This window comes from Desmodus rotundus, chromosome 2 (assembly GCF_022682495.2).
Source record: "Desmodus rotundus isolate HL8 chromosome 2, HLdesRot8A.1, whole genome shotgun sequence".
Taxonomy (NCBI): Eukaryota; Metazoa; Chordata; class Mammalia; order Chiroptera; family Phyllostomidae; genus Desmodus; species Desmodus rotundus.
This window is the reverse complement of record NC_071388.1, coordinates 156,529,509-156,803,030: the sequence shown is the minus strand read 5'-3', so window position 1 is coordinate 156,803,030 and position 273,522 is coordinate 156,529,509. Positions and strand designations below refer to the sequence as shown.

Sequence of the window (273,522 nt, the reverse complement as noted above, 5' to 3'; positions counted from 1 at the left end):
TAAATTACCAGCCATCATTACCTAAAAGATAAATCACAAGTAAGGATACAAAATAATAAGAAGGAGACAAATAATACCAATAAATAATACAATAACTAACAAGTGAATGAGAATACAAGCATAAACTCTGTGTTTCGTGTACTCATGCCTGCAAACCTACTTTTGCCCACCCCTGTATGGTGGGGCACTTGGCTTTACAGTTTCTGACGCAGAAGAAAATGCCAATGAAAGAGAAGCACAGTCGCTTGTTGAAGTATAAACATACTTTTAGGGACTATGTTTTCCCCATCTACCTGATCTCCTTAAATCATTCTGCCTCAGACAAACTCCACCCCTGAGACTCGATTAGTCCCCAGACAGGAAGGAGAAAGTGTGTATGCTCTTGAAGTCTAACTAGAGCGAAGGTATCAAATGGTCTTGGTACATTTCTCTGGATGCTTTTTTAGGGATTGGAACAGAGTTACCCCCATCTAACCTCGAAAATAGTTAAGTAATTGTTGCATAGTTGCCTCATATGAAATGTATTCACATTATTATTATAAGCGTTGGTTTTTCAATCTAGGAGTTGAAGACACTCTGTAAGAGCCCTGTGCCTACCTTCTGCCATTGATCTGAATTTTGCTAAATTAATTTCTAAATTCACATAATTGGGATCATAGGTGAAGCTCCAACTTTGAAGATAGCTTTGTTCACTAGAGCATGAGAAGTGCAGGACATTTCCTTTAAATCAGGACTTGAAGTCTACGGTAAGGGGACAGATAGCAAATGTGTGGCGTCACTCTCATTGGACAAGATCTGCAAGGCTCATTTTTAGGACATCCTCGTTAATTTATGCTTTCTAAATATTTTTTTCAAGTGCCTAGAACAACATGATTGTAGTGCTTTTTCCATTTCTCTTAACTTGGAGAATTAGGGTGAACTTGTTAAAATTTTACATGGATTATTGCCCTTGCTGACACTTGATACCAATGTTCTTAAGTTTAAAAACAGGTGGTGGTAGAGAGACCCATCCCATTCCAACCCCTGTGTGTCCACAGAGATTGAAAAGATTTTTGCACCTTGACTGGTGTGGCTCAGTTGGTTGGGTGTTGTCAGGCAAAGCTCAAGGTTGCCAGTTCAGTTCCGGGTCAGGGCACAGGCCTGGGCTGCCGGCCAGTCTCCCATTGGGACGCATGTGAGAGGTAACCGATTGAAGTTTCTCTCACACACTGATGTTTCTCTCCCTCTTGTTCTTCCTTCCTTAGCTTCTCTCTAAAAATAAACAAAATCTTAAAAAAATGATTTTTGCTTTTTTGATACAGATGTTTTTAATTCAAACGACTATTTTATATTTAAGAGACAAACTTAAATGTCTGCTGTTTTTTTCTTAATGGTGAATCACAATTATCCATCCAAATGAAGTAAGGTATTTTCCAATGTAGTGAAAAATTTTTCAATTCCGTAAGTCATCATTCGAGGAAGATAATAAGGTGCTGTATGTACTGTAACTAAGTCAGGCTTAGATGTGAAGTATGCTGGAAGCTCAGGAGCCTTAGCTGTCGTGAAACAGGAGAAAGCTGGGATGGAGTTGAGAGAGAAATGGAAGTGTACAGATGGGAAAGCCATGCAACATGATGCCCTGGGCCTGACCTGTGTAGTAATACGGCCTTGTTAGTGAATCAAGGTACGTCCATGTGTAGGAGAATGCCTCCATGGGCTCCTATATATCCTCCACTTAGCACGTAAGTCTAGAAGCAGGGTATTACAGTGTATGCCAGTTCAGTGGTCCTGGCAGGACCCCTGCAAGGGTATAAGAAACAGGATCCAGAATCTAGGGGTAGATTAGGCAGCAACTGGGCAGAGAATCAGGATGTGAAATGTTTTAGAAAGAGCATGTGATTTGGAGTCAGACTGAAACGGTTATCAGGGCATTTCCTCTTTATAGCTACGTGACTTTAGTAAGTTACTTAACCATCTCTGAGTCTCAGTTTCCATAACTGTAAAGTTAAATAATAATCAGCCCTTCATAGGTTGTTGTAAGGATTGGAAATACTGTATGCAAAATACCCAGCACAGTAGTAAGCCCACACTAGGGCATCTATTCTTTAATTGGTTAAGGCATCAGTCCTAGTAAAGGCTGAGAGCTCCAAACAGGTGAATCAAGGCACATGCTCTGTCTTTTTACTTTTTGATGCTCGGTCTTAAGGACTCAGAATCCTTGGTCAGGGAGAGGTCAGGTAGGAGAGGCTGTGACCTGGCTGTGTGGAATTGCAAGGCTCATTCCTAGCAAACAGAATACACCTCCTGTGCAGCATGCAGGCCCCGGGGGCTGCTGATAAGAACCTGTTCAGAATGGGCCTCGGATGGAGGTGAGGCCCTGTGGGGGTCAGAGGACAAAAAGGGCAACCAGCGAAGTCAGAAAATACTAGTGCTTCTTGTATTGCTGATAAAACTTCCCTGTGAGCTAGTAGAGTGGCTTTGGTTTCTGATTTACAGAGACCAGATCTTTTGGTCCAGGAGGATACTAAATTCTCTGGTAAGTGTGTGTGTGTTTGTGTGTGTTGCAATTTTACTGTTGTGGGAAGGGAAGGCATTAGCAAGGATGATTGTTATTTGTAGAATCCTTTCACTAACCTATATTATAGTATACGATGCTTGCAAGAAGTGTGACTCTTACCATTTTTGCCTCGTATGCTGTAAGTAACAACACACTCTGGTGAATGTCCAGGTTTTCATTTTCCCACCGCCCCTTCCTGAGACCTAGCCTGGACCCCTCACTCTGGAACTCAGATTGCCACTGTGTTTCCATGGTAAGAGGGATCCCCAGCATCTTATAGTCTTCTTGTGTGGTGAGTGAAGGGACACAAGGCAGTCTGTCCCACACAGGGACAGAGTCACCCAGATCAACACCCAGAACACTTAGGGCTGGGAGACCCATGGGACACTTGAACAGCCTGGTCTCTGCCACTGTCCTGTGCCTAGCTGCATCCACGCCTTCAACTCCAACTGACATGATGTGCTGGGAGTCCCACGCAGTGACATAGCAGCTGATGTAGGATGCCTCTAACACCGTGAAGCTGCCTGGGCCTTCTGTCATCCAGGCGCTGCTGCTGAGTCTTTCTGCAGCTTGTGGGGCAGCACATCGTCATCCCATGCTACCAGTGAGGGAGGGGGCCCCGGCCTCTGACCAGGAGCATGTACAGTGACCCGAAGGCTATGGGGCCCCCTGTGGAATTCGCCAGCATCTCCTGATGCCTCTGGCTCAGGCAGGCCACTCACAGCCAGAGACAGGGGAAAACGGAGCAGGAGGGAACTCAGTCACCTGGTGCCACAAGGAGCTGGCTAGCTGCGAGTCCTGCACGTCATTTTCCGAGCCCCATTGTATAGATTTAAAAATTAAATGTATTGAAAAAACTTTTAGTGCTGGTAGTGGGACATATTTTTCTCTGTGACTTGTGGTATTTTTTTTTTTTTTTTAAGCCATACAGTAAGGACAATGTATGGGTAAGGGATACACTTTTAAGTGTATCTTTATGCAGATTACATCTAGAGTAAAATTTACGAGAAATGTTACTGCAGATTTTAATTCTCAGCCCCAGGGAAACCTTGTCTGACAGTATCCTTTTTGAGGCTGTCAAACAGCTCAGTAAAGAGAAGAAGATGTTCTGGACTTGCCAGCAGCCAGCTGTGTGGCTTTCAGCAAGTCTCCCGGACTTAAAAATCGGGGAGACTGTCCTTGTAGACTTACTGTCCTAAGTGACCCTTGACAGCTTCTTTCAACTCTGAGTAATAATGATGCTATGCTCCAGACTCCGTGTTTTATGGACAGTATCCTTTGTAGGTATAATCACCCTCCCATGATAAAGGAGGAACCTGAGGCTCAAGGAGATAGAGGGGCCAAGGCCACACCAGCCAGGAGTGGATGTGCAGTTTTCAGTGCAGGGTTGGGGTCCTCAAAGTCCTTGTGTGTTCCTCTGTGCCTAATCGTCAATACGCTAATTTGCATATATCATCTATAAAGATTTGTGGGGGATGCACTAAACTTTATTTCCCTGAAAGGAAAACAGTCTGGAGAATCTTGAATTTCAATCTAATTTTAATTTTTGATAAAAAATAATTATAGAAGGAAATAGGCCATAAAATATTGTGTAATAACCCAGGTGTAAATTATCTTATTAGGATTATTTGAGCATTTGGACTATTTATTTATTCTTTTGGATTATCTGGGGCCACTGATCCTGTGCATAGAAGCAGGTACTGGAAAGGTGATTCAAAGACAGATGTCTGCTCTGTGTGGGTTTGACTTTTGTAACCTTGCTTTTCTGGTATTCTAGAAGTAATAATAGCTACTGTTTCATGTTTATTTGCCAGGTACTTTGATAAGCATTTTAAATTGCATCTCATTTGATCCTCACAATGGCTCAGGATTAATAGCACCATTTTATATACAAGGGAATTGAAATTTTTTAAAAATATATTTTATTGATTATGCTATTACGGTTGTCCCATTTTTTCTCCCCTCTGTTCCCCTCCACCTTGCACCCCCCTCCCAACCACATTCCCCCACCTTATTCATGTCCAGGGGTCGTACATATAACTTCTTTGGCTTCTCCATTTCCTTACTGTTCTTAACCTCCCCCTTTCTATTTTGTACCTATCATTTATGCTGCTTATTCCCTGTACCTTTTCCCCCATTCTCTCTCCTCCCCCTCCCCACTGATAACCCTCCATGTGCTCTCCAATTCTGTGATTCTGTTCCTGTTCTAGTTGTTTGCTTAGTTCATTTTGTTTTTGTTTTAGGTTCACTTGTTGATACTTGTGAGTTTGTTGTCATTTTACTGTTCACATTTTTTATATTATTCTTTTTATTAGGTGATTCCCTTTAACATTTCATATAATAAGGTCTTGGTGATGATGAACTCCTTTAACTTGAACTTATCTTGGAAGCACTTTATCTGCCCTTCCCTTCCAAATGAAAGCTTTGCTGAATAGAGTAATCTTGGATGTAGATCCTTGCCTTTCATGACTTTGAATACTTCTTTCCAGCCCCTTCTTGCCTGCAAGGTTTCTTTTGAGAAATCAGCTGATAGCCTTATGGGAACTCCTTTGTAGGTAACTGTCTCCTTTTTTCTTGCTGCTTTTAAGATTCTCTCCTTATCTTTCATCTTGGGTAATGCACTTATAATGTGCCTTGGTGTGTGCTTCCTTGGGTCCAACTTCTTTGGGATATTGTGAACTTCCTGGAATTCCCAGAAGTCTATTTCCTTTGCCAGATCAGGGAAGTTTTCTTTCATTATTTTTTCAAATAAGTTTCCAATTTTTTGTTGTTCCTCTTCTCCTTCTGGTACCCCTATGATTTGGATATTGGAACATTTAAAGTTGCCCTGGGGGTTCCTAAGCCTCTCCTCATTTTTTTTGGAATTCTTGTTTCTTCATTCGGTTCTGGTTGAATGTTTATTTCTTCCTTCGGCTCCAAATCATTAATTTGAGTCCTGGTTTCCCTCCCTTCACTGTTGGTTCCCTGTACATTTTCCTTTACTTCACTTTTCATAGCCTTCACTTCCTCTATTTTGCGATCATACTCAATCATTTCTGTGAGTATCCTGATGACCAGTGTTTTGAACTCTGCATCTGATAGGTTGGCTACCTCTTCGTCACTTAGTTGTATTTTTTCTGGAGCTTTAATCTGTTCTTTCATTTGGGTCATATTTCTTTGTCTCAAGTGCACCTGTTACATTGTAAGTGGTGGAGCCTTAGGTGTTCGCCATGGCGGGACAACCCATGTCACTGTGTTGTGGTGCTGTAACTGGGGGAGGGGTCTGAGAGAGAACAATGCTGCTTGCTCAGCTCTTGGTGGGCTTTCAGTCACTTTCCCCACTACCCACAATCAAATTGGGCCCTTCTGGTTCCTGGGTGTGTAGCTTGTGTACATTCTAGGACCCTGTGGGTCTCTCCAACAAACTCTCCTGTGAGGCTGGGAGTTTCTTGTGCCACTGCAACCCCAACAGATTTTTACAGCCAGAAGTTTTGAGGCTTTATTTCCCCATGCTGGAACCATGGGTTGTGCAGTTTGTCTCACTCCCCAGTTGTTCCTCCAGGTTCATCTGCACACAAATGTGGGATGTCCTGCTCTGCCAGCTGCCACCTCACCTGCTTGGTCCTTCAACTGCTGCCTTGCCCTGCATCATCTCCTCCCCTCCTACTGGTCTGAATGAATGTTTCTTCTTTAATTCTTTGGTTGTTGGACTTCCATACAGTTTGATTTTCTGGCAGTTCTGGTTGTTTTTTGTTTTAAAATGTGTTGTTGTCCTTTTGGGTGTGCAAGGAGGCAAAGTGTACTTACCTACGCCTCAATGTTGGCCAGAAGTCTGGGAATTGAAATTTCTTATAATGCTGAGACTTGCCCAAGATAACCCAGCTGAAATTTGCACTTTAACTTTTCTGACTCTTAAGTTCACTAATTTCTTTTTTGGTGATGATGTTAAACATGTAAAATATATTTGCTGAAATAATTAACTTCATAAAAATCAAAGTCTTTTACTTTGTTTTCTTTAGAACCATTAAGATGAATGCCACAATGCACATTCATCTAAACCAGATCACAAAGCTCCGAAAGTGCTCATCTAAAAGTGCATATTTTATGCCTTCATTCTTTCTCCTTAAATACAGGTAAAATTAAACTCTGTTAGGTTTCCCTAATTAGCATATTTTATGAACCCCAAGACTTTAAAATTATTCAGTTTTAAATTATTATAAGTAACTTACCAGAAATTGGTAATTTGCTATTTGATGTTTGAAAGGAATGATATAAATTATACTAATTAGTTTTGCTACATAATTCCAATTTGTCCTGTTAGTTTCTACTGGAAATTAACTACATAATTTTGTCAACTGAAGGATAATTGCTCTTTGATATTAAGTAAAAAATGCAGACAAATAAGATACAGAAATAAATCTATTGTGTGTTATAAAATACTTACTAATTTAATCTAGCCTTATAAAGTACAATTCATTTTCAGTGAAAAAGTCATAAATTTAAATAATATTTTTAATCAAAAACAGATGAAGGAAGATTGTAGAAGATGACTAATCACACAGAAAAGGAATTTCAGTGAAGAAAAAAAGGATTAAATTTGGCCACTGGGTGTCAATGTTGATCCATATTCACAAGCTGCAGAATGAAAATCTTAATTGACTTCAGCTTTTCTTTGTAATTCTCTCTCCAGAGAGTTAAGGGAGCAACTTTGTTTAATCACTGACACAATAACACATTTTCTCTTTTAAAATCTTTGTAATTTGTCTCTCACCACTATGAAGATTTTAATTTGCAGAAAATCTAAGGGAAAAAAGACTCAAAACAGCAGCAAAAGAGGGTAAAGGGGGATAGATGATGAAGGAAGGAGACTTGGCTTGGGGTGGTGAACACACAATACAATATACAGATGATGTATTATAGAATTGTACCCTCAAAACATATATAATTTTATTAACCAATGTCACACTCAATAAATTCAATTGAAAGAAGAGCAGCAAGGAAAAGCAGATTTACCAAAAATAAAGTGACATTCAGGCTTTTCAAATCTTGTGATGAGCTTGACTAGCTGTGTGTGACAGCAAGGGGTGACCTTATTTCTGTATGGTACTCTGACCATGTAAAATTTCAAAGTCCCGTAGGTCAAATATTGGTCTGGAAAGTATAGCTCTCTTAGTGAAATGGTGCATTTATTTTACAGTTACCTTTCAAACCAGAAAAAGGTAAAACTATAAAAGGTGCAAATGTGGGGGCACATCTCAGCTCCAGGATCCCCTTATCTTTACCTTTTTATTTTTTTAAGATTTTATTTTTAGAGAAGGGAAGGGAGGGAGAAAGAGAGGAAGTGAAACATCAGTGTGTGGTTGCTTCTTACCCTGCCCGCCCCCCCCCCCCCCCCCCCCCCCCGCCCCACCACCACCACTGAGGACCTGGCCTGCAACCTAGGCATGTGCCCTGACTGGGAATCAAACCAGTGACCCTTTGGTTCACAGTCTGGCACTCAATCAATCCACTGAGCCATATCAACCAGGGTCTTTACCTCTTTTTAACTGCATCCTCTAGAATCTAAATACACTGTGCAACCACAAGCATGTATGCATACATATCTCCTCCGTGTTTTATATACAAATGGTACAACATACATGCCATTCTGAAACTGTCATTTTTTAAATGTTTAATATTGTATCTTGGAAGCTACTTCATATCAGGCAATATAGATCTGCCTCCTTCTGAATTGAGACCATCTTTTTTTTTTTTTTTTTTTTAAAGATAATAGTGTCTGATGTTCTCATCATTTAGGATTTTAGAAGTGGTACCAAAGGCAAGAGTTTGGTCAGACATGCCAATCCAGATTAGAGGAAATAGAACATAGAAAGGTTGGACATCTTCCCCTCTGATGGTCTGCTAGTCTTTGATGCTACTTTTCCTCCTCCTTCCTTCCAAACCCCTCCAACAATCTCAAACATGCCTCTGACTTCTGTTTACCTTACACTTCCTGATAAGTCTCCTTGGAAGCTGGCGGTCTACGTAAGCCAAGCTGCAGCTATGTTAGGGCCCCTAAGACACACCATAGCCTTGTAAGGGCCCAGCGGAAAATGTACCATAACATCAGATAAAGCTGGATATTTGCAAATAACATTATAAAAACCCCTCTCGTTTGAATTAAAACAATGCTGCTTGACTTCATTCACGTCTTAGCTACTGAACTGGATTGAGCGTATTTTTATTTTTTCTAATTTAGCAGTTTAAGACTTAAATTTGTTATCCCATAAACAGGGCTGCCCCAAGTAAGTTGATAGTTATTGCAGGTTGCTGTGGCCTCAAATTTACCTTCCCATTACGTTGGGCTGACATTGAGACCCTGCTGGACAAAATGCCAATAATCTTTCTAAAGCCAGTGTAATCAGCACGTGTTGAGATACAGCTTCAACAGGGAGCCAATGATTCCGAACTCCCTGGAGTCGCTGTGCTCTGCTCTTGGGTTTTGACATCCCCTCCTGTCCCAAGCACTGGGTGAGGCTGTTCCTAGGTTTTGAATTAACTTGTTTTTGAGCACTTTCAGAATTTGCTTCAGAATCTTGGTATCATTAGAGATATCCTGGGAGTTAAGTGCTGGGGGATACCTGTTAGCAAACGGTGTTCTCTTCCTCTGCACAGTACTTAGAAGCCTTGGTTAGTAACTGGCCCCTTGAAAAGCCTCTGGGCTTAATAATTCTACAAATGGTATAAAACAAGCCTCTCTGGAGTGACTCTGCAGTATTACCTTCTAGGAGCTATGAGACACTCTTAGCACTGGTGTCCCGAGGGGAATGTTAGAGGGGTCATGCCCTGTTAGGGTGTTCAGAGGCTGCCCTTGATTTGCAGCCGAAGTCCCTATTGGCCTCAGAAGCTTCAATAGCACCTTGGCTTGGAATGACTTTAACTCAGGGACCCCTGGCAGGTTGATCTGGAGGCCTTCCGGAGCAGTATTTTAATGTGCCTTTAGAATCTTGCTGCTGTTTAACTTATCAGGGCCTTCAAAGCACTAATGCAGCTTTTGAAAGGGTCCAGCCCAAAGGAGGAGGAGGGCTGGAGGTGTTAGCACCACAAAAAAGAGCAGCTGTTTCCCTCCCTCTCAGGCCTCCACCGCCAATGATCCAGAAGAATGACTTCCCTTCCTGGGATTGTTTTGGGGACTTTGGCCTCTAATTTCTACTTTTGCCTTTGGCCAGTAAATGCTGCCAAACCCAGAGTCTGACCGGCCTCTCCTCTCGGAAAGGCAATTATGGGATTTAGTGCGCTGGTTTTTTTGCATGTATGTGCCCTTGGGTCAGGTAACTTACAGCTCCTTCATCTGTGAAATAAAAATGATAGTAATAGTACTGCCTGGGGAAATAAAGAAGACGATGTCTGTAGAGGGATTGGTACAGTGTCATCCAATTGTAAGAACTCAGTATTAGTGGCCACGCATGTTGGGAGAGAAGGTTGCTTTCATGGTTACCTGAATAGGGTGATTTTAGTTGTTCCTCATCTAAAAAAGGACCTGCTCTCCTGACTCTCTGATACTTGAAATTCTGTAACTAGAAATTCACTCCTTCAAATCAAAATGTCTAGATAAATGTAAACACTTCTGTGAGAGAGAACATTCAGGCCAGGCATGTTTTACATATTAATGAGAATGATCTTAGTAGCAGATTTTGGTAAGATAGATAAGGGCACTGAGCGCTTTGTGGAGAAAAAGTTCTCGCTGGGGAAAGGGCCAGCAAGGATTATTAAGGCTTGGGACACCAGGCAGACTTCCTCTACTTCGGAGTTCTGCATAAAGTTCCTCTCTATCTTTGAACTGTGTGTCCCTTTGGGAAGAACTGTCACCTAAGGACCCATACGTATTTAGTCCTGTGGTTCTCTCCATTATTACATACTCCTTAATTAATTAACTAAGTTTTTTAGGTTTTATTTATTTTTAGAGGGGAAGAGAGTGAGAGAAACACTGATATGCGAGAGATACATTGATTGGTTGCCTCTCACACGTCTCCAACTGGGGACCTGGCTCACCACCCGGCTCACACCCAGGCAGGTGCCCTGACTGGGAACCAAACAGGTGACCTTCTGGGTCTCAGGCTGGCACTCGATCCACTGAGCCCCACCAGCCAGGGCTAAATTTTTTTTAAGAGGGAGCAATCTTCTATTTTTTAGACACATTCACAAAGAGGTTTTCAGTACATAAACTTTCCAGCGGGGAAGAGCAAACATAGAAATCAGCCTCCAGCCAGCAGCAGCTGCTCTGCTCAGGGCCTAGATCCTCCTTGCCCAAGTGGTGGGGTGGAGGCGTGAAATTCCCTTCCCCTATTAGCCTGTCCTGCTGCCTCAGGATGGCACTTAGGAGACTCACCGTTTTCTGCCGAGCGGACATTCCGCAAAAGCATTGTGTTCTGTGTTGCACTCTTTCTCTACGCGGACGCCACCACTCCCACGTGCACACTCTTTTTCAAAACCGCCGCACCGGCACGGGATCTTGCGAGGCTGCTCAGCACTTTGGATTGACATCCAGTGGTCAGGGCAACGCCCAGCCTTTTTCGCATATTAAGGTGCCCTTGTCTGCTCGCAGGTCACTGGTACTGGATAATCTCTGATTAATTTCTTTGCTTCAGTTAGACCACGGCTGGAAACAGGGTGAGAGCAGGGACCCCAGATACGCTCTTACTACTGCATGTATAATGTCACAATGTCTTTGAGGAAAGGTAAACAGGCACAATATTTTTATAAATCTCTCTCTCTAGTTACATATCATTATACATATATTTATATAACCAATCTATTCAGTTTTAATATAAATGAATATGTATTTGTGTGCGTGTGTATATGTATACACATTTGAAAGTGATCCTTAATATTTTCATTCTGATGAATATATTTGTTCAGAAGAGAACTGGTACTATTGCTAATTAAAAGTACTTATTTTACAAAGAGGAATTTTAGGGCCAAAATGGAGAAGTTACTCCATCTAGATCATAACTAATTACAGTAGAGTGGAACTAAATCTGGGCTTTTAAATCCCTAAATGGTATTTACTATTGTTAATGCAGGAAACATCCAAACCTGTAGGGAATCTTTATGAGCTTATTTGAACCAAACTGAGAGCATATGCCACAGAGACAGATCTCAGATGCTCTGGAAAATAACAGTTTTGCAGCTTCTTTTCATGCACTTGAAATTAAGGAGGGAATGTAAGGAAGATTACTTGGAGGTAAGTGAAGCAAGGCCGGCATCAGCTTACAGTTAACAAGATTATGTGTTCTCTTGAGGGTCAATGCCTCCTTCTAGGAGTATTGCTTCTGATATTTTGAAGTTGCATTAACCTAGATGCAAAAGAACAATGGACAGGTTTGGCTTAAAACCTTTCACTGAAGAAGTTACGGTCCTGGGCATGGCTACCCACCATGACCTTCCCAGTCAGTAATTCATGATCAGATTGTATACCGTGAGGTTAGGTTCCATAAAACCCCTTTTCCTGTCCACACTATGTAGAACTCAGAGTAGCCAAGTAGTGAAACAATGAATGCTTGGGATAGCTATGCTGTCTCAGTACATAGCTGCAGATTTTATCTGAGGCTAGTTACTCAAAAAGACATCATTCGATTGCATTAAAATACACACGGTATTTCCTAAAATGATCTATGTGGTCAGAAGTCAGAACAGTGGTTACTCTTTGGTGGGGAAGAGAGTGTCATGTCCTGAAAAGGTGATGAAGGGAGCTTTCTGAGATGTTGGTAATGTTCTGTTTCTTGACATAGTGCTGGCTACATGGATTAATTTGGAAACAAAAAATGATCTAACTGTATACTTAATGATTTATATATATATTTTACTGTTTGATTTGAAGTACTTACTTAAAAGGATATAGACTGGCTAAGTGCCATCTATGTGTAAGTCAGTGAGTGCTGTGTTATCCACATTAAAGTAAGAATAAAAAGATGGAGTGGTAGGGTACAGGTTCACATTTTAGATTGTCATAATTAATCCTCATATTTAATTCTCCAACTCTGTCCTGTCATTCTCCCCTGAAAGTCCAGTTTCTCCAAAATAAGCATTTATTTAAAAACATTTCAGGCCCTGACTGGTGTGGCTTAGTTGGTTGGGCATCACTCTGCAAAGTGAAGGGTCACGGGTTCGATTCCCAGTCAAGGCACATGCCTGGGTTGTGGATACGAGAGGCAATCTATTGATGTTTCTCTCTCACATAGATGCTTCTCTCACTCCCTCCCCCTTTGTCTAAAATAAATAAATAAATAAATAAATAAATAAATAAGAAAGATCTTTAAAAAAAAAGAGAAATACTTCAGGTAAAAATCTACCCCTACAGACAGACCTCTTTTGCCCAAATTGTGTAGAAAAACATGGAGTTTAGTAAGTAGGTTTCTGCTTGTTTTCAGGAGCCTAGGGTTAGAAATTTTTTGGTCACTGTATAACTTTCTACTGTGCTGTTATCAGATTTTTCCAACCCAGGTCTTAAGGGGGATGATAATCCCTCCTCCGGACCTTGCGAGGACATGTCTGTGGGTGGAGGAGGGGCTGAGGTGCCGGACGCACAGCTACGAGTGGAGCAGAGCTATTTCTGGTGTTCAGTATGTTTCCACACTTTTGCTCCTCACGGTCTGAAAAGCATGTACAAGGAGGTCCAAGCATAGCTTCCTTGAAATGAATGTTAGCACAGAAGGGAGTGGGAATTAATAGCTTTTTATCAAGAAAAAAGAGGAGGAGGCGGCTGAATGCTATTGATGTAGAACTGACTACGGCCTGCCACCTCTTTCTCCTTCTTTGATCTTTCGCCATGATTTCCACCTTTAAAAGTTTTAATTAAGGCTTTGCCATGAAAGATATGGCATCTTTATAGGCTCACCAGAGTCAGTGCAGTTCTTGCACTTTTGTAGATTTTTAAACTCTAAATCAATTACAGAAAACCTGGGCCATTTTGTATTTTAAATAACTACCATCTTTCTAGAAATATAGTGATAGTTGTCTCAAGGTTCTGTATACCTATTCATGAACTACTTTTTTAAAAAAATAATATGACAACTCACCATATGAAGCTGCTCTTTTTCTTTGTTAAAAAATTCTTTTAAATTCCTTCAATTTCACTTTCCCTTGTTTGGTTCCTACAAAAAAGACATTAAGACAAATACTATACAATCTCACCAATAAGTGGAACCTAATCAACAAACCAAACAAATGAGCAAAAAAGAACTGGAGGCATGGAAATCAAGAACAAACTGACAGTGACTAGAGTGGAGGGAGATGGGGATAACAGGGGAAAGAAGGTGACGTGTACAAAGGACCCATAGACAAGGACAATGGGGAGGGGATTGTCTTTGGGTGTGGGGGTTGGATGGGGCAGGGGAGAGCAATGGTGGGGGGGAAAGTGGGGACAACTATAACTGAACAACAATAAGAAAAAACAAGGAATATGTTAAGTAAAAACTATATACGTCAATTTTAACAATGAAAAATGCTCTCCTGGCATTGTTTGGAATGTTCAGAAATGGCAAGACCCTTGCTGGCATTTTAATTTGGCTCACTGTCTTTGGCTCCCTATTTCTTTATTCAGTTTTATTGGGTATAATAAGCAAATAAAATTGTAAGATATTTAAACTGTACAACATGATGATTTGATATATGTATATATTGTGAAAGGCTTCCTCCCATTAAGTGACACATTCATCACTTCACATATTTACCTTTTTTGGTGTGAACATTTAGGTTCTATCTCTTAGTAAATTCAGTTTACGATATGGTGTTATCAACTATAGTTGCCACGTTACACGTTAGATCATTGGGTTCTCAGAACTTACTCGTTTAGAACTGAAAGTTGGTACCTTTTTATCAACCTCCCCCTACTTCCCCCACCCCACCCAGCCCTGGTCCACCACTTCTGAGAGTGTGACATGTTTTGAAAGAAAACAAAAACAAAGGGACAAATGAGAATACTATAGTTATTAATGTGAATGGCTGGTGTAAATGAAAAGGAGATACAGGTATTGGCTCGGTACTTATTATGAGGTCCAGAGATTAAATATTTTTTCCATTGAGTGATATTGGGAAACTCCTTTTAAAAATGTGCGCTTAGAAGCACTTTCATTGAAAAGATTCCGTGCTACTACTCCCGTCTGCATCCACATTCCAGCCCTATCTCTAGTTCAGAGATCTGAGACTCAAAGTTAGAGAGAGATTTTAGAAAATAGGAATTTTTTTCCTTTTGCTGTAACTCAGCCTGAGGGCTTTTCATGTAAGTTGCCATTCCTGAGGGAAAACCGGTCAAACCTCCAAACCCGATAATGTCTGCAGGGGCCTGCTGCAGATAAGAGAACTCCTGCCAGGAAGGACTGAGTTGATTTGAATTTAGCTTCAAACTACTCCAGTGAATTTGTTGTCAAAGGAGATATGCATAAGTTTCCTATTATATTTATGTTCAGTAATTAGTGTACAGCATCTTCATATGTTTACCATTGTTGTCAAGGAATAAGATCTGATTGAAGATCACCAGAAGTTATTTCCGGGGCATATGTATCAGTGAGACCATGATTAATTAATGAGCTGTTTTTTCTATCACAGACTCATCTCAGGGTATTGTCTAGAAAGGCATTTATTGGCACATAAAGCAATGAATGTATACTGGAAACCAAAAGATAAGAATATGGAATGAGCCCCGGACAGGTAGCTCAGTTGGTGAGAGCATCGTTCAGATACGCCGAGGTTGCGGGTTCAATCCCGCTGGTCAGGGCACGTTCAAGAATCAACCAATGAATGCATCAACAAGTGGAACGACAAACTGATGTTTCTCTCCCTCTCTCTCTCGTCAGTAATAATAATAATAATAAAAATACTGAACGAGTCTCTCTTCTTTCCCAAAACTGTGGCTCGCATAATTTAGCCTGCTCAATGTTGCCCCATGTAGTATTCTTTTAAAAACAAGTATGCAGATGTATTGCCAACATTTGAAAATTAGGTATTTCTCACAAAAATCCAAATTTCTGGCCTCTGGTACAAAATTAGAGGCTGGTAGTACCAATACTAAATTCTCCCAGGACAATAATTGGCTGAAGCAGAGAAGTAGCTAAGTTACATACCATACAACAATGTGGGTTTTAAAAAATGACCCATATCAACTCATTTGTAATACCAGCCTGGGCCCTGTAGGCCTCTGAGTTTGAGGCTCCTGTTTGAAGCAGGAATTGGTTTGGGTTAGATAAGATTTTGCAGGAAGCAAAAGAATTTTGGTGCCGTTGTGCAGAAGGCTGGAATGACCCTTGAGCTTCACAGTCAAAAGTCTACACTTTGGTTTAAATGACCCTGGAACTTCATAGTAAGAAATCTAGACTTTGATTCAGATAAGTGCTCCAATCTCTGCTCTGCCATTTTTCTAGTCTTGGAATTTGGGACAAATTGCTTAAATTTTCTTAAAGTGCTGCCTCTTGTGTAAGTGGAGATAATAATATCTCCCTCATAAGGTTGTTTTGAGAAATATTAGAGTGTAATTATTCCAGAACATTTACTAAAATTCTGAGAAGGTGGTACATTTGCATATTTTCAATAATCATCTAAATGTTATCTACATTATCTGATTAAATTGTTAGTCTCCACATCAGGATTTAAAACCATTTCCCCTTCAGTATAATTCTTCCAAGGGAGCCAAAGTGGTGGCTTTTCAGGCTGAATAAAGCTTCCTGTATTGTTTGGCTAGATTTCTGCATTCACAATAGCCACACTTAAACGTCACTGTAATTTCAGAGGTCATTCCTAGAGTGGATAATAAGAAAAATGTAAAACAAAACAAAACCCCAAGGAAGGATTAAGAATCCTTTGTGTGTGGGGGCAGAAAAGGGTTAAGGCAATTTCCCTAAGGAAAAATAGACTTGTCTTAGAAATCCCTCTCATATGTACATATTTTACAAATAAAATTTATAACAAGGGCAACAGAAATCTTAGAATAATTGATTGAAGAGTCAACCTCCTACAACCCTTTAGTTATCTTGCCTGCACAGGTCTATAAAGTTATTAGTATTGTCCAAGCAATCACATCCCCAAGGTCAGGGCTCTCCCCCTGGCTGCACAGGTAGAATTGCCTGGGGGGTGGGGGGCATTTAAACACTGGCAATGCCCAGGCCGTACTTCTGGAACTCCAATTTAATTGGTCCAGGGTGAAGCCTGGACATCAGTGTGAGCTTCTGCCGTATGACAGCACCAGTCTTAGTGTAGGGAGGGAAGACAACTCTCAAATGGGCAGAACCTGGCAGTAGGTCTGTCTTTGATACCATCTCCTATTCCTGACATTTGTTGCACTACTTCTGCTGGCTGTAATGAACCGAGTTTCAACTTATTTAAGTACAAAGAAGAGAGAAATGCCATTGAGGCAAATGGTCAGTCAACATTCCAGCAAGAGAAGGAAGGTTTATACTAAACACGTCTAAATATGTCTGTAACAGTGTAAGAAACATTTCAAGAGCAATTCATACTTTACACAATAGATCTCACTTGGTCATACTAAAAACCTCTGAGATGGATGTTATTATTATTCCTACTTTATGGGTGAGTAAAAGAATTTGTAACAGACATGAATTTTTCCATAGCAACTTGTCACATTGTTATATTTGAAATGAAATTGTATCTCTGTCTGAATTCCTGTTTGCTAAGATCAGTCAACAATTCAATATAAATAACTCACCTGCCACTGGCTTGCACAGGAGCCCCGGCTTTAGGGACAGGATGGGGTGAGCTGGGTCTTTGAATTCTGGTGGTCACCATTGTCAATCCAGTCCTGCCTCTACTTGATACTTGTCACACCCTGGTCCTTCACTATTTGGCTCCAGGTAGACAATGGAGAAAACCTTCACTAAGGTCATGGAAAGCCCCATTGCTGTTCCTAAGGCTCTTGAACTTCACAGACTTCCTTGTGCCAGCCCCTCCTTCAACATTCTGTGCAATTCGGGGAAGCTGGTGGAGGTTTTTCTTCCTCATGGAACCCCGCCCTCACCTCTCCCAGTCTTGCAAGGATCCAACAGCCCTTGGGAGTCCAGGTGAACCCTCCTTTCCTTGGAGGCACAAGAGCCTTAATATCACTCCAAACACTGTTCCCTCTCTTGGAACAAAGGAACGTAAAACTCAGGACACAAAAACCTGAATGTATTTTTTGAATGGGAAAAGGGAAAATAGCATTCTTTTTATTTTTGGTGATGAATTCATAGCAGCCCAAAAGACACAAATTAATGATTTATAATGCACTCTGGTGTAGTACTAGAAAACTTTCAAAGCAAGTGAAACTGCTTTCTGGGATCTTCTCTTTTCATCAGAATTAATTCACTGACCCAATTTATGAAGGGTCTGGGCACTTCATAAGTCCAAAAGTAAAATGACATCTTCACTGAAGAAGTTTGAAATGGGACACTCCATCAGGTCTTTTTAAAGTAAAGACAGAACTTCAATTTTTAATGAAGCTTCTTTGAAACAGCTGGCTCTTCATGGCTAATTCTTTAACATCTCCCCCTCTCTATCCCTGCCCTTTTAGATTTGTTTTTATGAGACTTCTTGAGAACTAAAAGTTACTGGCCTTTGTCATTGGTTCTTATGCCAATAGTCACACACCTATTTCTTGAACCAGAGGAGTTCAGGAGTTATGTTTGATGAGCAAAGGTTTACGGATCTTTGGGGAACCCTTGGAAGATCTAAGGGCATCTTTTGCTTCACTCTCGGTGATGGAGACCTCAGCTGTAGATATACCATAAATACAATCCAGGTGGTCTGTAGCTCAGCTACCCAGTAATGCAGTGATTTTCAACCCTTTCCATCTCATGGCACACACAAACTAATTACTAAAATTCTGCAGCACACCAAAAAATGTATTTTTTGCCAATCTGACAAAAAAAGATATAAGTTTGATTCATTCACACCAGACGACTATTATTATGTTGGCTGTTCTCATTTTTTTTAATTTGACAATCTAAAGGAAAAGAGGTCAGCACCCCTGACCAAATAGTCAGGTATTGCATGTTTTAAAAATTCCTGTGTGGGGTGGAGGGATGGGGAGAAAAGGCACACAACTGTAATTGAGTAACAATAAAAAATTAAAATTAAAAAAAATTCCTGTGGCACAGCGGTTGAAAAATCAGTGCAGTAATAGACAGATACTTCTACTCATAGAGCTCTAGCCTGTGCATCCTTCTTGAAAATGAAAAGAGCAGGCTTTTGCTGAGGCCGAAGTCATTGCACTTTATGAAGGACTGCAGTAGGGTGTGGTGAATGGTGGTAAGAAAAGAAGGAACACAGAAATGGAAAATTTCCCTATATGATGGAAAATGTGGGGTCACTAATAGGATGGCTTCCGGGAAGGACCGGACACTCCTTGACAGGAGGAGAAGAGCGGGTGCCTTGGTGTTCTAGAGGACTTACATATGGGAACCGTCAAACAATCATAACTGATACTTACTGAACATGAATCTTCCCCAAAACTATGTGGGATAAACCCTATTATCAGTCCCATTTTGCAGATAAATAGACTGAGTTACTGGGAGGTTATAAGCCAAGGCCCTATTGCCAAAGTTACACAGCTAGGAGAGTAAGAGTTGGGATTTGAACTCAGGCAATGTAGCTCTTAATTGTGATGGTTGCTTGTGTAGGCTCATTGGCTTTATTATTGGGAGCTCTGGCGGGGGTTGGGGAACATGCTACGAATATTGTCTTTCTATAACACCAGCAAGGCTCCCAGCGCGGTGCTGCCTGCCCAGCCAGGCTAGCCCATGAAACGCCTTACACTGTGAATATGTACGAAGGCAGCGGCAAGAGCTAAACATTTCCTTTTTTAATCTCCCCCATGGTTTATCAAGTAAAACAGTTACCTTAAGCATCTCAGGGTCCAAAGGTTGGAACTTTGCTTTTTCCTAAGAGATAATAATCTGGGAAGGTTTTTAACTAAGAAAACACCTTTGCAAAGGGGTAAAAAATTGACTACTTAGTGACCATCCATCCAGGGGGCTCAGGACCTTTGGATTATTGACACAGTTCATCTATCTTGGCAGTCGTATAGGATTTCTAGAGACTGGCACATTTTTGTTAACTGTTTTTAAAGCCACCAGACATGCAGATGTAGACTTGACAGTATTGAATTAGGATAGCCCTGTTCTGATATACAGTTATAAGGTGCTGGAGCATTTTTGGGTAGAGTGACACTTCCAAAAACAAAGTCCTACAAGTTCATGTTCATTGTATTCAAATCACCAGTAGTGTGGCTACTGACCAATGCAATCAAGGGTCGCTTATTTCTCAGACTATCCAATTTCTTAACACACTTCGCTCTAATAGTTTTTGCATTGCACTGAATTCCAGGTGAGAGTGTTAAGAATTAAAGCACTGCTATATTTAACATTTGATGTTTGTGGTTATTAATGATGTGTAGCATGCACTAAAGAAGGGACAACCACTGGGGTATTCACATTCTATGCTCCCAATAATTCCTTTTTATCATAAACGTAGGGTGCCTCATTCCTGAAGCCCTTTCCAGCTTATACTTTTCCTTCTTTTTCCTCTGCGCAAACTCTCCCCTTCCTTAACAGTCTTCTTTCCTGAACTGTCACTAATTGAAACCCTTGCTACCCTGCAGGGACCAGTTTGAGACCTGCTTCTTTGATGATGCCTTCTTCAGGTACCCTGCTCTCCTTTGCAGTCCCCCAGCACTTGGCACTGGTGAGCGTCACTCACATGTACTTGGTCCAGCCTGCCTGAATTTACGGTCATATCCATATGCATTTCCCTTCACCTTCTAGACTTTGGCAAACTTTTCCTGTAAGTGGCCAGACAGTAATTATTTTAGGTGATGTGGGCGGTGTGGTCTCTGTTGTAACTACCTAGCTTTGCTGTTGGAGCATGAAAGCAAGCCATAGCCAGCACTTCAGTGAATTGGTAGCCATGTTTTGCTCAAACTCGATCTTTTGGGGCACTGAAATTTGAATTTCACCTAATGTTCACATGTCATGAAATACTATTCTTCTTTTGATTTTTTCCAATGATATAAAATTATAAAAACTATCCTCAGCTTGTAGGTTGTACAATAGTAGTCAGTGGGTGCACTTGGCCAGCAGTTTGCCCAACTCTGTTCCAGAGTGTTAGTCCCTGGAAGGCAAAAACCACGTCAGTCAACTTTGTGTCCACCTCACACAACACCTGCTAGAAACCATTTCAAAGGTCAAGTCAATGTTAATTTTGGAATTAATGTGGCATAAAAAGAAGACATAGCTGCATGATAGAAAAAAATCAGAAAACTGAAGTGGTTTGTGACCATTTTATTTATTCTCTTACTCTTTCAGCAACAAGGAATTTGGAGAAAAAAGGCTGGATTTGGTTGTACAATCCGACCTAAGCAGAGTCAGCCCATTGAGATACTGCCGCTCTGAGAGGGCCTCACGGTTAATGCGGCGACACCTTTGCCCACAGGTTTACACACAAAAAACTCCTGAGTTCATTTGGAGTATAAATGTTTTAAATTACACACTCACTTTTGAAAATTGGGTGAGTAGGGGTTTTATCAGTGTTCAGAAAAAGAGCAAGAAATTCTGAAGCCCCTAAGGGGGACAAAAACATGAGGAGATCTGAAGGAATGTTTCCGTCTCTGTTGATAGCCAAATAGCTTTTCTGAGACAAGAAAGTAGGGTAAAGCTGGCTCACTATTGTTGACTCCATTTCTTTTTCTCTTGTTGTTTGAATTTTTGTTATTTATTTATTGACTGCAGTTGACCTTTGGTATTATATTGGTTCCAGGTGTACAACATAGTGCTTGGACATCTGTACAATTTACAAAGTGACCCCCCATAAGTCTAGTACTCACCTGGTATCGTCTACAGTTATTACAACATATTGACTGGAGAACAGGCACAATTAAACACAACAATTTTTTAGATATAATATGAATTGTTTAAAGGCATTGGAGAGCAACAAGACATCTAGCAGCAGGGAGACCAAGATCCAACAGAAAGTGAAAACATTGAGGTAAGCACCAAATTCTCTGCTACTTTTCTCTTCAAGACATTTCCAATTTACTGAACTGAGATTCTAATGTGAAGTGGATGCTAAGATGTGAAAAGATTAATCATAGCCTTTGGTGCTGGTGAGTTTGGAACACCAAGGAGGAGGAATGGACCTGGAAAACACTCCAGGGGGTAAGGGGAGATACAAGGGGGAATAAATGGTAATGGAAGAATACAATAAAAAATGAAAGAAAGAAAACACTCCATGTTTTCCATTGAGATACCTGAAGGGCTTCACCTTGCAGTCGAAATATACCAGACGAGCCTGGAACACCTTGTCGTGCCAGTAAGTAAGGAAGTGCTCCCAACAAAAACAAAACCCCAAGCCCTGCAATGATGGGTGTCTGCCAAAGGGACCTAAGAACCGACTGAAAGAGCTCTCAGTGACCAAAGCTAGAACTGCTTGAGCAATAAACTGAGTTGTATAACCTGAACTATAAAATAAATATCTAAAATTCCACATCGATATGAATAAATTATTGAATAAGTAAATAATCAGGGGTGCAAAAGTGTTTCTTCACTTCACCCTTAGGAGGTGGAGAATAAAACTTCCTACTTCTTAAGTGTGGGCTGTGCAAAATGACTTCCTTATAAAGAGTACTAAATGAAAAGGGGGAGAGGAATGATTGCTGTGGGGAACCCTGACAAACACTACTTCAGCCAGGTGATCAGGATTAACATCAGCCCTGACTGGTGTGGCTCAGTTGGGTGTCCAACCAGTCCAGTGAAGCAAAAGGTCTCCGGTTCAATTCCCGGTCAGGGCACAGGCCTGGGTTGCAGGTTGGGTCCCTGGTTAGGGCAAGTTTGGAAGGCAACCATTGATGTTTCTCCCTTCTTCTCCTTCCTCTTTCTCAAAAAAAAAAAAAAAAAAAAAAAAAAGATTAACATCACCGTGATAGGTCATGTTGATAGTACGCACTCTTGATGTAATGTCAGGAGAATGGCCCTTTACCTTTCTGGTCTTGCCCTCAAGGCCCATAACCCCAGTCTAATCATGCAAAAAACATCAGACAAACCAGCTGAGGGGCGTTATACAAAATACCTGACCAGGACTTTTCAAAACAGTCAAAGTCACCAAAACACAAAAACGGTGTTTGAGAAACTGTGACAACCAAGAGAAGCCTAAGGGGACATAATAGCTACATGTAATGTGGTATTCTGGATGGGATCTGGGAAGAGAAAAAGGACATTAGGTAACACTCAGGAAATCTGAATAAAGTATGGACTTCAGTTCATAATAATGTATCCATAATGACTGACTGTTACAAATGTACCATACTAATGTCAGTTGTTAATAATATGCTAAAATGTGTGTGGGATATGTGGGGGCTCTTTGTACTATCTTTACAAATTTTATGTAACTCTATCCTGTAATTAAAAAGTTAATTTAAGAAAGACTTCGAACAGTACAAAGTTTATTGGAGGAGATATGAGTGTAGTCAAAGAATTCATAACACGTGGTAAGTGTCCTAAAGAAGGTTAGTATTCGGTGGGATGGGATTACAGAAAAGAAAGAGGCCTCTGGGAAAGGTGGAGGAGATTTTACCCCAAAGGAGGAAACAGTTGATCTGAAGCTTGAGTTAAAAATAGCAGTTGTTCAACCGGAAAGAAGAGGGGAAAGAAGTACTCTTCTTGTTCACTTCGCGTTTACTTAAAGCCACTGAAGTGTGAGAAACGATACGTGTCTCCCCCATTTTGAAGTGCATCTTGGCCTGCCCCATCTTAAAGTCTCTTCCTCCAGACTGGACTCTGATCTATGGAGTTTTAGTCCTTTGCCCACCAGACTATCCAGATATTGGGAAAATGAAATTAGTAGAAGTGATTTTTAATTGGATTTTATTATTCTGTTCTTGATCTAAAGGTCTGAAATCCTGTGTAAAGATTTTTTTTTTTTTTTTTTTTTTGTCATAGAACATTTGATTGCACTGTATCAGGGTTTCTTGACCTCAAACTAGTGAAATTTGCTGGCAGATAATTCTTTGTGGTGGCAGCGGTGGGGTGGTCTTGTTCATTGTAAGGTGTTCAGCAGCATCCCTGGTCTCTACCTCCTAGATGATAGTAGTACCCCCTCACCCCTTTGCAAGCCAAAATGGTCTCCAAATATTGCCAAATGACCTCATGGAACAGAAATACTGCTCCTTTAGAAAGTCAGATTACAAAGTTAATTGTAGGTCCTGAAGGCAAATACTGTAAGGGAATGTTTAAAAGACTAAAATACCCTGAGGATGTTTTCCATAGTATACAAGATCTCAAGATCTCAGAATAGGGTGAGTTGCATCTTGTCAGGTCTGATTTGGGTGAAATGCCCGAAACCAAATACAGAGTGCATGCTTGCTTTAGGCTCACCTGACTCCCAGGGATTCCTATGCTCATGTCTTTAAGTCCTAAAAACTTCAGGCAAGTTCTAATTTTATAGAGCATGTTTTCAATCAGTTAGGCCTGTTAGATTCCATCTTGTTTTGTTTTTTTTTTTTAAGATTTTATTTATTTACTTTTAGAGAGAGAGGAAGGGAGAAAGAGAGGGAGAGAAACATCAGTGTGTAGTTGACTCTCAACCATTCCTCCCACACTGGGGACTTGGCTTCCAACCCAGGCATGTGCCCTGACTGGGAATTGAACCCATGACCCTTTGGTTCGCAGGCCAGCACTCAATCAATCCACTGAGCCACACCAGCCAGGGCTTTGTCTTGTTTTTTTAAATCTTGACCAAGACTTTTTCATATGACTATATTTGCACATCGGGAGGATTCCCTTGCCATATTATACCTGATGTCTCCATTTTTGGTTTGGAAAACTCCACGGATTAGCCTTTTAGGTCTTGGCCCTGGCTATGCACCAGGGACAAGCAGCTCACTTATGGCTTAGGACATCCCTGGGCATGAGGCTGGCAAATCAAAAGTTGTAAAAAAAAAAAAAAAAAAAAATAGAAGGTGGGAGAGGTGGGTCATAAATACAATGTTCTTCTCCTGTGAACGGCAGTTATTACATCAGAAACATACTGGGGCTGTCTTGGTTGGTGAGGTACCTTGATGTCTTTCAGCATTTTTTTAATGGTTTCAATCTGGCTCCATTTTGCAAAGGGCAGAGACCCACACAAGCTTGCTCAAGCAAAAGGAGGATTCTTGGTAGATACACTAGGTCAGAAACTAGACCCAGAGCATGGGCAGGAGTTGAGGCAGTTCCAGGGATCTCTGCCTGTCTCTCTCCTACTCTTTCCCTCAAAGCTGGGAAAGTAGTATGTTTGAGGAACTAAGTGGAGGATAGTGAGCTAGACTGTCACATGAGATTCAAAGATGGCCAGGGGCCAGATCATGCAAACATTCATAGACCATGCTAAACTTTTTAATTTCATTCCAACAATAATGGGAAAACTATTAGGGTGTTACAAACCAAGTGATTGATATGGTCAGCATGACTCCCCCAAGTTATTCTTGCTGCAGGGGGAGGTGCTTTGTGGAGTCCCCGGGAAGACTAGTGTGAGAAGAGTTGGGCTGAGGGAGATAAGGAAACCGATGAGGCCTATGAGTACGTGCAGAAGGGCCTCCTGGCTGGCCAGATCTCGGAGGAGCCCCTCCAGCTACAGAAAACACTGCAGAACTGCTGCCTAATTCCTAGCAACATCGAGTAAGAATGCTGATGCAGATCAGGTCAAAGATAGCCTGGAGCCATTGAGATACCACTTCACATTTTGCTAACTGATGGCACCAAATGCCTGAATCAGAAAATAGGGTTTTCAGGAACTACTATAAAGGACACATGGACAAAAAAAAAACCAAGGGGGAGGGCGGAAGCAGGGGAGGGAGGTGGGTTTGGCTGGGGTGGGGTAGAGGGGTGGGGAGAAAGTGCAGACAACTGTAATTGAACAACAATAAAATAATTTAAAAATTAAAAAAAAAGGGTCTTCAGTGAGACCAAGTTCCCAGGCACAAAATGCGATGTGGGGAACACACAACCTACTGGCCTATGTGAAACACCTGAAAGGCCAGAATGAGGAAGCCGCGGAGAGCTTGAAAGAAGCTGAAGACTTAATCCAAGGAGAACATGCCAACCAACCAGACTCGAGAAAGCTGGTTACCTGGGGCAACTACGCCTGGCTGTGTTACCACCTGTGCAGACTGGCAGGAGCCCAGATTTACCTGGACAAAGTGGAGAGCGTGTGCAGGTAGTTTGCCAGTTCCTCCTGCTGTAGAAAGTAGTGTCTTGAGGTGGACTAGGAGGAAGAGTGGGCCTTGCTGAAATGTAGAAGAAAGAATTATGGACAGGTCAGGGCTCTGGAAGTGGACCCTGAAAACCCTGAATTCAGCATTGGATAGGCATTCACCACCTATGGTCTGGGCACCTTTCACAAGGCATCATAGATCAGTGTGACATTTCCTCTAACTCCAGAATATATATATATATATATATATAGGCTGTCCTCATCCTGAAGCTTCAGGATGTGGGACCAGAAGCTGAAGGAGAAAAGCACATTAAAGAAGCACTGGACAACAAGTCCTTGCAGACCTCGTCTTTCAATACACAGCCAAGTTTATCAAAGAAAATGCTCTCTGGATAAAGCTCTTCAGTTTGTAAAAATGGCCTTGCGGCAGCACCCTTCTCCACCCAGAGATAAGACTTTGCTCTAGAACACAAGCTTTTCAGATACAGAAAGCTACAATCTGTCAGTCTAGAGGACAGGATGGAAGAAAGGCAGACAGAATGACAAGATTAGCCATATCTCACTTTGAATTTGCTCTGGAACAGAAGCCCACTTCTGGCATTGCTTATGTACTGCTGGCAGATAATGGACATAGGAGCAAGCAACTGCAGAAAAGCTGGAGATGCTTATAAAAAGTGTCATGCATAAAATTGTTTGAGGAAGAAAAACGGCAAGACATATATTTCTATGATGGCTGACTTCAGGAATTTCAAAGGAAATCTGAAGTCAATTGCAATTATCCATTATTTAAAAGCAGTGAAAATAGAAGAAGCATCATTTTTAAGGATAAAAGTATCTTTTTTGGGGGGGAAATAGGCTTTAAAAAACTTCGGAGAAATGAATTAGACATAGAAAGCTTGAGAACCTTCGGTTCATGTACAAATTGAAAGAAGAAATGAACACAGCGCTGGGGCATTATGAGCAGACCCTGAGGCCGGCTGCTCACCCCGAGAACTCTGTGGGGACACGGTCCCCAGGCACTGGCACAGGGGTCACTGTCACATTTCACTTGATTTTTAGGTTAGCATGCACTATCATCTTTTCTGCTTGTTGCTTTCGGGAACATATTATGTAATGCACTGTAATGATGTCATTTTTAAAGAAAGATTTAATTTATTTATTTTTGGAGAGAGAGGAAGGAGGGGAGAAGGAGAGGGAGAGAAACATCAATGTGTAAGACATACACTGATCGGCTGCTTCTTGTGCTTCCCAAACTGGGGACCTGGCCTGCAACCCAGGCATATACCCTGACTGGGAATTGAACCGGCGACCCTTTGGTTCACACCAGCTGGGGTTAATGATATAATTTTTGAACAATTACTTGAACCTGGTAAAATATTAGCTGTGTTCAGAAAACAGTGGAACAAAATATATATGCCCTCATGGGCAAGAGAGAAGGAGAGAGAGAGGAAACCATTTCTCTGTGAATGCTATATAATAGAAATAATAGGTTTTTTCCCAGTAGATTTGTAGCAAATAGAACATTGCACTTACATTAAAAGAAGGAGGGCTTCCTAAGTCAGTATGGGGAGTTAGGGAAGGATTCCTGGAAGAAGAGATAATTCCGATGAGACTGGAAAGTTGAATAGGAGTTTCCCAGATGAAGGGAAGTTTTCGGAGGGGAGAATGTTCTGTATAGTAGGAATCATAAGAGCAAACACAAGAGAGGAACTGTCCTTATGGGATTTATGATTTAATGCAAAGTTCCACAAACTTAAGTACGTTTATTTTAATATAATTTCAAGCTCACAGAAAAGTTACAAGAAACTCCCACATACTCTGCCTATTTGCTTTCTCTCTCCCTAACACACACACAGACACACACACTTCCCCCCCTGAATTATTTGAGAATAAGTTGCAAAACTCATGTTCCTGAACCTCTAAATACTTGAGGGTATATTTCCTAGGAACAGGAACATTCTATTTTATAACCAATATCAGACAATTTAACATTATGATACTGTTATCCACTCTACAGTCTATATTGAAATGCCATTGATTTTCCCCAAAATGTCTTTAGAGCTCTTATTTCCCCAAGTCCAACCCAAGGCCATGGGTTACACTTAGTTGTCTTGTGTCTAAAAAGTTTCTTGGCCTTCTTGTCTTTCATGATCTTGCCATTTTTGAAGAATACAGGGTAGCTATTTATAGAATGACCCTCAGTTTCTGATTGTCTAATGCTTTCTCATGATAAGGTGCAGGTTCTGCATTTTTGTCGGTAATACCGTGTGGTGTCTGTTGTGTTTACCACATTTCTGAAATCTTGATGCTTTAACATCTGCCCTGCATGCATATGCTGGACACACCTTGTTCCGGGCAACCTGATAATCTGCCTGAGTCCCCTTGTCTTGACCTTCTGCCTTCCTCATTGTCTAACCTTGGGAGTTCTCTCCAGGGAGTTATTTTCAAATACAAACTAGCCAATCCTAAACCTGCCTACCCTTCCTTTCAAAACCACAGTAGGGGGGCTTGTCCACGGACCCCCCCTTCCCCTTTCTGAGTGAAGACTTCATTGGTTCACTGTGTGGCTCTCGAAGGTGTGACCTATGTTCCCACCTTGGGATCAGTGAGTGTAATAAACTATATTTTCTTTTTTTGTGTGATTTTTTAAATTTTTATAATTTTAATTTTTTATTGTTATTCAATTACAGTTGTGTGCCTTTTCTCACCATCCCTCTACCCCACCCCAGATAAACCATCTTTTCAATGGCAGCTGTCTCCTGATCTGTCGCCCTTACCATACCTAAATAACAAGTAAACCTATTAAAACACCTGCCAGTGTCTATTTATTATTTTATTTTTCAGAACAATAAACACTTTTATTACATGAGCTAAGATAGGAGGGAGGAGGATTCTTTGCCTCTCTGGCCTTGGTTGTTTCCAGCTAGAACTCCGGCTCCTTGCCCTCCAGCACAGGCCACCTGCATGGCCACAGTGACCTGATCTTGAAGAATGCATGCAAGAAGCTTGCCCTTATTGATCTTTTTCTGTTTAAAATCTCCTTCTCCTCAGGAGTCAGCTTGGCCCCCTTCTTGTGGCCCAGGGACAAGTACATGGTGGGATTTATACCAACCTCCATACAGTGTGCTGTTGCTCAGTACCATGCAGTTCCTTACGAGGGCCTTGGTGAGGACCAGTCCGTTGTTGGATGTGTTGCAGATAACATCAGTAACCCTTGTTTTACACGTACAACACTTGGAGCCCCGGAGAAGTTGCTCACATCCAGCTCAAGGCTCCATACTTCTTGTTGCCTCCCCGCACGCGGCCTGTGTGTGTGTGTGTGTGGCGGGGGGCCAATCTTAGTGTTGGCAGCATGGTGTCCTTGCTTATATTTTGCTTCTTATGGTATGACTTTCTCTTGCCACATCTTGGGACGCTTGTGCCAGTTGTCCTGAGAGATGCCCATGACTTGGTGTTGGCTGCAAAGAGCAGTTTTCTTTCTTTTTTTAAATTAATAAGTAATTTGTGGGATGATACTTCAAACTTTTTTTTGACTGAGATGGATAATAAGAAATATACTTTCCATGGTGACACACACATAGGTACATAGATCTGAAACAAGAGTCTGGTGAAATAATACACATCCTTTTTCTATGAAAGTTATTCTAGTTCCTATTCTATTTCCTTTGAAAATAATTCTGTCTGAACTACTACTTTGAATTCACAACCCTCTAATGGGTAGTGACCTTTGTTTGAAAGCACTAGTTGATGGAAATATCACTTTGGATCATTTACGTGCAGAATGGAAACTAGAAGGATAGATGGGAGTGGGGCGAGACGGACAGTAAGCAGCCCATTATTACAAGGCTTGCCAGAACTCGGATGAGAGCAGTTGGAGGCTGCTGGTAGTGAGGCTGAGAGAAGTGGTCAGGTTTGAGGGAGAGTGGATCAGGAATTCGAGTTAACAGAATTTCATGATTGATTGCATGTGGGGATGGGGAAAAGAAGGAGGAGTCAAGAATGACAAGGTCTTGGGCACCCGGTGTGCATGATGATGCCCCTTACTGAAATAAGCAACACTGCAGGTTTATGGCTCAGACTCCATCCTGCCGAGTTTGTGCTTTTAGGCACATTGGGTTGGAGCCATTCAATGGGCCGTTGACTCTATGGCACTCAGGAGGTAAATCTGGGTAGAATTAATAGCAGATTGAAGTTGGATATTACTCAAGGAGATTTTACAACTTCATCACCCTTGCAGAACTGCAGAACGCAGACATTGGTTCAGGATAAGAAAAAATGCTCTGAAAATATTTCCAGTGATTTTGGTGTTGAGATGCATAAAAAATAATACAGATAAGTAAATGTATCAAGGGAGTCAATTAACGTGAACTTACCACAATACGTTTCACTTTCAGAACTTTCTGCCTTTTTCGGTAAACTACTCTGTATAGTCTTATATAGACATATGTAGAGCGAAATGAGGAAAATAAAGAAATTACACTTTTGCAGTACATAGAAACAATGCTTGCTTAAATCACACAAATGCGTTATCCCGGGCTTTCTCAGATGCTGGTCCTTAGATTTAGTCCTGCAGATGCAGCGATGCGCATTCCCAGGTACAGAGACTGGCGGTGAACACGCACATGGTTCGGGCTGCAAAGGATACCTGTTTTCAAGCGATACGAGTTTGAGGGAAAAAAAAATCCTTTTCTAGTAGAAAAGTGTGAGTTTACCCACAGTGTTGGAAATGATGGACCGTGCTGTTAGTCTTCTCTTATCCCCAACCTTTATTTGCTCCCCTCCCTCCCATTCTCCTCCATTCTTCCCCCCTGCCCGGCGTTATTCTGGGATTAACGGAGGGGTCGGCCCGGTACACCAGCGCAGCTGGCTGCTACAGTCAGCCTGAGCCCTGCTGTGCAACCATGTCAGGAATTCCAGTAAGTTGGCAACACAGGAACACAAAGACAACAATGAGGAAAACCTTTCAGTGCAGAAAGGAATGTTTGGAGGCCCGGCTGCTCCAGTGAAAGGACACGCGCGCGCGCACACACACACACACACACTCGCGCCCGCGCTCACGCTCTCGCACCCACCCGCGCGTGCGGGCGGCGACCCTGAGCCCCGCTGCCGCGGTCGGCGCGCGCGGGCCCCCTGCCGCCCCGCGGCCCCAGGCGCGCCTGCCTAGCGCCCGTCGCCGCTCTTTGTAACTCGCGGGTGCGGGGATGCTCATTGACTCGGCAGCCGCCCCGGCGAGCGTCCGATTGGCCTGACCCCGGCGCGGTCTCGTACCATCGCCCGGCCGCCCGGAACCGGCATAAATCACCCGCGGAGGCTAACGCCCAGCTTCTCACCCCCTCGCAGTCTCCCTCCTCCCACCCGACTCGTGCCCCTCCCTTGCAGGCCCCCAGAACCCCCGCGGTCCCCAACCCTTCGTCCTCCGCGGTGCCGCACCACGCGGACCTACGCCAGGATGCGAGTAACGTTCTATAGACTTTGAACAGAGGACTTTGGCTTTCCTAACTCAGAAATCTCGAAAAGAAAGCCACGACAGCCCTCCCTCCCGTCGTCACACCCTACTCTTTTTAAGTCTTAGTTTTTCTCTTCCTGAGTCCATTTTCCCCTCTTTTTGTGTCTTTCAAGAGGAATACATATCATCCCCCTCGACCCCTCCCCCAGCTCCGCAAAGTTTTGCCAACCACTAAAGCTCCCGACAGGTACGCGATACGAGCTGTTGGGGGTCACCAGGGCCCCAGATGACCCATGCTCTGGAGAGAAAGGGTGTCACTAACTGGCAGAATCTTGCCCCTGGGGAGGGCGAGATGGAGGGACCCTACCCCGGGATTTCGTGGAAACAGGTTGCGGCCACGGCCACAGCCCCTCTGGACGAGAGAAAGGGCTCCTGACTCTTTGGGCCAGGAGCCAGTGACTGGGACCCAGATGCGGAGTTGGCCCATGGACCGGGGCTGGAGATTGTGGGGGCGATTCTGGGCCCCGGAAACATCCCCTCCTCACACAGGGCTCCCAGAACCAGGAACTACGTAGGTTGCACCAACCCTCCTTTTCTTCTGTCGGCTCTGGTGTCACCTACCGGCTGAGGCCGATGCTCTGAGGGTGAATGTAAGGTCCATTTGTAGCACTCTTGAGGGTCGCCCCCCCCCCCCGCCCCCGCCCCGACCCAGGAGCCAGTCTAATGCTTCGCCAAGGAAGGGAGCCGCGGGGTTCATCCTTTTGTGTCTCCTTTATATACCAGGGGCACCGGCACAATCGAGAAGGCGTTAATTCCTTTCAATTTTGCTTCACAATGAACAGACTTGTAAGAAGTGCTTTCTAGCTGTGACACCTGTAGATGTGGTACTTACGAAAAGCTAAGCAAGCATCCAACCTCTTCCCTGACGCTGATCCAACCCCCTCCATAAGTAGTAAAAAACACGGAGCATTCCATCTCAGCGCCTCAGCTCTCGGGGGGAAACCAGGGTGTCCGAGAGGACCTAGGGGTTGCAGACTAGAGAATGGCCGCAAATCTTTCCAGCAGGCTTTTGACCCCTTCCCTTCTGTTCCTTTTCTAAGATTGTGTCGGTGCCACATTCCTCGGTAGGTAGCTTAGCCGACTTCTGTGCGAAGCACATCTTTCGGAGAGGCGCGAGTCCCCCGTGTAAGTGTGCCCGTGTGAGTCTTCGCATGTGTCTGTGCGCGTATGAATGGGAGTGTGTAGCTGTGAAGTGTGCGGGCCTGTGTGTGTGACCGAGGAGCATGCGCGCGCGCTGGTGAGCGTGTGAGGCTGTCTTTTTGACAGTGAGGAGTGTGTGCGACTGTGTGAGTGTGAGACTGTGTGAGTACGTGTGTGATTGTGTGAGCGTGTGTTCGAGTCCCCCTTCTTCCAGCGCTGCAAAGTGCAGGGGGCGGGCCGGGCGGTAGGGGGCCTGCCCTGCTGGATTCCCGCATGCTAGTTCCGGGGCGGTGGGGTCTAAAGGGCTTTATGCTCTGTCTGGAGGGTGGGGACTGGCGCGGGTAGAAAAACGGGACGCCTTGGGCGGGCCAGCTTTCTGCCCTAGGAGCCCGCCGAGGTGCGGGTCCAACGGAGCGCTAGCGAACGGAGGCGCTGCGGCGGCTGCTGCTGCTTCTGCTGCTGCTGCTGGTGCTGCGGTGCGAGACGCGCGCCCACCTCCCGGGGAAGGAACGGCGAGGCGGAGGCCCGGGGCCGTCGGCGGGATGGAGCGCGGGGCGGCGACAGTGGCGTGCACGCTGCTGCTGGCTTTCGCCGCCCGCCTAGTGCCGGCCAGTGGCCAAGGTAAGCACCAGCCGGGTGGAGCTCCGCGCCTAGAGCCGGACTTCCCAGGCAGTGGCAGGCGGGAGGAGGGGAGCGAGGCCCGGCAGGAGCGAGGACCGGGCGGCGGCGCCGCAGCGGCTCCCCCTGGGGCGCTCAGGTTGCCCAGTGCGGGGCGAGTGGGAGCGCCGCTCCTTTGCCTGCCTTGGAACTGAGCAATACAAACTTGAGAAAGCAGCCCTGCCGGTTTTGGTGACAGTGCACCCCACGGGGACCCCGTCTTTGTTCCTACGGGAATTTGCCCTGACCCTTCTGGAAAGGACTTTGAGGTTGGACCCTAGAGAATGGAGGTCTTCCCCCCGCGAGTGCGCAGCCTGCTCTCGCCATGGATTTCTTCCATTCGGGGCGGAGCGGTCCTCGGCGCCGCTGCGTGAGGCTTTCCACCTGCAGCGCCGGGCCAGGGAGATCCGTTCGCGCGCCCAGGCTGCGGGCTAGAGCACCCCCCGCCCTGGTTTCACCAGCGAAACTTGGTCCCGCGGTGACCCCCAAGAGACCGCATCTTGATATAGGTTATTTGCAAGCCAAGATAAGGCCGGGAGGTGGGATTGGCTGAGAGTTCGGCTGATAATGCTGGAGCATTTTCTTGAAGGGTTTTCCTTTCCAAATGGGTGGTGGGGGCTTTTGTGTTGATGAATGGGGCGCCTCTCCGCGGCCAGAGTTTTGAGGGCTCGAATGCAGAAAGTTTCTGGGTTGAGCGTCTTAAACTTCTCTCAAGTTATCGGACAGTCTGTGTTTTTTTTTACAGAAACAGGCGGAGAAAGAGAGGGAGGAAGAAGTGGAGAGAATAAAAACAGTAAGAGGGGAAGAGGCGAGAGAAGACAAGAAGTGGAAAGGATAATGGAGAGAAGGAGGGGAGAGAGAGCTTGAAGACGGGTGGGGGGGCGGGGTGAGGGGGAGAGAGAGAGAGAGAGAGAGAGAGAGAGAGAGAGAACGAACTCCAGGGATGAATGAGAACGAGGAGGCAGGGGAACCCCGCGAGCTCTCTACTTGGCTTTGCGTTGCTAGGTAGCGCCGGGCAGAAGCTGCGTGTGACCGACCACCAGACAGACAGCGGACGCTGCTGCCTCCACGGGGACTAATCTGTATGTGGGGATAGGAGAATCCATTCCCTCCCCTTTCTCCCTCCTGTTCCTTCTCGTCGGACAACTTAATTGCCCTACAATGAAAATGAAACCCCTATTGTTGTAGGATTAGCCAAAGCAATAAATTGATTTTCCTAGATCACATATTGGGGTTGACAAGTGGGGAATGCAGAAGCCCCCATTTATGGTGGAGAGAGGGGAGGGCTTGTGGATGGGCCGTGACATGTATTCAAATGGTTAATCTGCTTTCTTTCCTCAATTCTTAGCGTAAGCTCCTTAGAGGGAATCAACTAAGTAATTATACAGCAACTCCTAGCAGTACCCATTTCAGACTTCTTGGGAAGAAGTTTGGAAACGCCAACCAATCCCACTGCTCTTGTAAAAATCTTTGGAAAGGGAGGAGAGGCAGGGGGACACCGTTAATCTTTCTTTGAACACCTTTTCTCAGTGCCAGTAACACAGAGAAAGGATTTATTATTATTGCAGAGGGTTTGCGCCCCCTACCTTAGGGTTCTATCCCATGGCTTAAATATAGCCATAGGATTAACAGTGTGTTCCTGTCAGTGCCTGGCAAAAGGAAGTCTCCTCTGTATTCATCCAGGATGCATTTGAATTGCCCTCATCTAACCCAAGCACATGTTCTCATTCCTGAATTGGTGGTTTAGTCACCAAACACCTGTACGTACTCTTCTTGGTAGTTTAGATCCATCCATCTCCCATTCTCCAAGTATATATAGATAATATGTATAGAAATAGTAACTTCTCTATGTGGCAGGGCTTGTTCTAAGTACTTTACACTTATTGACTCATTTAATCTTCATGATACCCCTTCGAAGTAAGTACTCTTACTCTCCCTGTTTTGGAGAGGGGAAATGAAGGCAGTTAGGTAACTTGCCGGAGGTCACGCTGCTAGAAAAGGGCAGGGCTGTGAGGCGAATCCAAGAGATTCTGACTCCAGAGGCTATAATTTAACTGCTATAGTATGGCTATAGTATAGTCTTTGGATTTCTCTGTTTCTTTTCTTTTATACTGAAAATGTTATGTGTCTAAGTTACTATCTATGTGTGAGGTTACTAAAGAAGCTGAGGGGCATTTTGTAAGTCTTTGCCACATTTGGTAAAATGTACCCGCTGCTCTATAACTGTGGACATTCCCCCCCCCCCCACCGCAGTCCTTTCAAGGTTAACATGACTTGAACCTAAGTATACTCACTCCTAGTCTTACTGCTTTACATACTTATTCTCTGAATGTCCTTGGTGTGGAAGGTTAAGGAGGTTTTTGAATTCTTATTATATTGATTCTGATTTATGAAGTAAAGTATGATTACATGTAAATACCCTTATTTTAGCATCACATTTTAGATAGGATCTTACTGCAAACTTTGCATCATTAGAAATTGGAAAGGAACTCCAAGTGTTTTATGCTTAGTCTTTTAAAAATTAGAGTATCTCTATAGCTGGAAATTATTTGCATTTTCCTCACTTTTGTATAATGCTTTTTAAGAAAAAAAATTGGGAAAGCCTGGACTCTAGGGTTAAGCTGCCCAGAAATGGCTTTGCCATTTTCTAGCTGTGTGACTTTGGGGAAGTCACTTCATTTTGCATGGCTCACATTGCTTATCTGCAAAATTGATATGATAAGATAATTTATTCCTTGACATCTTATCAACATAAAGAGATAAAAGTGCTTAGCATGGTGTAAGGTGTAAAGTATATAGACATTCATCAAAAACTAGTAATTATACTTATTATATTGAACAACACTTAAAGTAACATATGCTTTTGTTTACTATTCAGATTTCCAGTTTCCAAATGCACATAGGAGAGTCTTTAACTATTTTTCACTAACATTTTTTTTTTTTTTTGAGGAATTCACAGATCCAAGGATGGATTTTAAAGGGTGGGAGAAAGAGAGGAGGGAGAACGAGAAACATCAATTATTTTCTTCCCTAGACAGCCCTGACCAGGGACCAAACCTGCAACCCAGGCAGGCATGTGCCCTGATGGGGGAAATCCGAACTGGTGACCTCGCGGTTGGTGGGAGGACGCTCAACCAACTGAGCCATGCAGGCTGGGGCCAAGGATGTGATCTGAAATTTTTAGTTTTATCACATCTCTGATACTTGCTGCTACTTTTATTTCACAACAGTTGGCTTCTCTTTTGCTGCTTGAAATTCTTATTTTCCTGTCTTTATTGGGCATCTGCTTAAACTCCCTTTAGTCTTGTGCCTGTCCTGTTTTCATAGACACTTACACTATTATAGTTGGAGCCAACCTTAGATTCTAACTGGTTTTCTTACATTATTTTAGAAGCAGGTGAACCCTGGAGGGAAGGGAGAGGACTGGAAGGAGTAAAAAGAAGGGTAGGTTAAATGCTTGCCTAAGGGCTCATGACTTCCTGTAGAGCTAAAACCTGAACCCTCTGCTCCTCATTTTGCTTTTCCACTTAATAATGTTTATATACCTGTCCTTTGAATATCCCCAACCTGGGTGGTTGAGAAATTCTCTAGATTCCTTTTCTGTTGGTCCTGACTTATCAGATGAGACAAAATATGCTGAAAAGAAAACCATGGTAAGTCTTCTTCAAAAATTTGCTGAGTCACCTGTCCTAGGGCTAGGAGGAAAACTACGATAGATTGATGCAACCATTCACCACGCGCTTTCAGCTTGGTGCAGAACTTGTGCCGTGACAACGCTCCGACTCCCAAGTACCATAGCCCAGGTCCACTTTGCAAAATCTTGGGCCATCAGAGCCAGTGTATGAAGATCTCTTGGGTTTTGTAGTTCAGGCTGCTACATGACTAGGTTTTTAGGCTTATTCAGGATAATCATTAGGTCATGGTTAATAGTTGTCCATGTTCCCGAGGCAAGCATTCTAAGAGCACTCAGGTTTTAAAAAATGTTTTATTAAAAATTTTTATCATCGCCCTGATCAGCGTGGCTCAGTGGGTTGGGCATCGTCCTGCCAGTTTGATCCCTGATTGGGGCACATGCCTGGGTTGTGCCGGCCCTGATCCCCAGTGGGGGTATGAGAGGGGCAACCAATGTTGCTCTCGATGTTTCTCTCCTTAATCTCCCTCCCCTCTGAACCTCTCTCCAAAAATAAGGAAATAAAATCGTAAAATATTTTATCTTCATTTAAAATTATGTTATCAAGAACCTAGACATATTTCCTGTGTGAATAGAAGCACATTGTAATGTTGGCTTTGGAGTTTCTGTTAAGTCCTAGTAGCTAGAACAAGGTACGTAGAAAGTAGAGGGCGCTTTCAGAAGTTTGTTGAATTGGAAGAAAAGGATTTTCATGGATGACTGCTTGATATAGAACAACTAAAAAGGTACTAATTGTGAAGCTCTATTCCAATGGGGAAAATGAGTTTGATAGAGCCTTTGTTGGTATAACTCAAATGGTTATCATACCTTATTAACCAAGTCATTTTGACGAGTCTTTAAAAATTGTCAACACTGTGGCATTCTACAACATTTATTAAGTGTCTCCAGTGTGTTGGGAGTAGGTAGTATCCACACTACAGAAAGGTTAAGCGGGATGAGAAATGAAAAGAGGAGTCTAGATTTCACAATTATATCGGATTGAAACTTTGTGTTTTAAGAGTCTCAGATAGTCATTCACTAGTTTCTAGTAATCCTGGTTTGGATTTCACCAACATTAAAAAGATTCGACATGTGGAATTGTACACCTGGACCCTATATAATTTTATTAACCAATGTCATCCCAATAAATTCAATAAAAAAAAGGTTTGACACATTTCAAACCTGCACTTTTGGGCTGCTTCTTTATAATGATCAAATTGGTAGTTGTTTTGAAATGAGACATTTTTTCTATGCTTCATATGTTTTGGGGGGCCTGTGCAAATGTTTCCTAAGCAATTTCTTAGCAATCTCAGCATTGCATGATGAAGTGGGAGGAGTGAGATTTTGGGGTTAGGTCTGGGTTTGAACCCTGACTTTGCCACTTACTAGTTTGGAAATTCAGTTGCATATATGTATATATGGAATTTTAATTTAAATTTTTTACAAGTAGTTTTTTCAGTGATTCACTCGTGTATGTTTACACGCTGGTTTAATGGCTAAAACAACTTTATGTGTATAGTCTGGACTCTTATGTTTGTAAGTGACAGAAACCTAAGTTAAGTACCTGAAACCTAAATGGAAGTTTATTGAAACACATAATTGAAAAGATGGAGCTATTAGGTGGAACCTGATGGGTTTGCTGTGATTCGAGGTTATAAATAGTCAAATATTGGCAATTTCATTTGGCCCAATCTGTTATAAAATGGGGGCCCAGCCTATGTTATGCTGATCTGGTATCTCTCTATCTCCTGGCTCTGAGAGCACTCTGTTTTCAGACATGTTCCCTCTGGTGTCATAAGTTGACTGTCCACGGCTCTGGAAGCCACAGCCTTTCATGGCATGTTCATTGGGAAAGAACAAGAGTTTTGTCTTAATTATCCCCAGCAAAAGTCATAGTTGCATCTTAGGGGTTCTCCTTAGGTCATTGGAAGAGCAATCACTCTATCCAGAGGCATGGTGTATGCCCACGGCTTAGGTCTGGGTCATGCGCTTGGTCCCTGAAGTCATGGACTAAGGATGGACACCAGAGAGTGGTAAATAGATGTTGGTCTGCAAAAACAAGTGTCTAGAACACCTTATCAGATAAAACAAACTGATATTATTTCATTTCATGTGTGAAGGCAGACCTGACTGGTGTGGCTCAGTGGCTGAGCATCATCCACAAACCCAAAGGTTGTCCGGTGGATTCCCTGTCAGGGCATAGGCCTGGGCTGTGGGCCAGGCCCCCAGGTGGGGGTATCAGAGAGCTAACTGGTCAACCTGCCGGTGTTTCTCTGGTGCATTGATATTTCTCTCCCTCTCTTTTTCCCTTCCTTCCTCTCTGTCTAAAAATAAATAAAATCTTTATTTTGAAAAAAGAAAAGCTATAAAAATTTCTCAAGATTAGGCAGTCCTGGGATAACTCAGTAAACTGAAGGGGGAAAATACTGGAAACATTAAGGCAAAAGACATGCTGTTCATATGATCAGGTTACATCTCTAAGCTGAGAAGGAGAACGGGAGAAAGAAGGAATTCTAGAGGTTTATTTGTAGCATAAAGGATTCTTATTCGAAGTAGACCTTTGTGATAGCCAAGAAAATTCTAGAAAATGAGCTGAGAAAAGCCTTTGCTCCTTTTCCAACTTACTCCATTCCCTTGTTTATATTCCCAATACTTTGTCCCTTTTCCACGCACTAGATCTCTGCTATGAAACGGGATAGAGAGAAAGAAGAGAGAAGGGTTTGGAGACATGGAGGCAGAATACATCTTGGTGAAAATCCAAGAGTCCCTAGCATTTACCCTAGAGACTTTTTCCCAAGTATGGTAGAATAGGTATCTTTCGCACATACATGGTTTAAGTCAGAAATGCCAAATAGATATACTCTATGTCAATTGTCATTTCGTGTTAATTTATTAAAGTCTATTTCTGGTAGCATGTGCTGAGAAACTAGAAACATTATCATTTCAAAAGTGATGATGTATATTATATTAGAGTACTTTTGACTTAGGACAGTGCTAAAGCATAAAGCAAGGAACTCTGAGACTCTGCGAGGAAATGACAGGTTAGACAATGTGAAGTTTCATGTTGAAATTCCTAAGCTTTTGGTCATTAACCCTCAGGTCATGCCTGACCCCCAGGATTATTGGAAACAGTGAGAAATGAAAGGAGGAAATGCAATTACCATTCTGTTCATTGAAAAGTTAAGCCACTGTTACCATGGATACGATGGCTTGTTTATTGTCCAGATTTTGAGATCCAAGTTTGTAAGCAATACCAGCAGTTCCTTTAAGTTTACGTGCTGTCAGCCAGTAACTCATGAAGATTCTTAGTAACTTTGAAAATAAGCTTTTACTCGCTGATCTACTCATTCACATTAAGTATCAGCAGGTCTACTTTTGAGGGTCCAATGGGTTTTGAGGAAACCTGAAAAAGGAGAGTAAGACAGTAGTTACAATTCTGAATTGTGTTATGCTAACTTTCTTGGATTCTTTTATAAAAACATCCTGTCTTATAGTATCAGAGATTTGCTTGTCACTTTGGGCCCAATTCTTTTGTTTTTAATCTCATTAACAAGAAGAAGCTTGTCCAAGTAAAGGCTAACAAAATATTTATTTCATAGGGAAATCCTCAGATAAAGTTAACTTTAGGAATAAAAGTCTCTTATCTAAAATATGCCAATCTTACCTATATTTTAATCTTACTAAAAAAGAGAAAATCCTACATGTACTTCCACACTGATTTAATTTTGATGTGGGAAAGGGTGGGGAGGATACTTTTTGTTGAAAGAAACATGAAATAGAAAACGCACTGCAAACTGGCTTAAACAATGAAGGGTATTTATTGGCTCATGTAAGTAAAAGCTTCTGAGGCAGGAAGGGTTCAGGTGAGGTGCAGTCAGGGCTCCAGTTCTCTTTTCTTTGTGTTTTTCTTGACTTGACTGCCTTCTAGGTCTCAGTTTTGTTTTCAGTCTGGCTTTCCATATTGTCATGTCATAGCTGCCAGGAAAAATGGGCTTACTTTTTTTAATTTTTTTAAAGCTACGGGCAATTCAACTTTGAAAAGACTTCAGTTATGTTCTCAAAAACATTCTGGCTTCACAACTTATAGAATATTATATTTGCTAAGGACCCTAGATAGAAGTCAGCTAGCTCCCCAAACCTGGCATATGTCATCAAAATTACCTGGGTAGCTGTAAATAGTATATAGATTCTTAGGCCAAAACCTACACTTATAAAATCAGGAGTATGGGACTTTAAAAAAATGTATTTATTTATTTATTTATTTATTTATTTATTTATTTATAGAGAGAGGGGAAGGGAGGGAGAAAGAGAGAGAGAGATGTGTGTTTGCCTCTCACATGCCCTGCACTGGGGACCTGGCCCACAACCCAGGCTTGCACCCTGACTAGGAATCAAACCAGTGACCCTTTGGTTCACAGGCCAGCACTCAATCCACTGAGCCACACCAACCAGGGCAGGAGTATGGGATTTTCAAAAAAAAGTTTCCAGGAATTCTGGGGGTCACAGAATTTGGGAACAATTGATTTAGGTAAACTATCATTTTTTTATTTTTATTTTATTTTTTAAAAGATTTTATTTATTTACTTTTAGAGAGAGGGGAAGGGAGGGAGAAAGAGAGAGAAAAGGGAGAAAGGGAGAGAAACATGTATGTGTGAGAGAAACATTGATCGATTGCCTCTCGCACACCCCCACTGGGGCCCTGGCCTGCAACTCAGGCATGTGCCCTGACAGGGAATCGAACTGGTGACCTCTCTGTTCACAGGCCGGTACTCAATCCACTGAACCACAACAGCCAGGGCCATCTTTATTTTGGTAAGATGAAACTCAGAGATGAACTTGCCATGGAAAATTCCTTCCAGTGGCAGTCAAGTATACTTCGTTAAATCTACTCTTTCTTTTGGATGGGGAAATACAAGGTAGTTGCAACCACAAGGAAAACTACTCTTTTCCATCTGAGGGTGATATGAAGTACTGCCTACACTCCTGACCATCTCCTTTCCTGGCCAAGATGACAGCTGCTCTCTTTAGCCACTGTTTGTGTCCTAATTGTGTTTTTTGCTTTTTCCCTGGACACTTTTCAAACCCTTCCTCCCATGGAAGAACCTTAGATTCTTTGAGCTGAACAACTGTTGTTCTCCTAATCCTTTTTCATCCAAGTCGGGGATTCATCTCAGAGTATCCCCAATAGAGCTCACCTGCATCCAAAGCAGCCTGTGTGTTCCATGGCTGGAGTGTGTGCACTGGAAAACCTCGTAGCTCATTTCCTTTATAGCCTAAACCCAACTCTTCATTGACTCCCCTGAGGCGTATAGTCTGTTGATCCTACCACCTCTTCCCCAGCTTATATTTTAAGACCCATCGTTAACATCACTTCCTTGCATATGCCCTTAGCAGTCTGGCCCTTGACCTTGCTCTGTTGTCCTCTGCAAAAGCCCAGTGCTGGTTGAATCTAATTCTCCACATGTGTGTTGCTGTAGCTCAACATGGGATGGCAGGAGAAAAACACTGACTCATTTCACCTTACATTTCTGAAACTAATCTTAACTTTAAGACCTGTTGTCCGGCAAGGCCACTCTCCTACTTCCTTACATCGTCTCTTTCTTCACACCTTCAGTACCACCTGCTTAGATGACATTGGTCCTTATAAATGTGAAAATAGAAGCAATCAGAAGAGAACTCTACCAACACTCATAACTCAGACATCACCACCTGCACTTCAGCCTACACTAATTGTCTCCCGTCTTACAAAATCATCTCTTTACCCCACATTCCCTCTGGTTATTACCCTATTTTCTCTGTTCTTCTTTGTAGCAAAATTCCTTGGCATCTTTATCTATATCCACTGTGACTTCTTTCTATCAGTTTTTCTGAAATCATACCATTCACGTCCCCAACCCCTTGACAGATATTTCTTTTGCCAAGATCACTGATGACCTCCATGTTGTTAAACCCAATGAGATCTATTTTCAGCTTTCGACTTATTTAAGTGTTCAGCAGCATAGGACATGATGCATCCCACCGTCTTCCATGAAACACTTATTTTGGCTTCCTGGAAACCACGTTCTCCTGGTTGCCCTCCTTCCTTACTGGTTTCTCCTTGGCAACTAATGCTTGTTCCTATTCATCTCCTAGACTGCTTTCCGTCTCTGTCTATACTACTTCTTTGGTGGCCTCATCCACTCATGGCTTTAAATACCATCTATATACTGACGCCTTCCAAATTTATACATATAATCCATACCACTACCCTGAACTGCAGGCCCAATATGCAGCCGCTTATTTGACATATCCTCCTGGCTGTCCAATAGTCATTGATCACCCTGCAATGAACCAGCTGAGTAACTAACTAACTAACTTTTCCTCCCTCCCTCCCTCCCTCCCTCCCTCCCTCCCTTCCTTCCTTCCTTCCTTCCTTCCTTCTTTCCTTCCTTCCTTCCCTCTTTCCTTCCTTCCTTCCCTCTTTCCTTCCTTCCTTCACTCTTTCCTTCCTTCTTTCCCTCTTTCCCTCCTTCCTTCCTTCCTTCCTTCCTTCCTTCCTTCCCTCTTTCCTTCCTTCCCTCTTTCCTTCCTTCCCTTTCCTTCCTTCCTTCCCTCTTTCCTTCCTTCCTTCTTTCCTTCCTTCCTTCCTTCCCTCGTTCCTTCCAGATTTTATTTATTTATTTTTACAGAGAGGAGAAAGGAGGGAGAAAGAGAAGGAGAGAAATATTGTGTGAGAGTGAAACACCAGTCGGTCGTCTGTCATACACAGCCCACCCATGGACTGAACTTGCAAAACAGGCATGTGCCCTGACAGAATCAAACTAGCGACTTCTTGCTTGATGGAATGATGCCCAGCCAACTGAGCCACACCAGTCAGGGCCCTTCTATTGACTTTCAATACCCTTTTAGAACATCAGTCATATCATGTCACTCCTCTGCTCAAAAACTCAATTGGTTTCTGTCACATACAAGTTGGGTTGTCCAGCAGTAGACATTGAGGTGGATTTTGGAGTGCAAGATGTTAATTAAGATTACTGTTCATGAAGGACAGGGAGAAAGCAGAGATGGGCAGAAGAAGTTGACCTGTGGCAAAGCCTCAGTTGACCTAGTGAGGATCTCTGGAGCAAGAGTTGGCTTTGAGAGTATTCTGTGTCAGGCCTTCCTTAGGCGCTAGATGTGGCCTGTCCTGGGAAGGGGATGAGCTTGAGCCTTTCTATACTGAGGTGTACCTCAAAGGGGCTGAGTGCAAGTAGATAGTCCCTGAAGAAGACCCTGGGTGGGTCTACTATAGCTTCCCATCTCATAAAGGCTCTGAGTCCAGGTCCTTACAATGGTCCCCAGGACCCTAAACAACTAGCCTCTATATCACCTGCCTTATCTCTTCCCTTCCTCCACTCACAATGCTCTAGCCGCAGTGATATCCTTGCCTTTCCCCCAACGCAGTAAACACCTTCAATGCCTTTGTGTTAGCTTTCTCTCTTTCTGCCTCAGATTGTGCCTTTCTTGCTCCTTGCCTTCTGTGGGTCATCTTCTCAGTGTGGCCTTCTCTGAGTCATTACCGATTTACATTCTCCATTGCCTTTTGTTTATTTATTAACTTTTGTCTTTCCATCCCTAATATGTAAATTTCAATATGGAAGCAATTTTTATCCTTTTTTTTTTTTTCATTGCTTTATCCCCAGTGTCCAGAATAGGGCTAAATAATTTCAGGAGTGGACAAAAGTAAGTGCACTGTGCCATTGTGACATTATTTTGTGTTAGAAAAGCTATAGTAATAATCATAACCTGCATGTCTTTGTCCATGTAAATAACTGTAAACCTACTTTTGCTCACCTGGCACATGTAAGTAGAATGAGTAGACAGATGCCATCAGTGATGCTAAAGCGAAGAAGGGGCACTCTCGGCTTATCACCCTGTCCTTCGTATTGCCAGCCCTTCATTCCCCAGGCTCCTGGAGGCCCCATCAAGATCTGATGGAGAAAAAGGAACATTGCAGGCTCTATCAAAACAAGTGGCTTAGCAACGCTGCTTCTCTTCATTTGACTGTCCCCTTCCCTCGGCCTCACTGCCACCCAACTGCTGCTGACTCTTAATGCGTCTGAGAGTGGCTGATTCTGCAGCAGTCTTTTTCACTTCCGTCCCAGGCACCTGGTTACCCTCTGAGAATCCCCTGTACATACAGAATGGGTCATTTTGCTATTTTTGGCACAGATTGGATGTCGTAGCTTTTACAAAAAGATAAGCCAAAGTTTTTAGAAGTTATGTTAGTGGACTGTCATTCTGTGTTTAAACAGAACACAAAAGAAAGCTGTCTGAGACCATGGCTCAGTGAAAACAGCCTTGTTCAGACAAAAAGCCCTCTTTGAGGAGGGGAGTGGTTTCCCCATTCAGGGAGGTGCCACGGACTGTGGTGGAAAGAACATTACATGTCAAGTCAGGACATTCATGGATCTTGTTCCTGATGAATGAAGGAAAAATGGGCCTAACCAAAGAGGTCCTGAAACGGCTGAAAAATGCCCATGGCTGCTTGTCCCCTGGGCACAATCCTTCTCATTTTAGATCCTGTTCTTTCAGGGACTCCATATGTAACCACGAGCAGAGAGCCTGGAGGCAGATGAATACCTCGGTTACATGCATGTGTAGGTTGAGAAGTTGAGGGAATGAGCTAGGATAATTATGGCAATATTTGTTCACGTGCTTTCTATGTACCTGACACTCTCCTAAGTGTTTTACAGGTATTAGTTTACCTGCTTCTTTATTAACAGTCCAAATATAATGGATAAAGGACCAAGGCAAAGACAGGTGAGGTAATTTGCCCAAAGCCATACAGTTACTCGGTGGCAAATCGACATTTGAACCCCGAACCCTTATTCCATGTTATCACTGGGGGTAATAGGCAGGAGCAAGTGGAAGATAGTGCCTCTGCGTGCAAACAAAGCCTCATTTAGTGAGGCTCATATTGCCATAAGGTGACCTCATTTTAGAGATTGGTACCTTTGCCACCCAACTCTTGGGCATTTTTGTGCTACTTTTAGCAGCTATTCCTTCACTCATTCAATCCCTATGGATTGAGACCTTCTCATGCTCCAGACGTGATGCAGCTAGGTGCAGCAAAGGGTAGAGAGGTTCCTGTGACATACGGAACAGCTTACCGTTTAGAAGAGACATTTCTATTTTAACCGGGTTTTGCCTCTACACTCTTCAGGTGCTGACCTGTTCCTGTCTGCTGGCTTTCTCTTATATTACCGTTCCTTATTTGGGAATGTCTGCTTCTCTATGATTACATCTTTTAGTTCAAAAGATCCCTTACCCAGTCAGAGTTCTACTCTAACTTCCCATTAAGGATGGCAGTGATTTTTAAAAGTGGTTGTTTAGTATTAATGGAAAAAATTCCATTTTTCCATTAAGTTCTCTCATTCAAAGTCCTAGGAGTAAGTAATCACCAACCAAGTGAGAACTGAATCTCTTCATGTCTGAGGAGGCTGCTCCTGTAGAGATGGGGAAGGCTTTTGCCTATGGGCTGGATGTGCTGAAAGGTCTCTTGGGCTCAAAGCATCTCTCACCCTTGCCAAAGATGTCTGCTCTGCCACCATTAGAGCCAGTACTTCAGAGTAAGACATTGTTCCCCCGACACTCTGATTGAAGTGCAGAGGTGTTTACTCCAGTAGAAGTTTGCCAGAGCGAGGTTCAGAAAAAATGAGACCCCCTGATTTTTTTTAATCCTTAACCAAGGACATTTTTTTCATTGCTTTTATTTTTGTTTATTTTTTTATTGAATCTTTATTGTATTTTCCCCCATTACCATTTAGTTTTCTTCATTGGTTTTAGAGAGAGAAGAAGGGAGGGAGGGAGGGAGGAAGGAGGGGAGGGAGGAAGGGAGAGAGGGAGGGAGGGAGATAGAGAGAGAAACAATGATTGGTTCCCTTTTGTACATGCCCCAAATGGGTATGGAACCTGGGCCTAGGTATGTCCCCTGACCTGGAATTGAACCCACAGCCTTTTAGTGTACAGGAATGGTGTCCAGCCAACTGAGCCATGCTGGCCAGGGCCAAAACTGGTATGTCTTCATGAGAGATGAAAGAAATGAAGAAGGTACCAGAAGGTGAGAGGTAACCTTGAAATGGAGTCAGCTTCATCTTTTAATTGTTTGGCCTAAGTCACCTTTTCTGGAGAGGGGTAGGGGGGGTAAGGGTATTATTGCTTGTGTTTTTTCTTAGGATGGCCTTTTGGAGAGTTTTTATTGTGAATCTGTCATACAGACGTCAAAGATAGAACTTCTTACCTTCTAGTATGGCTCTCCTGTCTCTAGTTAGCTCAGTTGAAATAGGATTGTTCGAACAAAAGGAGAGGTTGCAAGACTCAATCATTCCTTAGGGATTCATTAGTTCCAGGTAAGATTGAGAGGAGGCTTTTAGATTTAATGTACATGGAAGTTATCATTTTTCCAGACCGTACTGATGACTATTAGCAGAAATCCTATTTTTTCCCTGGGTTAGTATCAACAAAAAAAGAATTTGCAAAGGAGCAAAGTAAAACACGCATGTCCTAAGTCAATTGCTAAATAGTTAATTTTTATGTACCAAAACTCTGATTTTTTTCCAGTTCACTTCTGACATAAAGATTTATTTCTTCCTTAATATTTGGTGCAGTGAGGTGTTGAAAGAATTTGCTAAATAATCATTGGAAGCTGAGAGTCTAGTGAAAGACAAAACGCACAGTTTAAAAATTGAACCTTCTAACTGGAAGACAGCAAAAGTTAGTTGCTTCTTGCCGTAAATAATTAAACCCGGCATTGCAGACAGGCGAAAACATGGGACTTGAGCTAAGAAGGTCTTGAGCTAAGAAGGATGCGTATTGCATTTAACACTTTCACTTCCCTGTGAGGGCAATCAAAGAAGTCTTTAATAGTTGCTGATTGTGAATATGGGCAACAAAATCCCACTGTAATCCAGATTTATTTCTCAAGCATTTTGCTTTGATTGAAGGAGTGAGAAAAGGCAAGGGGAGAGGAAAGGCATTTTATTAAGGCCCTTGCACTCTTTCCCTTTAGGAGTTCTAAGCGTGATTTGTCACAGTGACCTGGGACTTTGGTTCCCTCCAGAGACTTTGTGCACGATGGGTGTGTTAGTAGATCAAAGGCAATTGGCTCTATTTTCTTGCAGAGAAGCATTTGGATCTATTGGGTTGGCCAAAAAGTCTGTTTAGTTTTTTCCCATAAAATAAAAGACATTTTTCATTTTCACCAATAACTTTAGTGATTTGGATATTTTGAGTATGTTGGCTATCTCCACCTATTGGCTTCTAGTGGGCAGAGACCAGGGGTGCTGCTAAACATCTTCCAGTGAGTAAGAGAGCCCCACAGCAAAGGATTATTTGGCCAAAATGTCAATAGTACCAAGAAACTTTGCAAACCACTTTTGACACATTTTGATAAGTCAGAACATTCTCCATATACCCCACAAATCTTTTTTTTACATTTCAGTTGTGTTTTTACCTTTCTTGGAATAATAAAGCATAATATGCTGAAAATGTTGCATTGTTTTCTTCCATCTTCAATATTAAAATGGCTGCACAAAAATTCACCAATTTAGATAAATTTTTTTAAAAAATGCATGCTAATGTGACAGCTGTCACAATACAATCTAACAATTGTTTTGAATGAAGTTAAAGATGACTAAGCACTACTAGAGCCATTGTGTAGAAAAAACCCAAATGAACCTTTTCACCAGCCCAACACTAATTGAGAACTGGATCAACACGAGACATACAAGATGTATTCTTTCCAATTTTCTGTAACAGGGCTGGTTTTCTTAGGATAATCTTCCCCCTTTTGAGGTGGGGGCAAGTGGTTGGCCTTAATTTTTCTATCTGTGAAAAAGGGAATAAGATTTATAGTTCTCATAGGGGTGGGCTTTGAGTTTTGGCATGAAGTGTTTTATTTTTATTTTAAAAATTAATAATATAGACTAAAATTGACTCTGTATGTGTAGTTGTAGAAATTTTTAATACCTGTATATATTTCTGTAACTGCCATCAGTTCAACAACCTCCTCCACATTCCTTTATGCTGTTCATTTGTAGTCATACCTTACCAATAGTTGGTTTTAAGTTCTTTTTCTTAAAAGTCACTTAATCATATGAGAGTCTCAATGATCTTTGTTCATTTTAATTTAATTTAATTATTTATTTATTTATTTTTAGAGAGAGGGGAAGGGAGGGAGAAAGAGAGGGAGAGAAACATTGATATGCGAGAGAAACCTTGATTGCTTGCCTCTTGCCTCTTGCACACCCCAACTGGGGACCTGGCCCACAATCCAGGCATGTGCCCTGACTGGGAATTGAACCAATGACCCTTGGCTTTGTGGAACGATGCTCAACCCACTAAGCCATGCTAGGCAGGCTGTTCATTTTCATTCAAGAAGTATTCCTAGCTTATTTTTGAAGAAATTCAAAATGACATGGATGGTAAGCGTGCAAGGCTTAATTTATTTTTTTATTATAATGGAAGTAAAAACTCTGGAAGCTCTTTCAGTTTGGCCTTATAAGAAAAAAGTTTCTCCAAACTCGGCTCATTGCTGGAGTGGAATCTGCAAAGAAAACACACTCGAGAAATCTCCCTTGAAGAGGAGGACAGAGGTTTATTTTTTATTTGATGATTTACCCCCTTGACACCTGGGAAATGATTAGTTGATGTTTTCAAAGAAGATTAAGTCAGTGTGTTTAATTAACTGTGGTAATCAGGTGACTCAAATCAATTAACTCCTTGCTAACAATTTCCATCAATTTTGTAAATAAATGACTAAACCAGTAAATTCTACTCTTAGATTAAAGGCTATTTCCTGACTTACTTTATTGATGACAACTTAGAGACTTGCTCCTTCTCATCTCATTCCCTCCCTGCCACCTTCACTCTTACAAACGAGAACTCCTAAGCTAGCTGTAGGCTGAGGGGAACACACCAAGTTAACTTGTGATACACGGTTTTCAGGAGGCGTCCCGCTAAAGGACAGCTTGCTCTTTCATCGCAGCCCAATTGGAAAGAATGATCTAAGTAAACGGCACAGTAAGTGTGTGCACGGTGACATTAAGGCAGATTGGGGGGGAGCAAGTAATGATGAAACTCACTGTAGGATAAGCTTTTATGTTTTTTCTAAGTTCACACTGATTGAAGGTGTAATAAAAAATGAAACAATTTGGCTTTTAGCTGGAAGTAGACTTGAGTGGATACTTTTGAGTGCTCTAGAGGGGATTTGTACGAATTTGGGGTATATTGACTGCATTAGTCTGGAAAGCCTGACTGCAGTTTTAAAATACCATGAAAATACACAACTGAAATATTGTTTCTTTTTAGAATCCCTATAATTGCAAATTCTCTGCTTACGTGATTGTATTATGTCCTGGTCTCCAAAGAAGCATGTGAGCAGGGGCACTATAACGTGGTCTCCCATGCCTCACATCTGCCATCGAATTTTCTGAAGGACAGAGGCTACTCAGGAGATTGGCATTATAGGAAGGATGATATAGGGAATATTTGGCATCTTCAATAACTTTTGAAGAGTTAGTACATTAAAAATTTGCAAAGAGGCTGTGCTAAAATTATTCACATTATATAAAGAGAAACTTCCTAGTTTTCTTGTAGGTATAGAAGGTAGCTTAAATTGTGGGAATGAGCCGAAGCCAGTGATGTAAATTCAAATCTCTGGCTGCCAAGCCTAACTGGGGGCTCTTCCTACTATTACAGAAACCCTGGCCATGCCCCCACTGCTCCTTCTTCATCTGCCCAAGGAACCTCAGTCTCAAGCATCTACCTACCCTGGACGAAGTTAACCTGTGGGTGAATGCTTTTTGGTGCTGGGGCACTCCCTGGTATTGGAGCTTTAAGATTGAGCCTGACGCTTTTCAGTGTACCCTTGGGCCGCTCGACCCCTCTGAGCTTCAGTTTCCTGGATTATACAATGGACATCAGTGATTTACAGGCTTCTGGGAATATTTAAAGGACATTGTGAACATACACTACACGTTTGGCCCCACAGGGAACCGGGTGTTAAATCATTAATAGTCGACCAGCTCTTGGTTAGGTCAGGGCAGCAGGGCAGCCACTGTGCTGTGGTCTTTTGAAATACAGGAACCACTTGCGAAATTCTCTGTCCTTAGAATTTGCTGGGGGAAAAGAACGTAACTTTTTAAAAATTTTTATTTTTTATGGAGATGAAATTATTAGACAATGGAGCATTAGAAGACAGGCCTTAACATCTGCCTTTATACTGCCTGCCCCTCTCAGGTCTGAAAACGCAGATCCAAAATGTCATGTTACAGAAAATTTCAAACTCCTTAATGGACTTCGTGCATCCATTCCATGTGCTCTGCACATGCTCCCTGTAAACTTGGTCCTGTGCAGGGTGACCGAGGATGTCTCTGTAAGTCCGGGGGCAAGAATGATGGGAGCATGGGTTTAAGGAGGACTCAGGTGTGTCCTCTGGTCGGGGGGAAGGATCGCTGGAAGGAAGAGTACATTTAAATGAGTACTTGGCTTTGTGAGAAGTTTTAGGCAGACCATGTAAGAATCACAGTCCATGATGGTTTTTTCTCCTCTTATTTCATGAAATAAGCTAAAAGGCCACATTCGGTTAAATGTGGCTGTCAAAAAGATGAAATGCAAGCAAGAGTGTCATGTAGAACTTTTAGGAAGTCTTTTTGAAAGAGAGAAGGCTCACCCTTCTTTTTGGTTCCTTATTTCATGAAATTGCAGAAAGATCTGTGAGGAGTTCAACAGGAAAGGAAGCTGTCGAGCTAGATTTTGCTAAGAATTACAGTAAATATTTTCGTTAATGTATTCATTCTACAAACATTTACTGAGAGCCTAGGATGACTGGAGAACTGGAGGCTCATGTATATAAGCATTGTGCTACGAAGTGAGCATTGTTACAAGAGAGGTTTAGGAAAGAGAGTGATGAAGTCATGTAGGCCTGTGGGGGCCAAGAGCCAAGAAACACTGTGCAGATTCCGCGCTTGCACTTCGTGTTGAGGGAGGGTGTGTGAGCAGGAGATGGCGTTGGGAGGGGGACTCTGGTTAGACTGTGGAGGATTTCGTATGTCAAGCTAAGAAGTTTGGTGCCTTTGAAGAAATATGAGCTGGGAAGTGAAATGATCAGACTTCCATTTAATGAAGGTAATGCTTGCTGCAATGAGGAAGAGCAGACCAACCTGTATATTAGGGAATTACTGTAATTATCTGAGTGACAGGGGATGAGGGTGGAACTAAACTTTTGGGCCTTGAGGTAACCAGAAGGGGAGAGAGTCACCATGGAATGTGGAGAAATATTTTTATTTGTTGCACTTTTTAATAATTTGATTATTTGTTTTATTATTTATGCTTTATTTATGGGAACATTAGAAGTGTCTTTTCAATATACATGTTATTTACATTCATATACTTAATGGTATTTTCTTGAATCCTCTTGTCTGAAAAACTTCTAGCCTACTGAGCATCTGGGCATGGTATGTGACGTTTTCTCTGGTTTAGCTCATTGATTCCTAGTTGGTACGGCTCCCTGAGAGAGCATCTGGAAATTGCTAGGGGCCTTTTTGTTGTTGTTGTTGTTATGATGCCTGAGTATCACTGCTAGCATTTAGAAGGCAGAGGACAGGGATGGTAAACCAGCTGCAGGACACAGGGCACTTCCACACCACAAGGAACTGTCTAGTCTCAGATGCCCATGGTTTCTCTGTGAGAGCCTATCTTGGCTGATAGGGAGTAAATAAAGATGCAGGGAGAGTAATACTGGTACTAAGAGCTGACATTTTCCTAAACTTACTACCTGCCTCTGGTATAATCACCATAACTATAGAGTTCAATGCTTGTGACAGTCCAAGAAGGTAAATACCATTACTATCTCTATTTTACAAATGAGTAAACTGAGGCAGGGTAGGAGTTTTGGCTCTGGATTTTGCATGCTGAACTCTAGTGTCCTATTATTTCTACATTCTTTACTCTCCTGACTATGTAACCTTTATTGAACACCCACTCAATTTAATTTAAAAAATTGATCAATTATAAGAGGAAAAGAAGAAACACATTTGCATTGTGTACTTTATTAAATTTCAAAATAGAGCTCTTGGAAACATTTCTTCCAGTTTAGTAGAATATTGGTAAAGAACCTCCTCGAGGTGTTTTTTAAAATGTGGAAAATGTTTGATGACATTTATTTAAAATTAGAGTGGCTTTATGGATTGTGAGAAACTCTTTTTTTTAATAGTTCATTTTTTATTATATTTTTTCCATTATTATTTATCCCCCTATATCCTCCTCCATTGGGAGAAACCCTCACTGGACAATAAAACAACTGGTGCCCTCTCGGTGTCTGGTGAATTGAATCGACTCCCTGGAGGCACTTAGTGGCTTTAGAGGGTGCCATGATCTTGCAGATTTTTTTTTTTACTTCTCATAAAAGGGAATCTGCCTCAGGCATGGTCTTTGTAAATTGTAGGCATGTGTCAGTGACACTGGACGAAGAATGTGGCTCTTCCTTGGACATGCCTCACACTTTCCTGCCTCTGTGCCAGTTCCAGTCTGTGCCTGAGCCGGGCACGCCCTCCCTGCAGACCTACACGTCGGAGCATAAATGCACCTTCCTCCACAGGGCTTTTCTTGAACTGCACTGAATGTTATCTGAACCTTTCTCCCAGCACTTCTCATCATGCCATGAATTATAATTATTTATGTATGTATTTCATCTCTTCCTCTAAAATAAGACCATTGATTCTAAGAGTTATGCTTGCCTCTTCTGGCATTCTGTTTGGCACAGAGCCATGAATAAAGTGGAACTCAAGTCTTTGGTTAGTGGAAAGTTAAAAAAATACTACATGACTTGTCTGTCGTAAAGCAACTCCATCTCTTAGGGGAGGTGATAGGCGTACTATACCCCGGACTGGCATTGCAGAGAGGATTTTGTTTGTTTTAAACTAGATAGACATTTGTTTCTTATATAACCAGCAGCAGAAGGCTGGTTTGGTACTTCCATGGTATCATCAGGTAGCCAGGCACTTATCTTCCTGCTCTGCCATTCTCTGCTGGTGGCTTCCATCCCTAACTTCACCTCATTGTCCCAAATAGCTTTTATAGCCCTAACCATCTCTGCTTCAGGCTAGGTAGTAGGAATGGAGGGGGGAAAGGAAGGGTGCACCTTCTCTCTTTCAAAAAGAGTTCCTGAAAGTCCTACTTAATACTACTGCTTGCATTTCATCTTATTGATGACCACACTTACCTGAAGTCTGGGAAATGTCGCCTCTTAGCTGAACACATTGTTCACCTGGTAAAGCTGGGATTCTGTTTCTGAAGAGGAAGGGGGACTGAGTATCGAGGTAGGCTGCTGTGGTCTTGACCATAGGTGCACAGGTGACTCTGGGCATTTGTGCAGCTTTGAGAAACGCTTTTTGGGAGAGACATACACAATTTGAACTAAATTCAGAGGAGAGATACAAGAATGATGGGAGAACTGGAAACCATGTTATGGGAGGAATGATGGAAAAATGGGGATTTTTCTTTTTTTTGAGGCAAATCAGAGGAACAATGACTAGCCCTCTCTTCAAATATTCGAAGGACCATTCTATGGAAGAAAGATAAAGCCTATTTTCATGATTCTAAGGATAGGAAGGAGATTGTAGGCACATAGCATGCACCAAAGGAATGTTGGTATTAGACTTGAAGGTCTCTAAAGACCTTATATAGTAGAGATGTATACAATAAATATACATCCGTGAGTCTCTGATTTTGAGGTTAGAAATACTGCTTGTTCTCTGGGTTCTTTATGTCAGAATTCCCTTTGCTTAGTGGTTGCTATGGTGGTGATACTGTTAGCAGTTTACATTTTGAGAAGTTCAAGACTTTCCCTTTTGTGGGATGTGACCCCTGTTTCCTTCATGCTTGGCCTTTTTCAAAAGGCTAAGTCAGAAACGATTTCCACACTTAGAGTGAAGTGAGGAGAATTCTTAGATTGTAGATACTAATATCAAAGCTTAGTAATTCCATGTTGTTCCACTCAGTAATTCGGTAAGTGTCGTCACCGTCAACTTCTTTGGACTAAGATATCTGTGTTTAGGCAACTGGTTAGTTTTATTAAGTTAAATATGAATTCCTTTTATTATTGCTAAACATTTTAAACACTCCTGAAATGTAATTGTTCAATATGTCTTGAAAACAGAGGTATTAGATCTAGTATCGCAGAAATGTTCACTTGAAACCTATATGATTCTATTAACCAAAGTCACCCCAATAAATTTGATAAAGAAAATCAGAGTGAAATGCCAGCAGGGCAGGCATCGCTGCTTCTCAGACTTTCATGTGCCTGTGAATCAACTGGAATCTTGTTCAAATGCAGATTCCTATTCAGCAGATCTGGGAGAGGCTGGTGATCAGCTTTCCTAACAAGTTCTCAGGTGATGTCGATGGCACAGAAGATGTATTAGTAGAGGGTTTTCGATTAAGGAGGATTTCCATCTTATTCTTTCATGTGAATGTGCCCTGCGATCTTAGGACTTCAGTAAATTCCCTTTGCAGTCTGTTATGGTAAAAACACAGACAGACACCCATTAAAACAGAGGTGTCATCAACCAGAGAAATAAACTAGTGAAGAGTTAATTTATTTCACCAAGTAGTGATGTATTTTTGAGAGGGCATAAAAACTTGCCTATCTTTGTGAATTAAGTTCTATTTTTCTAGTTCACTTTTATTTTGAATAACAGAGATATGTTTTTGTCTTGTGAACCTGGGATATAAAAAATGTTTTAAGGAGAGAGTATAATTCACAATAAAAGTATAATATAGTAATAAGATAATATGAAATTTCTGTATTGAATCAACTTTTTTAAAAGGGGGGAGCAGCTATCATTCTAATTAGGTTAACTTAAAAATATTCTCACCCTAGCTGGTGTGGCTCAGTGGATTGAGTGCCGTCCTGTGAACCAAAAGGTCACTGGTTCAATTCCCAGTCAGGGCACTTGCCTGGGTTGCAGGCCAGCTCCCCAGCTGGGAGCATGCAAGAGGCAACCGATCGCTGTATCTCACACACATTGATATTCTTTCCCTCTCTTTCTCCCTCCCTCCCTTCCCCTCACTCTAAAAATAAATAAATAAAATCTTAAAAAAATAAAAATGTTCTCATACTGGGTTGCAGATTATGAATATAGAAGTGCTAGAATATAAGCAAATATATATGAAACAGGAAAAAACTGAAACATTCAAAGGAAAACAACCTATAAAGTTTAACACTTGGGTAACAACAGCAACAGTAGCTCACATTGGATAAACACTTACTTATGTGCCAGGCCCACAGTCCTTACTCTGTCTTCACATTAGCCTGTGAGTAGCCCTTATTATCTCATTATTCCCATATTTAGATGGGGAAACTGAGGCATGGACATGAAATAACATGCCTGCCATAGTATTAGTAAGAGGGGGAGTTGGGGTTTGAACGTGAGCTGTGTGACTCCAGGGGCCTACCTCTGGAAAGTTATTTGGCTTCTAAGCCGTCTTCCCTTCCTCTCCTCCCCTCCTCCCCCATTTTAGAGTAGTGTATTAAGCAGACAGCCACCTGGTCACTCAGGCTTTGTTTCTTACCCTGCTGTGGACAAGCTGTTGGCTCTTAGAAATTCTGGGCTGAGTGGAAGAAGGGAAATAATAGACTCCTAGCCTTGACATGCATTCCTAAAGTACACCGTGTACACACACACACACACACACACACACACACGCACACGCACAGTGGGTGGGGCCGGTGAATCTTGTGCTTCTCGTGGAAGGAGTTCTTTGTTATAAATAGTAGAGGAAGGGGTGTTATTTTAGCAAAGAACCAAAACTACAGTGTTTCAGTAAGTCATAGTTATTTGTTACTTGTTTTTCTAGGCCTCTGAAATCATTGCTTTAGCCATATTTCCTTAGGACCTTTTTCTTTAGCCTGGATTACTTTAAGACAAATTACATCGATCCAGAGATGTCTCCAGATTCTCCTGGGAAGCCCTTAACTGGTCTGTGCTTGTACGGAAAAATGCTGCTGAAGAGGTTTCTGGTTATCAGCAAAGACGGCTTAGTACCTACGTGGTACGATATCAGGAGCCCTGATAAGATACTCTATCCACCTAAAATCTGCCCCATCCAGCTGGTGAGGAAGGTATTTGGCCACTAGAGAATGCCTAACATGCCCCAATTAGAAAATTCATTCCTTTGAGGGATTCCTATTTTCTGCTGAAAGTGCAAATACCTATGGAGGGGCTTCAAAAATTGCTTACCAGTTGCTGGAAATAAGTTCACTTGGGAGCAGATTTTGGAGGCCATTCATTGTCTAATTCAGGGCAGGTTGAGAGCCATGAAAACTCCAGCCACAGTATGGGGACTCCAGGGAGAGAGAGGGAAAGGATTTTTAGACAAGGGCGGGGAAATAAAGCAGAGGTGGGACCATTGAAATAGATAAGGCCCTAATCGCCTCATTCCTGGACTATCAGAAGAGCCTTTTAAGTTGCTTTTCCTTCTTTGTAACTTTACCCACAAAACTTCATGAAGTGTTGAGTGGTCTTAGTAAACAGTGAACATAACCTTTCTTGGAGAAGAACTGGACTCACTTAGTTTCTGGCAGGAAATGGGTTGGTTGTATTCATTTGCTTGGGGAGAGCCAAATTGCTGTGGGCTTGTTCTCTTTACAGTAGTGTCCTGAAGGTTGTTATTCTTCCTCCTGAAGAGCGCACAGATAAGCGTCCACTGTCTTTGCTGGATTGGATTGCGTTTGGAGCCCCTGCTCTGCAGGGTGGAGAATTGTGAGGAGGGCGGCAGGGTCTTGTTTCTCGTTGGGAGCGTAGGGCTGGGATTATGGCAACAGGATATTTTATTTTTCCTTTTGGAGCTGTTGGATGTCTAGATTTACGTGAATCCATTCTCATTCAATCAGAAAGAAAGTAACAATTTGAAATGATAAAGGTTTCTTTTGGATGTATTGTAAAGGCATTATCATAAATGATTCTAGTCCGAGAATATGGTTATATTTGTAGCATTTTTTCTATATATAAGAGAAATTTTAGAGAGCTGGGATAATGAATATCTTACAACATTTAGGGAGAATTTGAAATTTCATTTTTGGAAACTAGGAATTGGAGAAACTTTTGAACCTTCTAAATGGAAAGCTTTTCAAACTTAGTTTCAATTGATTAAAATCTAGAATTTCTCTTTGTTCCCAGTTCTCTGCCATGTATTGAGGCATAAGCTGAGGTCAATAGGGATCCTTTTATGGCTATAAAAAGTAACCATGTCCAAGTTTAATGTACAGTAAAGTGACTTAAGGTCTACTCTGGAAAGCCTTTATATTTATCTTCAATCATTTTTTGGTGTTGAAATTATGTACTTATGGAATTCCACATACAAACTGCAGAGGGTCACCTTAGATAGAGTGATTTAAAATAGACAAAAATATGAAAAATGATCATTGTAGGAAAATGTAAAAATTCCTAAAGAAGATAAAGGAAACCAATGGCAAGCTAGGTTTTGGCTCTACCTTGACATCTGTTTCTTGGTGTAAACCTTGATTTTCAGTCTTGCTCTTGACCGCAAACCAGGCCAATGGATACTTGTTTATGGGCAGGAGGCAACACAACCACCATCCACTCTTGTTTTCAGTGCTGAGCCTCCTAGGAGCAAGGGGGCTCTTATGAGCAAGGTTTTCAAAATTTTCTCTAGATTAGATATTAGGGGAATAAACAGATCTTATCTGGTGAAAGCACTGATCCTGGAGTAGTTTATGTCCTAGACGGTTAGAATGCTAGAGTCGGGTGAGGGGCTGGTGAGGGGTGGGAGTGCCCAGCAGGGGCCCTCCCTCTGTAGAGGGCTGCTGAATGCAGGCGCTGTGCCAGTTGGTCTACAGGTACCACTTTAATCCTCACCACAACCCGATTCTGCAGGTGAGGACACTGCATATCAGAGAGTTTAGATTCAAATTCATCAAGCTAAGTCAGCTAAGCAACAAACTTTTGATGAGTGACGATTCCGTGGTGACTAAGAGAAGCAGTCCCTACCCTCAAGGAACTTAGAGTCTAGATTCATTTGGGGACAGTCAGTGCTCTTGCAAGGGTTAAAACCAAATTGTCCCTTGGCTCTTATTCTAGCATTTTCTCCATTCGTATTTTATTTTAGCTCTTATTAAAAAGTATGAATTTCTTACTGAATTTAATCAAGATTTTATTTAATTGTTATAATACTTAAGGACTCTCATTCTTTCGTTGTTTAATTCAGGACTGTCACCCAATTTCCAGAATTGAGACAGCTACTGAAAACTCTGTTTTTGACCAAATTCTTAATATCAGTTTATTTTCTTGATTGCCTTTTAAAAACCTGTAATACAGATAAAGTTTCAGTAAGCAGTGGTTTTAATTTTTGTGTATCACTTAGTAGGGATTTTATTGTATATACTTTCTAGTAGTTTATTACTGAAATCATTACTTTTTTCCAGCATTAAAATTCTAAGATTCTATTTTAATGGATGGTTTCAAAATCTGTAATAGTGACAGTATATTTTTACTGTTATTACTTAAAATACAGATTAGGCAATATCTTAGGAAATATACTCTGCTTTTTTTCTTTTTTCTTTTGACAGTCATTGCAGATGAATTCAGAATTCTATTTAAGCTGCTCTTAATATTGGGACATTATAAATTCCCCATATGTATATATAGTTAGAAGCCTAAACACCCAAACACCATTTCATTACACATAGATATCAGTTGGTGACAATATAATGTTGTTGATTCTGTGTCAGCAAACTATTGAGTTGTTTCAAGTAATCACAATCACATTATAACATGAAGTGATGACATTTACAGAGCCTGGAAGTGATTTGGAGACCTATAAACTCTGTTTGAGCCCAGGCAGAACAAACCAGGGCAAAGGACTCCTGGTGTGACTGATAACCTGCTGGTGAGACATGTTCTGAAGTTCTTTTTGGGTCAGTCTGTTCAAATCAGTGTAGTAGAGGAGACACAAGAAATTTCTGCCCTGGAAGTCTTTGCAAATATAATAGATCCTATTTTATAGATGCCCAAGTTAACAAAATCAGCTTTACCTTCGATTTCATATAGGGAAACTAATATCATGGTTATGTTACTGTTATCAATTGCTTATCATAAAATCTAGAAACTTTGATCTGTGGAATCAGATGTAGTCTTTTTTTGTAACACGCTGAGTACTCTCCACTTCAGAGTAATGCTGGATATAAATGTAAAGTTTTGTATAATATGGGGAGGCAGCCCGTTCTTTAGTAAATTATCAGAGAATGACCCAAACGTATAAATAGGCTCCCAGGGGTTTCGGACTGACTCCTTATAGTCTTTATGGCCTCTTATGCAGGCCAGCAGGGACGATGACTTGAATTGTTGAATTGTTAATTAGACTCTAAACAGCAGGGTACCTTATAAAAGTCCACGAATCCACAAGCTCTCTAGGCTTTATCTTTTGAACAGCATCTTGGCTTCACCCATATGTTCTAATGCGCCAAATATTGCTCATTTATTGAGGGTCATCTGGGTACTAGGAGGTACTGTGCTAGGCACTGGGATTACAGAGGTATTTATTCCTGCCCTTAGGAGCTTAAGGTTTAGGGTACCATTCTGTTTGTGGTGGCATCATAATACATTACCGCCACCTTTCTATCACTCTTCTTCTGGTCATTTAATTGCGTCTGCTTCTTCTGTTCTCTCTCTATTTCATATATTACATCGTGGTAGGAGAATTTAGAGTTTCTGCTTATAAAATCCTTTCTGAAATATAATGTGTCACTAGAAGGAAAAAATACAAAAATACTGCGTAAAACATCAGCAAAAGCAGTTTTTTTTAAAAAGGCAGTGACAATATATTTCTGTTAAAAATGTGGACTTCCGTGTTCCAGATGAGTAATTATCAGTAATTATTGTCCAAGAACAGGCTTTTAAACTAATTGGTAGAAATCTTTTCACATTCTTGCTGTACAATATTTCTTAAGAATTTCAGACCATTTTTTGTTGGCAGAGACCGTGCATGCTCAAAGCTGCATGTTCAAGGTCGAGTCCTGCCTGTGGGGTATAACTGTTGTGACAGTCAGGAACTAAGTGACATGGAGGAAGAGAGAAGGAATGTAGCAAGGTGCTTGCATAGTTCAGTCAAGATTAGTTAGTTACCAATGATTTAGCCTATGACTAGAGGTTCACCAAATCCACCAGCTGGGAGTCAATTTCCTCTCCTTTTGCCACTCTTGTAATTTCCAGTATCAAGCCATTGTTCATTTGATAACCTGCTCTTAATCAGCTTGTTAAAATGGCCAAAATAGTAGTGATGCTTGCAGCTTTACCACATCTGTATTAACTTGATTTATGGTTCAGTGCTTGGGTCTAATTAATTAGAACAGCCCTGGTTTGATGCTGTCTGGTCTGTAAATGCTGCAAATGTTTGGGCTAACAGGGGCCTATCGCACCATTATAATCTCTGAGCAGGAAGGCTGCCTGCCTGCAGATGTGTATAGTGCTTATTTCTTAAAAGTGTCTCTCTCTTTTTTTCTTTAGTGTTTGATTCCATTTAACCATTTTCCAATAATTTATATTGCTAATTGAGAATATAGGAATACTTTGGGCAGTTGGGGCTGGCAATAAGCTCTTTAAGTGGAGGTGATTTATAGTTTTCGTACAAGCGGCATTAAATCATTAAGTGCTGAAGGGCATTTTACTCTTTTCTTAAGTAGTCTGATTCATTGGGTCCTTATTTACTGAGCAGGCGGACAATCTTAAATTTTCTTCTGTTTGGATAGTGTTCTTTTCAACATCCTACGTAAGTGTTGCTCTTTGGCCATTAAAGAGTAAATAACCAGTTAGACCCTTGTGGGGAGTTGGGACAAAGGCCTTGTTTTTCTGCCACATGGAGGAGTTCACTTGTAGGAACCTCAGCAGACTGAGTTGATAAAGTGCTGAGTTGTTGGGGGGAGTCCTGCGAAGACTAGTACATTTCAGTGTTTGGGTATTGGCTGGCAGGGAGTTTTCATTGCTGAGCATTCTTGGTAAAAACTTGGAGATTCTTTTGAATGCTTTTGGAGCTTACAGGATTGCCAATTCATATATAGATATTTTGTAAATGTATGTGGCAGGGGTGGGGAGAGGACATTTGAAGAAATTATTTTTTGTTCTGGTAATCATACAGATGGGAAAAGGCTGCACCACAAAACAGGTGTTTAGGACTTTGTTTTTCGTGACAGTGATCTTTTACATTAATGAAGAACTGCTTGAGGATTTTAGATTTTCAACTTTTTTTTTTTTTCCTGGTGTGGCTCCCTCTGCACCCTCCTCCCCAGTGGGGAAGCCTGGGGACGGACCCTGGAGCATTCCAGGGTGAAGCAGGCCTCCCTGGAACTTAGATTCTTTATCACACTCCCAGGGGAGTTCGTTTCAAGTTGCTGGTACCAGCAGCTGCAGGCTGATATTGCCCAATCCCAGGCCCTCTTATTGATGGGCGGGAGGGAGTGGGATTGCTGTTTAAGAAATTTTATTATCTTTAGAAGGGAAGAATTTATTATAGGTGTTTTCTTAGAAAATCTCTTTCATGTGGGTTAAGATGTTTTGAGCCCTGATTGTTCAAGCTACTTAGAGGTTCTAAGTTGTTCTCAAATGGGGGTGGTACTGCCGCTCTCTGGGGGTGTTTGGACATGCAGGGGGGCGTTGCTTATTGACACTGTGACTAGGAGATGGGTACTGCTGGCATTCCACATGTGGAGGCTGAGGGCACTGTCCAGGGCAGCTGAATAATTGTTTCACCCTAAGTGCCAATCACATCCTCTCAAGAACTCCTGGGAGGTGCGATTTTATATGTAATGTTCTGCAGTGTTGATTGACGCTGGTAGTAGGGGTAGGAGGTACTCAGTGATAAAAACTGGAATGTAGGAGACCATGGGGGAGGGGAGAAAGCTAGTATTTAGATAAAAACGGAGAAGAGTAGGTCATTTGGAAAAAGTGGGCACAATTTCCCACTTCTCAGAATTGAGGGGCTCCTTTGATAGTGTATCACACTGTTCTGCTGGCTTTGACCATTGAAAAGACACTTTAAAATTTATCAAGCAATTACTTAAGTAATCTTTGAGATCAACTGACTATTTTGAGGGTTGACAAATCACATAGGCTAAATGTTGAGACACATCAGCTTGGAGAGGACGGTGAGGAAAGGGCACTAGCATAATTTTAGTGGTACCTGTGGACACTGTTGGCCATGTGCCATGCAAGTGAAGCTGCTGGGGGTTAGGACTGGGACAGCTGGGGGCGCTGCAAGTTGAAATGCATCTCTGCTAGCAGCCTGTTGGTGAGCCGCCGACCAGCCTTGTGTTCTGGCCAAGGTTCTGGGAATGAAGTGGAGCTCCACACTCTTCTCTTGGCCAAGGTCTGTATCCTCATCCAGGCTTGCATCTACGCAGAGTGACCTTTAGTTTTAACACAGTTACCGGCACTAGTGATCTCTACGTTTTCTCATTCTCAATCCTTTTGATCATGTCATTCTTTTTGCTCGGTGTTCAAGACCCTGCATTTTCCATCTCCCCAGCCTTGTTGACTACCACCCTACAATGGGTTCTCTGCGCTTGGTCCATGGAGGCCTGCTCATTAGGCCTTCACCCCTGCTAGGCTTCCCTCATGTTGCTTGGGCCCTACACAATGCCTGGTCCCTCCTGCTCCTACCAAAGGCCCCGGTGCAGTGCTACTCTCCTTCAGGCGGCCTCCTCTGATCACTGAAGCCTGCAGTATTGATTATTTTTTCTCCCTGAGACCAGTTGGTTCTTGTCTCTGCTGCTTATATGGAACCAAAGCCTCTAATGTCATTTGGCACAGCTTTGGAGTTAGACTGCCTAGATGTGAATTCCTGACCCACTGTGTGCTAGCTGTGAGATTTGGTCAAACCTCAGTTTCCTCATCTATGAGATGGGGCTATCAATATTATCTCATAGGGTTGTTGTTAGGGCAAACGAAATAATCTATGGAAAATGCTTAACATACTTCTGGGACGTAGTAAATTCGGGGTAAATGAAGGGTTTTGTGGGAAGGGGCATGCAAAAGAGCATAGACTCTGGAATCACACAGGTCCTGGGTCTAAATCAGACTCTGACCTTTTCTACCTCTGTGACCCTGGGGGAAGTTTATCAATGTCCCTGAGGTTTAATTTCCCTTCCTGTTAAATAAGTACAAATCCCACTTTATAAAATTTCCAAGAGGGTCCAGTGGATGTGTATGAAGCTTTATATACTGTGTAACACTTAGTGGGTGCTCAATATAATGTATAAATAAATTTGTAAACTCTGAAAAAGAACAATATCTTAGCTTTCTTTATTTCTTCCACAAACTCTAGAGCAATTTTTTGCACATAGTAGATATAAATTTTTTGTGTGGCTTTAGTGAGTCTGACTTGGTCCTTTTTATTTTTTAATTGCACTTAAATAAAGAGTGTACATGATCACTCATCAACTGGCTTTGTGGGTTTTATTTTAAAGTGTTTGACTTCTTGAAATGTCCGCTTACTATTGTTTTGCTCTATAAAAATACCAGGGCTCTGAAACAATAGTTTGGAAAAAGCAGCCAACTCAGTGGTTTGTTAACTGGGCTAAAAAAAAAAGGCTTCTGGCCACCTATTTGGTTATTGTTATAAAATCAGGAAGCAAAAATACTGTGCAGAAAGGGAGTAGTAGGTTGGATTGCTCAGCATGTCTTATTTCAGTTCCATCAATTGAATCCCTGACTCTCCTACCAGTTGACATTAGGCAGAACAGGGTCTTCCATACAATTTGTTATCCGTGGCTGTCATGGCTGCAGTGTGAAGTTTGGGAAATAAGCAAACAACTAAAGCTTCCAAAGAGGACTGGCCTTGCTAGTGTGCAGAAGGTGTGAGAATTATAATGAACCATCACCCAACTTATAGACATCAGAAGTATGTCTATCAGTACCAAGAGAATAAAAATAAAGTACAGAAAAAGTGAAGTAAAATTATGGATGAATTAAGGAATTGCTTCTTTAACATGTTTTTCTCTTTGAGTTCAGTGAAGGAGGACTATTAAAATGTCATGTGGTGTCGCACGTATTTAAAATGAGCACACGCACCTCCTCAGGTAGACCAAGTGTCTGCAAGGACCAGCACGTGTTAAGAGGATCTAGCAGGAAAAAGGATTTGCCATAGAAATGACCTTACTCTGTTAACTTTCGACAAGGTTCCCAGGACAATGACTTGCCTTTCTCTTCTAGGAAGAGAATTCATGAGCAACTTACAAGGAAAGGATAAAATAATGAAAGTGTTATTAATATGACTCAATATTTTTCTCTTTCTTTTTTTAAACTGCTGTATATTTCTCTTATTTTAAATTATTCCAGATTTCCTTTTTTGGTATGGATTTAAAATAGTAACTTCCAATTTCAAGTCTCATTATTTGCCCTGATGGTTTTATACGTTTGTGGTATATAATCATCCCAAGACTTTTACAAAGGGGAATCTTTGTGACCTGATGAGTATTTGTTAACTATCCCACGTGCACCCAGAGCAGTGCTAGAGGGTGTAAAAGATACTGAAGTGAAGGTTCTCAATCCGGTGTTGTTCCCCACCCTGGAAAAACAGGTGACTTATTCCCTCCTGTAGGCACTACCTGTTACTCTAATATCTTATCTTAACACATTCTTAGCCCAATGCTTAGACCAAAGAGCTTGGGATACGGCTATTTATAAAGAAAGGATTACTTTTGTTTTTTCTCCAGCTTGGGGCTCTACAAGGTTTGGAAAATAAGTTTATCCTGACAACTAATACAATTTCGTTTGAAGAAACAGAGATTCTTGTTTTGATTTCCCTGCACTGCTTTTGATTGTTGCAGATTTTCCTAAACCCGAGTTTTTACGAGCAAAGTTTTCTGCCAAGTAGATGACTCGTCTCCAGTAGAATTATGTTAGCATATGCTATGGATTCCACACCAGCTCAGTTAATTAACTCAATTAATGTTGATAGCAACTTTGGGAAAAAGTCAAATTTTTACATTTATTCTTGAGTTTGGTAGGTTTTTTTTTGGAAAGGGAACATAGAGCAGTAGTTAATATAGCACAGATGCTGGAACCAGAACTGTCAGATCCAAATTCTTGCTTCACACACATTTTCCATTTGATCTTGGGCAAGTTACTGAACTGCTCCATGCCAGAATTTCTATATTTGTGAAATGTTTATAATAATGGTATCTATCTTGTAGGGTTTTTATGAGGGTTAAATGACTTCGAGTTGGTAAAGTGCTTAGAACAATGCATGCCATTTAAGTACCACATGGGAATTTTTTATCATCTTGATACCATGTATTGTTATTCTCGGGAAGGGTTAGTGCTGGGGTCGTGGGGTGTCTATTTGGTTCTAATGGATCCTTGTCAATAGCTGCCTAGTTCTTAACAAAAGTTTAAAAAATATATATCATCATGTGTTATGTTCTCTTCCTTTTCTTCCTTTTATTAGAGGAAAAATATTTCAAGTTATCACTTGCAAAACAACTTTTTGCTTAAAACTAGATTGGTTGAAAATGGATGTTTAGAAACCATTTGTTGAAAAAAGTTTTAAATTTTGCTCTATTTGGAATTTTTTCTCCCATAAATTCTGTTTGGCTCCAGTGTATGAAATTCACCCCCCTCCCATTTTGGGGGACAAGTTATTAAACAATAAAGCATAGATAGTATCTAGTAACTTTGGGGGGGGGTGTGAGTAAAGGCTCCATATTTAAAATAAAACACTCAGAAAATAAAGTGAATACTTGAAATCAGTGGCACCTGCAACTGTTAGCAGACTAGCTCCAGATCTGTTAACCAGCAGTTTTTAATTTTTTACTGAATTCATTGGGGTGACATTGGTTAATAAAATTATATAGGTTTCAGGTGTACACTTCTTTACTGCATCATCTGTATGTTGTATTCTATGTCCACACCCCAAGTCAAGTCTCCTCCTGTACCCTCTTCTACCTCCTCCTACCCCCCTTTCCCTCTGGTAACCACCATACTGTTGTTTGTGTCTAAACAGCAGTCTGTTTTTAAACATCACATGTTCCCTTTATAATAGAATGAATGATAGGCTTCTGACACTAGTACAGCAATTTGATTGATTGCTAAGAGGCCACCCAGCAATGATAGAGCATTAGTTTGTTTTTTCTGGATAGATACAAACAATAGTCATTTGGGAGTTATAACAGGCATGGTAGTTATTATTGAAAAAGCGAATTTGACAAATGAATTATCATGTATATGTTGATAAATGGAATAAATTGGGTTTGATATATTACTTTAGATAACTATTTGGGAGATCAAATGTAAAAGGCACTAATAAGAATTACTTAATTGTAAAGTTTCCCCTATTGGGTTTGTGTGAGTGATTTTAAGTGACTGGCTTTGCAGTGCTTTAAAGAATAACTTTTGGGTGTCTATTTTGTGATTTTCTCACTATGAGTTAAATTTTGTATTTTAGCAAAAACAACAGACCTCAAAATTTGACTTGTAACAAAAGTTGCTGAAGAAGTAGCGCAGCTACATAGCAGGATCAGGAGCTAAATCAGTGTATGCTGTTTTAAGCCGTTGAATCCTTGGGGTGATTTTTCACATAGCAAAAGCTATCTGATTATACAAGCATACTTAACATTTCTAAAAATAAACATGAGTTTGCTAAAAAAAGAAATAGTTCTAAATATTTGTTTTCAAGACAGGAAATATATTGCCCTGAATTTTCTTCTATATACTTAGTTTATAAGTTTATGCTTTTCTTTTACCCATACCAATATGAAGCTCTTTGTAAGTGGACTGACCTTTAGATTGTTATAATTTTTCAACTAGAGGTTATTAGATACTAAGAGAGACAAATGTGCTGAACGTTCAAATGTAATATGTTGGATTACTAACAATACACCTAATTGATAAAAGTGATTTAATATATGTTGTGTTAATAGCTAAACCTCCAAAGCCCCTAATCTCCCATGGAAATATTGCTTTGTAGAATAAAATCCGGTGAGAAGTTCTGGGATTCCAGAGTGAATTTGTACATTCCTTAGGGGCATTTTTGCAAGGGAGGTTGTTGTGTTTTAAAGGTAGTTGATAAGAGACCTGCACCACCAACCCCAGACCTGCACCACCAACCACCATCATGCATTAGTCCATAGAAGGTATTTGGGTGTACGTATTCCTGTACCACTCGGTACCACCATTTAGCCAAGGGAAGTTTCTGACCATTTGCAGCATGCATTATAAATCAGGATGTCACTAACAGACAATCAGATTTGAACATTCCATGAACAAAGTAGCCTATATCCCCTAGGAATAGATCACTTAACTGTGTTTATGTCATGCTGTCGATATGCCTGCATTTACACAAGTCAGGATAGCACATTGTTTATTTATTTTAGCAGTAGGTAATTGATCTGTATATTTACCTAATTTGGGGTTCATTAGCCAAAAATTGAAATGGGTAATTTAGCATGATTGCTTAAATACATGTGGAAAATGCAATTATTCTTCCAACCCCCAAATTACTTCTCTCCCACCTTGGGTTTGTAAAAGAATTGTTTTGAGTCTTCTCCAAGTTGGGCTGGTGTTGGCTGCTCTCTTTAAAAATTTTTCTACTTGGCACATAATGCACGAGGAGGTTACTTTTCAGATATTTGGGGAAACTCAGAGGATTTTCAACTGCCAAATTAGTCCCCTGAGAGACCCAGGAAAATTGCAGGACATGTTGGTTAAATGAAATCAATGTTTTAAAGTTGTAATCTCTTTCTGATAGCACCACGGGATAATCACTGCCACTTGGAAAAGTGGCGACTTTCGGTGTGAAGTGTGTGTACTCTGGTTGTCTGGAGAAAAATTTTTTTGTTTTAAATATAACTTTAAATATTTGTTTGCAGGAATGAGAATACAGACCTGTCACCCTACAATTTTGTTAAAAAGCAAAAAGCCAAAATATTGGTCTGGGTCTAAGAATGAGGGACCATAAATTGCTACATGTGATATAGTAATAAAAAGGCGCTTAAAAAATATAGGGTGGGGAACTGAAAAAAGCACAGTCAAGCAAATGAAAAATTACTCATGAGGTTTATCAATCAGAGATAACCGCTGTTAACATTCTGGTCTTTTTAAATGCTTTTTTCCTCCCTCCATATGTGACTCTGTTATAGGTAAAATTTTGCATCCTTGTCTTTTATTTTAAATACTTAAAATATTTTTTATTTAAATATTTCTCCTAATCATTTAGCAGTTTTTCATAACCATTTTAATGAGTTCCTAATATATCAATATATAGATATAAAAAACCTTAATTATTTTTCCTATCATTGGACATCTAGGAGGTTTTCAATTTCCTTTATTGTAAATAATAAAGTGATAAAAATCTCTAGTGCCTTAGAAAAAAATACCTAGAAGTAAAAGTACTAAGTCACAGAATAAGCACTTTAAAAATGCAAGATATATGTTGTCAAATTGCTTTCCAGATTGGTTATATTAAGGTACACACTCCAGCTGCCAGCTGTGTATAAAATGTGCTTTCTGCAGACCCAGAAACAGAGAATATAGTCACTATTAAAGTGTTTCCCTAATTTTATATGATAACATACATTCCTTTGATTACTAATTAGTGAATCATTTTTTATTTTTATAAAAAAATTTGTATTTCTTCTGTGAAAGAACTGTGTGGCATAGTTTTGTTTTTTTTAAACTGGTTTTCTGTTGTTTGTGGGATTGCAGGATGTGGCAGTGACCAGTTTCGCTGTGACGATGGGCATTGTATCGATGCATCCTGGAGGTGTGATGGGACCAAAGACTGCCTGGATGACTCGGATGAGACTGGCTGCCGTAAGTGGGGAGTAGCCAGGCTAAGCTCTGTTTTTAGTAACACGAGTGCTTCAGCTGTAACCAAAAGGGTGTCTTTAGTGACAGATTCAGGACCTGGTGCAAGTTCCTTGAGATCTGCGTGTTCTCTGAACAGAGAACTGATGTGTTAATAACTGTTTCACTCACATCAGTGCACATCACTTTCTAGTTTACCCTTTATCACGTGACCTTGATAGGAAAACAAATTTGGCAGTGGTTTTCTGAAGCCAGTAAGTGACTATTTCAGATTATGTACTCTGGAAATTTTGTGCTCCACTAAGAACGAGCAAACAAAAAGTGTTATCTAAACCACTGTGATTTGTAACTCTAGGAGTCTGTTCCAATATAAAGGATGTAGTGTAACCTGTGTGAATTACCATAACGAGATCACAGAAGTGGCTACTGTGATTTTATTTAAAAAAAAATTTTAGTTAAAAATATGAGAGTATTGTAAACCCCCAAATTATCTACTTATAAAACCACTTCCACATATGTTTGTTTATTTAGTTCTCTCAACCATATTCCGAGGTAGGGTTCAGATTAGAAAGTTCAGCTTAGGGAAGTTATGTCCTTTCTTAAAGGTGCCCCAGTTGATGCGCCCATCCAACCCTTACATCCATTGCTTGCTGAGCTTGTGATTTAATTCATTCTGAGAGGTGAACAAACAAGGTTTATTATCCAAAAACTAGGAAAGCAGATGAAAAAGTAATTTTGTTTTTAATTTCTGGCCATACTGTGGCCCAACAGAACAGTCCAACTTTGGTGTAATGTTTGGATGACAGTGCTCTTGAAAATGGGAGAAAGGGTGGGGAACAGATCCTACACAGCGCTTCTCACACTTGCCTGAGCAGATGGCTCACCGAGATGCCGTATGTTTGAGGTGGGACCTGAGAGCCTGTATGTCTACAGACTCCCAGGGTACGCTGTTGCTGCTCGCCCGTGAACCACACTTTGAGCAAGGGAGTAGTTCTCTTCATTGAGATATGATTATGTGCTATCTGTTTGTCTTCTCTGGGCTCACTGAGTTCATTTCACGGCAAACACGAAGAACAAAAAGGCAAGAACAGTGTATTCTGGGATAAAGGAATAAATGAACAGTTACACTAACAACTGAGATTATCTGACAGTGAACTCTGATTGGAGGCCACACACTCTAGCATAGGGTTGTTTACTATTGGGGCCGCCAAACATATTCAGCAGGAATTAATACACATTCTCTTGAAATAAGCATTGCTTGTTGGTATAATAGGGCGGTTGTTTGATATGAGTCTTCTTCTGGTTTGTTTTAGCTCCTGCTTCTTGCCAGCCAGGCTATTTCCAGTGTCGGAGTAAAGAGCTGTGCATCCCTACCTCCTGGGTGTGTGACAATGAGCAGGACTGCGAGGACGGCTCAGATGAACATCAGCATTGCCGTAAGTGTTTATGGAGGAATCTAGACACCTAAAACCTAAGCTGTTACCAGTACAAAACAGAATGGGATAATTCTTTGCAAATGCTCAGTTGGGCCTTATACCGCAAGGGAACCTATGCCAGCATTCTCACTCAGGTTGGATGATATTGAAAGTATGAATGTGCTGAAGAATTATAAATATACCCCAGTGATTTGGAAATGGCTAGATAGGTTCCCAGTCTTTAATTTGGATTATGTTATGCTCAACAAAGAAACCAAACATTTATTGGTGTCTGTAGGTGGGGTATTCATTTGTATGGTTGGCATTTGGATGGGTCCTTTTGGTCCTGCAGCACACTGCTTCCAAACCTCCCACCTCCTCTGCATCAGTATTAAACTCTATTTTAATTGAGCGGAGCTAGTAGGTAGGTCTGTTGGAGGCATTAATGGTGGTTGCTTCAGTGACTGCTGACAAAGCCACCATAGGGTGAGCTGAAACAACAAAGAAAATAATAGCAGTGGGGGAGATCTTAGCAACTGCCACATTTCTGGACATTGAGGAGGTTCAGGGCAGTAATCTGGAAGAAACTGTTAATTTCTAATTTGGGGGGGATCAAACTAGAAAAGATAATTTTAATGAGCTTGAAAATAATTTTGGGTGACAGTAATCTTGAGTAAATATAAGATGGCAACATGTGAGAAATATGTCTATCATTTCTTTGCTTTATTAAGAATATTTGTATGATTTAAAATTATTCTTGCCCTGATCTTTGTGGCTCAGTTGGTGGGCATTGCCCCACAAAGCTAAAGGTTGCTGGTTTGAGTCCCAGTCAGGGCACATGCCTGGGTTGCAGGTTCGGTCCCCAGCTGGGGTACGTACAGAAGGCAACCAATCGATGTTTTTTTTTTCTCACATCAATGTTTCTGTCTCTCTTTCTCTAAAAATATATAAATAAAATCTTAATAAAACATGGAATGAGAATGTTTTTGTCTACAAAAAATGAAAAATATAGCTTGAAAAAGGTTAAGCAAAAAGGGAATTTATTATCTCATATAATAAGGGTTGTTCCAGGGTTGATGAATTCTTAGCTCGATAATATTATTCAATTTCTTCCCACTTTTTTTCTCTGCCATCTTAAACCTGTAAGCTTTCTGTGAGTACATGGAGGTGGAAAATCCCACAGTTTATATCCCTCTAATTCACTTTTAAAATCTTGAAGAGAGAACATTAACATTTTTTCCTCACCTCTGGCTCTTGAACCCAACTGTCCTCTGGAAGGATCCAGTTCTGACCACTGTGTGGCATTCACCTTCGAGCCTTACCACATTTTGCTTCATTAAATGCACATTTAACAAACGGTGGACATTTATCATCTTGCTAGGCCTGTTTTAATAAGTCAACTAAGATCCTGTCAGCATTTTCTCAATCATTGTCCTCAAGGATCAAAGAAGAAACAAATGTTTTTGATGGCCGTGTTACATGGCAACTTGTTTAGATGTTAGGTGACTAACAGTGGAGACTCCGTGGCCTTCAGTGCGTACTGGATGCATTTATAAAAGGCTGGAAGTTAGCCCAGGACTTTTGAGTCCAGCATTGAGTGTGAACTCTCACTCAGGCCACTACATGCCAAGGGTCTTTTGAGGAAGAGAATAGAAATTCTCAAAATACCCATGAGTTCGACTTCGGTTTAATCCTAAAAGGAAGACTGTGTAGTTAAACAGGCAGTTAGGGCTTGCCTGTGTTGGTCATAGGGTCTGCCAGCACCAAAGGGGTGCTGATCCTTGGGACAGAGTCATTAAGGGCAAGCCAGCAAACAGTACAAGGCTGCGAAGGTTGTTGATGGTGACAAATGGCAGTCTTGAGGAAGGCATGACAGGAACTAATCAAGTCCAAGCATAGACATATCCAGATTAGGCCAAGCCACATTTCAGGGTTTGAGGTGAGGTGGCAAAAGGGGACTAGAACAAGGAGATGGGGGATAGTAGTTCGGAAGTACTAAAGGAAGGAAGGAGAAATGCAACGCATAGTATGGAACCGGAAGAAGTCCTTATTTCTAGGAAATCTGCCTGGGCTAGGATATTCTGTAGCTAGTAGCTTATCAAAGATCCCAGGGTAAAGATGGGGTGACCTGTAGACATCAGGCACTTGGTGGGAATAGGATAGGGCTAGATTGTGAATCTCTGGAGAGTGGTGACTATGTTTTACTCAGCCTCATCCCTAAGGCCCAGCATTCTGTCTGGCACAGAGTAAGTTCTTGATAAATGGGTACCAAATTTATCTTTTGGCCAGGTATGCTACTTTGGTTCCATTTTCCCTTGCTCCAACACAGACTAGGAAGAAAACTGAGCTGTAGATTGCTATATAATGTGTGACAGATGACCGCTTACTAGTAAAAATACTCTACAGAGGGACGAGAGCTAAAAGGTCAACTGCTGGGGAAAAATACTGGAGGTAACTTTATAGCAGTAATGTATGAGCAGTCACATGTTTTAAATGAGTGTGGATTTCATAAGGTAATTCTTGCATTTTTTAATGATATAAGTCTAATGGACATCCTTTAACTACAGAAAGACTGTGCTAACACTATGCTCGCTAAGGTCACCAGAGAACTCCTGCTCGTCAAATACATTTCCTTATCACACCGGGTGGACTTTTCTGTTGCACTTGACTCTGGTGATCACTCCCTCCTTCCTGACACTACAGCTTGGCTACCATGATGCTCTACTGTCCTGGCTCTTTTCTTAACTTCTTTGATCATTCTATTTTGTTTTCCTCTTCTACTCAGCCCGTAAGTATTGATGTTGCTCAGAGGCTGCTAAGCTCTCCTTAGCAGCTTTTCTCATGCTATATGCTCTCCCAGGATAATTTCAACCATCCCTGTAACCCAATATGGGCTGATGATATCCATATCTATGCTTAGGACCCAGGTCTCTTGCTCACACTTCAGTCCTGTATATTCAGCTGCCTGTTGGACATCTCCAGTATGCTTCAAGTTGTCTCAACTAGAATTGATCATCTTCCCCCCTGGTTTTTCCTCATATATTTGCTGGTATACACGTGTTATCTTTGTTACAGAAATCAAATTAACCCACTATAAGGTACTAATAAAAAATAACAAATCAGTCTCAAGCTATCAGAAATAGGGAAACTGAGGCGGCTTTCCTTTTTAGTGTAGAATTTTATGAAACATGTTTCATAATGAAAGCATTTTATTCGATAAAAAAGAAAGATGGTTGTAGGTGACATTAAGCTCATAATCAATTAGCATGAAGAGGATGTCACAATCCCCTAGGCACCCAAGCTAGAAACTTGTACGTTGTTCTTGATTCTTTCCTTTCTTTCCCTGTCTACATTTGATCATTCTTGCCTAATTTGCTTTATAAACATCTCTAAAGTATATCTCTTTCTCGCTTATGCCACCACTGCCAATGTCTCTTATGTGGCCAACTGCAGCAGCCTCCCTGTCTCCAGTCCTGTGCTTCCCCAGGTTTTGCTGACACTGATGCTGGGAGGATCGAACTGAAACCCTCTGGTAGCTCTCCACCACCTCAAAAGAATAGGCTCCAACTCCTTAACAAGGTTTACAGTGGCCTCTAAGATGTGGCCTGTGCATATTTTTCCATGTGTGTCACTTGGAATCCTGCCTTGAAATGCCCATTTGGGCCACAGCGGCGCTTGTAGTTCGCTTGGGCATACCCCGCAGAGTCCTGGCCGTTTGCCTCTGTGTAGGCTGCCTGAATGCTCACTGCTATGTGGTCTTCCTTCCTTTTGGCCTAGCTAACTGCGGCTTCTCCTAAAGACCTGGGCCAGTGTTCCTCCTCCAGGAAGCTGCCCTGCCCACTTCCCAACCTAGAGTGAATTAGGCACGCCCCCTCCGCATGCTTTTGTAATTCTTCACATGCCTGTAATCCACTTTCATCATTGTTTTCTAATTACTTCTTAAAGTCTCCCCCAGAAACCTTGAGCCCTTGAGGGTAGGGATTGTGCCTTATTCATCGTGATGTTCCCATTGTTGGTATCCTTTGTGACATATAATAGGCCCTAATAGATGTTTGTGTAATGATGAATAATAAGTGAATCACAGCATTAGATTGGTTGATGGAATTGTATAATTTTAATTCATTTCTTTACATTTGAATGAACTTTTAACTGCTTTCTTGTAAACCCGTTGAAATCTTAAGCATAAAATAGAGACTGATTCAGGCTTGAGTTTAAGGAGAAAGCCAAGATAATTAAAATAATATTGGTACTTGATTTAGTTTATTTTTTAAAAAATATTTTAAGACCACATAGAACTTGCTTTTTCAGGGAAAAAAGAAAACTCTTTAAAATTTTATGTGGAAATTGGCAATATATACTTAAATAAATTATATGGGAATTTAATAAATACTGTCACTCAGGAAGTATTAATCTTTTTAATCTAATTCACATGAAATTGTATCTCTTTCATGGGCAGAATTCAGACATTTAAGTGACTTCTAGAAAATTTGATTTATTCTACCTCTATGAATAGAAGTAAAATTTAACCCACAGATACAAGGTAATGGGAGAAGATATGAAATCATACTGTCAAGAATGTGTTAGAAATAGGCTGAACGGAAAAATTTTGTTCACTATTCAATAATTTCAATTATGACACATTCATAATGAAACCATTTTATTAAACAGAAAGAATGAACAAGACCAAGATATGATTGATTAAAGATAGTAATTTTTATTAGTTTTTTTACATCATTTATTACATGGTAATCTTTATGAGTCTGAATTTTTAAGTACTTGCTCTAAAGCTGTCATTGTTCATTTGTTTTTTAGAAAAGTTTTTTTGGTAAGTTTTGATGGCTTATCCCTTAACAGATACATAATTTTATTGAAAAGCAAATTTTGCTGAAATTAAATATCTTTACAGAAGCATAGGAGACTAAAAATTCAGGGGAAAATATTTTCCTCATTTGATATTATTATTATTATTATTTTAGCAGATCATATTTTCCCCCAATACTTTTTTAATGTGGACAATTAAAAAATATCATGATAATTCCTGAGACTTACAGAATAGCTTTCACATGATACCTGAGGCATCAATCCACTTGGTTTTACCTGAAAGCAAATTTGATAACATGATATCCTGCTTTCTCCTACCCTAATCAATGTAGGGTAAAATTAAAATAGCTTAAATTTTTGTCCTTCTCTTTATAAAACTGACATATGTTCAATGTAGAAAATTTATATAATAAAGTCAATAAAATCACCCATATTCCGACCGTTCAGAAATAACCCCTGTTAATCCTTTGGGATATTTCCTTCTGGTTTAAACAGGATTTCAGTGAAAGTGTCCTTACTGATCCATGGTTAATACCTATAACTGCAAAATTCTTTTATTATTTGTCCTCTTTATCATACAGGTTTTCAATCTATATTGTGTTTTCAACACATGTTGATAACATAATTGTCTACACACTAACGTAGTTAAGCGTTGATATGCTTCTAGGGCATTTTGATAGCATCCTGATAAAAACTTGCATTGTAAGCCCTCTTCCTTGGAATAGCTGCGTGCTTGACCTTGTGACCCTTTGAACTTTATGTTCCATGTTCACTCTACCTGCCTTTGCTTTCAAGTATCCTCATTCATATTTGGTAAATGTCAGCGGGCTGGTCTGTGTTTGGCAGTAATTATAAAGGAATATTTTTCCCCCTTCACAGCTGGGACCACATGCTCAAGCCATCAGATGACATGTGCCAGTGGTGAGTGTGTCCCAGCTGAATACAGGTGCGACCACGTCAGAGACTGCTCAGACGGGACTGACGAGAAGGATTGCCGTGAGTCCCTTTCAATCTTTGCATTGTATTTGGTTTCACATTTGTCCCTTTGGCATTTTAATAAATTTGTTAGATTTGTTGATGGACAGAAATGACTACAATATGCCTCTTGTTATTAAAATCTCTCGGCAGATTCTTTTGTGGATTAGAGGTGATGCTCTGATAGGAGTCTATTTTTACAAAGATATTCCAAGTATGTCCTGCCTTAGCATATTAATTTTCTGTATTTTTTAAATTAAGACACTTTTAACATTCACAGAGAATCCTGAAATGTCATTGAATAATAGGTTGAGTATAAAGTCCAGTTTGGTCACTTTTAACTTTTATTACATTACTAAGGTAAATTTCCAGGTCAAATGTCTCATTAAGTTTGTGCTATTTTGGACTCAATTTTCTTCCAGTTTGCTTTTGGAAAAGTGTTACATTTTGAAAATGGCTTTCTCTGTACTGGCATCATACTATATCAGTTTGCAAAACCAGCCATATAAGTCACAGTATTCTGTGCATAATGTTTAAATATTACCATAACCAAAATAAGAGAGTATAATCATGGTGCGTAATGTACCACTTATAAAAAGTAATCTGCCTCTCTTGAGGTTTATACAGAATTGTTAGAATACAAGAATACAGGAATTCTGCTGTGTCAGCCCTATGGTTCGTTGAACTCGTGTACTCTCAGATGTACCAGTTTCCCTTAAAAGCCCTTACAAGTCTATCATTTATGAACTTATCCAGAACTTCTTTTTCTCTTTATACATTTTCTCCTGACACCTTTTATACATTTTTCCTTTTGGTATATTGCAATTTAGAAGTTTACTATGTACTTCCGTTTTTTTCTTACTAAGGTACTTCCGGGTTTTTTTTTCTCTTTATTGTTTCAAATATGAAAGAGTTATTTTAATAGTCAATATCCCAATAATTGGTAGACAGATTTTGTGTACATTAGAAACCTTGATCATAAACTTCTTTTTCATGTCTCCATCTGAAGATTTGAATTTTAGTCTGTTCTTGTGGGACATCGCCTGAATTGTTTGAGAATTTCGCTGGAAAAAACGCTTACATATGTGGAAAGGAGAGACCAGGGCCCAAACAGGCTCAGAGCCGTGCTGCATCCACACCGTCATTTCGTGCTACATTGAAAAAAAGCAAAACACTTTGCCTTCAGTGCTTTCTTCCTTATGTGTTATTTTTTCTTGAGAGGAGTCTGTGCTATTTGTCTTTGTATCTCTATTTCCTAGCAGAGTTCCTGGTACAGTTCTGCTGTGGTATAATTTCTTATTAAATGTTTTCTTTTGAAGAGATTATGTTGCCCCTCATTTGTGTGTCCCTTGACTTTAGATATTTTGCAGAGAACTTAGACTCTGTGCTGGCAATTTTAGAGATGATAGGGTGTGTCTGGCTGTCACAGAAGAGCAAGTCCATGAGTCAATGGCTTTCTTTCTTTTTTTTTTTTTTTTAAGCAAACAATAGGTCCTTTATTGAGGCAAGTGAAGAAAATATTTTGTTTAATAATAGTGGTAAGTCATATACAGTTATGTGTCACTTAATTATGAGGATATGTTATGGGAAATGTGTCGTTAGGTGAACATCATAGAATGTACTTATACAAACCTAGAGGGTATAGCCTACTACACACATAGGCTGTATGGTGGAGCCCACTGCGCCTAGGCTACAAGCTTGCACAGCCTGTTACTGTATAAAACAACATGAGGTTAACTCAAGCACAAGAGAATGATGCAATCAAGAGACACGAGATGTTTGAGGTGGCTGCTGGTGTAACACAACACACTGTTTTACAGCAAACATTTTTTTAAGTAGAAAGAGTACACTCTAAAATAACAAGAGAAAGTATAGTGTAGAAACTACATAAACCAGTACCATAGTCATTGATTATTACGATCAAGTATTATGTACTCTCCACCATTGCACATACTGTTCTTTTATACGATTGGCAGAGTAGTAGGTTTGTTTTCACCAGCATCACCACAAACCCATGAGTAATGCGCTGTGCTGTAACTTCAGGATGGCTACGGTGTCATAGGCGATAGGAATTTTTCAGCTCCATGATAATCTTATGAGACCACTGTCTTACATGCAGCCCATTGTTGACCGAACATCATTATATGGCACATGACTGTAGCATACTCATATTCTGCCGTATTTTGTGAACTTCACGGAATTATATAAATTCTCATTATGATTGTTATTTCTCAATGCCAGTAATAGGGCAGGTGTTACTCTATGCTCTTGTGCATAAGGAATCTAAAGCTGCAAAGCGTAGAGTGTCCTGTTCAAGGCTGTGTGACATGTGGCAGAGTCAGTGCTCAACCCATCTTCTGGCTCCCAGTCTGGTGATTATGCTTCACAAAGGACTTTATTTACAGAAGGAGAAAGTTCTACCTTGGGCAAGTCTGAGGGAGAACCAGCGGCCTGTGCCACCAGCTAATAGTCCGTGTCTTTATTCCTTATTTACAAGGGGATAAAAATGAGTGCTTTATTGCAAATGCAATGGGACTGAAGGAAATGCTACTTCGGGCAAAATAAAAGGCAGCTGAAACAGACTGTTTGGATTTATTCCATGTGAACAACCTGCAGCCAAGTGTAAAGTCACTAGTACAACTAACTGCCTGACGACTTTGCCAGTGGGCCTTCCGGAAAAAAGCTGGCAGGGTACGAGCATGCAAGCAGCTGTTATAGAAAGGAATGAAGGAAAGGAAGTGAGTTTTATAAACTATCTGGGCAGGAGTTTCTAATCAAGTTTTTGTTTGCATTTTTTTAAAAACACAAGTAACTGGTGAAACAAGCATTTGTTAAGGAAAGAAAACCAGATATGTAGCTCACTGTTTCTGGAATTATACAAGTCATGGACCCTTCAGGGTTCGTGGCCCTAAAATGAATGTCACACTTATAAAGAGGTTTTATAAAGAGATTTTATGGCACTCTTTCCTATTTTTCTCTACTTTGTTTATTTATCATTATGTATTACTTATGGAGGAGTGTGAGAAAAAACCTAACAAATCAAAGGATATTAAGAAAGGAATCTTCATACTTCTTTGTTAGTGCTTTGACCTCCGGGCCTCGGCCAGGTTGGTACAGGAAGGAAAAGAATGGCCTGGATCAAAGTCTTTAGAAAGTGCCAGAGGAGGGGCAGGATTGGCCTCCTTTGGTTTTTCCTCTGTGTTCGGAGCTCTTGTGTGACGTGGGAAAGGGCACTGCCACTCACCAAGCACCTGCCCCTACCTCAGGCCACGCTTATATCAGCACTACAAGGTCGGTGTGAGGACGCCCACTTTTCCGGGGTTGTAGCGGTGATCCAGAAGCAAGGGTGGAAGAGGCAGGATTAACGCTGGCCTAGACCCTGTGCCTGTGCTCTCAGAATACTTTTCTCTACATGGAAGTTTACAGAGCATTTTTGGCTGAAGGTTACTTAGCTCTTATTGTTTCAAAAAACTTATTGGTTAAAGCTTATGAAAGATTTTAAATATAATCAAAAGCAGAATGAATTGTATAATGACCCTCTTTGTATTTATCATTATTATACTAATTACCAACTCATAGGTAATTTTGTCTTACCTGTAACTCTATCCTTTTTTTTCCCTTTATTTTGAAGCAGTATTTATCTCCAAAATATAAGGACTAAAACATAGCTACAATATCATGATCTGACTTAAAAGGTAACAGCTTTTTAAAAAAAATAATCAGATATCCAGTCAGTTTCTAAAATTTCTCAATTATCTTGGTATTATTATTTAGAGTGTAATTATTTAAATCAAAATCCAAATAAAAGCTATTTTTTAGAGTTAGTTTCTGTGTCAAAATTCGTAGGTTTGCTTTCGATTTCTGTTTTTAACTCCTTGCAATTTGTTTATAAAACCAAGTCAGTTGTCTTGGAGTTTCCCACAGACTGGGTTTTGCTCAATTTGTCCCCTAATGTCATTTGACATGTTCTTCTGTCCCCTGTCATTTTTGGAAATCAGTAGCTAGATCTGGAGCCAGGGTTCGCAACCCTGGCTCTCATGACCTTGGGGGCCAGGTGCTTCTTTGCTGTGGGGAGCTGTCTCGTGCATTGTAGAAAGTCCAACAGCATCTCTGGCTTCTGTCCACTAGAAGCCAGCAGTATGTCCAATACCCAAGAATGTCGTGACAACCAAAAATGTCTCCAGACAATGTCAGATGTCCTCTAAGAGCAAGATGTCCTCCCTTTCCTTGCTCTAGAGCAGAATAGCTCTAGTGTAGAGGTTTGCATAGATGGTGCCAGGATTTATTTTGTGTGTGTGTGGGCAACATACTTTGTATGTAAGGTACATATTTCCAAGAGCAGGTGCATAACGTGATGTTAGCAGGCATTAGTCCTAGAGGCATGTAGCTATTTTGAAGGTCCCCTCAGCTATATAGGAGCGGTTTATTAGTAGTTTGAAAGTAGAATGTTCCTACATGATCAAGGATTAAGCAAGGCTTGGCTACAAATCATTCTGTGAGATATGACACTTTATTCTGTTGTTTCTGCACTTATGAGGTGTAGGAATCAATACTTGAGTGCAAATTGAGAATCAGCTTATGACTATGACTTTTATTTTCTGTTTCTCAGAAGTAGGTTTTCTTTAGGAATAGATCTTAATGCATTAAGCACCTAGAAACTACTTAAATATTGTAATGGATATTAGAAAAGCTCCAAAGAAGGACTAATTCTTTCCCCCTAATATTTGAAAGGATCAGGAAGCTTGCTTCTTAGTCTTGACTGTCAGATCAGACCCCTAGGTCATAGTACCCACCCTCTCAAGCTTATAAGATCAAGACAGGGAGTTCCAAGACAGGGCACCTTGTGTCCATTCCAGGCATTCCTTTCACAGAACAAAGAATGGAGTGTAAGAGTCCTCTCAGGGCGGCAGGGAGAGGGGACGCGAGAGAATGGGTGAGATGGTGAGGAAGGCAAGGGTATTAAACTCCCATTAAAAAGATTTTCCTTAAAATAAATTTGGGGTAGGATAAAAGTTTCTTATTGTGTTTGGTCTTTTTGTCTGCTGGGTTTCCCTGTGCATAAGGAATTTTTGGTTATTTGGCTGTTAGAAAACTATTTCTGAATAATATGTACAAAAAAGCTGTGCCACAACTTAAAGTTCCTTTTCCTCTAAGTTATTTTACTCTTCTAACTGGCCATCTGTAAATGGCACCTGCTATTAAACAAATTCTCAATTAAATTTCTTTTTTTTAGGGAACAGAGAGATTCAGACTGCAGTCCATTTTTACTTCTAATGGGATTAGCATCAAGGAAAAGCACTCAGGCAGAGTCTAAGATAAACATCAGAACAATGCAGCAATTATGGTTCACTCAATTAATATATTATGGTGACTTTTGGTTGCTCAAAAATAGTACATTTTTCTCCAGTTAACAGATTATTTTGTTTATTATCAAGTACCATATTAGAATGATTTTGGTGTGAGTAAACTATTGCTAATTGTCATTGGTTTGTAGCACTCCTCTTTTGTTCCTTAGGAATGCCAAAGAAAGGGTAAAATCCCTGTTACAATGAAGGCTTTCTTGCTGGTAATCATAAGTATTTGGTCTGCCTGCAACTGGGGCTGCTTTGTCCCTGAAGCTTTATTTCTATTAACTTTCTGTTCTTCAGAATTTAAACATTTTCCTTTATATACCTAACTGCTGAACCTCTACCTGGGGGAACAGTTGGAGGGGCATAGAGAGGACAGTTAAAATCACTCTGTGGACTGCGATGGCTCATGAAAAGCACATCTGTTCTTCAGACTCAGCCCCACATGTAAGATGCCCAACGAGTCTTGCTCTTGCTGTCCCCTCTCTGCTCGAAGTGAGAGAGCAGAAGCAGAGAGTGACCTCATCTTACACATCACATCACAGATGGACCTTTTAAACATTCTTACAGTTGAGATAGGATTCAGAGCCCTGAAACCTTGAAGAAAGAGAAAAATTTCTTACTGAGTCTCCATCATTCAAGCACATAATGTATAACTCCCACCGAAGGTCCCTCTTGGCTGTTGCCCAGTTTCTCTGCTCCCATCCACAACAAAGTTACATAGGATTGTCTTCAGCCAGTCTCTATTTCCCCTCCTCCTTTTCTTCTTGAACTCATTGAAAACAGTCCTTCACCTCCACCACTCTCCTGAAAACTGCTACCCTTGACCTCCACTTATGGTTCTTGTTCAGATATCACTCTATCAGAGAGCTACTCCTAACTGTCCCTCTTTATCATTCTGCCATGCTATATTTCCATAACATTTCCTATATGACATTTGTTTTAACTTCTGTCCTTCCATCCTTCCAAATAAAATCTAAATTCTATGAGAGTAAGGGCTATATGAAGTTCATCCTTTTTTCCCTAGTACCTAGTACTCCTATAGGTCTGCAATAATTATTCATTGAAGGAAATGTATTTTTAAAAGATTTTATTTATTTATTTTTAGACAGAGGGGAAGGGAGGGAGAAAGCGAGAGAAAAACATCAATGTGTGGTTGCCTCTCACATGCCCCCCACTGGGGACCTGGCCTGCAACCCAGGCATGTTCCCTGACTGAGAATCCATCTGGTGACCCTTTGATTTGCAGGCTGGTGCTCAATCCACTGAGCCACACCAGCCAGGGCTGAATGAAATATTTTTTTAAAAAAGCTGTGGGAGTTTGTATTTTACCTGTAATTGTATTTATTTCTTTATTCAATTCTTAGCACCATATCTAGGAAAGTGGATTTCAACAATATGTTGGATGGAATTAAATCCTAAGTAGGGGATAACTGGCGGCTAGCGTACCGATGCTCACCCAGCAATGGTGAGCACTCAATTATTTGAGGCCACATTCCCAGCAGGGAAACTGAGCTCCACTGTTTTTGAATTGTGGTTTGAAAGTGGCCATTCTCAAAATTCTGGAGTGCAGCTAGTTTCTGGTCTCTTTGGATAGACTTTACCTGTTTGTTTTTCCCAGAAAAGTCACTGGGGATAAATGTAAGGAAGAAATAGGAATGGGACCAAGGTGCTAGGTGACCCTGAATGAAAACAGAGCCCTGTTACTCCTATACAGAGTCAATACCATGAAAAGGCGCGCATTACAAACATTTGACAACCTGTGAAAAACCATCTTGCTTCTTCACACTATTCCTTGAGCATTTGATGCACAATTTGCTATCTTGTTGCTCAATAACTTCTGTAGTGGGGGTCCTGTGAAATTTTTATTATAATTTTTTAAATACTAAAACTGTGTAAGTCGTTACCTTCTATGCAGATTTTGGTGATATGTATGGGAAGAAAGAGGTACTGTAGATCCAAAATCTTTGGAGCAAGCCTCTCAGGCACGTTTCTGATTTAGGTCTAAGATCAGTCAGCATGAGTAGAGACCTGAAGGTAAAGACCCATTAGTTCAAAGTGAGCAGGGTACGGAAAACTAGATAGCTTAGTGTGTTTCCATTTTTGACTTCAGTTTCCTGAAAGCTGCTCAGACTAAACTTGATGTCAGTCCAATTCTACCAGCCCTGGGAAGACTATATTTCCTTTCTCTTTCCAAGGTACTGAATGGCTATTTCCACTTTATAAATTCTATTATATATATGCTTTTTATTGAAAACAACTTCAAATTATATTTTGGGAAGAAGCAGGAAATGCCTCTCTGTTGTTCTCTTGTATTTTACTGCATGGACTCAGTGCTGGTCCCTGGTGGCAGTCACTTTGGGGGCTTGAATTGGCCTGGGGTGTGGATGGGAGGGTGGGGAGAGGATGTGGGTCTCCGGCTACTTTGTAGTCTTTTTTTTTTTTTGTCTTGGTACTTTAAGAAAACTGTATTCCTTAGCATAGGGTTTCCTGCAATTCCTAAATTATACCAGATTGAAGTCTTTAGTAGAAAATGCCATAACTTGTTGAAATTTAGAGTTGCTCTCACTTCTCCAGACTTCCAAGGTGGAATGGAGTACTGAAGGAAAGGAAGAAAAACTTTTCTTCCTTGGCTTACTTCTCTTTCTTTTCATGCTATCTTTTTAAGATTTTCTATTTTCTTTGATTCAATTTCATTCTTCTGTAATGTTTTGCTTCTTTCTATTACTTGGAAGCTTATAAGCAGTAGCAGTATCTGTTGTAATGGTCAGGAGCAGGCATTGTGGAGCCAGCCTGCCTCCAGGTTGAGTTCTGGGTCTCCAGGTTACCAGCTGTGAGACCTTTTGCAAATTATGTAACCTCTCTGTGCCTCATAGAAGCACATATGTAAAATGTATAAAATATAAATCTATAAATGAGAGTAACAATAGGATCTACCTCATTGGGTTGTAATAAGGCTGAAATGAGTTCATACGTATTGAGTACTTCTTGGTTTCTATCACATAGTTTTCGGTACATGTAATTAATTATTGTTATTGTTATTGCTTATTTAACTTTGTGAGTAGTACTTGTAACTAAGTGCTGGTGGCTAAATTAGTAAACTTCATTCTGGGAAATTAGTACTTTGGAGTAGCCTGCCTTGGGACCAGAGCAAGGTATAGTAACTTACAAAGGATAACTCTAGGATCTTGAAAAGTCCCAGGTATCTGGGCAGAACTTGTATTAGTAACTCTTTTTTTTTCCTTCAAATTTTGGTTTACATTTCATAATCTACCTTTAAGATGCCTTCTCTTTCTTTATAATCAATTTATTTTCTTTTCTGTGTGCTTTTTGGCCATTTTGTCAAGTTCTGAGAATAGAATATATATTTACAGCCTTCTTATCAAGATAATAAAGAGTGGTGCCTAATATTTGTATCTTACTCAGCTGTGCAGTTTCCATCTGGGAGGCCTGTGAGGTCCTCAAGCCACAGCTTCCTCCTTGATTTTGTGGAGCAGGGGTGTCCAACCCGCAGCCTGTGGGCCACATGTAGCCCAGGAGCCTGTGAGCGTGGCCCAACACAAAATCGTAATTTACTTAAAACATTATGAGATAGTTTAGTGATTATGTGTCACAATGTATTTAATATGTGGCCTGAGACAACTCTTCTTCTTCCCATGTGGCCCAGAGATGCCAAAAGGTTGGACATCCCTGAATAGAACTATAGCATGGAACTCATATGCTACAAACCAAATCATTAGCAGAGAAAAAATTTAAAAAATCTTCAAGTGCAAATCTTATATGTATATTTTGGACAGCTCCCAATTTGGGGGGAACAAACTACACATTTCATTTGGAATATGGAGAAAGGAAGGAAGGCAGAGGGAAGAGTGGCGTGAGCAAGGGTGTGCAAGGGTGTTCTCACATTTTTGTGTCAGGTAAACTTTAGAGGTTTGGGGCTTAGTTAACAGTTACTTGTCAATCTAAGGGAAAGACAAAACTTATGATGAGTTTCTCTGGTGTTTTTGTATATTAATTCCTTTCTTATACTTGCCCTCAAAATCCTGCAGGACATTTAAGATACATGATGGCTTTGCTCCATAGAAAAAAGTTTACCAGCCTGTTGACTCAGACTTGCCAAGCAAAGAAACCAAAAGATAAGATTTTTTTTAGATATTCCCCGAATCCCAAAGTATTGTGACTTCTTGTTTCCTTGGGTAGATTGAAACTCATTATACCATCTTTAGCAATAGAAATCTCTAAGGTAAGTAGAAGTTGTCCTGTGTCCTCTGTGTGGGTCTCGAAAGTGGGAACAACTTTGGAAAGAGACTTCCAGATATTTTCAGTACTTAATGGAGTCAGAGAGCCATGTGCAGTCTTTCCCACAGGCATGCGCCTTCGGTTAGCTTTGCACGGAAGAGACCAGAGGTGTGCAGGGGTTGAGGCAGGTCCTAAGCGGACTGAGAGAGATTTGTTATCAGCAGAGACGGAGAGAAGAAGGTGTTTGTTCCTCATTCCGAGTGTCAGACTGCTGACCTCTGACGATCTGTCCTCCGGATGACATCGAGCTGGCCTGTTGTTTGTTGGGGGGATGAGCCATGTCAGCAAACTGTTAGTCATGTCAGTGGATACTGTTTCAGCTCTTCCCTCTTTAGTTTTATGGCAGTGGCTCCTAAAAAGCAGGACGGGGAGAACGAGAGACCTGCCCAGCACATTTGTCCCAGGTCCTTCATATTTCTAATAATCGCTTTAAATGAGGTAGTCACAGCTCAAGTCCAAATGAATTTCCCCCCTGACAGATATCTTATCTTTTGCAAAGAGCTGAATTTTCTGAGATTCCTCTCCTGCTTTCAGCTGCTCTTAGAGGTTAGATAACATACTAACTTGAAGCGCTATCCAGCACACAGGCGGAAGGGAATTGCTTGCCTGACTCAACTGGCCTCTTGCATTTCTTGACGGGAGAATTAATAAACGAAGTTGTGTGACCCTTTGAAGGCACCCTTGCAGTGCATACCGTGGCAATGATAAACAGACAGCAGTAATCCTAACTGCTAGCTGGTTCCTGGACTATTAAGAAATAAAGTTCAGAAAAAATTGAAAATTTTAATCATCTATTTTAAAATACCTTCCATTTTAATATATGATCGACTACATGCAACTTTGGGAATTTAGATATTTAAAAACACTTAACAGACTAGTTTTGAACTTCTGGAGTTGAGAATATTTGGGTTTATTCCTTCACTATACAAATAATGAAAAAAAATTACTTGCGAGTTCATCTTAACATGGGATGGGTTTGCCATAGTTTCAGCACAGAATTCTACGCACTGCTCCTGCCTGAAGGAGACTATGGGGCTATTCGAGGAATTACCTGATGTATCTGTCTCTGTCTATGAAACCTCCCAATTGGCTCCTTTGTGCAAAGTTGGTCCTCAAAGTGGGACTCTGCTGTCTTGTCTTTGAGATCCTAAGACATGTCTTTTCCTAAGTGAAAAAGAAATTTGAAGACAACCAGAGTCATTATGCAAATAATCTTTAATGAAAAAAAAATAGTCAAACCAAGAAATATATCATATTTGTGAGGAGGGTATGAAAAGACTATAAAAGGCTGAATTTAAAAATATTTTTAAAAGCTTTTTAACTAAAAAGTTCACCTGTAGTAACTCAATAGCAACGTTGATCATTTCTTGAGCACGTTAAGTAAGGACCCAGTTCCTGTGCTGGGGATTATCAAGTGAGTAAGAAAGGGTCCTTGTTCTCAGAGGGTTTATGTCATAGGGGAAATACATAAAGAACCAACAGAATGAAGTCTATAGTTAGGGATCATCAGAAATACTCGGAAGTAAATACCAAGTCTGAGGATGCACAGGGGAGAGACTGACAGCATGTTATCCCTGCAAGAGATGTCCTGATTTTTTTCCATTGTGCCCTAGAAAACCAGGATTAAGCATCTGGTTAATAACAGTGAGGTACCCATGTGCCTAATGTATTAACAATTTTTTGTGTGTGTGCTTGTAGAGCTCATTACTCTTTTCAAAGTGCTTTACTAGATATTGTCTTCCGAGGTCCTTTCTCCTGTGAAGTAAGTTACCTAGATGTGTGGCTAAGGAAGTGGTGACAGAGAGCATAAGCAGCTTTGAGTAAGAGTACATAACTACTGAGTGGCACTCCAGGTACCAGGTCTGCTGACTTTTAGGCCTGCTTTCTTTCTTTGGCCCTCCAGCGAAAGAAATGGCTCTTCATTTCCCGAAGCACGTGTGGTGGGTACAGTAGTTTCCTGGGATGTTATTTGTATTAAGTAAGAGAAAGTTCCATTCTGAAGTAAGTTAGATTTGTTCTCATTCTTCACCTCTGAGCTCAGAAGTAAATCAGTTCTTCAGGGGAGACTTCTCTGGGCTCCCAGACCCCCTACTATGTGCTCTCACAGCACTGTGTGCTTCCCCCAGTGGCACTTAACCCGGTTCGTCATTTGCTCTTGGTGTCGTGATTTGATCAATGTCTCTTTCCCCATCCAACTATCATCTCCATGTCTCCTCTGCTTACCAATACATGCTCAGCGTTTAATGTCTGGCATATATTAGTCACTCGAGACGTGTTTGTTACAGGAATGTCCTAACCTAAGGTTTGTGCTCTGTTTCCGTCCCTGTAGGGTACCCAGCATGTGAGCAGCTGACTTGTGCCAATGGAGCCTGCTATAACATTAGTCAGAGATGTGATCAGAAAGTTGACTGCAGAGACTTGTCTGACGAACACAACTGCTGTAAGTAGCGTGCATCAGATGTTCTGAAGCTCATTTCTACTGGCCAATTATGCATGTCTCTTCCCAAGTTTGTGTTCAGTGAATTCATATCGGTAGCTGGAAGTCAGCCGAGGTGGGAGTATTTACACCGTGGAAACTTGGAAACATTAAAAGTCAGGGTCTTTTTGTCCCTGGAGAACTGGTTGTTACACATTTACCAACATACTCCTGCTCAATAAGAATCTCTTTTTAAACTTGAGACCGAATCTTCCTATGAGATTAAATGGCCACAGTGGAATTGAAACTCTCTCTTTTTTTCCCCTCCTTAACCTTGCATCCCAGCTCAAGTGTGTTCCCACAACCAGTTTCAGTGTGACAGTGGGGAGTGCCTCTCTCATAACTACGTCTGTGACCGATTCCCGGACTGTGAAGACGGCAGTGATGAACGTTCTTGCAGTACGGTGATTTCTTTGTGTCGGGTCCTGTTGTTAAGAGTGCTTTTTTTCCCCCCTACCAATGTATTAATCTTTTCAAACAAAAGGGTCACTATGTCTGATGGCAGAGGGAGCCAGAAGTTCATTTAGGGCCCGTGGCATGAGCCTCAGCACTGTTACTGAACCTGGGCTCCTTTATCTTCCAAGGATCTGTGTAGAGTTGAAGGGTTGCTGATGGACAGTTTGCATTCTTTCCTTATGCTACAAGGGTGCAGGGTGTCCTGAATCACTGGACTCTCAAATTACCCATGCCTCTGGAATGGGTCCGATAACCTTGATAGTAGAGGGAGAGAGGAGGGAGAGGAAGGTCCCTAAAAGCAATGGCCCTAACTTTCCTCTTTACTTTGAAATTCTTGCCACATTGAAATTGGTGGGTCAGGAAAGTTTCATTGCAACTCAGGCAGCTGCTGTTGCTTCCACTTTCCTTCCATGCTGTTGCCTGTAGTGCAAACCATCTCTTATTGTTGCCACCTGTGCACTCGTTTTATTGGAATATGTGGCTTGGAGTCTCCATGAGAGTGTCTTACTAATTCCTATCAGTTGCCAGCTTTTTATGGTTGTTTATTTACTAGAATATATGATTTTTTTCTCCACACCCATTTTGATGGCTTGGTACCCACACCTTCTGTGTTGTTCCATATTTTCAATATTACCCTGATTTTCTATGAGCCATGCCTGATTTCTTTTCTGGCACCTAGGTTTATTTTAGAGATTGTATTAAAGAGAAGGTGACATCATGAGATGGGTGACTAAGAATCATTTGGTTCTAAATAGCAGTTAAAGCGCTTGTGGTAAAGTAGGAGAGTATTAGCCATTGGCATATCTGTAGCATCTTTATCAGTCTGCCTTCTCTGTTCAGTGCCTACCTATAGCATTCTGTCTTATTTTTTTAATTTAAAAAATATGTTTATTGATTTTAAAGGGAGGAAGGGAGAGAGACAGAATGAGAGAAACGTCAATGTGAGAGAGAAGCATCAATTGGTTACTTCCCATAGGTGCCCTGACCAGGGATTGAACCTGCAACCTAGGTATGTGCCCTTACCAGGAATTAAATCCCCAGCATTTTTGTTTATGGGACGATGCTCCAACCAACTGAGCCACACCGGCCAGGGCCATACTATCTTATTTTTAAGCTTGGGAAGCATAGACTAGCACCAGAGTTCATTTCCTGGACCCAAAGCTGCTCTTTCCCTCTTTTCTCCTTCTCCTCCTCTTTTTACATTTTTGTCAAGATACTTAAGGAACTAAGTTGATATAGAAATTGCAGTTTCTAAAAGCTCTACTAAGGCAGTGAGTGGTATGAGCACTTTGAGTTTTTCCAAGTGATTTGTGTCTTTGGAGGTCAGCTGTTGTTTTTTTCCAGACTACGGGACCTGCAAAGGCAATCAGTTCACTTGCCCCAATGGCCACTGCATTAATCAAAACTGGGTTTGCGACGGAGACGATGACTGCACGGATAATGGAGATGAAGATGGATGTGGTAAGAGATTCTGATAGAAAAGCATTTTCTTAAACTGTTTTCCAGAACTCGTTTTTCCTGCTTTCCTTGTCAGAAATTATCTGTGTGACGAGCAAGTCTCAGGATTGTCCGGGATTTAAGGGACTTAGTAGATGGGAAGAAGGTGACTCCACTAGCTTTTCCTAAAAAGACCCAGAATGCAAATATAACATAATTGATAATTTCCTCCCTCTATTATTAGGGCAAAATAGGAGGACACTCCCTCCTCCTTCAATAGCTTACTGTTTCTTTTTAAGACTGTTTATTTAATTCAATTTATCTATAGCAAAGAAGCATGATGGGGAAGGGAGAAAAGAGGGAAAAATGTGATTTGTTCTCTACCCTTTAAAAATGACTTTGAACCTTGGTAAAAGTTAAATTCAGTTTTGTTTTGTTTTCAAATTTTGATTGCCAAATAATGCATGACTGACGTCAGTGGTGGGAGAGAGGCCACAGAGGCAACTCGAGAGATGGAGTTAGGGATTGGTATTTGCAGGAGGGGCTGCTATCCAGGGAAGCCTTTAAAGATTGTATGAGAAGGAAATTACCAATGATAGTCACCTTCTTAACTTGGCAGTACCTCTTCCAGTTCAGAAGTTACTGGCACCCACACCATAAAGCAAGTTACTTGTACTGTTGCACTGCAGATATGAGTGATGCTTGTTCTGGTTTCCACTAGTTTCACATTTCCGTGTTCTAACAAGTAGTCTTCCCACATTTGAGTTGTAGTTTTTCTTGTACTGTTGACGTTTCACTAAGGAAACAAAGCAAATAACCAAAAAAGACAAAAACAAGAACAAAAATAAAAACTCAGGAATCCTGGTGTTATCTTAATAGACCTAGTTCTGTAATTCATGATTTAAATCACTGAATATTCTTCTAGGAGTTATTCATCTGGTTTGTTGATAATTCAGACCTGTATCTGCATCTTACTTTTATAACCTAGCTGGGGGCTGCCTCCTCCCAGAAAGAATGAAACTTAATTCCATTTTGCCATTCCTTAGAAACTCAGTAAAAGTCTATTGATAGAGTTAGAAGGTTCTAGTTTGTTTTAAAATATAGGTCATTTGTAGACTTCTACCTGATCTATGTCCCCTCTTAACCATGGATTAAAAAAGAGCTGGCCCCACTTATCCTGTGGCCTGTAACTTTCTTGGTTTTTTTCCCCCCCACAGAAAGCAGTCCTCATCATTTTCATAAATGCTACCCAGGTGAATGGGCTTGTCCAAAGTCTGGAAAATGCATCCCAATTACGAAAGTTTGTGATGGAACTTTTGATTGTCCCTCAGGAGAAGATGAAGCCAATGAAACTGCACGACGACATTGTGGTGAGGATGGAAATTTGTCTGGGTATCTTTCAGACAAATATGACTGTGTTTTTCTATAACAGAATCCCCAATACAGAGGCTGACAGTTGGTGTCTGCATAACCAACTATCCGAAGACTTAGTGGCTTAAACCAGCAAGCATTTATTATTTCTCACAGTTCTGTTGTTTGGCTGGGTAGTTCTTCTGACCTAGACCAGCTCACTCCCTTGTCAGGATGTTGTGACAGAAGTTTTGGCTAGTCCAGGCTTGGTGGTAGAAAGGGCAAATCTTAGTGCCAAGTTCTTTAAGCTTTTGCTTCTATCATGTTTGCTAAATGTCTACTGGCCAAAGCAAGCCACTTGGCCAAGTACAGATTCAATGAATTAAAGAAATGGGCTCCATCTCTTGTCAAATATTAGGGCCTTTATTTTCCTACTACCCAGGCAGAACGTTTTTCTTAATCCTCACCTGAGAACCTTTTTTTCAAAGGTTTTAGAGAGAGAGGAAGGGTGAGATGAGGGAGAGAGAGAGACATCAATGTGAGAGAGAAATATTGATTGGTTGCACCTGGACTGGATCGTATGCATCTGGACCAGGGAGTGAACCCACAACCTAGGTATGTGCCCTGACCAAGAATCGAACCCACAACCTTTTGGTTATGGGATGATGCTCCAACCAACTGAGCCACACTGGCCAGGGTGGGCAGAACGGTTTAAATGGCAATTTTGATGACTCTGAGGTAGATTTTATTCCCTTGCTTATAATTATGGAAAAAGTCTTATCTGGCTATACTCAAAAAAGGAGTTTCTGGTTTCTGGGATATACACTTTGAGTTAGTTTTTCTTCTTCTTCTGGAGCTGTAAAATATTCACCCCACTATCAACCCATCAACTCTGTCGACATCTCACTGTCCTGAAAGAGAATAACAATTTATGACCTTAATTTCATCAATGGTAAACTCTAAATTATCTAGTACTTTCCTATAACTAACTATGTACCTGTAACCCTAAAGCCTTATTTCCCCTCTTGGAAAAAACTTGTAATATTTAAATATGCAGAGACTTGCATGGCATTCTTCCCCCTGCTCCCATTTTATCTAGGAGCCCGAGCTTTAAAAATTAACGAGAGATATATAATCATAGTACAAAATAAAAATGGTACAAAATAAAATACAAAATAGAAAATAAAATTAACAGGAAAAAAATGAATAGTCACCTGATATCCCACCATTTGAAGCTAGCCACAGTTCATGTTTTTGATGTTATTTTCAATCCTGTCATTTGGGAATTCTCGGCCCCTTCTATGACGTAGACACAGACTTATGACCTGATTTTTCCATAAACAGCTTTTTATGATGACTTATGCTTGAACATAGTTACAACTTTTTAAAAAGATTTTTTTTTATTTTTAGAGAGAGGAGAAGGGAGGGAGAGAAATATCAATGTGTGGTTGCCTCTCACGCACGCCCCCTACTGGGGACCTTGCCTGCAACCCAGGCATTTGACCTGACTGGGAATCAATTGGTGACCTTTTGGTTCTCAGCCTGCGCTCCATCTACTTACTGAGTTACACCAGGCAGGGTCATAGTTATAACTTTAAAATGACTTTTTAAAATATGAATTGAACTTTTGTACCGTAATCTTGCTGTAAGGCTTGAATGTGACAGACTCTCTGTGCTTTGCACGCTCACTCAAGTTTTACTTTTTAAAAAAAGCAGCACTTACTTCATAGGTAAATGGGTCTTGGTCAGAGGTGACCACTCATTTAACAAAATGTTTTTCTCTGTTTAGATGTGACTTTGTGTCCTTTCTTTGGCTGTGAGTATCAATGCCACGTGGCCCCATTTGGAGGTGCGTGCTATTGTCCCCCAGGTTATGTCGTCAACCAAAATAACACCCGTACATGTGTCGGTAAGTGACAGGTGGGAGTGCCTGGTCTTTCATCGCAGTGCTTGCCACACTGAAGGGTTCTACGATCTTTGACAAAAAGGAGTCTGTGCTTGTGGATAGGAGTGATGGTCTCTATAACAAAGAGCAACAGTCCTCACAGAAGTCCTGGACATTTTGAAGTTTTAACTCTGAGAAACTTTTGTGAGGTGCACAAGGCAAAACCGTGGTCCTGTGATGAGCTAGCTGACTTGCTACATGGATACCTGTCTACTACCTGATGATGGAGATAGTGTTTTGTGTTTTCTTTTTAAGTATTTGGATAAAGGGTTGGGACAGCCTTACAAGTTGTTAAATACTGAAATACTTCCATGCAGTTGGTATACAGTTGTTGCCTTCAACTCTGTCACGTACCCTACCCTGCTCCCCTGACCTCTTCTACAGTGTGCTCAGACCTCCCCCGGAGCCAGCAGCTGAAGAGTGGTACGTAGCAGATCACTATTCACTGCTCCCCTGACCGCACTGGCCCGTGCTCTGCTGGTTGTTAATGCCCTTGATTTTTACCTTTGCTGGAAGCTAACATTCAAGAAGAACAAACTCTATCATGTTGCTGCCAGCTGATGGCTGGTGTTGAACTAGGCGCCAGTGCACCAAATATTTTCCACACCTGTCCTATCTGAATTACAAGAATGCTTTCTTCCACCAGGAAATTTTTTAATCTGAAGCAAGCCAGCACTGCATCCCACTGTGATTAAGATTGGGTCTTTTGGTGGGGGAATTAGACATGGCTAAGTAACATTGATTTTCAGTTTTTTAGGATTTAGACATGAATTTATAATGCTCTGATTTTTTCTAATTTTTGATATGTGAATAATAAATCTAGTTGTTCACATGTCAAAAAGTAGTGACCACAGAGATTTAATGAAAAAGTTTGTTTTTGCTGGTGTTGGGAAAAGGCATCTGGAAGGCAATGAAAATGATTCATTAGCATTAATTTTCCCAGGACACTTGCGTTCTTTTGATATTTGTTAGAAATTTGAGCTTCTTCAGGGCCTTCTGGATTAAAACAAACATGGTATACATAAGAAATGCTTTTATAAAAGTGTTTCCTGAAATAACTTCTAAAATATTAATACAATTTGGCCAAAAAGACTGAATTTGGGGAAACCCAATGAAGTTATTGTCTTTAGTCTCAGCTCGTGGCTTCCAACTTAATTATACTTTCGTAATTATGGTTGATCTTAATAACTACTCATAGCCAGAAAAGCTTTTAATGCCAGAAATAAACTCTAGTTTAACAAATTAAACTTGAAATTCTTGAGAAAGTATTCCTCAGTGTTAACAAGAACTGTAACAATGCGTCTGACCTGTCATATGCCAAGAAACACAGGATTTTTCATCCGGTAAAAGAATGCAATTGAGTTTAGCTTACCTTTGTGGTGTTCATAGTGGGTAATTTTAGGTTTCTAATAGCCAGGACCATGTCCCAAAGGTTGTCCATGATCTGATTACTCCTTTTAACTATATTCAACAAGACATTTTTAGTTCAAGTGCTCTTGTAAGTCAGTGTGGGAGATCCTGAAGACTTAGAGAATTCTGAATTATTTAAGAAAGCCCCCAAGTTTCTAACAATTTCAAAACCTTTTTATAAATAAATCACTATGATCTGCAGCTGGCATTGAGTAAGATTGCAGAACCCTCTTTGTGTTTTGTCATTATCATTACACTGGGGATGCATTTAAGAAATTTAAAAATATTTTTCGCACGCATGTCCTCCTTCGCTGGGTGGCTTACTGACTTTGGAAGCCCTGCCTGTGCTCCCTGGCATTGCTGGGCGGGCAGCTCATCTGTGGGTGTGAGGCTGCTCCTTTGTCTTTGGCAAATGTCAGGCTTCCCCACCCCCTCTACTACCATCCAGCTGCCAATCCGATTTCCAGTCTTTTAGTTGTCCAGGCATTGCCCCTTTCTCTTAGTAGAAAAGGAATTCCAATAGAAATACCAGAAGCCACATTCTTGGTATTACATCAGCTTTTCTCTAGTTTTCCTTTTTCAACCCTTAAAGAGGAGTCTGGGCTGGATTGCCTTGTGGTTGGAACTTGATAGGCCTTATGTGTTTTGATTAAAAGTGATTTACTCTTTCAGAATCCTTATTTCAGTCTTGTGATCCCCACAACCCGTTTGGTCTTTTATATTTTCCTCACCCTGGAGTTCAGAGAGCACATTTTCCAACATCTTTCCCCGATATCTAAGTCTGTGATGAGCTTTGGGTTGTATTTCCAAGTGTCTAGGGCTTCTCATATGCTAGAGGTCTAGGCTACTTTGGTTGTTTTTGCAGCTATTAAGAAATGAAAAACTGTCATGGCCAAGTTTTTACATTGAATCTATTAATGAATGTAATACAAAAAATTACAATATTGTACACAAGATAATTTCAGGATTTTACAGAAAACCTTCAGTTCATAGCCCACTGGAAGTAGTGTGGTCTGTTGCTGGGACACTGGTTTCAAGTTCCATGGCGAACACTTTTCAGTTCTTTCAGTATGTGCCTGGGACTTTACTGCAGATAACCTCATTGGAAGGTTAGCTCAGAAGTCTACATTGGAGGGCCTTTGTGAATGTGAGAACCCGCCACCTGCAGAGGTCTTTTCTGTGACCTTCCTTGTCCTTCCAGAATGTATTGGCTGCCCCTGAATTTTGAAGCTGGGTTAACATTTACTTCACATTTATTTCAAAGAAGACTTTATTTTGTTCCCTTTATAAAGAGAACTCATTCGTTTCAATGCCTGACATTATGAAACTAGTTACACTTATTTCAGCTGAGCTTTTACGAGAATTGCTTTGGTTTGCTCTTTCAAGCATTTCAGTTCAACAAGTACTCTCTTGTGTGTCCGTCATCATCTGCAGGGCTGACTCGTTACTGAGGCTTCAGGTGTTGGAAACCTATGCAACATTTGTCACCTTAGACGTGGCTCACCAGTGAATGCCTCAAAGATAATTAACAATAAAATTGAATAATCTTGACATGAAATCTCGTGTCTTTCTACCATATGTCTGCTGCTGGTAGTCTTGACCTGGTGGCATGCGGAAGCAGTTTACGGACTTATGGTCTCTGATTGACAGGACACGCTGTTTGTCGATGGAATGGCGTCGTGGTGCAGAGTTAGGGCAGGAAGGTCATTCAGCGTGGTGGCATTTCACACAGCCAGGTGGATCAGAGTGTCCGAGAGAGTCTAAGCTAAGAAGAGATTTTCGAATTATTTTCAAAGCAGTATTTGTTAGTTGGAGGGAACAAAGAATAAAAAGGAAAGAAAAGTAACAGGGTGGGAGGTAGGTATCGTAAAGCAGTGTTTTATATATTTAGTTTCTACTACCTTGCCTGTGCTCATGAAAATACTCAAGTCTACTTTCTTGTCTCCAGTTTACTTACCTATGGATATGAAGTAGCTTTTATTTTTCTCCAAATGGAGAATATAGTTTTATTCCGTCACTAAAAGTGACATGATTTTTATACACTTATCCTTACCTTTAAAGTACTCGAAGCCCAGGTGATAGGAGGGGCATTGGCACCAGCAGATTTCAAGTTATGCCTTTTCTGCCTTTGGTTTTCTTCTGTTTGCCTGCTCCCAGGTGCCTCCAGACCTGTAAGCATAGTCTCATTGGTTTTGCATTAAAAATGAGGTCAGGACATTCTGGAAGTTTGAGGGCGAATGCCCTGTACTTTGTTCCTACTGAAGCGAAGCCTCAGGTGCTGTTTTCCCAGGGCTGAGCTGAGGGCACAGAAGAGACAGATCAATGTGGGCTTTGTATTAGACTCACATGCCCTTTTATCTCGTCCAAATTGGATCATTTTTTTTAAAATTTACAATCCTTGGAAAGAAATTATGCTGACCCATGCTGTTGTATTTGGGAAAACTAGAGCCATTAGTTTATTCCCATGAGTTGAGCTTTCTTGTTGAGGAGTCACCAGGTGGTGGGCCATCCAGCAGGTGTGGTGGAATCCAACTGACAGCTGTGACATTTGCTGCAAATATAATTAGATTCTAGAAATCTGGAGGATCCTAGACCTGAGGGTACAGCATTTTCAGGAATTCTAATTGCTGGACAGTTTTCTGAAGCCCAGGACATGGGAACCCTGTTGGTAAGGGTTGTGGAGGTCATCCTTCCACAGAAGAGAGCAGGGTGAGGGTGCGTGAAGGATGGATGTGAACTCGGAGGGTCAGATGAAATATTTATTTGACGTCAGTCTGCCAAGGAGAGGACAATTTCTGTACCCCTTAAAATTCACTGTTTTTAAGAAAGACTCTTTATCTCTTGTGTTGTTTCCCCACCTCCATATTGTATTGTTTGCAGGTCAATTATATTGAATTGCTTTTTTACACAGTAAAACTCTGGGACTTATGGCATGGAATAGAGCTTTATCATGTATGGACGTGCAATAAACAGTTATTAAATGAATGAGTAATAAGTTAATAAGCAGAAGAGAAATTATTTTTCATTTCAATTTAATTTTGGTTATGATTTTTTTTGATATCAGAAGAAAGGCAGCTGGGTAAATAGACCTTTCCAAATAGTTTATTGCAGACACACATTTGCGTCTTATGGAGGCGCTGGATATAAAGCAGGTATTACTTTATCCTGAAGTGGCACTGGCCAATAGAACTTTCTGCAAAGATGGAAATGTTCTATACCTGTGCTCTCCAGTGTGGTAACTCTAATCATCTGTGGCCACCGAGCACTTGAAATGTTGCAGGGGTGACTGAGAAATTCAATTATAACTTTTAGATCATTTTAGCTAATTTAAATACAAACCTAAGAAGCCACAGAGGACTAGTGGCTACCATATTGTAAAGCACAGTTTTAAAGGGAAGCATTTACATCAAAATTCAGATATTTTATAAACAAACATTAAGAAATGAAATGCAATACGCAGGGCTATGAATCCAAGCAGCATTATGCGTCTTCTATAAAGTTATCTTTCAGGTAGACTTTTAAAAATGTGTTTAAGTGCTTTTGGGTTTTCCCTGCTAGGAAGATGTCTGTTTTGAATTCCTATTTTTTATCGTATGCCTAGAATCTGTGCTACTTTCAGAGGGTGTTTATTTAGACGGGGTCATCACCATATTCTTGTATAGCTTGTCTAAGAATTTTTTTCAGAGGGTAATCTAGAAATGTTGGTAAGCCTGATTGCAAATGTTAATTTTCCATGTGGCAGATTTTGATGATTGCCAGGTATGGGGAGTCTGTGACCAGATGTGTGAAGACCGAATTGGCCATCACCAGTGCCACTGTGCAGAAGGGTACATCTTGGAGCACGGGCGGCATTGCAAAGCCAATACTTCCTGTGAGTAAATTAAGGACACTTGGATCTCTTAAGCAGTAAACTCATGTCTAACATCCTCCTTCCATAGCAAATCTTGAAAGAAATACCAGCATTTATGCAGATGGCAGGATTAATCATCACAAATCAGGAGTGGTCCCTGCTGCTGGAAGAATGGGTCAACATGAATTTGACACTTTGATTAGGGACTAATATGTGAATAATAATGATCATTATTAATAGTTTTTTTTATTGGTTGCTTGTTCACTTTGGGCTTGGGCTATTATGTCATCTACCAGACTTAATCATGGAATAAATTCTATGTCTACAGTTGACCTGCTTGAGCATTTATCCTTAATTAGTTTACCTACCACAGTGTAGGTGGCAAGTATCTATTGAAATTATTTTGGCATTGTTTATGCAAAAGCTAGGGGTGGTTCAGAATGGACTTGCTAAATTTGGATTACAATTTGTGAGAATGCCTTCTTCCTGGGTGTTTTATTAGAATCAATCTAGAGTATTGTAGTAGAGAAAAGTTATGAGGAAAATCTATTAAAAAAGAAAAGATGGATCCCCCAAAGCATTTTTGTCATCATGGATTTCTGTGTGAGAAGATTTCAACTCCACTCCTTTTTTCAGTTTTTTTTTCCCCCACTTGATTTTGAAGTGCCTTTGGTGGCCTTCTGAAGCTTACTTGTTTGCTCACATAATTGAGGAATAGCCCATTTTCTAGTTGGTTTTGTGTAGAGATACTTGTTTTTGCTGTTTATGAACTTTTAGGTACAGCTGATTTTTAAGAATTTAATTTATTTTTGAATAGATAATATATTCACATATTCAAATATTTTAAATTAGAAGAAGCAATTGAAGTAAATGATAAAATATCTTCTCCATCTATTCCCCTTTGCCCAGTTTCCACTTCCACTCTCCCATAATCACTGTTTATTTTAATTCCGGAGATTGTTAAGTGCATAAATAAGAATATACAAATACTGATATTTAACTCTATTTTTACATATGTAGTAGAAGCTATGTACACAGTACTGCATCTTGCTAATGCGCATAATACATTTTTTAGAGCTTTCATGTCAGTGCAGAGAGCTCTTCCTCATTCTAGTAGTGGCGTACTAGTGATGTCATCCATTTTTTGGATGTACATAATTTATTTAACTAGTCCCTTAATGATGGACTTTTATATCATTTATTTTTTTTAAGCAGAAAGCATTTTTTAAAGTTGAAAGCATTTTAAAATAAAATTTATTAGGGTGACATTGGTTAATAAAATTATATAGGTTTTAAGTGTACATTTCTATGTTACATGATCTGCATGTTATGTGCCCATCACCCAAACTCAAGTCATCTTCTGTCACCATATATTTTCCCCCCTATAACCTTTAGTACCTGCCCCCGCCTTCTCTCTGGTAACCATACTGTCGTCTGTGTCTATGAGTTTTTGTCTGTTTTCCATTGCTATTGCCAACAGGACTGCGATGGATAACCTTATTCATTTTGCACGCTTGTGGGTATAGCAGGTATAGCAGATTTGGGTCCACCATTGCCATATTTTTCACAGAGTGATTTCCTAGGAGTCTTTAAAATGAGTTCTGTGTTTTGTACAATCTAAAGTTGTACTTGGGATAAAGTGCTCATTTTATCAAGGGTTCTTGAAAAATATCTGATGTATTCCCCTCAGTGTCAGGGAAAGTGCATTGGACTAGCAGCAGTTAGGACACTTGGACTGCCGGCAGGCTCTATTCTTAATTTACAGCGACTATGGACACTTCATTAAGCAGCTTTGTGCCTCAGCTTGTCCTTCTGTAAAATGGGTATAATGACACCTGTGTGTCTGCCTCAGAAGTTTATTTTAAAATAAAATAAGAAAACATAGAAGAATGTATTTGAAAAAGCAGAAAAATGTCAGTTGTAAGTTATTTCATCATCTTTGCTCATTTGAAGGAGTAATAACGCCTTCCTTTTTCACACTTAGCTGGTGAGGCCTCTGTTATCTTCTCTGATGGTCGAGATTTGCTAATGGGTGATATTCATGGAAGATCCTTTAAGGTCCTGGTAGAGTCTCAAAATCGTGGAGTGGCTGTGGGTGTGGATTTTCACTATCACCTACAAAGAGTCTTTTGGACTGACACCGTGCTAGATAAGGTAAATAGAAATTTCAGGAGGGTAGCTTGGGAGCTGATAGAACCCCAAGCACAAAGTGTTGATAGCTTTTCACTTTGGGGGGAGTAAAGGGGAAAGTTCCTTTGTTTTCTAACAAAAAAGGCCCTTGAGATATTTTATGTTAATCAGCACCTTTTCCATGCTATACTATTACATGGGACCCATTAAACAAAGCAGTCTATTATATGGATTAGCCTTGAGCAACTTTTAATTTTATTCGAAATGGAGTCCAAAAGCCTAATTAAAAGAAATAGTAGACATTCTTTCAAAACTGGATAGATATTAGGTAGTAATTTTTGAAACTCGATCATTTAAAATGTAAAAAATACTCTGCTTTCCCGTATGATAAAAATCAGATTTTACCTGCATCTTCTAAATGGAGTCATAATTGAGGATTGGGTAACAAATATTGACATTATTTTGTCTAACAGCCAAATTTTCATTATACTGTCTTATTTGGAATGGGTGGTAGTTTTAACTTCGACTTTGAGTAATGCAGTGGTGATTTTTAAAATGTAAATTTTAGACACTCCAAAAGAGTTATTGAATTTTACTTCTCCCTCTTATATTTCCTTATACCACTAATAAGATTCTAATTCAATTAAATTGCATAAAATTTTTAAGAAGTATAATATTTTGAGTTTTTCTTTCAGGTTTTTTCAGTTGGCATTAATGGTTTAGATATCCAAGAAGTTCTCAATGTTTCTATTGATGATCCAGAGAATCTGGCTGTGGACTGGGTTAATAATAAACTTTATGTGGTGGAGACCAAGGTCAACCGCATAGATATGGCCAATTTGGATGGAAGCCACCGGGTGGTCCTTATAACTGAAGACTTGGGGCACCCTAGAGGAATTGCCCTGGACCCATCTGTTGGGTAAGTAATGTGAAAACATACTGAATCCAGTATTTTTGGACTTTTATCTCTTTCCCCACACATAAAACATTCATTGGATTAATTGAAGGTTAATTCTGATTTCTTTTAGGCTCTATGCTCTAGAACCCATGTTTGAGTTCATAGAAGCTTTCAAGGAGTTGCCTAAATATACTCCCACTTGAGGATATGCAATTCAAACACACTTACTAAAAATACGTGATGTTCTGGGGTATAACCTTATTCTTAGTGTTTGCCATATTTGCCCGGCTGAGAGATTGGACTCTGTGTTCTGACTCAGTCTACTAGTATTGTTACAACATTACTTTTGTTTCTCTGTTATTAAGCTGAGCACTCTAGCATGAATTAGCATGAACTATCCCTTTGGTCTTTTCTTGTTACAGACTAAGGTTGAGATGTCAATGTTAATACCGCATTTTAAGTTGTTCAGTGTGAACCAACCCAGCAAGATGGATAATGCTTACTTTTCTCCTGGTGTAAATTCAAATTTTCCTGATCTCCATATTTGAAAACAGTTATCGAAAGCTTAGTTTTCTCTTAGGTTTTCCCAGTTGAGTCTTAGGACCCTTGACTGAACTTTAGGCTGTTAAGTTGTTGGTGAATGGTGATTATTCATTTCTACTTCATGATATCAGCTGTCCTTCCTTGAACGTGGATATGTTCTCTCAACTATGCCTTAGAACAGGGAATTAAAGAGGAAAATGGCTGGAAAGGCTCAGTAGCTATTTTTACATGTGAAAAGGAGGTGTGAAAGAGCCAGGGAGCAGGGGTTGGGGTGGGGGGTGGATGTAAATGTTTAAGCTGCCATATGAATGCATTTTAATAGTTGCTGTTTGGTGTCATTGCCTGGTTGGCCTTCTTAGTCTTTGATTTTTAATGTTTTTTAACTTCTTTGTTATATTATACCCCCATAGCTCTCTAATCAGGTGGAAGAAAATTCCATTGATCCAGACAAAATTAAAACAAGTATTTCCAGATAAATTTGTAACATAACTGACTCTTTCATCTTTTCTTTTGTTTTTCTTTTATAGTTACTTATTTTTCTCAGATTTGGAGAGCCTTTCTGGGGGACCTACAGTGGAAAGGGCTTTCATGGATGGTACTAACCGTAAAGATTTGGTGAAGACCAAGCTGGGATGGCCTGGTGGGATAACTCTGGATATCGTATCAAAGCGTGTTTACTGGGTTGACTCCCGGTTTGATTACATTGAGACTGTAACTTATGATGGAACTCAAAGGTAAGAAGTATTTTTTTAATAACTATATGAGTTTGGGGAAAGTACATAAAATTTATGGAGAGGGATACCAGAGGACCAGAATTAAAATATTGTTTTTCTGGTTGACATTATTAGCTCGAATGGCTTCTGTGTTGACATTTGCATGGTGACCTGCTCTGCGTTTTGTTAACTTTTCCTGTGTTCCATAGTAACAGTCATCAACTCTTCCCTGGAACATTTGTTCTTTGACTTTTCTTCCCAACCCCTCTTTCACTCTCAGATAACGCGCATTATTTTCACGGATCCCTGAGTCCGTCGATGCCCAGGCTCATTATACTCTGGGTCCCTTATGGTTTGTTTCTAAAAATAACTTTGTCTTTTAGCTTTCTAACTTTCCCTCAATAAATTAATGCTTTATTATTTATTTAACATTTTCCGGTGGAAATTAATTGGATTTTACTCTGCCCTAATATATATTTCAAATTTCAAAGAGAAATTCCGACTCATATTTTTACCTGATACACTTCAAAGATAGTTAAATGGAACAGTTGAATGTGGAACATGGAATATTTTCTTCTTCATCTTTTTGGTCTCATTAGAGCCAACTATAAATTATTTAAATTGTCAACTATTTTAGGTCTTTCCTTTTGATATTTTCAAAAATGGTCTTAAAATTTTGACCAAGAAAAATTTACTCTGTGCATTCAGCAAAAAACCGGCCAGTTACATTTTCAAATGACTTGATTTTATAGTTTTCTCCTTTATCCCTTTTGTAAGAGAGTATTGGAGTTTGCCACTGGATTTTATATTCTTAGCACAGTCCTTACATGGTTAAATAAAGGGATAAGGCTATGAATTCTTATCGCTGAAACTGTTCCTGTACTGAGAATATGAGTTAATTTAATGAAAAAAAATAGGTAACTTGATAAGTCATATAAAAAAGACTGAAAAATATCTGAATTTTTCTTTTTCATAGGGATGATATTATATAGTCCAAATATTTTTATGATAAGGTTAAAATAAAACATAAAAGATAAAAACTAATAGAGTTTCAGAAAGATTGGAGTGGTTTGCTGGCTGTGAAGAAGCATCAAAGAGATAATAAATCCCGTGAGAACAGCTGAAATCATGAAGTCCTTTGCCAGCAGGTGGCATTCAGGGTTCTGGAATTTGCTAACTGAAAAAGAAAACCATTCTCCAGTCTAATGTACCATGTCATTATTGAGTGTTTCAAAGTGTGCACTAACTTGTTACCTTAGGTTTCTTAGTTTTTTGTTTTCTTCTATAGTGTTTCCAGCATTGGAAACTTTGTCTTTTATTAAAGCTCTACTGAGTGCTTTTCAGTTTTTGGAGGCTGCTAAGATTTTCCTTAGAAGGCTTCCTATTATATCAAAAGAAAAAAGAGAATGAGTTTTTCCTCATGAGTTGTTTTCTACCTCACTTTTAAAATGTGGCCTGAGTCATCACTTCTGTGGATGTAGTCATGGTGGGTGCTGATTTCCTGTCCTTGCTTGGCACTTTTCACTTCTGCTTTATTTAGGTAGCTCTGGGCACGCTGTACCTCTATTATAAGTAGATCAGCTGCCAGTTTCATCAAGCAGAGCCATAAACATGGAATAGCAGTGCTTTTTGCTCTCACTAAGGTGACATTAGGAACAGGTCTGTGTGTTTGCCGAGGGTTGAACTCTGCCATTCACTGTCCTGTACCTTAATTGCTGAGAGATGATCAGTGGTCCGGTGTGAAGTTCATCCTCTATCAGACTTCCAATCCCTTTTTACACTCTTTCACCTATGGATTTCAAAATGACATGTCACATCTTAGCCCTTTTCTATATGAGGCAACCTTAAAAGAATGAAGAGCAGGTGAGAAAATGGTAATTTCTTTTAAAAAATCTAAAACAAGCTAGGATTGGGACCGGAATTTAAGTTTCAATGGTCTTTTCCAAAAGACATGAAAATCCTTCTATCAAATATATGTGGGAATATATCTGTGTTTTAAAATGTATTTTATCTATAAATTCTATATTTGTAATAAGAAATTCTTTAGTTTTTTATGCATTTACTGGAACTAATTCCACCTTTAATCAAAATTAAGCAAAGCAAACAAAAAATTGTGTGCTATATGTCTTTTGTAACAGGAAGACAGTGCTTCATGGAGGCTCCCTCATTCCGCATCCCTTTGGAATCAGCTTGTTTGAAGACAGTGTGTTCTTCACCGACTGGACCAAGATGGCTGTAATGAAGGCAAACAAGTTCACAGAGACCAGCCCCCAAGTGTACTACCAGTCTTCCCTGAGGCCCTTCGGAGTGACTGTTTACCACTCCCTCAGGCAGCCCTATGGTGAGCCCTTCAGCAATGGAATCCATGTCCGGTACTGGCCTTGGTAGAAAGGTTTTCTCCAAGCTGTAGAAGTGAAGGATGAGGGAATCTCACGAATTCGGTGAAATGACATCCTCAAATACATGAAAGGTTATCTAGAGAGTTAAATCTTTTGAAATTGGCTCTGCAAATCATGAACATTCTGGAGAGACTGACATATTTCAGCGTTAAATCTCTAGGGGACTCAGATTAATTTAACAGATATGTATTGTCACCTGCAATGTGCCAGATCCTGTCTAGATATAGCAGGAAACAAGCCAAACCAAAACATCTGTCTTCACTCTACAGAGAGGAATCTTGTAATTCAATCCTCTAATATTTCTGTCAAGGAAACTGAGGCCAGAGGAAGATAAAGACATGCCTAAGTGCTCGTGTTAGGTCCTTTCAGAGCCGTTTTTTCCTTCTTCTCTTCTGTACATGCAAGACACCTGTTCTTTGGTGTGCAATAGGTCTGTCACAAGCAAATGGGCTTTGGTGACTCTGGCTGGTTACTTATTTAAAAAAGGAAATATTTTTATTTAGACACTGCTTAGTCTTATTTTATAGTAAGTTTTGTTTGTGTTTTATGGTTTTAAATGGATATAACTATCTACATTACATACAGCTCTTTTCTGTATTTGCTTTGTGCATCAAAGAAAAGAAATATGAAAAACTAACCTGTGATGGTAGAAAGCTTAATATTACTGAATACTAAGTGATTTGTCTCTGATCCTTCCTAATCCATCTCTCTGGCCACGTTGAGTCATATAATCACATTTTGATCCCACCTGGCTGATGGAGAAAAACTATAATTAGGCTGATTTTTTCTTTTAAAGAAACCAGCCACTAGACCTAAAACATTCAGATGAATACCCTTCAGTGTAGTCATCCTGGAAGATCACATGTTTTGTATGAAAAGATAGAGTGTATGCAAAGACATTTTGGAAATCTCTATTTGGCATAGTCAGTTTATGAGCCCTTGATCAAAAAATCACCCAATTTTATCATCCAAATTATTTCTATTATTTATCTCAGAATGATATCTGGCTGTTGTTTCTCCCAATCAATCCTCCGGAAATGGTAAAGATTATTTTAAAGAATAAGTCAAAGGCCAAGAAGACAATTTCAAAAGCACATATAACATTTTTTAGTTGTAGCAGCATTGTGTAGAGTGAACTTCCAGAGGTCACTGCGCTTTGAGAGTGGTTTTTGGAAGGGTAACCGGGTTTGTGTTGCAGTCTTGTAGGGTTTTGAGTCAGATCTGAATTTAGTATAGCTGGTTGGCCACCGAATAACCTCGGGCAAGTTGTTTTACCTTTAGAGACTTGGTTTCCTCTCTGTAGGACCGGGGTACTACTACTTATCTCTTAGAGTCATTGACTGTAAGTTGGTTTACTAACAGAGTGTGCGTCCAGTGAGTTATAATTATATGTTATGAATGGTAAAATAGCACGTAAGGGTTTTGGGGGGGCAGTTATTTTCTAATCACTGTGGCCAGCAGACACAATTACTGGGAAAAAGAACCCCCCATATTATCCATTTGCAGGAATCTTGTTTTTTTGCCACCACCAGTTGGAGAGTAATTGGGAGAGAAGTGATGAAATTGAGAGGGCCAGAGCATCCCTAGAGGTGAATGTATATAGTAGCAACCTGTAGTGATGTCTCCGAATTTTACACACATTATTCTATTTCACCTACAGGGTTCAAAGGTGGCTTCATGTGCCTGGGATAATTACACATTTCTAACTGAGATTTCCCCCTGTGCATCTTCTCCTGCAGCTAGGAATCCATGTGGAGAAAACAATGGGGGCTGTGAACAGGTCTGTGTCCTCAGCCACAGGACGGATAACGGTGGCTTGGGTTACCGCTGCAAGTGCACATTTGGCTTTAACCTAGATGTGGATGGCCGCCACTGTGTTGGTAAGAAATCGGTTTTGGACTATCTTTCTGCAAGGTGGCACAGGGTATATGCTGCTCTTGGACTGTGCCAGCTCCCGGTCATACTTTTTCACTTTTCTGTAGCCCACAGGGCATCTTCCTCAGTAGGCCCCACTCCCCTATACACAGAGCTGCATTTAAAGAAGCCAATTTCTGTCTCTGGGGACTTGCCTTTAAGCCCACAGCTGGGGTTCCCTGGGCTTCCTTCCCCCTTTGGCTCCTTCCTGAAATCTTTGTCTGCCTTTTTAACTAGGCCATTGAAATTTCATAGGATTTCACTGAGGTTTTTTCTACCACGTATACCTTTTCCATTTGAGATGTTAGCTGTAACTTCCGTGGGGAGCACTCCCCATCACTTTTGTTCACCTCTCCCAGGCTGCCACTCGTGCCACTTTGAGTCAGGTGTCACATCTCGGTCCCACCTGGCTTTATTGGGGTGGCTCATTTCCTCATCTAGTTTTTCTCTTGTCAGTTAAAATTTTCTCTCTGTATCTGCTTCTATACCATGGGTCACATTCTTACCTTAAAGACTTCCTTTCTTCCTCTTTGGTTACCTACACATCTCCTCATACTTGGGCCATTGCCTCTACCTCAGCTGATGATGAGATACATTCCTACAAAATTTATTTCTTTTATTTTCACTTTAACAACCCTCCTTGTTATGCTTTTGATAAGTTCTTGCTCCCCAGATGGTGCTGCTTCGCTTAGTATGTAAGTTCTCTTATTCTAATTCAGATGAATTTGTTGACTTTGTAGGTAATCCCAGGTTCAGATAAAAATCACCCTCATTAAAAAACCATGTGCTTCTAACTATTATTGTCTAGTAATCTTGTTTTTAAGCTCCTTCTATAATTTTTTCCATGTCTCAGATGTTTCCTTCATTTTTCTCTTTCTGATTCCCTGACATACTGTCTCTTGATTTTAAACACCACTCCTTCTTTCCTATTCTCTACATTCATCCCCTCCCTTCCCTTCCTTCCCTCCTCTATTTCTTTCTAAAGAATTTACCTTGTTGCTGTTAATTCTCCTCTTTTACTGGTCTTAATACCTCAAAAAGTGAGGTAGGATTCTCTATACAAAAGTCAATCTTACTCTAGAATTTTGGTGAAATTACTATGAGTTCAGTTAATACTGCTTTAGAAATTAAACATGCATACCATATTTTATATAAATAAATCAATGATAAATTTCTTGGGGAGAAGATTGTAATATGGGTATTGCCTTTTTGCTGCTTATCTTTTTTCCTCCCTCCCATTATTTCCATCTATGTTTTCTACAGATTAATTTTTATGTTTATTTTAGAATTATTAATGCTTTATGGGTGTATAAGTACTTTCAATGGAATGTGGAGAGGGCAAGAACCATGCTGTGGCTGACTGCACTGTGTCCTTCCTGTAGCTGTAAAGCAGTTCCTGATCTTCTCATCCGAAGTGGCAGTCCGCGGGATCCCACTCACCGTCTCCGCCCAGGAAGATGTCATGGTTCCAGTGACGGGAAACCCTTCTTTCTTTGTTGGAGTTGATTTTGACGCCCAGGAGAAAACTCTCTTTTTTTCAGATACATCAGTAGACATGATTTATAAACAAAAGATTGATGGCACAGGTGAGAAAGGGCTTTACAATTTTTTGTGTGTTTTGTTGGTTTTGAATAATAATGCTAATACATATAGTTTGCTTAGTAAAACTTTGTATTCAATTCTTAAGCGGGATGCTTTACTAAATACTTTTAGTTCAGAAAAAGAAATCTATTGCTTTTCTTATGAATTAAGTTTAAATGAATACTTTTATTTTCACAATTACAAATGATGGTGCCTTTTTTAAAGATTTTATTTTATTTTATTTTATTTTTAATTTTTTTAAATACATGAATTATATATAAATGTGGATTTACTCTAAATTTTTAATTGATTGGAATTCTGTTAAAACCTTCCTAATCATCTCTGAAAGATAAATTATATTCAGTCACAGTTTACTGTTGGGTCCTTTATTCGATGATGGCGCGATCCAGTACTTTGATTTCACAACCCTGCAGTTTGAAAAAAAATGGTACCTAATATAACATAGTGACTGAGAGGGCCAGCTCAGAAGCTGGATGGCTGAGGTTTGAATTCTGGCTTCTTGCATTTCCTAGTTACTTAATCTTGAAGGCTCTTAATTTCTTTATACCGCAGTTTCCTAAACCTATAAAATAGAAATAATAATATAGGTACTGAATATCTTATCAGGTTACTGAGAGAATTTGGGGCTAATACATGTAAAACACCTAGAATGGCATTTAGAAAATAATAAATATTCAGTAAGTATTAGCTGTTTTTATAGCTGTTATCAATGAAAATCTGTATTACCTGTTCCACCCTTCCCCCAACCCAGACTGGCTCTTCATAGGTAATTGCCTCCATTCTTTTAGCACTTTTATTATTTGTCTCCATGTTTCTAAATAGTAATACTTTGCTTATACTACTATGTCTCGATTTGTTATTTTAGACATTTCCTTCCTTGTTATAGATGAGGATTTAGCTCTCTTACATTCTTCTCAGTCTCCTTAAAAAGCTAGATTGTAATTTTTGATTAACTTTATGGTAGCTATTCATTTATTAATATGATACAGATATTAATGTTCACTGCTAAGGTATTCGATGATGATATTTCTTGAATAGTTTCTCTTTCTGGAGTTCACAATTGTCACATCTTCATTTACTTAGTTTCCTGTGTAACTGTAATGTATGTTTTTGCAAATGCCTCAAACCTGGGGAATGAGGGGAAGGTCCAGGAAGGCTTCTTCTTGCAGGTGCTGATAAGAATCTCCATCCACCCTTTCTGAGGGTCAGACTCATGATGTCAACTGCCTTTTGGATACCTCACCTGGGCATCCCACAAACACCTCAAAGCCACTATGTCTAGGTGGACACCTTTATCCCATTTCTCACAGACCTCCTGCCTCAGGAACATGACCACTTCACCTTTTCCACCCTCCTCCCATTCCTTCCCCTCTTTTAGCCTCTCTCATTAACTCATTAACCTCCAGCTATGTTGTGGAACATGTGAAGTTGTCAATCAATCTCTTTCTCTCTCCCCTCTTCCGTGCCCCAAGTATTTGCTTTCTATCAGCCCCCAACTCACCACATCCTTGGGGAAACTTCTCCACACCTCCACCTTGTCACATGCTCCGTTCAGAGACTGCTCTCATGCCGTCCTGTGCGTATCTCTGTCCCAGTGCTCATTACTAATTTATTTTTGCTTCTTGGATTACTTGCCTCTCCCTCTCTCCCACTTCATTGTAAATACCTTGAAGGCAGTGCCCACTCTTCTTTCAAGACGCCTCACTTCTTTCTCTATGTCTCCATGTCCTCCTCTGTAAAATAGCATGTGGGCCAGTTCCTGGCTCAAAGTTAGTGCTCAATATAAGCTATTATTAGTAATACTAGTAACAATTTTCTAAATACCTACTCCAGTGGAATTTTCTTTGTACAATTTTCTGAATAAATGAATGGAAAAAGCACAAGGATTTTTTCCCCTATCCTGAAAGAAAGAGGTGTGATTGCTTACACTGATTCAGATTTTCTTTGGTGAGGAAAGGAAAAAGAAGGGAAAAGGCATAAAAATTTCACAAAGAAGAAAGTGGTCTTTTTTCCTCCTGTACCTTGTTCTGAATTCCTTTCTGGTATCTTTGCTGGTCTTTCCCACACTTGGCAACTTTGTGGCTATGAAACACTGTTGAGGAGAGTGCTGGGCGGCCGTAGCTCAGAGATAACCCCCAGCCGTACCTGGCAGCGTCAGTGTATCAGAGCTGCCTGTGGGTGGTGTTTGTGCGTGTGTGAACTCAGGTATCTCTTCTTCAGATGTGCTGCAGTGAGAATTATTGTTTCTTGAACAAGGGAGTAAATCCAGGCCAGACCACTCCTGGTTCTGTTTTTATCAAAATCATACCTATTCTTTGAGATCTAAACTTTTGGGAATGGACAGATTGTAGGTTCACCTCGTGTTGTTGCTCAGCAGTTTACAGTTTTTTTAAAAAAGAATTTCGAATGATACTGAAACGTGCTCTAATTCTGACCCAAGATTTAAATATGCAGTAGTAGGAAAATGTATGTCTTACTGTAAAACATGCTTAGTTTAAACCATGTCTGTATTTTAACTTACAGGAAGAGAAATTCTCACAGCTAACAGGGTGGAAAGTGTTGAAAGTCTGACTTTTGACTGGATTTCAAAGAATCTCTATTGGACAGACCTTTCTTATAGGAGCGTCAGCGTCATGAGGCTAGCTGATAAATCGCGACGTGAAATAGTCAAGAATTTAAACAACCCGCGATCCATCGTCGTCCATCCGATTGCTGGGTAAGTGTGTTCAAGTTTTCCCAAGAGCTCGAAGCTGTATAGAAGTTACTGAGAAGTGGTGCCATAGGGATTTGGCAAGTCCAGCAAATATAGGATTGACTACATATGTTGATACCGGGTTAAATTTTATCCTTTTAGCGTAGGCTTAAGTAATCACTTCATTTCCTTTAAAAAACTTTCTTCTTAGTTTCGGCTTTCCCAGTTTTCACAGAAGTGTGTGTGTGTTTCCACAATTGCAGAGGACCAAACCATGTGATACAGATTCATTGGGGAAGGAAGGAATGAACATGTAGCAGAACGATCACAAAAGGCTCGATTTCCCCCCTGCTGTAATATATTGATAGAAGCCTTAGTAAAACTTGCTTCATCATCAGTAGTTTTCAGAATAAAATGTCTCAGGCAACAGACCGACTTTCATGTCTAAACATTTCAGAATTGGTTGTATCAGACTAGAAAACACAGAACAGTTCACACTATTCCCTTTAGATTCTTACCTTTCTTATTTGAATATGTTTAATAGTTAATGTGTTTATTTAGAACAAGTTGGAGCTAAGTAGTATTTGTATTTGAATGGAACAATTGAAAAATATGACTGATAATTCACTAAAACCTGGCTCACTGAGGGCGTATAGAAAGCACTATACAAACCTAATCTCATCTAATCCAAAAGCTAGTGTGTGAGTGGGGTATATACAACACCTGTTTTAGAGGGAGTGAATCTGAGGCTCAGAGAGGTGACGTGGCCTGGCAAAGGACCCACACACTTTTAAAGCAACAGTTAGTATTCAAGTTCCAGATCTGTTTGACTAGCAAGCCTGCGTGTCTAACAACGCTGTAGGCCATCTCTAGAGCATTTATTTTATATTTTAATTGTCTCCTTATGAAATAATACATGAAACATTTTAAAACTGATATTGATAGGGAATTTTATTACACTATAGATAATTAAACTGTTGATTTTCTAATGAATTTATGTTAAACTAAATCTTTGGAATTTGGTTTTGAAAATTCCTCTCTTAATGACTCCTTCATTTAAAATAATATGAAGTCATGTTTCAGAAAAGACCAATTTCAGTTAAAAGCACCCCCTCTCCCCGCCAACTTATCTTTTTGCCACTCAGAATAAAAGAGATGCCTCGGGTAAGGCAATTCTTAAGAGTTACCATGTTGATTTGGATGCATTCTTCATCAGGGATCGGATACTGACCTACAAGTTTATCATAAGTTTATTGGTTCCTTGTGGGAGATGACCGAAGAGCGATGTAGTGGATCAGGGATGTTTAATCCAGGGAGAAAGAGGAGATTAAAATCTGTTTCTTGTTCATAGTTTATTATATCACTTGAACAACATGGACTATTTAAAATATAATGTGAATCGTTTCTTTTTAAAGATCCTACTTGGCACAGTGGCTCTCTGCTCTGGATGTCCATTTAATGCCATTTGCATTTGTGGATTTAGTTCTATGTTGAAAAGTGAACCTGTAATTAAGAATTAGATAAGCAGATTTTCCCCTCTCTTCCCACATGCAAGCCCAATAGCACATAAAGAAAATGAAATTATTTGCAACAAGTCCCTGGAGTATCTGAGTTTGTGCTAAATCTCTCTAATTTACATAGTGTGTTCCAGTGTTAATACCTTTGATTTTTTTACTTCTTTTTCTAGGTACATATTCTTCACCGATTGGTTCCGTCCTGCTAAAATTCTGAGAGCATGGGGTGATGGATCTAACCTCTTGCCTATAGTAAATACTACTCTTGGATGGCCCAATGGATTGGCTATTGATTGGGGGTGAGTAGAAACCATCCCGAATTACTGCATTCCCACTTACTGAGGGACCCATATGAGGCAATATGTGAAAATATGATGGAGTGAGGAAACTGGTACTGCTTGCCCTCAGGTGTTTAGGTACTTTTCCATCATTGATGGGCAATGGGGGAAGGTTGTGGAATGCTCTAAGACCATAAAAACACAAACACAGCCAGTTTCTGCTGGAACAAAAACTAATCCATTCTTGAACGTTCTGAGGAAATTGCTAAAGGAGGCAGAATGATATGACCTTCAGGAAGGTCAATATGGAGGGGACAATGCTCAAACCCCATTAAACATAGAAGAGGGATTTGATGAAGTGGAGGTCATGTGTAATTGTTAGAGGGAGCATCTTGAAGTTAGGAAATCTTTCATGTCAATTCATCAAATATATATGAGGTCTGTCCAGAAGATACCCAGCCATGTCCTATGAAAAAATGGAGACATTTATTGAAGAAGATACAAGATAGAAGAAACATTGTACATAGGATAATGATGCCTCAATCCCCTTCAAAGTAGGCACTGGGCCACCTCACACAGTTCTGCCAGTCCCCACCACCTGCCCCATTGTATTTTCCTGAATCTCATCGATGGTCTGAAATCTCTTCCCTTTGAAAGGTGATTTTAGTTTTGGAAAAGCCAGAAGTCACAGGGCACCAAATCTGGGCTGTAGAGGGGCTAAGTTACCTGGGTGATTTGATGTTTCACCAAAAACTATACATGAGTGGGCATGTAGTCATGATGAAGCTGCCAATCACCAGTTGCCCACAGCCAGGGTCTTCTGAATAATCTGAATAGTTTCCGTAGAGGAATATCCAAGTTTAATGCAAAATTTGATGCAGATTCATTGCTCTACTCCCTCAGTCATTTTAATGCCACTGGCACACAGTACACATGCTCACTCAATGGGGTCCACTGCCCCCACTGACTAGTACAGTGAAGTCGTCATTGTTCATGCATCCGCATTCCAGTCCACTTTCCTTGGCTACCAGGATACATTGATGTTGCACCAACCGTTCTCATTATATTAACAATGGCTGGACTTTTTCTGGACAGACCTCGTATTTTTCTATGTTCACTCTCGGAGGATTTTTGGAGTATAAGATATAGTTCTCAAAAAATTGATGCTCAATTTAGAAATATAGGAAAAGTAACAGGGTAAATAAGCTCACAGATATGAAATGCCAAAGTAGTTTATAGAAGAAGAAAAAGGAAGAAATGTATTTAACCTTTCAAACATAGATTAGCTACTAATGTTTCTCTTGTTTATTTAACAAGGAGAAAAACAAAATTCCTAACTTGAAGATAATATTTCAAGTTTTCTAAAATATTTAATTGAAAATCACTTCATAAAAGTAGCTGTATCTTTCTTGGGGGCATAAAACTATTAAATCTTTAATGAGTATAATTAAGTTATAAAAACTCTGTTTAATAAATGTGTCAACTGGACATACTGTTTTTGAATGCCCTCATTATAAAGGATGCTTTGTTAGTTTCTGGATAACAACTAAATATTTTATTATTTTAGTGCTTTACGATTATACTGGGTAGATGCCTTATTTGATAAAATTGAGCACAGTACCTTCGATGGTTTAGATAGAAGAGCCCTGGGCCATATACAGCAGATGACACATCCATTTGGACTTACTGTCTTTCAAGGTATGTTTTGAAGCAATAAAAGTGTGTGCCGTTCTTATACTTTGCCCGTTGTAGTAGTAGACTCATCCTCATTCGGTAATCTCACATTTCTGGTAAATTTTACTTTAAGATACAAAAATGAAAATGGTACTATTATGTATAGGCAAAATACTTGGCTTGTTGACTGGATATTTCACTTTTAGAGTATATTTTTGTTTTAGATGCTTTTAGATAATAATATGGACAACTTGTAGGGGTATGGTACTTTGTAGAATACATATGTTATACAGTCTAACATACCAAGTACTCTGTTATAGAAATATTAAACAAAGAAGTAGTAAAGTACAGCCTAAACTGTTTTAAAAAATAAAACAGCAAGACCTGTTTGTAGTAACTCTTGTAGCATTTCATTGTTTTCTGATGTTTGCAAGAACCTCTTCAGAATTTCCGTGGAGAAACTATTGTATGTGTTCATCAGCTGTATGCTCACCGAATGCCTGAAGCTTTTTAGTCACATGATCTTTGTTATACAGAAAGGTTAAGATATGGCTTATGAAGAATATAGCAAGATGTAGTTTCCCCCCTAAATAATTTAATGCTACTAGTAAAGGTTGTCGGGAGCATGGAATTCTGGGAACCTACCACACCACTGATCACACCGATGTATCAGTTTTCCTTCTCTCAGCCCTGCTCTTGAATGTAGGCATGCTGTTTGATTAGAGTCGTTGGGAATAAGAATGTAGCTTTGCCCCCTGAAACAGGTGGTTTGTTCGGTCTTGAAGACAGGGTTTCCGTGAATGAGTGTGTATGGTTTCTAGCACCAGGCCAAGAGGGTGAGGAGAGACTAAACTCTACTCCGGTTTTGCTTGACAACCATAATTAGCCAGTTAGAGGACATGCCCTGGTGTGAACCACCAAAGGCCTCACCAATAGTGTTAGTTGTGTCTGTGGTTGAAATTTCCTACTCTGAATAATTAGCACAGTGCTTAAAAAAAACCAAAACTAGACACTGACAATAAATCAAAGACTTCCTCACACCCACATAGTGTGGAATAAATAGCTAGTAAATACATTACATATTTCATCCTGCTGTCTGTTTATCTGTGGAGGAGTGCAAGGCCTTTAAAAATATTTAAGAAATGCTTTCATGAGACTTTCGATGAGTCACTTATATTCATCCCCCTGTGCATTCTCTCCCTTTTCAATAATGACATCAATCACATGCTATGTGCTGTCACACAGGAACATTATAAAAATGTTAAATTTTATCTGCTCTTTGCTGGAATGTTCCGGGATTGAATAAAAATGTAGTTTCAGTGCCTCTTGGTTTCATCAGTATGAAAAAAATCTGAGTGCAAAACCGTGAGACACAAGATTCTCAAAATAATAATAATAATGATAATAGTTGCTTCCCACACTGCCTTTCATTGTGAAAGTCGCACGAAAATGTCTTTCATTGTGCAGCACCATGGCAACCATGCATCTTTCTCACCGTGGCCAGGTTTGCTTGACTGCCACACCCCACAGGACTAAACGGTGATTGGATTCCTTGTCCATTTAAGTGAAGTTTTGTTCACTTTTGTGAGTGGTGGGACTGAGATTGCCATCAGTCCAGATACTATTTAGTGAGTCCAGGGACTGATGAGTCATCTGTTGGACCATAGATAAGGAAAACTGGTCCAATGATGACATTTGTGACATCTCAGTCATTGTCTGGTTATCTGGAATTTTTAGTTCGCTAAAAGAGATAAATCTACTTTGACTTAATTCTTTCCATTAGAAACTTCCCTGCTTCAGTAGCTTGACTAAAGTGAAAATGATTAAAGTTTTGATGTTAAGAGTCTTATATGACTTTTACTCTTTGGAGCTCCATGGAACATTAACGTGGTGGTAGGGGTTGGCACACTTCAGTGGATAATTTTATTAGCCCCCAAACACACTGAAAGCTTCTTTTTCAACTAGATCTATCCTTTTCTTTTTAACAGCTTTTCATTAAAACTGAATGTAAAAATATTCCCATTAAGACTGGGAATATGAAATTTTTGACCTGGAAGGGAGCTGAGAGACACTTTTGTGTATTGCTTTACTTTTTCTAGGTAAATGAGACTTGACAAGGTTAAGTGTTTGCCTTCCAGCGCCGATCAGGCTAGCGCTTTAGCTGGGATAAGAACGCAGACTCAGGAGGCGCTCTCTAATGTTCTCTGAAAGAATCCTGGTGCTCTTTAATTTTCAGCTTCACCCATGGAAGTCTAAACGTAATTGCTGTCATATGCCGTCACGATACTCCATACGTGTTTGCCTGAATATGAACCCTAATATTACTGAAAATACAGCCTCTGTCAGAGTCATTTCTAGAGAGTGACAAGTCATGGAAAATGACTACAGAAACGTATTACAGATCTCCATGGTAGAAGCGTCTCGCATTTTCAAGAAGCATCGCACACCCTACTGTATATTTTCAAGTGATTTATAAATGAGCTGTGACAAAACTACTAGTCACCTGTGTTTCTTTTTAGACTATGTATATTTTACCGACTGGAGACTGGGTGCTATTGTTCGAGTCAGGAAAACGGACGGTGGGGAAATGACGGTTATCCGACGAGGCATCAGTAATATAATGCATGTGAAGTCGTATGACGACAACATCCAGATTGGTGAGTGGGACCGCTGTGCTCTTTTATGTGGGTGGGTCTATTTAGTATGGTGGCTCCTTTTTTCTTTAAGTACTTGTTATTGAATATAGATCCTGATAGTTTTATATTCCTGTCACCCAGATAGTTAATACTATAACACTTCAAAGCCTCTGTTCAACTCTGCTAACTCAAAAAGTGTTGCAGAAGCCCTGGCCCGGTGCCCAGTTGGGTGGAGCATCATCCCGCACGCCAGAAGTTTGAAGGTGCATCCCCAGTCAGGGCGCATACCTAGGCTGCTGATTTGGTCCCCTGTCGGGGCAAGTATGGAAGGCAACCAATTGAGGTTTCTCATGTCGATGTTCCTCTCTCTCCCTCCCCCTCCCCTTTCCTCTCTGTCTAAAAATCAATAGAAACATATCTTCAGGTGAGGGTTAAAAAATTTTAAAGTGTTACTGGAAAAAATACATTGAATATTATATTTGGCATGTTGGTTTTCAAGAGTGAGCTACTTTTTAGCGTTGGTCTGAAGTTTTCTTTCCCATTTGTTGTCCTTCATGAACCACACCTGTGATCAACCTAATGGAATGTGATTAACTCACTGTCTCAGTATGTTGCTTTTTCAGGTTCTAACTACTGTAATCGACCCACCCATCCGAATGGCGACTGCAGCCACTTCTGCTTCCCAGTGCCGAATTTCCAGCGGGTGTGCGGCTGCCCCTATGGAATGAGCCTGAACTCCAATCACTTGACGTGCCTGGATGACCCGTCCCATGAACCCCACTTGGCCCAGTGTGGCTCCTTTTCCTTCCCCTGTAACAATGGCAGGTGTGTGCCCAGTTACTACCGCTGTGATGGGATTGATGACTGTCATGATAACAGCGATGAGCATCTATGCGGCACATCTAGTAAGTAGCTTGTACACGGGAGATGCCTTTTGAGAAGAATGGAGAAAGGCAGGCTTTAAAAAAAAAAGCTTCGGTTTGGGTTAGCTCTATGGGAAAAAGATTCTTTTAAAATTTCAGATTTTAGGAAGGCAGACAATAAATAACATTCACGGGTAATGTCACAAATGATTTCTTGCATTGATTTGGACTACCTCCAATAAAATGTCTTTTCGACATTGGCTGTTTGGACCAATGCAGAGTCGGCACATCATGTCAAGCTCCTCAAAAAGTCAAATCAAAATAAACTAGACATAACCTTTAGTCTCTGAGAGGATAGTATCACAGAATAGGTACTTGCAATAATGACTTGGAAAATCTCATGGGCTATATTCCTCCCTCCCCCCTCCAATGTTGTAAAATGAATTAGGGGTGAAATGGTGGTCTTCATCTTTGTATTGTTTTTTATGATAATCTAGTTTATAAATTTTGGACCCTAATAAATGCTACTGCAGAATACAAACCATTCCATTAAAAAAAATAAAAGACAGAAAACAGTTGAAATCTCAGAAATATCTATCACGTTGAGATTAATAGTAATAATAATCTGTCTTAGAGAAAAAGAAGAGTTACATATTTGAAAATAAAAGTGCCCTATGTCAGTTCTAAAATGACATAGGTTTGTAAGAAAACCCATACAATTGTGTACATTTTTCTGAAATTTCTAAAATTTTTGTCCTTTTGTGTATTATTTTCCTCTTTCTGTAAGTACAGATTTTTACCCAAGTATTTCATTAATTTGCATTTTTCAAATGACACACTTCAATGTTTCTGTAGACCAGACTTGAATTGTTATTGGAGGAAGGAAGCTTAAAAGTAAAGGACGACACCAGCGATGGCTTCAGTCCTGGGCAGAGTCCTCAAAGCCTCAGCTTCCTCATCTGTAAAATGCAGATAATTATATGTACCTCACAGTATTCTTGTGAGGACACAATAATTGCTTAAAAAAATACCACAATGATGAGGAGGAGGTGGAGGAGGGGAAGGATTTGGACGGCTTGCACAATTCTCCTTATTTTGTATGATGCTCCTATTGAAAAAGGAGAAGAATTGGGCCTCTACAAGGTAAGCACTCATTTAAAAGGCTATAAAAACAAATATCTTTACGATGACTTTGTTTTTGTTGTAGACAATTCCTGTGCATCTTCAGCGTTTACCTGTGGCCACGGAGGAGAGTGCATCCCTGCACAGTGGCGCTGTGACAAGCAGAACGACTGTATGGATGGCAGTGATGAGCAGAACTGCCCCACTCATGCACCCACTTCCTGCCCTGCATCTCTCTTCACCTGTGATAACAACCTCTGCATCTCAAGGACCTGGCTGTGTGACACAGACAATGATTGTGGGGATGGATCTGATGAAAGGAACTGCAGTAAGTTTTGAGTGAACTTCTCTTGGTTGATCATCCTAGTAAATAGATTTGAACAATCAGCCTTGCGCACTTTCCTCTAAGGCTCGCAAAATTTTCATTGTATCTTAGCCACTTTTATTCCATCTATCGATTCTTTTATCAATAGGCTATAAGTGCAAAGACCTGGGAAGCTTAGGGTCCTCCTAGATATTGAGCTTTTTGGAAGCAAAATGAAGACTGTCTTTGATGTCTAACATTCAGATAGAAACTGAAAATAGTCTGTCAACTAACCGTTTAGATATTTAAAAAAAAATGTTTTTTCTAAATCATATGAACATATCCAGACATTTGGCTCTTGTTTTTCTTTTCATTTGGTACAGGCAAAAGGGCAATAGAATAAAGACTCATAGAACATTTAAATTACCATTAATCTTACCCACCTGCTTTTTATCGTGTGAGTTCTAATTTTCTTTTGGTTGTTGTTTGTTTTCACGTCTACAATAATAGTTTAAGGTAGAGTGAAGTTCCCTGGACTAAGTTCTAGTTTTGGACCAGGCAAGTCCCTTTCCTTCCGCAGTCGATGAGCTTTAAGATCCCTTCTAGCCTTCACATTTCATGAATCTGTATTGCCCCACTTGTGCAAGCGGCAGCCAGCACATCTGATTCTCAGGCTGTGTCTCTTCCGCAAAGTAGGACCCTGTTTCTTAGAGTTGTTCTGCTTAGACTGGGGATTCAACCAGTTAATATGATGAGTCTATACACGACGGCTACTCGGCCTGCAGGTCATGCTGACCACGCTGCCTCTAGCTTTGGGGTAGTCCTGGACTTGCTGGTATTCGTGAAGTGTGGTCTAGTCCGGGCCCATGATGCTCACTTTCTATGTGTGGTCTGTTTTTCATAGTATAATCGCTGTTTTTGACTTTGCCTGTAATCTTTTTATTCCTTTTCTAAAAAGTCTGCTAATTTTGAGTGCTCTTGCTAGGCTGACTCTGGCAATGTGGCTGATTTGAAGGAATTTTGAATACATGTACAATTGAGATAACTATCTCTTTTGCATTTTTCATTTTGGTTCTGGTACACATTAGACAAAAAATAAACTATTTGGTCTTGTTTTGGGACGATGTTAGACTTCACAGCGACATGCCTGCCAAGTCAGTTTCATTGCGCTGACCATCGGTGTATTGACCTATTTTACGTCTGCGACGGGGACAAGGACTGTGTTGACGGGTCTGACGAGAATGGTTGTGGTAAGTGGGTGGCGTTCTCTTTATTGGTGCTGTTTAGAAAAATCTCAACGTTTAGTCATTTCTCATTGAGCTGATTTCTAATGCTTTTCTCTTTCATTCTTAGTAATTAATTGCACGGCTTCTCAATTCAAATGTGCCAGTGAGAATAAGTGTATTAGCAACATATATCATTGTGACGGCGTTTTTGACTGCAGTGACCACTCTGACGAGAAAGATTGCCGTAAGTACCGTGGACCCAGCACGTTTCAGACGAAGGATCCTTTCATTTTAATGGCACTGGTATTGCCGCAGGTTTTCCCTAACTCAGACGAACTGGAGGGAAGACAGTCGGCACTGCAGAGTATTATCAAGGGAATCACAAAGCATTATCAGACTACTAAACATACAATAAAGTTGCCAGGGCATTACCAAATAATGATTTATAACTTGTGAGTCAAGTGGTTGTATAAATGGGCACTTTCAAGTCGTTTCTCAGGTAGGTTAAATACTTCTTAGATATTTTTGCTTTTACTACTATATTTTCCCTAGGACACCTCAAATTATCATGTTTCAAATTTTTGAGACGTAGCATGTAAAAAGGCATTTTAATGTTTTTTTTTTAAATGTCAATATGGAGGTCAAATCATAGTATGGATATGGTATGAGCAGAATTAGATATTGAGTCTAATGAATTTGTTCTTTCAGCTATTATTGGTTGAATATCTGCTAAGATATTATATATAGTATTTGTTCTTAGAGTCTGGTAAGAGAAATTATAGAAAGTTAAGAGACAATCAAAGCAAGGTGGGCAGTTACAAGGGCCTTAACAATGATACAGAAAAATTCTATGGAGGCTCAGAGAAAAGAAATTCCTTCTACTCAGAGGAGTCAAGGAGAACTTTGTGGAATATAAATCTGATGTCCCTGTAATCTCCAAAGGCTGGCAACCTACAATGAACAGGATTTGTTATTGCCTCCATTTTGTGTTGCATGGATTTTAAGCTTTCAAAAAATTGTCAGTGAAGTGGTCATTTGTTTGAATAATGATACTTTGAACCATAAAAAGTAGGTTTCTATCAATTCTCCCCAATCAGAAAATTAGTGCATAAGCCTATGGATAATAAGCAAAGTTAAATACAATGCTCACACACTTTATAGGTGTGTACCACACCAAGAGATTTGTAATTGCTAATTTTCCTGTTTCACATTGAAAGCACAGACTTCTGTGATGAAGTGAAGTTAAACTGTCAGGTGCCAGTGACTTGCTGCTGCCTTACTAGGTCCCTGGGAGGGAGTTAGGGCTTACGTAGGTGGAATAGGAAGACGTTTCTTTTCTCTCTCTCAAGGATTACTTGATGAGCAGTGGAAAGTTTGCAAAGAATTAAGTTCTTACTGTCACCCTTTGTTTACGTAATGTGTACTGGTTTCATTGGCTATAACTCATTCGAGGAACAATTACAACATCCAAATGTGTGGTATTAAACACATGAAATTCAAAGTAATGATAGCTAATTAAGCTCTGTTGAAATGCTCTGGTGATTCTTTAATAAAGGAACAGATATATTTTATTATTTATTCTGTAATTGAATGAACATAAGAAATGCTCTTTGGACTCAGAGATTTATCTTCTGTTCAAGGGTTGTGCATCATGTTCTTTGTTGTCAAATCAACTAATCTGATGCATAAAGACTTCTATTCCCCACAGTGTTGGAGAAGACACTATATGTATTATTTTATACTTCAATATTTATTTTGCCACAGTCATTCTTATAAACCTACCATTGATTCAAAATCGTTTCCTACAGGGATTATATAAAAGGGATTATACATTGCACTCACAAGCCTATTTTTCCTATGCTTTTCTCTTAGAAACCAGGCCCCCGGGTATGTGCCACCCAGATGAGTTTCAGTGCCAATCAGATGGTCTCTGCATCCCGGGGAACTGGGAGTGTGATGGGCACCTAGACTGCGTCCATGGATCTGATGAGCACCATGGCTGCATGCCCAAGACCTGCTCCCCATCTCAGTTCCATTGTGACAACGGAAACTGCATCCACAGAGAGTGGCTCTGTGATGGGGACAATGACTGCAGGGACATGAGTGATGAGAAGGACTGCCCTACTCCAGCCTTTATCTGCCCCAATGGGCAGTGGCAGTGCCCTGGCTATAGCATCTGTGTGAATCTGAGTGCAGTATGTAATGGCGTCCCTGACTGCCCCAATGGGACAGATGAGTCCCCACTTTGCAGTAAGTTTCCTGACCACAGTTTACTGGCCATAAATTCATTCTGACCAGTGACCCGTTGTGCATCACCATTGTCATAACCGCCATGTAGCTTTTGAGGAAGGGATTTCAGTTCCCTCTGAGTTCAAATCTATGTAGGGAAAACCATCATGATTCAAATAAATCATCACTGGATAATATTTCTCATTAAATCCTTTGCACTTGGCTCTGTGTTTTTACTTCTTTTTTAATAATTATTTTTTAAAAAAGACTAAATCAGGCCATTAGATTGTCAAATTAAATTTGGTTCTTTTGGTAATGTGCTCATAAGTTTTCTAACTTTAATATTTTCTAATTTTAATCAGAACTTGCCACAAAACAAATGAGATCTGGGATTTGTGTTTGCTGTGATTAAAATTCTGTGATTGGCATGTAATCCTAATTACTGTCCTTTCTTTCTTTTCTCTTTAATTAATGCTCACTCTCAGATGAACCCCAGCCAGGTATGATTGCCAAGTATTCAGCTTTTTTATGATTTTGTATGTGTTGTGTTTGTGCTGAAATGTCCTAATTGGTTTGACTTACTTTCCCTTCTAGTGCATGTTTCGTACCATGACCCTTGTAAGTTACATGGAAATAGAGGGCATTTGCATCCCCAGGCATACGAGCTGTCCTCGGGTGGCTTCAGGCATTGCCGTTCAGGCCCTGAGAGTAAAGAATAATGGCATGTTAGTGGATCTGTGCCCTCTAATGTTCTAATTTCCTTTCCTCTTCCATGTATTCACTTTCACAGACCTTCCTTCCAGCCCTTGCTCGTAATGTCAAAGTCTCATCTTCCATTCTGTATGGGTAGAAGAATAACAGGAAGCAAATGAGAAGTAATTTAGATTTCTTTGCATGCTTTATCAGTGTCGGTTGTGTTTCTTGTCAACAATGTTTTCCCAAGTTTCTCTCACTGCACTATATGGAATTATAATAGTGGGCTGTAGGGAAAAAGTGGTCCAGGTCCAGTGGATGTGCAGAATGGTAAATCCCTTAGGCCTATCAGAGCTGACACCGACTAGTCTGTGGAGTTCATCCTAGTGAATGCTGCATTTAGCTCTTAGCTGGGTATTATGCTGAAGGGAGCCCGAGACCACATGACAAATATTTACAGCAGAGTGAACCAAAGAAGCAAAGGTACCTCACTTTCCTCCTTTCTGATTCTCTTTCTTTATTCTAGATCAAGAGAGCTGCTTAAATTTAAATGCTGGTTGTACTCACCAGTGTGTTCAAGGGCCCTTTGGGGCTCAGTGTTTATGTCCTTTGGGATACCTGCTTGCCAATGATTCCAAGACCTGTGAAGACACAGATGAATGTGATATTCCTGGCTTCTGTAGCCAGCACTGTTACAATACAAGAGGTTCTTTCCGGTGCTGGTGTGATAAAGAATACATGTTAGATGCCGATGGGAAGACTTGCAAAGTTACAGGTAATGACTGAACTTGAAAGTGAACTACTTCCAGCCAGTTAATGGCATATACCCCAGAGCTTAAGATCAAATATTTCGTGTAGACATTTGGCAATGTTGATTATGAGCCAAATGGATAGGTTTGTAATCTCTTTAAACCTCAGTTTCTCATGAGGATTAAATGAGTTATAATGCATAAAGATCTTGATGTACTTTGAAAAATAGAGGTTAAAACATATACAGGTAGAAGATGATTTTTAAAATTATTTAGAATAATATCTAAATGTGTTTTATATTATTTAAAAATGATTTCTGTATTTTTCGATATTTAAGTATATTTATATAATGGGCTTAATGAATTCAATTCACCCAATATTAATTCAATTTCTACTATGTGAAAGTGATTATATTATGTATTAGGATAGTAATTCAGCTGCTTTAAATGACAAAATAAAGGAGCCAAAAACAAAATAGAGGGGATCCTGGGAGATAATTAGAGTCTCTGCCCCAGCTGAATGCCTTGTGAAAAATAAAAATGTTTAAGACATGATTTGTGCTATGAAGAAGCCTACACAATCTAGGAACAGAGATAAGTTACAAAAGTAACTATAGTAATAGGAAGGATGCAAGTAGATACTTGGACAAACGTTAAAGTATAATTCAAGGAAGAAAATTATTTCAGAAAAAGCTTATTTTAAATATGAAAATCACTTAACTATTTAGGCAAGGAATGAAATGATTAAAAATAATTTTTATAGAGATTTTTGGGGTTTTTTTTATTATTATGGTTTGGAATTATATCTGTTACCAAAAGTATTACATCACATATTTGAGAAGCTTTAGTATTGTTTTTCCCCCAGAATCATTGACATTTTTGCATTTTCTTCTTGGACAGCATCTGAAAATCTTCTGTTACTTGTGGCAAGTCAGAACCAAATTATTGCTGACAATGTCACCTCCCAGGTCCATAATATCTACGCCCTTATTGCGGATGGTTCTCACATTGTAGCTGTTGATTTCGATTCAACCAGTGGTCGTGTCTTTTGGTCTGATGGAACTCAGGGTAAAATCTGGAGTGCATTTCAAAATGGAACAGACAGAAAAGTAGTAAGTACATTTCTACTGAGCTTCGGCCTGACTACTTCCTCTGCCTTGGGTCTACTTGCTGTTACTCCCCAGTGAGAGAGGGCCCTGCTGCATCCTGGGAGGCTTCCCTTTTGGGCCACATTGTACCCAAGAGGGCTGGACATATAACTCTGAATCTGTGGGTGTTTTAGATAAAAATGTGTCCTCTGAAGGCAGATCCATTATTCTGAATTCCAGGTCTCAAGATCCGGAGACTTCACAAAACCTATGAGGTCAACTTTTGCAATTTTTCCCTAGTGCACGGGAGCAGAGGAACACACAGGGTGGTTAAGGGGTTGCTTTTCTTAGTTTTAAAGTAGTCATGTTTCTCAATCCATCTCCCAATTTCAGTTTCTTGACCTTTGTGGAATGTTTCCTCTGCCCATTAGAGCTTCATTTTGTAGTCATTGACATCTAATAAAAGTGTTACTTTTGGCATATGGACATTATAAAGTTTCTTAGGGTTGCCAATTTAGTGAATGGATAGAACTTTTGTTAACTGAAAACACTTTGAAACCAAAATGAAACTACACACTAATTCAACCGTAGAGTTATCCTAGAGTATTCAATTCTAGAAAATCTTGTATGTTTTTCCTATAAAAACTTAGTGTTGATTAGGTGGTTATTTACATGGGAGCACAAAATTTTATAATGGTCACAAGCAAACATAGGACGAGGTAGATGCCGTTTTCCATGTTTTCATGTAATTTCCATGGTATCATTCATTCATGCCTTTTAGACTTCACTCTTTATTCGCTTTTGTCTTCAGGTGCTTGACAGTGGCGTCACCATGACTGAAAGTATCGCGGTAGATTGGGTGGGTCGCAATCTTTACTGGACAGACTACGTTCTGCAAACAATTGAAGTGTCTAAGCTTGATGGCAGCCACAGGACTGTGCTGATTAGTCACAACGTAACAATGCCAAGGGGACTGGCATTAGATCCTAGAGTTAGGTAAGGCTTTCTCCCCCCGCCCCAATGATGTGGCCTTGACGTGATTATAACGAGGGGAAAAAAACTGGAGCATGATGTGACTGGTATACATATCATAGAATTTAAAATAATTCATTGTTTAAATATCTCTGTAGAAATGGTAGACATCCAACTGGTTGTTGCTATCTTTTCTTTATCCGAATAGTCTTCTTCATAAAGTACGCAGGAATAATTGGTTATTTAAGACTACATTGATTTATTAGCTTGACAATATAATTATTGAAATGATTTTTGTAGACTTATGTAATTAAGTTTCTAATGAATGCACATTGTAATATTCCATTGATAGGTCCATTTGCTGTAACATTTTTAAAACAATTTTTAAATAGATTTTTAGAGAGAGAGAGGAGGGGGGGTGGGGAGAGAGGCAGAAAGAGAGAGAGAGATCACTTTTGTTGTTCTACTTATTTATGCATTCCTTCATCGACTGCTTCTCGTATGTGCCCTGACTGGGGATCAAACCCACAACCTTGGTGTTTTGGGACAATACTCTAACCAACTGAACTGCCCAGCCAGGGCCAGTTTGCTATAACTTTGATAACTCATGGTTTCATTAAAAAAAAAAAAGCCAGTTTTTTTCTGCTTTGCTTTCATGTTGTTTATGAGAGTTCCCTTTTATGCCATAAGAAAGAAAATGTTTGCCTGTTGGTCCTAAAGGGAAGAAGGAGAAATTCTCCCATGTGTTTAGAAACCTCTGAGGGACTCCTTTCTTGAATTTATTTAGATTCTCTAACTTAGATTCTTGTCTGCAGCATGATGCATTGGGCAAATTATTTTCAACTCTGATGTTAAATAGACTCCTTTTTGTTAAACAGGACCAGGTAGACAGTCAAGGACAGATGGATTTTTCTAGATTAAATATTTGTGGATTGCACTGAAACATGATTGGCACTGAGACACTTCAGGGTCACAACGTCCTGCATGTTTTATGAACAGTATAAAAACACCTGGGCGGCTTGTGATTGCATTATGATCGCAGTTGGACTTTTTAACACTCAGAGGAAATAAGCTCTGCTCACGTATTCTGAGTTGGAGATGATTTATTTTAAGTAGAGTATAAACGTGATGTTCTGTTACCTAAGATGACAGTTATTTTGTGTGTTGAAATATGCCGTCTCCGGCTGGTGACCAGTCTCTTTTCACAGCGACCACCTGATGTTCTGGTCTGACTGGGGCCACCACCCACGGATTGAGAGAGCCAGCATGGATGGCGGGTCGCGCACTGTCATCGTCCAGGAAAAGATTTTATGGCCCAATGGCCTAACTATCGACTACCCCAACCGACTGCTCTACTTCTTGGATGCCTATCTTGATTACTTAGATTTTTGTGACTACAATGGACAGCACCGGAGGCAGGTGATCGCCAGTGATTTGGTAAGTTGGTAGTGAGGAAAGCTGAACCGAAACTGCATTAGTGTCCTAGTGGACACCACAAGCAGAAAGAGAAACAAGAAAATGAAGAATTTAATTTTTGTGTTACAGAGATTACATGGTAAATACAGGAAATATCAACAGGAATAAGGGCCAATTCATCTTTTACTACTAACAGAAAAAAAAAAATTTTATTCTAGTTCATGGTCAGATTGCTCCTGTGATTCCATTGCTCTGTAGATGCTGATCTGTTACTTCTGTACCTTTAAAAAGGGTTAAGCAAATATTAGGAATTTAATTATATTTACATTGTCAATTATAGCCTGTTATGTGTTTTGTATTTTTATTCAGGGATTCTGTGGGATTTATTTTCACAACATATGGGAGAATACAGAACTGATAATAATTTCTGTTTAAGGTTGCCATTGTTTATAGTTCTGTGAGTTGAAGAGACCTGGGAGGGCCTCCCGACCCCGGGAAACAGACATCTAAGCGGTGTCAGGTTTACGTGCATCTGCCAGCGGCTGAGCACGACGGCGGAAGTAGCCCTGGAGGAGGAGTGGTGACAATGGGGTGGCGGCGAGGCCTTGGGAGGAAGGGACCAGACAGTCACCTTACGTTCTGCACTTCAGTTTTGCTTCCATTTGTAAGATGGATGCCAGAGTAACCCCCAGAGTAAAAATGAAGGCTAAATGACACATGTATGGGAGAGGACTTTGAGTGGTATAGTGGGACATAGGTCAGGCGGTATATTTTTCGTCTGTTTCTTGAACAATGGCTTCCCTATGTTTTTATTAAACATTTAAATATTAAAGGGAACCATCTCTTGGGCATCCTTTTCTAGTTTGTTCACCTTGGTTTTTATTTCTGGGGGAGATCTCATCATTCTCTTCTGCTTCACAGATTCTGCGGCATCCCTATGCCCTAACCCTCTTTGAAGATTCCGTGTACTGGACTGACCGTGCCACTCAACAGGTTACGCAAGCCAACAAGTGGCATGGAGGGAACCAGTCAGTTGTAATTTATAATGTGCACCAGCCCCTTGGGATTGTCGCGGTTCATCCTTCGAAACAGCCAAATGGTAAATGAGAGACAATTGAAAGAGACAGAGGGATATCCTGCCAGGGAGTAGCTTGGAAAACACTTACTCTGGAAATGTAAAATGCACAATGTTGCAGACCCATTTATTTGAGCAATGAATTTTCCTCCCCTCTTTTCTAACATTTCCATTACTGGTATTTCCCCATGGAAGACTCATATCCTGTATGTAACAACAGCAGGTCTAAATCATGTCATTTTATTTAGCAATTGGCCACTGCCTCTGGGACTTTTCTATGAGTCTCAATGTCCTCAGCTGACAAATACAGCGCAGACCAGGTACATAGTCCCTTAGATCCTTGGATCACTTCCACTTAGTTTTAGGACTTACTTATTCTGGCACCACTGCCCTATGGGTGCTCTTCTGTGGCCACCCTGTCATCCTACCGTGCATGGTGTGGGTGGCTAGGAGTTTTAAGATTTTGGCCTAGGTAGTGTTCCTTGAAGTGTGGGGAGGGAATAAGTCACTTAATCTTCTCTCCTCATAACTCTCCAGTGGTTTCTCATCCCACTCCAGAACCTGGCCCCTGTTATCTCCCTGGTCGCTTCTCCAACTAATCTTGCCACACTGGACTTCAGTGGATTCATTTTGGCCCCGAAGCTTGCCAGGCAACTTCCCACCTCTGCGCTTTCGCACTAGCTCTTCCTTCTGCCTGGAACATCTCCCCATGCGGGCCCTTGATCACCCTATCTCACATAGCCTCCCTTTCTCGTAATTATTTGCTCTTTACCTTCCCATTCTGCAACCACACTTTATTTATCCATACTGAATTTATTGGGTTTCAGGTGTACAGTGCTGTAAAGCATCATCTGTACACCACATTGTTTGTTCACCCCTCCAAAGTCATCTCCTTCTGTCACCACTTATCCCTGCTTTACCCTCTTCTACCTCCCAGATCTCACAGTTTGTGAGTTTAGCTCTGTCTGCCTTTGTTAGCCTACCTGCCCCATGTTTACAGTATTCCCAGTGCTTGGAATAGTGTTTGGTACATGCCAAAGGCTTAACATTTTGGAGTGAATGAGCAGATTAATGGCCCTGACAAAGTATGTAATAAGAATATATAAGACCTACAGAACACCTGTGAGCTTGGGATGCACACAGGATCTCTTTTGACAAGGGGCAGAGACCCACAAAAATGTCATCATAAGAAAAATTATTATTATCTAACCAAAACTTAGTCAACAGTGGGTAATTGTAAAGGTTGCATAGGGAACACACATCTTGGTTTCATTTACTGTAAAAAGATGTCTTTTGGGTCAGGAAAAAAGACACATAATATTGAGCATCATATTTCCATAGTAAGCGCAGGATAACTCAGTGGCTGTTTGCTCATAATCCGGTTACAGACAGGAGTGATGTGTAACCTTGGGCAAGCCATTCCTCCCTCTTATGCCTCTTATGAATATTCTGTTGAAAGCATGATGTTAGGGATGGGTGAAAATGTAGTTTAGGAAAAAAACCCAAAACCAACAGAGGTAACATAATAGACTGTGTCTCTGAAGCCTGGGGGCCTCTGGGAGGACAGGACCGGTGCGGCTCGGTGTGCAACATGGTCGGATGTCTCTGTATGTTGTGGAGTGGTCCCCACGGTGAGTTTAGTGAGCATCCGTCACCACACATAGTTACAGAGCATTTTCTCTGTCAGAAACTTTTAGATTACTCTCTCAGCAACTTTCACATATTTGATTATTGAATACAGTGCTGCTAACCACAGTCATCATGCTGTACATTACATCCCAGAGTCGATGGGTCTTTTCACTGGAAGTCATTCCCTTCTGACCACCTTTACTGTTTCACTCACCCCCCACCCTCTGACTCTGGCTACCGCCAATCTGTTCTCTATGACTTCGTTTTTGTTTTTGTTTTTCTTTTTATTTTCCATATGAGTGAAATCATATGGTATTTATCTTTCTCTGTCTGATTTATTTCACTTAGCATAGGACCCTCAAGGTCTATCCTGTTGTTGCACATGGCAGGGTTTCCTTTTTTATGGCCGAGTAATATTTCATTGTGTATGTATATCTATAGATATGTCACATTCTCTCTGCCCATTGATCCTGTGCACTTTAATGTGAGGGGTTTCTGTTCAGCAATGTTTACTTCTCTTTCTATTGCAGGTGTAAATTCATGTGCCTCCACCCCCTGCAGCCATCTGTGCCTGCTTTCCTCACAGAGGTCCCAGCGTTACGCCTGTGCTTGTCCCTCTGGATGGAGCCTCTCTCATGATTCTGTGACTTGCCTGAGAGGTACAGTATGCCTTTTAAGTGTGCCCTGCTGGTGGAGCTTGCTGGAGTTTGTGCAAAGCTGTGTAAGCTCTAACCCACTTGCTGATGGAGAGTGTGCTGTGTTCCCTTTGATTCAGCAGCATCTTTGGGATGCGTACTATATGGGGTGCTTAATCAAGTACCTCAGTTGTTGCATAGTTTCTGTGTATGGAGCTAATATTATGTGTGCATGTGATTCAACGGTCCTTAACTTCATGTTTTCTCTTACCTGGTTACCTTTAGACTAGTTATGGTAACAGAAGGTTCCAGATTCTGCACTTAGGTTAAAATTCTTGACATTAGTGTATGGCTTCATTTTTCAGGATCCTTATTTCATTTTTATTCTCATAACCGATAGTGAATGATGAATGTTGTAGCCTAGGTTTCAATATCTTTACTATTATTCGGTACTTTCATACAGCAGAATGTAAGTTTCTGCTGTATGAAATATTTGCAGTGATTGTTTGGACATTTAATTTTTATTTCATCCTAGACATTGTATTGGGTTAATTGAAGAGTATGTGAAGGGAGTAAGAATGGAAGGAAAAGATGTAGTCAATCCACAAAAGAGATTTCTCCCGGAGTGTGTACTTGATCTATAATAAACTCTTCTCAGAAATCATTTGCCTTTGGCTAAAAATTGAAAGAGTTATTCTAAACTCAAGTTTCTTTCATTTCTCATTGAAGAGGAGTGAATGTGTTTTGATACTCATAAGAATGGTTGTAGTTCACATTAAATTTTTTTTTCAAATTGTTTAATGATAAAAAATTCTTAAATTAAGAGAAAATAGAGTCCTAATCTAGAGGAAAATTTAATTTTCAAATGGAAATTATATGCTGAATCCAGGAAACAGATTATGCAGACGTAGGCTTATTCATCAACATGTACTATTTTGCAAGGTAACTTTCCTGGTGAAAGATTTTAATTACTGGTCATGCTTACAAAGGGATTGGCATTTGCCATTTTTCTTCAGAGATTCATTATGCAGCTAATCCTTGTTGACACTGATGAATTTAGTGTGTCTTCGGAGTCTTTCAGCAGAAGATTAAACTGGCTGTAGACGTTTTGGATACAAAGCATCCTTTCACCACGCAAAGATTATTGAACTGTGCATTGGGGTTGGTGTAATCAATATTACTATCTGATGGTGATTGATAAATGTTAATTCTAAATAGTACCTTTTGTCACTTCACAAATAATTCCACTAGCGGTTTTTCTATGGGCTGATGTTACTGAGGTGGAACTTTTTCACTGTTTCCCAACTGGTTTCTCAGTAGCAGTTGGAAAACTGAGTGTCAATGAATGTTAACAGTTACACAGTTTTTTCAACAAGAAGCTTAGAAGACTTGTTAACATTTGTGGATGAAAACATTGTACTTGAGTTACATGTTCAATAACCTTTAAAATGGTGTTTACTAAGTGGCTGGTATGTCTTTGGAAATGGTGAGGCGATAAGATTAGTTGAAAAAGCAGCTGCTGTCCAGTTCGGCCCCGTGCAAACACATGTCACAAAGTCTGGACGACCACATGCAAGTGCCGGTCGTGGTTGCAGTTGGGTAGGGGATTATGGGATATGTCTATTTTTTCCTAATTTTATGTTATAAAATTTTAAAGGGAGAGCTTTCTTTGCATGAAATAGTTGTTTATTCTTTAGAAAATATGTTCCCACAATGCTAAAAACAAACAAACAAAACTCAAATCTGACCATTTCCCCAACACCCTGTAAAATAATCTCATATCGAAAATAGGTTTCTGACTTAGTCTGAGGGACACAAGGCAATTGCTGCAGTGATTCTGTGCAAAAGATGAAAAAAAACCCACCACTCCTTGCCCATGCCCTGGAGAGTTGCCATGCTGGTGAGTTTGCGCAGGGTCTGAGTTGAGAAGGACCCAGACTGAAGAGCCATAAATGTCACCCTTTAATTACGACATCAATTTCCGGTTCCTGATTGTTGTCTTTTCACTTCTCTGCTTTGCTAACACTAATCTGAATGAAATCATGACAAGAACACTCAAAATAAGAAATGATCTTTCATTTCAAAAGACTGAGACACGCTGACCTTGGACAGCTTAAATATCACCTTCTCCTGAACCTTTCACCCCACCCTAAGTTCTCCTGTGCCCACTCTTTCCTGGGAGCAAGGGCCCATGTATTAATGCTCTGTCTTGCCCTCTGGATTCGGAGTTCAAAGCCTCCACCTGGTTCATTGATGTCTGCTTATTGTTTGTGGCACACAATGGCACTCAGTGAATGTTGAGTAAATGACAAGCTTTTTAAAATTTTTTCTCCTTCTCCAGTCCTGTGTGTTTCACACATTGGCTCCTTTAGAGGTGTATGGTGTCATGAAATCACTGCTTTTCTCTATTCCACAGAGCGCTTTTCAGCACCCTTCCAGGCCACCTGTCTCAGTGGTCACTTTCTTCCTACTGCTTCTCTGGCAGCATCCTCCACCTGGCTCTCTCCCTTGCTGTCAGTGCAGCATTAAATGATGCCCGCCCTCTGGTCCATTGCCCACGAATGTTTGTCGGTGGTCCATGCTCTCAGATGCACCAGCGATCCGATGAAGGGCCCGAGACACATCCCCAGGAAGGAGTAGTGGCCAGAGAAGGAGAATAGCTGAGTAGTGCTGGAGGGAAGAGCTCCTCAGAGGAACCAGAAAGGCCTGTGATTGATGGCTAAGAAATGCAGTTTGTAAGGTCCTAAATGGCCTTTGGTGAGCATCCCTCCAGTTAAGCAATAGGAACATGACTTGTTAAAAAGGGAAGGATCGGGTTTTGAGTGAGTAAAATTTAAAATGTCCTCCGTGAAATTGGGAAATAGTTCTTGTTTTTACTGAACCAACGAGCAATTATAGCATATAGTCAATAAATAATTAAATATCTCCATATGATTTCCAAGTACCTCTGAAACTCATAATATAGCTTTTTTTATTATTACTATTGCGTCGGATGGGTGGAGTGGTAACCGAGAGTCACCTGCAGCACCCGGCCGCACTCTCGCAGAGCAGTGACTAAGCACACAGGTGTTAGAGTCCAAGAGCCCCGGCTGTGAGGCCCTGGTTGGATCGCTTTCTTTCTTCATCCGCATCTGAAAGTTGTGCATGTGTGGTGCGTGGTGGTAACTTGTTAACAAACAGGGTTACGAGGCTTCAGGGAGCTAGTTAAGTAACCAATAGTTGCCTGGTGTACACCGTGTGGCGCGGATTCTCCATAAACGGGGGCGGTTATTATGGCCACTGCAGCTGTTCAGAGGAGGGGCAGGAGCGCTGAGAGCGAAGGGCCTGTGAGGTGGCCCTTTACCTCGCTGTTTCGGCCAAAGTCCCGAAGCCTCGTTGGCTCAGCTGAAAACAACTCTGCAGGCTTGTTGTGAAAGGTTAATGCTGTGTATTACAGAACTTTGTAAGTGAGAAAGCACTAATAGTTGTGAAGTTTACTTTGAATTTGTACTAGGTTAAAAATGCTGAGTTATTTATCAATACTAGAAATGCCAGGAGTAAGGAAAAGCTAATGAGATGTGAAAATAAGAAAAAAGTGTCAAATAATCCTGCTGAAGTTGTGAAACTTCTCAGATTATCAAAACAATGAAACATACTTAGCCCATAAAAATTATACAATGATTAATCATTTTATATTTTGTCTTAATATGTGAGATATATGTCTTGATAACACAAAAGCTACTTTCCAAAGTTTTCCTTTTCTTAAGGAGGAATTACGAAGTAAAAACCCCACTCTTGAATTTCATTAATTCACGTATATTGTTGATAATGGGACCACATAGCTGTGGTGAAGATTATCTTTGGAAAAGGACCTCATTGTAGTAAGGAGGCTAAGTGAACTGACAGTTTAAGATATTATGAGGTTGTTTAAGTTGCAATGTACAGACGCTTCTGAGAACTTTAGGTGACACTGTTTCCATGCTCACTTACGCACCTATCCACTTATTCATGGACGTGGTCATTCATTTAGTCAGCCAATATTGATTAGGCAACCATTATATGCCAGGCTCTGGGGGCATAATAGTGAGTAAATCAGACATAATCACTGCTGTTTGGGAATTCGAACCTAGTGCAGAAGACAGACATTAGTCAGCAATAATTGGTGGAATTATAAATTTGATTTATTTAGTAATTAAAATTTCTAATAAATACTAAGCCACACTTTGTAGAGTTGCTTTATATTCTGAGCATATTTAAAAATAATAAACTACCCTTCACCAGGAATATTTTATGGGTTCTTTCACTTTTTTTTTTTTCAAAATCCAACTCTTCCTAAGTTATTCAGCATTAGTGAGCTGTTTGTCTTGGTAGAAATGAAAGAACTTCTTGACTGTGACAGGGTAAGGAAGGGATTAATGGAAGGTGGCGTAAATCTCCTTCGGGACAACCCAGAAGTGCAGTGTGTGGGGCTGGAGGCCTGGTGACTCAGCAATGCACTGAAACCCAATGGGAGGCCCTGGGTTGTGGGAGGGACTCTCCGCCGTGCATTGTATTTATTGCTGCGATGGACGGCATTTTATCCCGTGCGATGGTAGCAATCCACTGCCTTTCATTACTCCAAATGTCTGGGAATAGTGGGGCATACTTGTGACTGATACTCTGCTATTTTCGCAGATGATCAACCTTTCTTAATAACGGTCAGACGCAGTGTCATTTTTGGAATCTCCCTTAGTCCTGAGGTGAAGAGCAATGACGCCATGGTCCCCGTGTCAGGGATACAGAATGGTTATGATGTGGAATTTGATGACTCAGAGGAATTCATCTATTGGGTTGAGAATCCAGTAAGTTTTGAATAACATGCAAAGTATACAACTTGCAAAGTACCTGCACTGATGCCTTTTTATAGCCAAACGTTTGCTGGGTGAATAAAAGGGAAATGATCCAGAAATCAATGAACTTACCACTATTTTTTTTTTCTTTATTCAATGAAGGATGTAAATGGGAGGTTGGCCTGGAGCAAAGATCAGAACACTCTTTAGTTTAGAGTAATAAGCACACTTAAGCTATCAGGTATTTTTTTATTCATTCAGCAAGGACTTTTGAAGTGTTGTTATTTGCCCTGCTCGGAACTAGCTGGTTCTAAGAGCAGAACACATGCCTAGAAGCAGCAGTCACAGAGGTTGCTCTTGAGGAGCTTTACGCTTGTAGAAGATATTAGAGTCACATAAAAATGATCATAACTCAAGACTAAAAGCCATCGTTCCCTCAGGGAACTCCAGGAAAGCATTTGATGTGACTGCTGGGGCTTTCATTCAGAACCTTTGCAAACCCCATGGATAAAAAGAACACTTCCCCAATTGTTTCCCACGGGGTCCCTTCCTCACCCTTCAGGAAAGAAACCTGTGAGGATAGGGAAGGGGCAAAGGGAATACAAATGAGGAAGAGAGGAGAGATCTTTGTGTTTCACACTTGATGCCATGGTGCAAAATATACTCCTGGCCTCCTGGGACTTGGGTCATTTTAATGACTCTGGCCTTTGGTAATTAGGAAATAAATCTCTGTAGCCTATATCAGAGGTAGTCTGAATGATACGCTTGTGTATTCCTGTGACACACTTAAAAAGCAGTGTTTTCAAAGTGTTGCTGCATTAGCATGATACACAGTGAGGCTACCCAATGGGTCTGAACCTTTGCCTTTTCTCCTACTCTGAAGAGTGTTCAAGAAACATTGTAGCTGGCAGTAGCCACAGTGAAAGAAGTGTTTTCCTGGAGGAACTGTGGCCTTGAAACCGCTCACTTCTTGTTGTTCTTTCTAGGGTGAAATTCACAGAGTGAAGATCGATGGCACCAACAGGACAGTGTTAGTTCCTCTCTCCAGTTTGGGCTCTTCAATGAGCCTGGCCTTAGACTGGATATCGAGAAACCTTTATTACACCAATCCTGGGACTCAGTCAATTGAAGTAATGATTCCACAATACTACTGTAATATTATTACCTAATACTATGTACATGGTTTCTTTTATTGATTGCAGACAGAGGGGGAGGGAGGGAGAAAGAGGGGAAGAGAAACATGGATGCGAGAGAGAAATATTGATTGGATGGGGACCAAACCTGCAACCCAGGCTTGTGCCCTGACTTGGAACTGAACCCATGACCTCTTGGTCTGCAGGATGATGCCCAACCAACTGAGCCACACCAGCCAGGTCAACAAACACTGGTTTCTGAATCATATAAAATCTATTCTTAGGAAATGTTCTCATGGATTTGAAATTATTTTTAAGCAGAAGCAAAAGCAAAGAGATATTATTATTAGCTGTCCACGTCTCTGAAGCTAAGGAGGAAAACCAACTTAAAAATAAACCACTGGAATTTCTTACCGCTCTATTTGGTTTCCTCCTAAAAAACAATACTAAGTTGTTCCTATAGAAGGATTTAAGATATTTTATTTAAAAAATATAAAAAGATAAATAAAAATTATATAAGGAATTCAGCATAAAGGAGAGATTATAGTAGTCAGGGAATTTTCACTATCTTTTCTCATCAAATCTTCAATGCTATTTAGTCCTAAACCTAATTTATAGGTCACCTGTGTTGTAAGATGGAAATCTTTCTACGGCGCCAATGCAGTTTTTCAAACAGTGAAACAGAAAGTAGAAACTTGATTCTAATTCCTTTGATACTCTCCTCTTTGCGATAACTGTTCTTTTTTACTCTAATTCCCAGAAGAAATTCTAGATGGGGTACAGGTATGAAATCACATGAAGTAAATCAGAAGTAACTTGACTAGTATTGGTTTTCTCCACTCTGGGACAAGGTTAAAACATGTAAGGGATTATTAATTCATAATAATTTTGAAAGTGGAAATTTCTAAAGCAAAGAGGGCCTTTGTGAGAGGGACAGTTAGCAGGACCACATAGAGTGACAATTCACTGCTCAGGGTTAGGCACCGGCCCGTACGTTCGCTGCTCTTTGGGGCACGCAGACAAACACTAAAGACTGGGAAGGCACGCAGCAGTCGGGTGGCTGACGTACAGCCGATGGGATGGGAGCTTGCGTCGGCCAGCGCTGTATAGTTTGCAGAGGTCTTCCCCCAGTACATCTCATTCCATCTTCACGGCATTCCCAAGGGCAGGCAAGCGTAGTGACCGTTCACAAGGAGGGGGACATTTGCAATATGCACAAACACTAATCCCCCGGAATATACCAAACTGGGTAGAATCGTCAACTGTTGACGTTAAGGAAACACTTGGAAGCTCATCTGGCTCAAGCCTTTTTTCTTTTAAATGAGAACCTGAAGTCCATAGACGTTAAGAATTGGCATTAACAGTCAGCTTCACTGCCCAATTCCTGGGCGGTATCCTAACTTTGCCTTGTTAGAAATCACAACTCCGGTAATCAGGCCTGATTTAACCCTCCCTTTGTTAGTGAGAGAAGATACTCGTTTATCATGTCAGCTAAAAATATCACCCTCTCATCAAAACATGGGCAAAATTTGCAGACTAAGATCCTTAATGTGGAACTCACATCTCTCTGGACTCCAGTCAGCACAAAGCTGCCTTAATTCCAAATGACAGTTAATATGCTCCTATACCATCTTGTGGTCTCTCACTTTGCAAATAGGGGTCTTCCCTTTCTGACTCATAGCTTTCCAAAAGCAGGGAACACATCTCCTTCGTCAGTGTTAGGTAGAATGAAAAGGTAGAAGTTGAAAAATAGCTGAGTGTGTGCCTGTGCATGGGTATGTATCGGTAAGGCTGCTTTACCCACCTAAACCTGAAGTTCATAATTGTGCCCCAATGCAGTGAGGTACAGAGGAAAGATAATTTGCTTTGGCATCCAAAGGCCTGGCTTTGAGCTGGTTTGTTTGCTCATTCATTCACTCAACAAACAGGAGGAAATGCTTTCTATGGATCGGTCCTGTGGTTAGTCCTAAACATTCCCCCCCATGCTTTTAAGTAGCTCACACATCTGAGAGCTAGACGCATAAACAAATACATTTGCTCTGGTGTAGTAAGTATGGTGTGAGCAGTGAATATAAAGAGTTCTGTGGTTGGGGGCAGAGGTAAAAGTGTGGGAGAAAGAATGGCAGGCTTTTCATAAGTGGTTATTGGTGAGCTGAGCCTTGAAGGATGACCAATATTTCTGTCATATGAACAAGTAGGGAAGAGGTGGACAAAGTAGAGAAAAACACTTTATTCAAGACTCTGAACTATAAAATACATCTCGTTACTGGCGAGAGCACTGTATTTCTTCTACTCACAGGCTGTTTGACCTTGGAAAAATTACTTAACTTCTCTGAATCTCTCTATCCTTAACTGTAAAATGGGGTTAATGGCTCAATAAGTAGAAGCGCTTCATGACACCAAGGTGGTGAGTGAGTGCAGTGCCCTATTTCCCTCAAATCATTAATATATTTAGAATATCTGTGAAGGAGCTCCAAGAATAATGATTCAAAGGTAAACTGCCCTTTTAGTGTTTTTATTGCTTTTCTCCTTTGGTGATATCAATTGTGACTTTTCCAGGAGAATGTTAGGCTGTTTAAGAAAACAAGAATAGAGTTCACTTGCAGCCTGCCTGTGCAATACCTGTCCCAGCAGAAGAGTAATTCCCATTTAATTCCGACTTCAGGATAAAGCGGGAATGTTTAGGAGATTGTGTTCCACTAGGGGTAGCTGTGTCCCCATTCCCTGAGAGCAATTTTGTAGCTGAAAAGGGAAGCGGACACAATGGTTGTGTGAGAGACAGAACTTAATACATTCCGCAAAATGAGGAAGGAACTTTCCTTTGAACTAAAGAGATCCCCAGGCTTTGGAAAAGGACAGAATTTATAGAAGAAAGAGGCAAATTGAAAAGAGAAAAATTGTCTTAGTCCAAGTAGGAGAGAAAGATATCAGAGAAGAGAAAGTTTTAGAGAACAGAAGTCTGGAAGAGAAGCGTGTGTGTGTGTGTGTGTGTGTGTAAGAGACAGAGAGAGAAACATAAACATAGACACACGAATAACTATTTGCATTGGAAAACAATTTTATAAAAAGCTTTGTGCAAATCAACAGACATTTTATCCCCTCAGGCCCTCTCAGGTGGATATTAAAATAGACTCGTTCCTAAAAATACTGCTTCTAGTCCAGTAATTCATATTTCTCTGTGATTTTGCAAGGTTCTATTAACATTGTGATTATAACATAATAGCAATAACAATTAAAAATAGATGGTATTGGGAAAGACATTAAATCTTTATAGGCCTCTTTTCCATCATTTATAATATAGGCATAATAATGATATCTATCTCACAGGGCTATCCAGTAATGCTTAGTATAATGCCTGGTACATACTAAGTGTCCAATAAATGGACCAATAAAATATAGGAAACATTTATTAAACACACTTGTGCCAGTTATAGGTGTTATCTCATTGTCCTGCGAGCTCTAGGCAGGAGGTGCCATTGTCATCCACATTTTAATGATAAAGAAACTGAGTTCCAAGAGCTGAATTTACTTGCCTTAGGTCATGCAGTCAGACCTGGCGGGGCAGAGATTTGAACTGGTGTATTTTAATTCTGTTAACTTGGAAGAGAATTCACTTTAACTCGCAGTGAATTCACACTGTTTGATCAGCTGTGTGTGCAGTGATGGCCACTGGGTGCTGTGGCCCAGTCACTGGGACACAGAAGAGCTGTGGGGTTCCCATCTGTCTTTCAGAGTTTTCTTTTATCTTTTTTGAAGGTTTTTGTAGTTTCTCTCTAGCAGTGATCCTCTGTGTTCCCTCATTTGAATCTTTCTTTTATTCATATACATTTCTTCTCCTGAAATTTTAGGTGAAATGAAAATAGGCATTTGAGAGGTGATTTTTTCCTTTTCTTACTCTCATTTTCTTTCTTTTTTAAAAATGAGTTTATTTATTTATTTTTAGAAAGAGGGGAAGGGAGGAAGAAAGAGAAACATCACTGTGTGTTCACCTCTGGAGTGCCCCCTACTGGGGACCTGGGCCCACAACCCAGGCATGTGCCCTGACTGGGAATAGATTGAGCGACCCTTTGGTTTGCAGGCTGGCACTCAATCCACTGAGCCACACCAGTCAGGATTCTTCCTCTCATTTTCTATTGAGCTGATTTCCTTATATCCAAGAAATGCAATTAGGAATTATCTGAACCTCATGCAAAACCTCCCATTCATCCCTAGTCATGCTTTGGAATTTATTGTGTTTTACATTTTCCTTCATGTCAGCTTTCTTTGTTTTCCCCTAATAAATGATTCTGTGCTCTAGGTTTTGACACTCCGGGGTGAGATCAGATACAGAAAAACACTGATTACCAATGATGGGACAGCTCTTGGAGTTGGTTTTCCAGTTGGCATAACTATTGATCCTGTTAATGGGTGAGTGTTAACCAACGGCTCATGCATGTTATGGTCTGATGAAAATAGGATATTTCAAACCTAGGACATTTTCTGATTTCATATGCCAACAGTTGAAAAATCCAGATCTCAGTGAGGAAGAGAAATACTCTGTGGTATGTTTAATGTGAAGGATATGATGTGTATTTTGTTCTGTGTTCCTCAAATTAATAACATTGGACTGAAAATTAATTCCAAACAAGCAAGAATTTTAGGAATTTAAAAATAGAGTTGTAAAAAGAGCGATATATTCTGACTTTGAGTGAACGTGGAAAATTTCAAGGGGGTAGATAACATTTGAAATAGACCTTGAAGGATGAAAAAGCTTCTAGAAGGTAGAGAATGGGTTGCAACTGGGGAGTGGTACTGAGGCCAACTGAGCGCCGAAGCTGCAGAAGCACGGTGGTGCAGAGAGCTGGAACCAGAGGCTGACAGTAGGGGTCAGGTGACCAGATGGGAGACAGCAGATAAGGAAGGTCATTTGGGAACAAATCATGGGGAGATTGAATGTCATGCTGAGGAGTTGCACTTGATCCTTCAGAGAAATAAAAAGCCAGCAGGGAGTTTGGAGGAAGAGAGTGATGGAACCAAATCTGTATTTTAGAAAAGACTGTTCAGGACCGGAGTGGAAAAGGCCAAGGGCAGGGAGAAGAGGAGAAAACAAAATTCATGATATAGACTAGAGTCCTCTGGTCTGTTTGACCAGTTATTTCATTTTATACTGTATTATAAACTAGAATAATAAATTATAAAGTATGGGCATTGACTTGTTAAGAGAATGGTTATCTCGCACCAAGTGCATTTTGACTTTCTGATTGACAGTCAGCAGATTCTCAGGTGTGTGGGGGGAGGAAGTGTTAGCTCTCTGCTTCCAGTAAGGGTGATGCACAAACCAATCTCAATTCTTAAAGGTACTATACGCAAACATTTTATCCCATGATTGCTGGCTTGTCCTCATTTTCAGTTATTTTTTCTAGAAGGACCATCTTAGATTTAAAGTTCCACTTTTGAAACTCAAGTTCATGCATTATTCATTTTCCTTTCATCAAACATTTATTTATTCTGCTATTATTGGGTGGTCTATTAGTCAGAATCCATAAACTATTAATACAAAATCCAAAATGTATAATGGCTCAAAGGAAATAGAAGTTTATTTGTCTCTCATTTGGGCAGACTATTCTGTACAGTCACTCAGGGGCCCAGGCTGCCGGCGTCTTCAGTAGGACACTTTCAAAGCCAAGCTGGGTGTTGACACCTTTGGAGCAGTAAAGGGAAAAGCAATCAGGAACGTGCTGGGTGGTTTCTACGGACCAGGCCTGCAGGTCGTGCGTGCTGCTTCTGCTCGCTTTCCTTTGGCTAGAATTCAGTCACGTGGCTACAGCTAACTACAAGGAAGCCAGGACATGTAGTCCAGTTTTTCACCAAAAAAGAAGGGGAAGACATTGATTTTGGCAAGTGAAAGCATTCTCTGCCAAGGTTGGGGTATATGGGTTGATACAAAGATTATTAAAGGCATGATCCATAATTTTTGTAACCTCAAGAATTTATAGGTTAGTATATTTGGTAAGTCCCATGCATAAATACCAATAACCCAGGTGTGTATATGATTAAGAGCCATAAAAGAAGATAGAAAAATTGGGATGAGAGTTCTGTAGAGAGAAGTTTTCAGCTTAATGGAGGTGATGCTGTTTGGACTGGATCTTAAAAGATACATAGAATTTCACTACGCAGAGTTGGCTTTAAGGATATCATCCATTCTCTGAAGGAAGCAAAGTCAAGAGCAGGGACAAAAGAGGGAGGAAATGTTCAGGTAACTAAGAGCAGCCCAATTGAATTGGGAGGCATTGATTTTTCAGAGGAAACAGGATACAGACTCAGGGATATAATGTTTTGGATTGTCAGTGAAGAGAAAATCTTGAGAAAATTATGGTTGCTGCAGAAAAACATTTCTGTGGGTATCACTAATAAAGTGTTGAGTTGCCGGTCACATCAGAGAGAGGGTGTTCATTGGAGATATAAAAGAGTTAAAGAGTGAAAGGAAAGTGAAGAAGTGTGACTACTCTTTTTAAGAGTTTGGTATTGAAAAAATAGAAAAAGGTAGATGTGTATAGATGAAAGTGTAACAGGAAAAAATTTTTAGAATAGGGAAATCTGAGCATATTTTTAAGAGCAGATGAAAGGTCAGTGATGGAATAACTGATTGAGAATGAAAATTATGGGCTAGAATTAGTAGGGATGAGTTTGAAAGAACCAAATAGGGGAACATGATATGGTCAGCTAGGGATGATTGTTCTCAGCTAAGGTTGGGTAGCTTAAGTTTTTAGTCAACTCAGAGTTCACAAGAGTTCTGTGGCTTTGTTCAGCAAACTTTTGGTAGCTTGGAATGGAGGAGGAGAAAGCAAATAATGATAGGAATACAGGGTTAGTAATTAGCAAGGTAAGAACACTGGGAGATCAAGAGAATAAATAATAATATTGTTAAAATAGTTGCATATGAGGTACAGGCATAGAAGGACTGGAGGTTTGGGAGCTTTGCAAGTTTCAAGGGCCAAGAAGCTCCAACAGGAGAAATAAAATAAGAGCAGGGAGAGATGGGAGAGTTTGTCAAGGCAGTGGATTTCAGAGTTTGAGAAGGTAGAAGGAGAAAAGACCTGAAGATGAGGTTCATGGGGTGGGTATATTGGATCGGTGGTGGAAGAGGTATTCAATAAAGATAATTGGAATCAAGGAGTTTGAAGACTTGTGCGGAAAGAGTGTAAGAGAATTGTTTATTGTGGCTATAGCAGGAGAGAAAAAGATTAAAACTTGGATTCAAGTCTGCAAGTATGTCCTTAGTGGAAAAGGAAAGCAACCCTTCATATACTTGGATGAAAACTTTCATCTATTGTGGATTTGGCAGTTCTCTGTGGTGATTGAGGCTAGTTCACTGGGAAATGGAAAGGTAGGAAAAAATTTTCCATCCTGATGTCAGCATGCCAATGGAATTCCATTGTCAGAAAGATGTTACTCCTTTTTTTGTCCTATTTTGTTGCATTTTCCATCAAAGAAATTAGATTAGATAAGAAAGTAGCTAGCTGGTCTGGTGGGAGATGATGATTTGGACAATTAAGTAAGAAGCTGGGAGGTGAACAGGCAGGTCTCTGACAAGGTTTTCATTGGCTTTGTCCTTCCCAGTGTACCGGACAGAATGTGATTCTTTGAAAGGCATTGACTAGTCGATGTAGGTTCCTCCTTAGTCACAAGCTTTCTACCTGCTTGACCAAGCTAAAGGATCCCCCACCAATGGTAGATGATACTCTGCTGGTTTAGATACCTCTGAAAATGACCTTTACCCCAATAATAACTACAAAATATATAGACATTGACACTGGTTAAATACTCAACACTGTACTTAGAAAATATTGATGAATCAGACTTTCTCCATTGAATTGTATGTATCTTCAGGACAAGGAATACACATTATCATTTAAGTAATTAAATAAGAGATGCCATTTACCCTAATCCACCTTTGGTTTCATTGACTGTCAGTGTTTTTCACGTTCATAGGAAACTGTACTGGTCGGACCAGGGAACTGACAGTGGGGTTCCTGCCAAGATTGCAAGTGCTAACATGGATGGCACATCTCTGAGGACCCTCTTCACCGGAGACCTGGAACACCTGGAGTTTCTCACTCTCGATACCGAGGATCAGAAACTCTACTGGGCGGTCACCAGCAGGGGAGTGGTATGAGCACCCTTTCAGTCTGTTGGTCTTCGTTGCTGAGCCCGTGTGGCCCGTCCGGATTGTTCTGAGTTGTCTGGGATGTGTGCAGTGATGAGAGAGCTCTTGTCACATGCTGTGACTTCTGCACACAACTCAGCATGACCCTCACAGCACTCACCATCTCCCTCCCTTCCTCTTTCTACTTCTGCTGTGCCCTCCTGAATCTGTGAGCTTGTTAGAGGCGCGACTCTCCATCTTTTCTCCTGTCTAGAAGCCTCCCATTTCTCCTTCACTCTGATAACTATGTCCTTACTTAATCATCACAAAATCATTGTCCTCCTTCCTCAGGTCCAGCCCTTTTTCTGCCACCTCCACCCTTCTGAGCTACTTCTCTCTAGCCTTGACTGGGCCATAGCCCTCATTACCGGACTTGCTTTCGTGATGGAGACATGTTGTCTTCATAAAACCCACAACCAATAGGCTTGATCACTGCTCAGCCTAGAACCCTGGCCTACAGGAGTAGCTCCACACATTTCGCCTGAGCTCGGTCAGCGATGATCTGCTGTAGATAACTCCCTCAGCAGCTGCCCTCCAACCTTATCTTCAGAATCTCCTGTCAGTCTCTAAAGCACAGCCTGCTCTTGTAGCTGCTGGGTTCCCTTGCCCATTGAGGCAGGGGACCAGACCCCATTTATCTCTCTTGCCAGTGCCCAGCTCAGATCCTGGCACAGAGGAGGCACTTAGGAAGAGTTTTTGGAATGAAACCAGACCGGCTATCGATATTTCGTTTTTCTTCCAGAAGCAGGTCACTTGCCATTTCCCAATAGAAGCTTCATTCTTGTGTGTTCCTTTCAAGTTCACCAGGTCATTTTGACTAAGGCTTGTTGCCTGTTCTGCTATACCAGCGCTGCCCTTTGCCCCACCAGTCTTGTTGTCTTCTGTGATTGTACGGAGCATGTTTCCGATGCCCACTGCAGAAATTGCTGATGATGTTAAATGCAGGGTTAGTCAACTCCTGTGTAATGGCCCACAGTTAGACATATTTAAGGAGACATTAGCTGTGTATCGTTGACTAGAATATCACATGCAAAGATGAAATAGGGTTAGTCCCCATTTCTTCACCATGCCATCTGAGGAAGTTGATTGACTTACTTGAACTCCAGCTTCATTATCAATGAAATGGGCACAATGACGTTTGCCTGACTTACTGCTCAGTGTAGTTGTGACCATCACATCAGAACATAGATGTGAAAAATCTCTGTAAAGGATAGAGGACTGTATAAATGTCAGGTATATACTGTATTTTTTGAACTATAAGACACACTTTTCCCCTAAATTTGGGAGGAAAATGGGGTTGTGTCTTATAGTCTGACTGTAGCTTACCTGGCTCGCTGGTGGGGTGATGGGGGATGGTGGTGGAGCAGGGTCACAGGAGGCAGGAGCAGGACCACATATTTTGCTTGAAAAAATTTTTTCCTATTTTCTTCCTCTAAAACCTAGGTACGTCTTACAGTCTGGTGCGTCATATAGTCCGCAAAATACGGTAGTTTTAAATGTTTCTCTCATTTCACTATGAATTAGTCAATAACGAAATTCTGAACTTTTAGATTGAAAGAGGAAACGTGGATGGCACAAATCGAATGGTCCTGGTAAACTATCTTTCCCACCCCTGGGGAATCGCTGTCTACGGTTCCTTCCTCTATTATACTGATGAGCATTACGAGGTCATTGAAAGAGTTGACAAGGCCACTGGGGCCAACAAAGTAATCTTGCGAGATAATACACCAAATCTAAGGGGACTTCGAGTTTACCATAAACACAGTAAGTATTTGTCACTGAAACATACATACATGTCACTGATGTACAATGTATATTCACATCTACACACTTAGATATAAACACATGCTCACACACAGACCTATGTACATACACATGCGTGCAAATTAAAATGACTCAAAGTGTTCTAAAAATGATAATCATGTCTTAAGCATAGCTAAGTGTCTGAGACTAATCCGGCAACTGAAAGGCCAGATTGACTTCAGAGTGAGCTTATTCCCATTCTTCTCTCTTTACCTTAAACTCTTCACCTTTGCTTCGCCTCACAGCCCTCTCTGACACATCTAGTGGTCTATTGCCTGGCTCTTCTAATTAGTTGGAATGGAACCTCCGTAAGGACAGTCATTTTCTCTGTCTTGTTTCTCGCTCTCTACCCAGTACCTACAAAGGTTCTGGCACCTTGCTCAGTAAATATTAATTGGATGACTGCTGGGAAAATGTATCAGGATAGGATTTTTAATCTTAAAAGAAATATTATTAGCTGTTGTCTATCTCAACATATATTTCAGAAATAATCTTTTTGTTTTGCCCCTTTTAAATTAGCATTATGATCTAGAGATATTTTTATAGTTCTGACCTAGTTTATAGCTTTTACTCTCTAATCAAAGATTATCGAACAATTTGTTTGCTGTTCTATAACCTCAGCTATCACTGGTATTTATTTCTATTGCATATGAATAGAAAGCTTTTAAATATTCTTATTTAATATATTTTATAACAAATGCCTATCATATTGTGGATCATGTCTTTAAACTGATATAATTTTAAATGCCAGTACACAGACCAAGAAGGCAAAAAAATTAGAATTTGTATACTGACTTCCCTAATTCTTACATGATTTGTGGAAGAAACACAATCGATGCTCCATTCTCTATTATACAATAGCTGTGGTCCTGTTCTCTTACCTTTAGATGTAAGTTGTATAAGCTTTAGTCTTTCAAGTATTGTTTTTAGGTTGTTTTATACTCAGAATACTGTATTTTGTTATTAATTTTATAATGAATTATTTGCTGACCCAATTTTAAAAGTTTGAGATGGAGAGGCAAGAAGGTAGGGTCAAAAGTTACAAACTGATTTTGATTTCATTTAGACTCTGCCGAATCCTCAAATGGCTGTAGCAACAACGTGAACGCCTGTCAGCAGATTTGCCTGCCTGTACCAGGAGGACTGTTCTCGTGCGCCTGTGCCACTGGATTTAAGCTCAATCCTGATAATCGGACCTGCTCTCCATATAGCTCTTTCATTGTGGTTTCGATGCTGTCTGCAATCAGAGGCTTTAGCCTGGAACTGTCAGATCATTCAGAAGCCATGGTGCCAGTGGCCGGCCAAGGTATGCCACTCCACTCTAAGTAAGATTTGACTCCATCTGGTGCCAAGTTGCAATCCTTGGTGCCGTAAAGCATTTCTCTGTGTTTGAAGTCAGCACATAATGAAGATTGTCTTTCTCTTTAAATGAACTGATTCAGCCTCAAGTGGTTCTCAAACTTTAGTGTGCATCAGAATTGAAGGGCTTTTAAAACACAGATCTGGGTCCTATCTGCAGATTTTCTGATGTAGTAGTCTGGGGTAGGGCCTGAGAATAGGCATTCCTAACAAGTTCCCAGAGCGTGCTGACGTTGCTGGTCTACGGAGCACAGTGGGAAGGACAGGCCTATAGCAACGTAGAATGAGATTGCAAGAAATACTAGAGTTGGTGGTCAGATGAACCGTTCCTTATTTCTGAGTATTAGTGAAATTTTAGGGTAGAGAGTCTACTACTATTTAGGATAGTAATGAAATAGTCCCCAGTCTGATTTATTAATATATATGTGATGAGTTGAAGCAAATGAACTGACATTATTAGTCTCTCCTTAATAGCTACATTTTTGCAGCACTTTAGGCTTACATATTATGAATGTATAAAATGATCACTTGCTTCCTAGATGAGCCAAAAGGTTTCTGGGTATATGTATATTACCACAACAGGAACTAAGTTTTTAGTAGCATCAGAAGGCTAATGCCACAGACTAATGATAGAAAAAAAAAGGCAGGAAGGGAAGAAAAAGGATGAAGGGAAGGAAGGGTTGGAAGAAATGGTCAGAAAAGACAGAAAAGCATGCGGGGAGAGGTGTCAGTGTTCTGGCACCACACACGCTCCCTGCTTCGTGACCATGTTCACACACACTCGTGACACAGCGTTGTTTTTTCATATCTAAAAAGGCACACATCTGAATTACCATCTTGTAAAGATACTGTAAAATTCATAATTTTTTCCACCCAACTTTAAAAAATATGTTTTATTGATTGTGCTATTATAGTTGTCCCAATTTTTTCCTCTTTGCTTCCCTTCGCCCAGTATCCCCATTCCCTCCAGCAGTTACCCCCTTAGTTCATGTCCACGGGTTGTGCATGTAAGTTCTTTGGCTTCTCCATTTCCTATAGTATTCTTAACCTCCCCCTGTCTATTTGTACCTACCAGTTATGCTTCTAAATCCCTGCACCATTTTCCCCATTCTCCCCCCTACCCCTCCCAGCTGATAACTCTCCAAATGATCTCCATATCTATGATTCTGTTCCCGCGTTCATTGTTTACTTAATTTGTTTTTTTTTTGATCCAGTTGTTGATAGTTGTGAATTTGTTGCCATTTTAATGTTCATAGTTTTGATCTTCTTTTTTTCTTGAATAAGTCCCTTTAACATTTCATATAATAATGGTTAAGGGATAGTGAACTCCTTTAGCTTTACCTTGTCCGGGAAGTATTTTATCTGCCCTTCAATTCTAAATTGAATTGCTGCTGGATAGAGTGATGTAGGTTGTAGGTCCTTACTTTTCATCACTTTGAATACTTCTTGCCAGTCTCTTCTAGCCTGCAAAGTTTCTTTTGAGAAATCAGCTGACAGTCTTATGGGAGCTCCTTTGTAGGTAATTCTCTGCTTTTCTTTTGCTGCTTTTAAGATTCTCTCTTTATTTTTAAAATCTGGCATTTTAATTATGATGTGTCTTGGTATGTCCCTCTTTGGGTCCAACTTGTTTGGGACTGTTGGTACTTCTGGATTTGTATGTCTATTTACTTTGCCAAATTGGGAAGCTTTCTTTCATTATTTTTTCAAATAAGTTTTAAATTTCTTGCTCTTCCTCTTCTCCTTCTGACACCCCAATGATTTGGATGTTGGTATGTTTAAAATTGCCCCAGGGATTCCTAAGCCTCTCCTCATTTTTTTGAATTCTTGTTTCTTCTTGCTGTTCTGATTGAATGCTTATTTCTTCCTTATGTTTCAAATTGTTGATTTGAATCCTGGCTTCCTTTTATTTCTTCCTTTATGTTATTGCCATACTCAATGAGTTCTTTGAATATCCTGATTACCAGTGTTTTGAAGTCTGCATCTGATAGGTTGGTTATCTCTTTTTCATTTAGTTCCTTTTCTAGGGTTTGGTTCTATTCTTACATTTGGGCCGTATTTCTTTGTCTCCTCAATTTGGTAGTCTCCCTGTGTTCATTTCTGTGTATTAGGTAGAGCTGCTTTGACTCCCTGTCTTAGTAGCATGGCCTATTGTAGAAGAGGCACTGGTAAATTGTATGAGGCAAAGACTTAGGTAATCGCCAGGGTGGGGCAACCCACATCACCGCTGTGAGGCTCTCTGTGGGTAGAGGGCTCAGAGAAGAGACAGTGCTGCTGCTTGGCTTCTGGAGGTTTGCCCAGTACTCGCCCCATTTCTAGTCACTTCACCCACTCCACATATGCAACTGGCACCCTTCCAGCTGTTGCCTTGGTGCTGAATCCCTGAGTGGGAGGGTTTGCATATGTTCTAAGGTTGTGTGGGCCCTTTAAGTGGAGTTTCCTACAAATCCAGCAGTTTCTTCTGCACCCCAGCCCCCACTGATTTTTATAGCCAGAAGTTATGGGGATTTCTCTTTCCTGTGCAAGAACCCTGAGCTGTGTGGTCTGGCCTAGAAGCCTGTGTGATCCAGCCTGGGGCTGGGATCACCTGCTCCCAAGGTGTCCCTCCTGATTTTTATTGTCCACACTGGCTGCCCCCTCTCTGCACCACACCACGTCTTTTCCCTCCTACCCATCTGGATGAATGTGGCTTTTTTAAATCCTTGGTTGCTGGACTTCCATGCAGTTCGATTTTCTGATAGTTCTGTGTGTTATTTGTTTTGAGGTTCAGTTGTAATTCTCCCTGTGGTTGCACGAGGAGGTGAAGCATGTCTAACTGTTAACGTCTTACCACATTTGAGGTCCCAGTTTGTGTATGGTCGTGTGTGTGTACATACAGAGTGAGGCATAAGTAGGTTTACAGCTGTTTGTATGAAAATAATACAATAATTAATAAATAATAGAAGAATGAAGTTTGTGTTTCATGTACTCACAACTGTAAACCTACTTTTGCCCCACCTGGTACACATCCATACATCTTTATTGAACTTTTTGAAAATACTTGCAGATATCATGATACTTCATCTCTACAAACTTTAACATACACCTCCTAAGGGTGTTATCATTTAATATTTGTATTTATATTTCTCTTGTTTGCCTCAGAAAAATCTTTTATAGCTGTTTTTGTGTTCCAGCCAATATCTAATCAAGAGTCATGCATTATATTTGGAATGTCTCTTCAGTTTCTTCTGATCTGCGGTAGTCGCCTTGGTGTTTTGTTTTGTTTTGTTTGATGTTGTTGTTATGGCATTGATTTTAAAAAAAATAAGTTGATTTTTTTTTTTTTTTTGAAAAGACAGACCAATTGTCTTTTAGAATGTCACATTGAGGATTTATCAGATTATTTTCTCCTGGCGTCATTTTAACATGTTATTTAATTTATACCTTGCATTTCCCATGAAATGAAAGTTAGATCTAATTGTTTGATTAGATTGAAATTGAACACATTTGGCACGAACACCTCATAGGTGATGCTGTGCACTTGATACTTAGTCTTATTAAGATGCACATGATGTCAGCTTCTTCCCCTCTTAGTGGTATTTAAACTTGATCACTTGGTTAAGGTGGTCCCCATGAAATCCCTGCTTTTTAAAGGTACACTTTTCCCTTTGTAATTTGTAAGGAAATTTTGAGGTCACACTTTGGCATCCAATGAATATCTTGTTTCCCCTAGTGCCATGTACTGATTGGTTTTAGCAGCCACCGATAATCCTTGTCTGAAATGATTCTTTAATTAGGATTGAAATGGCAATTTTCTTCTGTCATTTCTTCTACATTTATTAGATAATATTCTTCTAGGAGAGCTGTCCTATTTACCCAGTTAAACTTAAAAAAAATTATCAGTATGGACCCCAAGTTAAACTTTTTTTAACTCAATATGTTATAAATCATTTAACATAATTACCCTTCTGGTGCCCCAGTTGATCCATCTTGGCCAGGGAGAACCTCTTGAAGTGGCTGCCTGTGTTCTTCTGACGTGATCCCATCAGTGTTTGAGTGCTTCCTTGCTTCTTGGTGTAGTGAGATGTTCTAGGTTCACCTCATACCTTCCTACCCCCAAATTCTAATCAGCCATGTCTCCTAGGAGCCAGTGCTTCCCGTTGCGGGAAAGGGGGAAAACCAAGAACTGGGTGGTAGGTGTGCTCTTTGCAGCTGGGAAACAAATACTTTTATTTTGCAGTGGGACGTAGCCAGAGCACGGGTTGGAAAGGAGGGTAGACACTTAAAAACTCTAGTTCCAGCTAGCGCCTTGTTTAATGATCTTTTCTTAAACATTCCAGGACGAAATGCGTTGCATGTGGATGTTGATGTATCTTCTGGGTTTATTTATTGGTGTGATTTTAGCATCTCTGAGAAATCTTACAATGCAATCCGTAGAATCAAACCAGATGGGTCTGGTTTTACAAACATCGTCACACATGGGATAGGAGAAAATGGAGTGCGGGGTGTTGCAGTGGACTGGGTAGCAGGTAGGTAAGCTGTATAATGATGTCATTCTTTTTTTTGGTGTGTTTGTATCTATCATCTTATTTTATGCTAGAAAATTCATTCTAACATTATATATGCTAGGATCTAAGATCTTAAAATAAATGGCAAGTGTTTATTTTAAAGCCCAACAATTTTAGTTGCCCAACTCTTAATTGCTTCCTCTTGCTAATTTATAAAACCCTTTTAATTAGGTACCTCCTCTATTATAGTTCTATTAAAATGCCTGACTCAATATTACATTAACTTAGTTGTATTTGTTCATGCACTTAATTTTGAAATACTGCTCATTTTTAATGATACACTGAGAATCAAATGCATTATAATTTTTAGAAAATAATACCATTCTATAAAAATAGGTGTCACTGAGTGTTACCCAGCTTGGTGAGTAGACATCACATAGAAATATTAAAATGTATTACCAAAATCCAGGTACTATAATAAGAGTTTATTGCAAATACTAAGTATGGTAGTATGGTTGGATAAGGCTTTAATTGGGTTCTTAAATCTCATTCCTGGTCATGAATTTACTGTGTTATCACTGAGGGGAGAGTTAAGGCAGGGTCAGTAGTCTGTGTCCTGTGGGCCAAGGGCGGCACGCTGCCTGTTGCATTTAAGTTGAGTTTCACTGGAACGCAGCTATGCCCACTTGTGTACTGTCTATGGCTGCTTTTCTGTTACAGGGGCAGAGATGAATACTTGTGAAAGAAACCTCATACTCTGCAAAGCCCCAAATATCTACCATTAACCAGCCTTTTTAGAATAAGTTTGCCAACCCTGGATTAAAGGATTGGAATACACTTATAGTCCAATTAGAAATAGGTAACGAGAGGAATAGATTAGTAACATTGCATACTGGCACGATTTCTCTAGAGCAGGTTTGAGTCAGATACAAGAACGAAGTAGGTGTGTTTTCGCACATAGTTTAACTACAGACTTTCAACTACATGGAATCAGTGTGGATCAGTCTTCATTACACTGTCTTCACAACATGGTCTTTTTCCCCTTGCGTTGTTTTATAATGCTCAAAGGCAAGCACAGCTTTGTCTTGGTGACTTAGGAGGTTCGTGGAATGACTACATCTATACTGGGTAGGAAGACTGGGACAAGACCTCATGTTAGTGTTAGCATGAGGGGCATTGATGACCTTGATCAGCAGCCCGAGATCCTGATCCCTCTTTGCTCCTTCTCTTCATGTTGGAGTAGAAGTCATACCATGACGATGCTTATTGAGAGTCTTTGAAGATGCAGGTGTTCAACATTCAGGTAGAAAAGGAAGGACATCCTTGGGAAAAAACCTTTGAGTTAAAAGGGGTTCTGACATTTGCGGAATTCTAATGTGGCTTAGAAGCTGAAGATAGGCACATTCTGTTTAAATTTGAAGAAACAATCTCTTTAGATCCTGAGTAAATATTTATTTTTCTAAGTCTAAACAGGCATTCATTACCTTGGAAAAGAAAATACATACCGAGCCAAACCTCAACCTTACACATTTTGTTCTGAATATCCTCTTTTTTTCTTCTTGCTTTTCCATTTATGAGCATGCTCTTTCATTTTTTTCTTGTAGACAATCTTTATTTCATCAATGCTTTTGAGTATGAAACACTGATCGAAGTTCTGCGGATCAATACCACCTACCGCCGTGTTCTCCTTAGAGTCATAGTGGACATGCCCAGGGACATTGTTGTGGACCCCAAGGACAGATACCTCTTCTGGACTGACTATGGGCAAAACCCAAAGATTGAACGTGCGTTTCTTGACTGCACCAACCGGACTGTGCTTGTGTCCGAGGGCATCGTCACACCACGGGGCTTAGCAGTGGACCACAGAAATGGCTATGTTTATTGGGTTGATGATACTTTAGATGTCATTTCAAGGATTGATATCGAAGGAAAGGAATTGAAAGTGATTCGTTATGGCAGTCGCTACCCAACTCCTTATGCCATTACTGTTTTTGGAAATTCTATCATATGGGTAGACAGAAATCTAAAAAAAATCTTCCAAGCTAGCAAGGAACCAGGGAACACAGACCCGCCAGCAGTGATCAGGGACAATATCAATTGGCTGAGAGATGTGACTGTCTTTGACCAGAGTGTCCAGCCCCAGTCACCAGCTGAGGTCAACAACAACCCTTGCTTGGAAAATAATGGTGGGTGCTCCCATCTCTGCTTTGCTCTGCCTGGATTGCTTGCCCCAAACTGCAGCTGTGTTTTTGGGACCCTGGACCATGACGGCAAGAGCTGTACCATTACAAAACAAAATTTCCTCATCTTTGCCTTGGAGAACTCATTGGGAAGCTTACACTTGGATCCTGACGACCACAGCCTACCTTTCCAAGCCATAAATGTGGGAGGACATGTCATGGCCCTGGAGTATGACAGCATAAATAACCGAATTTACTTCACACACAATTTAGAAGCTAGACGCGGCCAGATTTCCTATGTCAACCTGGATGCCAGGATCAGTTCTCCCACTGTCATTGTTTCAGGTAAGTGCCCTCCAGGTATGGCTTGCTCTGGACATGGTGGGATCAGCACGTGGATGGCCAGGTGATTCTAAAATGCACACGAGACTCTAACGTGCGTGTGTGTTTGTTGGTTATGTCCAGATATAGGGACTACTGATGGCATCGCTTTTGACTGGATCAATAGAAGAATTTATTACAGTGACTACACCAACCAGACGATTAACTCCATGGCTGAAGATGGGTCTAAGCGTGCTGTGATAGCCCACGTTACAAAGCCAAGAGCAATTGTCTTAGATCCTTGTGGAGGGTATGCCATCATCTTCTTGGTTATATTTTCGTCTACCTTTGTTGAAGGGAGAGGGACCTGAAGTTATCTTACGTTCATAGAGGGCCAGCACTTTATGGACTTGTAACACTGTACTATTGATTCAAGGGTGAAAGAGCGTGAGTGACTTGCCTTGGGAAGGAACTCACATTGATGCTAGAAATGTTGGCAATGTACTAGGGAGCCAATGCTCCCTGACTCAGTAAATCCCCTTTGGGCACATTGTGTGGGTGGGAGTCATTCTTTTTTAGGTAAAGATGATGAGGTTCCTTGTGATGAATTAATTATGACTCTTTTTGAATGACTAGGTACATCTACTGGAGCTCCTGGGGCACTAATGCCAAGATCGAGAGAGCCACAGTGGGAGGAAACTTCCAGGAACCCGTTGTGAACAGCAGCCTGGTCTGGCCCTCTGGGCTCACTGTGGACCATGAAGAAGACCTTCTCTACTGGGCAGACGCTAGTTTGTATGTGTCTTTGGTCAGTCACGTAGGTGCAGAGAAGGAGTTCTTTCCATTTACAAAGAAGAGAGATTTGCATACTGGAATGAAAATATAAAATGCCAAATAGATAAAATGTAGAATCACAGGTTTAGGAACTATATCCTAGCTTGGTGGATGTACCTGTGAAAGTTGATGTATGTTATGAGATTGAATAATTATGAACTAAAAGGCATCTAAAGATGAATTACTAGATTAATTAAATTTCAACTATGATTACAAATGTAATCACTCAATCTATAATCTGCAGCAGTGGTGCCCCAACCTTTTTGGTACCAGCGATTGCTTTCAAGGGAGGCAATTTTTGCACAGGGGAACAGGAGGTGGAGCTCACTCGCCCATCACTCCCCTCCTGCTCTGCTGCCTGGTTTCTAACAGGCCAGGGACAGGGATCAGTCTACTGCCCGGAGATTGGGGACCCCTGATCCACAGGACCCATGTAACTACCGTAAAATATGAATGGCTTTTAAATGAACACTGATACTAAGTTTTCTCTGGGCTTTGGTGTTTGGTGTCTTATAAAAACATTTTCCTTTAGTCTTGACTTTGGTTATCTTCTCAAATAGATCCGTTTTGAAGCAGCTTTTTCTCAGACAATTTCATAATGTTTTTCTTAGATACTTTTGTGAACTCTAATTTTATATGTAACTTCTCCAGGTACCCCTGAAATTACTCACATTTCCATTATTCTAATGGATTAATTGAAAAGATAAGATAATTTTGTTTATTATGGCTGGTATCTACATGTCAGGAATGTTAATTTTTCTTGATTATTTTATGTTTTTGGGCCGGCAACACTGAGTATCTAACAACCTGATCTTTTCTTCATTTTCTTGTTTAAAACAAAATGCCTCAAGGTAAATGACATATTGAAAAATTCATTAAGGGAGTTGGAAGAGAAATATAATTAACATTTTATTGTAATGTTTAATAATATTCTCACGTTACTAATGTAGGCCTGGTCCTTTTTATAGGGTTACTTGTAGATTATATTAATATTTGGAAATCAATGATTTGTATAGGCCATTGTTTGATAAGCAAGGTAAGACCTCCCGTGACGGGCAGAAACACTTGTCGGCATATGCTCCACTCGGAAAGAAAGTCGAGGGCTTGTGTAAAGCCACGGTTAGGCCCAGGCATTGTGCTGCCCATTGAGGAACTTACTCTTTCTGGGTTCCAGCATTCTTTCTTTAACTTTGTTTCAGGCGCAAAATTGAACGCAGCACGCTAAGGGGCAGGGGGCGTGAGGTGGTCATCAGCACGATCTTTCGTCCTTTTGGCTTGACCGTCAATGGCCAGTATATTTACTGGACTGAGTGGTTCACAAAAAAAATTTACCGAGCCAACAAATATGACGGATCAGGACAGACTGCCATGACCACGAGTTTTCCATTCCGGCTAATGAGCATCCGTGTTGTGGTGAGGGACCACCCACAGCAGTGCAGCAACCCTTGCGACCAGTTTAACGGGGGCTGCAGCCATATCTGTGCACCAGGTAAGGCATTGCCCGTGAAGATAGAATCACGGAAAGTCATAATAATGATGACAATTGAGGGAAGTCTGGAGGAATATTCAGCTCTAATGGGAGAATAATATTCAAATTCTTGATTTGAGGGTAATTCAAAAAATAGATTTGGGAGATCCTTTTGTAGTTCTTAAGAGCGATGACTGGGTGTTCACACTCTTGTGTGAGAGGTGCCTCCCTCAAGCCTTGTTACAGCTCTGACACATTACCTGTCTGATGTGGGAAAAAGTAGATTTGGGAGTTTCTATGTTGACAGGAAGCCTTTGATACATTATTTTTTGTTCGATATGAAGATTTCTTGAAGGTATTTTTAATTCAAGCTTGATGGAGGTAGAAAGATGGGGATTTGAGATTTAATTCTTCCACTTAGGAGGTATTATCTATAGTTGGAAATATTTATGATGATATGATGTGATATGTGCTTCTAGGGTTTTATTGAGAACAACAGATTCATAGGAAGATGTGCCTTTTAATGTAATTGCTTTGCAGATTTTGCTGAGAAGGCAGATCCATTGTAATTGTTTCAGTGTAGATGAGGAGTTGTTGAAAGATTGGGGTGAATTAGCCTCATTTGCTAATTGGTGATAGTTCTTGATGGAAAAATGACTCAGAATATCATTGGAAGGTTGATGGGAGCAGTTTCCACGGCTTGTCTTATAGCACATTTAATATAGAGGCTGTTGCCAAGTGCTATTCTGGGGGAGAAAGTATGACTGTTCGCTACACTGATCTTTGGCTTTTTCTGGGCTTGCCTTTGATCAGGTCCAAATGGCGCCGAGTGCCAGTGCCCGCAGGAGGGCCGCTGGTATCTGGCCAACAACAATAAGCACTGCATTGTGGACAGTGGCGTACGGTGTGTTGGTTCCAATTTCACCTGCCTCAGTGGGCGCTGCATCTCGGAGCAGTGGAAGTGTGACAACAGAAATGACTGTGGTGATAACAGTGATGAGCTGGAAAGTGTTTGTGGTGAGTTGGATTCTTGGAACTTTTGCTAGGCACTAAGGTTGCCTTTATGCAAGTGTTAGGTGCAGAATCCTGCTGTGTGGGAATAGATATTCAGTCTGTGCCGAAGCATCCCGTTAGAACTGAAAAGCATTTACTGTGTGAAGCCAGACTGTTTGTGCTAAAGCACATATAAGCTGCTGATATATATGCTGTGGAATAGCTTCATGAGGAAGCCCCTCTGAAGTGGTTAAAAGCAAAAGTGCTGAATTAAAATCCTGGCTATGCCATTTACACAATCTGTATAGCTCTGGGAAAGTTACTTAACCTCTCTGAGCCTCAGACATCTCATCTGTAAAATGGAGCTATTACTAGGATTCTTGTGAAGCGTAAGAAAAACAATATAAAAAAAACACGGGAGAAGGCTTGATGCATGTTAAACATGACTTAACATGGAACTAAGGACTCCACTAGGTGATTGTTATCGTTTTATTAATTTAAGTAGCAGAAAGATCACTAATTCAGTAATTTTACTGAAATCACTTCCAGTATTCAGCTTGCATCTGAATGGAGTAAGTAAAACACAGGAGACTGTCTAGGAAGTTCTGAAGTTCGTTACCTTTTTGTAGTAGACTCTGCAAAGAAACTGTATTCACATGCTTTTCTGTGATTGAGACGATAGAGAAACAGAGTGACTTCACCATTTGCTTAAAATACTTCAATTGCTAAAAAAATGCGTACATCGTATTTTGCTTAATCTAACTAATTTAAAGTGTTATCTCAATTTGCATGCAGTCCATTTTGCAGCCGTTTTTGCCTTGGAAGGTAAACTCTAAGTGTCTATTCCATTTAATTGTATCTTTTGAGAAATTAGGATGATGCTTAAATCAAGAGGTTTCTTCAATGTTTCTTTCCTCCTTAGCGTTTCACACCTGCCGTTCGACAGCCTTCACCTGTGACAATGGGCGATGTGTCCCTTATCGGTATCGCTGTGATCACCAGAATGACTGTGGTGACAACAGTGATGAGGAGGGGTGCCAGTTCAGTGAGTGTAATGCCACCACGGAATTTACTTGCAGTAATAAAAGGTGCATACCTCTTGACTTTGTCTGCAATGGTGTAAACAACTGCCATGATAATGATACTTCGGATGAGAAAAATTGCCGTAAGTTCATCCTAAGTACTTATCGTTGTTTTGGGGTCTGACGTCTTGGATTGTGGGCTTTCTAAAAAACAAAGAACTAAGTATTCATCCAAAACATAAATTTCATTTAATACATTTGACTAACTGGTTTTTAAAAGCAACTCTACTTAACATTTGAATTATTTGCCTAAATTTATGGACCCATAAAACCATTGACTCTTTTAACCTTAAATATTTTATCTTTGGTTTATATATCTGCCAGATTAAAAGTTCGCTTGGCAAAATTCCCAATTGTTTTAAAGCTTTACCAATAGTTACTGACAAAACAATTATTGCATAAATGTGTTGTGGTTAGTGTTGGTTGTGTAAAAAGCTGTATAGTGTGGTGTTAATGAAAACAATTTGTCTTTTTAGTTTTTCTGGTAAATTGCTTTATAGTTTATTGATTTCTCTAAAATGTCTGGGATTTGCACTTTAGCATCTTGTGAAAACAAAAGAGCAGAGTGTAAGTCCAAATGTATTTTCATTTTAGATATATCTACATGCTCTACAACTTTCGTAAATAGAGTTATATAAAATATTTATTTGGATATGCTTTTAAAAATAACTTTTCTTATGGGAAATTTTAAATATGCACCAAAGCAGAAAGAAAGAATAGCATAATGTACCCATCACCCAGTTTCAACATTTATCAATAAATGGCCAATCTGTCTCATCTATCTCCTTCACCCTTTCTCTGAGTGTTTTCAGGTCTGAGGACCAGACATGCATATTATTGATAAAGACATTTTGAAAAACAACTACCATGCCATTATAATGCCTCGCAAAATCTGCAGTACTTAACATATACCAGTACCGAGTCCATATTCAAATGTTGTCACTTATCCAAAATATCTTTTTACAGTTGCTCTATTCAAAATAAGATTCTGACAAGGTCTACGCATTGATATTGATTGTTATAAATCTTTATTGTTTTTTATGCCACAATGGTTCCCACTTAAAAAAAAAAAGCCATTGATTTTTCTTGTGGAATGTCCCACATTCTGGATTTGACTAATTGCATAATTGAGTTACTTAATTTGTTATTTTATCTCTCTTATTTCTTGCTAACTGGAATTCAGACCTAGAGATTTGAATACATTAGGTTCACTTCTTCGGGCAGAATACTACACAGGTGAAACTGAATATTTCCTCTTGCATCTTATCATGAGGCACATAATGCCTGGTTGTTCTGCTTTACGTGATGATAAAATTAATTAATGGATTTAGAAGTCAGCCTGAACCTTCTCTTAGGAGGTTCCCATTGACCGTTTACCCAGTGGTTTAGACATCAGTGGATGGTTGTTCCATAAGCCCATCACGACAAAATAGGCATTTTAAAATTCTCTTATTCCTTCCACACGTATTAGCTGAAGGTGCATGAAGAAGAGACTCCCCTTGTCAACTGTATTGTCACCCTGCCATACAAGTCTGCAGGGTGAATGCTGGGTTGTGTCCTGGTGCATGTCAGCTCCCAGTGAAATGAATCGGTGAGCACCAGGCACCAAGTTTTTTTGTTTTTAGTGTTATATTAAATGCATCGATTTTTACATAATTTATGAGTTTTAATGCTCTGAAGTAATCTATTCTTTTCAGTGTTCAATTTTCCTATCTCAGGCCATCAGGAGCCCTGCTAAGTCAGCTCCTCTGTTATTTTGACGTGGCCTAGTCAGTCCTCCCTAGCTTAGACTTGTACCTTCCTGTCTGAGACCCGGAAGTGACCACTTACACAGGGAGGCTTAGTTCGTTTGTGCTATGTAGAAATGACCATGGCCTTGGAGTAGTACCCTATTCCTATTTGGCTTTCATTGCTTCTGGGCCTTTTCAGTGGACAGAGGTAGGAAGTACTTTTTTTAGGGAAAAAATAAATTTATATCAGTATTTTCCCTTTTAATTTAAGATTATAGGTGTTTTACTTAGATTTTATAATCACATCTCTTCCATCTCTAAGCTAAAAATCTTGATTTCTAATGCATTAGCATAAGGACTTACTTGTTTTATTCTAAAATAATTTCAAAATGCCCACACAAACTGTACCAATAAATCTACTAAGTGTAATTTAAGACTTGAGGTCCTATAGATTCTCAGATTATATCCCTCTAGGAGTATATATAACCCCTGGATTATATCCCTGGATTTTGAAACCAGGTCAAAATCCTGGTTCCAAAGACATTTGAATTTTTTTTCTCTGTATGGTTTGGCTGTCAACTTGATTCACCATTAACTTTATTTGTTAACTATTTCTAAATTTAGGAATTGTTTTTCTTTTTTCCATTTTTATTTTGTTTTTATTTATTCACAGCAATGTACATGGTTTTAAAGTCAAAATTATTTGACAAGGCACAGGAACAGAAGTCTTACATCCTTGTCCTCTCTGTCCTGTCCCCTTCATACTGTATCTATCCGTAGGGGTGACACTTTTCATTATTTTTTTATTGTTGTTGTTAATATAAGCATATCTGTCTCTCTGTCTTTCCACACACACACACACACACACACACACACCATTGTTTTTCTTACACAACAAATAGTCTACTGTTTTGAATTGTGCTTTCTTGCTGTTAATATACCCTAGAGATCAAACCATCATTCCTTATAGAGAGAGAGGGATCTTCTTTATTCCTTTTTATAGCTACATATTACGCCATTATGTGGATATGCCATAGGTTATTTAACCAAGAGTTGGGACTCTTATTGATGGTATTAAATAATTAAAATGATTTAAACTACAAAGTAAGCCTCTCCACCTCCCCATGCAGTTTCAGCTGGAAACACCCCTTTTTACTCTAGAATCTGTGGTGTAACTTAAGTGGCACAGATGGTGCCTCTGTAATAGCTTTGAAAATGACTTCGCTTTGGTGGTTCGAATTCTGCACTAGGTCTGCCAGTGTGGGCTTGCTTGATGGTATATGTGTAGTGGATGTGTTCCAAATGTGTATCTGGTTGTCTTTTTCAAGCTGATCGCACCTGCCAGTCTGGATTCACCAAGTGTCACTCTACAAATATTTGTATTCTTCGTTCTTACTTGTGTGACGGAGACAATGACTGTGGAGACATGAGTGACGAAAACCCCACTTTTTGTGGTAATATAAGCCTGCTTCTCTTTCTGTGGTTCCAGGGATGCATATCTTTAGCTAAAACAAAGATATATGGCCTGGGAGTGTGGGCAAACTTTAATTTGTCATTCTGATTGACACTGTAAGTAGATGCAGTAGGCAATTACTTTAGGATATGACTGGAGGGGCATAAGAAGCCCCTTCTCTCTGTTTCCTGGCTGGAGGCCGGACACCAAATATTTCCTCTAGAGACCTGCTCTGGTGTGTAACCTCCCACAGTTGCAGAGACGATTCTCCCAGAGTTGAAGGCCTTTTGTCTTCAGGAACTCCAGGCAAAACTGACACATTAAATCCTTACACTTACTCTTAATATGATTATAGCAACCATTAGTAACCGAAAAAATGTTCTAATTTTAAGTATGTTTACATTTCAGAAACTGTCATTTCATATTTAGCAATTTGGTTCAATCAAACAATATCTTATATTTGTAGTTCAAATTAAAAGGCCTTCCTTAAGCTTGATAACTTTGAGACTATTAGTGTAAATAGATACATGATATAAGAGTTTATATTTGTCACCAGGCCAGAGTACAGTTCAAGAGCAAGAGTCAGTTGTAGTAACAGCAACAAGAAGAAGCAGAATTCAGATGCGGCCATCAGCGAGGGACATACAGACTGGAGCTACTGCTGACAGTTTAGGAACTTCTGCTTCCTTAGCAGTGTTTTTTCCCCGGCAAATCATCAGATATCATGGGCCAAAGCTAGGAAGTCTTATAGACCAGAAGAGTGGTAAGGCTTGATTCTGCCTTGTAACCACATGCAATTTAGAAAATACATTTGACCAGAGCTACCTAAGGTTACTCGAGAAAAGAACCAGTATTTAAACATAGGCAGAATCATTTTACTCAAATGAAGGCCACATATAATAAGGCTGAATAAGAGCAGAACTTCGCTAACCCTCTGGAATCATGGTCTAACATGATTAAAGGTTGTGTGGGGGGTGGGCTCAGATACGGTCATACTGCTGTTTTTGCCTTTAATCATTATTTCAATAGAATTTATTTAATTTTATGTTATAACACAGAAGCAAGTCTTCTATGTATCAAAAGAACAGCTCTTTGGTATTTCTAACAAATACAATTTATTTTGGAATTTATGGAATCTAGGAAAAAATATCTCAGAAAATTGGGGCAGTATTGTTTGTCTTCTCTCTCTCTCATATTCCTTCCTCCTCGTGGAAGGGGAATATACAAAATTCCATTTTTCCAAAAGACTAGGCCTTGCTCTTCCTTTGTTGGCAACTATTTATTCAGTTCAGAGATAAAGGCAGATTGTGAAGACTGATGGGAACAAGCGGGCGTTTCGCACATGGGTTTTATCTTCTTTCCCTCCTCCAACAGCCGTTCACACGTGCAGCAGCAATGAGTTCCACTGCACCTCTGGACCCTGTATTCCTAGCCACTGGTACTGTGATCAAGAAAGAGATTGTCTCGATGGCTCTGATGAACCTGCTACTTGTGGTAAGAGAGTGAGCAAGCATGGAAGGCATTACAGTGCAGCTAGAGAAACTCTCCCAGCTCCTCCAGACACAGAGGGCAGGCGTGGCTGCTGAAAGTTCGCACTCCCTGCTGCTGCTCTCAGCTGCGGCGCTGAAACCACTCAGCAGACAATCGTTAAGAACCTGTTAGTGCAGGGCAGGGGGTGGGTTGCCATCAGGGTTTGGATGTTGCTGTTTGATGCTGATGAAATGAGATTATTTTGGTGATGCACCTAATATGGTGCCTGGCTTGTAGAACTCGATTAGTTTTGATTGACTTTGAATTGGCTGAGTTCTGACCATAAGACTGAGGGAGGATACAAAAGTCATTAGAACCATCATGTAGAGGAGCCAAGGACATATTGTGGCACAAGTGCCCTTCCTCTTCTGCCAGTTTGCCAGCTTTTGGTCAGGTCTCATGCTGTCTGAGCTGTCCAAGAAGTTCTGGGGACAATTCTGTATTCCTGGAAATATTTGTGCTTGTTTGTGTATTTGGAGGCTGCTATTTACATTTGCAAATTCTGATCTATATCCATGAACATTTTTAAACATAATTATAAAAATAGAGATAAAATCTTTTACATTGATTTTGACATTTTATCTATCAAATCATATTGCTGTATAGTAATCAGCAAACTGTGGCAACAGGCCAACTTCCTGTCTTTATAAAAAAGTTTTATTGTTGTAGAATGTGGTCACACATTCAATTATTTTGTCTATAATAGCTTAGGTGCTACAATGGCAGTGTCAAGTGGGTGGGACAAAGAACATGTGACCTATAAGCCTGAAATATTTACTAGGTGATTAAGAGAGAGTTTGCTGACCTTTGTTACAGTGTCTTTATCCTCCTTTTTAATAGCCCTATGATATTCCACTGATTATCATTGAGTTGATTGCCTCTATTTTAAGCATTTAGATTGCTTATATTTTTCCTTTATTATAAATACCACTGTAGCAATGCCATCATATATAAACCTTTTATTTTGTGGATGTTGTCTTAGGACCATTTGCATAGTTTGAATTCAGAGGATTTTCTATTCCTCTTTTCTCTCAGGTTTAAATTCAGTGACTAGTAGTTGGAGAGTAATTATGTGAAGCCTTTGCCAATTTTTTTTTTCCCCTCAACACTGAAAGTTCTGTAGAAAACAAAGGGCACATAGTGTTTTGAGGACCCATAGATGAAGTTAATATGAATAGAATAGTACTATAAATTGGTTTAAATATATGAACTCTTGGTTAAAATATGTGAAGAATAAGTAGTTTCCATATCTATGGGAACCAAAGTCACAGTAATAGTTATATGAAGGTTAAACACAAAATCTATATATCAATACATTCTTACAATAGGCAGTGATATTATTTTAAGTATGTAAGATATATACAAAAGAGTAAAATTCCCATTTCTTCACTCTTCTTTAATACTCCCACTCCCCAGAGATAATCACAGTTAAGGGTGAGTGTCTTCTTACATTTATCTATACGTCCTGATAGGTAGGTTTTAAAACACAAATGAGATCTTACTATATATATATTTTCTGCCCTTTGCACCATTTTTTCTTTTTAGCTGAACAACATCTTGTCACATGTTAGCAAACACAGATCCCTCTCATTTCATTGCACTGCTGAATATTACTCTACAGTAGGGATGTTCCCTGTGTTTTTATCCCTTTCCTAACTGATGGACATTTAGGTAATTTCTGTTTTTCTCATTTTGAAACATAATGCTGGAATGAACATTGTGGCAGAGGAAGACATTTTTGTCTATTTTTACAGGTTCTTTTGGCTGAGGTAGTAATCACATCTCCATGACACAGATTATTAACAGACAAGAGCCAGATTTAATTATATACATACACACGGGCATCCGTATACGTGAACGAGTCAGTACTCCACGCATGAGAGGTTCAGGGACAGAAAGCCACAATGAGGTGTGTAAGGCATGCTGAGCTAAGGATGAGAGCTGAGTTTTCTTGGGGCTTGAGAGGGGAGGGAGGTCACTTGCAGGATGCTGAGAAGAGCAGATATTCAGTAATTAGAAGTTTTACTCTGCCTCACAGATAGGTCACAAAGTGTTATTTCCGGTGAATACTCTCATTATAGGCAAGACCCCCCTGCCCAATTTCAATTGTTTAAGGGAGAGGAAGAAGTTTCTCTTGAGCCCAGAGGGTCTCATTTGCCTTCAGCTCACAATAACCCACATGTCAAAGAAGCACATCTTACAGAGGCCTGTTTGGAACTTCTTCAGCATCCTTTCAGAAACCTCTTCGTGCGTACAATGTGGCAAGATTTTTGTGGGCTAGATCTCTAGAAGTGGTATTGCTGTTTCAAAAAATATGTCTCTTCCAAAGGCCGTATCTACCTGCACTTCTTTTTACTGGCTTATTAAAGATCCAGTTTCTTCTTACTGTTATCCTTGTGCTGTATTTTTGATAGATAAAATTAGATTTTCTTTTGCCTTAGGCTCATTTTGTGGAGCCCCTGGTTTATGGGTCCCTGGTTAGTAGGAACATACCGGGATGTGATTAGGGGATTTGTATCATTGTTCTAGACAACCCATGCTAGAGAAGGCTTCTCCCATGATTTTTGGACTACGAACATTCTTTGCAACACGAGTACTTTTTATTTTTGTTTTCAGTGTACAGAGAGTCAACATGCCTAAGTGATGAGTTCAAGTGTGACACCGGGAGGTGCATCCAAGCAGACTGGATCTGTGATGGTGACAACGACTGCGGGGACATGAGTGATGAGGATGAAAGACACCACTGTGGTAAGTGGAAGCAGTTCACTCCTCTGCCGAGTCACGTTCCAGGGAAAGTCACTAGAGTCATGTCTCTGTCTTTGGAGAGTATGATCATCAGGCAGATTCCTCTTTGGGCGAATGCACTCTGATAGAACGTTATCTTCATGTTTCCACTCTGGAATTGTTTGCTATCATGTACTTAAGTACCTTTAAGTGATAGAAACTGATTTTAAATTTTGTTTTTTTTCCTCTTCCATTTAGCCGAGAGAAATAATGTCCCACATTGCCAGAACAGATAAAGAGCCCTCAGTTGGCCATACTTAACATTAATAGCAGCTTTAACAGTGTAGCAATTAATTATGCCTCTAGTTTCATCTATTACCTTAGAGCTGTTGTTTGGAGAAGGGTTACCGAACAGACTAAGGAACGCCATTTTCCATCACCAACAGAGCATTGCCAGCTCTTAGCTAAAGTGTCTCAGAGAAGTTGTCTTTCCATGGCAGAACCATGCAAACAGTGGCTCTCGCTGTTGGCATTTGATCGTAACCTCCTGTGGCAGTGACTTTGGTGGTCCAAAGCTCCACATCTACTCCATCCCCTGAAACGGTGTTTGGCAGCTGCATGAACAGGGGCTCCAACATGTACTTTTCTCCCACCACTCTTGACTAGGACCCCCTTTCCCTTGTCTCCTACTCACCCACCATGAGATTAAGTGAAACAGCTTTTCTTTTGTTCTGGGGAATTAATGCTTATACAGTTATATCTCATCTCTTTCCTAACAGTGTCATGGGTTCTGATAACCCTTGTTGGGATGTGTTCCTCTTATATGCCTTATTTGTACTTAGGATGGTAGCTAGAGTGTAGTTTAAAAAAGTACTAAATTTCGGGGAAAACAGACCTAGGTTTGAAGCCCTAGCTCTTTAAAAAGTTCTGTGACTGTGAGCCATCTAGTTAACCATTTTGAGTTTCAATTTCTCCTCTGCAGAATTCACATACAAGTACTTATCTCACATGTGTCTGTGTGGTTACACTTTGTAAGCTAAAAAATGTTACCAAATGTGAGGCACTTTTTGGTATCCAATTAACAAAATTGGGAGTATTTTTTCTGAAGCCCTAAGGGAAAAATAGGATCTTATTTTTATGGAAAACAAAATGAGGTTTTTACTGTTTATTTCTTCTGAAAAAAAAAAAATCCAAGGTCTAAAGCAATTACAATGGAATTTTTGGAGGTATTTTTATTATGACCTATCATTACCATAATCGACTCTTTAAACCTGTTTTCTCATTTCCTCTCCCCTCTTAGACTCTTAAGTAACATAGAGCAAGAGAAAGAATGGGTGAGAAGGAATCTGACTGCTAGAATGCGCTTCGTGTGGTTTCTGACTCTCGCGTGCTTCGTTTCAGAGAAGCACAACTGCTCGAGTTCCGAGTTTCTGTGTGTGAACAACATGCCCCCGTCCCGGAGGTGCATCCCCCAGTCCTGGGTCTGTGACGGAGACATGGACTGTGCTGATGGCTACGATGAGCGACAGAACTGCACCCGGGGATCTTGCTCGGAAAATGATTTCACCTGTAGTAATGGACAGTGTGTCCCGGACTCCTACAGGTGAATGGGGATTAAAATCCTCCCCCGTAAACCTCCACCATCCATCAGGGCAGAGCTGACTTATCCATTGGGTGTGGTGGCATCAGTGCCTTTGGCTCAGGGTCCTTTTAGAGAGCTATGACATGTTTAGATTTTTAAAAAATCACAAGGAAAAAAAGAAATTTTAAGTCAAAGAAAGTATTTTAATAGGTAATATTAATGTGTGTATCTGCCTTTATATCAATGTTGTTATTAAATATACTTCAAATGTTTTTGTGAAGGAAAGGGCTCGTGAAGATGACAGTGCTTGGGGCTCTTGCGAGACTTGCTGTGACCTCGCGCGGAGGCCCAGGGAGATGAATGAAGTGGGCGTGGTATAAGCACATTTTTTTCTTGAAGCAGGTGACCTTCTTGGTTTTTGATTTGGAGTAGAGGCTTGGGGATAAGAAATGCTTCACTTTCGTCTCTGTGCTATGAGAAAAATGACAGTGTAAGAATGATGCTAACTGCAGCTTGGCACTAAGGCTCAGAGTCAGTGAGATAACAGGAGAGGCAGGGAAGGTGAAGGGGGGGGAGGGGGGGGAGGGGGGGGGCGGCTCCGGCATCCATCCAGCATCACGTAGGAGAGGCAGGAGGGCCAGACCTCCTGTGCTCTTTTGTTTGAAAGAAGTTGGAAATCTGGATTTTCATAGGAAGTATTTTGATTTTTCAATTCTGGAAACAAATTTTAAACTTCTAACACTGTGTCAGTCAAACAGATTGAGCTCACAGTCTGCCAGTCTTAGGGACCTCTCCTGTAATATTTGGTGTTTGATTTCTCACAGTTTTATTCAAAATGGGCCATTCTAAAAGTTTCTATTTTTTTAGTGCCCCACTAAAATCTCTCACTATCCTCTCTTAGCAACTTTTTGCATATAGAGGAAAATAAAGAAGAAAAATGATGTGTAGGCTTCAATCCTGAGGGACTAGGAGAATAACAGTGAGAGCCTTAACGGAAGTAGGGGAGTCCAGAAGGGACTTCGCTCAAGGTGGGAGGTGAGTTTGATGCCGTAGTACTTCCCCAGGTGAAAATATGTATTAGGCACTCGGATACATGGAACTGGAGCCAAAAAGAGATACTGCATGTGCCAAGGTCATACATGCATAGTGAGGTAACAAGGACATTGGCTTACATTCTGCCAGCGGTGGAGAAGAAAAATATCTACGAAGCTGGCACAAGATCAGAGCAGCAGGGCTTCTGGGGCCATGGGCAGCAGCCCCTGCGCAGGCCCCGTGGCACTGCTGGGATAGAGCAGGGGGCAGGCCGTGTGCTCTTGGCGGTGGTCCCGAGGAAGCTGGATAAGGTTATCTTCTGTGAAGGATGTGGAAGGAGCAGGGACTTGATGTTATGACTACAAATGGTAGAGATTAAAGAGGGAGATAAATGTCATCTAGAAAATGTGCTCCTGTGGGAAGACTCCTCCCCCAACGAAGCCCACAGCGACACTGCTGAGAGGTGGCACTTTGAATGCCGACAAGGTGCACACATTGAAGACACAAGGTACACACAAGGTGCACAAATGTGCCCCTCCCTTTTTTTTTAGTGAACTTGCATTTAAATGTGGTTAGTCTACATTTAACTGCTATGGATGTGGTCTGTAGATTTTTAGTCTTTGTAAAGGAAGGGAATAAATCTTTACATTTTCTCCTTACTTGCTCAAGAGTTCTGTTGTACTGATGTTTGGTTTTCCTGAACCCAGTAAATATTTAGTATCCTTGGTCTTGGATATATTCTGACCACCTAGGCATAGGAGCTAGGGAGTAGAATTATTACATCGGGTCTGAAATTTGATCTAGGTCATTTCACTCCCTTTCTGAGCTCTCTGAGCTCTGCCTTCTTTATTACTATGACCTGGCAGCCGACTTACCTGCCCCACCAGACTTCTATTGATTTCATTCATCTTTTCTTCCTTTTTTCCTCTCTCCCTCTCTTTTTTTCCCCTGCTGAGCTTTCTGAATTGCTTTTGACAAGGACCGAGAAGAGAAAAAGGACCATTTGTCTGGGAACCTGAGATATAGGGTCTAAAACACTCCAAATTCTGTGCCTTAAGTGCCAGCAGCCTCCACTAAGGCACGCTGCGAATGTGTGCCCTCTCGCTTGCTTGGCGGAGTGTGCACCTCCGTGTTTGGTAGAGTGGTACAAAGGATCATATTTCCTACTGACTTTTTTCCTCTTGGCTCATTCCTGATGCTGCTGGAGAACCTGGATAAGACTGAGTTGTGAGCAGCTCTCTGGAATACTGGCATGCAATTGTGTCTAAAAACATGGTGATTTGCTTACCTAAATGACTTATTTTTTCCCTTCTGGGTTGCATTTAAACAAGCGTAAAGAAAACATTGGCATCTTAAATCATTTGGAAGTGAGTGAAATAGCTCCCAGGACACCAAATGGAGTTGAGCTAACTTGCATTGATCACAGCTTTCTTTACAGTTACACGCACACATTTGGGTATAAATCACATTGACAGTGTCCTAGGTTTATGGATGGTAATGCTGATTAGAAGACCTGACCATAGATGAGTTGTAAAATTGACTGCATTTGGCTTTGATGCCTTAATGTCTTTTAATGCTCTGCCTCTAACTCCTATGGCTCCATGGTAAATTCTTTTATGAATTGTCAACCATTAGTTTTGCATACCTTTACTAAAGATTCTTTTAGACTTAAGATGAGTTTTGTTACTGTTAGCAAGACCCCCTTCAGTAATTAAGACTCATAGGATCTTGCAACAACATAGAGAAAAAAGAACAGTCTGGCTCACAGGATTGCAGGAACTCCATCGTCTTCGTGGTGCCTGCGAATGTTAGGTTCCAAGGTAGCTTCCATGCTAGCCTACTAGTCTTCCTCCTTCCCATTGTCATTACCACTCACATCTCATGGTAGGTGGCAGGAGTATTACAATGAAAAATGGAAGTAACAGGACTCCTAATGCAAAACATTACTTCAGTTGGAAGATAAGTGTCCTTATAGGCCACACCTAACAATCTCATCACTTATAATGAGATTATAATGAGATGTGTATAGCACACATCTTCTGAGTACTTGAGTATGGGCACTTCTAGCCTATGGCTACCCAGGATATTTCTTGTGTCCATAAGCTGTCTCATTATCTGATGAATGGATCTGATGAACACAAAAATTATAAAAGTTGTAGTTAGTTATTTTATCCACTGGGGAAAAATGAATGCAATTGTTTAAATAGCTCTAAACCCACATTTCCAACGGTAGCAACCAGCAGCTGGGGAAGTTGGGTGGTATGCTAAATATTCTTTTCTTCTATTGCTGGAGATTTGTGGGGTGGGTGAAGGTGCCGGGGGAGGAGAGGTTAATGAGCAATCTTGTTATTGAAATGGCCGACCTGTCATTTGGGTAGGGGAGATAAGTTGAGACTTGTCAACCTCTCTAAGAGTTGTACTGGGTCTCACAACACAGGTGTGACCGGCACAATGACTGTGGTGACTACAGTGATGAGAGGGACTGCTTCTACCCCACCTGCAGCGAGAATCAGTTCACCTGTCAGAACGGGTTCTGCATTTACAAGGGCTACATCTGCGACGGGGAAAACGACTGCGGGGATGATTCGGATGAGCTGGAGCACTTGTGCCACGTCCCAGAAACCACGTGCCCTCCTCATCAGTTCAAGTGTGACAATGGGAACTGCATTGAAATGGTGAAGGTCTGCAACCACCTAGATGACTGTTTTGACAACAGTGATGAGAAAGGATGCGGTGAGTGTAACAGGAGATTTGGGAAGAGGAAGATGGGGAGACTGAGTATATATTCTTAACCCTTTATGACATATCAGGAATTTCCTGCCTGTCCACTAGGTAGAAAATTATTATTTCTCGTTTATCAAAGGCAAAGATTACCTGGTATATAGGGACTTGTCCATCAGTTAGGCAGTTCATTACAGAGAAGAGAAGATGAGCAAAGTCAGACCATCAGTACCTCCCAGCATTGTTACTCAAGGTAACATTCTCTTTGAACCCTTGGAATGACTTGTTGCTTGAACTGCCCCTCTGCTAGGATTTCTTAGCCTGTTCTTCACGTTCATCCTCAGGTGATCGAAGGGGAGAGTTTTAACTCCCCCCTCACCCCAACTCCCACAAGAAACCACCTTGAATTTATACAACTTAGTAAGAACATGCTCTCCTCCCAGTATAGTTTTTGTGTGAGTTTAGCCACGTGTCACAGGACGAGCCAAAGGTACACTCAGTGGAGTGCAGGCATCTCATCCCATCACGGGACAGCCCCGTATGTGTGTCTCTTCCCAGATACACTGAACACTTGAACGAGTGTTCAGTGATGCCACACTGGTACCCTGAACTTTGCCATGATGTGAGTATCACACTACTTAAGTCGAAGATGCTACATACGGGGGTATTCCCTCCCCACCCCAGAGGCCTGTTCTACCGTTACCCCCCTGGCCAGGTCTCTTTTGTTTGTCTTTTTCCTCTCTCCTGCCATTTTACTTTAAAAACTATTGATTAAAAGAAGTTTGGCAGGTATAGGTTTTGAAGGGAAACTTAAGCTTATCTTGGTGGCCTCGAGAAATCCCTATTGTCTGTCTGCTTTTAGCAGGATTCATTGAGAATTGGCGCTTTACGGTGGAAATGTTGACTTTGGATCATCATGGTGGATCCATTGTTGATGTTTTAGGTTTTCTAATAACTTTCTTTTACCTACAGGCATTAACGAATGCAATGAGCCTTCACTCAGTGGCTGCGACCAAAACTGCACAGACACCTTAACCAGTTTCTATTGTTCTTGTCGTCCTGGTTACAAGCTTATGTCTGACAAGCGGACTTGCAGTGATATTGATGAATGCAAGGAGACGCCCTTCGTCTGTAGCCAGAAGTGTGAGAACATAATGGGCTCTTACATCTGTAAGTGTGCCCCAGGCTACATCCGAGAGCCCGACGGAAAGAGCTGCCGGCAGAACAGCAACATCGAGCCCTATCTCATTTTTAGCAACCGTTACTATTTGAGAAATCTAACTATAGATGGCTCCTTTTACTCCCTCATTTTGCAAGGACTGGGCAATGCTGTGGCACTGGATTTTGACCGAATAGAAAAGAGATTATACTGGATTGATATAGAGAAAAAAGTCATTGAGAGAATGTTTCTGAATAAGACAAGCAGGGAGACAGTCCTGAAGCACAGACTACCAGCTGCAGAAAGTCTGGCAGTAGACTGGGTTGCCAGGTGAGAAAACACTGAGGAGTTTATAAAAGTTAATTTAAAAAAAAAAAAAAACCCTGTCTTCATTTTAACAGGGAATTTTCAACTTGGTTGATATGTGGATACATTTAATGCTTCTGCATGTTTTTTTTTTTTTTTCCCTGTTGTATACCTGATACTGACATGGGATATACCACAGAGCCTAAAATCTAGTGATTTTAAGAACTTATGCTATCATTATTGGGGGAGGGACATCACAAAGGAGAAAAGGCCTCTGCTATTTCTGGCCATTCAGTTACCTGGAGATGTGGATGAGGAATGCCTCATGCATTCACTGGTATTTCAGTCATTTGAAACTGCTTCATGTCAGGTGCTTTGCCAGGGACTAGGGCTTTTTAGAGCAGCCCCTGCTTTCCTGAGTTCACAGGCTTGCTTACAGCACTCCTCATTCCCAGCCTGCGCTGGTTATGGAATAGAGAAAGGCTAACCTGCAACTTCTGTTCTGAGCCCTTCTAGAAACGGAGGGTCTTTGATGTAGGCAAGGGGCAATTAACCTTTATCAAATCAACCACACTTCCAAACACCTCTGTTGAATGTTGAATCTGTCAGGAACTTGGCAGCATGTAGTAGCTGGCTTTGTGGTTAAGAGAAATGAAGCTGCAGTCGGCCCAGACCTACACAGAGGACTCTTCCGCCTCTTCTCTATTTGACTATCTTAAGGGTAAAGATCCTAAAATGCGGGTTGGGGAGTTTGCTCCCTACTTCTACATGAATAGTAGCTGACCTGCTATAGGTGCTCAATCAGTGCCTGATGAGTAATGAATAAAATATTGACTATGTGAATATGAGTATTTTATAGCCCTGCTAGGTATCGAAAAGCATAGCAATTAATGACTTGCAGGAACAGAACTAACTATGAAGAAAGTCAAGCCAGAATCCTTGTTTGAGGTGTGGACCCTGAATCCCCTGTGTGACATCATCTTAAAGTGGGAATTGTGGCACACATTTTTGCATCTTCCATTGTCCCATTACGGGAAGGCCAGCTCCCCCCCCCCCCCCCCCCCCCCCCCCCCCGCTTACCCTTGTTTGCCGAGGGGAAAGGTGCCCTTTAACAGTTGTATGTGTGGTTCCAAGGTAGCTTGAATAGGAAGTTGGGTGGTTAAATGTGTACTGTTTCACAAACAGGATTTCTGTGTCAGTAACTCCTGGCTCTCCATTTCAGAAAACTTTATTGGGTGGATGCCCACCTGGATTGCCTCTCTGTCTCTGACCTTGAAGGTCGATACCGCCGCAAGCTGGTGGAGCACTGTTTGGATGCCAACAACACCTTCTGCATTGATAATCCCAGAGGAATTGTCCTTCACCCTCAATATGGGTATTGTCTCCCTGTAATCTTGGGCTCTTCTTTCATGCCCTTATTCTGCCTCTGTTATCTCAAGGCCAATATCTTGCTGGGATTTGTCTTCTGCTTTTTCTACCTGGTAAATGGTTTAGTGTAATGGGTAAAAGCATGGCTTATTTAAATGATATTCATGAGCTATTCTATTTTCTTTGCCATATTACCATTTCACTTTTCCGGTCACATATTTTGGCTGCATGCAGAAAAAATTATGGTAAAAAAAGTAAGCCACCTGTACTGGACTTTCCCTGCCAAGTCCACTGAAATCCCCAGTTAATTGCATGCGTTCTTGAGCATTCTCTGTATACCATTCATCTAATTGGAGAAGAGCCATGTCTTTTGGCTACTGACTTCTTTTGGCTTCAGGAGCTGACCCTTTGTGTTTCCTCCAACAGGTATGTGTACTGGGCAGACTGGGCTCACAAGGCCTACATTGGGCGAGTAGGCATGGACGGGACCAACAAGTCTGTGATTATCTCTACCAAGTTAGAGTGGCCCAATGGCATCACCATTGATTACACCAATGATCTACTCTACTGGGCAGATGCTCACCTGGGTTACATCGAGTACGTATACAGAAAAGAATAAAGCCCACTGAGTAACTGTGTATTCCAGGGCTTGTGTTGCCAGGAAACTGCTCATTGGTCTTTGAGGTCACTTTTCTCTAAAACTGCCTATCGCCATTCACTGAGCTCCGGTGTGATCCAATGGGAAGGGAGTGAACCTTGAAGTCATACAGATCGGGTTTTTGTCCTGGTGCTTTCACTTCTTATTGGGGTTTTTTTTTTTTCATCTAAAAAAATGGAGCTAGTAATCTCTCCCCTAGGGTAGTCAGCTTAGTCCTCAACCTGTCTTAATTTCTTATCCCTTTATTTTGCTCTTCCCTCCCAAATACATGATTAAGAAATTTTAGTATGTGAAGAAAGACAAAGAAAAAGAGTGTTGAAAAGATTTTCCCTAAAATACTTCAGTGCATTTATTGATAAATAAAATGTGTTTTATGTAGTTGTAGAGTCTGTTAACATTTACTCAATATGATAATGCATTCAAATCACTCTCGTAAAATGATAATTTTTTAAAACTATGTTAAATGTTATACTGTTCAATGAAACATTCTCATTATAAGAAAGATAATATACTTTCTTGACCAACCCGTGCGTGTTTATGTGGGGCATTGCTAATTATGTTCTGGCTGGATTGTAGTAATGTCTTCTGGGTAAGCACTTATGACCAGGCACCCAGATATACAGCCTGTCACGTTCAAAAGCATGGGATTGCATTAACTCAGTAGGGTTATTTTAAAGGCCTTTTAACCTTCTGTCATTCTGTTAAATTAATTTTTGCTTCCGAAGTCAGTGTGGAAATTTTTGAAGTTCTCTGATTCCATGTTCTGATAGGGTCACGCCAGTGAGAGGGAAAGAACCTCGCACACGTTCTAGTGCTCTCTCCAGTGCTTACGGCAGGCGAAGGTAGTCAATCCCAGAGCTCTCTTTTGTTGGATTGGGATGCTTCTCTACAGTTTTCCCCAGCTGACACATGTGACAAAGACTCTTTGTCACCCCTGTCCTAGAAAGCAGAGGACACTGGATTGTTTTGACAAGTTATGCCACTACCCTCTACTGCTCCCTAATGCTTGTTTTGAGCTCAGTCCCTTGAAATTACCTTTTTAAAAAGATTTTTAAAATTTCTTTTTAGAGAAAGGGATGGAGAGACAGAGAGAAACATCAATGTGTGGTTGCCTCTTGCACAACCCCAACTGGGGACCTGGCACGCAACCCAGGTGTGTGCCCTGATTGGGAATTGAACTGTCAACCCTTTGGATCGCAGGCAGGCTCTCAACCCAGAGTCATACTAGGCAGGGCCCTTGAAATTACCTTAATGATCTTAGTTTTAAAATATATTTAGGGTCGGAGACTTAGGACGTAGGAAAGGAGACTTAGAAAATTGAAGGTTATAAGGGTTTTGACATGTGACATGTTGAGGATACTTTCTTGTCTTTATACTAAGGCAATCTTTAGCATTCTCCTTATAGAATTTACCATAGCCGATACTAACTCACTGTTAGGTAGAATTCAACTTTGGTCATAATAAGTAGACTATTAATTCTAGTTTATTTATATTTATTTATACCATTTCAATGAAATATGCAGATGGTGACACCTTCGGCTCTTCCCACGATGTGTGTATTCTCTTTTTGAAGAAACATCACACATTTTAGCTTTTCATAAAGTCTCATTTTGAATTAGTAAAAGCATCAAGGTGTTCAAAGAAGTTTCAGCAACTTTATTGTTGGATTCATATTGCCCTTTAGGACTTGTAAATTATTCTTGGTGTTGAGAGCTTTGTAGGTTTAACTGAAATTGACAGTGTATACATAGGTAGTATTTTAAGGAACATTAGAAGCAAAAAGGCATTTTCTAGCTAGTTAATATTCTGTTTGCTTTTTGATAAAATCTGTGTACTTGGATTCTAACATTCAGGCAATAAGTTGCTGTCTAAAAGTCAGATCATAAGATCAGGCACTGTGATCTGGGAATGAATGAACCTTTAATATTCACAGCCACGCTGACTCGATCAGCTCCCAGAGGGGTAGCAGTGCCTGTGTTCAGATAGACACTTCATGGATTACGTAAGCAAATACATTTTTATAGAACATGTGCATTTTTTGTACCTGCTGGGATGTGCCATCACATCCTTCTTGCTGTGCTTGTGGTTGTACATGTGACAAAAAACACTCATAAAGGAGTCTGAGATCTTCATACAGAGACCATGCGAGAACTGAAAAAAAAGGTCTCAAGACTACTTTCTGGTGAATAATTTTGTAAAAAAGAAACCGATAGTGATTAAGTTCTGGGCACTTATCTACAGTCTTATCAACAGAGGCCAAGGTCTTCAAGTTTTCTAGAAGACCATCAATTATGATGTTTTGGAGAATATTTCTAACATCGCATGGCTAACATCATCAAGTTTCTTAGTTGATAACACATTCAATCTCCTGTTTGACTTCTAGGGTCTGCTCCAAAATTTAAAAATACTTAAAATATCTGTATTCTGACAGACTCATAGAAATGAATGAGACAAAACTAGAGGACTTAGATATTTGGCTATGGATGCTCCGTGACATCTTGAAATCAGAGAACCTCCTCTGGAAGGTTCTGGAAAAGTATTCATTAATAGTGCCTGGAGCATGATTAATAATAAATGGGCTGCCAGTATATGCAAAGTCATATACTGGTCTATGACCAGTCAAAACCCTGGTCTATAATTGAGTTCAGCCAGTATATGCCACTCAGGTTATACTGAGAATCCGGCTGTCTCCTAGTATAGCCTCTCCCCTGAAATGTTCACAAGAAGGCAGAATTCCAGCTTTGTATTTCTATCCTCTGATTTCTTCTGGTGACTTAGGACACAAGAATGGTGTTCATCCCAGCATATAAAGGATGCTTAATGGAGAAAATCAATGGAAGAGATTATAAACCTGAAACAGCAGACCAGCTGCATTTGCAGGAAAGCAGCCGTGGTTAGGAATTTGTGATTATTTAAACTCCTCTGGCTATTCCTATTTTTAAGGCATCACTTTTTCAACTTTTACACCTTTTGTTCAGTCAAAATATCCTGTAATTTTATTTTTTTAATTAAAGATGAGCAGTTTTAGGGAGAAGCTCAACCTCAGTTACCTCTAGAAGATGGAATTTTATTAATTAATTTGTCTACCTCTCTATCCTTAAAGGTGTTAAAGGAGAGCAGTTGTCTTAATTGAGTGACTCTTTTTCCTACCCCAGGTACTCTGACTTGGAAGGCCGCCATCGACACATAGTATATGACGGCATACTGTCTCACCCTTTTGCTATTACCATGTTTGAAGACACTATTTATTGGACAGATTGGAATACAAGGACCGTTGAAAAGGGAAACAAATATGATGGATCAAACAGGATGATGCTGGTGAACACGACACATAAACCATATGACATCCACGTGTATCATCCATACCGGCAGCCAATTGGTGAGCGGATGACCCAGAAGTCTGACTAGTTGCTTCGGGTTCATGTGCATGACATCCTTGTTTCTTTCATCATCAACGTCCTGATTCGTAAAGGCAATGGTGTTACCTGTCAGTGTTTTCTACAAACATGTGCTGGAAGTTGAGGGTATGGAAATACCTGTAGAGTTTATTCCCCTCCTAGAAAGGCTGCTTATAACATTTTCTTAACACTGACTCTATTCTTAAAAATCACTCTTGTCTTTTGGTAAGAATTTACAGTTTTTATGTTGCTATATTTACTTTATTTATTTTGGTTAGAGTACTGATATATTTTAAATGAATTAAAATATCATGACATTTCCGTCTTAAATACTTAATAAAACATTTTTGAAAAATTAGGACTTTTCCTATGTAACCACAATAAATCCTAATACCTAAGAGATATATTGTAATTATATAGATGTAGTTATAACAATTATTCCTTAACATTAAGATCAATCTATTGAAATGATTGGCCTAGAAGAAATGTTTAGAATAGAATTGTAATTATAAAGCATCATTTATAAATGTCCACTTTCATATGACATTGTATTGTATATTGAATATGTTTTTGTTGTCTTCTAGAAGGTAAAGATACTGAGAGCAACACATTTCAGTGTATCATAAGTTAGGAATTTTTATTTGTGCATTTCTATTCTTCATGCAATTAAAGCATTTCTTAATTTCGAGATAGTCTAGCAAATGTCTGGAGTATATTTTGGGGGGTACAATGGATTTTATGGGCCTGCTCTGTTGTGCTGTCTTGCTAAAACTTATGATGAAATTGGAAATAAGAAAAATGAGAATTGGCAAAATAAAGATACTAAATATTTTTTCTGGACGTTAATATTCTTTATATTATTTTAGCAGAAGTTCAAATTCATCTTTATTTCCAATGGCAGCCCAGAAAATTAGTGCAAACGCTGCTCAGTTTATCCTTCCACCCTGTCCTTGGCCATACTTCTGTTACCTGTATCCTTAGAATGAGAGAACATAGCATCTGCTGGAAATTACAGCTTTAACTTCAGTTCTAGACACATGAATGTCAGCTGAGCTTCCCACCTCCTCTCCTAGGGCTTTGAGAAATACATCTTTTCTAGCCCCAAACACCACTGGGTATGTCTCACTTCCGATGGCACAAAAATCAGTTTCTCCAAGCACAGGGCTGCTTATACAGCTCTCTCTTCTGTCCTATTTATGAACTTCTGGAAAAAGCATGAAACCAGGCTAATAATTTTTCTTACCAGGAGGTGATGAGTTTATTGGGGGTGGGGGATCAGCTCATCTGTGCTTGGTAATCTCTTTAAGTGAATGAACATATATTTTCTTTCTTCTTTCACTAGTGAGTAATCCCTGCGGTACCAACAATGGTGGCTGTTCTCATCTCTGCCTCATCACAGCAGGAGGAAAAGGATTCACCTGTGAGTGTCCAGATGACTTCAAAACCATCCAGCTGGTGGACAGTACCCACTGCTTGCCCATGTGCTCCAGCACCCAATTCCTGTGTGTTAACAACGAGAAGTAAGGCTCTCTTCTCTGCTCTCCCCACTGCCCCCCCATCCCTTGGATACACACTGAACTCTAAGTCCCAGGGGATGGGAGTTTTCGAATGAATTAAAATTTGGCTAATTAGTATGGTTCATTTGGATGCACCAAGACTTACCATCTCCAACTTCAGATAATTTCTTCCATGGAAGAAAGGGACTTATTCATCAAATGGTTGTGCCTGTATATGCAAATTTTATATCTGTAGAGAAGAAGCAAACTATATGTTTTTTATTTCTAATAAATTGTCCTAAGTGTCAGGGCCAGAGTATACAGGGGTTGGCAAAAGTAGGTTTATAGTTGTGAGTATACAAACAATTTTAGTCTCATCATTATTTATTTATTAATTGTTGTATTTTCCATACAAACAACTGTAAACTTACTTTTTTCCCCACCCCTGTATATACAAGGGGGAACCCAAAAATAACAGAATTATCTTCTGGAGGGTGGGCTCCTTGTAGTACAGGCTTCCCCCACTGAGTGTTCTAGGAACCCATCTGTATCAGTGTGCCAACTGGTATTGTTATGAGAGGCTGAGTTCAGCTTCAGTAAAATTTTTTTTGGAAGACTCTTTCAATGTGTTTCCACATTTAATGATGGGTGATTTAAGAGTACACCTACCTACGTCACACTGAGTGTTCAGCAGTTTTTGACCAAAAAACTGCTTGACCTGGGTGCCCCACCCTCTCTATTCACCAATCTTGCCCTGAGCAACTATTTTTGTTTCCTGGAATGAAAAAAGTCCTCAAAGGGAAACATTTTGCCAATGTGAAAGAGGTGAAACAAAAAATGACAGAAGCACTAAACACATCAAAATTGATGAGTTCAAAAACTGTTTTGAGCAGTAGAAAAAATGTCTTGATAGGTATATTGCATCAAATGGAGAGTACTTTGAAGGTGACTACAGTTTAAACATGTAAGAATAAATACACAATTTTTTATAAATAAATTTATAAAATTTATACATTTTAGGGTTTTTTTGAGTCCCCCCTTCAATGTGTACACTGACATGTAGCTCTCAAGAATGATAAAATTTCTATACCTTTTTAAACATGTATACTGGCTTACCTTCCTAGTTAGCTATGCCATGTTTTGATCATTGAGTTTGCTGTGAAACGGGGCCACAGATTACTTTCCTAACAATGGCCACAGGCCAGGGGTGACTGGGGGGGCTGAGTCAGAGAGTGGGGTGAGGAGAGGTGTAAATGCAAATCATAGGGTCTAAGATTCAATGGCAGGTCATTTTGATGATTAAATAAGATACCTTAGATTAAGAATCTAGCACACAGCCCTGACTGGTGTAACTCAGTCAGTTGGGTGTCATCCTGCAAACCGAAAGATCACCAGTTGGATTCCTGGTCAGGGCACATGCCTGGGTTGCCGCCCAGGTCCCGGTTGGGGGCATGTGAGAGGCAAACAACTGATGTTTCTCTAGCACATCAATGTTATTCTCCCTCTCTTTCTCCCTCCCTTCCCCTCTCTCGAACAATAAATAAATCTTAACAAAAAAGAGAATCTAGTATACACATAACCTCTTGACAAATGTTAACTCCCTCCAGCTTTCCAACCAATATCCCAATGCCTTTTATATCTCCCTGACAGACAGTCCCAGGTTATCTCTGTCCCCAGAACCACAGCTCCAAACATGCACTCCACTGTTGGTTGTGGCAGGAGTTTAATCTTCTTGCTCCAGCACTTTTTCAGCATGCATCTGAGTCTTACCTAACCTGTTCTATCTCGTCTAGTAATGTTTTCTCTAAAACTACACCCCAGCAACCAGGGTTTAACTGTCCTCTTCTCAGGCCCTGAGACAACTCATGCGTGTCATCACGTGGAATTCATTTTGCCTTCTTCTCTCCAAATAAGCATTGCCCACTCCCCTACGCTCCCTTTCCCCAGCGCTTTGCTGAGAGAAGTGGTGCATTGTCTCCGTGCAGGTGTATTCCTATCTGGTGGAAATGTGACGGGCAGAAAGACTGTTTGGATGGTTCCGATGAGCCCCCCGTTTGCCCGCAGCGCTACTGCCGGTTAGGACAGTTCCAGTGCAAGGATGGCAATTGCACCAGCCCGCACTTCCTGTGCGACACTCACCACGATTGCCCTGATGGGTCTGATGAAGACCTTACTCTCTGCGGTGTGTTGCATTGCTTTATGCCTTCTTTGCCCATTTCCATAGTTGGTTTTGTACCATCGTGATTCCGTGGGGGATTTTCTGAATGTCATAAACCAAGAACCAGTCCAAAGTCCCAGGAGAAAACTCCATCCCATATCTGTTTTTATAAATTTTTTAGAATCCCTAATGTCTCTGCAAGTCAGATGGTTAAGGTGGATAGTAAGTTGGCTATTGGTGGTTCTTTGTCATGCGCTATGCATAGAATCCTCCTTGAGAGCTAACATTGAGGATGAAACGAGGGTTTCCCACCCCAATGTTAATCAAGGATGCTCCATTGTAATGTTTATTTGTTTCCATTTTATAAAAAGGAAAAAAAAATCCCTAAGAAACCCCAAAAACCTTCCAACTTAAAAACAATATGTTTGCAACAGCAGCAAACACAAAGTTTTTTTATTTTTAACACAAAGTATAAAAAAAATTGTCCATTAGGGCAACAGATATCAGAGAAGGTGAAGTTAGTAGGGCATCAGTGATGCAATTCTTATCCCCTAATTCTGCATGCAAGAAAAAAAAAATCTGTAAAAATTTAGGAGATGGTAATAGTCAGAGAAATAAGTGCCCACAGTGGTACTGGCTGGCAGTAAGTGCACTAGGATGTAATTTTTCTAGAGAGAAATTGTGATGGAGTTCTGCAGGTCCATCAGTGTAAATCGGTAGCTTCTGTTCCTGACGCCTTCCAAGCCGATGACCAAGTTCCCTTGCTCGCAGAGCACCACCAGTGTGAGTCTAACGAGTGGCAGTGCGCCAACAAACGTTGCATCGCAGAAGCCTGGCAGTGCGACTCCATCGACGACTGCGGGGATGGCTCGGACGAGGACAGTTCGCACTGTGCCAGCAGGGTCTGCCGGCCCGGCTACTTTAAGTGTGCCAATGGTCACTGCATCCCTCAGTCCTGGAAGTGTGACGTAGACAATGACTGTGGAGACTTCTCAGATGAGCCTGTCCAGGAATGCAGTAAGTTCCCGTGGGAGGGGCCTGGCCTGAGCAGGAGCACAGAGCAAGGAGAACCTCTGTGTGGAGTGAGAGAAGATGCGGAGCCCCCTGCTGCATCCCTGTGGGACACCCATCTCAGATTTCCGGCCTAGTCCTGGCCCTGCGAGACAAAGTATAGCTAGCCGTAAGGCTGCAGGTTGAGCCAGGCTCCTGCTTCTGACGAGGGCGATTTCTCCCCCTGGTGCACTGGATGTCCACCTGTCCAGAATGTGATCACAAGAACTTACATTTTGTACGTCTAGCACTCTCTCCTTTGAGCCTCAGAGAAACATACGAAGTCAGGAAGGGGGGGGTTACCAATTCCCATTTTACAGATGAGGAAACTGAGGTTCACATTCAGTGGATGGTCATCTTTGTATTCAGTGGCAGAGCTGACAGGTCAACCCTGGTTTTTAAATCTCAAACCCAGTTCTTTTTATTCCCACTAAGTTGTACTGCAGCACAAATGAATGCTACTAAGATAATGAGAAAACTTCCCTTCTGTTCTTGGCGAACATATCACACCTAAGACAGACGCATGTTGCCAGAGCCAATTTAGTTGGTGACATGGTAATTGTTACTTGTCAGCAGCATTTCCTGAATGTGACAATGGTGGGTGTCTTGTGGTACCAGTTCCTGGCAGGACTGAGACTTCAGGTCTGACTTTGTTACTTTCTCTTCCCAGTGGGCCCTGCCTATCGCTGTGACAACCATACGGAATTCAGCTGTAAAACGAACTACCGCTGCATCCCCAAATGGGCTGTGTGCAACGGTGCCGATGACTGCCGGGACAACAGTGATGAGCAAGGCTGTGGTAGGGGGCTGCGGGCGGTTGGGAGGGGCAAGAACATTTGAGTGTCCAGGGCTGTCATTAGGGGATGAGGGTGGATTTCCCTCGTCATCTTTCCTTGGTTTACCACTGATGAAAAGACTATCTATTGATTCTTTTACTAGCATGTTACATTTTCATAGCATTTTACAGGGCTGTTGGGGGAGTTTAATTTCTAGCATCTTAAATGAAATTGGGGAAGACATTATTAAGATATTAGGAACTTGTAAAATTTTTGCCAAGTATAGAATCCTTTTTGGCACTTGATAAGTTTAAATTGTCTACTCTTATAGAATTACTGAAATTGAGGAGGCTAGATAAAAAAATTTGATATCTACTATGAAAAAGTATATTTCAAAGTCAGTATTTCTTACTTGAAGATTTTTATATTCTGAATGTCTCTCCGACTTCCTGTATCATCTGTCCATCAGCTGTATTCACTGTGGCAACATGGAAATAACTTATGGACAAAAGGTCAAGTGAATTAATGGAATTCGTCAAGATTAAGCATATACTCTGACTTGAAACCAAAATGACTATGAATGTGGGTGTTAGGATTAGTTGGAAGGATGGGTTGTTTTAATAAAACTGAATCTAGTGAGTTAAAGACAATGTAATGGAAATGTTCTATTTGCTGGTGGTATCACTTATTCTTCCTTTCCAGGCCGTTGTTGCAAATTACTAACCAGATACCAGTTCATTGTCTGAACAGTTTCTACAAATGAGACTGGATCTAGTTTCCAGTGGTAGGATAGGTTCGGGTTAGCCAAAGAGGATCACTGACAGTGGCCGTTGCTGGCACTCCTTCCTCCGGGAGCTTTGAGAATGTGGTAGCAAATTTTCAGCTTCTCACAAGAAAGCCATTGCTACTCTGGCATGTCTTGATGACTGGCTTCTGAAGTCTTTGCGACGACTGTGCTTTGCAGAGGAGATGACGTGCAAACCTGAGGGGGTTTTCCGCTGTAATAATCACCGATGCATCCCTCTTCGCTGGAAGTGTGATGGGCACAATGACTGCGGAGATCACTCGGATGAGGAAAACTGTGGTGAGTTCAGGGCTCTTGTCATCCTTAAGTGCAGCCAGAGCTGGGATGTCTGCTTTTTGCCCATAATCAACTGTCTGTGCCATTCATCCGAAAGGGCAGAATGACAGCTACCTAATCTCTTTCCTTCTGCTAATTGGTACATTTCTACTTTTTCTTTAACTGAGGACATAAGCAAACTCTGGGATGAGGATGTTTATCTGAGTATACCTTCAGTGTGTTGAATTTATTTATTTATACCCGACTTTTTTTCCAAAAAGAACTTGAGGTGACATAATAAAGGACAAATATAATATGATAAATAGAGTAGAAATAAAAAATCAGGACCAAGAGAAATACAAAAAGGAAAGGTACTAATCCAAAGATATTACTTCTTAAGATCTTACCCTGAAATGGCCTGAATAGCAGAGGAAAGAGAACTCGTATTTTAGGTTTGTTGTCTTACCTGGAATAGTGACTGTATTAGGAGATCTAATGGCTAAATACAGGTCAAGTTTTAGTTCCTCTGTCCCAGGGAAGGTGCTGACTATAGGAGATCAGACAGGGAGGGTAAGGAAAGGAAAGGAAAGCAGAGATCTGATCACACTAAGCTAGATATAATAATTGCATGTGTTTTGAAGACAGTTAATGAGTACCTTCCCCAAACGTACACCACTGACTCATGGTGTATGTCAATTTCGGGTTGACTGATATGAAATACATTCTAACATGTTTTGGAAGTAAGAAGTGATCACTACTTGCCGCAGGCAACGGAGAAAATCAGTATGCTGATTATTCTTATACAGAAAGACAATCTAACTGGTATCTTGTTATTTCTACAAAAGTTCATGTTGAATCCTGTAGGAGGTTGCCTAGAGTTTCATGAAATTGAAATTTCTCTTAAGGTTAAATTACCTCTTATAGATTTAAAATGGGGGTAGAAAGTCTATGTTTAGAGGATGGACAGTCTGCCCAAGCAGACCTCTGTGACTTCGGACCCCAGAGGGCCTCGGGCACTAACCTGTCTGGCGTGTGATTCCCGGTACCCACTGATGGCCACGTGGTTCTTCCTTTCTAGTCCCCCGGGACTGCACGGAGAGCGAGTTTCGGTGTGACGACCGGAGGTGCATTCCCTCTCACTGGATATGTGACTTTAACAATGACTGTGGAGACAACTCCGATGAGCGGGACTGTGGTAACTGTCACAATTCTGAGAGGCTTTCCGTAGAGTCTTGTACTAAAGGCAGCGTATTTGACAAAAGTGGGGTCTGCAAATGAGTGTGTGTAAGGTTTTAGAGTAAAACGATTTTTGTGTGACTTTTGGACTATGTAAACCTTAGCATTGCACATACCTTCTGCTCTGTATTTTCTATGTGTTAGTTTTAACTGATAGCAATCTAGATCAATAATGGGGGGGGAAAGCAAGACATTTTTTAAAAATCTCATTTTAACTTAAACATTTCCTAGGAGTAGAATTTAACCTGCATTGGCCTTGTTAACACATAAAAACATCAGTCTTCCTATTACTTCCCAGAAAGTGGCCTTATAGTACTATAGCTTTCCGGTGTAGAGGTCAGAGCATTGGAAAAGGAATCGTAAAGCCCAAGTAATTTTTATAGCTCTTTACTGAGGAAGGGTTGTGTCTGTGGAAAATCAGCAAACATTAAAAGTTGAGGAATACAGACTTATGAGGAAAAACTTAAGAGACATAGGAGAGGTAAGTATCTCCCTACCTTGCTTGGGGAAGGTGTGAGTTTTGAGAGTTTATTCATTATTTGTTCTAACTATAAGTTGTGGGTTTGCTGTCAGCCAGTGACAGGATGTGGATTGGAATGTGACTGAGTAGTTACTACAGCCCCTGGAGCTAATATCTGTCTGAGAATTCCAAGGCTTTCTGGGAGTGACAGTCTTTTCTCTTCAGAGATGAGGACCTGCAGTCCCGAATATTTTCAGTGTGACAGTGGACACTGCGTGCCCGACGAAGTGAAATGTGATGGAGTCATGGACTGTCTCGACGCCTCTGACGAGACAGTTTGTCGTAAGTTCCTAGACTCCTGTGCACTGTTTATTTGAATTGTGTGGATATGGTGATCAGAATACATCTCTTCACCAGCCACCACTTCTTAGATTAGAAGGACATAGGTATTTCTATTCAGCACTCATTGATGGTTCATCATCAGTTCACCTGGGGTCCGAGTTACCATATCCGTGTATGGTAGTCATCCAAGGGCGTTTCATTTCAAAGTACTTTAAATAAAGAATATATTAAGCATCTGTACTATCAAAGTATTTATATAAAGCTACTATATAAATCATTAACTGGGTAAAAAACATTGTAGGTAAAAAGAATATTCAAGCAATCAATAAAGGAGTATAGAGAACTTGGACTGGGTATGAGACCATACTGAATTTACAGCATTAGAATGTTTCTGAATTGCGTGATGGTACATAAAAATTATTTTAAAACATAATGTCCGTTACACAATGACCATTCACATTTCGCTCTTTATAAATCTGAATAAATAATAACTGTTGATGAATATCCATGATAGATATTGTTGATGATCAGGTTGTCACACCTTAAATCTGCTTTCAAAGAGACTAAGTACACAGATGCATCATGAGTAAAGCCAGGGCTGACACAGCTGAGGAGCTTCCCTTCCCTCTACAGAAAAAGTCCATTGCCATCCACAGAATGACTCATGTCGTTGGAAAGTGGGCTGGGACAACTGACCTTAAGAAATATTCCACCAGCATTTCAGACGGTTTAAGGCCACAACACATGTGGATGAGTAAGAAAGAGCAGGCTGTAGAGGAGAGTGCTAAGGGAGAAATAGCAGGTTAGCTTTCCCAAACTAGTGACTTCTAATCATTTGAATATGTGTCTCCCCCACCAACAGCCACTCGGTTTCCCAACGGTACCTACTGCCCAGGTCTCAAGTTCGAATGTAAAAATCACGTTTGTGTGCAGTCTTCTTGGATATGTGATGGTGATAACGACTGTGGCGATGGCTCCGATGAAGAACTTCACCTGTGCCGTAAGAGGGAGAGGAATGGAGTGAACGGGAGCAGTGCTGTCTGGCAAAGCTGCAGTGTTTTTATGAGGAGCCTGTGGTCCTGGAGGCAGTTGTACAGTTTTTGAGTACCGGACGCATGATCTGCTTCCCTGTGATTTCTCTTAGCCTTCGTGCTTAGTTCTGTGTTTGGAACATGAGAAAGTCGGTCAAACGTCTATGGTTTTAAACATAGATGGTCTTAGAACACAATTAACTTCAAAACAAATCCTGGTTGGAAATGAGTGTGGGTAAACAGACAGATCTGGGTGGCTGGAGTCTGAGTGAGGGTGTTGTACCTCTCCTGCGTCAGCCTACTTTCAGTGCCCTTCAGAACATCTCTTCCAAGCCTCTAGACAGCAGGGGTGTCCAACCTGCAGCCCGTGGGCACATGCAGCCCAGGCTGGCTGTGAATGAGGCCTAACACAAAATCGTAAATTTGCTTACAACATTATGCGATGTTCTGTGATTATGTGTTGCCATGTATTCAATGTGTGGCCCAAGACAACTCTTCTTCCAGTGTGGCCCAGAGATCTGGAAAGGCTGGACACCCCTGCTCTAGAGCTTCAAAGAACAACTTAGGAAATTCAAGGCCATCTAATTCCCTTCTCTTGTATGACGCATATTTTTTAAACTAGTGAATGTCAGTTTGGGTTCACCTCAGAACCACTCGGGGAGAAATGTTTCAAAGTCACATGCCCTGGCCCCACCCCAGGCTTAGACCTAATGAACCATAATCTCCAAGGATAGGGCCTGGGCAAATGTGTATTTTAAAACCTCCATAGCTTTTAATTTAGTGCCCTGGTTGAGAACTACTGATTTTAACAAAGTGAATGAAAATAAAGTTTGTTTTGATCAGTTTTCTCCATGTTCAGAGTCATTGGGAAGACTCTAGAGCAGTTGTTCTCGAAGTGCCACCCCTGTGCTAGGAGGGCCCCTTGTGTCACTTGGGAACATATTAGAAATGCAGTTTCATGGGCCCACCATCCAAATCTCTGACAGCGGAGCCTGCCAGTCTCTGAATTTAAGAAGCTCCACAAATAATTCTGATACAAGCTTAAGGTTAATAATTTTAAGGAGAAGTCACCCCAGAAACATTCTTGCTGGAACTCTTGATTAACTCCTAGTCTGAGTCCACTGCAATTTGCTTCTGGAGTTCACATGTTCTCTTCTGTTTGGTTTCCTAGATTCATCACTATTCTTTTTTAGCTCTGAGATTTGGCTCTAGAAAAAGGTACACCAGAGTATTTCCCTTCCTTTAGAGAACTGTAATTAGTGTATATCACATTTTCACAGTGGCATATCCCAACATTTTTCTTGCCACCTCTTTTCTCATTAGGAACTAACCACATTTTGTTTTGCTTTTAACTTGATGAATCTTGAAAGATGTCTTAAGCATATGTAACTTTCAAAGAAGTTCTTAGGAAGTTGCTTCCCTCTATAAGATAAAGTGTCCATAGCTATTAACACTAAACTTTGGAGAGGCAGAGACACAGTCTCATTAAAAAGTGACAGCCCTGTTTTATTGTGTTGCACTTGCGTTTCATGGCAAGTAGTTCCATTAGCCATACTTCCAAGAACCAGCTCTCGCATCTGAGTCTTTCCCCCAGCCAGCATCAGCACAAGTCTCTCCTCTAGCTCCCTGAGTGTAGCAGAAAGGCAGAAGGAAATCACCCAGTCCAAGTCCCCCATGTGCCATACAAGAAGAACCCACACAAGTGTTGAGCTCACTGGATTCCTGGTACCTCCACAGAACCATGCCCTGTACCAAATAAGTAAGGGACCTCCGTCCTACCCTTGGGTTCCTCACAGGTGCGCCACAACAGCTAGTGGTGTGACTCGGGATAAGAAAATGATTCAGGGTTTGATTTTGAGATATCAACTTGAAATGTAATAGATGAGGGAATTCGGGAAGGAGAGTCCATCACTGTGTAAAACTAATAAAAGGACCTCATGCTCTAGGGGCTCGATGACAACTCATGTCAGAGATACAAACAATGGCCTCCTGACTATTAGAATAAGAGCTCACACGTGTATGGCCTGCTGGCCCTCCAGCCTCGTGGCCCCATTGTCCTCCTCCCTCTGTGCTTCAGCCATAGAGCCTTTTATTCAGGTCCAGAAACCTACCATGACTCAGAATCTTCCCATATGCAGCCTCCCCAGTGCCCAAGACCTGTCTGTTACCCACCACAGGTGCTTTCATAGCACATGTACTTTGTGGCTCTTACCGCAGTTGTAGCTGAGTGGTTAATTGGTAAAGTCCATTCTTCTGCCAGAATGAATGTTCCATAAGGACAAGGTCTGTGGGTTTCTTGTGCCCCACTGACTCTGATGTCTAGCCCAGTGCTGTGCTGTATACCAGGTACTCAAGATGTAGTTGTCAATTGGTTACTGAATGAGCAAATGAATGGATGGATCAAGCAAGCTTGGTGCTGACATAGGAACACTTTAGATACTGACATGAGGTTCTGCTCTTAAACTGTACTTTTGTTTTTCCATCTTTTGTTTTAGTGAGTGTTCCCTGTGAGTCGCAATACCGTTTCCGGTGTGACAATAATCGCTGCATTTATAGTCATGAGGTGTGCAATCACGTAGATGACTGTGGAGATGGAAGCGATGAGAAAGCGGAAAACTGTAAGCAAAAGTCGAAAGGGAGGAGGAAAAACTGAGGGCCCCAAGTTGCAGTCTGCAAAATGTACCTCTGGGGTTTCAGTTTGTTCTACAGAAGTTTGAGCTGCCCTAGGACTGCAGATCTCTGCTGACAAAATTGCTTACCAGACACTGATAAACACATGCATGACTCAGGTGCAACCTCTCCCCACTTACTTTGGATCTATTTGCTTCCCGTCTTTCTGAAAGTCAATAACCTCAGTGTTCCTTATGGGACACAGTTCTTGAAACTTTTCTATTTCTTTGCTTGTTTTTCTCATACACTTTTGTCTCAACTGTTCATCAGTTTCATTCGGCCTATCTTGAAAAATAGATGGGCAGTCATTTCATCTAGCTAAGGTTTTACTGGGCCTTTGTGTCCCAAAGGACTCTTACTCTTACTGCTTGGGATCTAAATGCAGTCGGCTTTTTCCACCCGGCAGATTTCTGGACTTGACTTTCTCTCATTTCTGTTTGTAAATCAATTAGTGCTTTCCTGAGCTTATTTCTTTGTTATACTACCTTGCCAAACTCAGATAACGGCAAACAAGCACATCACTAACCATCTATTCTCTAACCTCTTTCCTGAGACCGACAACTTCAGCAAGCATGTGGCCAGCCTCCCAATTTTTCTGAAGCTTTGCCCAGTGCTTTGCCGCTTTGCCGTTGCACAATGCAGGTCTCCACCTTTCCCACCTCCGATGTCAGTGTCCTCACAATTTGCCTCCTGACTGTGAAGCCGGTGTCAGGTGGCTGATGCTTTTGTCATGAGGCCACCTGACACGCACGGCTTTCGAGGTTGCCACTGCATAGGGGCACATGAGCTTTTCATTGCTCCAGTCCAGAAGTGACACATCACTTCCAACTCATAGTCTGTTGACTGGAACTAGTCACATGGTCCCCATGTAATTACAAGGGAGATAGGGAAGTGTCGGGAAGCACAGGCTCATTGGTGAGTGGTAACTGTCCCTGCCACAGAGGGAAGCATCTTGTTTTGCAGAAGAAAAAGTTTTGATTTTAATTTGTTCTTACATTGTAGGTGTAGGTCCAACCCCTAGACCTTGTGGAGAAGATGAATTTAAGTGTAGCAACAAGCATTGCATTTCACAGCACTTTGTATGTGATGATATCGATGACTGTGGTGACCAGTCCGACGAAGCGGGCTGCAGTAAGTGCTTGTTTTTATACTTCACTGTGATCATTCAGGCCTACCTAGTGAGAGCATTCAATAACGTAAACTAAACGATGCCGCGCGTTTCTCTTTAATTTACTCTGTGTGCTGAGCGGCGGTCAAGCCCCCCGCTGCCTGGTGTTGCGCACTTACTCTGTACCAGGCATTGTGCTAAACACTACACGCGTTATCTCATTCCACCCTTTCAGCAGTCCCATGAGTGAGGTCTCTCTCTCTCTCTCTCTCCCCCTCGCCCCCCTTACAAATGAGAAAACCAGCTTACAGGTTAAATGAAGTGGCCACGTTTTTCTCTCAGTAAGTTGTTGAGTCAGGATTTGGGGTCCAACCCACCTCACTGCAGAACACATCCCCTTCCCAGTTCACTAGGTGCCTCTCAGCTACATATTTTGTTTACCAGGCTTCACATTTTCCCATCTTAACCCAAATGCAGTATCTTTGGCCCTTAGGGGAAAAGCTTCTGAGGGTAGTTAGTAAAGATGGGAATGTCAGGGGGACCTTGAAAGGAACATTTTTATTTTTAAAGTAGACGGAGGAGTTTGTGTGGGAAAAAGATGGTGAACACAACCAAGGGATGGTTCTGTCCCAGTATTGTGATGGAAATGTTAGAATGATGTGTTAGTGATTCACACCTTTCTAGTCCTTTATAGTTCCTATGAGAGGCTTTCACTTATATTATCTAATTCGTCACTCAAGTTAGCCCCATTGTAGTTGCTATTATGTCTATGTGTATAATGAAGCTCAGAGAGCTTAAGTAACTTGCTCGAAGTCGCACAGAATGGCAGAGGCAGAACCTGAATAGTCCTGTGACTCCAGGCTTGGAGAACAGCCCTCTAGTTCCTCTGCTATTAGCTATGCTTCTTTGGGCAGCTACTGACTTCTCCAGGCTTCGGTTTCTTTATAGGAAGGAAGAGGGAGTTCTCCAAATACTAGGAACCTGTGACGTAGTCACCTCAGTTAGCTCCACATGCTTTCAACTTCTTGGGCTTTAAACAGTTTTTTCTGAGGCATCCCAAAGACTCCATGGAAACTTTTTTCTGGGTTAGTTTCAAAAGGGGATGAATGACCAGCCGTATCATGTTGATTTGCCCTTTATCTCATACAATTTCTTAGTGGGGTTTGGAGGGGTTTTTTTTGACATAAGGAAGTACTTGATAACTTCAAGTGTTTTTAAAAAGCATGGACACGACAGAATTTGCAAAACTGGGTGGTAGGTTGGAGTTTACATCCAAAGGCTGGTATGTGAATAGTTCCAGGATCTTGGAGTATTTCCACGTTGGGCTTGGGTCAAACATGGGTTCTCCTCTAGTTGCCCAAGCCAATTAAAAGACTTAAAATTGACTACAGTAGTTTTTATTCAAATGACATTTAATTAAAAGCAAATTTTATTTAAAAAATTTCATATGTCTGGTTTGGGGAAATCTGCTGTTATATGAATTAAAAAGGTGACTATTTTCAAATGAAAGTAGTTATAAGAAGGTCCTCAACTTTGAGGAACAATCTCACATTGTGTACTTTCTGCTGTTGTGAAGGACTCTTGTTTCATTGATGTGTAGTTGTTAAGAGCTCAGACTTTACTATAAGGCTTTTATGTGTACAGCTTTGACGTATGAACTCCAAGAGCAGCATTCCATTGAATGACACTGTGTTTTATTTAGTGGTTATTTTTCTTTTTTTTTGAAACGCAAATGTTTTTAGTTATTCAAGCCACATATACTTATGTAGTCACTGTACCCTAAAGGACTCTGAGGAGTGTTAGGTTCTCCTTATTGCCTACTGTAGAGGACAGGTAGAAAAAAATCTATTTGGACTTCAAAGAACTGAGTCAGGAGATGCCACAGTCTCTTTGACTAAAATATTTAGAAGCCTATTTCCAAGAGACTTTTAAAGAAGTTTAAACAGGTTTGAGATCCTTTTTGGAGATAACCCCCTTTCGCACCCCACCCTCCCTCCCATTATCTCTCACTGTCTGCCGTTTATCCTTGTCAGATTCCCTGTAAGACCTAGGTCTGGAGGTTTATGAAGACTCAGGGTAAAAGAAGCAAATGGATCAGAATGACTGGAATGAAAGGCAGATAACTTGGATAGCTATTTGGTGGAGACAAGAACTGGGGGCAATGCTGAGCCACAAATTGTTCCAAGTAGAGTCTGAACTATTAAAAGGCCGTCCTGGAGGGTCTGGACCGCAAAACAGCAGGGATAATGAGAGTCATCCACATGGGCCCTACGAAGATAAACTCTTAGTTGAATTTTTTATTATGCAAGTTACAAAATCCAGAAAATATATTAACAATCAAAAGTTAAAATCACTTGAATCCTATCATTAAGAGAGAACTAATTCAAGTTTGGTATTTCTTGATGTTTAAAACAATTTTAAAGAAGTATTCTGTACTAAATAGTGTTATAATCTTTTGCTCCATTTTTACTAGAGATATTTCCCATGTCAAAGTGTCATTTGAAATCATGAGTTTTAATGATTGCATGGCAATCCATAGTGTAGATAATCATAATCACAAACATTGATTCTAAGATGTATGTTTAGCCCTGGCTGGGTGCCTCAGTTGGTTGGAGTGTCATCCCATACACCAACTTTGCAGGTTCAATTCCAGGTCAGGACACATACCTAGCTTGTGGGTTCAATCCCTGGTTAGGGCGTTTATATGAGACAACCGATCGATGTTTATCCCTTACATCAATGTTCCCCTCCTCTTCCTCTCTCTCTAAAGTAGTAAACATGTCCTTGGGTGAGGATTAAACAACATGTCCTTGAACATGTTTATTTTCACCTTTAATATCTCTGAGACCAAAATATATTTTAAACTTAATAACATGCCATAATGTAAGTCCTAGATCTTTTCTATTGTAGTGTGACATAAAATAACGGTCCATTAGTGGTGGTGTCTTAGATTTGATAAAATGCAGTACACCATAACTTAGCCCCTGTTGTTGAATTTACATTCAAGTTGCTTTCAAAATTTTCTCATTATAACCCTTAAACATAAATTACAGTGCATACATTTATTTCTTCTTAAGGGAAAATTTATTAATGTGAAATAACTGGATGAAAGAGTATGAATATTTTTGAAGTCCTTGATTTTTACATATTGCAAAATTCCTTTTCATGTATAGCAATTTATGGTTCTAATAGCAGTTGTATGACTTATGACTAATATGTGCATTGTATTGTACTCTAGCTAACGCTTATTTAGCAATGCAGAGCTGTGGTGGATCTGATTTATACCTTCCATTTGCAATGCTGGGATTTTGTTTTTCAGATAAAGGAATAGAAAGATCATGTGCTGAAAATCTATGTGAACATAATTGCACCCAATTAATTGAGGGAGGATTTATCTGCTCCTGTAGACCTGGGTTCAAAGCCGGTATTTTGGACAGAAACTCCTGTGATGGTAGAGTATACTTCCTCCAATTCTTGTTAGGAGAAACTTGCACTTTTTATGTTCTCCACTCATTCCCTTTTATTAAACCACTGTTTAATTCTCTTAATGGAGCTAAACTCATGGTTCCATCTCACTAAAATACTTGGGTGTACCAATAACCTGACTATTAGAGGGTGATGATCGGGTCTGAATATGGTTGTAGGTTATAAATTCATGACATATATAACCAATGATGACAAATGTCAACATCTGTTTTCTTCATTAAAATCATGGGTTATGAAACCCTCACCCCCAAAACTCAGGGGTGCTAAGTGCTTTTTTCTGTGCTGTCTTACCAGTGCCTTGCAGGGGCTGGGCAGACCGCTCATCCTCAGTAAGAACTCTGAAACTGATGTGGTTTATGAAGGCCTCAGTGATGCTGGCTGCTTGTTATTTCACTGTGTGAGATCGAATTCTTTTAACAAACAAAAGTCAAATATTTTATCTTGAGTCTAACAACATGTTACAAACCTACTTCTGTCAGGCATAAATGTTTTAATGTGTAGAATCGGAAGATAGCTTTTCAAGATGGTAAGTGATGAGGATGATTTTAAATGTCTTTAACTATGAATTTACTGTTTCTAACTCGTGAAAGCCATATTCAGATGATTGGAAGAGTTCTTTTGAAAGCTGAAGCTTAAGAACTCCATTGAAAAACCAGATCAATTACTCCCATTGCTGAAGCTCGTCAGCAGAAGGGAGAGGGGTAATGAACAACATCTGCCTCCAGAAAGGGAGAAGTTTGTTCTGCTGTTGTACAGAGCAAACTGCTTCAGTCTAAACCCTGTCTTCATTGCTTACCAGCTTCGGGACTTGGGGTTGAATAATTTTCTGTATCTTATAGAGTCTTTCTAGAAGATTAAATGAGGAAGAAAAATACGGAAAGCATGTGAAATAGTATCTGAAACACCAGAGTATTCCACAAATGTTGGTATCTGCTTCTTTTCACCTGCAGTCTTTTCAGTCCTCACTGTTTGTGAATATGGATTTAAGCAGAAGCAGGGTTTCTGAAGAGTGGATGGGAGCAGATGTTTCATATTTGGTTTTATTATGCCTGCAGACATCAATGAGTGTGAGCAATTTGCGACGTGTCCCCAGAACTGCCAAAATACTAAAGGAAGTTATGAGTGTTACTGTGCCGAAGGCTTCAGGTCCTTGAGTGGCATCTATGGAAATCGGTGTGAAGCTGATGGTATGATGGGTTCATGTTCGGATTAATTAATTCTTGGAGAAATAAATGCTGATGAGTATGATATACTAGAACATAAACTTTAGGCTTAAAGTCTTATTTTTAATTCATCAGTTATTTCCAACAACCATCCTGTCTCTTCTCATCTTCCCTCCCTTGCCAGGTTAAAACAATAACTACAGTTCCCTAACAAATATTTAGGAATTCAAACAGGAGTCAGGTGTTATTTTTATCCTGGAATTAGCCTCTTGTCCACTTTGACAAAAACTTCAGAAGGTGACAAGATGCCACCCTCCAGAAGATTCAAACAATGGAAGCTTGCTTATGGGATGGTCATCAGTGGCATGAAATTAACGAGCTCTCCACTGAGATCAAGGTTTGAGGCCCTGTAATCCAAGATGGATCACAAAACAACAGTTACATTCGACTGGGACAAATCAAAGACACCTTGTTAACATTTCCCTCTTTATTGTTCACAGACAGAATGTGCCAGAAAGCCTGGCACATTCGAAAGTTCAAACATTAGTTCTGCGTTTTAGGTTCATGCCTGTGTTGGAGAAGCAGGCCTGCTAGAAAGCAGTAACAAGACTGTTAAGTCAGAAGGGTTATAGTCCACATTTCCAGGGGTCTGATTTGAATCAGCATATTAGGGTGAGGGGTGTAGGACTTTATGATCTCACAGGTTTGAATTTAAAGTTTGTACTAGCAGGGGTGTCCAGCCTTTTGGTGTCTCTGGGCCACACTGGAAGAACAAGAGTTGTCTTGAGCCACACATTAAGTGCATTGTGACACGTAATCACAAAAAAATCTCGTAAGGTTTTAAGCAAACCTATGATTTTGTGTTGGGCCGCATTCACAGCCATCCTGGGCTGCACGCAGCTTGCAGGCCATGGGTTGGACACCTCTGTAAGGTTTAAGGAACTTGATAAGAGAATAGCATTTTATTTTGAAAACCAGGAGTAAAATAGCTATTTAATTTTTTCATGCAAATTGTGCTTTTAACACATACATTTAACTAGCATACTTAAAGATTTTACCCTCCAAACATTTTTTACACTGAATGAAAACTAGGGCAAAAGCATTTGAACAGTTGGGCTGGTAATTAAGTAGCACATTATAAAGTGGTTAAGTCTTTTAACCTAGAAGATGACTGAAATAAATTAGAATATTCATATAAAACACAATGTCAAGATAGGAAATTTATAAAACAAACTTTCAAAGTTACTTAAATTAGATTCAATTGCCATTAGGCAAGTAGGTTAAATAAAAATGTTTAGACAGTGAAACTCAGGATGAGTCACCATTAAAATATCTGCTTTAAGTAAAAAAATTAAAAAAAAAAATCAAGAGCAAGCTGTTTTTCGTTATTAGCTGGAAGCTAAATTGGGTCATGGAGCCAATTACCTGTTAAAAGAGTCATTAAATCTGTCAATAAAGAGTCAGGAATGAGGACTTCCTGGTAAACTTTTAATGAGACTATACATATTACGTTTCTTCCGTGACATTGAACGTCTGCAATCTTGTCTGTTTTGTTGTCAGCAAATAAAGGGAGAAAACCAGTGGAAAAGAGGATGGGGGTCTTGATCTTGCCTTGCTCTAAACCAGGGGTGCCCAACCTTTTGATGTCTCTGTGTCACCCTGGAAGAAGAGTTGTCTTGGGCCACACATTAAATACATTGCAACACATAAGCACAAAAAAAGTCTCATAATGTTTTAAGTAAACTTACAATTTTGTGTTGGGCCACATTCACAGCCATCCTGGGCCACATGCAGCCTGCGGGCCACAGGTTGGACACCCCTGCAAACTGTTTTCCATGGAGGACAAAAAATACGCAACTGATAATGTCCCCAACAGAAATGTTAGCTTTCCACCAGACTGGCGATAAGAACGCCCACAGTCCTGGATTTTGCAACCCCAGCCGGAGAGTCAGCTCTATCCAACTTGATTAGCAGAAATAGTCAGATTCCTATAAAAACTCATGTGGTTTTTTTTTTGTTGTTGCTGTTGTTGTTAAAGGGGGAGGATACCTGCTATTTTATATCCTGCTTTATATAAAAAAATTCGGGTAGAAATCAGATAGATCAGCCCTTTCTTTGTTTGTAGGTGACCCTCCTTTGTTGCTACTTCCTGAAAATGTGCGAATTCGGAAATACAATCTCTCCTCTGAGAAGTATGCAGACTACCTTGAAGAACAGGAGCACATTCAGGCTGTTGATTATGACTGGGATCCCGAGGGCACGGGTCTCAGTGAGTATGAACTTTAGCGTCTGTCATTGATGTCAATTGAATTCACTGACGTATAAGGTGTTGAGCTTTGGGGGATTTATTTTTTAATGAGTGAATTTTGTTGCATGAGTGGAAGTGGAAGATCTAGCCAGCAGACTCCAGACACCTTAGTGTGGTCTTGGGTCCCAGCCAACCTTTCCCAGCTTCTCACCAAACCTCGTGCCGTCTCTGGGGCTTATGCTTCCAGGACCACTTCACATCCCTTTGTTTAACGCCTCCTTGTCTTTGCTCGCACAGATCTTGTGCTTCCCCACTGTGGCACACTTGGCAGATTTTTCCTGAAACTTCAAAGACCCAGTGCAGATGTCACCTTCTCGGGGACAACTTCTGTAATTCCTCCTGGCACAGTGTTGTGATTGCGCAGCCACGAGCCTGTAGCATTTTATAGATGCTTTTCCTAAAGCACGCGTTGCACTGAGTTAGAGTTATTTGTCCACATATTCTTCTCCTACCCTCTTAGCCATGTGCTCTTTGGAACCAGAGACTGAATCTAATTCATGTCTACATGCCTAGCATCTGACCCAACCTCCAGGACAGTGTATGTGCTGGGTGCTCAAAAAACCTAGTTTAATGAATAAAAACTTGAGTAATGCTTATTGTTGAGTCTCTCATGGCTCTGTACAGTATGTGGGAGATGGTCACACGGCAGGAGTCAGAAAACTTGCTTTTTATGCCTGTCTCCCTCATCTACTAGCTTTACGACCTTAAATAATTGTACCAATTCTCTGGATTTCCACATTCTATCTGTAAGTAAGATAAGAAATTTTGTTCTGCCTTCCTACCTCTGAGAGTTGTTTTGAAGGTCAAATGAGATCACAGATGTGAAAATGCTTTGCAAACTATTGAAAATTCTGCAATGGAGATTTGTTATTGTGTTTTCATACAGTTATGTGATACAGTAAGCTTTTAAAGAGCATTATAGACCTAGGAAAGTATATGCCTTCAAAGCTACAATCTTCCCATGATCTTTGTAATGCCTGCTGTCCACTATCGTTTAGTCTGTGCATAAAATAAGGCTTCTCATCTGCACAGCCCCTTCATTGTCGCTGTTACTGAGTAGGGTCTCAAGCTCTCAATAGCCTGCCCCTGGTTTATCTATATATTCTATTTTGGAAACTAGAACTTGATCCTAATGAGAGTAAATATATCTGGAATATATTTTAATGAATTACCTTTAGATAAAGATGACTAAGTATGTATCAGTGTTATCAATGGAAGCATTTGTAGCTAATAGCTCTTCAAGTGTGAGAAGCTTTGAGGGTTGATCATATTGGTGTAATTGAATTATTAATATTAGAGGAACAATGAGGAGATACAGATGTCCATAAAGGAACAGTGCTTCACCTAGTTGGACCCCCATTTCTCTCTTCCCTGATGTTCTTAACCTGAAACTGACGTGTGCGTCTTGCCTCTGCAGGTGTCATATATTTCACTGTGCTGGGGCACGGCTCCAGTTTTGGTGCCATCAAACGTGCCCACATCCCCAACTTTGAATCTGGCAGCAACAACCATGTGCAGGTGCTTGACCTGGGCCTGAAATACATAATGCAGCCGGATGGATTAGCAGTGGATTGGGTTGGAAGGTAAGTTTAACATACATTCCCCTCTTGCCTATTCTATTTATTTGGCCATAGCCCCTTCCTGCTCTCCTGGGCACATGAGTTAGGCTGGACCCGGATATGGGCATGCTCAGCCGCTGGGGCAGCTGGGTCACGTCCCGGTTTGCTCTAGCCCCAGCAACCACCTTGCTTACCCCAGCATGCCCTATAAATACGATCATTCCCTTTATTCTATGTATGCCATGAAAAAGTTTGGCAAAGGACAGAGGAAAGATTCTATATTTGTATCTAGGAGAGTATTCTTGCTGACAGAGTTCTGGATTCCAAAATTACCTTTTAGTGTGGTGATGCTGTTCATTTTGTGAAGAAATGGGACAGCTTCACTATTCTCCCAGCAAAGCCACTGAAATGAAACATTTTCCCCTGTGGTAATTATTTTGGGGAGGAACAATCAACACCTTGTGTTTTCAGCAGGCTGTGTTGTCTGAACAGATTGGAAATTTGACTTCCCTGTTTAATCGTTGGGGTTTTTTCTTAGTAGAGGTGTCAGCTCCATGGTCCTCATTTAGGTTTTCGAGATCCCCTGGGAGCAGAGCCACACATTCTGGATGATCCCTATGTAAGAACCTCTAAGCAGGTTTCTCATAAGGTAGCTGCATGAGAGCAGACTCATGTGGGAAGTGTCAGGAAGCTCCTTCTTCACTGAAGAGCCTTGCGCTGCAGTGACATTTGTGGAAAAGCAGCGACATTGGAATGAGAACTCAAGCATTCATAGAATCCCCTATGTCCTTGAAAATGAACTAACCATGGAAAACTGTCTGATAGGGAAGGCCCAGGGGCCGGCTGCCCTCTGTGAGGATGGAAAGTCACTTGCCGTGGTAGTTAATTTTCACCTTTAAACACACTTGTCTGGTGTTCCTGGAAGACTTGAACATCTCTGAAGAAGTTAATTAGGTCCCCACTGTGCCTGCAGGCTAACAGGGGAGACTCATTTTAGCATTTTCTGCCAAGAAATAAGGCCTCAGAGAATCCGGAACTTGAAACTCCTGACTTTTAACACTTCCTCCTAAAAACCAAGCAGGCAATGCCAGATTTAGCTTCATGTTTGAAGTTTTACCCCTTTCCCAGCGCTAAGGAAAGAATGAAGTAAGAAACGGGTGGAAATCTTTCTGTTTGTGAGAGACTGAGACCTACAGTCTTAGGGCTGGAAGAAGGGCTGGGTTTGCTGCTTTGGAAGGCTGCTTCCACTCACCCTTGGAACTATTGCCAGATTCCTACTGATTCCAGTGGGGTTCTTGGGCTGCGGAGGAAGTTGACTCGTGGGCAATCAGAATTAAAGGGGCAGCCCCAAAGTGCTTAAGACTTCTACCTGGAAGGACGTGTCTCATAATAATGCCAGATGTGAGGTCCACCGTCATTCCCATCCTGGCTGATTCAGCTGCTCTGGCCGATCAGGCAGGAGTTCGGTCCTTCCCATCCTTCTTCCCCTCACGTCCAAAACACATCCTTCCAAACCTTCCAAACACGTCCCCTCAGCAATCCCCAGGGAGGGAGACTATGCCCAAGTCGCTGGTATCTGAGTAGCTGTCTTGCCTGCTGGAACTTCCAAACTAAATGCTCCCTCTCATCTTCACACCTCCTCCCCAGACGTGACCGCTCTAGACCTCTCTGATGTTCCCCTGTGTCCTTCTAAATTCAGGCACATTTACTGGTCAGATGCCAGGAGGCAACGAATTGAGGTGGCTGAACTTGACGGAAGGTACAGAAAGTGGCTGATCACCACCCAGCTGGATCAACCGGCAGCAGTGGTAGTGAACCCTAAACTAGGGTGAGTATTCAAAGGAGGAGCCTTTCACGTTCTAGATATTTTCCACTTGGATTCTCAAAATATTACATGTATTTGATGAATTTTCCTAATTGTACTGAAATTGTCCTTGGACATTTTTAGAGTGGCATCTCTGACTATTTTCAAGAACTATAAGATGCCCTAAAGATCACTTAGGACCAACCAGACTTCAGATTGATGTTGTATAAGGGGAAGGCCTCTGGCCACATTTTTTCCAGAGCCCAGTTTATCTAAAATCCACACATTCCTCAAGAGAATTCAAGTATTGGTCTGTACCTGGTGACTGGTTTAGAGTAGAGGCTGCAAAGTGGTGCTGGTGGGCTAACATGGCCCCTAGGCATCTTTGACTTAAACGAACAGAGCTACAGTTTTTGTTTTCCTTAGTTGATCACATAAAAAATTTTGTTTTAAAATCTGTATTTGGGGCTTGACAAGTTAGGAGAACTGATAACACCAGTGTCTGAGGAAGGGGTGCCTTCCTTGTTGCCATGTTGCCTGGGACCTTTAGACAGAGCCTTGTTCTGCCCTCCACTTGGCGTTTACAACTGCTCTGTTCCCCTCACGTGTCTGGCCTGACCGATCCTCCTAGGTATTTGAAGTGGTGCAATCCCTCCTCTACTCAGTTCTTGTACAATTAAGTCTTACTTGGATACAAACTGATACCTTTAAAAAGAGTTAGAACGTAAGTAAGCTCCATGACAGCAGGAATCATTGTTTTGATCTCTGATATGCATCCCAAACACAGAACTGTGCCTCTCACCTGGTAAGCAGTCGATACATATTTTCTGAAGAAGGAATAGCTTTTACAATTACATGTATACTTTAGAGTTTGGGTATGCATCCCCGGGTGAGGCTGGCCAGTCTCCACTGAGGAAGTGAAGTTTTCAGGGAGGAGAGATATAGATGCACCAGCTTTCCCTTTCCTCTCTCTGTCTTACAAAATATAAAAACAGCATTACTCTGCACCCCGGCCGCTAAGAAAACCGTTTGATTCCCCTGTGGGAAAGGAAGTGCATGGTCCCCTTCAGAGGAGAGGCCTCACTAGGTGAAATGATACAGTGAGGAAACCTTCCGTTACAGGATTATGTACTGGACTGACTGGGGCACAGAACCGAAGATCGAGTCAGCCTGGATGGATGGGCAGCATCGGGACGTGCTGGTTCATGAGGACCTCGGTTGGCCGACCGGTCTTTCTATTGATTATCTGAACAATGACCGCATCTACTGGAGTGACTTCAAAGAGAAAACGATTGAAACCATAAAATACGATGGCACTGATAGGAGAATTGTTGCCAGTGCAGGTTAGAAACAAATTAGAATTTAATTTGTGAAAAAAAATCAGTGAATATGTTTCCAGTCTCTTTGCCCATTTTCTTAGAAAGGAATGCTGATTTTAGGAAATGGTTTATACTTTCTTAATTACCAGTCCCTCCAGGTCTCAGCAGCTGTTTTAAATGAGAAGGAACTCATTAGCAGTAATTATGCCCTTTTTGTTCTTTTTATGTAATTTAAAAAAATGCTCTCAGCAGCAGATACTGAAATAACTGAGTCTCCTGTTAGGTCGCCCTGACAGAGGTGGTGCTCCTGTGTCCCTGTGGTAACCCAGTGTAACCTTTTCTAGACACATGCTCTTCATGGGCTGGATTGTTTTTTATGTACAACTAGAACCATCTGGAAGGAGACAGACATTTTGTTTTCTTATCCACACTCTGCAGAATGGCAGCAATCCAACACAATTCGGGTTTTCCTGATAAGTGGTGTCTTGTGTTAAAGAAAAAAAAATCTCTGCCACACAAATTATTTTCCAAAAGTAAAATAAAATCAGCAACTTGAAAGTGAGCAAGTCCCCTGTAATCTGTGTTTGCCAGTGTGCACGAATCTAGTTTAATTGTTTTGTCTTGACCTCCCAGAGCAGCACACTTTTGCGGTTTCATGTACAGAAAGTCTGCCTGGGTGTTCCTGAATTTTCAAGGCATCGGTGTTAGTGGTTAATCCAAGCAGAATGAGATCTGACATAGAGGCGGGGTTAGGGTGTTTTCTTTTCAGTAACCTTGTTTTCTTTTGTTTTTCCCTGGTGGGGAAGCAGCAATGAGCCCTTATAGTCTTGACATCTTCGAAGACCAGTTGTACTGGGTTTCTAAGGATAAGGGAGAAGTATGGACACAAGATAAATTTGGGCAAGACGAGAAAGAGAAAATGATGACAGTGAGCCCTTGGCTCACTCAAGTTCGAATCTTTCATCAGCATCGATACAACCATTCAGGTAATCACTACCCTTGGCAGATGATGTTCCTCATTATTTCAGATTAATGGCTATATTGTTGGAAAATGATGGTGGGTTATAATAAGCTGATCTCTTGCTCCGTGAACGGGATGTGTGTGTGTGTGTGTGTTAATTGAGGGTTGAATGAAATTATGTACACCACCAGTGGATAGAAGGTAAAAATATTTCAGTCCTCACTGTTTGGAGTTATGAGTATGTACTGCCAGGCCACAGAATCCAGCAGGTATCACACCCCTGCTAAGTGTGAGTTGGGTTAACAGGTCACACAAACAGGTTTCCTGAATATCATCAGTTTTAGCCACTCTTGCAACCAGGCTAGTAAGTTATCCTGAGCTATGTGAGCCTTCGTCTAAAATTGTTAGGGGCATTTCTACTCGCTCCTCCTTTCTTCGTTTTCTTAGTTCTGGGTCCTGCTTCATCAGGTTACCTGTGTTCTAATTCACTGTAAGGAGTGCGCCAAAGGGGAAGGGAAATTTTTGAAGTGAGGAGAGGAAATAGGCTTTTAAGTTCTAAACGTCTGATTCTCTCTTCAGTGATAACCCAGACATGTTACTTCTATTAGTCTTCTCCAAAACTGCGTAAAGAGCTTTTATTCTCTATCCCCAAGTGACACAACCAACTAATGAGTTTTGAACGCAGAAATCATTTTTAAATTCAGTTCCATCAAAACCAAAGCTCAGCATCTTTCCATTCAAGTCGTGAGCAGTGTGCCGAGATCCAGGTTGAATTCTGTGGCTCTGTGACCCTTGATAAGCTGCCTCCCTTCCCATCCCTGTATGTGAAACAAAGGTGGAGCCTGAGGTCCCCGTAAATTCACTGATACTCTGAGACCCTGAATCAGCCTTAGCAAATTGCAGCTCAGAGATGAGCCTCCCAGGAGATGACACTGGTGGCAAATGCCCTTTCTAAAACCTCCTTGTGTCACTGATCATGATTGCCCGTTCTCCAGCCCCTCTCCAAACACCTGCGGCTCTCACACTTGGCAGTTTTAAAGGAAGACGGGGAGAGCACAATGTACATGGTGAGCCCCCTGTGGCCCCTGTGGAGAAGGCTGCCTGGGAGTCAGGCAGAGGAAAATCTGGAGACCACCCCTGAGGGAAAAAGCATTGCAATCAGCTCATGCTCTGAGTCCCCTTTGGAAAGTACCCAGTCCTGTGTAAGTCTGAGACCCTGCCCAGCTGTGCCCAATTAGATTTACTCTGAACTGATAGTTCTCACATTGTGGCATGCATCAGAACCATCTAGAAGGCTTGTTGCACACCTGTGGTGCCCCACCTGTGGGGTTTCTTATTTAACATGACTTACGTGGCCTAAGAATTTTGCATTTCTCACAAGTTTGCAACTGATGCTACTGTTGCTGATCCAGGGACCACATTTTGAGGATCCCTGCTCCAGGCCCTACTCCAAGTGTGGGCCGTGGACCGGTAGCTTTGGTATCATATAGCTGATCAGAAATGCAGACTCTCAGGGCCCACCCAGACCTTTGGAATAGATTCCCCAGGTGTTTTGTGTGACACTAACGTGTGAAAAGCTCTGCTCTAGAGAGCTGGAGAAATGGTAATGGGTTAGATTCTGAGTGAGGCTTTTGGAACACACCTTTTTATTTTATCACCATGCCTTGTCTATGGTTACATTGAGGGTGACAGAGAATCAGGATCACAGCATGTTAACCTGAGAAGGAATTTAGAGATGTCTAACCCTCGGACAAGTCATAACATATGCTAAGGTAGAATTCAGAAGGCTCTGTAATTACTGGAGGGACTTTTTAACGGTAATGATGGAGCTCTTTTCCAGAACAATTTCAATATGAATTCCTGTGACTGGGCATCCATCGGTGTGAATGGCTCCCAGTTGATTCTGATAATCACAGCTCTAAATTCCCTTGTCTCACAAAAAAAAAACCCCAAAAAACCTGAAGCACAGAGGAAGTTCTTGGAAGGTGAGGGTGCAAATCACATCCAACATGTGCTTTGGATGGACCACATGTAATGACCTACCCCAATTTGGTAATGACAAATCTTGATATAATAATGGGGTCTTAGTGGCCTTTTGAACCATCTCCTCTTGCTTGGCACTGACCAGCTTTTGAGGTCGTGCAGCGACCAGACACCTGTCTTTCAAACCTGCCAGGGCAGTAGAGTGAATACTGACGCTGATAGGAAATGTGAGTACAGAAGTGGGATGGAGGTGCAGGGCGCGACTGTGCCACTTTAGTGGGTGGCAGGTGGTGATAGTGTAGTGAGGGTGAGCACCAGCCTAGGTGGCACGTGGCCTAGAGGTGTTGGGATGTCACCTGTCACGGCTACCACTCGGTAGTAAACTCGGAACTGTCCATGGGCATGTTCTTGGCTGGGGATTCATTGCCTCCTCAGAACCTGACTGCTGTTCTCATCTGCTTTCCAGTGCCCAACCGCTGTAAAAATGTCTGCAGTCATCTCTGCCTCCTGAGACCCGCAGGATACAGCTGTGCCTGTCCCCAAGGCTCCACCTTTGTAGAGGGCAGCATCACCGAGTGTAATGCAGGTAGGGGCACCGCCTGGACAGCCACAGGGGCCTGGAAAAGAGCTGCTCTGCCCTCTTCCGCAGGTTCCCTATTCGTGTGTACCCTCCTTCGGGAGCCTGTAGAGGTCTAAGTACTGAGTCCTTTGCAGACCAGAGTGAGGATGGCTAGAAGGGGGGATGAGAGATGCAGGAAATATGGACAGCGTGGGACCTGAGGTGCCACACTGAACTGTGCTCCGATGGTTCTTGAGAATTATTTGCCAAGATCTGCAGAGATAGATTCAGTGCCCATAAATCTACAGTTGTGTTGTCCTGCAAAGACATTTTGAGAACTGAATTTTCTGAGGCCTTTTTTTCCTTCCTTCACCCCATATTGGACGACTATCACCCCCAAATCCATTCAGCCATAACTGGATTCCTCCGGGTGGAGGCCTAGGTTCCTGTGTGGGGGGCCTTGTGTGGTACCGAGGGGAGGGCTAGCGGAGGTTGGCTGTTTTCCTCACATGCTCATTCTGAAGCTTGGACTAGTGCAAAAGGACCACATTTATAGTATACCTGGTGCTTTTGGGAGATGGAGGCTAAATGAGAAATCTTTTGGATTATCTGTGCGTGGCAAGATGTATTTTCAATAATTCTTAAAGTAAGGAAATAACTAGTGTCCACAACTAGTATTCAATGTTTGATAAGTACATTAAAAAAAATCATCCTGCAGTTCACTAGTGGCCCATTTTATGGCTCACGTCCCCCAGTTTTAGCTGATGGGGAATACTGGGGCTTAACCACCTTCTACCACCAGGGGGAGCAAGCAGCTAAACAAGGCACGACTTTTTGACGTCCCAACCAGGCTGAAAAGTTTGGCCGGTTTATAGAATGAACCCAGGAGAAAGAAACTGCTTCCCCCTGCCTCCCTTGCCCTATCCCCACTCTCTTGCCCTACTGGGGAAATACTGGCAAGATTACAATATTTAACACTATTTTGAACAAAATGACAATTTAAAGCTTTTGAGATTTGCTCTATGCTATAGACAAATCATCCTGACATTTATTACAACCTCAGCGAAAGAGCGATGTTGTCCAGGTTGTCACCTGATCTACTACTTTGCTCATTTACATGTTTTACCAAGTGGATTATATTAAGATTCGCGTTTAAAAGAGTTTATTGAGTGCTTACTATGTGCTAAGGGCTGGGGATACTGAAAAAAACAGACAGAAACCCTGGTCTCATTGAGCTCCTATTCTAATAGGACAATAACCCAATAAATAAATGACGTCAGGTGGTAAAAAGGGAAAGGAGAAAGTTAAAGCAGACTAAGAGGGATGGGGTGGGGCAGGAGTGAGCTAGCGAGCTCCCAGAAAGCCTCTCTGATAAATGGGATTTCGAGTAGAGACTCAAAATGAGTGACTGTGCCAGAAGAGTGTTAGAGCTCCTTAAATAAACACACAGTGGTCAATACTTATTATTGAGTATCTTCTAGGTACAAGACGAACTCTAGTGACCCATCAGCCATATCCAGGGAATACTTAAGGCCTGAGCTGGAGCAGGGACCCAGAGCAAGGGCAGTTTTGGAACACTCAAAAAATGAGAAAAAAATCTCTAACCAGCTGTCTGTCAAGCATCTACATATCTGTGTGTGCGTGTCTGTTTATTGATGCATGGTTCGCTGATGCTTTGGAGCCTTTAGTTGAAGTTTGGAGGTGTGCCTACATTGAACTCTTGATTTTAATGGGGCTTATAGAGGAGATGAACACTTCAGATAAGAAGGTGAATGTCCTAAGAGATTTCTTTACCACAGTGTCTTTGAACTATTAATATCTGTTCTGGAGTCTAGCATCTCTCCACTGTTTTTTGTGGGGAAATGCTATATATTGCCCTTTTCTTCCTACCAAATGTATGTTACTCTCCAAGACCTTATTATTGATAAGGAAATTCATCTGACTTAAGGGGAAGGTAACGTTTTTTGATATGGAGACTAATTACCTGCCCTGCCCCCAACCTCCCCCTCCCCCCTCTCGACCCTGGGCTGGAAGCAGTTTGCATGGTGTAGGTGCTCTGCTAAGTATGCTGACTAACACGTGCATGGCCTTCCCTTTCCGCAGCCATCGAGGATCCCATCGTCATGCCCCTCCCATGCAGGTGTATGCATGGAGGAAATTGCTATTTCGATGAAAGTGACCTCCCCAAATGCAAGTAAGTCTGAATGTTGAGGTCTGAGCAGTAGGATTTGCCTCTTCCGGGGGAATTCAAGACCTTAAAGTAGCCAGAAAAACAAGTACAGAAGCCTTGCCAGTTCACTAATTGTCCCATCTTAACCAGCTTGCCCTCCCTTGGGAAGTCCACAGAGAACCAAGTCAGTGCTTCTCAAACTGTGCCACGCTTAAGGACCCCTCGGGGCCTGGATCAAATGCCCATCTTATTCAGAGGGATTCAGCATTTCTAACAAGCTCCCAGGAGGTGGCACAGAATTGTGGGCCACACTTGGGGAGAGCGGGCAGTTAGAGAAATGACAACTACCGCGTTTTCCTACTCACTGGGTATTGTCAGTTATAACTGGACTGTGGGAGAGCGGCTGCCAGCAGAGCTGCTTCAAGACAAGGCGCCCATGGTGAGCAGAGACTGAGCTCGAGACTTGGGAAGAAGAGAATTATTGAGAAAGCTCTAACACAGAGTAAGACAAGTGGAGATCTTTAAAAAGTATTTAGTGAAAGCACAGCAAAGGAAAAAACACAATCATGCTTTCCGTTTTTTCTCTCTAAGGAAAAATTCCATGGGTTAGAGAAGACACCAGTAGGTTTATCTGATGAGGTTGATCTGATTACTCTTCACTCTGCTCCTCATCTCAGGCAGAATAAACAACAGTCATGCAGGACACATTGTCTGTTCAGGGTATAATTTACTCAATCAAACCTTGCTCTACCTCAAGGTGCACTTATACAATTGCAGTAGACGCCTAAGAAGGCAATATCTTGTGAACTTCTTTTACTTTCAGGTGTCCTAGTGGCTACATGGGAAATTACTGTGAAATAGGACTTTCAAGAGGCATTTCTCCAGGAACAAGTAAGTTTTAAGAATACGAGCAACCTGGAACCACTTCACAGAGCCTGAATTGAATGCTGTTCACATCCTGCTTAACCCAGTCTTTGAAGGATGAAGGGTTCCAGTCCCCTGCTTCTTCAGCTAAGACTGGCTCTTCTCCTTCGCTTGATAACATGTTTGCTTCTTCTTCCCTCTTTAATGGCAGCAACGGCCGTGCTGTTGACCATCATCCTGATCATCATAATTGGAGCTCTGGCAACGCTGGGATTTTTCCACTATAGGAAAACCGGCTCCCTTTTGCCCTCTCTGCCCAAGCTGCCAAGGTCAGTTTCATTATGTGGAATATTGATTTTGGAAGCCTGGGAGATGCAACCAGGTGCAAACAAATTTTTTTTTTAAGTTAAAAGAACATGATACACAGTTCATCTGTTCTTCAGAAACAAAAAGTAGTGAACTTGAAGCAGTCACTTCAAATCACTTCTTAATCAAGTGCTTCTTGGAAGCTGGAGTGGAAATCACAATTTACAGTCCAGTTGTGGTGTCTCCCGGTGGGCGCTCAGGTGGGGCTGGAGAACAGGCTTCATTCCTGTGAGGGTCAGTTGGCCCCCTCTCAGACCCCAAGCTTAGCACTTCCAGGGAGCAAAGGGAACTCACTAGCGTATCTGACATGTAAATTCAGAGTGGACAGTGAGCATTTCCTTTTCGTGAGACTTAGCAATATGGAGGAAAGGGTATTATTATTACAAAGGGTTGTTACAAAAAACAATAACACTGTTTGATGACTTCTTTTCAGTTTAAGCAGTCTTGTGAAATCCTCTGAAAACGGAAATGGGGTGACCTTCAGATCGGGGGCCGATGTTAATATGGATATCGGAATATCTGGGTTTGGACCTGAGTCTGCTATTGACAGAGCAGTGGTGATGGTGAGTGGGGTCCCCGATGACTGCTTATAAAAGAAACACTTTTTATAGAGAATAAACTTATCCTAGGGGAAAAAAATAAAAAGACAGGAGGCCTCTCAGAATAAACTCTTCACCATAACGACAAAGTTAGGAAACACTACGTTTGTTGCAGCAATGTGTCCACAAATAGTAATAAAATTGAAACTTACCCTTGCTCTATATGCCACACTGTTGAACTGGAATTCTAAACAGTCTTAGTATATTTTTCCATCACCATTTATCCCCCTTACACTGTCTCCCCTCCCGCAATCACCACAGTCCATGTCCATAGTCCTTTTCTGATTTTGCTTGATCACTTTACCCCCTCACCTGCCTATGAGTCTGTCTCTGTGTTGTTTGTTGGTTCAGTTTGTTCATTAGATTCCACATATAAGTGAAATCATATGGTATTTGTCTTTCTGTGACTGGCTTATTTCACTTAACATAATGTTCTTCAGGTCCATCTGTGCTGTTACAAAAGGTAAAATTTTCTTCTTTTTTACAGCCAAGTAGAAGAATTCCATTATATAAATGTCCCATAGTTGTTTTATCCACTTATCTATTGATGGACACTTGGGCTGCTTCCATATCTTGGTGATTGTAAATAATGCTGCAGTGAACATAGCAGGTTGCTTATATTCTTTTAAATTAATGGTTTGGGTTTCTTCAGATATATTCCCACAAGTGAGATCACTGGGTCAAGAGGCAGATGCATTTTTAATTTTTTGAGGTATCTCCACACTGCTTTCTACAGTGGCTGCACCAACCTGCATGCCCACCAACAGTGCAAAAGAGTCCCCTTTTCTCCACATCCTCGCCAACACTTGTTGTTTGTTGAGTTATTGGTGATGGCCATTCTGACAGGTGGGAGGTGACATCTCATTTGTGGTTTTAATTTGCATCTCTCTGATGATTAGTGACGTTGAGCATCTTTTCATACCTCTATTGGCCGTCTGTATGTCCTCTTTGGAAAAGTGTCTTTTCAGGTCCTTTGCCCAATTTTTAATTGGATTGTTTGTTTTTTGGTGTTGAGTTTTATAAGTTCTTTATAAATTTTGGATATTAATCCCTTGTCAGGTTTGTTGGTGAATATGTTCTCTCATTCCATGGGTTGTATCTTTATTTTGTTGATGGTTTCTTTTGCTGTGCAAAAATTTTAGTTTGATGTAGTCCTATTGGTTTATTTTTTTCTTTTGTTTCCCTTGCCTGAGGAAATAGATGAGATAAAATGTAACTATGAGCTAGGTTTGAGATTTTTACAACCTATGTTTTTTATGGTTTCAGGTCTAACATTTAAGTCTTTAATCCCTTTTGAATTTATTCTTGTGTGTGGTATAAGGAGGTGGTCTAGTTTTATTTTTCTCTGTCCAATTTTCCCAACACCATTTATTGAATAAACTATGTTTACCCCATTGTATGTGCTTGCTTCCTCTGTCAAATATTAGTTGACTATAAAGATGTGGGTTTATTTCTGGCCTTTCTATACAATTCCATTAATCTATGTGTCTGTTTTTATACCAGTGCCATGCCATTTGGATTCCTATGGCCTTATAGTATAGTTTCATATTAGGTAGTGTGATTCCTCCCATTTGTTTTTCTTTCTCAAGATCACGGTTGCTATGGGGGCCTTTTGTGGTTCCATATAAGTTTTTGAAATATTTTTCTAATTCTGTGAAATATGCCACTGGAATCTTGATAAATTGAATATATAGATTGCTTTGGGTAGCATGGACATTTTAGAAATGTTAATTCTTCCTATCCATGAACAATGTATGTATTTCCACTTATTTGTATCTTCTTCAGTTTCTTTCTTCAGTGTCTTATAATTTTCCAAGGACAGGTCTTTTACATCTTTGGTTAGATTTACTCCTAGGTATTTTATTCTTTTTGAAGCAATTGTGAATGGGATTGTTTTTCTTAATTTTCCTTTCTGTTAGTTCATTATTGGCATATAAAAGTGCAACTGATTTCTGGATATTAATTTTGTATCCTGCTACTTTGTTGAATTCATTTATCATCTCTAGTAGTTTCTTGGTGGAACCTTTAGGGTCATCTATGTACAGTATCATGTCATCTGCAAACAGAGATGGTTTTACTTGTTCCTTTATAATTTGGATGCCTTTTATTTCTTTTCTTGTCTAATTACTATGCTTGGATTTCTAGTACTATGTTGAATAAGAGAGGTGAAAGCGGACTTCCCTGTCTTGTTCCCAATCTTAAGGGGAACGCTTGTAGTTTTTGTCCATTGAGTATGATATTGGCTGTGGGTTTGTCATATATGGCCTTTATTATGTTTATGTATGTTCCCTCTGTTCCCACTTTGCTGAGAGTTTTTCTCATAAATCGGTATTGGATTTTATCAAATGCTTTTTCTGCATCTATTGATATGATCATGTGGTTTTTATCCTTTATTTTGTTTATGTGTGAATCACATTTATTGATTTGCAAATGTGCCAACCTTGAATTCCCAGAATAAATCCCACCGGATTATGGTGTTTGATCTTTTTGATGTATTGCTGTATTTGGTTTGCTAATATTTTGTTGAGGATTTTAGCATCTATGTTCATCAGGCATATTGGCCTATAATTTTCTTTTTTTGTGGTGTCTATATCTGGTTTTGCAATTAGGATAATGCCAACCTTGTAAAATGAGCTTGGGAGTCTTCCCTCCTCTTGAATATTTTGAAATAGTTTGAGAAGGAGAGGTGTTAGTTCTTCTCAGAATGTTTGGTAAAATTCACCTGTGAAACCATCTGGTCCAGAGCTTTTGTTTGTTGGCAGTTTTTTGATTACTGCTTCAATTTCAGTAGGTGTAATCTGTCTATCCAGATTCTCTGATTCTTCCTGATTTAGTTTTGGAAGATTGTATGTTTCTAGGAATTTATCTATTTCATCGAGGTTGTCCTATGTGTTGGCATATAGGTGTTCAAAATATTTTCTTACAATCCTATGTATTTCTTTGGTGTCAGTTGCCATTTCTCCTGTTTCATTTCTGATTTTATTTGTTTGGGTCTTCTCTCTTTTTTTCTTGATGAGTGTGGTTAAAGGTGTGTCAGTCTTGTTTATTTTTTCAAAGAACCAGCTCTTGGATTCATTGCTCTTTTGTATCATTATTTTGTTTATTTCTGCTCTGACCTTTATTATTTTCTTCCTTCTAGTCACTGTAGGCTTTGTTTGTTGTTCTTTTTCAAGTTCCTTTATGTGTAAATTTAGACAGTTTATTTGAACTTTTTATTTTTCTTCTTTCTTTCTTTCTTTCTTTCTTTTCATTTCTTTTTTTTTTTTTTTTTTTTGAGATAGACCTGTAATGCTGTGAATTTCTCTCTCTTAGGACTGCTTTCTCTGTGTCCCACAGATTTTGGGTTGTTGTGTCCTTATTTTCATTTGTTTCAAGGTATCTTTTGACTTCCACCTTGATCTTGTTGTTGACCCATTCATTGTTTAGTAACATGTTATTTAGCTTCTATGTCTTTGTGTGTTTTTCAGTGTTCTTCTTGTGATTGATTTCTAGTTTCATGGCACTGTGGTCAGAGAAGATGCTTGATATGATTTCAGTTTTCTTAAATTTATTGAGACTTGTTTTGTGTCCTAACATGTGGTCTATCCTAGAAAACATTCCATGTACATTTGAAAAGTATGTATAATCTGCTGTTTGGGGGTGAAATGCTCTGAAGATATCAATTAAATCCATTTGATTTAGTGTGTTAAGGCCACTTTCTCCTTGTTGATTTTCTGTCCGGAAGATCTATCCTTTGAAGTCAATGGGGTGTTAAATTCCCCTAATATGATTGTATTTCTGTTGATCTCTCCTTTTATGTCCATCAAGATTTGCTTTACATATTTAGGTGCTCCTATGTTGGGTGTGTAAATGTTTCCTAGGGTTGTATCCTCTTGTTGGATTTTTCCCTTTATTATTACATAGTGTCCTTCTTTGTCTTTTACTATAGCCTAGGTTTTAAAGTCTATTTTGTCAGATATAAATGTTGTTACCTCAGCTTTTCTTTTCCTTTTTCATTTGCATGAAGTATCTTTTTCCATCCCTTTACTCTGAGTCTCTGTGTATCTTTTGATCTGAGATGGGTCTCTTGGAGTCAGCATATGTATGGGTCTTGTTTTCTTATCCATTCAGCTACCCTCTGTTTTTTGGTTGGAGCATGTAAGCCATTTACATTTAAGGTGATTATAGATAGATATGTATTTATTGCCATTTTATTGTTAAACTATGTTCCTCTGTTTTTCTTTTTCTTTTTCCTCTTCTTCTTAAAGTAAGCTGACATATTTTGCAGTACTGGTTTGGTGTTAACAAATTCCTTTAGCGTTTTCTTCTCTCCTTCAGTTTTAAATGATAACCTTGCTGGGTAAAGTAGCCTTGATTATATAGGTCCTTGCTTTTTATCACCTTGAATATTTCATGTTAATCCCTTCTGGCTTGAAATGTTTCTGTTGAGAAATCAGGTGACAGATTAATTGGAGCTTCCTTGTAGGTAACTAACTGCTTTTTCTTTCCAAAGCTTTTAGGATTCCTTCCTTGTCTTTAACCTTTGCCATTTTATTTATGATGTGTCTCGGTGTAGACCTCTTTTGGTCCATCTTGTTTGGGACCTTCTGAGCTTCCTGGACTTGTATGTCTTTTTCCTTCACCAGATTAGGGAAGTTTTTGGTCATCGTTTCTTTAAATAGGTTCTTAATCCCTTGCTCACTCTCTTCTCTTTCTGGGATTCCCATGATGTGGATATTGTTATACTTCATGTTGTCCCAAAGGTTTCTTAAGTTCTCCTCATTTTTTAAAATTGTTTTTTCTTTTTGTTGCTCTGTTTGGGTGATTTTTCTACCTTGTCTTCCAAATTGCTGGTTCTGTCCTCTGCTTCATCTAACCTACTATTTATTCCTTCCAGTGTATTATTTATCTCAGATATTGCATTCTTTATTTCTGCTTGGTCCTTTTTTATGGTTTCTATGCCATTTTCCATGTTGTTGAGTATCCTTACAATCATTACTTTAAACTCTATATGTGATAAATTACTTGCCTCCATTTCATTTAGTTCTTCTGGAGTATTCTCTTGTTCTTTCATCTGGGACCTGTTTCTTTGTCTTCACATTTTGGCTGCTTCTTTGTATTTGTTTCTATGTATTAGGTAGATCTGCAAACACTCTGGTGTAGGCATTTGTTAGATGCTGCTGGTAACTGACCCTGGTCAACCTGTTTGGAGCTATCAGAGATCTACAATCTCTGCTGGGCCTGTTGGTGTGCAGAAAGAACCTGGCTGTGCACCAAGGCTGGCTTTTACCAGCACCATGCCCAGGGGAGGGTCAGCTAAAGTCTCAGAGCTCCCAGCAATCCTTTTTGGCCTAAAGGCTTTCTGTTAGGTTGTTTCTGAAATAGCCTCCAGCTATACTCTTCCGCACCCAGCCTTAAGCTCCATGGGGTTTGGCGAGAGGGATTCCTACAGGTGGGGCTGTTGCTTCCCCTTAGGCCTGGAGGGGAGTGCTCTGCCTGAGAAAGGTGACCTCTGTAGTATGGGGAATGACTCAGCACAGGGATCCTGGTAGCTGACCCTGCAGCTCTCTCTCTCCACCAACCCAAGACTCTCCTCATGCATCTCTAGCCTGCTCTGTCAGAGCCCAGGGTAAGCGGCTGCAAATTAACTTTTGTGCACTGGTCCTTTAAGAGGCTCTCTGCAGATAAAAACCCCACTGCTTTTCACAGCCAGATGTTATTTGGGTTACTTTCCTGGTTCTGGTGCTCTAGACTTGGGAGCCCAGCTTGGGGTTTAGACTCCACACTTCTTGGAGACTCTTCCCCCCCCAGACACTGAAATATCCCTCCAGAACTTCAGCTGCCACCCATGGGAGCCCAGCCGGCCCTTTGCACCCCAACATTCCCTACCAGTCTTGTTGTGGTGAAGTGGTTTCTTTTGTCTGTCCTTGGTTGTAAGGCTTCTTTCCAGCTAGTGTTCAGTTGGTTATTTGGGATGAATTTTCTTTAATTTAGTTATAATTCCAGTTTGGTCCTGGGAAGAGGTTCATATAGCTTCCACTTACTTTTCTACCATCTTGGGTTTCCTCTAAACAGTCTTAATTAAGTTTAATTGGAATCTTAAACAGTCTTATAATTTTTGGCAGAGGAGACAGACCAAGATATTCTCTTTTTTATTTGATGACTTTTTGTACTTTTAAAGGAAGGAGTAAGGAAAGGAGTAGGGAATATACATTTGCTAGTGTTGTTTATTTTCCCACCAACGTATAGTGATGGAATCAACAGTGATTTAGAGTCAGTGGTTGCTTCAAATTACAACTCTGCTGCCTTCTAAGTATGTAATGATAGGCATGGAGCTTGGTGACCCTCTCTGCCCCATCTGTTGAATGGGTACAGTAATACCTTCTGCGAGGACCAAAAGGATTATTTCATGAGTGGACTAGTACAGTAAAATCAGTATAGGGAAATTATTTTCAGTATTCTGCTTTTGTCCCCAAACTTTCATTTTTGCTCCTGCCTAAAAGCACAATACTATCCATTCTTTTTTCTCCCCACCCTTTCTCTTCTCCTCTTTGCTCTTCTTCTACCACCCACCCTTTTCTCTGTTGTCCAAACCCAATCCCCAAGTGAATTGTTTGAATTGAGGTGCCATAGGTATAGGAGGAGTGTTTCCATTTTTTACTTTACATTAGCAATTTTCAACTGGTGTGCTGAAAGAATTTTTAAAACGTGCAATACCTACTTAGTCAGGGGCACTGACCTCTTTTCCCTTAGATTGTCAAATGAAAAACGGCAACAGCCAACACAACAATAGCTGTCGAGTGTGAATGATTCAAAATTATACCTATTTTCCTTGTCAGATCAGCAAAACATGTGTTTTCTGGTGTGCCAAAAAATTTGAGTAATTAGCTTATGTGTGCCATGAGATGGAACGGGTTGAAAATTCCCGTATGGAGGTCTTGTGCTTCTGCTGTGTATTTATTTACTTTTGCAGTTTTCGGGGGGTAAATTTGGCATAGCACCTAGCGTGTATCTAGGCATGAGGAGAACACCCTCCTCTGTGTGTGAATCAGATCAGTATGGTATGATTTTTTTTTTCCTTTATCAGAGTGATCACTTTACCATGGAGATGGGGAAGCAACCCATAGTATTTGAAAACCCAATGTATGCATCCGGGGACAGTGCTGTCAAAGTAGCTCAGCCAACCCAGGTGAGGAGTCCCACGGTCCTTTCTTTCAAGTGTTACTACTGCTGGATCTTGTTCTATTGAATAATGAACACTCTCTTAGGGGCTGCCTCACCCCCCAGCCCTCAGCTTCACTATCTGTAGTAACAGGACTGATCCCAGGACACGAGACCTGAATATAATCAGAATCCCATTCTGCTGCCTAGTTGTTGAGGTTTGGTGACCATTCTGGGGGTGCTGACCAAGAACCTTTTCATTCTGAGAGGTCAGAGCAAGAGGACTCATTCTGAGTCTGTTGAGAGGCTTGGCAAATACAGTGCCTGACACACACAGGCAACCTGTAAATATTAGTGAAATGAATGACTGGATGATTGTCAGGTCACTATGCAGAGGTATGGGGGGGCTGGCTATACTCTCTGCATTCTTACTGGCATCACAAATGTGTGATTTTTAGGTGACCTCCCCCTGCTCGCCTTTCTCATACTTTTCTGAAAAGTACAAACATCTCCAAAGTTGAGAGGCGGATATCTAAATTTCCTCTGGTACGTCCCCACTACTTGCTCATCCTTAAGAGGGGCAGGGAGATGAGATAGGAGCATGCGTGCAGGAGAAAACTTCATTAGGTGGGGATCAATTGCTCCAATACCACTTCAGTGCCAGCCAGCTGTTAGCCTGAATTCCTCTGTCAAAACAATCTGGCCTCAGTGAAATACAGTTTTATTGTTAACACCTAAACTTATTTTGTGCTCACAAGATAATGGCACATTGTAATACAAGATACAAATGTTTATTTTATGAGTAGCTTTCTTAAGTTCAGAAATATTTGAACCTTGAAAGCATTTTGCCTAATCCTTAGATACCTAGATGGCGAAACTTTAGTCACATGATAAAACAGTTATGATATTTTATTTAGCATTTTCACTTGAAATAAAATGAGGCCATGTTTACAAACACATACCCAAGTTTGAGAAGAAATGAAGTGGTGGATGTAAAAATACAGGAAAAAGAGTGAATTTCTATCTTGTAATTTATTGATTATATATCCATGGTAATTTGGGCTTAAGAGGGAATGTCTAGAGGAGTGTTAATTTCATTATGCCTCATTTAAAAAAATTCAGCCTCTGGAAGTTACATAGTCACAGATGTAAGTGACAGCACAGGGAGTATAGTGAATAATATCAGAATAACTATGTGTGGGGCCAGGCGGGTACTGGAGACATCAGGGAGACCACTCTGGAAAGCACGCGAGTTTCCAACCACTGTGCTCTACTTCTGAAACTAATACAGAATAATATTGAAACATAAAATATATAAAAATGTATATATAAAAATTTAACCCATTAACCAGTCCTCTGAAATTATTAATTTCATTCTCAATATCCAAAGATAAGATTCTCAGTTCAGCAGTGAGTTTGGGAATAATTCGTGCTTTTCTCCTGGGATTTTGGCTGTCATTGTACAACCAGAGTAACTTTTGTCCAAAAATACAGTCACCAGTGAGAGTGAGAGGACACAGAGAAAATAATACAATTGGTATCACCAGTGGTGGAGGCATTTACCTCCCAGGATTAAGGCATGAGAGATGACTACATGGTTGGTGGCGAGTTGGAGGTGGTATTTATTCCTGGTCCCCAGGGTCAGTCGCATAATAAAATTGGTGCCTGACCATGTCTGTGGGAAAAACAGAACCAAAGATTTGATAAGAAACTTTACAGCAAAAATTCTGTCAGAAGTGGTTAATGGCCTCTAATATCTGCACAGCTGCCTGCATCTGAAAATGTGGAGAACAAGAACTATGGGAGTCCCATAAACCCGTCGGAGCTAGCTCCAGACACGAAGCCAACTTCCCCAAGTGCTGATGGAACTCAGGTAATGGGCTAAACACTGGCATGATAGAGAATTTGGAGAGGGCTTTGGAATTGCTGGGTTTGTTTAATCTGAGGCAAACTAGGGAGACCCCAATACGCTCACAGATTCCCACATGTGTAGGCAGTTAATAAAGGTAAGTTCAAAAAAATCATAAGTTGAAAAACTACCCACAAAATAAATCTGTATTCCAACATCGAAAGGGAATGATGTTCCTTGTGATGCAGCGAGTCATGCAGAAAAGAAGGGCACCCAGCCCATCTGGACCCAGACACTTCAGACCAGAGGTGTTTAATTTGAGACAATGACCTAGTATGAATGAAGAGCTCACCGTGTCAAGGATACATGTAGAAGACCCTTTCCTTTACTGTGTAATGCAGTTTTACTACAGTGTACATCTTTGTTCCCTTAATAACGTATGTTGTCCTTAGTTACCTAGCCGTCACCTATGTCCACCACTAGATGGCGCTAATTTATACCCTCCTCTGTCTATTGGTCTAACTGTCCAACAATGTTGCCCTCAATGTGGAGATTAAGAGAAAAAAAAAAACCCACTAGATAGAGCTTCTCTACCATTCCTGCAGGTCTCTTGAAAGTTTTAGGTTATTTGGTCTATAGAGAGAAATTCAATAAATAAATTTATATAAAATTTTGTATTAATGGGTAATACTACTTTTAAAAAAAATTTTATTGTTATTCAATTACAATTGTCTGCCTTTTCTCCCCATCCCTCCACCCCACCCCAGCCGAACCCACCACGTGGACAAAATCAAGGGGGAGGGTGGAGGTGAGGAGGGAGGTGGGTTTGGCGGGGTTGGGTAACACTACCTTTAATGGACACATATGACGCTTCCTAAGATCCAGCTGTTTGATTCAGGGCAAACTATTTCACCCTGGGCACTAGAGCTCGTAACGTTTCTCCTCGAGGGCGCTATTGGCATATTGGTTGGGATGGTTCTTCAGGTATAAAACTATTCTATGTAGGGTGTCTCCCAGGGCATCGTGATCCCAGTTGAGAACAATAGGACCTAGGATGTCTCAGTTTTAAGGTTCTGTGTCTTATTCTGTGAAATAATACAAAGAAACACAAGTCTAAGGGTAGGTAGAAATCTTAGCATTTTGTAAAATCCGTATTTCTCAAACTGTTTAATCTGTAAACAGAGTTGGGTTTTGCAAAGTTAACTTGGAGGTCAGTTTGGATTTTCAGGCACTTTAGACATTGGCTCCTGTTCTGCTTGTTTGGATCAAAATAAAAGTTGACCCAAATAACGCTAATGAGGAGATCTTATAACAAGGGTCTCTATCCACCTTTTCATGTTGCATTTACCAAGTCCTTCTTTTTCTGACACACACAGATGTTGTCTTAGAAAGGAATTTCCAGTTTTATATTTTTCAGGGAGCTGAATTTTTTTCTTCAAACTACATTTAAAAAGTAGATTTTGAAGATCAATTTTCCATGGACACCAGAATACTTGCATGTCACACATTCGGTTCCATAAGTGTGACTCAACCCTAAGGCAGCGCGACTTCTCCTCTCAGCCTATTGCGAGTTGAGAGCTGCTCACCTGGACAGCTGTGTGTCAGCCTGAGAGGAGGGGGAATACGGTGCAGATGCTGCGACCGCTAACCTGCGTACTCATCAGTCATCAACAACAAATGAACACGGAGAGACTCTTTCAGATAAGAGTAGTGGATCTTCACCAGTTGTAGTCCTTTTCTTTCTCATCCCCATCTTTGCAGTATGTTACTTCTTCCTCTCTCTCTCTTTCTTTAATGAGTTGTCTGAGACCCTCTAAGTCACAGGTGGCAAACACAAGGCCCACGGGCCGAATCCGGCCCTCCACCTTGTTTTATCTGTCCGGGCACCTTGTTTCTACCTGATAGCAGCGCCGAGCTCTCGCTTAACTGTTAAGGAGTAGTTACATGTATACAGTCCTAGAATTACAGTCAGCTCTTTGAAGGCAACCTCGAGGCTGATGTGGCCCCCGGTGAAAATGAGTGTGACACCCCTGCTCTCAGGTCTGCCCTCCATGGTATGTGCAGGGGTCTTCTGCATCTGTTGCCTCCTGGGCACTGAGAGAACAGCAGGTGGCTCGGAGTAGTAGGGGCACTTGGTTAGGATCACCCTAGGTTGACTTTAATTTGTCAAAGGCCTCACAAATTTATCTTTCACCTTTGAGTACATCTACTCAAAGGACTGAAAGTTCAGAACATGAAATCCTGTAGCTCAGGTCTGTCATTTTCTAAAAGTCATGTTGACATGCATTGGATTTCCCAAGGGGATAAAAATGAAAATCACCACCGTTTCTTTGGTCAGTAATTGCTTAATTCCAAGTAGCCATTCCATACTAAAGCAGTGACTTTTAGGAACTTTGACCTTTCCCATTTAAGCATAGGCTCCCGGAGGCCGGGCTGTCACGTGAATGTCTTCGTCTTCCTCTTGGTGCTGGCCGCGTGTAAGGCAGGCGCGCACTTAGATGTAGGGTAAAGGGAACGGTCTCCTCTACTTCTCCTGTAGTCATGCGCTCCCCACTCCTTCACGTATTGGCCCCTACTTTCACAGTGCCAGAGGCACCCCACAAAACGTGCGATACCTGAGCTGCCCGATAGAGAAAGCCGTCTGTTCCCTGTCCTAGTTGCCTTGCCTCCTGTCACCTTTCAGCCAGAGCTGTGCCAGCACTGCCTCCAGCAGCTTTTCCGCACAATGGGCCACCCATCACAGTGCAGGGCGATTTCTCCTTGGGTTCCTTCGTTTATGGGCTTCTGAGTCCTGTCATCATTGCCCACTTTCCCACCTACAACTTAGTTATCTGATCTTGCCTTGACTCCATTTTCTCACCTGTAAAATAAAGATAATAAGAGCACCTGGCTCATAGAATTATTGGAAAGATTAATCAGAAACATGTAAAACTCTTAGATAGTCCTTGACACATAGCAAGCTCTCAATAACTGTTAGTCGTGTTTGTTACTGCTTTTTTAAAAAAAATTTTATTGTTATTCAATTACAGTTGTATGCCTTTTCTCCCCATCCCTCCACCCCACCCCAGCTGAACCCACCTCCCTCCCCCACCTCCAACCTCCTCCCTTGATTTTGTCCATGTGTCTTTATAGTAGTTCCTGTAATCCCCTCTTCCCACTGTCCCCTCCCCCCCACTCCCCCCTGGCTATTGTTAGTTTTTATTACTACGATGCCAGGAGGGAATGATGAGGGAAGAAGGGATGTGCCTGAGTTGATCAAGGGTCAAGATACCATTTTATGAATGACAGTTATAAACTGACTTTTTCCTTCAAATGTCAGGCAGCACCTGAAGAAACTTCTTGCCTGTCTCTGTCAAAGCTTCTAGATAGCTCTGACCAGTGTGGCTTAGTTGGTTGGGTATTGTCCTGCAAAGCAAAAGGTCGCGGGTTCGATTCCAAGTCAGGGCACGTTCCTGGGTTGCAGGTTCGGTCCCGGTTGGAGTGCATACGAGAGGTGACCAAAAAAAAAAAAAAAAAAAAAAAAAGGCTTCCAGATATTATAGGCACAGATTCTATAAATTGCAAATTTCAAACCAAGGAAGTATTTTAAAATTAAAAATTATTAAATGAAAATAACCCAGAGAGTTTCAGTTACTTTTCAGGGACTAAAGGAAGAAGGATTGAACAATTTACCACTTGGGCCAGGTCACCTGGTCCTAGGTTCCAAATTGCTTATTCCTTCAGTAAGAAGAAATTTTAAAACCTAGACAGGGTGGGGGGTGGGCGGAAGAAACCCATACAAAATTACTGAAGGCTTTCTGATTTCCCGTTTTCATTTAGGCAACAAAATGGAATATCTTCAAACGAAAACTGAAACAAACTACCAACTTTGAAAATCCAGTCTATGCAGAGGTAATTTTTAACACTTTTGCTTAGCACAGGCATTCCTTCTTAGCAGTAACTTGCTTGTCTCAATTGGCCATACAGTCAGAATAGTCTGAGCAAACTGGCAAAGATTCGTCTTCTTTCCACAAACCGTCTGCATTCACGCTGGGGGAGCGGATGGCTAATGCCTGTTTCCTTGTCGTCTCAGATGGAGAATGAGCAAAAGGAGAGCGCTGCTGTGGCTTCACCCCCGTCACCTCCTCCCCCTGCTCAAGTTCATCCGAAAAGGAACCCAGCTCCAGCCTATACTGCCACGGAAGACACTTTTAAAGACACAGCAAACCTTGTTAAAGAAGACTCTGAGATGTAGCAGTGCTACAATTACTTAGGGAATAATGAGAACACACTTTTGCACAGATATTTTTTACAAACAGATGAAAAAAGTTAACATTCAGTACTTTATTAAAAAGCTATATTTTTCTCTGTTCACCTGTAGTTGGAAGTGCCTGTGGAAACTATGTCTTGTGTGTCTATTTTTTTTTTACTTAATGCTATCTCATATTTTTACAAATAATTATCACAGTGTATTATATGTATATCTTTGCGCTGGAGCTGTCTAAGGGTAATGGTATAAATACCTTGTACATTTGTAAATTCGGGAAAGATTATCACATCATTAAATTTGCTAATAAAACTACCAGCTGAATTGGTTGGTGGTGATCACAGTAAATGATCTCATGAAGAAAGGAATTGACTCGGGGCCCTTGGCTGTGTCTAAAGAAGAGGCACCACTTGTATTCCCTATAGAATTATCCAGGAAAGGAATCCAGGCCCCGCCCACTCTTGGGTCCATTTTTACACATCAGCACTTCATGAATGTTCAATATCACAGGAAACCTGATTAACGTATATTGGTAGAGGGCACTGTGTATTGTATAGTCATTTGGATTTGACTGTAGACACCTCAGATAATGCAGAAGTTACAAAAAGTGATTCAATTTCACCCTTCTGCATATTTGCATTGTCTAACCAGAATACTCTCTTTCATGTCTAGTTCACTAGTTGCCAAGGCAACATTTTTTTTCCTAATGTCTGTGAAAAAAATACCATGTCATTAACTACAAGTTAGTTTGCAAAGTGTGTATCTTATCGAATGACCTGTTTCACTTGATGGACCACAGGGTGATTCCCGTCCTTGCCTGGCATCTCAGGAGATCACCTGCCCTAGAAACTGGAGCTCAGTCGCTGAATTATTAAAACCAAATCTATGTCTTTATAAAGTAAGATATGTAAAAAAAAATGCTGGTTAAGCAAAGCCTCAACTGGATTTCTGTGTGTGAAAATACCATTATAATGACTATTTATTTCCTAAGTCAAACATGAATAGAAAGGGAAATTGTTCTTACTGATTTTTATTTTTAGGTCTTTTGGCTAAATCATACATTTATATCAGAATGCACTGTAGAGTCCAGCTCTTCTCTTGAATATGGGTAAAGTCTCTACAACCAGAACAAGGGCAGGAATACTCAATTTTCATACTAAGTAGCATTCCTGGCTCTCTGTGCTCATATTGCACGTTTTTAAAACAATGAATGAATGGATGGATGGATGAATGAATGAAACATGTACTACTGATTATTTTATTCCTGAGTTCTCAAAATATTTGCTGCTCACATCTTGAGTGCTCGTTGTAATTTCTTTGAAATGTATTTTGATTAGAAAAGCAAATGGAAATGATGCTGCTGAAAAATTTCTAATAAATGTGTATTTTATCAGACTTCTTTTGTGTGCTTCTTAAGCCTGGGCCATGAATCTTATATTTTGCTGTGCAGACAGCTTGAGGCTTTGAGTGCTAGGGGACCCGGAAACCGGGGTGCCCAGGGTTCAGGCAGAAATGGGAATTTCTAGAGCACTCAGCCCTAACAGGCCTGGCAGGGCGATTTTAGAAAGAAGAGGAACCCAACCTCAAGGAGCCTTCCATTAGGTTCCCACCTGAACTCTCTGTGTGGGCAGCCCCCTTACTTGCCTTTCAAAGCCAAGTGCCAACTCCCCTTTTCCTTCCGTATGCCCTAGGCCCCAGCCAGGTTCCCCGTTTTGGACCTAATTGTGTTCCAGAGCTTAGTGTTAGGCACCCGCCTCTGAGAGACTGTGGAGATGGTCACAGCTGGACCGTGGAGATGGTCTGGCGCTTTGTTCAGAACTGGGATTCAGCTTCAGTGGGTGTATTTTGATGTCTTAACTCTGGGATGTGAGAGCTGTATCAACAACTGTGAATGCCAAGGGTGAAAGGGAGCCAAGAGAACCTGTGCTTGAAGATGCTTGCAATTCTCAACTTTGATATTTGCCTGGGGCTTTAAGCTCAGTAACATATTGTTCTGGAGAATTTCTTTTATGAGAATGAGTTTCTTGCTTAAGTTCATGTCTGAGTCTTCCCCAGGAAGGAATCAGAAAGCCTGCTGCTGTGATCCCATCCTCTGGCACTCGGATGTTGGAATGTGAGAATCACGGTCCCCATCCTGGTCGGCTCTCCTGGTGGAGGACAGGGGCCATTTAGGGGATTGAAGAGCGGATGTTGCTCATCACTTCATCATATGAAGCAGGAGCACTTTTACTAGCAGACCGTACAGCACAGCACACAGTCACAGCCCCAGCGGATGTGGCCACAGAAAGCCGTCAGGACTCACCAGCCGCCTGCTTCTGGTCTTCTGTTGAGCTTTTTCCTACTCACTCCCTCACTCGCTCATTCCCTCACTCCCTCACTCCCTCACACACCCATTCTGCATGCTCCCAGCCCTCAGTTGCAGAGAAACAGAGGCCAAGACCATGGGTTTAAGGAAAATATGCGAGAGGAGAATTTTCAGTTGAGAATTCCATCCATTAACTTGTTGTTTTTTTCTCTCTGAATTGGGACAGGACCATGATTGTTTAATTTTGGAGACAGACTCTCTCAGGCTGAGTCAAAGATAGTAAGAACTAGTTAGGCCTGGGGAGAGGGGGGAGAGGGTTCTGTAGAAGCGGGTTGGAGATGCACAAAAAAAGCTTTCCCGGTGTCCTAGAAAGACCCTGGACTCGTAGCCTGGAGCCTTCCGTGGCCCTTGGCCTCTCGGCCTCTCCTTACCCTTCTCCTCTGTGTTCGTCTAGCTCACAAGGCACAATTTCCTTTTGGAAAACTTTTAAGAACATAAAGCATAAAGTTGCTTTCGTCACATCTGTCATTTGCTTCGAAATAACCCGGCACGTGCTTTGTGGAGAGGACAAAGAGCAGGATGTGTTGCTGAGGCTGGGTGTGGGGTACGTGGGGTTCGTGACGCTATTCTATCGATCCTTGTGTATGTTTGACTTTTTTTCTGAGTAAGTTAGATGCATCTTTTGATTGTACTAGCCCGATCATCACTCACGCATCTCTTCTCAGGGTCCAAATCATACACACTCACCAAATTACCATCCTAGCACTCAGTTCAGTATTCATGCCCCGTGTGTTCTAGGCCCCGGGGAACAAGTAACAATAGGTAGTGGCATGTTTACATGTGCCGGGTTCAGTGCTGAGTAATTCACCTGTTTTATGTCATTTCGGCTTCATAACAGTCCTAGGAGGTAGATCCTGTTCTCCGCATCTTCCAGACGAGCCCCAGAGTGGCTAAGCACCCTTCCCAAAGTCACACGGAGTGAGTGGTCGGGCTGCCGCTCACACCCAGCTTTGTCTCCACAGCTTGTTCTCCTCATCCCAGCATCGTGGCCTCTTCACTCGGGGAGCTCACAGTCCCGTGGAAGAAACAAAGAAACGAATCCCAATAGTGTGGTCTGGGAGCACGGAAGAACAGGCAGTGCTCATCGCAGATGTTGAAGTTTGACCTTGAAAGGTGAATTTTTGGCAGTAAAGGAGTTCAAGAATGAGGGGAGGCGGAAAAGGCAATGTGAGCTAAAACAGGCGGCAGGAAGGTACACACGGGGTCAGTACATGGCCCACTGCTTGGCTTAAGCGCAAGGAGGGAAGGCATGGTGGCCACACAGATGGCTCAGAAGGAGGGCAGATGGGCCCACACTGAGAGAGCTCTCCAAGGCCTTGGAAAGCAAGGCCAGCTTGGGAAAGAGCATGGTCTCACTGTGCCCTGGCCCTAACCACGGCCACCACAGAGGGGTGGGTCAAGAGAAAATTCACCTGGGCAAGTCAGCCCTGGGAAGTTAGCAGCCTTGCTGACCCCTGGCAGCTCTGAGAGTTTTCACTTGCACGGATTCTGTGCCACTCCCTCCTGGGAGTGAGTCCAGAGCATTTTGTTTGAAAACCAGCAAGCACCTGCCTTTGTTCGTGTCCGTGATATTCTGGAATAAGTGATAGGAAACAAACCATATGGGTCTCTAGAAACCATTAGAAGGCATTGAGTGGTTGACTGCTGTCCCAGCTTATGCAGACTAGAGAGGAGGGGCACATATTCCTTCCTCTGAGGACTAGTGTCCTCCAATGATAGTCGTTTGCCCAGAGGACAGCTGTCCAACCAGTTACTGTCATCATAGGGGCTGGACTGTCCTCCTGCCATCGATCTCCCTGTGACCCAGCTGCTGCTCCTACAAAATAAGGAGGTTGGCTGTGAGAATCCAGTGTGAAAATGCACGTAGAGAGTATATGCAGCTCCATGCCTGGCACAACAGAAGCCCTCAATCCACAGTAGCCATGATTATTATAACTTATTCCATGGAGGTGAAGGGAAGAGGTTTTTTAAGAAAGCAATGTATTTATAAAGCTCCTTGGGGGGCTTTAACGGGCAGCCAAGGTTAGAACTACTAATCTAAATAGGAGTGGCTAAACTTTAGTTTTTTTAGTGAAGGATGTAATGGGGTGGTCAAGATTTTGCCTGGGCCTCTGAAAGGATGCACATAGGATGTAATGAGGCTGGAGTGGAGAGGATAAAATGTTAGGTCTCATTTTATTGTTACTAGGGGCAATGGGGAAGGTGACATGTACCCTTGGGCATGAAAGATGGGCAAAGCAAGGCTGAGAAAGGCAAGGTGCACATTTAGGTCACAGTGTGGGAGACAGAGCTACTTTTCTTGCTCTAATAAGCCAGGCCTGGGTCCTTCCACACAATCCCCAGTGTCTAGCACCCAGACCTTGGCTGAATTAAAGAGCAAGTGAATAGGAATTTATTCTACCCTTTCTGATGTTTCCAAACTCCACCAAGGAACTCTTCTTTAGTTATATTCTGTTAGTTTCCCATGTCCCCGTGGTGGTTGTAATTTTCTCAGGAGGACGTTTAGGGGCCAGAGGAATAGAAGATGTCATAAAGTCCCAAGCTTTCCTGACACTGAAGAGACTTTTACTCCCAGACAGGTAGGATGTGGTGTATTTCCAAGAGTGAAATTGTGTATTTCCTGCTGCTAGGTTTTTGTTTGTTGAGTTTTTGTGTTTTTATTTTTTTTTTAGCAAATTCTAAAAATAAAGCATGTGAGAATGATACTTCAGTTGTAGAGAATAAGCAACTCCAAGCTGTTCTGGCACAGTGCTCTGCTACTATTTTCCAAATCTTCGCGAAACTGGGTGCATTTGGTAATGGAGACGGTTTGCAGCGCAGAAAGTGGTTCCCCGCCTTTTGAAGGTAGTACCCAGGTTCGGGGTGGGGCAAGTCCATTTATCTGTCATTGCCCTTGCCACGGGCCTCCTGTAAAGGGCAGACACTGACTCCAGTCTCAATGGCAAGTAGCACTTCTGCAGAGAGGGAAGCTCCCATTAACTGGCCATGTGACCTTGGGTACATCGTTTCACCTGCCTGCAGATTAGAGGCTTTATCTGGAAAATGAGGAGGTTGCACAGGTTATCTCTAAGTTCTCCTGTAGCTTTCCAGTGTTAGGTTTCAATGTTTTATCTCCACTTCAATCTTCATTTGAAATATAGTTCGGTTCAAACTCACTGCAGCTGTTTCAGTAAGTTCTAAGCTTGTTATAGAAACTTCAAAGAAGGCAGATTCAATGGATAGCATATTAATTTTTATTTTCAAACACTGTCTCTCTCTAGGTGAGCTATCAGAGATGCATTTTAAAGTTCTTTTTTGAAGTATAGGAAAGCCTGCCTGTCAATTTCAGGGCTGGAAGATGCCTCGCAGGGTTCCCTTTGCAGGAAACCTGCGCAACCCTCATTTGTAGATCGAAGGCTGCAGGGGCCCCTCATGGGACCCCGCACCCGTACCAAATTTCCCAAAGCACACGAAGGGACCCTAGGCAGAGAGGAGAGTGGCCAGAGGGGAAGACTGTGAAGAACTAAGGCCTCACATCCTGCCAACTTCTGATGACATGTGAGGCCCCTGAATAAGCTTTGGATTAAAGAACAAATGAAGCTACAAGTAAAATAAATCAATCATGATTTTCCATTCTTTGCTTTGTTTATGTGGTAAAATACATTTTTAGCTATAAGTCTGATATCTGGGACCTTTTTTTGTTTTTATTTTTCAAGATGCCCTTAGGAGGCTGCCTGCCTATAATTACTTCTCAGAACGGGTCTTGGCTCCAACGTGTAGAGCCGCCAGTGACCCTACCTCCCGTGAACAGCCACCAGACCGCGGTTTAGGAGGCAGCTTTGGTGTCTTGGAAAGTGACCTAGAGGTGGAGCCGTGACTCTTTCCCTAAATAGCTGGCTGACCTAGCACAAGCTGCTGAGCTTCTCTAAACTTGTTCTTTTTTACCTCCAAAAACCCCAAAACAAAACAAAAAACAAAACAAAAACCAAAAAACCAAACAAAACCCAAAAAACAACCGGAGAGAAGAATCTCTATAGTGCTCTCATGAGGGTAATATTTATTCATTCACTAAATAAATACTGAGTGAGTATCTACTAGATACCAGGGACTACTATTGAACAGTACCAGCTAACATTTACTGAGCACTTTACAGGAAGTATCTCAATCCTTCTGGAAGCCTCATACAAGAAGTACTATCTGTACCTTTTTACAGATCAGAAAACGGAGACAGCATAGGGAAAGATTCTTTGTGAATTCCAAAGCACAATACAATGTGCTTTATAGCACAAGATTGTTACCTAGGAAAGGTTTTCCTCTATTTCCTCATTTTAATTCTCTGCATTCCTAGTGGCCTAAACTGCCTGGTGAGAACAATAATAATGGCAGGTATTTATTGAATGTTCCATATATGCCACAGCCTCTTCTAAGCACTTTCTAAGTATCAATGTATTGAATCCTCCCAACAACCCTGTGAAGTAGATTATCGTCATCACCATCATCCCCATTTATAGACGAGGCTGTTGAAGTAAGAGGGTAAATCACTTGCACAGGGTCTACCAGATATTAAGTGTTGGATCAAGACCCAGCTTTAGTCAGCCTCGTCCCTGGGTGTCTACCCTGCGCCATTCTGCCACAGTGAGCTCTAACATAGGTAGGCAAGGAAGTACCCCGCCCTAACCCACATAAACCCAACTCCCTCTGCATCCCTGTCCCATTCTGCTCTTACTGCCTAATAGCTTCCTAAAACCATTCTTAACTCCTGTCCACATTTCCTGTCCAAAGGAAGCCTTCAGTGGCTTGTGTTCTACTGAGGGCAGAGAAAGCAGTTCTGGCCTAAGCATATTACTGTCTCACCTTCAGTTAACACTAATGCAATTTAATAAAAGCCCTTGGAAGAGGGGGCTTCAATTGCATGAGGGACCTCCTTGTTCTAAACTGGATTCGGGGTGCTCTTTCTCCAGCTGTGTGCTGGCTTCTCTAGCTGTGAAGGGCCAAGCCAGCCCTGACTAGCCACCAGCAGTAGCTTGCTCTTTGCATTTAAACATATGACAAACCAATGCTTTGGTTTGTTCTGTGGAAAAACAAATCTGCCAAGATAGGCTGAACATTAGTGGTATGCCTCCTGCCATGTCCGATCATGCAAGACGCTTGTTCCTGGGAAACAAAAGAGGCAGAAAATGTGAAAGGGAGCTCCAAAGATTATTTCTGAGCTCTACTTCAACATGGGGGGTGGGGTCAAACAGCTCAGTTAGCTAACCTATTCTAATTGTTATTTGTAACTTCCTGGGCAGGTCTCTCTTTAACCAAGTGGATGCACGCCCTCTTTCTGCACTCTCACAGGCCTTTTAAGCTCACCTCCATTCTGGTCTTGGCACACATTATAATCGTCCTTCTTCTCAGCTCTCTCTCCCACCCTGTGTGAGAATCTCAGGGGCAATGGCTAGCTTTCACCCTTAAATCCATAGCCCCTGGCATTGCACCTGCCACTTAATCGATGCTGAATACACATCAGCTGAGTAAATAAATACAGTCATGCAACAGTCAACAGTGGGGATGTGTTCTGAGGAACTCACTGGCAGGCGATTCTGTCATTGCGGAAACGTCATAGAACAAACCTACACAAGCCTCGATGGTACAGGCTGGTGCTCCCAGGCTCCAGGCCGGTGCAGCATGTTACTATGAACGCTCAAGACGAAATCAAGCACAGGAGAAAGCGATGCAGGAAGGAGACACGGTGGAATGTATGAGGTGGCTGCGGGCGTATCGTGGTATAAATAGATTGATAGAGTGCACTCTAAAATAATGATAAAAAGTATAGTATGGTGAACACATAGATCGGTAACATAGTATTTTATTATTCTCACCAGCTATTATGTACTGTCAGAGATTGTATGCACTACACTGTATAGACTGATAGCACAGTCGGCTCGTTTACGCCAGCGTCACCACAAACCTGTGAGTGACGCGTTGTGGTGTGACTTTAGGCTGCCTAGGATGTTAAGAGGCAATAGGAATTTTTCAGCTTTATTATCTTATGGGATCACGTCATTACGTGGCGCATGACTGTAAAATGTAGTTAAAGGCGAAGGCAAGAAGGAAATCCTCTCGAGGGATCTGGAGCCTCCGGGAAAGACGAATGACGTCACAGGCACGATTTACCCCGCTTACCTCCCGGGGTGTAGCCCTGGGAATTGATTTCTTTTTCTCATCAACGTAATAACGGAAGGACAGTGTTTGAGGACCGGCTGCATCTCGTTCAGAGGCTGCATCTCGTTCAGAGCGCGCACAGCCTGAGGGAGGGACTGACTGCTGTCAGCATCCCCGTTTGAGGGAGGAGGAACGGAGGCCCGGAGGGAGAACAGGCTGCTCAGGTTCGCACAGCCAGTACGTGGCAGAGCCAGGCTTTGAAGCCAGAGGCTTCACTCCAGAGCCACACGTCTCGCCCCCCGCCACACTGCTTTCTGAGTCACTTCTGTGATTTGAGGCATGATGCAAGAGAAGGAGGCTTGTTCTGGGGAGAAGGGCACCCAAAGTTTTTTCCAGGTTGGCCAACATGAGCGATACGATCTCAGCACGTTGCCTACTTTTGTATTCTTAAACGGGGCTCCGAAGATCCGTGTTTTAAACTTTCATAAAGGAAGATCCCCTTCTATTAATTCCATGGGGCCCATGCTTTGAAAAGTATCATTTATCCAAAGAAATTGTATTTAAAAGTTACAATTTTAAAAAATCATGGAAATAACTCAAAAGAACTCCATTTCTGCCTTTTAAACATCTGTCACCCTTCCCCTTCTTGCTTCTCCTTCCTCTGCCTGTGAGTTTCACTCGGTGGCTAAGTTGTCAGAGGCAGCCGCTGGGCAGCGTGAGGTCTGTCCTCCGCGAGCCTTGCGCTGGGGAAGGAGGCTGAGAGGGCCAGGAGGGAAGGGGTGTGTGTACACTTCCCGGTGGGGGAGTGGGGTGTGAGAGGGATAGGGGGCAGGGGGTGCGGGTCCTTTTTCTGGTCAGAATCCTTTTGCTGACCAGAACGACACAGGCAAGAGCTATTCTACATGCAGGAGGCGAATACAGAACTGGAAGCTGAGCTGGGGGCCCCCTGAAGTTCTACTTTATAGGAGGGAGGCATTCTGATCTGGCAGACGTAAAGGGTATTTCTCTGAGATCAAACATTAGCGGAGGAAGCATGTCTCAGATTGTTTCTTTTTGTCTCTGAAGAACGGTGAGTCACCCTAAAGAGCTAAACAGGTGCTCCATTCTAGCCAGGCCAGGGCTGGGTGAGCGTGGGCTGGGTGAGCGTGTGCTGGGTGAGCATGTGCTGGCCTTGAGTAGGCGCACCTGCTTTCCGATCTTGGTCCCTCTTTAAATGTCTCTACTGGTGTCCTGAACTCAGTGACTAGTGAGTGTATATGTCTCATACTGGATTGCAAAAGGAGTTTATATTTTCTATTTTTTTTGTATAAAATAAACCAATTATCCAGATTTCAGGTAATAGCTTTTGAATGAATCTATTACTCTAAATATTTTATTTCAAGATGGAACTACCTACGCAAGGACTCACCCTTCCGACAATGACTGCTTCTTGAGGCTTCAGGGAGGCTGCACAAAGCCTCTGATCAGACCCACGGAGGCTGCAGTCACAGAGACAGTCCCCAGCTCACACATGACCATGGCTCCCGGCCTTCCTGTCTCCTCTACCTCCTGTCAGTTTGGGGGAAATGTGGGGTCTCCTGAGAGTCCGGGGGTTCAGGGACAGGAAAGGGAAGAGGCTGACAAAAGCAAGAACAGCCTGGGGCTGATGAAACCAGGTTTTGGATCCCTCTGTAGTGGGGCAGGGCACTGGGGGCTCTGGCTCCCAGACAGCCAGACCCAGTGGTATGGATGGACGTGGGCTCAGGCCTCACAGACAGCCTGGCTGGGAATCCAGGTTCACTGCCTAACCAGCACATTCTTGGGCTGTGTTTTTTAACCTCTAGGCACCGCAGGTTTTTCACTGAGTAAAATGGGGATGTGGAGTAGCAGGCTTCTAGGTGATTATGAAAATGAAATAAGACAATGTGCAAGAGTGTAAACTCCATGAAGACCGACAGTGCCATGATTCACTTGTGCAATAGTCCTAGGGCTCATCTTCCTCGGTGAGCAAATACTGCGGAAGAAACGATGTAGGTAAACCACTGAGCACAGGGCCTGGTGCTCCGCCTACTCACCTGAGCATCCACCTCCACACCCTCTGGGAGGACAGTCGGCCCTCCACCTGGTCCTGAGTTGCTTTTGCTGCCTTCTTTCTAGGGTCTGTGGGAGGGCAGGTCTATGCAGAGGGTCTGCGGGACTGGACGGAGTGCGGTGCTGATGCCTGGAGCCTGCTCGGGAGCAGGCCAGCCTGGGTGCGGTGACTGTAAATCCTAGCTGTGGGATTGTAAACAGCGGGAGTCCTGGAATCTTTGAGGGGGGCCACTAGGTCTCAGGGGCAAGATGGCAGGACGCCAAAGACAAAACGTGCTTGGTTTGTTTGAGGAACTTTCCCAGGACCAGCCCTGTACCCAGGAAAGGAGAAAGATAGTTTCTTTTCCTTTTTTTCTATATCCTCCTCTTTGATTGTGTAACTTCTGCAGCCAAATCGCAGAACAGAGCCTACTATGTTCAGCTGTGTGGCTGAGCCATGTTTGGTTCAATGGGCTCTTGCTAGCTGGAGAGGGAGCCCAACGACCAGTGGACACATTGTTTCCATGAGAAATTTATTCTCGATTCCAAACATATGATTAATGGGATGGGTCTCAGAATGAAGCCCATTCTGTGCCCTTTCCTGGATTTGTCCAGACAAATCAGGGCTTTTTTTTTTTTGGTGGGGGATGGCCACTGGGGAGTTCTGTTTGCATAATTACGACCTGGCAGGCCCCCAGAGAGAGTCCAGGCAGAGCTGACAGCCCATCCAGGGGCAGGAAATTGTTTCGTAAATTGGAGGGTGCAAACTGGGGGCCAAAGACACATCAGCTCCTTCACAATCTAGGATGTGTTCCAGCAGGAGAAGAGCTCAGCTTGAAGAGAGAGTGAGGATACACCAGCTTGGCTGGAGGCCAGCTGAGTTTCAGCGGCAAGGAACACCTTGAGAGCAGCCATCTAAAGGTCATGTTCTCCCACAGCCAGGCTCCCTGGCGGGCCTTGGGCACGTGCTTGGGGGAGACATCTACTGAATGGGCAGAGAAGGCCCAGGAATGATGTGCAGCAGTAGGGGTGTTAAAGAAACCCGGGGAAGGAAGTACTCTCCTAGATATCCCAGCAGAGATGTATGGTGCTGGGGGGCGGGGTTCTCTCACCTGGGAGAGCAGGTAGATACTGGGGCCATGCCCAGGGCTGGGAATGGGGGATGGTGACCTGCTCACTCCTCAGCAGTGAAGCACTGATCTGGTCACCGGAAGGCACAGTGGCGGCTGGAGGGGAGCCTGGGGCTGTGGGCAGGACCATTGGTGCCTACAGCCTCCTGGTTGCCCGCACGACCCAGAGCCTCACCCCATCCCACTTGAATATAACCATCTTGGCTCCTGTCAGAACTAGAGCTACTCCTATAAAGTGACTTCTGGAATACACACCTTTTGAGAGGTGGGGATTTACGCACGGAGTTCAGCTTGGGTTCTCCTCCCACCTTCCCTCTCAGGAGGAAACAAAATGAAGAGCACAAAGAGCAAGTCAAACGGTGAAAATGTTAATGGAACCAGATGGTTCCCTGCCTCCCCTTGTCAGCTTCCACAAGCCAACGTGACAGAGTTTTGCCCACTTCCCACTGCCTCTTTCCCACTTCCTGCCCTTAGGGAGAACACTAGGAATTGTTGACAAAGGATGGGGAAAAAAGAAATGGGACCTTGGGGGTTGGCCGAATGCAGCAAAGCTCCCAACGTGCTATGTGGACATTGTGTTTCTCTAGAACCGCAGTTCCTTTTACAGATTATAAAATATTAAATTATCTTTGAAAAGCATGCTAGTGTATCCCAGTTAATCCCAACAACAAATGCTGAGGGAAATACTACATAGGAGAGGTTAAAAGATTGGCCTTGACCCTAAAGTTAACAAGTGGCTTCTACCCCAAAGCCACATCTTGTGTCCACTGCCCAGTGGAGCTCTAAGGCCCCGAGGTGACTCAGTGGAGCTTCAGGGAGAGACAAAAGGACGAAGGCCAAGGGAACCTCCCCTGGATCAGGAGTTCACTGTGTTCTACCAACTGGCAGAAGGAGACATTAATGCCCCAGTGTGGCTGTGACCCTGTGTCCCTGAGAAGGTCATTTGTGGTCCCTGGGCTCACTTTTCCCATCTAAAAAATGTGACTCTTAATACCAGCCCTGATCTCAATAAGGAGATAAAATCTAAGAAACATTAAAAGGTGTTGAAGGCTCAGAGAAGGTTTTTGGGAAGGGTAGTGCGTAAGACGCAGCAGGTGCGTACTGTTTGGGTTTTGTAACAAAGGCAAGGTCAGGTGTGAGACGCAGGAGGAGAATTTGGGGCCAGGAGCTGGAGAACGTTGCTGGGAGGGTGCGTGTGGGCTGGGGCACTGGAGTGATCCTCTCCCAGCCTACAGAGGCGGGGCCAGGGAGCGTTTTATCTGTGTTGGTATGATAGTCGTGTTCCTTCTGACAGTGAGGCCACCTCTTCCTGGTTCTGCTCTGGCGGATAAGCTGCAGCCTTTGCCCCATCTCCCACCCTGCACCTCCCGACTCTTCCTTGTGGCAAAAGCTTGAAATCTTCTGCTCACTGATATTAAGGCAAAGAAATGTCCAAAGTGCTGATTCCCTTCAAAGGGTGCCGGGAATTTTGATTATGGGTATAATTCATCTTCTAAACAATTTTTTTGTTTCTTCGCCATTCAGATGTTTCTGTTTGGTCTGGTTTGATGGTTGATCCTCTCTTTATTTAAATGTGTCCCTTTCTGCACAGCAGGGTGGGTCAGTCAGTCAATGCCTGCTGGGTGCCTGCCCTGTCCTCAGAACGGTAGGGACAGGGGAGCCTTCCTGCTCGCTCCTGCCTTGGAAAAGCAATGAATAATGATGCAAAGTTCTTTTTTATAATTATGTTTAGCCAGCAAATTCCCCTAACTCATTGTCACATCTTGTTATAGAGACGTGCCTGACCCTGAGATGCCTCTCTCCAAGCCCATCTCCAGGGAGCGGGCCAACAAAGGACTAAGTATGGAAGCCACAGTGATTATGGGGGCCAGGGTGACAGGATGGGGAGACTGTAAGGAAATGACACGCACAATTAGCGGCCTGGCAAGTTTACAGACATTACTCATTAAGCCTCCCCGCGATTTCCCTGAATACGTTGATGGGGGCTTTGTAGCAAACTTTCGCTTTTATACAACTTAGTAGCCATGAAAATGGAGCCGAGGAGGTTGATTGACAGAGCTGAGTAGTGCCCATTTACCCATTCCAAAGCTTTTGTGAGAGAGGGGAGGTGGAAACGCCGTGAGCACTCGGTGGCCTAGCTCCTCCTTGAGACCCCAGCCATCTTTCTCTCTTCTGAAAAGGGCCTTGGCTCCAGCACCAGAAGGTCAGTGGGAGAAACTAAGTGAAGGTCAGACCACTTTTTCTTTCTTCTCTATTTTTTTGTTAGTCATGGTTAGTGGCTGAATTTTTAAAAAGATCCAAAAGCATGAAGTGGGAGACTCGAGCATTTCATTTGCATATGCATGTCGAACCTGTGTTGCCAGCACTGGGTTATTTCAAAGGGTGTTGCCAAGAGCTCCGCGTTGAAAGGCCGCAGCATGTAGGGGCACCTGGGCCCTCTGCGGGGGCTGTGCGAGATGGGAGTGCCCTGCCACGCCCCTCCTGCTGCGGCTGTCCGGGCTCCCCTGGGTAGAATGCACAACAGCTTCTCCAAGTGGCTGCCTTCAGCCCTCCCCGCGCCTTCCTCCTGAAGACTTGTAAGCACAGTGAGCTGTGGGCGCAGGAGTTGGGCAAGACTTTGGACATGAGGGTTATGTTTCTTTCATGCCTTGGAGTGACTTTGATCACCTTTTTAAAAAACGGCATTTATCGTTGGTTGCTTGTGTTCTGTGTTGTGCTGGGTTATCCTAGGGACACGCAGTAGTGGGGCTGGGAGACGAGGGTTTTCGTGAGAGAGAGGGACCTGTTCTTTTACCGCGTTCTCATAGCACTAAGCTAGTGCTAAACTCAAAGGAAGAATTCTCCGTTAGGAAAAGATACTGAACAAAGAAATGAGTTCGTTGCAAAACATGGTCGCTTTTGATCCAGTGATACTTCTTAGAGGTAAAGGGACTGATTTTGTTCCTTCCCAATAAGATGAGCGGGAACTGCCGGACCTTTCCCGGGAATCCAGGGATTCTGTGGTCATCAGGCGCCCCCTTGTGCCCAAGTGACTGCACGGTGGGGGGGGGGGGCTCCCGTGCTCTGCGCGGTGCTCCCACGCCAGGCTTAAATTCTGACCAAACTGAGCAAGGGTGCGGGAGTCAGGAGCGGGGCATCTCCCGTAATTTCATTTGTTCCTTGGAGCCAGGGATGTTGGGGAGTAATAGAGGTAGGGAGGGGGCCGGTGTCAGGATGCGGCTTGTCCAGTCCCCTGCACCCAGGCCACTAGGAGTAAAAGCCACCGTGTGTCACGACGAGAACAGGTCCACGCCGTGGAAAGAGGCGGATTTGGCAATTAAAAATACTAGCACTGACAGACAGCGCGACCTTGTGCTAAACAATCTTTCTGACAGCAGCACCTTCACAAGGGTGGCGAGAGTAAGTGTATTTCCAAGTTACCATGACAACGAGACCCCACGGGAAGTGCGTCTCAGTAAATCCTAGCTCCCTTTGCCTCTCGCCTGCCCCTCATCCCAAATTTGAAACAGCTTTCTAGATTCAATTCACTTGACACGCAACTACATGGGCTGGCTTCACAAATGTGCTGTTTCTGTCTATAAAAATACTAGAAAGGTTTGTGGATTTTTGTGGGATTTTTCTTTCGCAGGTTTAATTGATTTTAAAAAGCAAATCTCTCTCAAGCTTGACCTGAAAATAGCTCATGCAACCATTTCCAGCTGGGATGTGGCCATTCGCTCTTTGACAATGATGAGAAACGGCTGAGCTTTCAAACCTGCGCTGCTGCGGTCAGATGAGGCGACCCCCTCACTGATGGGCTGCCCCAGAGTTGCCGGCACAGTCCCGCCCCCCCTCCCCGCCCCCACTGTGACGATTCTCCTTGCTGATACGGTGCTTCTGGCTTCACTGAACGTCATGAATAAATTTTCCTAGTGACCCATGCCAGTGAAATATCAACATATTTTCCTAACAAATTTCAAATCTTTTTAGCTCCTATTTTTCTCTTGTTTTTATTTGGGGCAGTTTTCTATCACAGAGGAGTTCAGATTGATTGAAAAGTACTCTCCTGCCTTCCATTTTTACTGTAGAGGGAGAGAAGTGGAATCAGTGGTAGCCTCGGTGGTAAAGTAAACGTGGCAATGTTTTACTGACTTCTCTTTCTATAGCCTTAACGACTCAAAAGAAGAGGGGAGCAAATTAGAGCACACGCATAGACCACTTTGAAAACTTGCCTCGTGTGTGGGAGAAGGGGCGGCAGGGCACCCGTTGGTGTCCGATGCACCGGGACTAAGATCCAGATCGCTCAGGGGGGAGTGTGTGTGTGTGTGTGTGTGTGTGTGTGTTTCTTTGGGCATGACACTCAACCTCTCCCAAGTCTCCAGTTTTTTCTCCTGTAAAATGAATCATCATAATAGCATCCACCATAAGGTTGTTGAAAAAATTGTATCTTATAATGCATTATGGCACACATTCATACTGAAAGTGTTAAAAAAATGGTGTCTACCATTATTCATTCACACTTTCTGTGTTAACTTATTTTGGGTTCATAGTGTACCTTTTGCAAGCTTCCTTGCACTTTACAGAAGTACAGGTGGTCTTACTTCACTTCCTGCCGAAATTGAAGAGCAGTTGCTACTTTAACCATCTAGAGAAGAGATGCAGAGGGAGACCTTGTTCAATCTTGCAGCAGGACACTCAGCCAGCCTGCTGCTTGGCTCTGAACACAGAAGGTGCTGAGGAAATGCTTGTCACCTCACCTAGAGCCAAATACAATGCTGTCAGGCAATATGCCAGTATTCCTACATGCAGGTGTCCTCCCGTGTCCTCTCCTGCCAGCACATTGCTTCTGGGAGCCAAGGGATGTCCCCTGTGGGGTCCCCCTCATTTGCTCTTAGTGTGGGTTCAAATGGAGACATTTGTCACTAACAGCCATAAGTCAGGTCCTCCAAGTGATACTTCTTTTGTCATCCCCAGATACTGCTTTGTCACCTAACGAAGAACCAGGACCTCTAATTATGTTACTCCTTTTATTTATTCCACAGTGTTCAAGTACATGGGATGGCTCAAGGTCAACACCCAACCACAGTATTTCCTGTGGTTTCTACCGCATTCATTGCACCGTACAGGAAAAGTACAAGAGGAAATGCTGCTATGTCATTATCTGGGTGAAAAGTAAAGGTTTCCGCCAGTTTATGGAGGCACAAAAGCAAGCGACACCACACACAAATGTCACCAAGGATTTTGTATGAGGAACCTGTTCTTACGTCAAGGTGGTTGTGGTGGCTACTTTTGATAATGATAGTTTTCACAGTCCAAGACTCTGTGTGGGAGACCAAGCAGATCTACTTCACTGATAAAATACATAACTGCTCATTGCTGACACCTGGATGTTCTAAAACATTCTCAGGGCAAGGAGGACCCTGGGCAGCGTCTGTTGCTGGTGGCTGCCTCTAGGAGGCTGTCCCCAGTAGGCGCTGGTGGTCCTCACTGCTACCCCCCAGCTCTAGGCGCTGGGCAAGCTGAGTGCCCTACCTGACCTCTAATCTTTGTAAACACTTTGCAAGGTTGCGTGAAAATTAAGTGGTATTCTTGTGTACAAAACAATGAACACAGTGCCACACACGTGGTAGCGGCTCAGTATTTGCCAATATCATCATCATCATCATCACCATCATGTTTCCTGCAGTTCTTCCAGGACGGTTATGTTGGGCTCTTTGATTCGTGTTTGGTCCCTCTCTGGGGCCAGCCTTCCATCTACATAACAGAACTGTCTTATGTTTATCACAACAGAGGAGGCCTAGTTCCTTGCTCTGTTGTAATCTGACAGCTAATCTTGTTCAAGTTCCCCCACCTGTCAGGGCCTCTATTCCCTTTTCTTCAAAATGAGAAATGGGTCAAAGATCTGAAGGGCCTTGCAGCTCTGCCACGTCCAACCCTAACACCCTTCCAGTGACCGAAGGGCCTGCCAAGCCAGCCCTCCACCCCCACACTCGCTCCTGCGTAGGGACAGCACATCACGTGGGACCCTCCCCAGAGTGGAGGCTGAGGAAATGGGGACCAGCGGGTGTTTTGTGGGGCTTTCATCACTGAGTGCTCTCTTGTAGGTCCAATCGCTTCTTATCACACTTAACTTACAAAAATTAAGAAGAACTGAAGTTGTTCTTGTTCTTGTCTTTGACTAATCCATCCAAGTCCCAGGGCTGATCTACAGTTCTGCTCTGAACCTAAGCTAATTTTAAAAGGTGCAAACAAAAGAAAAATAACAATAGCTTACATTTATTGAGCACTACGCTAAGCTTTGATGTGAACTCATTTAGTTCTTATAACCGTCTCAGGTGGGTGCTCTTAACCCCAATGAGGAAACTAAGGTTTGCAGAAATTAAGTAACCTGCCAATGGTGAAGCCAAGGCTTAGGGAAGAGGTGGGTTTTGACTACAGCAGCCTGATTTCAGAGTATTTGTTCTTAACCACTCGTGGAGGTAATTGTAGACAGATTTATTGCAATTTTTAAATGATAGTCATCAGGGAAAGATGCCTAAAGGTAAGAAGATGGACTAGACACGCTCCTAAGGCTTGCTTTTACTCTATGATTCTGCCAATCCAATGCCACATTAGCACCACCACACAAGTCTGTGATAAACTGTCACAAACTGGGTGGCTTAAACACAGGAATGTGTGGTCGGAGGCCAGAAGTCAGAAATCAAGCTGTTGGCAGGGTTGACTCCTCCCAAAGGCTGGGAGGGAAGGGTCTTCTTCCCCGGCTTCTCTCCTGGGCTTGTAGACAGTTGTCTCCTCCCTTGTCTTCACAACCACGTTGTCTTCCTTCTGTGAGTAATTTCCATTTCCATAAGGACCCCAGTCATGCTGGATTAGGGCCTTCCTTGATGACCTTACTTTAACTTGATTTTTCTGTCAGGACCCTGTCTCCCAGTAAGATCACATTTTGAGTTACGGAGGGTTAGGAATCCAACACATTTTTTTTTTTTTGCAGGCTTGGGGGGACATATACATTATCCCATAACAGCTCCCTTCTCTCACTTCAAAGTACCAATCTGCACGGTGGCTCCACTGCCCCAAGCAGGGAGGTGGTTTACTAGCTGGGGCATTGTCTAAGAGGGTTAGCTTTGGGAACCAAACAGGGCGACTTTGTTAATGCCTCATCTGCTACTCTTGGCAAGTAAGCAGATCTCTGGGAATTCATCTCCAAAAGTAGAAAGAACCAGTGTAAGAAATGAAGAAAGGAAAGGAAGGTTTTAGTCAGTGTCTAACTTCCAGAAATCCTCCACTGGTAATGACAGGTAATGGGCCCTCAGTGAATCAGACCCTATTCAGAAATTAGATTCCCAAAAAGAGAATGCAGCGATTTCTAATTGGTTTCCTAAAAATGGTTGACTAACCTCTCTCATGGAAGAATAACTTAGTGTACTTTTCGGACTACAAGACACACTCCCCCCCTAATTTGGGAGGAAAATGGGGGTGCGTCTTATAGTCCGAACATAGTTTACCTGGCTTGCTGGGGTGGGGAGGGGTGGGGAGGGGTGGTGGTGGAGCGGTTTTTCCCCCTATTTTCCTCCTGTAAAACCTAGGTGCGTCTTAGAGTCTGAAAAGTATGGTATTTTCATGATCATGCATTAATGCTTTGGTGATTTCACCTGCAACTGATAAACAGCATTACAGTCTGATGAACGGCTTACAATCAGTACAAACATCTTTATCATTTTATCCAGGGGAAGGGCCACTGCTGCACCAAGTGAGAGAGGAGGCCGGGTATGGGGAAGGCGCACTGTAGTATGTGTTTCATGAGAGAACAGCAGCATGTGATTTAATGACTTTGTATGTTTGTTCAATTCAGGCACTGAAGAAATAAAAGGATGTACTCATAGCCGCCTACTGCCTAAGGCTAGGTGACATTTCAAAAGAAAATTGTGAACATTTGTTTTAAAGGTTTCTATGCTTTTGCTCACTAAATTTGTACACGTTAGAGAGAAAAGCACATAGAGTCTCGCACTGCTGCCATTTCTGTGGAAACAGATGCAGGGAGGATATCTACACATCAACAGCTGTCCACACAGCTCAGGGAGGACACACAAAACCTCCTAAGTGGGGACTGGAAGAAAACTAGGCTTTCACTGTATATGCTTTGCATAGTTTTATTTATTTAAACCATAATCATTGAAGAAAGTAAGCACGTTTTGAATAACTGCACAGATACAACTAAATTGGCCAAAGATATGCAGGTGGCAAGATCCTCAGGAGCTTGGAGAACCTTACTAGCCTCCCCTTCCCTGTGCTGACCCCGGGGCTGCCTCTGAGCACAGACAGAAGTTCAGCTAAAGTTCATCTTGAAGTCCATTAGCTACCCCTTGACCATTCATTCTCTCCTTTCTCCTTGTCAGAGGCTCTGGTAAGCTTTCAAGGCTTGAGGAAATACAATTTTAGGCCTTGTGAGAAGTGGGTGAAGGACATTTGGCTTATCTCTTCCAGGCTTTAGAGACTTGGAATTCTTAGCCATCTCTACACTGGTACAAGCCATATTTGAGGAGAGCCTCCTGCCCCAACCATAGAATCTTAGGTTTGGGAGAATCTTCAAATGTCACTCAAGCCAGCCATCCCGACCCCATATTACTCGAATCCCTTCCCAGCATCTCTACCCCAAGGGCTGTCCTACCTGTGCCCACCTACCAGCTGTGCTTGCCATTGAGCCAAGTTCTTACTGGCAGAAGAACTCCTCTTAAACGGTGCTAAACTTGAACCCTATGTAACTTCCATCTGTGACCCTGGCCCAACCATTCTATGCCACCTGAATGAGTTCAATTCCTGCTTCATAGGGAGGCCCCTTCAAGTGGGCTGCCCTGTCTCCCATCAGGTTCTTCTTCCAAGTAAATGCACCCAAAGTCTTCAGCTCTCTTGCTGCTAACACAGTCTTCAGATAACTCTGGTCCCCTGGCCACCTTGTGCGGAATGTCTGTGGCTGCGTGAGAGCGAGGTTCACAGTGGCGATGGCAAAATTTTACCTGTGCTCTGGGCAGCTGCGAGAACGCATAACCACCACCAACCTTGCTCTATATGTTGTTAGCTTAAAATTTAAACCAAAATCAAAGAATCATTTACTTTCTTTTCTTTTCCTAGCAGGGACAGGGTCAGGGTAGGCTGTTACATCATACCATCGCGTCACACTGTTGATGGTATGATGTAACAGCCTACACTCGCTCACTCGCTTCCACTGGCTATTGCACAAAATGCCTCAGTCATTTCCGTTATGTGGCTCTGAGTCCCACACTTGCTTTTTTGGAACCACAGCAAAGCCCTGGGTCTCCCCCTGTATAATTTCATGTTGTTAAATCCATGGTTAGAACTCACAGATTCTGTCTTCTCATGTATTCCCCTGGTGGGTTTCCAAACCTGCCTCTGTGTCTTCATTTAAATCAATGATAAAAATGCTCCTCTCAAGGACAGAACTCAGGTCCCATTCCAGCCCACTTTGGAGGAGAATTGGCTGGTGGAGGCAGGGGTGCCAAGGAAGACCTGAGCGCTTAGAGTCTCCTGTCCAGACACTTTATTTAGCTCATTCAGAACATGCATTGGAATTTGTAAAGTGTGAAGGTGCCTGTTTGCATTTGTGCTCATGAAGAAAAGTCCTGTTCCTTAGAAGGCTGTTGGCAGCAGAGGGTAGAAAGTGAGCAGGAAACTGAGAGGTGCCTGCATACCCTTGTCATTACTTCTCTCAGGGTCCAAGGGCACGGAGAAGGGACAGGGGTCACGGGCCAGGAGGCTTGTCTTATGCTTTCACAACTCAGTATTCTAGAGGGTTTTTTTCTTGAAAAAAAAATTTATTTATTTAGGATGGACCCACAATCCCAGAATGAACTTTAAGAAAATATTTTGGGTTTTAAAACTCACTGTCTAATTTCTTCCTTCCTTCCTTCCTTCCTTCCTTCCTTCCTTCCTTCCTTCCTTCCTTCCTTTCTTCCTTTCTTCCTTTCTTCCTTCCTCTCTTCCTCTCTTCCTCTCTTCCTCCCTTCCTCCCTCCCTCCCTCCCTCCCTCCCTCCCTCCCTCCCTCCCTCCCTCCCTCCTCCCTCCCTTCCTTCCTAGAACTTGCATTTTATCAAGGGGGAATTTAGGAATCATCGATTATTAGAGTTGAAAGAATCTTGCATATGAGTCTCCTCATTCGTAAAATGGGACAATAAAAGTACCTGTTGTGCAAATGTTGACATGGGAAAGCACATGAGCAATTCTCTGGGTGGATCCTGGCTCAGTTTAAAGGTATAATGAACACGAACAAGTATTATCATGACATTTGCAGAAACAGCAGCCCTTTCTTCCCCCTCTCTTTTCTACAGACAGATTTTTGTCTTAAAAACAATTAAGGATCATTCTATTAACTAGAGCTAATCAATTAGAAGGAGGTGAACTTCCCCTTCTTCAGATATTGGAGTAGAAACTTGTCACACTGGGAGTGTTGTCACTGGAAAACATCTCTGTGAGACCTACTAGCCTACATGTCCTCTTGCAGCCAAGTCAGAGTGTCTAGCTATCTACTGGCATGATACCCGATTGCAATATATTAGCACCAGGAGGCCCTGACCTGGGTCCAGCTGAGATGCCCTCATTTCTCTCCATAGTGTTTCCAGGGCTAGTGGGCCACAATCATTGGGACGGTCTGGCCCCTGACCTCCCAGGGGTCCTTACAGCATCACCTATCTACATTGGAAAAGATGCAACCATAGGGAAATGGCATTTGTAGGACTGTGGTCTTCTGTCGTTTTCCTTTCTCTGATCTTGAAAGTCAGAAGATTCAGATAGTTGGACTCGGGGCATGCCAGACAATCTACGGCCTTCATTGAGGTTAGCAAGGAGTAATTACATATAAATTCCTGAAACAACTAACAACCATATTAACAACAAATAAATAAAATCAACAATGACAATAATAGAAAAAAGACAGAAGGAAAATCTAAAAATCTAGTTAGAAAACTTCAAGGACCTGAGGAATGATGTATAAGTGCCTTTGTTATTTTATCTTAAGTGAGAAAAATTTAAAAATAGAATACAGAAAAACAAAAAAACTATGAAATTATATATGTTCAAAATTATACATGGCCCGAATGCTCAGTTATTATTGCCCAGGTGAGGCTCATGGTAGATGAATTTAGTAAAGGTTTTACTTTTACAGACCCGGTACTGCAGTTTAGAAAAGCACGCTGTGAGATCGGTTTCTACATGCTACCACTCAGTGGTTCTGAGCTCTCTGATGTCAGACTGCTTGGGTTTGAGCCCTGCTCATGCTTATCAGCAGTATGAGCTTTGGCAAATTGTTCACTTCCCTGTGACTTCATTTCCCCATCTCTAAAAAACATGCCTATTATCCAAAACATATGAGGAACTCCTTTAACTCAACAGCAAAAAACCAAACAACAAAAAAAACCAACAAAAACCCCCCAAACCACAAATATAACTCAATTTAAAAAATGGGCAAAGGACTTGAGTAGACATTTCTTCAAAGAAGCCATACAAATGGCCAACACATATATGAAAAGATCCTTAACAGCATTAATTATTAATTATAAAATCATGCAAATCAAAACCACAATGAGGTATCACTTTACCCCTGTTAGAATTGCTGTGGTCAAGACAACAAAAGACGAATGAATGTTGGTGAGGATGCGAAGAAACAGAAAGCCCGTGAACTCTTAGGGGGGATGTAAAATGGTGCGGATGGTACGGAAAACATCATGGAGGTTCCTCAGAAAATTAAAAATAGAGGTGCCACGTGATCCAGCAATTCTACTTCTGGGTACGTAAACAGAAGAATTGACACCAAGATCTCAAAGAAGTTTCTGTGCTCCTGTGTTCGCTGTAGCACGACACATAGTAGATATGGAGACAATTGGAATGTCCATGGACTGATGAATGCACAAAGAAAGTGTGATATGCACATGCACCGGAATATCATTTAACTTTAAAAAGCAGGAAGTGTTTCATGTGCAACAATATGGATGGACCTGGAGGACATTATGCTGGGTAAAATAAGCCAGTCACAGAAGGACAAACACTGAACGATACCACTTATGTGAAATATATAAAGTAGTCAGACTCACACAAGCAGAGAGTGGAGTGGCGGTTACCAAGGCTGGGGCACAACATTTCATTCATGCAAGACGATTACGTTCTAGAGACCTGCCGTACAACGTCGTGCTGCTAACTGGCAATACTGTAAGGCACACTTAACTCGTTAAGAGGGTGGATCTCATATTAAGTGTTCACACCACCAACCAAAAAGCAAAACAAAACAAAATGCCTGATACATGGAATGTACAAATGCATTAAGAATATGATGTGTACTACGTATTAAACAATCATTATTATTTTTTCTTATTATACCTGTGGGAAGCCAGGTAGCTTGGATTAACTGTTCCATAACCCAAGCCCCACCATTCCTTTTGTGACATCCTATTCAATTCTAGTTGCCATATCTAGAAGGAAAAAAAAAATAGACCGAGAGGGTAGAAAGTAAATATGTCACTTAGGCAGGGGACTGAGTGGTTTTTACCCAGGGCTTATGGTATGTATCCATAGTAGAATCCTTTCCATCTCAGTTTCTCAAAAGGCGCTGAATGGAACTGTTTGGGGCACCTGAAGGTTGCAGGCTGTGACGGAATGCTATGTTGCCTTGCCTGACCTCTTTCAGGCTGGAGTTTGTGTGTTTCCAGGGACTCACTGGCAAGAGCTATGATCTGGTTCTTTCTTGGGCAGGTACTGAGTGCTAAAAGGGCTTGGAAACTCCACTCAGGCAGAATCTGTATTACCTCCCTGGCTATTTTAGTGCTTCATATACTAGAAAGGAAATTACTCATATTTTTTCAAAAAATGAATCACAGACTTGAGGAATAATGTCAATATTATGAATATCAACAGAATTGTCTTATTTTCAACATGTGAAAATCCATGATACTGTTGACCAGCATCATCTTTATAAGCTGTAGCTGAGCTTAAGTTGTCACAGATAATTTCGAGCTATTAAAAAGCTTTTCATTTTGACAATATCTAGCCATTTCCTGCACTGATGGGACTATAATCTTTCATGTCCTTGAGAATTATTGAGATTCATAGCATGGGGAAGAGCCTAAATTGATCATTTTTCTTAGAAGCTCCTGGAAGTTTTCCTCATTAAATATGGATTTGGTTGCCCACAGAAATTATGGAGTTTCTGGAAATATTTTAAATTGAAGAGGTTCTCTTCCACCTAGATGGCTCGGGCATGTCCTGTCTACAGGGGGAAAAATGGAGAAAGTGATCCCCGATGGTCTTATTCTGGGACCCCTGGGCCCCAGAGGGCTCCACGTGGAGGGAGGCTCCTTCAGTGTGTTTCTGAACTAAGAAATCACTATGACAACACTGACTAGTCTGGGAGGGAGGCTGGTAGTGGAGCTGGAGGGAGGCTGGTAGTGGAGCCCCTGTAGAAGCACTCAAAGGCTTAAGGAAGTCACAGGATTTGAAATGAACTGACACACAGATGCCACAAGCTTGATTAAGTGATAGGTTACCCCTTGGTCAAAAGGGTTGATATCCACTGATTCCTGAGTTCATAAACAAACACTTATTGAACACTGGTCTATGTGCCGTCAATGCACTAGGCAAGGGAACACACAGATAAGTGAAGCATCATGGCTCCTGATTTCATGGAACTTAAAATCTGATAGGGGAGACCAATATGAACCAACTAACCACACAAATATATAATTAAAGAATGTGATAAGCATTCTGATATAAATTACAGAGCACGGTGAGAATGTATAAGATGAGAACCTACAATAACTGGGATGAAAAGGTGGTGGTCAGAATTTGGAATTGTATGGGCTTCCCCGAAAAAGAGGATGAGAGCTGTAGGATGAGAAAAGTAGACAAGCAGGTAAGACGGGCACCTCCCAGGGAGCAGTGTGGGCAAGGACCCCGAGGTGGCAAAACGAGGAGGACAGAAGCCTAAAATGGGGCTGATGAGGAGTGCGGGGGCAATGACGTTTATGTTGCACATTAGTCTTCAGCCAAAGTGCAGCGGGAGCACACTGAGGGGTTTGAGAAAGTGGTGGCGGGGAGAGGAGTAGAATGGTCTGATTTAAGTTTTGAGCCGTTCCGACTGGAAGGGGAAGTCACTGAAGCGGCACAGGGGTGAGCATGAGGTAGCTGAGGTAGGAGACGATGGCAGCGTGGACAGATGACTGCACTGAGGTGAAGAGAAGTAGAGGGACGTGAGACCTCCTTAGGAGATCCAATTTCTAGTCGTTGGTGCTGAGCTGGGAAAGGGTACGTGGGGTGAGGGGGACAGAAACTCCAGATCTGAATATATCGTGGATGTCCGGATACGGCTACTTAGGACACAGTTGGATTTTGAGACCAGATCAGAGGGAAAGTCAGGGAGATTCTCCTGGTCCTTCCGGACTAAATGAGGAAGGATCCTTCGAACTAGAGGTAGTAGAAGACAACATCTCTATTCATCTTGGCCACTGATTCCTGCAGAAGCTCCCCTAGGCATCCTGAGTAGTGGCCTCAGGCTTTGGATTACATTAAGCTCTGTGAAAGAAGGGACCATACTCATTTTGATTATATTATAGGTCAGTACTTAGCACAGTTCTCAGCATGTGTGTGTCCCCAAATATTATAGATAAAAATAATTATCCCAAGAGCACAAAGAAGAACATAAGCAATGTCAAGATGGACCTGATTCAGTGACCTTCGGATATCCTTCCCACCTCGCTCTTGCCCTTGGGCTTTTATTGTGACTTATGCCTCTATACTCCAAACACCCCATGTTTTTATTTAGTTTAAAAGCCTTAAAAGTTGTTGGGCGAGTATATTTGGTTTTATTTTGAGGTGCTACCATATTTGGAAGCTTTCATTTAAATACAACTTTCATTTGGTTAGATGAAACAGGAAGTTACCTATTGTAGCTATAGGAGAAATGAGCAAAGAACGCAGGTCTAGGCAAAACAAAGGAAATAACATCATTAGGTAGGCCCCCAAACAGGACCGGAATGGTTGAAGTTCAGCAAAGGAGGTTCCTGCAGATTCTATGGCAGCCCTGAAGGCCGGAAGGTCAGGAAGCAGCAGGCCAGACATTTTTCAAGCGGTAAAATGAAGCTAAGATCTGGGAATTCAAGGTGAGAAGGAACCCCAGATAACAATGTTGATGAACTTTGGATCCAAGGACAAGTTGAGGAGGGTCACCTAACCCATAGGTGGTAAATTGTAACCAGAAGAAGTCAGAGACAAACAGATAAATTGTCTGTATGGCCAGGGACCAAGCCGGGGACGACTTCACAGAGGTGGTGGCAATGATTTAGCTAACTTTGTCTGGGAATTCTTCTACCTGATTCTTGCTGCCATTTCCTTCGTTTTCATGTAGAAAGGATGAGTGTATCTTCCCTCAAGTCACGACATGTAAGTCCAAGTGGAGTGACACCATTGGTAATTTGAGTTTTCAAAGTTATCAATATGTTGTACATTTTAAAGGAGGAAACTCCTTCATAAGCAGATGTTTCCAGAAAGGTGAATGAAAATAGATAGAATTACTGCTATATTTAAACGGCCATGGTTTTAAGCAGCAGATTTAAATATTTTCTTCACAATAATCATGGTGTGGGGGGTGGTGCATGGGCTCTAGATAATTTCTCTGGCTCTTTCACCCTATATCGTTCCACAACAAATGTTGAATTCTGACAGTTCGGGCTTCCCCATGTAAATATTCAACAAAACTTTATGAGTGATACTGGGTCCTGGGATCTGGAGAAGCATCCTTTCAGAGAACTATTCCCTTGGAATAGTTCCGAGGGAATATTCCAATCCAAATTGGATTGACCCTGGACCCATGAATACGAACAAGGAGCAGAGCTGCAAACACTGTAGTATAGGCTAGTGAGAGTCTTTTATTGAGTTCTATCTCTTCACAGGGCTTCGGAGACACCCAAAACACAGGATTTCCAACCATCTCAGGTGTAAGTTGTAGCAGATATTTTTATTTCTGTTATATTTACAATCAGGAGAATAAATATAAATAGTCCCTACATGTTTCCTCTTTTGGAATGGTTGGCTACCCTCTTGTCACCACTTTTCTATCAGCTAGCCTTGTGCATCAGAGTTCCCAGTGACCTTGAATGGGCCCTTCGTGCTCCCTCGCTCCCTCTAGGACAGGCGGCTTGTCTTGGAGTCACCCTACCTCTGCTTTTATATCCATTCCTTTTTTCAGCCCTCTAGTGCTTTTTCTTCCCTCCTATCTAGTGTTTTTCTGCTGACCCTCAGCTTACAGTACCAGTCCCGTCAAGCTCCATTACCTTTCCTTCTCCCGTCCCCATCCAAGCTTAGTGACTTCAGTCCTTCAGAGTCTGATTCCCAGCAAGGTAATAGAACGTGTCTAATCCACTTATGAAAGTATTCTACCCATTTCTGAACATTTTAATAAGGGACAAATATTTAACACTCAGGAACGGGGGGAAGCATGGGACAAGCTGTAGAGAAGGTCATTTTGGAAGGGAAAACCTTCCAGTTCCCCTTATATCGTACCAGGCGCGCACAGGCTAAATATCGGGCAGGCACCGTGCCGGCCCTTCTTTCTGATATGTCATCCCTGCCCATCCATGGGATATTTCCAGGGATGGTGGGATCCCTTCCTTAATCAAAAGAAGCATGATCTAAATGAGTCCAGGTTGGATCAGGTAAGGAATGAGATCGAAAAGGAAATGCATCCTTGATATCAGCCAAACCCATAGCCCACGGCAGATGTCTGTGGTGAGCTGAATCATACTGCCTTGGGATTAGCCAGCTCTACTTTCTGTTTCAACAACAAAAAGTCTTGCAAAACTGCTGGCATATGAGACAGAGGTATCCAGAAAGCCTTGGCATCTTTTCCAACAGGATAACGGGTCTTAGGGAAGAGACTGGTGAGGGCGTGGTCCATGCACTCCACCACCAGGGAGAGGTCCGCGTTCCCAAAGGATGTCGAACCCTTCAGTTTGTCTAGACCTGGAAAAGGAGAAAAAAGTACACTTACTCTTTGGAAGAAGGGGGAAGGGAGTATGTGGAGGTTAGGGTGCAAAGGGAAGACACATTTGGGGGAATTTTGAATCTGCCATTATAACTGAGGCCTGTTGTGATGAGTTTCTATTTCTCAGAAAAGGATGGGGCAATGCTGGTTCTCAAATTTGAGTGGGCAGTGGAATTTCCCAGTGGACTATTTAAAGCCCAGATCGCTGGGTCCCTCCTCCAGTGGGTGTAAAGTGGGGTCCAAGAATTTACATTTCCATCAAGTTTCCAGGTGATGCCGATGGCACTGGTCCAGAGACCAAACTTTGAGAAGCATTGCTTGAGAGCAATGAGGGAAAGATACTTCATGAAGTCTTTTAGGCTTCTGAGCCTGGAAAGTTATGGGTTTGATTTCAAATCTGTTTTGAAGGAGGACAATGTTGATAGGAAATGTGGGGGAGCACGTGTGCTCATGCCTCCGTAATCAGTGAAGAAAGGGAGAAGCATCACTGAAAAGCCCTAGCTCAGAAAGTTAGAGACATCCTGGTTCTCAGGTAAACGAAATGTTTGAGTAATGAGCTAAGATACTTTTGAAGAGGCAGGAGTTTTATCAAGGGATTGGAAATGACTTGGAGCATTACTCCTGCACTTTTAAAACACACCCGAATTGTGTCTTCTCAAGAGAAATCTATTAGTTTAAATCTTCCTTTCGACTTCAGGCCCCAGTAGCCACAAGTTGTTCAAAGAGCCTAAAGCAGGTTATGTAATAAGTCTGAGTAGCTATATTAAACTCCTATCACTCTAGCCCGGGAAATGAAGAAAGGCGAGCTTAGATTTGTGGTCTACTTCGGAAGGGTGAGTCTGGCCGATCTCCGAATCCTGACTTGGAAAACTCTAAAAAGAACAACCAGTGTAAAACTGGGCTCAAAGCCAGGTGGTACAGTACATCTGAGACAGGACATTTGAACCAGCAGCCAACGCAAAAATTATTTTGACATGGAAGTTGATGATGTATTTATAGGTATTTAGAAAGTATCAATGTCAATATCAAATAGAGGAAGCTCTTTTAAATGAGCTTTTTGTTTCCTGAATCTACTTGGAACCTTTAGAGCTGGTGGGTGAGGAACAGCATTTAACAGCAGTGGTTTGTAAACCTGTAGTGACATGCCAGCGCCGGGAAGTTTGTCAGACCAGGTGTTCTAGCCGATATATATGTTTGTCTCTCTGTCTCTCTGTCTCTCTGTGTCTCTCTCTCTGTGTGTAGTAGGTGGCGTGGTTGGAGGAGTCAGTCATTCCAAAAACCTCCCCAGGTGGATCTGACTTGGTCTTGGCTCCGCCTTGTGGACTCCTGGCCTTGAACCTTAGCCACAGGTGGCTATCTCACCAAGCCCACTGATTAAGAGGCCAGGTCAGGGTTTGGAGGGAAAGAGTGACACAAAGTTAGGTGGGGCCTGTTCAGCTCTAAGCAGGAGCTCAGTAAACATTTGAGGAATATAAAGTCAACTTCAACAGGGCCAGGAAGTTTGAGGTGCAGGTGGAGCCCTGATACAGAAAGTTGACCAGCTCCTTAATGCCTGTTGACATCAGTGTGGTGCCCAAGAATAAGTGGCAAAATCAGGCTACCTGGGTTCAGATCTGGAGCTTCCATGCACCAGCTGCGCAACTTTGGGCAAGTTTCTATAAAACTAAGGTGGTACCTACTTCATAGGGTTTATTTGGGCATTGTAATTATTTTTTATTTAAACATTTTAAATGAAAGAGTTCATGTAAAGCTCTTATAATGGTGACAGGTACATAGTAAATGTTCACTGTATATTAGTCATCACAGTCTAATCTTTATTATTACTTCTCCATCCCCAACTCAATCTCTGGACTTATGTTACTTCCTCCATCTGCACTCCCCATGCATTCCTGCCCCAGAAAGTTTTTACCCAAGTAATTCCTTCTTGTCCTTTAGACTTTATTCAAACCTGGCCTGGCCCAGAAAGCCTTCTTGTGCAGTAATGTTTTTTCCTGGTCTGAATTCCTTGGCCAATTAGAGACCACACCATCTAGCACCCTTCTGGGCTGTTGGGTTATGTCTAAGAACCAAAGGTTAATTTTCTTCATGCTGTACAGTTTCATTGTTTTACAGTCTCACTTAATTACTTTTTGCTGTCAACTAGATTATAAGCTAGTTAAGGGTCAGAGTCTTTATGTTTTGTAGCCTCTGTGGATCCTGAGTGATTGGTTGGTGCTTACAGAAAAGAGGAGTTGAGTGGGGGGGGGCCGCGGCTCCAGTCCACGTGACCGGGAGTTGCACAGCCCGGGCCGGGCACTTCACCTTCCCAAGTCTCTGTTCACTATTCCTTTTCGAGGATTAAATGATATATATGCATAATGTATAAAGTGCTTAGCGTAGAACTTGGCACTGAGTAAATGCTCAGAGGAGCAAGAGATAACACTGGAGTGAATAGGAATATCTGAACCATATTTAAGATCCCTGCTATTATGGGAACCTTATTTTTTCACTTATATTCAGGTCTCTTTCATGCTGCCTAGGACAGTGAATCCCAGAGGACCTTGGGTGTACCCCAGAACTCACTTTTTTCAATGTAACCTTCTCCATATTGTTGTTTGATATCTGGAGACAGATGCTTCCAAATGGCAAGTTTTTTTTCAGCCGTCTTTACTGGGTCTGCTAATTCTGTTTTGAACCATCCTGGTTCGATGCAGGAGACATGCACACCAAAAGCTTTCATGTCCCGTCTGTGGAAAAAACAAAAAATATAAAAACCATCGATGGTGTTTAATGGAGGTTTATTTGGAGAACATTTGTGATTATTGTAAATCTTTTTGGGGAATCACAGAACTGGGTGCATTGGAAAGTAGCATCTTGTTCTACCCTCTTGGTTTGCAGATCTGAAGGTCAGGGTGGTGAAGTGAGGGCTGGTTTAGGGACAGAACAGGAAAGAGATCTGGGTAGACCCACCCGCAGCCCTGTGCTCCCCCTCTCATTGAATTGACAAGCGTTAGGGATGAGGACAGGCTTCTTTTTAGCACTTCGGGTACCTTATGGTGAAATGGGCTGATGACTGACCTGGATCGACGAGTTTACCTCCATTCTAGGAACGTGAGATTGCAGCACTAATGAGGACATCCTGAGGGACATAATGTGACAGTCCCTGACCTGACTAACTTGTTCTCTATGTGGGTCAGCAAGCTCTTTTATCACGTCACTGCAGAAAACCAAACACCTATGCATTTAGGGGCAACAGGGCTTTAGAGAAATCATGGTCCCCCTTTCTTTCTTCTGTCCACCCAATGTATGGCAAACCATTATATGAACAAGTATTTCCTGTATTTAATTTATATTTCTACCAGGAATATATAAGGAAGTATTATTCATTTTACAGAAGACTCTACCATAAGACCTTTTAAGAACTCTACCAGTAACCTTAAAATATGATTTAATTTATCTTAGGTTCTGCTTTCTAGCAACTTACCTATTGTTTAGCTTGAAGTATACTCTACACAAGTGCAAATTAGCTTGACTCTGAAATATTTTGAAAGGTATGTTGCTTGCATTCAAATAAAAAATGCTATTTTTCAACTTAATTGTATTTTACTCACCTATCTTCTGATCTCCTTTGGATTTGGAAAGCAATAGGCTCTTCCCCCCAGCCACTCATGAAAATAACATACTCTATGGACAAATGGCTTTGAGTCACCCAACCAGCCTTCCCAGGTGAGTGAAACCAGGATGAAACCAATATGCTTGCCGGGCAAATACAGCTTCAAAGAGCCCAAACCCTCTCCCAAAAGGACTGCTGCCCTGTATCCCTCTCGGAGCTGCCACCGCACTGTGGCCTGTGTCGCAGCACCATTTCCAATGCTAGTTCCATGATTTAGAAATATGTAAGCACTATCTACAGGCTAATTTCAGGCATGGCACCGCTGCACTGCAATCCTACCATATCTAAACTTCTATTAGGATGCCGTTGCTGCAAGAGTGGAAGCAAAGGGCAACCAAGGAGGCTAACGGCGGTTCTCCATGACCTTGCAACTCAAATTGTAATCCCTGAACCACGGGCAGCACTTGGGTGCTTGTTGTACATGTAGAGATGCAGGACCCACCCCAGGCCCATTGAATCAGAGTCTGCATTTTGAAAAGATCAGGGTGATTCATAGGCACATTAACATTGGAGAAGAATTGTTCTGACATTATCATGTTTATTTCCTGGAAGAATCAAACCTGGCAACATGATCTAATGGCAAAATGGACTTGCTCTGTCTCTATTAACCACAGTAGAATAATCTAACCTTTTATTAGTAAGCTAAACCTAGATCCACGGTATCCAAGTCAGAACTCTAACATGTATGTACCTTCAACAAATACTAGTTGAATAAGTAAATGGATGAACTGATGAAAAGACTATGTGTAATTTCATCTTTTCTCTTGCCTATCATAGCATACTCATCTGGACACTTTCCATTTGCTCCTCTAGTTTCCTCCACCCTTCTGCCTGACCTCCATCCTGGGAAGCCTGCCTATGTTAACTGTATTTTGGCTTTTGTTGGGTATAGTCAATTGGGAGTACCGGACAGAGCTCAGAGGGAGTGATGGGAAGGGATTGGACCAGTTATTCCTCCTGTAATGTTGACACTAGTGAATTTCATTCCTCAGCTGAAGGTGACAGCCTCTATGTATCCAGGGTCTGGAAAGTGCCCTGTCTTCTCCCTTCAGTCCTGTGGGTGGAGGTGCCTCCCCTGTCCCTGGATATTACACTGTCCTTTGGGATTTCCCTACATGACTCCCATGTCTGCAGTAGTCCTTTATGTGGTCTCTACTCCATTTACCCGACTTTAATGTGCCACCATTTCTTACCGGAACCTTGATTGATATAACCTGTTGCAATGTAGGGGATTTTTACTGATAGTGATATCTTCTGGTTCCAAGTATGAGAGATCAACCGTCCCTCCTTCCCCTGACTCTCCCATTGAGCAGAGCTACAGAGCCTGGACTGAATGCATGGGGCAGCTACTGAAGAACTCTAAAATGCAGATGTTAGTAGGTGAGGGAAGAAGACCCTTATTTTGAAGTATCACTGAACCACTAGAAAAATACAATACTCAAAATAAAATATACATTGGTTGGACTCAACAGTGCATGAAAATGAAGGAAAGTCAGTGCATTTGAAGATAGATCATTAGAAATTATATAATATGAACAGTGGAAAGAAAAATACTTGGATAAGTAAAAAGAACCTTAGGGATGGCGGCCCTGGGGCCTAAGGGTTGGCGTCGTCCGGACGCTGCACACCAGCCCCAATCTGCTCAATAGAAAATGGTATTGGAACAGTGGGAATCAGCAATTTTGCACAGGAAGCTTTGGGAGATGTTGTTTACTGTAGTCTGCCTGAAGTCGGGACAAAATTGAACAAACAAGGTGAGTTTGGTGCTTTGGAAAGTGTGAAAGCTGCTAGTGAACTTTTCTCTCCTCTAACAGGAGAAGTAACTGAAATTAATGAAGCTCTTGCAGAAAATCCAGGATTTGTCAACAAATCTTTATGAAGATGGTTGATCAAGATGACATTGAGTGACCCTTCAGAACTAGATGAACTAGTGAGGGAAGAAGCATATGAGAAATATATAAAATCTACTGAGGAGTGAAAAATGGAACTCCCCCTAAATAAAGTAGTATGAAACAACTTAATCTAGCATAGTTATCTCAAATTAGTGGTGAATAGAATTTTTAAAATAACAATTTTTAGTCATACCATGGAAAAACAAACTATGACAATGCTATTGGAAGAAAATGCCCATTAACTTTCTAATGGTTGAAGATAAACACAATTTGCACCTTTTGTACAACACCCTATGATTTTTAAGATAGGTTACAAGTATAATATTCAGAATTCCTAAGATCATCTGTGGTGAAATCTAGTTGTCAAAATTATGTAACTTTCTTACATCAGTCTCTGTATTTGGATCAAAATACTTAATGAACTTTCCATTGGAAATAATTGGCAGTGGAGATAAATTTTTGTTAGTGTCAGATGACGAACAAAACTATCTCAGTTTAGCAGTATACTAAGTTTGCTGGTGCTGTTTTTATACAGTGAAGCAGCAGCCTTGTGGGAAATCAAGAGAGTTTAATAATAAAACATTCAACTTCTTCATTAATCATGATTTTTTTGTTTTGCTGTTAATATTTAGTGACTGCTAGTATTTGTGAAAATGCTAATTTTAACTTATGGAAAATTTTTTTTAAATGAAAAAAAAAATAACCTTAGGGATATGTGGGACAAAATCGAAAGTTCTAATGTTTGTGTTACAGAATCTCAGAAGGAGAAGAGAGTGGATTGCAAAAAAAAAAAAAAAAGAGAGAAAAGAAAAGAAAAAGAAAAAAGCAGAAGAAGAGGAAGAAGAAGAAGAAATGATGGCTGAAAATTCCCCCAGTCTGGCAAAAGACATAAGCATGTAGATTCAAAAAGCCCAGTAAACCTCAAACATTATAAACCCAAAGAAATCCATGCTTGGGGACACTGAGATGAGGTGTTTATTTGCTAAATTGGTTCTTTGCTTTGAGCTCTGGAGTTCTCTGATAGCACAGAGCAAAATGATGTGATCGTCTATAAATTGGGAATAATTTAAAGCACTAAATAGAGTGTTTGGTACACAATAAACATTCAATAAATGTTGGCAGCTATTGTACCCCAATACATCAATGTGTGCTTTACCTTAAGCAGTCGTTGAAGCCTTCTACTGCATATTTGGATGGAGTATAGCCTCCTCCGCCAAATGCAAGGCGACCCCCGATGCTGGAGACATTGATGACCCTCCCTCGAGCTTTTTTGACCAAGGGAAGCATATTTAATGTCACATTGATGAGTCCAAACAGATTCACTTCTACAGGTTCTCTGTAGTGCTCCACTGTCAGCCAGTCTGTGGGAGCCAGCACGCCAAGAACACCAGCGTTATTGATCAGACCCCAGAGACCTAGGGCAGAGAGCAAAGAAAGGAAGCGTGTTAGAAGCATCCTTTGTGCAAATAGAGCTTTACGCAACGGTTCCATTTCCTCCTCTAGTCATACTCCTGAGTTGAAATACTCTGCAGTTTTGGGAAGTGATAGCAGAAAGGGTGGGAGGTTAAACTGAAGTAATTAAAGTTCTGTTATTGGAAGCCAGTATCACAGTTATTCTGTTCTCTGGGTCTGAATGTCAAATGCTAAATTCAGTGAGACCTTTTGCTTTTTAATCTCAGATGTAAAGTAAATTAGCCTATTTTTCTTATATTGCTAGATGGCAAGGCCAAAGAATATTGACAAACTGTTCTATGTGGACAAAGAGCAACATCAATCTACTTCACGTTTAGTTTTGGTAAAAAGTCCCATCATTTGCTTGGCTTATAAAAGCCCTGTAGTCTGGAATGCTGCCATCGCAGCAGAATCTCATGCAGAATGGGGTCCAATGGCTCACTACCCTATCGTGACTATGTAAGACGCCTGTACTCAAATTCTCAGGCCATTTTCTACCTTTCCCATCGAAAATGTATAAGCTCTACAACCATTTTATAGGGAGAAGGAGGTCTCAAGCATCCAGATGGCAATTTGGGGATTGTTCCATATTCTCCTGTAGATTTTAGCCCCCAGTTCCTTTGCTGTGTGTGCGGCTAGTGTAGCGCTTCACCAGAGAAGACCGGGAAAAGTCAAACCTCCATCTCACTTCTAAACTCACCCACCGGGACCTGAGACTGGGGATGACTTAGGCTGTGTCTCTCGTGCACACAAAGAGTTTGCAACTAAGAACTACTCAGGGGCTAACCTGAGATTTCTCCAGTCTTATCCAGTGTGTAGCTTATATTTAGTAAGAGGCATTTTCTTGAAAGGCTATTTAATACCCAAATGCATTTTACTTAGTTTTAGTTACTTCATAGCACCCCTTCCATTACCCCCAGCCCCATGTCCTTTACCTTTTTCCCCAACTTGGTGCTTCACCCACTGGGCAGTCTGCTTGACTTTCTCTGGGTCAGTGACATCCAGAAGCACCGTGTGAAGCCTCTTGGAGGTTTCTGCCTTTAAAGCTGTCGCTCCTGATTCGGTCAGACAGGCAGCAATTACCCGAAATCCTTTTTGATCAAAAGTTTTGGCTGCCAAGTTTCCAAAGCCTTTGTCACACCCAGTAATGAAAATATACTTATCGGTGATGTCTGCAATCTTTAGTTGTCTTGTATAATTCCACAGGAAACCACAAAAGATTAGGAGAGCTAACACCCAAAAGAGCATTGTCTTCCTGTGTATGACAAGGTCACTTCTTTCTTGAATAGTAGAATAAGATGTTGTCCTGAGTGTGCAAAATTAGAAAGGAAATTAAAATTAGAACCATCAAAGCATTAATTATAACCCAGGGTGGACGATCTTGAGATACTTCAATCCGGCAGGAGGAAGTGAGCAACAACTGTAGGGCGTTTGCCTGCTGCCTCAGGGCTGAGCATCACGGGAGCCCAGGCCTCCGGACTCACAGCTGCAGGACAGCTCGGGGGAGGAGACTGTCAGGGCCCACCCCACGTAGGAGCAGCCTCAGCTGGGTGTGCATTGGCTTTCTCTGCCTGTGGAAGGAAGAGAGGCCACAGAGAACAACAGATGTGAGAAAGACCTTATTTCCTTCCCCTCGCCTCAGACCGTTCCCTCGCATTGCCCTAGGTGTACAAATCTTTACTCTTGATCTAGACGCACACTTAGAATCAAGAGAGGCCCTGAGTGCTTCATAGATGGAGAACAATGGATAGATAGGACTATGGATGCTTCTGGAATCGTGGCTGTTTATAGACTCTGTGTTCAAAAAGTACTTGCAAGGCCAAGAAATTTTATAAACTTTGGACTTTCTTTTTTTTTAAAATGATTTTCTGGCTTTTCTTTCGCATCATTTATAAAAATCGTTCATTTTTTTTCCTGCTTGTAAAAGTGACTTGTGCTCATGGTAAAAAATATTTAGCAAATAGAGAAAAAAATTTTTTAAAAGTACTGACTATCACATTTGCTTTTTAGTATTTTGGTAATTTTTTCTAGTGTTTTCCTTGTGTATGTAAATATTTTTCTTCTAATAAGGAACATAAGCACACACAGACAGAATTCCACGTACACACATGTGCCCACACACACACGATTTTATTTCTACTGCTTTATAAAGAACAGATCATTTAAGATAAAAAATACCTCGATGTAATATATTTCTTTACTTCTCAAGGAAAATTTAGGTTCTGCTTTCATTTTTTCCTGATAAAAGACTGATAGCTAAAGAAACAAAGAGTAAAAGAATTGTCAATTGATAAAAATTAGTCAGTGGTAAATGTTAAAACATGGTTGGTTCGGGCACACTAGTTGATTGTTGTGGTATGACTAGGATTACTTCTAAAGCAGTCAAGCTTTTTAGACTCTCCTGGCTTAATCACCGGGTACGGTTTCCCCAAACCTTTCCTGTGAGGGGTTACTACTGATTTGTTGAAAATCAATATCCTTGCAGCAGGGTTTCCCCTTCACAAATATGTAAATACATTAAAATGTATAATTTTGGGATGATGTAACTAACTCTTACAAAATTACATATGTAGACATTCTAAGGAAATTTCATATTTATAAATTCATCTAGTGTAGTGTTTTGCTTAAGCCTGACCTTGATAAATTATTACTGAATAACTAAATATTGAATATATTCCCTGAATGGATTCTGTAGGCTTCATTGCAATTCAAATCCCACGAACATTATTTGGAAAAGGCAAATGTGTCTTGGGACACATTTGATCCTCTCAACAACCTTGTGAATTAGACAGGGCACATTATTTGCCTCATTTTACAGAAAAACTAATATTCCAACTAATAAATGTAAAAGGAATGATGGAATTAGAAAACCGCCACTTGGCATCTAACATAGAATCAATATTTTCAATCAAGAATGATCAACGGGTGCTAACACAAGTGGGTGAAACTCAGGTGAGAAACAATAATTATAGAATCTTGAACAACCTCCCCATAAGATGCATACTAACTTAAAAAAAAAAAGCAATAGTAATTTCACTGTGGAGAAATCCAACACATAACCACCTGAACCAACTTATCTGTGAAGGCTTCACAAAGGCAAGCCAGTGTTTTCCTGTCTCGCCCCTTCTGCTCGCCCCCGCCCAGACATGACAACACAGGAAGGCTCCACTCCCTGCTCGAGAACATACTGAAGCCTGTGAGTATTTGCCTTCTTAAGATAACTTCTGCGGGATTCGAATGGAAATGAAGCCTACAGACTCTATACAGGGAATACATGCCATAGTTAGTCCACGCTCTACTAGAGAGGCTTCAGAGAGAAGTGTCCCTGGAAGTGAGGGTTTTTAAAAATTGAGCCACTGAGTAAAGGGTATCAAGCTTAGGAATACATGAAAGCACCTGAGCAATGAGAACGTGTGTCCAAAGACCGCAGATGACAAAAGCTCAAGGAAGGTAGGCAAGACAGACAGCTAAGCCAGAGGAAAATTAGAGTTTGAGTTGACTTTATGGGAGTTAAATATCTGTAAGTTGTTTTTCACTGAGAGTGCTCTTAATTAATCACTGCTAAGTGGTTTGGATGATGTTACTGGCCTTGCACATCAAAAAGAAATTTTGAGAACATTTAAAAAAATCATTATTTATCAAGGCCAGACTCAAGCAAAACACTATACTACCAGAATTTATAAATATAAAATTTCTTTAAAATATCTACATATGTAATGAAAATTAACACCAGTAGTTATGCGACAAACCAAGGCCATGTGGCTCCTGGTATGGCACACTGTTCATAAACCTCAAGGTCACGAAGGAAAAGAAACACTGAGGACTCTTCCAGGTGCCACACGGGGGAGGACACAGAGCGCTCCTGTGCCTAAGCAGAAGCTAATCGTGTGTGGGACACATCTTTCAGTCTACATAGTACCTGGCCTGTACTCTTCAAAATGTCAAAGTCATGAAGGAAAAAAAAGACTGAGGACTATTCCAGATAAATGGAGACTAAAGAGATGTGATAACCTAATGCAACATGTGATCTTGGACCAGAAAACCATTTTTTTCTTTTGCCAGAAAGAACATTATTAGGTCAACTAGTGAAATTTGATTCAGATCTGAAAAAAATGTTGCATTAATATTAGTTTCTCAATTTTGATAATTTACTCTGAGTATGTTGAAATGTCCTGCTTTTTAAGAAATACACATGAAATATTTAAAGATTAAGTAGCACTGTGTCTTTAACTTACACTCAATTTGTTCAGAAAATATTATGAATATGTATATAAATAAATAAACATTAACACACACATATATGAAAGATAATGAAAATAGAAATGTGGTTAAATGTTAATATTTAGGAAATCTAGGTTGTACTACTCTTTGAACTTTTCCATAAGTTCTCAATTATTTCAAAGTAAAATGTTGAAAATTTGGCAAGCAAAAATGAAAACTTTTTCCTAAGAAAAGTTTCATTGGATTGCTTTGAGTCCCATGCACAAAATAAGTAAGAATCTAGTGACTCTGGGCACCAAGTTGTTTGCGTTGTACTTTTTGGTAGGTTCACCTCCACAACTACTGCACAAAAACAAAAGCTCAGACCAAAGCAGTCAGGCTATCCCTTTCCCTTCCTTTTCCCCTCCCTTTCCCCTCCCTTCCCTTCCCTCTCCCTGTCAATCTACTCCTCTAGTGAAACCCATTTTTCATCTGCTCACAAGCTAACAGAGGGGAGCTGTTTAGTTGTTAAGGATGGACTCACATTAAATTGTGCTGTCTACATGAGTTTTACGTCTGGGCTAAGAGTCATTTCAGATGCAGGCGTCCCAGCCTGAAGCCTGAAGCCAAGGGACTGCCAACCTTGACCTACAGTTTTGCAAAACCTGCTCTTACCTCAAATATTATTGTTTGAAAATACTGGTTCTTCTTCAGTCCCTAAGGTTCACTTTCCTCTAGGTCATTGGACCAAATCAGCCACAAACCAATACATACCTTTGCCCTCTAATAGTATTTTAGCTACGACCAGAGCCCTTGTCAGAGTCATTGGGAACATGACTTGTGTACCCAGAGGCTGAATGATGGCCCATTGGTTCATTGATCACCGCGAAGTAAATGAGTAACAGCAACTAACAGGGCTGCCTCGACTGTACTCTGTCCCTGTGGTCACCTCCACATGGCTCCCTAGTCCCAGCGATTCAGAGGCTCAGGGCACTGACCTCAGTTGCTTGGGTTGAGAACAAAGTATAGGGGAGCAGATCTGCAGCCCCAAGGCCACAGTGCCGGAGGACAGGTGCGGCACTCGACATACAGCCTCTGACGAACTGGCCAGAGAAATTTCTCTTAAACCAAAATAAACACTAGCCACTTTGCTAGTAGGTCACAAGGGCTCAGACCACACACACACACACACACACACACACACACACACACACACACACACACGTGCACAGTGTAGAGCAGGGTTAGGAGCTCAGGCCTCAGAATCAGGCAGCAGAGATCCAGTCCCAGTTCCTCTATCATTAGAAGGCCACTGGGCAAATTCCTTGTCATTTCTTAGCCTCTAGTTTCCTATTTGTAAAAGAGAGAAAATAGCTACCTTGGAGAGTACCTGATAAAATAAAGTGGCTAAATGCCTCCTACACAGGAAGAGCTGTATCACGATGGCAGCATCGATGGTTTTCACCTTGTGAGGGGCTGCGGACTGGATGCACTGCCAGTCTCTAGGCACCGGTTTCTCAACCTCAGCACATTCGATATTGGGGCCGGGAAATTATTTGTCCTGTGTATCGCAGGATGTTTAGCAGCACCCTTGGCCTCTACTCATGAGACGACCGTGTCACTATCTCCCCAGCTGTGACAACCAAAAATGTCTCCAGACATTGCCAGGTGTCCCTGGGGGCCAAAATCACCCCAAGGTGAGAACCACTGGTCTAGGGCTTCCTTGTCTGGGGGGTCTAGGACGTCACAGCACCCAGAACTACTTTTCTGGAAATTCAGTCATCGATTCCTTGGAAATGACATACTGACGAGAGCTTATTTTTTTATGGACTTACCAGAAAAGTTTTGTAACTTATAAATATTACTCATATCCTCCAGCTGTAAGAGGCATGAATTCTGGCTGCGTCTTTTGTGTTTGGGCCACTATGGACTCCTCTGGGGCGCCCTGCAGGTGGGTAGCCTGTTGACCCGACAATATTCAGAATATGCTCAGAAAACCCACAGTCCTTGGGATTTCCAGGTGACCAAGTCAGGTAGGAATGACAGTAATGGCTATGATTTATGTTTGGATCTGTAAATATTTATCTCATTTAAACCTTACCATGAAATTATCTCCATTTTATAGGCGAGGAAACAAATTCGGAAATGCAGGGTAAGCAGCTCAAGATGGAGGTAGTGCTGCTTCTGGAACTGACGCCTAGGCCACCCTGTTCCACCATGCTGCTTTAGTCCTCGGCTCCAGGAGGAAGAAGTTTCCACTCCAACCCCAGATTTCTGGCGATAGCCAGATTAGTCTTTGGGCCCTCTCAAATATCAGGGCAAAGCCATCATCATCATCAACAACACACTTCCAATTAGATCATTTCAAAAATTTTTGAAAAGTGTTCGGGTAATATTGATGTAATTTAATTATTAAACTGTTTCTGTGAGCCAAGTAGGTTAGGTATCACACATAAGGCCGTTTGTCAGAGAATGGCTAGAACTATAACTTCGGTCTCTGAACTCCTAAACTGTAAAATGAGAAGGAGAAGCTGCAAAGAGGTGGACGCATCATCAGTCAATAAGAGGAATGAAAATACTCTATCAAAACTGTCTACCATGCCACAAAGATTCAAAAGAAACAAGGAAAGGAGAACTAATTTTGTGTTTCATCTGCGCCTAAGAGTAACCACATAACTTCAGCTATAGGAAAACATTGCACCTACATCGCTGTCCTTACTGACTTCTGCTTCTTTTAACTTTCTCTTTGTGGTTCTCTTTTCCTAGTAAAAAGTCTAAAATAAGATACTTCGACTTCACTTCTTTTAGTCATCTTCTTCTGCCTTTTAAAAATAAATGACACAGTTAAAAAAAAAGACTATAATGTCTCACAAAAAAAAGAAAGAACATAAAAAACGAATGTCTCAATGTCATTATGAAGTATAGTTTTTTAAACTAACATGGAGTTCTTTCTATACCACTTGATTTTATTTCCTCATAACCCCACGAAGGGCTTTGTTTTAGAAAGCAATACTGAAATTAGTCAGCACTGATAGGAATTTGTAGAATCCTTTTTTGCTTTTAGTTTGTTGTAATTGTGGCCTAAGGTGAATTAACCACTAAGTTATTTGTCTACATTAAGTAGAGAGCACTTAGCAATAGCTTTCTAAACTATCCCTTCTTTGAGCTTTTCTTGCACAAGCTCTCTTAGTACTGACAGCGTTCTAGACATGTAGGTCTCTTGAACATTTCAACATTGGGAACCTGGTTAACTTACATTGAATTTATTTTTATGTTGATCTTTTCATTGAGGTAAGAAATTCTGTTTTTTTCCGAATCCAAGTGACCTTTCATAGACTTCTGCTGTACTTTTATTCAATAAAAACAAACATTTGGACCTAATGACACAACTTAAATAATGACTAATGAGTTATGTTTTTGTAAAAAAAAAAATGTTTAAGTTAGGTACCCAGAAATCTAAAGAAATTTTAAGATGGAGCCAAAGGGATTTCCATGTTGCTTACATTAAGCGACAGACGCTACTTTGAGGGTCTGATCGAAAGAACAGTAATAATGATTAGGGTGCTGCTTATGGCAGAGTTGAAACCCTGCTCATCGGCACGGACCATTAAGCTCCCTCACTCAATGGGACGGAGAAGCTCCTTCACCAAGCGCATTTCCCTTGAACCCTGCTTCCTGCAGGAGAGAGGAGGCTCGCGGTGCCCAGAGTGCCCTTTGTGCAGGGGGACAGTGAGGTGTGGAGAAGTGCTGCTTCCTCTGCAGACCCATTCGGTCTCCTCGCAGAGGTGTGCCAGCCGCTCTTAGTGTAGGGGAGACCTGGTAGAGTTAGGGTTGGCATTGTCCTATGGATAACAGTATCTCTGATTTTCTTTTGCCTCCTCTGAAAACTTTTAAATTATGATTCACCATATTATCCATAATTATTAATTAATTATTCCCAGTCCCTCCTGGGTTTATTACTTTGCCAATATGCCCCCTGACAATATTGGCAGATTAGGAATTATTGTCGAAGCCATGGTTACTTTATTTATGGTCACTAAGTAAAAATTGCCAACTGGAAGAGATTACATGTTGTATTGTATTGTAGCTTATAGTTACAAGGCTTCAAAGAAAGCTTAGATTATAGAGAGAATGCTATATATAGATGCAGGAAGTGTGTTCAAATATTCAGCATCGTTTTAAAAATTGTAGAAGAAGAAATGAGCAGAAGAAAAAGATCTGAGAAGAAAGCTCTCAGAAGAAAAGATCTGAGCTTTTAAAGATGGTGCCTTAAGACAGTGAAATTTGTTATAAGAGTTTTAAGACCAATTCCCATTTGAAATGTATGTGATAATTTTTTCTTGTATTTAAACACTGAGGGTTGTTCTAAACATTGGACACAGTTTCTGAATCTCAAAACTACAGTGCAAAGATGACCAAACATTTCGATCATTTTATGCCTCATCTAGCCAAGGGTATTTTTGGAGCACCTAAGATATGCCAAAGGATACTAAGATAAATAAACAGCAATCCTTACCCTTGTGTGAATAGTGTAGCGGGACATTTCAGAACTATTTTGACAACCCTAACTTGATTTTTAACTTAAAACTGCATTTCATTTAAACTTTCCCCCCAACTGCTAAAGGTCAACTTGTTGAGAGAAGGCATCATGACACCATCTGAATCATAAAGTCTTAAACAAGGGCTGCCAGGACTCTGTGGCAACAGAACCAGCAAACTGGCTTTCTCCCTTAGAAGAAGTCCAAGTGAAAACAGGCCCCTTGAGGTCCCTTTGCGTGGGACCTCAAGCCAGTGTATCTCAGGGAAATGCCAACCACTGGATCACAGAATGGAGAGTAAAATCTGAAGCAGGGTTGTGCTGTCATCCTAGTAGTTCAGGAGTCAAATGTGCACTGTGAGGAATGTCCCCGTGTCCTTCTGATGCAACAGGTGTGCACCTGTCTAAGGTGACATCTGACAATATTGGTAAAGCAGGTGGTCACAGATCAGCCCTGCACCTGGAAGCAAATGTGTTGTTCCAGGAAGAAACCCAGCTGAGAGTTCTACTCTTTTTGGAGGCTCTCTCACTCCGGTTTCCAATGACCAATAATTATAAGGTTCACAGATGGTGTTGAATAATCACAGAGAGAATAACTAGACATAAATCCAGTTATAACTCTAGGGTGCTAAAGAACATTAAAAAAGAGACCTGGGCAGCTCAAGGCAAAGTCCCCGGGGACTCTGAGACCACTTGTATCATGACAGCCTTCTACCATCCAGTTTTTTTTAATAGCCACAGTTGGCCACAGCATGAAAGACAACGTGATTAATTCTGTAAGAGTGAAGAAAATCAAAGACAGTTTGGAGACTGACAAGAGCAATGAAGAAATAAATGACAAACTCAGTCACCTGTTATCTTTTCATAGACGAGTTGGGACCTAGACGCTGTTGTGGACTTGCTGGGCTGACTGCGGTCTGTCCTCTGTGCTGGGGAAGGAAGCGCTGTGTCTCCCTCTGACCTGGCTGATCCTCTGGAGAAACAGGTGCCTGGGCTCCTGGCAAGCTCTGGGCACCTGTATATATAAGGAAGCCTCAGGTTCCCTCCTCACTCTGAGTCACCCTTGTTGGGACACAGGGCGGTGACTAAATCTCTCATCTGTGAATGAAGGAAGCCAAGAAGTTGTGGGTCGTGTGTTTCCAAAGAACAGTATCTTTAGTAAATTAAATTCAGTAACATTCAGAAGGGACTTATAAATGGTCAGCAACATTCCTGTATCTGTGAGTACAATCTCTTGACCAAATTCAACAGCTGAAATACTAGAGCATGGAAACATTTTGTAAACTGCCTGGCACCAGGGTTAAATCATGATTACTGTTCGTTATCTCTAGGTTGTTTTCTTTCTTTCTTCCTATTAATGTCCCTTTACTGGTTTAGTGCTCCTTCAGTCCTAAGAGAGTCGGTATGGGCAGTGAGTCTCTGATGATTCTTTTGACCACTTTTAAAAAAAAAAACATTGGTGAGCAAGAAGACCAAACCAATTAATGAAAAAAGGTTTTGGACTTATTTGTGAGTCTTAATTTATGAGTGTTTTAAGGTATGACAAGATCTTACTGAAGTAGTTACGGGAGCTGAGGTCACTGAGAATAGGAAGAGATGGCCCCTCCCTTCCCAGAGCTGGTCTGTTTCCCACTGTATCACAACGGACCTGGCATATCCTGGGACGGCGGTGGGAAGCACTGAGGCCACAGGTGATGAGGGGAAGACACGGTGCTAACAGGTACCACCTCCCCGAACTACCGCCTCTTTAGGCACAAAGGCTGACGGACAGGTGCAATCTCCACTGTCTGGCTATTTAGTTTCAGTTTTCTTATGTACCAATTTATTGTTATACATTTCAGATTTTCCAGGCTGCTTCTGTGTTCCTTCTTTTAAAAATGCAGTTTTTTATGGTTTTGTTGGGGTGAGTGGTTGAATAAACATGTCTGTCTAGGCTGAGTCCAGACACTGCTATCACCCTGTAAAATAATTGAGGACTTCAAAAGAACAACACAAAACTGAGTTTTTTTAAGGTAAAGATTTAGTGCACCAAAAATGTGAAAGGTATACTTTTTCCCCTTTAACATCCTACAACTTAAAGTAAGGCTTAAAGAGAAAACCTCTTAGAGAAATAATACATTGACTTAAATCCATATGAAGAAAGGTATAAAGAATTAATAGTGGACCCTGTTTGTGGGCAAGTTATTGTCACTGAGAGGTGGAGAGAGTTGCAGGTACCTGGTTGGTCATGGAATAGAGAAGGGAAAAGGATGAAGAAAAGGCCATAATATTAGTAAGTTTTGTTGATTCATTATCCTTGTGTAGTGCAGCCCTGTTTTAAACATTTCCCAATATGGACGAAAAAGGGGCCACATACTACCCTGACAAGCTCAGGGGAGTCAGCATGGTAGGGGGCCATACTAATTCACAGACTGAAGGTAACCCTGTGGGATCCTCTGAACATAAGAATTCCTACCTACAGGCAGGTCATGGTTTGTAGTCACATCCTGAGCCCAACGCTTGCTCAACGAAGGCCTATCTCTGCCTTGAGTGAGCCCGTCTGTTGTCCTTTTGCATCTAAGACATCATAATTTTGACATGTCAGAGTGATCGCCTTTCCAGTCTCCTCAGGACACAAAGGGCCCACAGGTTCACCAGCCCACAGCACCCCGTACTATTACCTTGTTCCCCGCACACCATCTCAGAAATGTTAATTAGCTATCTGCTACTGACTGATGTGAAACAG

At 41.3% G+C, this 273,522-nt stretch overlaps 2 protein-coding genes, 1 long non-coding RNA gene, 1 other non-coding gene and 1 pseudogene across 4 annotated transcripts; 3 read left to right on the top strand and 2 right to left on the bottom strand.

Moving 5' to 3' along the window:
- Window positions 1–11,074: 11,074 nt before the first annotated feature.
- LOC139440633 (uncharacterized) lies at window positions 11,075–17,441 on the bottom strand. The gene is made up of 3 exons (XR_011650831.1): window positions 17,211–17,441; window positions 13,573–13,647; window positions 11,075–11,220 (listed from the first exon to the last, which is right to left on the bottom strand). It is a non-coding gene; the product is annotated as an uncharacterized lncRNA (long non-coding RNA).
- Window positions 17,442–25,493: 8,052 nt separating this feature from the next.
- Window positions 25,494–26,388, top strand: LOC112322237 (interferon-induced protein with tetratricopeptide repeats 1-like; annotated as a pseudogene).
- A 6,342-nt stretch (window positions 26,389–32,730) lies between these two features.
- On the top strand, window positions 32,731–227,761 carry LRP2 (LDL receptor related protein 2). Its single transcript, XM_045187457.2, has 79 exons — window positions 32,731–32,984; window positions 69,426–69,533; window positions 70,841–70,963; window positions 76,643–76,759; window positions 88,714–88,824; window positions 89,146–89,259; window positions 90,661–90,777; window positions 91,971–92,123; window positions 93,893–94,012; window positions 99,201–99,329; window positions 101,293–101,462; window positions 102,134–102,357; window positions 103,407–103,613; window positions 105,731–105,933; window positions 107,731–107,871; window positions 109,288–109,491; window positions 112,031–112,223; window positions 113,887–114,012; window positions 115,559–115,689; window positions 118,185–118,322; window positions 118,925–119,206; window positions 120,372–120,614; window positions 121,721–121,840; window positions 121,944–122,060; window positions 123,689–124,066; window positions 125,265–125,513; window positions 126,388–126,599; window positions 127,387–127,571; window positions 128,756–128,984; window positions 129,885–130,062; window positions 132,198–132,326; window positions 136,956–137,122; window positions 138,097–138,240; window positions 142,541–142,650; window positions 146,215–146,392; window positions 147,979–148,192; window positions 149,298–149,537; window positions 153,907–154,095; window positions 155,679–156,599; window positions 156,720–156,885; window positions 157,212–157,370; window positions 158,609–158,898; window positions 159,691–159,894; window positions 160,793–161,035; window positions 164,011–164,136; window positions 165,510–165,629; window positions 168,282–168,413; window positions 169,791–169,992; window positions 173,441–173,736; window positions 174,697–175,213; window positions 176,412–176,564; window positions 176,984–177,154; window positions 180,371–180,594; window positions 181,956–182,133; window positions 184,095–184,291; window positions 185,039–185,284; window positions 185,988–186,116; window positions 187,058–187,177; window positions 188,232–188,348; window positions 189,075–189,191; window positions 190,054–190,191; window positions 192,718–192,840; window positions 193,895–194,023; window positions 197,320–197,451; window positions 198,542–198,673; window positions 200,775–200,918; window positions 202,375–202,540; window positions 204,216–204,344; window positions 205,443–205,663; window positions 206,449–206,625; window positions 209,050–209,169; window positions 211,246–211,336; window positions 212,136–212,203; window positions 212,388–212,505; window positions 212,976–213,105; window positions 220,208–220,309; window positions 222,047–222,154; window positions 225,950–226,021; window positions 226,203–227,761. Exons 1-79 carry the CDS (start codon window positions 32,906–32,908, stop codon window positions 226,362–226,364), a joined length of 13,962 nt encoding a protein of 4,653 aa, XP_045043392.2. The 5' UTR covers window positions 32,731–32,905; the 3' UTR covers window positions 226,365–227,761.
- On the top strand, window positions 159,044–159,147 carry LOC112322314 (small nucleolar RNA U13). The gene has a single exon (XR_002976630.1). It is a non-coding gene; the product is annotated as a small nucleolar RNA U13 (small nucleolar RNA).
- A 26,258-nt stretch (window positions 227,762–254,019) lies between the features above and the next one.
- On the bottom strand, window positions 254,020–271,790 carry DHRS9 (dehydrogenase/reductase 9). The gene is made up of 5 exons (XM_024579893.3): window positions 271,649–271,790; window positions 262,996–263,366; window positions 261,765–262,023; window positions 257,627–257,790; window positions 254,020–255,042 (listed from the first exon to the last, which is right to left on the bottom strand). Exons 2-5 carry the CDS (start codon window positions 263,306–263,308, stop codon window positions 254,819–254,821), a joined length of 960 nt encoding a protein of 319 aa, XP_024435661.1. The 5' UTR covers window positions 263,309–263,366; window positions 271,649–271,790; the 3' UTR covers window positions 254,020–254,818.
- Between the last annotated feature and the right edge of the window lie 1,732 nt (window positions 271,791–273,522).

Excerpts from the sequence above, each read along its gene's own strand:
- LRP2 (XM_045187457.2), top strand. The coding sequence starts at position 32,906 with ATGGAGCGCGGGGCGGCGACAGTGGCGTGCACGCTGCTGCTGGCTTTC. Across the intron at positions 92,124-93,892 it reads AACTGCACGACGACATTGTG|ATGTGACTTTGTGTCCTTTC; the intron begins GTGAGGATGGAA and ends TTCTCTGTTTAG. Across the intron at positions 212,204-212,387 it reads AGGCATTTCTCCAGGAACAA|CAACGGCCGTGCTGTTGACC; the intron begins GTAAGTTTTAAG and ends CTTTAATGGCAG.
- DHRS9 (XM_024579893.3), bottom strand. The coding sequence starts at position 263,308 with ATGCTCTTTTGGGTGTTAGCTCTCCTAATCTTTTGTGGTTTCCTGTGG. Across the intron at positions 262,024-262,995 it reads GCACCAAGTTGGGGAAAAAG|GTCTCTGGGGTCTGATCAAT; the intron begins GTAAAGGACATG and ends TCTCTGCCCTAG. Across the intron at positions 255,043-257,626 it reads AGAAGGTTACATTGAAAAAA|GTCTAGACAAACTGAAGGGT; the intron begins GTGAGTTCTGGG and ends CTCCTTTTCCAG.